The sequence below is a fragment of the Haliotis rubra genome, unplaced genomic scaffold (assembly GCF_003918875.1).
Source record: "Haliotis rubra isolate DU_JTF1 unplaced genomic scaffold, ASM391887v1 Scf97, whole genome shotgun sequence".
Lineage (NCBI taxonomy): Eukaryota > Metazoa > Mollusca > Gastropoda > Lepetellida > Haliotidae > Haliotis > Haliotis rubra.
Window position 1 is genome coordinate 1,445,819 of NW_025767712.1, and position 232,199 is coordinate 1,678,017.

At 39.3% G+C, this 232,199-nt stretch overlaps 4 protein-coding genes and 1 long non-coding RNA gene across 11 annotated transcripts; 4 read left to right on the forward strand and 1 right to left on the reverse strand.

Annotated features, from left to right (window-relative positions):
* Window positions 1-61,894: 61,894 nt before the first annotated feature.
* LOC124265285 lies at window positions 61,895-62,683 on the forward strand. The gene is made up of 2 exons (XM_046700074.1): window positions 61,895-62,251; window positions 62,528-62,683. The coding sequence occupies exons 1-2, from the start codon at window positions 61,895-61,897 to the stop codon at window positions 62,681-62,683; spliced, it is 513 nt and encodes a 170-aa protein (XP_046556030.1).
* Window positions 62,684-63,510: 827 nt separating this feature from the next.
* On the forward strand, window positions 63,511-100,115 carry LOC124265296 (caspase-8-like). 7 transcript variants are annotated; one of them, XM_046700087.1, is made up of 12 exons: window positions 63,511-63,529; window positions 74,476-74,552; window positions 92,465-93,108; window positions 93,526-93,831; window positions 94,220-94,513; window positions 95,789-95,866; window positions 96,239-96,301; window positions 96,814-96,885; window positions 97,078-97,176; window positions 97,640-97,942; window positions 98,968-99,154; window positions 99,865-100,115. In XM_046700087.1, the coding sequence occupies exons 3-12, from the start codon at window positions 92,514-92,516 to the stop codon at window positions 99,995-99,997; spliced, it is 2,130 nt and encodes a 709-aa protein (XP_046556043.1). In that variant the 5' UTR covers window positions 63,511-63,529; window positions 74,476-74,552; window positions 92,465-92,513; the 3' UTR covers window positions 99,998-100,115. The 7 variants fall into 7 exon arrangements, with proteins under 7 accessions (XP_046556043.1, XP_046556042.1, XP_046556045.1 ...); XM_046700086.1 differs by lacking the exon at window positions 63,511-63,529 and having other exon boundaries at window positions 74,476-74,554; window positions 92,467-93,108; XM_046700089.1 differs by lacking the exons at window positions 63,511-63,529; window positions 74,476-74,552 and adding an exon at window positions 78,284-78,384 and having other exon boundaries at window positions 92,467-93,108.
* A 5,607-nt stretch (window positions 100,116-105,722) lies between these two features.
* LOC124265294 (vacuolar protein sorting-associated protein 8 homolog) lies at window positions 105,723-144,471 on the reverse strand. The gene is given in 45 exon segments (XM_046700083.1): window positions 105,723-105,863; window positions 107,915-107,983; window positions 109,907-110,105; window positions 110,725-110,891; window positions 111,553-111,633; window positions 112,561-112,643; window positions 112,796-112,877; window positions 114,058-114,155; window positions 114,477-114,540; window positions 114,847-114,936; window positions 115,495-115,651; window positions 115,812-115,951; window positions 116,354-116,452; window positions 117,030-117,114; window positions 117,533-117,672; window positions 118,817-118,909; window positions 119,253-119,319; window positions 120,072-120,106; window positions 120,885-120,958; window positions 121,349-121,394; window positions 123,511-123,583; window positions 124,370-124,412; window positions 125,084-125,225; window positions 125,435-125,657; window positions 125,990-126,036; window positions 126,389-126,481; window positions 126,830-126,967; window positions 127,951-128,016; window positions 128,018-128,062; window positions 128,444-128,530; window positions 129,003-129,086; window positions 130,119-130,199; window positions 131,217-131,339; window positions 131,848-131,904; window positions 132,180-132,282; window positions 132,762-132,812; window positions 133,167-133,234; window positions 133,624-133,710; window positions 134,293-134,417; window positions 134,536-134,590; window positions 135,185-135,217; window positions 135,402-135,489; window positions 141,572-141,714; window positions 142,019-142,087; window positions 144,391-144,471. Coding segments are annotated over 45 exon segments (4,197 nt in total). The 5' UTR covers window positions 144,457-144,471; the 3' UTR covers window positions 105,723-105,725.
* A 222-nt stretch (window positions 144,472-144,693) lies between these two features.
* On the forward strand, window positions 144,694-192,476 carry LOC124265251 (thioredoxin domain-containing protein 3 homolog). Its single transcript, XM_046700038.1, is given in 28 exon segments — window positions 144,694-144,817; window positions 147,048-147,088; window positions 151,569-151,695; window positions 152,874-152,932; window positions 152,934-152,978; window positions 154,015-154,086; window positions 154,275-154,391; window positions 154,874-154,955; window positions 158,240-158,323; window positions 162,142-162,218; window positions 163,137-163,229; window positions 163,892-164,046; window positions 165,640-165,714; window positions 166,475-166,593; window positions 167,992-168,136; window positions 168,828-168,929; window positions 169,740-169,888; window positions 170,557-170,701; window positions 177,166-177,273; window positions 177,706-177,836; window positions 181,791-181,811; window positions 185,017-185,049; window positions 186,235-186,297; window positions 187,494-187,544; window positions 190,170-190,451; window positions 190,716-191,003; window positions 191,142-191,174; window positions 192,031-192,476. Coding segments are annotated over 26 exon segments (2,646 nt in total). The 5' UTR covers window positions 144,694-144,817; window positions 147,048-147,085; the 3' UTR covers window positions 191,162-191,174; window positions 192,031-192,476.
* Window positions 192,477-221,206: 28,730 nt separating this feature from the next.
* On the forward strand, window positions 221,207-222,953 carry LOC124265254. The gene is made up of 3 exons (XR_006895396.1): window positions 221,207-221,321; window positions 221,460-221,492; window positions 222,512-222,953. It is a non-coding gene; the product is annotated as an uncharacterized LOC124265254 (long non-coding RNA).
* Window positions 222,954-232,199: the final 9,246 nt, after the last annotated feature.

The window sequence follows — 232,199 nt, forward strand, 5'->3', positions numbered from 1 at the left end:
CCCTTTCCTGACAATGTTCACTTCACGAAGTAGGTTGTATGGAAATATTGCCAAGTAAGTGTTGATTTTAATCATAATATAGCCCTGACAAAACATGCGTCAGCTGGTAACAGTATATCTACCAGCGCTTGACAATGACAAAGGAGAGGTCGCTTGTAAGATAGTAATCTAAATATTGTATAAGAAAAGTTGATTTTTAAGTATGGCTTGGTTGATAGTTAAACGCGCCTGCTGAGGAGTGAACTCTCATCTGGTTTTGACAATGGGGTAAGTATTATTCTATTATAGGAAATGTATATAACGCACATATCCACGCAACTAGTACATGCTCAAGGCGCTGTATAGGTGTAGGTTGGTGTACACGTGGTTGCTAATTGACTGGTGCTGCGCTTGAAACGCGATGCTCTAAAAAAAGATGCAGTTCAGCGACATTTCGATTCCTTTTGTAATTTGTGGACCAAATATATAAAGTATCAAGAACTATATACACTGTAATAGTATCAATATGAAGTACCAACAACGCATTGGAAACACACGTTCGATCCATACAATCCGTGCTTTTTAAAGAAATATATGATTTAACAAAATGTGAAATAAATATCCACTTCTATGGTGGCTGATTAGGGCCATCGCTTTCTCGCATACACTTCTGATTTCCCACGTGTGTACGCTGTTCTACTTCTTCAGAATTCGTGTGTACCAATTTGGTGGAGGTTATAAAATAATGCGGTCCATATGCCACGACAACCTTCAACAGCACAGTTCAGGAGAGCCGTCTTCACTATCGTTGCACAGAACAATTAAAGATCTACCAACTACAGTTAAACTGATTAAAATCAGAGTCATCAATTTATATGCATTGTAGGAGTGACGAACAATAGAACCGACTTGCATAATTGTACCTGTCGGCAGAGATGTGGCTGAACTAGCATTGTAGCGCTTTCGGCTCACGTCGTTGCAACGCCATCGGCAGCGATCGCAACGTGAAATTGAATATATCAGACAAGCTAAAGCCTTGTCCTTCCTCCCTTGAGCGCTGGGTGGTTGACAAAGAGGATCATGCTATTCGGTAATGTAATTGCACTTCCTAATGGCACCTATAAAAATCTTTCCGGAAAGGACAATCGAGCCGTTTGAAGATGGATGGCTGTTCAGAGTCCAGTTTTGAATGCAGCACATGTAGGACCCCACAGCAAGTGTACACAGTGATAACCTCAGGCTGGTGATATTTCATTATTTTCAAGGAAATTAACCTTAAGTCGAGGGAGGAGAAGAAATGATTGATTCATAGTCTTTCGTCAAGCGTTTACTGGAGAATACGTGCATGCGAAAATGATTGTATGAGTGGGTTTGTATGTCAGTTTTTCTGATGAGTGTGTTTAGATTGTTGTTGTTCAACACCGCACACAGCAATATTCCAGCTATATGACGCCGGTCTGTAAATAATCGAGTCCGGAACAGACAATCCAGTGATCAACAACATGAGCATCAATCTACGCAATTGGGATACAATGACATGTGTCAACCAAGTCAGTGAGCTTGACCACCCGATCCTGTTAGTAGCCTCTAGCGACAAGCATGGGTTGCTTGGAGAACAATTCTAACCCGGATATGGTTCGATTTTAAGCAGGCAGACATGGCGTGGAAGTCTACGAGGTGATGTTTGAATGTATTTATTGACATAGATGATCGACATTAAGGTGAATATTTGTGTATGTATGCTGGTACCATTACTGCTCAATTCAGACTGTCGTGCATGGGTCTTAAATGATGCGATACGTACAAAAGCGCTGCAGAGCTGCTTCCCTTAGGTGAGACAGAAATGTGTGATGCTGTGTTCGAATTACGGAGTCGACATGATTATGCTTGCTGGAATGTCGGCACCGTGGCCGTTAACGTTGACGCCGTAAAAGTGGTAAACGCGGTGGGCGAGCTGGCTAAGACGCCAGACTAGTGATCCAGCGAGGTTGAGGTGCCGGGATCGAGCCCACCTGTGACCGGGTGTTGTCACAACCCCTAGTGTACAGTACACAACCCTGTGCACTTAAAAGAACCCACGAATCCGTTGGTATATGACCAGATGGTGGCCACATGAATACGTGCAAACACTTAGTTGCGGGTACAGCAACGTGCAGTGAACTTGGACAAAGTACTGTGACTATGTGTCCCAGTCCACCCAGCTGTGAATGGGTACCTCGTTAGGATGAGAAAGCCACAATATCTCGGTGCGCCTAGTGGCTGCAAGAGTTGTATACTCCCCAGGGAGTTGAGATTGATAATACGATGTGCCGTTGAGATTGACATCCAATGATCGAGGGGAAAATACCAGCACCTTGAGCATGCACTAGTTGCCTGGATATGTGCGCTACATAAATATCCTATAATAATAATAATAAACGTCTCAGAATGGCGGTTCAAATCGAAACCACGTACATGTATTTATAAATAGAGCCTCAATTGTTAAGAAGTGAAATCTTACAGGTATCGATCATGCCAATCACCCATAAGTAATGTCTCAATACTCACATTGCACTCTTTACAACTTCTAAACCAGGCAGCATACGGGCCCATTAGGCTGACACACCATGACATAACTAACATAATGTTCAGAGCGTATTAGACCAAGATCTATTACTCACTGGATAGCTCAAATCAAAGAGCGTGTGAGGCTAGACTGCCCGCGATAGTGTATCAGAACGGGAGAATATGGAGTTGGGATATTTGAACTGTGCAGGTAACATTACCTAGATAATATCAAGAAAAGTTATTTACAGGTGTCCATTCGAAGTATTTTTTTGTTGTTATTTAACTCCGCAATATTCCAGCTGTATGGCGGCGGTCGAGTAATCGAACCTGGACCAGACAATCCAGTGGTCAACATCATGAACTTCGATCTACGCAGATGGGATACGATGACGTGTGTCAACCCATTCAGCGAGTTTAAATACCGGAGCCCGTAAGGTGCCTCTTACGACAAGCATGGGTTGCTGAAGACCAATAAATTATTTTAAACTGGATCGAAGAATGTAATGCAAATACAACATATATGCACGCTAGTAAAGGTTGAATCGTTGACACGTTTACATTAACTGGCCGTGATAAGTTTTATCTGTTTGTATTTGTCGCTCCGAGAAACGGTTAAAATAAACAGGAAAACTGAAAAAACACAATACTACCAAAGGAGTGGGCGGCCGCGTTACAGACCGTTAACTTCAGTTGTTTCTAAATGAATTGTTTCTATGTGCTCCATTTGAAATTGATTTCATGCAGTTTTATATAATTTTTGATATTAAACACAAGGGTATTTTATTTAATCCAGTTATACAAGCACCGCACGTGACTATAGGATCATCGCTCTACTGAATGCCGGGCTGAAAATGGATTTCTGTAAATTGCCAAATCCCTGCATCACAGGGGGCGTCTCACTTTGGTAAATTACATTTCCATTATCTTATATTACTGTATAAAACGTTGGCTGTTAACTTTTATGACAGTTTTTCTATTACCCGAAACGTTTAGCGTGGCTGACGAGTTGCCTGTTTGACACCTCAATACAAGGGAGAGAACTCTATGCGTTGGCGTGCATACGTGGTAATCAGTTCTAATGACTGCGACTCGTGTACTTCGTCTTGACAGTCTGATATATTCCGAAGGAGCAGTTCGGTATCTTCATATTCTGTCATGGAGAAATATCCCAGGAATACCACAGAGGGTAGTTGCTGAAAGAAATATAGGCTTCAGACGTTGTACTTAAGTGGGTAATCGTACCGGGCCTTTGGCGAGACGAACCAACGCTATGGCCCCCATCGGACCCCGCCTGTTGTTTAGGATGTAACAAATGTTGTGGTTAAACATTTTTTAGATGGCTGAGAAATCGTTCCTAAACATTGGTGCTATTGTATCGATATTTTGTTGGACAGTATAGTAGTCTTGTGATGAAAGCGTCACCTCGAAGAACCGGATTCGATTACCCACTGTTATAATGAGCGAGACCATTTCTTGGGTGCTACCGGTAGGCAGGACATGCTTACCCTTTACGCGAACACCTGGTGTCATCAGTAATCCATTTATAGAATTGTCGAAGCTATTTTTTTCCTTTACACCAATTGGAATTTGTTTCTGAGGTTACTCAAAACTTAGTATTCTTTTGCACTGACGTTCACCAACCGTGCTATTGCTGGAATATTGCTAAAAGAGGCGTTAATCCATACTCACTCACTCACTCATTCATTTTGTAATGTACGTACACTGATTGCTTCACGACAGAATTGACATAATGTATGTATATATTTCAACAACAAATTCAGTACATATATTCGTAGTTCATACGATCTTGTGAGAACATCGCTAAATTATGACCATTGAATTTGTATTTGATGTCTTAAATAACGTTTAGTTATTGTTTTAGATTTGGAAAACTATGACGTTTAATTCATAATGGTTAATGCATGCAATCTTACCTTCCCAAGCAGGTGCTGATGCAGTTTGTTGTACACACGGTTAGGATGTAAGTCGTGTAATAACCTATCTAACGTACGATCTAACGTTGTTAAAGACAAGGTCTCCTTACACTGTTATTAACAACGTCATTTGGGAACCTAATGATACAGTAAAGGGATGCTTTTAGTGAAAATGAAGCCCGCGTCAGAAGTTATTTACAGATTCCTACCCACTTTACTATCAACCTATCGTGAGATTTCTGATCAAAGTATCGTTTCGATTACATGGCCCTTTGGTCCGAGGCAATCACCATGGTAAAGATTTCATTTCTGGTGTAACTAAATAGGCTGCCGTCTGAAAACCCCGAAACAATATTGTTTGAACTGCACAACCTAGAGAACTGTCAAAATAGAGATTGACGTAATTATTCTAAGCACTGAGAGATTCTGCGAGATCAAAGTCAGACATTTTCATCTTGTATTTGTCATTAGCCTGTCCGTGACAATGTACGTGTAGCACTCGGTACGGTCAGGTTTCCACTTTTGTAAATTATCATGGTGAACTTTTGGAGCACTTCATGACCTCGCTGTATATGTATATAAAACAAACATAACAGATTTATTGACACCAATTTTAAGACTGGTTGTTGTATCACGCTGTAGATGCCTTTCCTAATTTGAGTGAGGGAGGTGCGCACCCCGACTCTGGGTCCGCCTATTATATTGCTGAAATATTGCTACACGCGGCGTAAAACTAAACTCACTCACTCACTCTCTATTGGATACTCTGTATCCTTATGACTTCGTATGTAAATAGTGGTTGGAAATGTCATCACACAAAATATACAAAGAAATAACCAGATATTAATAAATGTCACGTCTTTGAAGCCCAGAAACAGACCACCGAATGTAGGATCACTGTTCAAAGCCTTGGAGGTCAAAGTTTAAGGCTACATGCGCTGTGTAATTACACTTGTATAGCAAAGAGGCAGCGACCAAATATTAGAACACGAACGCGTAATCTCTTCTACACCCAGTGTCAATAATTATCTTGGATATTTGATTACTTCTGTGTAGCAATGTTACATTGAGGATAGAAGAGACGGATTATGTTGCTAAGCTTGGTCATGTTTGTCAAAAACCTAGAGCGATCGATATACGGTGTGACTTTGTAGCCCGAAATCCTTCGAGTCCAGATATAATTTAAGACGATGCACATTTGGTCACATGAAAATCAATATATTTAATATGATATGTTATTGGAAAGTATCACAAACTTCTGGTAACACGACATATTGTAAATGCCCTTGCTGTTTCATATAACATAAAATGATACAAAAATGAAACGGTTAATCAATGTTGATGTATTTCAAATGTGTATCATGGTTTTGTTTGGCACCTTAATTATTCTGCCGTGTTTCGGCATCTGTTTTAAGCTAGGAAGCGTTTGGATGACGCATGTAATTTGTTTTTGTGATGCTGGGTCCAGATTCAGCCAGATCCAAGTCTCCCTAATATAAGTATTGACGACAACGCTAAACTACATCCCTCATCTATCCACTACTGTAACTTATATAGACTATCGCGGTTATGAGAAAGCTATATACGTACGTATATATTGAATTATGAATAAGAGGTTGTCGGTAGCACGTTATGATATACCTCGGAAACATACCGCATTACCGTCTTTGACAGATACAACTGACTTTCTCACTAAGCAGATTACTGGACAGCCTTGACACGAATACGAAGCAACAGAAAGTCATCCTTCCATTCATTACCAGTAAGATCAGATTAGCGCTATCCCACACCATCCCAATGACTGCCGCGTCCTCGGAAGGGTTCAACCTGTTTTAGCCAGTGGTCAACGGTCGATATTTTCTCGCTTCTTCTCGGAGATGATAATTGAGAAAATCAATCGGTCGGTCGGACACTTTACTGCATCGATATTGTAACCCTTCGCTTAGCACATGTATCCTCTTGTCAGTGTGGCGTATCCCTACATCAGTATCTGCCAGATACCGCCATTATTTCAGCAGGCTAAACCAAGACGTCTTAAGTCTTTGGTGATTACTTCTGCTAAGGGAGCGTAGGTCTTGAAGACAGGGTTGTATGTTCTGTGCATTGTCGTTTAGATCAATGGAGATTTTCAGCCTTACTGTTCATGGCTTATAAGCTGTCATTTTCAAGTCTGACTCTATGGAAGGGATTAGATTACATTTGGCAAGTCAAGTACCCCTCAGAAGGGTCATAATGTTCATTGTAAATAATCTGTTGTCAGACATGCTAGACAGTAACCGAAGGGACAATATTCAATGTTACATAAAATAGGTTACGTGGCCTAGCCGCCTGATCTGATATTTTAGTGAAACCCACGAACATGGGTATGGTGCTTGCAAACATTGAAACAAAGTTAAACACACGCCTATCATTATGGCTTTAGCACTGAATGTACTTTTGGTACAGCAATAAATATGCCCCTTAAATTCATATTTTTGACGTCGTCACAGTTATACACAGTTATTACAAAATGAGAATTGCGTGTAGACAATCCTTGGTATTTCAGCTGAAACACTCAATAAATTCAATGTCAGATGGTATGAAACGGATCCATACTCATAGTTTATATAACCTTTTAACCGTGTGTATACGACAGTTGTGTACACAAACCACTAGCAATCCTTACAAGTCATTATATTTTTGTGCTGCTGTAAACGAGTTACATATTTCGTTTTTGTGGCGGTTTACATTTTATAACCACTGCTGAAAAATAAGAGGAAAAATAATGAATGTATAATGTCGTGTCGCGTATTGTGAAATGCGAAATATTTCGTTCTGCATATGAAGTTGTGTTTTTGTACATGCTGACCGGAAGTAATAAAAAGGAGCATGTGGAGAAACCGAAACTGTTATGTGGTTGATAGAAGAAGTTGTAACTGAATTGGCCATACTGCTTAATTACATACGTGCATTTTGTTTGAAGTGAAATTTAACACTTTCGGTATCGCTAAAATGTTACTTTTCTTCTACGTGGGTAGTGTGAAATAACTTTATGAGAAGGTTTCATGTGTGTTTAAATAAAACGGACTAGAAATGTCATACACATAAGCGCTGTCTGTGACATTTGTCTTTTTGAAAATGTTGACATATGATTCGACACAAGTAAATTTAGTTAAACATTATTCTTTAGCTTTATGCCTTGGTGAGATAAAATTACATTTTCCTTTTTAAGATCTCCAGACGTTATATTACTTAAATATGAGTGCGGCATTTTTAAATTAAATTATTTTCAAAATATTGTACCAGCACTGACGATCAGCATATTCTCCAAAAATATATATCTTTATTTTCGCAACAGAGCTAAATCCTATTATATTTTAAAAACAATCATAAAGAAAGTTTTTTTTCTGATTCTGTTTCAAGATGCTGACATATGAACACTTTGCACATCCCTGATGACATTGTGTATCTCATAGATCAATTTGATGCATATTGACCCATTCGCAAACGAATTCCCAACTTCCAGTAATCCCGTGTATTACTCGCTCGTAAAAGTAATTTGATTGGACGGCTATTTATAGCACATTTAAACATTTGGTGCATCAGTGATTAAAATGAGGTCAGATACAATTCCCTAATTTGTCTTTTTCCATAAATTCTCAATTTTGTTCAGGTGAAGAATTGACTAGCCTTTGCATATGTTTATGACTGGTGACACCGATGGGACAGCCAGGGAGGGTCACATGGTATCATCACTATTTGATAGTGATTCCAAAACGCGTGCTCTGTCAAAGAACCTCGTGATGTTGATCATTGGATGATCTCGATTGTTTGCAGACCGTCGTCAAACAGATGTAATATTGCTCTGCGAGGTGTTTAACAAACAAGCAAACTTACAAACAAACACATGCTTATAATATAGTCGGAATCGTACCCGCCTTTAGCAGAGATTTCTTATGAAGTGGTTTTGACAAACCGAGAGTTAGTTCAATCGCTCATACCTCCAAAATCTCAAATGGTATTTGTGGTGTAGGAACAAAAAACTTTTAATCTCTGATTACCACAAAGGTCGTGGTTCTCTTAATGTGCGCACTGGTGCTGCGATGTGGCTTGCCCTTTTCAGAAATGGATGGGATAGTGGATAGGTTTGATCCTCTCAAGGATTAATGAATCCTTTGCTAACCGACGTGATGACCTGCGTGATATAACAGTTGTCTTGGAAAGGTTGCGTAGTGTGTCAGACCAGATGTAAATTTTCTTTGGAATCATTTCAAATAGATCCGTTAAGAATCTCTTTGGAGGCTTATGGTTTAATATTCTTAAATTGAATGTTACAGTTTTGTCTTCATTTGGAAAAGGTATTATGACAAATGTCCCTTTCTACGGGATCAAAAGCCTGAGAAGGCCTTTACGCCAATACGTGCAGCTTTACACATTTGTTGGCTTAAACCAGTCGGATGTGTAAAATATCCGGCAACGCACATAGATCTGTCAGTGGAACAGGATCCTGCAAATGAAGTACATGAAGTAAAAATCATAAATACATTTATCCAGAAACATAAGTTATCAAGCCTCTGTGCCATAAACGAGGGGTGGCTGAAAGTACTGTGGTGGACGCCGTTGATGAAGCTGCGTGTTAATTATTTTCCCCACCACCCCCTCCGGCTGATGTGTCTGGATCCCACTTGTGTAGATGTCGGCGTGGTGGTGTGACACATCATCCACAGCAGAAACGACATCATTTCCTTTCTACACAGTTTCCTCTTTCAGACCCGTGAAGATCCGGGTTAGAATTGATCTTCAGTAACCCATGCTTGTCGTAAGTGGCGACCAACGGGATTGGATGGTCAGGCTCGCTTCCTGGGTTGACATATATCATCTTATCCCAATTGCGTAGAACGATGTTCATGCTGTAAATCCCTGAGTTGTCTGGTCCAGATCCGATTATTTACAGACCGCCGCCATATAGTTGGAATCTTGCTGAGTGCGGCGTACAACTAAACTCACTCACTCTTTCAGTGTTGGGAAGAGGTGAAAATCTAGCAGTGTCAAATCTGCTTGAAAGAGAGGACGTTCAGTGAGTTGCAAGTTGGAGGCAAGGAGGCAAACCTTACGTTTCCATTGCTTTCAATGCTGCCTTATGGTGAAGAACTCAAAACCCACCCGTTGCTGCAAGTAGCTCCCCCCTTCATTTAACATTTCAGGATGCATGGTAATTGGAACACGTCTTTTCTGGGAACTGTCTGAAGACATAGTGCTTGGCTGTGTTGTCCACTTTCTAGAAGACAGTATACCTGGCACGTGGTCAGTCTGAGGCCCGCAGCCTGTTGTCTGATGTGTGTTTGGAGCATGGAGCATATCTTACACATGCCAACCAATAAAAGTTTTCTATACATTACTCATTGTTGGGCTCGTTGTTAGCCACCCTCGACGTTTCACCTTATTTACTTTTATAATATCTCGAGGGTTGATGAAGTTATTCAAGAACTTGTATGTTTATCCTAACTATTTTGACATCTACACGGAAATATCGATCTTTGACCATTCACATCAGTGCCAAAAGGAATTTTGCCTGGACGAAACCGCCACATCCGTTTGAACACTATACCAAATAACAGTATATTATACTGCATGTCACTTTCTGTATTTTTGAGACAGTAAGGGACCTTCGGTCATTCCGATGTGTACGTAGGCAAAGACGCTACCTTCTGTATATAATAACCTGGATACATTGTTATTACAGCATCAGTGCTTGTATTATGTGTACTCCTTTGCCCTAAAGTAAAGAGTTGAATTTGTACCTTCCACCAAGACTTTGACATCGAATTTAATATATGTATGCTTAGTCACACTTATGTCAGTATATTAGAGTGAGTGAGTTTCAATTATATTCTTTCTTTCGCCGTCACTATAAATTAATTTTACTTGTCAAATCATTTGTTATAGTGAGTGAGAGAGAGTTTAGTTCTACGCCGCTTTTAGCAACATCCCAGCAATATCACTGCGGGGGGCACCAGTAATGGGCTTCACACTTTATACCCATGTGGGAAATCAAACCCGGGTCTTCGGCGTAACGAGTCAACGCTTTAACCACAAGGCTATCTCATCTCAGCATATTTGAAAGGACTTACCATACACCAAGAGGGAAGGGTTACAAGAATGATCTTTATCACGGAACCAATACATGCAGAACACCAAATTCACAATTTGTCACCCAGCAGTCTTCAAGGTTTTGACAAATCAGTAACTCTTAGGATTAAGAAAGGATGGTCTTTCGCGGCCCCCTTCTTTCAACTACCGGAAACGGATCTCCCGGTGGTGTCTGTTGTCGGGGTACATGTGCTATTCAGGCCGCTATTAAAGTAGCTTTTACCACGCCGTCTGTAAGTCAAATTGATTCAATATGTCAGGGCAGACTCCATAGAAAATTATGCCAAAGCCTCCTGTTGAAAAGGATTTACACTCCGCGGAATCAAAGTGTGAGTGTACTTCATCACTGAAATGTCAGATGTCCAGCTATTGCTATTTCTCAATTACATGTCAGTATTTAAGTCCTTTCTAAATACACTGGAATACATACAAATTTCCTGTGTCTTCAGCTGTTATAAGAGGTCTGGCACTGACAGCGCTAGCGTTAAGAGCTTCATAGCGCTGGCGACTATCACTAGCTGATATGGCGGGACCTCTATGACTTGCTTACTGACCAGTGTTGCACTCAACCGATGGTAATACAGAACATTTATTCACTGCGAGGGCTCGGTCTGCCATGATACTTTTCATCATCGTTCAAGGAGGTTTGAACAAAGATGTGATTGAAAGCAATTGACGTTCAGCTCACGATAGCACAGGGACAATGCTACCGCTGAAATTGACACTTCTTTTAATCTATGATTACATTTGGTCGTAAACGGGATATGAGAGATGAACATGGCATGCCTACATGAAACTCGCTGGTTTGAGGAAGTGGAATCTGTAATGTTGTTATTCACGAGTTTTGGTCTCATATTTTTCCCATAAGGTTGTTTGGGGTGTTTTCATTTGGAGTCTGTCCTTTGTCCCCAAACGATCATGGTTTTACTAGTATCACCTTCAGAAAAATAACAGTCTATGAAACAGGCGAAGTAATAAATTTTGTAAAAATACGCGCGAGAATGGATCGTACTGGGAACTTTTTTTATCATATCTTTCAGTTGCATTTAGAAGCTGCAGTGAGGACAGAGTTTACGGTTGTTTCACACTACTTAACTTTTTTAATGAACGTTTCGGTACTGGTGGTGTGGCCTTAATGATGTGTGTGACAGGCGCGTATGTTTATACACAAGGCAACCCACTGTTGCAGGAATGAAATGAGCTCCACAGAGGTTAACGGGCTTGGACGACAGTATGCTGTAAACTATGCAAGTGGAGACGTGACACTGCCACTTGACTCATCCTTGACGATCGGGGCGTTGGGGTAAGCCTAGTGGTGTAAGCTAATTCTTTTTGACGTTTTGGTGAATGAGGAAAAATATATTCACCCGAAATTATTCCATTTTATCACCACTTTTTAGGGTCGAAGGAAATCACCATACCAATTTAAATATTTTCCTCTTAAAGACCCTCCCAAGTATGAAAACAAAAATTCATTGGTATTCCCTAAGTTGTTTGAGACTCAGCGGCGGGTTGTTTAGAGGATAAAGTATTCATTCGTCACGCCGAAGACCCGGGTTCGATTCCCCACATGGGTACAATGTGTGAAGCCCATTTCTGGTGTCCCCCGCCCTGATATTGCTGGAATATTGCTAAAAGCGGCGTAAAACTAAATTCACGCAGTCACACTTGATGTTGATGCTTGTGGTCGTAGCGGTCAAGCCGTGTCGTGCCTGATGCCGTGATATAACTAAAAAAGGATATTACTACATAAGTGTCGTTGTAAATATAATGATAACGTATTGCCCGTTTTGAATACGTTAACGATCCATTGCAGTTCCTGTGCACATTCACAGTGCTTTATCAAGCACATGTATATATGAGATAACGATTCTTTGCTGTTTGTGCAATGGCGTATGAATGGCCCGTAGGAATAGCACGGGCGCTAATCAGGTTCTAAATAGATCAGGAATATTTGTAAGGGCAAAAAAACGACTTCAAAGTTAAAATAACGCCATGCAAATTCAATTGCCCAGGATGCCTATGGTGCGACATATGCAATTATGGAAGCAATAATTTGAATCCTGTAAGTGTTTTGGGCAGCAAGAAGATAGAGAGGCACATTAGGTGGGTAAAATAGAGGATGTCTCTGATGAATTTACAGTCCTCTTTGTGGAAAACAATAACGAAAACCTTGTCAGTGTAAATTACGTAAGTGACAATGGTTTCTGTGAAGTGGAACATTTTCATTATCCACAGTCTTTGTGGAATTAACACTAAATGATATTGTCACGTGAGAGTAGCTTGTTTGTATCAAGGGCACTTGGAGTGTTTTGAAGAAAAGGAAAATTAGGGATGAGCTTCACACATTCCTTCCAGGTGAGGTGAGGCGAAATTGGGTTTTACGTCGTGCTTGAGAATATTTCGCTCATATGACGACGTGCATGCGTGTGTATGTGTATATGCGGCTGCTTGTACTAGCCCAGACTTAAGCTGGTTTTATAGTGATAGCCAACTGAGATACCATGCCGCAGTGAAACATGAATACCCCACTCAGACACATTATACTGACTCCGAGCCGACCAGTCCTTGTACCCATTAATGCCGAGCGCCAGGCAGGGACCAACAAGTACCATATTTTAACATCTTTTGGTATGACGCGGTCGGGGATCGAACCCGCGACCTTCCGCACTCCGGGCGGACGCTCTAACCACTACACCACGGAGGCGGTCTACATTCCTTCCATACTAGGAATCGAACCTGGGTGTTGAGGTTGACAAGAAATCACTATGCCGACCACATCCATATATAGCTTGACCAAACTATAATTCCCACGTATACGTTAACCTATTGGGGGTTAGTAAAATATGTAAATGGTGTATTTAAAATATACCCCCAAATGTGAAAGGTTAATCAAGTATGTGTTCAAAAGTTTAAGTCTCAAAGACTCATTGTCAGACGCGATAAACCCGTGAAGGTCGTAAGAGGCGACTAACGGGATCGGGTTGACAGGCTCGCTGGCTTAGTTGACACATGTCATCGGTTCCCAGTTGCGCAGATCGATGCTCATGCTGTTGATCACTGGATTGTCTGGTCCAGACTCGACTATTTACAGACCGCCGCCATATAGCTAGAATACTGCTGAGTGCGGCGTAAAACTCAACTCACTCACTCCTTCAGACGCGATGAAGCGTCAGCAGTTGAACGTGCAGAACCCGATGACCAATGAGGTACATATTCCTGGCCGTCCTTGACCTTGGTATTCATCATTCTACCAACATGTATTTATAAATTGCAAAATATTATCCAACCAAGCGTTTTCCCTACGTGTGGGTTGTTGTTTTGGTTACAATAGTTTATTGTTTAACAGTTTATTCTTTTGGTACGACCAAAGGATTGAAACAAAGGCTTGGTTTGGAGATTCATCAGTATAAAACATCATTATGTTTGGATAAACACCCTACTGAGATCTGTCCAGTTGTGTCTTGACATATGTCATGAGGATTAGAAAGGAGCGTTGTCTCATCTCGCATCAACTCCGCGGCCTTTGAAGTAGAGATCTGAACGAGAGATCGAAAATCTGGACAGGAATACTGATTGGAAAACGGAATGTGAATTGCTAAAAACTTTAGGTGTTAGACTTCGAAAGGTTCAAAAGTGTTGCTTTCCGAAACTTATTGTGAGTAATTGAGATATCCACATAGAAATTATGGACCCAACAGCGTACTTGCATGTTTTTCAAGAATAGGCATTTTATAAACATTGTAACGATAATGGGTTTGTACATCCATAAAGCGTATCCGTGGGCGTCAGCTGTCCACTTCTTACAACTAGCCTGATATAAAGGACCGTTCATAATTTATGGCAAGGGAGGGGGTGATGATGATTTTTATGCAGAAGCATGTACAATGTGAATGACTCCCCACCCCCACCCTAAAGTCTACGTACAAAGTAAGTGAACCCCATCCCTTGCATATCATGTACAGAAACCTCCCCATTCCCATAATTTTTAAGCATAATTTTTATTATTGTTATGTACAAAACTGCTGACCCCCAGTACATGTGCACAAATTGATGAAAACCCACCCACCCACGCACCCACCCTACCTTCTAACCCCAATCCCACCCCCGAACAATAAATTATGAACGGTCCCTAAGGAAGTTTTCTTTACCAATCGGTATAATTCAAGAAAGATTTAACCTTAATAGAGAGAAATTATGAGGGACACAAAATTGATTTTCAGTTTTCGAAATGGTCTGTTACCTGGCGAAATACAGAGGAATAGTGATACATTCACGATTTAAAGTGTACTCCAGATCCTGCCACAAGCAGAACTTGTATAAGGAAAGCTCCACAATTCGTTGAAACGGAGTGACGTCCCCTGGCCGTGCCAGAATCCCATGATCATGAGTTCAAAGTTGAAATACACCAAGCTCACAAATTCACCTAATTTATGTAAAGATTTAAGCCTGCTAACGCCCAGTGCGTATTTATAGGAACCGATGTCTGTCTCCGAAGGATGCCCACGGTTTCACAGACTATAATATCTGTCATTGGATGCGTCTTCGCCAACGAAAAATACACGTGAAATTAACCATGTGCCGTTGATCGAATTACAGATCCTAACAAGCTTCGAGTTATTTACAAACCGAAAAAGTTGAAGTTCGTGTAGTTGGAATAAAAACCGTTTTGAATTCTTATTTCATGTGAATTTGATTGAGACATTACTTTTACCAGGTACTACATTTTTACTTTTCGTCTGCCAAAAAAGGTTCCAGTAAATGATGGCCACACATCCACACTTAAGCTATATCACATTACCAGTCAGCCGCTCAGCTCGGCTACTTCTTATGGTTTAAACCATACACACCACTGCTCGTGTAATTTTGTGTTTAAGCAGATTCTCGAAATAAAACAAACTGCAACTAAAATGTTAACTTTTACAGTATAGCTCTTGGGTGTTTTAGAAACGTTTACGGTGTGTTGAGACGGATCCTATTCTATATGTTGTCTTTTATCCAACGCCAAATACTAACACACATCTTAATCAAGTGGTTTACTGTGACAATACCTGTCATCTCCTTTCACGTTGTTCCAGAAGAACAAGGTAAGCAGAGGAACCAGGCCTTCTCACCACCCTCTTAAGTCACAGTCTCGCGGGGCGCTACTTCCGGTATTAAGCTGGTTCCCGGCTCCCCTTGCGCGCGCCAACTTGCGATATGCGAGACAGGCCCCAGCTTACTTCCGGTGCCAGATTTCCAGTGACAAGCGTATATTCAAGAGCCAGTTCTGGTTCTAAATTGCGCGACCGCAAATATGACTTTACTAGATCAGACCAAATGTACAACTATACTTCTCTGGACACGTTCCTCAATGTTCTGCTAGACTTCCTTATTAAACTCTGTGTAGTTGTTCGTCAATGTCACCATACTATTACCGTTGTTGTTGTTTGAAACAAACAAGGTAATCATGCTACCACTAAAACTACTGCAATGGCATCCTCTACTCTCGCAACAACGAACGACCAACAGTTCCAGATTCAGCTTGGCCCGAAATAACCGCCTATACAAGTGTAATTGGCCAGTAGGAGGCGCGCTCAGCTCTCGCTCGGACGGTAACAGCCAATTAGAGATGTTGTCTGTTCCGGAATATGCCATGGAGGCGAGAAACGTGACCAATTAATGCCAGCGTCTGATGACTGGGATCAACGTTGTATTCCGATGCGTCACATCTACAACATCCGCTCCATAATACTCCTCTACCTAAGTAGATAGTCCGATATTCCGGCCGTCGCTCTTAAAAATCTCAAAGAAGCTTTAGCTATCGCGATTGTCGGAAGGGTACGTGCAAGATTGGATGCTTTTACTAATAGTTATAAAAAGTAATGTCCTTTTTTGTGTGAGGTTTTCGTAAAGTACATGTATAACAAATTCTGGAGTCACGACCACACCAAGCCTCTTCGTGCAAATCATTAGACATCCACCGTATGCTGGTAGAGTAAAACCCTTTCACAAACCACAGTGTACGTGTTGAAACTGAGCAATATTATTAAAAAACGTAGCGTATCTAATACCTTACTAACCCTCTCATAATTGACATGTGGTCAGAGGGACATTAGGCGGCCAGTCGCCGAACAGGAACAGGATTTTATTATCATAAATCATACAAAATGATATAGAGAACACACATTTTCCATACAATACAATGTGCCAAATGGTGGATGCATTATGGCGGGAAGATAACTTGAGCGGGTGGGTGCCCGTTTCAAAGTCTCAGCCAACATATACCATGAACACTACATTGGGCTTGGAATAAGAACATCATGCGAACAGATCAAATGAGTTTGACTGCCCCTAACGTCATAGAGAAGATGGAGGTGTTTTTTACGGAAGTGGTGTTTTCAAATATAGGAACGGTTTAAAAGTGAAATGATATGTAACGGTTACTCCAAGTTTTTATTTGGGTTAAACTATGTATTTTCCACAATTTCTCACCTCGTCAGATTTCAAGTGGAGTTAACAGTTATAATCAGTAAATAGGTGCTCGTTAAGTAGTCTGCTCCAGTCCCCCGTACATAATGGGATTGGACCTCCGTCGAGCCACTGACGCCAGTATGTTATTTGTGTTACCATATAATCGTATTTGACGTGTCTTAGTTATCTTCATTTTCTGGCTTACAAGGACAATTAGGTCATACCGTTCGTCCAAGTATCAAGGTCCATAACACAAAGGAACCCTGGAATTTCGTAAGGGTTGAAGTATTACCCAACTGACATTATGTGTGCTTGGGGAAGTAGGGTGCTTTGCGCACCTTCATATTCTTTTGCTTCTCTCGCTACTTTTCCGTTGTGAACTGAGATCAGCGTTTGCACTCGGGGTACATTGAGCAAAACACATGCAGCAAAAACTACAGAACCTCACAACCTGATGAAACTTACTCGACTCTTACAAACACAGGTTAGCAAGGACCATTACCCAGAATCCCCGTAAATGATTGAGGAAGATTTTCGTGATGATACTCCATGTCTCCATTCGCTGAAACTTTCCCAGCAGGGGTTTGATCAACGATCCCATGTAAGACCTCACTAGCGCCATTACGCTTTGAATGGAAGTCATTTGCTGGAGCGAATAGTGCAATGTTTTGTTAGCTGAGATTCTTCTACGTCAAGTTGCCCTCACTGTCAGCCGAGACTTAGCTACTAAACTCCCTCCCTTGTTGATTACACGTTCTTGCACTGTAGGCCGACATGACCTTGCTGAATATTTCTCATTAGACCTTAAATAATCACTCCTTCCCCACACACTGGTCATACTGGCAATCAAGAGCAGTTACACTGACATTACGGCAGTGTATTCATTTTGCACAAAGGCAAATTGAATCAACTTTATTGAATGAATGTTATAAATTCGATAATTAAGATAGTTCTGCATCCTAACAGCATCACCAGAACCCTCACGAACTGACTGGGATGGTTGACTTAGCAATCATGATATCATTTCCATGTAATCCGCCTTGCAGAACTGCCAAGCACTATACCTTTAGAACTATCAAGGGAATATCAGTTAAAAACACGGTACATTACAGTTTCATATAAATTGAATTTGAACAGAACCAAATGTAATTTGAAATGAGAGAACCTCAAATGAAAGGAAACTGAATTTAAATTTCTGCCAGACAGACATTAATGGAATTCTGTTTCCTTGGTATTACCTTTGATCTAAGCTGCAAGCTAGTTAAACCCGTAGAACTTCCTGGATCAGAAGTTTTAAAAGTTTTAGATTTTAATCATACGGATTCTCTAGGGGTATACTAGCGGTGAATAGGTTTCCTGGGAGCCGTTCAGTGTGATGGTATTCAGAGTGTACTGAAGCATGGTTTATCTATCTGTTGTTACAATGACATATTATCCCTAATGGTCCGATTACCGTCTGTTCATGCTTCTTTGGTAACTGTTTTAAACAAGCTGGAATGGATTTAAATGTATATCTAAGCTCAGGAGAACTGTTATGCACAAAGTGGTAAATCTGTTGATCTGACAAGACCATTATAAATGAAGTGCGGAGACGCTAGCTCGTCGATATCGGGCTTTAGGGACTATTATGTTCCGTTTGTGGGTTGAGATCTAGATTCATCTAGATGGAAGCACCAAAACGTAAAATGTGAGTCAAAGTAAGTTTATTTATTATTTAAATACGAATACTAGCGTCTGGCTAATGTTTAAAGTGACTTATTATTTAGCTAAATACAGGAACTATGAAGGAATGTATATTCTGTTAATAAAGATATCATGCTCTGTATATGAGACGCGAAAGGCCTCAAATGTGGCATATTTGTGATATATTACTTTGTCATTTTGTCACTGTGATGCTGAAAGTTTGTAGCACTGATCTTCGTGCCCAGACGCGCACATGGCTACTCCTGTTTGCAGTAATTTTGCATCACGGCTGGTAATAGCGGTCATATAAACCTTCCGTCATCCACATTCTGTATGTTCAGCTCATCACCAAATTCATGTTCAACATATGTTATGTGTAAATGGGATAAAACTTGTATGAGATCAATGAGCTACGTTTAGATTACATGTCATGAGATATACAAACCTATGACTAAATTAACATTGTACATAACCAGCACATCAAAAGAAATTCTACATTGCTAGATTGTGAATAGCCGTATATACCTTGCCTAAAGGAAACTGAATTAATGTTGAAAACTGTCCCTACATGTTAAGAAAGTACGCATGTTCGTGAATATTTAGTAATGGCATAAGAGGAAAATGCAAACAAAACAACTACAGCTCATGAAAGCCATGTGCCAAGAAATATGCCAAGACTGTCTGCGGTGTGAGAGAGGTCTTGAAATGGCGCTGACGTGGCCTAAACAGGTACTCGTTGCAGGGGCGCTCTGCTGCAGCCGACAGACAATTGCACGACATCTTCAGCGATACCGTTAGGCTCGGCACACAAAGAACAGGCCACGAGGTAGTTGACCTCCGTTACCGCTTCCAGACGATGACGTCATCGCTGTTGACAGGACCTGGGTACCGCATCAGTAGACAGACTGTGTCAAGATGATTACGTACTGCAGTAATTCGGGAATACAAACACTACCTCGAAATGGCCTTGGCTCGTCAACACCTGAGAAATAGATGTGAATGATCTCGGACTATGCAACGTTGAAAGCAATTTGTCAAGGGTACTCCTTAGCGACGAGAGCAGGTTCATTTTTCAAGACAGAGGATGGTGTATCGGCGGCGATCTCTTGGCTTCGTGATGGCATAATATTGTGTCGGGAAGGATCTGTGGTGAAAAGAAAACACGTTTTGTCTTCTTCTGTGGAAATTCCGCAAATCACATTTTCATCCTTTGTGAAAAAAGCAGATGTTCTATTATTGCTTTTTGGTGATTCATCGTAAGTGACTGCGTTTGGTTTCTTGTGATAAAACTGACTGAATTTATTTTGTCAGCAGTCCAAGTTCGTGCATACTTACATTTGATCAGTAGTTTGTTAATAACTGTAGTTATGAAATCTCTGCATCTGGCAACGCTCGAAGCATTATTAAATATGATAGAAAGTAAAAAAAATGTATTGAGATAAGAATCACTGAATTTATTTACGGCAGATGCTAGTGTCACTGTTTCATATTTATTTGTCGAGGATAATAACCACATTGTATATGGTATCTTAAGAGTTCAATTTTCATCTCGAAGCATAATCTTGATGCTAAATGACCACCGACTGGCTGATATCTTAATCAAAGGTCATCTATGGACAAGCGTATCCCTCAGTGGCAGTATGCAGACAGACATTAGTCGTGTGGATGGAAGCACAAGGATCCAGTCAACGTCAGCGTAATTGACCATTGTATTACAACATGATGGATTCCGATGGAACTCGATGTGTTATGTCACGACCAAGCCTCAGTCAGCTGAAGACCAGCACTTTGACAACTGACAATCATGGCAGATCTGTGGCACATGTGTGAACACGTGATTCATTACCACCCCTATTTCTGCTTCCGATGAGTCCTCTACAATTACTGCTGACATTTAGAATTAATTTTTTCAGTTATATTACACGACCATTTCTACTTAGTGAGATGTACATCAGGACGTCCGCTCAGTCTGTTCTGGTTCCTACGGCTATGTTTTTACCTCTTTTATTTTGCATTTTCCTTGCAAGATGGAAGAAACGGAGCCTCGTGGCCTTTAGGTCTTACGCTTGACGAAATGCATTGCAAGCGCCGTGTTAAATTACTTCTGGTATTCCCACAAGCAGGAGTAGATGGGTGTTGATTTACGTATAGAATCTGGCTGATGACTTGACATGCGAAGGATGGCAACCTGACATTTAACTCATCTATCCGCCACTACACGTCGGTTTAAGTAATCTGTAAGGAGGCCAGTACCCAATCGATCGCTGTTACGTGAGAAAGCACGACGAATAGATCACAATGGTCTTCCATCAAAGAATATCACCGAAGCTTTTATCGCTTTAGATATACTTTTATACTTTTCATCGAAACATATAACGTCAGGGCCAAGAAACCTGGAGGAGAGCATGGGGTGAAGCACGAAGACATTTACCGCATTTGGAGACTAGTGAGCACCATTATGATCGTGACCACCAACGAACCATAATAATATCACGAATCACAATAATAAACCATGATTATAGTTTCCAGGACGTAACTCTGGACAGCAAACAGAGGCGCCATCACTACTGAACCAACCATGCGCCAAAATTGAATGACATAAGATGCATAATCACAATCATGTATTTAAGGACAATGCCATCAATCTAATGGATCAACTAGAAAATAGAGTGTCAGGTTTGCCCTGACTAAGTTAATGCCAATGGTAAAGGTCAGAGATTGTCACCACGGACATTTAACGTCCTATCAGAAAAGCGATGTCTTGGTCAGTGACTTGTGGATGTGGGGAGGTTATGATGGTACACGGATTGAAAACAGAATCTAATCTGGTCGTTTACCTTTAACATATCCCGCACTGGGTAGGTCAGTGTCTGTAATGGAGTGCATGCGTGAATGTCAGTGAGTAATTCAAATTTGGCATGGTTGTCAGGACATGGCCAGAACAGTTTCATATAATTTAGCCATGTTTCACAACAAGCACGGAGTCCGAGGCACGAGTGGCCCAGTTGTCTGGGGTGCCACAATTTGCTGTGGCGTGGAAGAAACCTCTGGTCGTGAGGTCGAATCACTGTTCTCCTTGGTTGTTTTCAGGTTTGTCAGCACGGTACCCATGGGATTCACCAAATCAGTGAACGTGAAAGGTCGGACTCATTTCTGGCTGAGATGCCGGGATAATCCAAAAGTCCATACACTGTTCAATTTTGGGTCACTGTTACTTCCGAGATACATGGGTTCAAGTGGTTTCTCCGACTTAAATCCTCTTATGGTTGACATATAGTTTACATATCTCTTGTATTATGGCCTATAGTGGAGTCAGTATTTACTGGCAAAATGCACGTTCAGAATGACTAGTGAATAGGCAACAATACAGTGACGTCATCATAATGCTTTAATTAAAAGTGAAAACAGGCACTCCCTCTACTAATTGGTTCCGATTATGTTATATATCCCATTGTAATATTATGTAGTACAAGTGTAGACCGGATCTTGAACCGTGTGCGAAATACGCATTATGTAGGAAAGCGCACGTTATTTCTACAAATCATCATCATCATCATCATCACCATCATCATGATCATCAGATCTTGACGGGCCCAGCGAGATAACACTTAATAGTACACTGGTATTGACGCATGCGCACAACGTTTGAGCCTAACCGTCGTCTTTATGCCGTTTTATATTTCTATAACCAATTGACCCCATAAGAAATACGAGCTGTTGTATACACCTGAAAATAGTTAACTACCACCACTTCCTTGTGTCCACGTATCCATATCCGGAGTGGTTTTTTTTCAAATACAAATTTCTAAAATCTAAATGTCATATTATTCAAATTTTGAGAAATTTCAAAGATGGCTTTTCTTATATCACATTGGCAAAATTCCATGTTCCTCAAGATGGTCGCCAGTACTGTCAAATGAGGCAAAGGTGAGTAGTCAAATATCTGTCATCAGGTAATCGATATTGGATTGTATTTTCAGTTAATGGGGTATGTAACTTTGTGAACAGAACAGTTTTGTCCAAAATGGCAAAATTCTAAAATATATAGTTTTTACGGAAATATTTAGTAAGCAGTGCTCAACCATTTCCAAGATGTATGTGAAAATTTGATCATTTGATTTCGAGGTGCCAGCTTACTGGTTTCCTTCAGCCAGGTTCGACCTAGTTACATGTCACAGAGGTAACATACATTACTGACTGGTATGAAACAAGTTCCTCACTCACCGTATTGTCCTATTAACGTTGGCAATATCGTGGTATGCCACATTAAACAGTAATAAACATAATGTAAATCTTGTCTAGACTTACTCCGTGAAAACAATGAACGACGACCTCTAATGTCCCCAGAGGCGACTCCTTTTCTGTTTAGAATGCATCAGAGTAAATTTGATTCTACCATCCACCGACTACCATCTTGCTGTCTGGATCGTCCGCATTTAATATGCATAGAAACTGTTACACCCGATTCAGCGGTAGCATGGTTGTATCCATCAGTCTGCAGCATCCTCCTCCACGTACGTCTAGAGCGATTTAGGGCATTGAGATGCTTTAAGTAGAGTTTGAGTCATCCAGTCTTTTAAAAATATTTTGTTGTCTGTTGAGCTTTGATTACATTAACATCAATGAGAGTTTGATTTTACGCCACTTTTAGCAATATTCCAGCAATATTACGGCGGGGGACACCAGAAGTGGGCTTCACACATTGTACCCATGTGGAGAATCGAACCCGGGCCTTCGGCGTGACGAGCGAACGCTTTACCCACTAGGCTACCCCACCGCCCCTCAACATCAATGAACAGAATGGGCGTTTTCGAAATGTCCCAAATGACAACTGCTACTGTATTCTCTGATTATTTCGACATCAAATCAGGAGAAAAAGATTCTGGATTTTCGATGAAGATCTACATTTAGTGCAGAACCAAACGTACGAAGTGAGGTTTCTAAGCATGTTGAATTAGCCCCGTCAAATAACATCATGATTTCGATTTTGTTATAGTGCGCCATTCGCTGAAATTTATCTCATGATGATGATGATACTGATTTGGAGATTTAACGTGCGCTTTCCGACATAATGAACTAACAATTCAAACAAACTACGTACCTATCGCTTATTCAAGCACACCCTTTCTGTTGAATATTATGTTAAAGCTATTCTTTATCGCTCACATCTGAAGTATCCTCAGTAAGTTACGAAGCGGATCATTGCCACTGGAAGTTGAAGTTTGACGTTTTACACCACCTATAACTCCATTAGAAAATCGCACAAATTTTGTAACAGTATCTCCGTCGAGGACGAGGTTCATTTTCTTGTTGAATGTAGTTTTTATGATGAAATCAGATAAGAGCTCTTTAATAAACTAGATATATATGATAGGTCCTTCAATGCCTTATCCTCAGTTGATAAACCTATTTACGTATTATCCAACGAATGTCATATAAAATCCATAGCCGCAACGGTTTTTATCATGTTTTTGTATAAGAATGTACACAAATGAGCCACTTAATATTATCATCTTACCGGGTCGAACTGTATTTTATGTATCTTTTACCTTTTATTATATTTTACAGTATTAATCTTTTAATATATTACTTATATGTACAACATGTCCAATATGCATTTAGTGTATCATAAGTCAATGATGGCCGGATGTAATTTCTTTACATTTTGTTTTATATCTGTTAAAGTATCACCTGTATACTCAACCTATTTTGAATATTTAATATTACTCAACATGTTTCGCAGCTTTGCCTGAGGCAATACTAAGTGTCACTGCTGTGTCAGGGCAAGTCAACTCGATGGCTAAACCTGCCATGCAGCTTGAGTGGTCTGTTCGGGACAGAGTGTTAATCCCTTAATCAAATGGGGCCTTTATCAACATGGTCAATGTGTTAATCTCCTCACTCTTCTTTGTTTACATTAATTCAAGTCACCTGCCAAAATATAGTCATAAGGATAAATAACATGCATTGTTAAAATCGGGACCGACATGTGAAAAGAAAGTAAATGTCTATTCAAGCTTTAACATATATATCAAGCGATAAAAGTACAGTTTGACCAATCAGGTCAAACTCTCTATTCTACCTCATCAACATTTTCGGCATAATTAAAGCAAGGCAGAGCGAATGACTTTGCTTCGGGAAACGCACAAGTTGTTCTACGCCAATTGTATCTGCAAATGTACATTATTCTTATGTCTACTATGAGGTAAGCTATTTATTGTTTTGGCGCCTTTTGTACCATTCTTCACTGACGACAGGTCATACAATGGCTTTTAGCATACTACTTTGTGTTACATGATATTTTATCAAAAATACCCAAAACAATTTGAAGGAAAAATAGGGCAAATGACACCTTTAACACAACATTGAAAACACAGTATCTCCGTTTTTTTAAGAAAAAATTTAACCTCGAACTTCTCTGAATTTTAATTCCTTAGCATTTCTTTGTCGAATCACTTGCTTCAGATGATAATGGTGACTTGCTACCACGAGTAATTTCCACATTTTGCTAGAAATAAGGTATATAAATAACAAGTAATTGGATTTTTAAATGAAATGCACATGCTGTTCTAATCCTACATTTGACACATCCCGTCGATTGTTTCTTATTTTATCAAGTGTGTTGAGAAGATAGCGTGAACACTATTTCATGTGTTGCACGAAATAGATTGGCAATGTAATCTGAGCTTGGCCTGGCGTCTTTCTTGCCGATGTTGCAGGATTGATTCGTTGAAATTCTACAACGCTAGATGGTCATTATTTCCTCAATTGGTTGAATATATATACAGATAGGTTTAAGTTTACATTTGGTACATATGAGAGTTATTTAATAGATTGATTATATATGATGATTATATATACAGAATAGAGTCTGTACACATTTCTGGAAATAGCGTTTCCATTTTCGTATCTACATATCCCAAACTCACGCACACGTATTGCATCATCATCCACATTCCACAAATTAACACAAATATTATCATGAAGCATATCAAGAAGAGAGAGCATCAGGTTGTGTCCCATTCAGTAAAGGGAAACATGTTTGACAACATCATAACTAGTGAGTGGGTTTAGTTTTACGCCGCACTCAGCAATATTCCAGCTATATGGCGGCAGTCTGTAAATAATCGAGTCTGGACCAGACGATCCAGTGATCAAAAGCATGGGCATCGATCTACGCAAATGGGATACGATGACATTTGTCAACTTACGACAAGCATTGGTTACTGAAGTTCAGTACTAGTTCTAGCCCGGATCTTCACGGCTTCAATATCATAAGGAAATATTCCACATGGTCAATCATGAGATTGGATCATATATAAAATAATTCGGTTTATCAAGAACAAGTAGCCACAATGTATTTGCCTTTAGCTGGAGTGTGGGGGAATACCTACTTAAGTTCTCTCTACAACTAAGTTCACGAACGTTTTTCATTAAGATCCAGTTTATGAATCTGTTAACAATAAGTTTTCAAATTGTTCACAAATACAGAGGAAACTATATACGTATCAACATCGATTCAAAGTTCATATTTATGAGCGGGTTTAACATTGATTGGCATTTTATTACCATTTGACATTACCATAAGCTCTTTACTGGGCAAGTCTAAAATGATGTATTCTTTAGCATACAAATTGTGTGTCAACACTGCAGAGTCTAGAAATAGTGTCTATGTCTTGTTTAAAGAATATTGACTACTTCACTTGACTGGGGAATAGAATGGATACAAACCTATGAAGTACTTGCACTGAAAATCGTTTGACTTTATGGCTGTAAACCTGATTCAGTATGTTAAAATCTGAACCCCAGAGAACGATGATGTTGCTGTTATGGAACACCAAAGGTTATCCTACCAAAATTGATGTTAACATAAAGATGCCCCATGTTTGCCGTTACAACAAGAACATGCGAATATTTCCCTATAACAATAAAACTAATTATTATCATTTGTTTGCTCTAGTTTGAATTTCAGTAATTACGGTGGAAGTATTCGATATGGACAAGCTACAATTTAGGGAGAATATAACAAGTTTTGAAGGATCGTGATATTATTCCAGTCACACTTTTAGCTTTGATAGCCCATCACGGAAATTAGATTTCGAATAGACACAACGATCAAATAATCAAATACAAACCTAAACAAAATGTAATTTCCTTCCCAAGGGTTTATATTTTATTTTTTACGAAAATAGTCATGTCAATATGTTTCCAAGTGGGTTGATCAGACAATGTCTTTTTGCAGATTCAAATTAATCTTTGTGTAATGCGAGCGTTAAATTCTTTCAAATTTCAATCTCGCATGGAACCAATTACGCGGCTCTACAGAATCTGATTTTTTCCGATGCAGACTTTGGAATCTGTTTATAAGCTTAAAGATTCATTCTGCGTTACTCAAGCGAAAATATCTCCATCCTACGCGTTCTACTTGAGAACTTCTATGAACATGTTCCTTTAATAAGCGGTGACATTGCCTTGATGTTATATTACAGTGGGCTGGAGAGTGAGTGAGTGAGTTGGGTTTTACGCCGCTTTTAGCAATATTCCAGTAATATCACGGCGGCGGACACCAGAAATGGGCGTCACACATTGTACCCATGTTAGAAATCGAACCCGGGTCTTCGGCGTGACGAGCGAACGCTTTAACCACTAGGCTACCCCACCGCACCAGTGGACTGGGGAAGACTTTAAACACGTTTACAAAGAATCCCTAGTAAAAATAATTAGCATGTTAGCTTATTTAAACAATCTCAACTGCAAATACTATAAACACTTGATATCAGACACATTGAAGATGACCTTTCGTTTTCGTCATGCATTCAACATTGATCCAACCAAATGGTGAGACCATTGAACAGTAACCATATTCCTTCTTAGACACGACATTGTTCATTACTGAAATAACACTCATCTAATTAGTAAACATCGCCCCGAGCCATAATAAAACGCTGTGAAGGATCCACGTTGCGCATGATCGTAATTATGCACCAGATTAGCTGTCATATCGATCGTATAATGTAATACCATGGGTTTAACACTTTCGCGTGGTAATGTGACTCTACGCGTTACATGGGATTTACGTCTTTGCTTGTGGAATCTCAACGTATCGCCTTTACATTACTGGATGAATGGAAGCGAACATTCCAAATGGTGGTCTTAGGTCTAAATTGATTGACCTGTCAAAATGTCTATTGCCCTAATACCGAATGATAGATTTGACGCCAGCGCCGTAACCAAAGAGGCCCCTGTGGTGCCTACCCCATGTACAATGACGACTAATTTGTTCTGCTTAACGAATTGTCTCACAATGCAGCGATTCATCCTTACGTCATGAACCGAGTCTGATTTGAGCACGGAATGCGTTCTCTCGTCACACTGAAGCTCTGGGTTCGATTCCCAACATGGGCACAATGCGTGAACCTGTTTCTGGTGTCCCTAATGCTGGAATATTGCTAAAAGCGTCGTTAAACCCAGCTCACTCCCTTTACCAGTAATCATTGTGGTGTACGTTCAATGTTAAATATTGTGTAGATAGCTAATTTTACCCAAGGCCAAATACGAGCGCCAACCCCCATGACGATGCACCAACGACCGTGGGACCAGTACAACTGTCTCAGACAAAACGTTATTCACTGTATCCTTGAGAGAAATGATATATTGACGAATTGTCGGCGTTGTTGAATACTAATTCAGAAACTTGCGTCTAAGAAGCGGCTGTTTGGCGGATTTATGCGAGACGACTCGTAAATGTGTAAGGTGGCGCTTCCTTAATGGTGCCAAGCCTAGATATCTCCAATAGTGTATTCAACAAGGTGTGCTGATGTAATTATTCAGGGACAGTAATTCTGTAAGGTGGCGCTTTCTTAATGATGTAGAGACGAAATCAAACCCACTGCGAATACAATCGTACGCTGCGAGAATCAGTTCATATTCTTTGCCAACAATCTGATAGCAAAGGGGAATTCTATTTCGTTTTCTACGACAAATTGGGCAGTGATCGATTTGCATTCTCATGTGTCGGAAGTCTGCGGAATATGAAGTCGATATGCATAACTGTTGGCTATTTACAAGAACTTTAGTACAGTAAATAATCGCAATCATACATACAGAACACTGCTGTGAAATACGACAGCCACTTCATGAATAACACATCCGAAAGGTGATTTGAATACAGCCAGAATAATTGTCAAACATTCCTGCGTGTTTAAAGACTTTAACCGCGCCTGTGTTTCGGGCTGGCTCCAAATCAAGAAACTTTATTTCTCCAGAGCTGTCTTGTTTCAAGCAGTGATTTACATATGCACTGAGCATTGGCTCTGTTACGGGGGGAACAATGTCGATTTTATTGTTGTACGTATCAGAAAAATATTTCTTTAACTTGAAACATGTTTCCAGAGTATTTGAATAGTGTTAAATAAAACACAATGACAGAAAAGGGTATGCTTCAACTCATTTAAAACTTCTTAAATATATACCTTAACTCATAGGCCCATATGACATTGATGAGTGAGTGTAGTTTTACGAAGCTTTAAGCAATATTCCAGCAATATTATGACGGGGACACCAGAAATGGGCTTCACACATTGTACCCATGTGGGGAATCGAACCCGGTCTTCGGCGTGACGAGGGAACGCTTTAAACACTAGGCTATCCCACCGATCCCTGAACGTCGTAACCTCTACTTCAGTGTCCTATTTCCTTCCAAAATTTAGAAAGGAAGAAAATGTATTCTTTCCAAACACAATAAACTAGAGCAAAAATGTGTAAGTTAATTTCTGAAGAGAACTTTTGAAGCTTGTATGTGGATAAATATTTAATGCAAGTGTGTGTTGAATATTTCAACATACGTCACATACTGAACAAACATAATAAGTCTCGATTATGCGACGAAACAGAATCCATGGGGGGGGATAGCTAAGAAACTTGTATGAATGGATCGCTGATCTTCAGGGATAACACGAGGTGTTCACGAAATTGATAAGCATGTTCCGACCCAGAGCAAAGATAAACTCAACTACCCCTGATAAAGTTATTGATCTCTTAGTTTGAATGTATTCCTTGTACATTAAAGAAATATCGTTGCAGAAATATCAAATAGGTTTAGTTATTTTGACGATCAGCCCATCCTCCAGGAAGTTGAACGTACTCAACATTATTGCCCATCATGAAGAGAACGATTAACGCGATCTTCGGGTTTAATCAGGTAAACGAGGAGGGTATCAAGGTCAGGTCAAATCTCCCGGTGTCACGCCCAGCCAATGAAATAACGGCCTAAAGTCAATAAATGTCATTCAACTGTCACGTGACTGACAGTAATTGATTAGACAGCGCGACTGATAATTCCGTCCAACCAGAATAGTTCTCACTCAGATAAACCAATCTCGAGTACAGACACGTCCATACGGTTCCCGTACCGACGGGAAGACAGAATCACAACAAGTTAAACATTTAGCTGTTGAGGATTAGATTCCATGCACAGTAAAGCTTACTGCAAGTGTCTTTGAATGAGATACGCGCTTCGTGCACATCGTGTTTTCTTGTTTTGCGAAGGGGTGAGTTAATCTGCAATATTGGTGTGATATGTGCATCCTGTCTTATGAATTTGAATCTATTAACATGTAGTCAGACTTTCTACTCCACATTCGTGTGATACTTTAACTATGGGTTCTGTTCCTTTCGGTAATGTAGCATCTATTATTCTCGACATGAATCTGTCTTCAGTTCAGTTCAGTTTAGGTGGGTTTTATGCTGCATCGGCCACATATTTCAGCCACATAGCGACGAGACCAAGTCGGTATTCATACATATTTTAAGTACAAAGTTGTAATGATGTTCTTTTTTTGAAAACCCATATCTATTCATTACATTATTATTTACAAACGGAATATGTCACAACACCAAATTCAAAAACAGGCAATCCGTCATTCCCATTACATAGTTACAATTTATGGAATCTGTCTCCAGCATTCTCCAACACTCTCGAGGTAATGACATCGTACTGTTGATTCCTGTAGCGTTCAGTCACCCCTCGACCATGTAACATAACGTACATTTCTTAATTTTGACAAATACTAAAATGTACTTTTAATGTTCCAGAATGGATATTGCTTGACCCCAGGCGTGGCAATGACTTGATGACGTCACACAATTCTACCCTACCAATCGAAAGTTCGCCGAAAGTGTCGCTGCTATGGCTGCCGTACGTTTTGATTGCCACTGTGTTTATCGTCTTCCTGGGCATCAACTTTTGGTGTTACCACAAACGGAACCGGGAACGTTACCTGAGGAAGAGGGACGAAAAAAGGGTCAAGGACGGTCTGTACGAAAGGCGACGCATAATTGCTCTGATGAGAGCCCAATTCCAGGTCAAACTCCCATCAGCAAATCAGGACACGTCTCCCAGAAGTCCCGGCGACCTTGGATTAGGGTTGGCGGAAGTTCAGAAAAGGGAGATAACTCTGGATCAGAATGGTTCGCTGCTCCGCCGTAGCCTTCGGGAAAGCGTCGAGGACAGCTTCGACTATGCGGACGATATACATTCCAGTATTAACGATCTAGATGATCCTTTGTATGATCGGTCCAGCCTCAAAAGAATTATGTTTGTGTCAAGTGTGTGTTCAACGGATACGATCGGTGATGGCAATGGTCAAAGTAATCTCGTTTCAAAACGTGGCATAGCCGGTGATAATGGAAGTGTTCACACTGTGTGCAAATAGGTTTCGTAAGCTAGGAGTCTCCAGAATGAATGCTATTCATGGAAGCACATACGACCATGCATGCGTCTAAATTGTCGCGAGCGGACCCTTGTCAAATCGAGTACAATATTAAAAGAACTCTGTTCCATTGGAACCATGATTGACATATAGACCAACGAGTGCTTTTAAAGATACTTGGACACAGTTTAACAAACGCTGAATGAGGTGTGAAGGGTGGAAATTTGGAGTCATCATTGTAAAGTCTCCGTTGTTGTTTGTTTATGTGTAAATGTACACACCGCAAGATACGTTTTGGTATATGCGAACTGCATTAAAGAAGACGCTTGCCACATAGTGCTCAAAATTAATCGAAGTCCCTCATAAGTCACGTTTTTTATATGTTTGTTATATGGTTTTAAAGGCACGTTTCCTATATTGAGACGGAAGTGGATTTACCGGTATATACGTGCAGTGCATTCGGATTATACTCTTAAAAGGTGTGGAATTACAGTCGAATTGGCAGTCAGCCGTAATCTAACTCCATGTGTGTGAAACTTGTCTCTCACCAACACAAACATATTTTGGAAGAAATAAATTCTAAGTTTAACATAAATGCAAAATCGATTTTCTCCTAATATATGTGAATAGTTTTATGCGGAAATAACGTATGTATATTCATAGATACGTACAGAAAGAAATTCAATAAGGACATTCTCGACAAAGGCAAACTGATTCGTAAGAGGATTATGCTGAACTTTATGCTGCGAGCATCGTGGCACAGTTATGAATGAGCACTGAACACAATAATATCGATTCCGTACACATATACCACCACCAGTAGAGCACAACTTCCAACGTTTGGTTTATGAAATATATACATTCATCGGAGGCCATGCGTGATAGGTTTATTGTTTTGTTTGTTTTGTTGACTGAAAGATCTTGGATTTGTTAGACATTTTCATGAGTTACATACTAAATCTTTCTTTAGTAAAACAAACTGTGGATGAATGCTTCTTGTAACGTGTTCAGTAATTGTATTTTTACCAGTTTTGAACATATTGGGTCGCAAACTATATAAATTATACGGACAAGCGATATGATTACAAATTCATATTACAGATACTTTATAGAATCCATTACCTCTATCAGGGACCTACCATTTGTTATTAAAGAGGGGCGATGGTTAGGGAGCTGGAATTTTAAATTATAAACATATCCCAGTAGAAATGCAATTTGCCAAGTTCCAATATTGTTTAATTAGCTTGATTGAACGAAGCCAATCATAGATGACCGTATTATCATTATAAGTGATCATGGAATGATTATTGCTAACTTTTGACAAACTAACTATAAATCGCTTACACAGTATCAGTGTTAAGTGACTGTGTACTGATACAGGAGATAGCGTTACGGCCTACGATACTGGAGTAATTTTGCGTTGTCTCAAAAGGTCATGTGTAATGTGGCCAAGATTCACATGTAAATTGTTGTGGCAGAGTCAATTACGTGCCAGTTTTGTCATTATACCTGTTATGTTGTCACACTGACATGCATGTAGCCGTAATAACAACATATGTTCTTCATCTCCCTGTGAACACAACGTCTTGCAACAAGCCGCTTTTGTGCCGTTGCCCAGTAGAACAAGAATATCGTATTAACAGCCCATCAAATCAGCAGATTTAATCTAAATATAACTTAAGCATCATCAAATTAAGTGTTGTTTAACAACCCAAAGTGTCAATTATAGAAATAAATGCCTGCGTTTTTAGAGTCAGGACTTTCCCCCGAGGCCCCATAATGTTGAATTCACTTCCACTGATTGTTTCCCAAGGGATAAGGAGTACAAATGTAGGGGGTATAAATTAAGACTACTTTGTTGATTTCAAATTCTGAACCATTGCGTTGACATATCTCATGATTTGGTCACTTGCTAGGGAGTGTTTTCCTGTACTTTCGACAGTGTTTTAAGTGAGCTTGTTAGTTTATTTTAAATCATGTGCAGTACATATAGGGGACACCTGTTCAGCTGGTGTCTGTTAGAACGGAACTATATTTACCAGAGAACAAAACAGGTTCCTTCCGGGAAACATATCTGTAATAGTTGCAGATTTCCATACGATGTTATCCATTCGGATCAGTGTCATCTCAAACATAAATGTGAAAATGGGATAAGATACGTTTTCTATTCCAGTACAAGTACATTATCATTCATAAATCGCACCTATATTTACCATTGATTAGAATGGATATTATTTATGAGGAATAGATGTTGCATTTGTTTGAAATCATGCAAACATTGACACATATCATCATAATGTACATATAGGCAATGGGGGACACTAGTGGTTAAGGTCAGGTTCAATACCCCACACTGCTAACATGAGTGAAGCTAATGTGTGTCCACTGATGTGGCACCACACCCGGACTGAGTTATTGAGGCATATTTTTTATTATTCTGAAGGTTAGTAGTGAAATACGTAATTTCCGGAAAACGACATGAACTTAACATAGCATGTCTGTAGCTTGTAGTGAGTGAGTTTAGTTTTACGCCACTTTTAGCAATATTCCAGCAATATCACGGCGGGGAACACCAGAAATGAGCTTCACACATTGTACCCATGTAGGGAATCGTACCCGGGTCTTCAGCGAGACGGGTGAACGCTTTAACCACTAGGCTACCCCACCGCCCTCTTTTGCTTGTAACACATACCAATAGGGCAAGGAACCATGGCAGAATGTTATACTACTTCTTAAACAGGCAAATATAAATGTCATTCGCATGGTTACATATCTTACGATTATGAATGTACAGATAGACAGTGCCAAAATTAGAATAGTCCATGTACGTGTAATGGAGAATTAGTATTATTTTTTTGTATTTTTCCATTGAATATTGTGAAACCTATAAAGATATTATGAAACGTTAACAACGAATGATATATCCAAGTGAACAGTCCCTGATTAAGTGTTAACTGCAAATATAATAAAGGTTTGATTTACTTATATTTGACGTGGAACGTTTTCACTAACTGAATGCATCATCCAGATCCTAAATCACTGATATATACACCCTGTTTATGAATTAGGACCATAGGATCTTTCGGCACTTGTACTGACGTCATATGGAAACACATACAGAAGTTCATCTTCGGTGATCTAGGGTATTATATCTCCATTCTGTTATAATGAAAACCCTGGCCCTATTACTTTGCTACGTTGGCACCAAATGTCTCTTCGCCGGTTTAATCTTGTTGGAGGGCGATGGTTGGATGTCTCAAAATGAAGCTGGTAGTGAATAGTTCCAGGGTATTTGGGCAAGATTGACGGTGTATATGTCATTGTGTTTTATAATAACTAGTCACTAGATCATGTTTCAAAATACTATCCATTCATATTTTTTATGCATGTCATGAAAATAATTTTTGAATGTTTCTCTTAGCCTGGACGGCTGTTTTCGAGGAAAATACATAATTCCCACTGTTATTCCAGCAGTCTGACCGGGTTCTACCGTAATATTCCTACGTTTTTGTCTAAACTCCTCAATCTCTTTTTAATGCCTAGGATCATAGGTAGTTGAGGAGGCTGAGAAGACACGAGTTACCATGATAGATGACAAGTTGAAATTACTACTCTGAAGGAGAAATCCCTGTAGCCATTCTGAAAATAATCTCCCGATGAGAAACATTCTTTTCATGGCCTCACGTGGATCTTGGCACTTGCCCCGACAAATGATTGATATTATAATCATGTCTTCGAACATATATATACACATCGCGACATATTGTCCGATTTTCTGCCTGTCCATCGTATTGCCCAATTTGCTTGTGGCAAAGACTATTGTCAGGTTACATACTATTGTCGAAACAACTAGTGGCGACATGTAACTGTCCTTACGCGTATCCTAACGGTACAATGTGTCATATGCTTGACGAATTCCTGTGTATTTGTGGTGAGAGGTTTGCCTAAGTGTGACGGTGTATGCGTTGGTGACGTTTTCCATGTTTCCGTTGTTGTAAACATTAAATTATGTATAACAGATGACGTACATTTTCGTAAACATGACGCCCAATGTCAAAGACGCATCGTGTACGTCAGTTATTGTTGGATATGACGTAAACTGCATTAATTTATGTTAATGACGTATAGTAACGTGCTCATGATGTCACAGGGCCCCTAAGTAGGTCACGGCACTTCGCGAGACCTTGGTACTCCCGGTGACAAACAACGTAGACTTGGTCCGGTCCAGTAAAGTCATATTTGGCGGTCGCACTTGACACCGTAGATCTGGTACCGGAAGTAAGTTGGGCCCCGTCTCGCACATCGCAAGTTCGCGCGCACAAAGGGAGCCGAGAACCAGCTTAGTACCGGGAGTAGCGCCTCGCGAGACTTACAGGCCCTACTTGCATTGTGTACATGACGTACATATCATGGTAGTGATAACACGCCGTATCGTATGTGTGACGTGCATTACATCATGCATATGAGGTACAGTATGGTGTACATGACGTAATTACAACGTAACGATATCCTACAGTAATGTATGCATGGCGTGTACATGACGTAATTTAATAAAACATCTGATGTACACCTCGTACATCCCTTAACGTGTATTACATTGTATACACGGCGTTTGCTCTGCTTCTAATACTGGTTTACGACGTTAAGAGACGTATTCTTGGAATTACGTCTGACCCAGTCTAGTTGAACACGCAGATTTCAGATCTGTTGATATTTTGAAGATTTTCAAAGCTGATTAAGAAGGCCGGGAAATCATTTCATAGATGAACACATGACTTGTTTCCACATTCTGATGGCATTTCACATGTACTGTTTCAATTTGATGTTCTGTGACATTAGTGCAATGTGCTTTTGTGTCACGTGATATGGAAACTGCCATGTGTTAACTGTAACGTATTATGTGTATCACGTGACATGCTAGTGAATCATGGGAGCTTCCCACGAGCTGGTAACAAAGCTGTCAGCCCTGAATCACTAACGGTTGTAATATCAGGAATCGATAAAATACTATATCTCAGTATATTTTCTATGACTCACTTACATATTAAGAATGTGTACTTAACACATGACGACAATGTCTTGCGGAGTAGAGGTTCCATGCCAAATGTAAGCTCAGCTCCTTAGATTTCCATATTGCTTTTCAGAATACTGTTTAGCATAAGATTTCACATAGCGATAATACTAACCACTTGGATGTTACCTCCCAGAGCAATTTCAGATCTGTTTTACAACATGTGATAAAACTGATAACTCTGAATCATGAACAATGCCCCCACCCGCCATTGTACTTTCTGTGATATGTTGGTCACGTGACCTCCGTGTGCTCTTTGCGGTCAGTATGAACAATACGCAATAAAGTCCAGAACAATATTTGACTCGCTTCTGTTGTTTTTCCTTCAACAAATAATAATGGCCATTTATAGATAAAGCGCCTGTTTCCACACACTTGTGCATGTTCAAAGAGCTGTCGCAGTATTACCCCGGATACCCCAAGCTGCCTTATCAAATGACCTATCCCACCGGGTACCCATTCACTGATGGGTGAACAGAGGCAATTCATGAAGAAACTCACTTGCCTCAGGTGAGATCACATGTGTCACGTGTGCTTCGTTATGGGGCAGGACTGAAGTCCTAGAAACTCTCAGGAGTCAGGCTGCCAAACACGTTCACCCATCCAAGGACTATCCGCGACCAACTTCAACTGATTTGTGACCTGAGCTCTATGCACAGGACCACACACCAATGGAATCAATGAAGAAACACAGCCACTGTAATCCAAGTCACATATTTCAGTTGTATGAGCGTGTGGTTGAACTGATCGGTATATGGCCATGAGTGAATGGTGTGTTACACTCCAGTCAACCACTTTCATCTATATATCTTGGAGTAAGTAAGAACAACCCTTCTATATATTCACAGGCACATTTATGATTTTAATGGGTAGCTTCCATTTGGGTCATTTGGGAATGCAAATGAAAATATTTAAAGGTCACATGCAACCAAAAATCAAACATAATAGAAACACAATTATCACTTATTCATGACATATAATATACATTGCTGATTATGAAAAAACAAATAAACAAAATCATAATATTTCCTACTTGGGTTTACTTCCCTCGAAGCGAAGCAGCCGGGATACCGAACCCAGTCAGAGCGGGTGGGCGTGCACTCAAGTGTAACGGAGACTTTCATTGGCTGGTTAATTTGCTGATACACTCAGGGCTCTTTGTGTGTGTATAGAGATGTTGGTTTTTGTAAATACATTCTCATTTTTGTGTAACATTTTGAAATCAACAGACGCCATAACATGTCATGTGTACAAGTATCACACCTGCCTGTCTGTGTAATTACATAATATGACAGAGACAGAGCCATAAATCAATGCATTTTGTTTATGGTGTATAGCCTGATAGGTGTTAAGTTCAAATGGCATGTGGTCAATGATCGAAGTTGTGTATTGCATATTGTCATTAGCAGACAGGCAGGCAGACACATTTCCACTGCGCATGCGCCATGACCGCAGTGCAGCGCAGCATAGCTGTTGAAACCAATTTTCACCCCAGCTGGGGTCAATTTAGTGAATCGTTTGAACTCCGATTTGCGGGGGGTTCTTCATCGCGTTATTTTTCAACTTCATAAGTTGAATTTGCATTTTTGATCATTTGTTACTGTAAGTCCATACCGAAAGGTATCAGAATCTGCAGAGTTGTGTTTTACGTTGCATGTGACCTTTAAGGACGGGGGCAGCGTACTTTGTCTATTCGAGATCGAGTCACAATTGGCAATCGGGATCTGAACACACTTACTAGGATAATCATTATCACTTATGAAAGTATTAGTCTATGAGAAAATCGGCGCTTAACATGTGTGTACCTAAAGCAGTTAACAAGTGCTGACGATGTTCCGAGATACAAACAGTATGGATATTAAAGTACTGTCGGAAATAGAAAAAACCTGTTTTCAGGCTGTTACTCTGTATCCCTAAAATTTACACATAGCATATGTCGAAATAACCCACTTCGGCCTAACTGGGCGTTCAGTGGGATGCGTAATACGATATCCAGAAAAGCATGTTTACTCGTAAAATCGGGCAAAACAGAAAAAAATACGAATAGCTGCTGAAAACAATAGATCAGACTATAGATGGCAATTAGGTCGCTCAGCCAGGTATGACGACGGACCGTCGACTCACCTGGCATGAAATGCACGTGGTGCCTACAGGCACAAGGGGTCATCTCAAAGATATTTTGTGCTTTTTCATGTGTGTTGACTATGTCTCATCTAGTGATTAACATCTTACGTGTCTTTCTTTCATAAAGTTGATGTTGAGATATGTAAAAGAGTATGATACCCGAAAACCATAGAAACGCATCGTAGTATATAGGTGGCATGACCACCCGAAGATCGACAGGACTGGATATTATTTGTAAATTGTTATGACGTGCCGAGTACACCCCACCCACACACCCCCAGTATAATTGCCCTAAAGGATTATCTTATCTTAGCTGATATCTCTACCCCCCAGCCCGATCCCAGGTTTTGCTTTTGAGACGACCCCTCCTATCTGTTTCTTTTTATAGTGACAGTGAGACTCCATGGTAGCTACATCCTTAATAGTTTCAGCATAAAAGTTATTATTTTTTACGTCAGCTATCGTGTATAATGAATCTACGTCTAATTACAAATTGGGCATTTAAAAAGTGTCCTTTGTCATACAATATTGTCGCCCAATAATTTGCATAAAGCCATGGTTTGTTCCAAATATGTCTTTTTGGACTTAGAAAAAACCCGCATTGCTCATTTCTGCACTAAATTCCCCTCAGTAAAGTCCTTTTCTCCGTTTCCTATCTCTCTACCACTGAAACTGTAGTTAATCCGAACTTAGTTTAACAGATATTTCACACTTTCACATATCAACTACATAAATTGTAGAGATAAATGAGAAAATACCGTTGTTTTCTATTTCCGACAGTTCCCATGCCTGTGCTTGTAGACATCTGCAACTTTGGGTATTTTTCCGTATTAAAACCAGTTGGGCTGGGGCGAAATATATCCGAAATGTTGCGTTGTTTCATTTTATTGCTTTGGGGGATATCCGATTACATTTCATGATACCGTTACAAGTGACAAGTGACAAGTTTATTCTGTGTAGAGGCCTAAAGGCCAAGGGCACAAACATATACAGAATAGTGGCTGTGCATACAAAAGCAGTTTTGGATGCATAATTAAGTAGGTAGGTTTCTCTTAAGGAATATAGCAAGGTTTGAACATGTTTCACATTTTGTGCTGACAAGAAACGCGGCATAAGCTGCTCCCTCAAAATTGTATAACATGGACACACTAATATCAGGTGGAATTCGTCTTCTATAATATTCATGTTACATTAAGAACAAATAAGTTCATTACATTCAGTGTCAATGTCATATCTCAATTTACTCACTTTTAACTTAGACTGGAAACGAAGTGTGCAGTATATACGGAGTAAATCTTTGTGGCTGAACAGTTCTAATACATATTTCTCTGTATCTAACAGAGATTAAAGTTAGAGTAAAATGAGAAATCACTCCGACCTGACAGCAGATCATGCCATTCTTGAAATTGAATGTCTACACATGTTTTGGAAAAGATACTCATAAATATTTTATAATCACCGAAATCCTGTGCAATCCAGACATTTTAAAATCCTGTGCCGTTACGAAACGTCATGGAAACCCGACTAAACAAACTTGACGTTTCATAGACTAGAGTAGCCTCCCTTTGATAAAACACGCATACGGCCGCAGAATAACATCAATGAAAGCTGAAAACTCGTCAGGGCTATCATTCAATGCTGTTACTAATACTGGCGTGTTCCTTGTTTAAAACGTTGGAACAATTACACTGTAATGTTTCACCTAATGGTTTCAAACAGTGAGGTATAGATGAGTATCATGACCACGTTCTACAAAATACTTGTGAAAATACGTTTATCCCGTGCTGGGATTCGAACCACGGACCTTTTGATGCCTTTGTCCATATGACCAAAGAGGTTAAACCCATCAACAAGCTGACAAGGTAAGGATGTCATATATATGGGATGACTCTATGGCCTGTAACAGATACAATTTATATTAGATTATAATAACACAAACGTGCGATAAAGTATCATCTACGTAGATAGAAGTATGCTTTACCTAGATGAAAATATCAAGCAGATGAAACAGACTTGTCAGATATTTTAGTTTTGTTTGTTTATATGGAGATATTTCAGAGTGTGGAAAAATAATATTAATAAAACGACTCGACTAAGAAACACTGCTACGTCTACGTGGCTAAGGGTCGTTCTGTTTTATGGACTATATGCAGTGTGGAATGTGTCGTTACATGTTGTACTGCTGTTAATGAATCGACACCCAAACAAGATCAGAGTTCTGAATTGTCGGGATAGGTTAGAGCGAATCTGGAGGCGTCCAACCGAATGGATGCCAACATCAACGTAAGTCAACGTTGGGTGTGGGTCCGTAATAATATAAGGAGTTTCAGCCGGAACGCCACTGCTTATTATCCATGGTGACGTCACAGGACTGTATTACAAGGTTAACATCCTAGCGCCGTTTCAGCACCACTCAAGATGATAACGCTCGTGCCCTCATAGACGTTACCAGCAGTAAAACATCCCAAGAAAACATTTTTTTCATGAGTCCTGATCGCTATATGGCTGCAATATTGCCGATGCGTTGTAAAAAATTAACTCATTAGGCCATGAGGCCTGACCTTATCCATGCAGCATGTACCGGACATGATCGGGAGACGTTAATGCTGACGTCAAAGGCCACCCGTCAGCCGACCTGGGCTAGGCGCTGCAAGAGGCGTAGACAAGGAATTGTTATTCGGTGATTGATTGGGGCATGACAAGCCTTGTCAACGAATTTTTGACCGATCGTGGGATATGATGCACTATTGATCAGGTCATCTCCAATGTTTATATATTTACTAAACACCTCAGTCGTTTTTCTTGGTTGTTTGCATCCTTGTTCTGGGATAGACTGGTGGTTAAAGCATTCTCTCGTCAAAATTTAGTCCCGGGTTCAATTCCCCATATGGGCACAATGTGTCAAGCCCATTTCTGAAGTCCCCCGTCGTGATATCAGTGTGCGAAATAGTTTCCAAATTTTGCTAGCCAGTTGGGGTAGCTATGCCTGAAAGTTACTAGCCCACAAAATAATTCACTAGTCCGAAATTTAAATGTAGACATTTGTTTCATCATTAAGCTGCTAATACGATGAACATTTTTATAAGGCCATGATCTTGCATGATTTAAAAGTGTGTTATAACCCGGAGAGAGTGATATATTTACAAAATGACTCCATGAACATTCACTAGCCCATGTAGCCAGTCGGGTCAGTGTCTATGGAGATTTACTGGTCCGCCTGGATTTTTACTAGCCACAGGCTAACGGGCCAGTGGCTATTTCGCACACTGCGTGATATTGCTGGCATATTGCTAAAAGCGACATAAAACCATACTCACTCAATCACTAACTGACCAGCATGCTCTACTGACTGTCACGTTACATCTTGTATTTATGTAATCATCTCTTGTTTTCGAATATCGCCTACTTTTTAAAGAGTATATTTGTGTAGCAGTCATAACCGGGTGTTTTGACATTGGAACAGAAGAAGAATGTTTTCAGTAGCATGAACCAACTTTGACAGTTCGAGACAAAAGGGTAAATGTGTACTTATTAGGGGACCCTAACATGTGTTCGACACAACCGGGAATTCGATACATCTAGTTCGGGACATCAGGGTAAAAATAATGATAAATATGAGAAAATTGACCGAGAGATGAGTTCGACACAACCGAGAATTCGTCTCAACCGAGTTCGAGACATTGGGGTTCGACTGTACTATACTTCTGTAGACTATAACACCTATACAGAATCTTGCAAGCACATGTGTCCTTTTCACTGTCTCATTCGTTGTTCTCACTCCGTATTACTCCTGTCTGAGAAATAAATCTTCAATTTGGTCGATTAATCATGCAAGCGTTACCGTGTCTGCGTATCTCCACGCCTTGCATGCCCTGCACATGCAAACTCACAACATACACAGGATAAGGCATATAAACCGCGATCAGTGAGTGAGTTTAGTTTTACGCAGCACTCAGCAATATTCCAGCTATGGCGGCGGTCTGTAAATAATCGAGTCTGGGCCAGACGATCCAGTGATCAACAACGGCGATCGGTACATGTATATTTGCTGTCATATTTGCATTAAGACGCATACTATTGAATGTCTTTATACACATTCAGCCTTGTTAACTAAGTGTATGAGGAATGGATTAGGCATTGTTACTGTAATTATGTTGTATTAATCCCAGACGGTCATCATCGATTATGGATGAGGTCATAACACTCAGATTTGTCATCAATAACGGAAACGAACGAGTGGAGCCGAGACACATCGCCGCGGAGTTCCCCATGTGAAACGGATTCTGTTTTGCCGACCTTGCACAAATAACAGGTGTAATGCAGCCACACACCGTACCGCCTGACACAACTGCCCGTTGCTAATGTAAGTACTGTACGTGGCATATTACGTCTGTGTCTGTATCATCGACATATGTGATATTGGTGACACCAGCAACACTGCTGGTAGACACAGATGTGTTGGAGATGTGCTGGGCGACATTTGTAAACAGTGCTCCACGCATGCTACAATGAGAGAAAGATTGACAAGTCAGGTAGTTTCCTCGTGCTGCATGTACACCTGGCAAACAAGAACATAAAAACTGATACACGTGACACTCGTGCTGAGACCGCGCGAGTATTGCACATTGCCCGGATATTGCATGATTTAGCCATTGCATGCCAAACGTATTATTTTCGTTCTCGTTACTCGATATTATGAATGATGGTAAAATTGATATAATTCAACCGTCCTTTCTTTAATTGTCTTTTTAAAATAGGTTACCGTTTAAGGGCATGAAGAAACAGCGCATGAGCCATAACATTCTAATCGTGACAAACTTGACTTATTATTAATAAGGACAATCGTCTTCTTGCTAATTACGGAAAGAGGCGAGTGGTGACGAAATGGAGCAATAACTCATCAACGCGTAAAGGGAAGTAACCGTGTACCTCTTTGTGAATAACTTCAAGCATAATTCATTTATTGCAAACGTAGGTGCTTTGATTAAAATCATGTGAATTATACTCCCTGAAGACAATCACACTTCACAGAAGGTCTGCCATAAATAACGGAAACAAACGAATAAAGCCGAGACCCGAAGTTCTGGGGATTCCCCAATGTAAAATCCCCATGGCTTGGTTCTGCCAACACACCATATAAGAGGCTACGTGCTGTTAATTTGTAAGTACCGCTTCTTCAGAATACATGAACATGTCTTCTGTTGTAACCTTTGTTCAGAAAGTGAGAGTGGTGTTAACAGACCCTGAAATAATGGCAGGTATGACATGCGACATGCGTAATGTATGCTGATAACACTAGCTCAGTTCTTTCCTCAAACATAAGCCATTATTTCAGTATGTTCACAAATCTACGATACAGGGCCTAGATTTTCGAAGCTCTCTTAGCGCTAAGATAATCGTAAGTTAACGTTAATGTTAATGCATGGCTCTTACGACTATCTTAGCGCTAAGAGAGCTTCGAAAATATAGCTACTGGTCCTTACGATTTGCACTGAGTTAAGCATGTCTGCTGAATGAATTTGAATCTTAAACTCGAACAATTAGTCTTGAACATTGAGTGTAGTTTGTCTAGATCTGTTTGCCCGTTTGGTCAAAAGGTATGACGCTAAAAATGTTTTTAGATATTTCATTCTGTTGGTGCTTTTTAGGTAAAGACATTGTATTTCATTTACTAATTAACATAAGGGAGACGGGGTAATCGCACCGAAGACTTGGGTTTGATTCCCCACATCTATGAATGAAACTCATTTCTGATGTGTCGAGTATTCTGTTCTTTTGTGGTGAAACTATGACAATCGTACATGGATATACCAGTACTGTAACGGAATTTATTGGTAGTTTAGATGTCGGAGTATCAAATATATGTGTATACTTAACTGGCAAGTGATCCAGTCACCCAAGTACTAAAGAGCTGACCATGTGTGAGTGAGCGAGTGAGTCTTTGCTTTTTACTTTGCCATATTTAACACCAGTCGAACAATATCGGGAAAAGTGCTACCAGTAGTCATGGTTTCCTACCTTGTATCAATGGAGGGAGTCGAACTCGGATCACTTCCGACCTTCCTCCTGCTTCAAATCGAGAATGGGAATATATGGCGACCATCAGCAAGTTATGCTGACACTAAGTACCTCCTGTTCTACCTTGTAACCGATGCTGTTGTGGGAAGAAGCACGTTCACTCTGTTATGTGCATCGAATACGACTGTTTCTATTTAAACATGTAAACATGAAAACTGAAAAAAACCCAGCAGAGCTCCAGATAAGATTTAGCTCATGTGGGTACTGTACCCACTGTAGTTTTTTGGAGTGGGTATTATGAATGTTGAGTGGGTATTTCATTTTCCGTTACCCACTGCTTTCAAATATGTGCGTATATGTGCGCATTTCAGTACCTAAGTATATGTCATTGAGTAAGTTTACTAAGCAGGTATGTTCTGCCTTATGTCATACCTAATCAAAACCAACTTAAATATAATGGAAATGATTTCATCAAAAATCACTCATCCTATACTGACAGTACAACACTTGTCCTATACTAACAGTACAACTTGATAGCAATCGATGTCTTTTTTTTTCATTACGCAAGCGATGTTTATAAATATATTCCGTACGCATATATTTAAACTTGTTGCCTATCTAACATTTTAAATGCGTAATTGGTACGCAACAAAAAAAATTCAATGCGTAATTGGAAATTTTCTATGCGTATTTTACCCGGATACGCAGCTTATATGGGCCTCTGAATTAAAACATAATTGCGTGTTGGAATGTAACATTGAAAACGGGAGTAAAATACCATTTCATGAAACAGTGACATGGGTTTTCCCTCGCATAAATCAGATTTAATGGTGTATAGCATCCTGGAGCTTAGTTCGCACACTTTGGGGAGAGCATCAATCTGCATGAATCATAAGCAGGGAGAATGTGAGATCCAAACACGGAATAACCTAATCCTGGGACGGCTATGAAACGTAGCTCAGTCATGCGCTGAGAAACTTCTCGATTGCATCTCTTGTTATCTGTTATGAAGTCTCCATTTGTCACTTTTGTTCTGATTATATAGAGAAAGTATAGACATGTAAACCAGGGTAATAGATAATTAATCATAATAATAGATAGTTTCATATTTCCATAAAGCAAAATGCCCCAGTGTGACCAGAGACCCTATATCTGGCGTGACTGGGTATATTGCATGGCCAGAATTCGAATCAAACATGTCTTGGCAAATGTAGCTATGCCTCATGATGCCAAACTATAGATCTGCTATTCTGCGGGCTGAATCGTTACTACGTAACTTAGATCTTCCATACCACCGCGGTAGAAAGCATCCAAGACAATCACGTTTAACATGATTACATCTAAGCCATAAAAAGCGCAAGAGAATCAACGACTAAAGGGAGGTAACAGTGTACATCTTTGTATCCCAGAGAATCATTTAGAACCCAACATTACATCGAAATGGTAACGCATCAACGACTAAAGGGAGGTAACCGTGTATATCTTTGTATGCCCTTAATACTACATAATACTACAAACAGTCCTTTCAGATTCATATCCTCTGAAGGTGGGGTAGCCTAGTGGTTAAAGAGACTGTCTTCTGCTTTAGATACTGACAATTCAATAATCTAGACTTACAGACATCTTAGAGACCTACATGTATGGTTGTTTAGACATGTTCTAATACTTCATACCTTCTATATTCTTTCGTGAAAAGTAGCCATGCGGAGTGTGAAATTATGATTAAATCGAACACATTAAATCGGTAAACAAACATTTACGGTAAAATCACGACTGTAGAACTATGTTGTACAGCCATGATCCGTGAACACGAAGTGTGAAAGGTCGTACCTCCACGAACTTCTCTTCACTGTAACAAAATAACCGTGAGTTTGTTACGGTATAATGCGACCAATCAATACCCGAGTTTGAGCAAGACGACACACCAATTGCTGACAAGCGTTATGTATATATGCGTGGCATTAATGTGTTCACTAGTGGCATGCATCATTTCATTGGTTACACATCAGGTTACATGAAGTTGATACATGTTTTGTCACCTAGATTGGGGATTAGGTTTACCATGCGAATGAAAGGTTCCATGTGGGAATTTATGTGAACAGGTAAATATCATCGAAGTGTATAAGTATCACTAAAGTTATCTGAAATGAATATTACTGAGGATAAAGTTGTTTTACAAGACCAAATGTGTTGTTTCCAATTTCCGTATAAATAAAATATGTAACACAAACTTAGTCTACACCTGGTGGTCAACTAAAATTACTCCTTTCAAAGCAACACTGACTACCTATGTTTACGTTTCTCGTATTGTGGGGGCGGTGGGGTAGCCTAATTGTTTATAAGTCCGCTCGTACACAGGTTCGATTCCCCACGTGGGTACAATGTGTGAAGCCCATTTCTGGTCTCCCCCCGCCGCGATATTGCTGGAATATTGCTAAAAGCGGTGTAAAGCCATACTCACTCACTCACTCTCTTACTCATTTCCTCTGAGCTTTTTCATCTACAGTGGAACCTCCTGCTTATAGGAACAACTGCATTTTCTCACATTTTGTCTGGATAAATATATTTCCGGATGTCTGAATCTCGTCAGTTTCACCACTTACCCAAGTTCTGAAGAAGCAAAAAATATCCCATCAATTATGATAGTGCATAAGACTATTGAAGTATTGTGCGAAATCAAAATCGTTTATCGTGAACAAACAGCTGAAAATAAAAAACAGAATTGTGCGATTAATTTTCACTAGACACAACAATCTGCCAGTTGAATAGCTTATATTTGGATAGAAGATTGAAAAGAATATGCGTTTTCTTTAACAGATGATGACAGTGTATTCAAACAAAAACTATTAAATGACACATACTTACAACGGGAAATTACATTGGGGGGAATCCCCGCGGGGAATCCCCAGCAACTCTGGCTGTATAGGGCGGACGTCAGGGTTTGTAACTACTAAACTAATACACTAACTACTTAACTCTTAAAGTCATTGGCGGGTGGGTGTGGGGGTGGTGGTGGTTTTCAAGGGTTTCGAAAACACACACACACACCTTGAAAATGACTAAAGACCACGTTGAAGTTAATGTTTTGCGTTGGCGGAGCCAAGGTGGGGTCCAATGTTTAATAGTTTAACTCTACAGCTCGAATGTCTATTTTATTTTCAATTTCATAACATCAAATAGGACATGTCCGCCGCATACATCTGGGCGTTATTCAAATGTTTTTGTCTAAAGAAGTGTGCCGGGTTCAATTACTATTCAATATTGTCGTATAAGGGAATATACATTTCTTATGTGTGAATACAATATACCTTATACGATAAATATATGCCAAAACATACATTGTAGATAGAGAAACCATGTAACATGGCGAGATTATTTGAAGGACTACATACATACATACATTCTGTCGTCATGTACAGGCTTAACAAAATGTACAGGATACAGGATTTATGAACATATCAAGTAAAGTAATAATCAGCGGACCTTCTGTCCACATAAGAAGGTAAACCTTTGGGGAAACCGTCGCTGCTCATCCTGGCCGTTAGATGGTCTATGTGTGTACAGTCATTTGTGTCTACGTGTATGCAGTCACTTTCTGCATGTGACACACTCAACCTGTTTCATTGCACTAGTAGTTTATTAGACTAACGCTTAGTCTCTGAATATATTATAATTTTGATTGTAACAAATAAACCCATGTAAATTGCAAAGGAGACCCAGGGAGACCAGAGATTCAGAACCTGGGGAAATCTAGACTTGCTTCATTTACGGCTTTAACATTGCAGGGAGGACTAGACAGTGGGGAAAATAATATGGTTCAGGGACTGTGAGACAGACTAGTGGTTTATCATAACGCTTCTGGATGACAAGGAATTCCTTGTTAATACTGATTCCACACAAACTGTGTACGCCCTCTGCGTTACCTATGAATACCAGGTGTCAATTGCTTCCTTCTGTCTGTCTGTCATTACTTCTGAAATGCATGATATCATGTTACAGGAAACTATGTTAATAATACAGATAAGATAATCTCTCTGTATTTCCTCAGATTAAATTAATCACTTCAGCGGGTTATCATGAACCATATTTATAAATAAAGCTACGAGCTTAGAGTTAGACTCTTCAAAAATAGAAACGCATAGGAAAAAAATAAAGGAAATGTATTAAACGTATTTAAGTGTATAAGTCGATTAAGCTGGAACAAATGTGTCCACCTGTCGAATGCAATTCGGCGCAAAATGTTCGTGTCGACGTACGTCGATAGACACGTTGTCTCCCATCCCGTCGTTGCAGGAGGAAACGCGATTCATCGCTGAACTAAACGCATCGCCAGTTCCCCAGGTTCCATGCCTATACCCTGTTGTTGTCGGTGGTGTCGTGTCAGGACAGGTGCAACGTTTGGTCGATAAGTTCGAATTCCCTCTTCCCTAGGACGATTTCTGATGGTTTTGTCGGAAATTCTTCGAAGACCAGGCACCTGTCCTGCAGTGTCCGTTGCTGTAGCAAATCGATGACGTAGGTGAAACACACGGATGAATCGGTCCTGAGCGGGAATGGTCACTCTTGACCTTCAGCTTCTGGGATGATTTTTGGTTGAATTGACGCGGGTATGCAACGCTATAGTCGAGATATGATGCTGTGGTGGAGGTTGAAGTGTATTGCAACGGCAGACTTCGACTCCCCAAAGGGTTGTTTGGCTTCTTTTGTCTGTCGACCACTTCGCAAACAATGGATCAGCAGACATAAAGTGGACTTTCATTGGTGTTCGTCCATGGACCTTCGAATACTTAAGGTGAATTATATTTCGTGAAATATGACACTTGAACTGCGATGGCAGTGACAAATTTATAAATCGTTCAATCCCATTATGTTTAATTGAATTTTGCTATTTTTAATCAGTGTATTTTGTAGAAACTTACTTGCATGTAAAACGAGACTGACAGAGCTCCAGATAAAATTTAGCTCATGTGGGTACTGTACCCACTGTATTTCTTTGGAGTGGGTATTTCTTTTTCTGTTACCCACTGCTTTCAAATATGTGCGTATTTCAGTCATTTTACTCACCTAAGTATATGCCACTGAGTAAGTTTACTAAGCAGGTATGTTCTGCCTTATGTCATACCTAATCAAAACCAACTTAAATATAATGGAAATGATTTCATCAAAAAAAACTCATCCTATACTTACAGTACAACACTTGTCCTATACTGACAGTACAACTTGATAGCAATCGATGTCTTTTTCATTACGCAAGCGATTTTTATAAATATATTCCGTACGCATTTGTTTTAAACTCTCTGTGTATCTATCATTTTAAATGCGTAATTGGTACGGAACAATTATTTTTCAATGCGTAATTCTATGCGTATTTTACCCGGATACGCAGCTTATCTGGGCCTCTGCCGGGACGCTTCACTTTAAAAACATTACTGCACTGGAACACTAATATCTTACAGGAAAATCCTAAAGTTGCACATTCGTCTGACCATGAATCGATCGTTTAGATAAGGTAGTATCCTTCATGTCAGCTGTTTAAAACAACAACAACAACAGTCATTCAAAATAGAAGCTAACCCACTAACGACTCTATATGTTGTAGTGTGTAAAACATTATACCACGTGCATGCATTAACGACTCCGTCAATATTTTAACAATAAAAATGTGAAATATTACCTTTAGAAACAAATATATGGAAGTTCGTTATATCCTTGTTTGTTCTGATGCGACTGGTTCAGACTCGCCGCTTATCTGGCGAGATAGTGACTTTGTATACAAGTTTAAGTAGGACAGTTTAATAGGGAAAATATTGGAGTCTCCTCTGAAATGCATGTCCGCGCATGTAGTCCTGTTTTCGAGATTTCAGACTATTTTCGACATCATAAATCCATGCGTGTTGCATGCGTTCCAGCCTTGGCCCACTCTAAAAAACAGTTTACAGAGGTGTCTTCTTATATTTCGGGATCGAACCCGAGTCTCCGACGCTAAGGGCTAAGAATTTAACAACTAGTCTACCTCCGCCTTGTGTTTTCTTATTTCGAAATGCACCTCATGTGACAATAGTAATAATCTCATTCTGTAAATAGTGAACGATGTTAGGTATGAGTGAAGTTGAAAACAGGGTAGTTGTCTGACATAGCTTTTGTGAAATCAGACTATCCAGTTTTGTCTATCACAGTTCAGCTGTAGGCCTACTAGTTTGTAGATTTTCTCACTGACAATTGTAATTGAACGTCACTACTTTAGTTGATCAAAGAACTTGTTATCAGTGACAATTGGTGAATAGTGTTAACTGCATCTATTCGGAAACTTCAGAGTCTTTCCTTGTGTAATACACATTATGTTCTATTTTACATCACGAAAATAAGAAAGGAAAACCAGGACATTTTATGAGTGAGCGTGAGGCCGATCAAAACATACATGGGTGATTCAATAAATTATGGATAAAACTTGGAGTTCTTTGTTGTTTAATCGGTTCATTGTAGGCATATGGATGAGATATCTTCTGGTCTCTGATGATTGAGAGCTTGTGTCGGCGATTTGACAAAGAACTGTGCTGTACTTCAAAGATGCCAATCAAACAGACGACGAAAGCAGCATGTGATCATGTAAATGTTAGGGCTGCGCAATATAACCGGTTTACCGGTTTTTACCGGTTCAGACATGAAAACGATACGTATTGCGATACGCTGATCGAAAACCGGTATTTTGACATGCATTCGGAAAACTTCGTAACACTCGGAAATCTTCGGATATTTCCGTTTTTTTAATTGTTCTTTTTCCCTGTTTCATTAGTGCCAAATGTTACTTACATTTTTATTTTGTCATGATTAAAAGTTTTTATTAAAGGTTAATCAAACATAGTGATTTTTTTGTGTTTTTGCTTTATAATCAAGCATTAATTCGATTATAAATATTTTTTGTTAAAAAAATAATTCTTGCAATATATTGCAATACGTATCGCAATATATGCTTCCGCATCGCAATATATCGCAATATATCGCAATATGAAAATTCTCTGCAATACCCACCCCTAGTAAATGTACATATGTGTGTGTATCATTCGCATGTCGGAGTGCAGTGGAAAGATTATGTCATTCAGTCTCGTGACTAAAACATACCACGATGTAAGCTGTTATACTTACAATTCAGATCCCAAAATTCAGATGTATCGAAAGTGGCAAACAGTGTTTTAAGACATTTGTCATGAGATAAACTTGCCACTGGAACAATATTTACGCATGCGCAGAGACGCGAACAGCGATAAGTACATAGACGTGTGCAAATAGGGGAATCACCTAGTGGGAATCCTCGGTGCATTCCCTACCTAATCAGACACTATGGCGTGAGTATAACACTCTTACTCTTGTACGGCCAGTTACTCGTTTACAGCATTTTTTGATGCATTCGCATTTTACCTACACTCTCAACGAATGATGTGACTGATATTTTCCTCCATGTTTACTGGGTTTGTGTGACACATTACAACAGATGCAGGGGCGATACAGCTTTTTGAGAAGGGGTGGGTGGGGGTGGGGTGTTTGCACACTATTGAGAAAAGAGGGGGGTGCACACTTCATTTCCACCCGAGTTTCAATGGTCATATAACAAACTTTCTGGACAAAAGGGGGGGTGAGCACCCCTGCACCCCCACTCTGGATCCACCTATGAAATGTCTGTTCATAAACAAGTCCTGGAGCAATATTGTCTTCGTCAGTTCAACAGTCAGGGGCGTAGCTACCATTATGATAAAAAAGCCCGGGCTTACACATGCTTGTTGTTAAAAAGGCCGGACAAGCCCTCACTACTATCTAAATATAAAGCTTTGCAAACCTATCGGGCTTACACGAAACAATTGGCTTGCTATGCGCCTGACAGATACACACAATTTGATGTATAAAATATAGCTGTAATCTTTTGGATACTAGAAGTGTATAATATGCGTCACTGTGAGGCCTGGGGTTCCCGGGTGAGCAGGGACGCTCAGTACTCCATGTGTGTCGAAAGAGCAGACAGGAATGGAGATCGGTTGGTCAGGCTTTGGGACCTGAGTCAGTCAATTGCATGGGTTGCTCATACCTTCGGTCTCTGGTTTGCCCAATCTTTACTTGACTACTGCTGTCACGAGGTAGAATATTGCTACAACGTTAAATAGATCTTATGCATCCTCAGTTGCTATGCTAATTTTGATACAAGTTATGTGTATTTATCGTTTTAAAAAGTATAATGTTGTTATTATTCTGCAAATCTTTCTTTGTTTCGTTGTATACACACTTTAGCTTTGCTAAATATTCACATCTTTTTTCTCCCCTCTCTGCTAACTGCCTGTGGTCCCCTTTGTTTGCTGATTCATTCCTTGTATTTAGTTATGCACACATCAACATCACATGCCTCTATAATGAGTAACTAGAGAACGCTCGAGAACGAAACCGTTTGCATCCTAGCTTCGTTGTATGTAATGAACATGGCAGTATTGTCATATCTATTGTCATATGATGTATAGTTACGAGTCATATGTTTAGACTGATTCAGTTTCCCAGTGATGGCAATGATGAGACCAGGGATGTGCATGAAGGGAGAGAGCTTCAGTTTCAACATTAATGTGTGATATCTGATATTTATTGTTTGTACACATGTGTGAAACATGTCCCAGGGTATCGATCGTGTTTGGAATGTGAAAATCTACGCGCATATGTCGTATAGGAAACACTATGTACTGTTCATCTTCAGGTCGGTAAACCTGAAATATATTATTTGCATTATTTTAGTGGGAAAACGTTGGCTCGTCACACCAAAGACCAGGGTTCGGTGTTATTTGTGCCATGTGTGAAATTGTCTGGGTATCCTCGAGGTATAATGTCCTAATTGATAAAGACCCAGTACACTGGCTTGAGATTTATCAATAAAGATTTATGTAACATTCATAATATTCAAAAGAGTGAGTCTTGGGGACTGCAGCCGGCATTGTTACGTCACGTATCATTACCAAGTGAGTTACTCCAGTACCACACTGTACGAGCGGTGAAAGGCAGGAAATATTTCATAGCATGGAAGTGAACGATTTATCACGCGAGAGGTAAGCAGGTTCTATTTTTTTAGGTCGTCAATAGGTTGTCAATACCTATATTTGTATAGGCCACATTGTCCCCAAACTTCATGCTGTAAAATAGAAGACACATGTGCGTAATCCCACCAAATATCTTTCCATTCCGTCATTATACAAGTCCATGAGCCTGCAAAAGAATGTCTAGCTTCGGCTACGTTTCCGTAAAGATGCATAAACATATCAAAGTTTAATGTATCATTGCTGTATAAACGAAAACCAAATACACCAACATTTAGAGTAATTATCGAACTATCTTTGTGCCAAATGTGAATGCTTAGTTTTGTCTCGTTTTCATCCTCGAAAGACCAACACCATCAAACAGTTAGTGAACGATTTAAGAACATCATGGTGAACGATGGTATGTCCAACACTAATTTACAGAGTGAACGCTTTCCGGTGGTTATTCAATAAAGGTTCTAGTGACGAGGTGTGGTGCACTGCCCCAAGTAATGTACTTACAGACAAACCATCTAGAGGCCGTATCTCAGTCATGTAATCAACTTGATAATTCATGTTTTGTATTACATAGTAATTATATTTCTTACGTACGGATTCTCTCCGTCAACTTCTATAACTGAGGAAAAGTGGCAGTGGTTTGTATTCTTAACTATTGTTTCAACATGATCATTATCAGTCGGAAAACATTTGCAGACAGAGATACTAGAAGTGAGTGGCATCATCTTTGGACGGCTCATTAAACGAGACACATCCTCACCCCCCTGCGAGCACGTCTACACCTATTAAAAGCAGTGCCGTGAAAGTGTGGTTTCATTTATCAGTTCATTATCTACACTCTTAAAAAAATGAAATGCATAATTTGTGATTTGGAGAATATTGGACTCACGTAGCAGTAGTAGATACAATAGCGGTACGAGATCAGGTCCAACAAAAGCCTCTGCAAAGCTTTATTTCACAAATAAAGCTTTTGTCAGGCCCTTAGATCTCACCCGCCATTGTCTACTACTTTTGAGCCCCCAGTTAACTTCCCGGCCACGCGTGCCACTATGACGTGTTGACAGGAGGTAACATTGTTTAATTCCTCTCTAACGAAACCTCTCCCTGGCCCATCTCTCAAGTAGTACAAGTTCGGCTCGTCAGCTTTGATGTCCACTTTATCTATGTTGTAAGTTTTGACTGACCATATCGGATCGGTGGCTCGCTTACGACTATCACCCTCGTGTTCCCCCGGCTGATAGAGGTAGGGCCTCACTAGGGCCCTATCTGGTATCTGTTTCTCCTTCCCACGCAATGGTGCAGCCGACTCAGCCACTATTGATTTTAGTTTGATAGCATCGGCTGGTTTCTTGCCAGTGAGCCGAGTGGTTTCATGGTTGATGGCCGACACCACCTGAGGTAACCGCGCTACCCATTCAGTCGATCGTTTCCCAGGGTTGGCCATCTCTCTCGCATACTGATGCCCGAATAAGCGCTCAGCCAAAGTCCTATTGAATCTCTCAACTATGGCTTGGCTGCGATGGGCTCCGGCTGTGCCACGCCAAATCTGTCTAGCAGGTGTGACATGACACCCGTGAACTCCCGCCCGGGGTCAACTTGCAGCTCTGTAGGCCACGTCAGCGGACTGCGTTTGTATATGCGTTCGAATCCACGGGCTACCTGGGCCGAGTCTTTCGCGGTCAAGGGTTTGGCTTCCTTGTAGCGACTGGCCACGTCCACGACGGTTAAGGCATACTTGTACCTCTTGTCGTGGGGTAGGAACAGGAGGTCGGCCTGGTGAACGCTATTGGGTATGTTAATACCGAACTTCCTTCTAGGCACGTAGCGTGGTGCCGGTAAATAGATCTGCCACAGGGCTTGTTTTTCAAGCCACGCTTTGGCCTCGTTTGGGGGTACTCGCGCCATTTTAGCCAGCTTATGTACGGCGCTAGCTCCTTTCCAGTACCCACGCGGGCTGTAGTAAATAGCCTCAAACTTTCTTTGGTTCCGTGACATGGTATCGTATTTATATATACCCCTATGTTCTTGGTTCAATTTTCTCATGCCCTTGAACAGGGCTTCCGTCTGGCGTGTTTGATCCCATCAATAGCTATCAAACGCTTACTGTCCATCGGCGACAGGGACGTCTTGTTTATAGTCGGTCCGTATTTCCTATGCCCATCACTTCTAAGCGTGTTCATTTTATGCCTGAAGGTACGGGTCTTGAACAGGGCTTCCTTGAATCTGGCGTGTTTGATGTGTTGTTTCACCACGTACTTCTTAACACCCTTCGCCTTTCGGATCTCACCATTGTTGGCCTTCAGGATGGAGTACATCTTGGGTCTCAAGCCTATGTACTCGGCTATGCGCGTGCCAGCACACTCGTCCTTCATCTTACCTAGGACCTTTTTATTTACCATTCTGTGTATGGCATGGTCCTTGGGGTAGTCACTGGTGTCGTACAAATCGAGGCGTTTCTTCATATCCTCGTACACGTCCTCGGTTCGAATCTCCATCAGCAGGGAATCCGTGTCAGTGTACAGCACTTCACACCTGTCGCCGTACTGTTTCTTCAGTTCGTTGTAGTAAAAGTCGTACATCAGGTGTTTGGATAAATCGAGGATGCTCATCCCCACGTAAACAGGCCGGTTGAATTTGATGTGGCTTTTCTTCATGTGTAGGGCAACCAGGTCGTTGGTGAATATCTTGCTCCGGTTGAATGCCGGGCTGGCTATCAGCCTCCTGAGCTTGTCCTCTCTCAACCGAAACAAGCTTCACGGTCACGCGTTTGCTCAGGTTCTCCATAGTCTTACCGAACACCGAGTTGTTCATGAGCTTGTAGAGGTTTTTCTCAAAGTCACTGGTGGCCAGCTTTCTCAGGTCCGTGTTCATACTGATATAGGGCTCCATCCAGGGGCTCTGGTCGAACATGAGCACCCTGTGTATTTTGGTCAGCCTCATACCCAACAACAGGTACAGCTGTAGGTTGTGATAGTGAACGATGTACTTGGTCTTATTCATTAAGTTGGGCACGAGTTTTTCAACATCTGCCACCCGCCCACCTAACAAGTTATGTTGGTACTCAGACATCCAGTCTGGGTTAACCCTCATACGTTCGGGGGCCAGGGGGTAGCTGTTGTGTGATGTGTGTAATGCCTTGGGGTATTCCAAGTCCACCTTGAGGATATAGCCTTTGTTTGAATCCGACGCGATGCTCATAACATCGATCTCGTGCGATGCCCATTCGAACCCCCCTGTGGGTAGATACTGGCTCATGGCCCAGCCGTACAGGTTATTGGCGTCGAGGTAGAGAATATGATCGGGTCGTAGCCCTTCACGTATTGATTATTTGCTTTCGCATATCGTTTGGTAGCCATGGAAATCCTACCTCGCAAGCCTTTCTCAATGAATAGGTGCATGTCGTAATCGGTGAGCAATTCCAACTTAACTCCGGTCTTTTTCAGCAATGCATCCCACGACAGACCTGGGCTGGTGTTGTACCATGCGGGGTCGAGTTGATATTGCTTGAAACACGTCCTCCTTAACGTCTCAAACACGTCGGCTAGCAGGAGTACGTCTGTCCTCAAGTACAGGTCGTGGTAGTCACCCAGATTCTTACAGCCCAGTTTATTCCATACGTTAATCGCGTGCAAGTAATCGTCTTGAGTGATTGTGGAGTTGGTCAGGTTGCTGTAAAATCGGTTGATAGGAGGCAGTCGGGTCTCGGCGAACTTGGCCCAGCCATCCATGTACTCGTAGGGGTACATGTCTTTCCTCATCAGCAGGGGTCGAGTCTCAAGCGTCGGTGTATCGATCGGTCATGGGGAAGGTATTGTTGGCCTTGACCAGACTGTCGCGTGACGACTGGAGGAAATGAACCGAGTCAATGAACCTCAGACCATTCAAGCTGAAGGAGATGTATCTCTCTATGTTGTTGTGGATTCACGTCAGGTTGCCGTCGACTTTTGCAATGGCCTGCATGATCAAGTGAGAGTCGTACCCTCTCAAGTTGTGGAAGACCACGGGGATGTTTATTGTCTTGGGGGTGATTCTAAGCTTGAGGTTACACGCGTTGTGAGCGGCGCCTCTATACTTACCGATGACGTGGCAGTGATCTCTCACCGAATCACCGTTCAGTGGTGAGTCACACACATGGCAGTAAGTGCTGCAGGCGTGAGCTAGCCGGTGGGCTTGGGTCATACGCATGGGAACGACTGTATACAGTGCATTCCTGATAGTTTTTTCTTCCTCCTGCAAACACTTTAGAAACTTTTCAGCCACGTCGGGAACCATATACACTACCGGAGCTTTCGTTTCCCCATCACATCGGACGACCACGTATCCAAACCCACAGGCCTCATGCTGCTGTGTTTTTTGTGTGCCTGGGGTACCCCCAACATCAACTGGTTTGACCAAGGCTCCAAAGTCGGCGTAGGAGACATAAGGCACAGACATTTGGTTCTTGTGGTTGTCGAATTTTAGTATATTGTAACCTTCCTTAGGCATGTCGACTGCATATGGCCGTCTGCCCCACACCTTGGCAATCCTCCCGGTGGGATTCTAATAAATCAGCTCGTGTGAAGCCATGTAGGCATCGTATGCAAAAGTGTTTTTTCCCATCGTATTTCGACTGGTCATGCAACAGCCTGCTGAGGTGTTTTATCCACGTGTAGTGATACTTATCACCTCGCTGGATCATGAATATATTGATCATGCGGCGGGGGTTTCCCAACATTGGACTGACCCTGTGCACTATTGTTGTGTTACCTTTGTGTCCTAAGATGTTTATGGCCATATCGTTCTGTTTTTCTATTTTAGTGATCTGAGATATGGGGGTTGGTTCATCTATACCATCCCAGTTGAGCCCATCGTCTTGGGGATAACTAGAAGGCCTGTTCGAATTAGTGTCAGCTGGAAACAAGGCTGACCTGATAGCTAACCTCAGGCAATCGTCTCCTCTATTCTTGACAGTGACCATGGCCTGTTTTGCTTTGTAGTAGGGGGGCAAGTCTATGTACGACCCGCCTCTGAATGGCACGAAGTTAGCTATGTCTAGATAGAAATTATCGATTTTATCCACGACCCACCCGGACCTCATGTGTGTGTAGCGTTCTAGTTATTCTCGTATCTGCTGAAAACTGATATCGATTGACTCGTCTATAGTCTCAGAATGAGTCACGACTTCTTGTTTACCTCGGAAGTAAGGCTGAACGTACCCAATGACCCCAGGGGGGGTTCCCCCCTGCTATTTATCGAGCGACATTTTCACTGTGATTTGAAACTTTATACTTCCCAAATCGTTTAGTTCCTCATTGACTTTATCAGCGATTAGAAGCTTGATATCTGCGATGTCTATGTTCCTATCAACATGCATGCGCCAGCCTCTCAAATAGATACCTACAGCGCGCTCAGTGCGCATGAACTCTAGGTCAATAGCTCTATTCTGCGTTATTGTTCTACAAACTGTGGCTTCCTCATACGGGAATAACCTATTAACCCCAACTGGCGGGCCTCCTGAGTTGTTTTACAGTGTTGGGCTTTGCTACGGGGCCATGTGATAATGTGGCTAACCCGGCTCTCCCCAGGCGGGAATAACCCATCAACCATAGCTCTTTTGCTTGGAGTTTTAGTTGTTTTTTTACCGTGGGAGAGGGTTGTATGTTAAGTAATCTCAACAACGCTGGTTTCCTCATTCGGGAGTAACCAATTACACCTCGCTGCCTGGCAATCTGCTTGAGGTCCCGAGTAGTAGACATTGTGTACACACATAACTAGATCAATCTCTAATTGGGCGCCGGGAAGGTAACTAAAAAAATGTGAACCGTATCGATTATTGGCTCAGTGTCGTATTCCTGTTTTATTATTTCCAGAATGTCGCAGATATATGAATGTAAATCAACTGATTCAGTCAAAATATACTCTCTGAAGACATCCTGATTTACAACAATCATCATTTGACAGTTGATGTGTCCCAATTCTTTGAGTTTGTTAATAATAAGAGGCTTGGCATCAGTAATAGATACATGTTCGATTCGCCAGCTATTCATTATTTTTATACTTGTAAATAATCTCTAATTACACCTCTATCCTGAGGAAGCGCCTACGTTCTTTTCTGTAATCTTTTTTCTTCTCATAGATAAAATGATGTCTCACTACGTTTGCCCCGTGAGTTTTGCACAGGCAGTAGTGACCTTTCACCCCGATACCACACACAGAACACGTGTAGTTCGGGCTTCCCATGTGGAAACAACAGTACCCCTCAGTCCTGCATCTCCTACCGCAGGCCTCGGTCTTCCCCATAAGTATGTACTGACATCGGTACGGGGCAGGTTTCATCTTTGGTATACTTATATGAGTACTTAGTCTAATTGTTTCGCAACCAACGCAGTCGCTGCTAGACCCAGCGCGATAAAGACCAGTTCGCGGTCCTTTTGCCCTGGGGTAGGGGTGTAGTACTGAGCGAGTATGGGCTTAGGAGGGAGTGGTTCTAGCTGTTTACCGGTTAGTAGGTAGTATTCTCTCGCTGCGTCGTCAACATCATGGAATGTTTTAACGGCATGGTTCTCACGCCTGAGTTGTTCGTTTATGTAATCGATCCTCTGTACACGTTTCTTTGCGTACTCAGCTTGCGCTGCTTGTAATCGTTCTACGGCCAGGTTGTGGCGCTTACGCTCCGCGTCCGACCCCCGTAGGTTTGAGAAGAGAAAATTACTCCCGGAAAATGCCAGGGCATTTACTAACGCCCCGCCGACCATCATGGCGATCGTAGCCATCCTATATATAGTTACATTTACTTCAAAATATTATCCGGTAGGATCCCTTGTCTTACTAGGATGTCCTTGGTGGCCACCGCCATACCCAGGTTCATTATGAGCATACCCATATCCTGCAGGTTGAAATCTAGCTTGATAGTTGGTTGTTTAAGCACCATTTTGGTCAACCGAGTGTACCCTACAGCTAGACTGGCGACCACGGTGGCGTGGTATGCATCGTTGACGAACATTTTCCCCTCAGACATTATGTATATGATATAAAAATATATATTTATAACACGCTATGTGGGTTGACCTCTAATTAGGGGGGCTCCTCCCGGGGCTCCCTTGGGGGTTGTTTATTATATAACCATGAGATAGCCACGGCAGCAGTTGCGCCTGCAATCAACATGAGTGGAGCCCGGCTCCACAGTGGAGCGTAGCTACTCTTATGTTGGTTAGACCACCTTTTTTTACCGGCAGCTACTCTCTTAGGGTTCTTCTGCCTGGTGACTGTAGGGTTCACCTCCCTGCGGGTCTCCTCTGAAGGGTTCAACTCCAGTTGGGGTTTCCCCAACGTTGGGGTCTCCTCCTGTGTCATTTCTTGGGCAGCATCCATCTTGTATACTATTATTATTATTTTTCCCCTGCTTAAATTGGCAATGCTTCGCCGTGATAATCGCCGCCATCACCGGGGCTAAAAACATACCATATTTGTGGTACAGCAGGCAGCTGACGGCACTCAAGGCGTGTTGGATAAATGGGTCCTTCTCGAGGTCCTCCCACAGGTAAAGCCGGCGTTCCGGGGGAATGGGGAGGACATACTGATGCCAAACCGGTGTAGATCTGCGTCATTGTTGAGCCTATAGTCTTCATCATCTCGGCCCCGAGCCGGGACTCGTATCTCGGGTACAGCTTATCGACCTAATCGGCTGACAGTTTCTAGATTTTATCAGGGGTATAGTCCCGAAAGTATTGTTTGGCCTTGCCACCGACCGCCAGCGCTACTAGTTTCTCTCGCTTGTCATCATCAGGCCGCTTATCGCCCTCCAACAGTTGTTCGAGTAGTTCATCACACTCCATCTTATAATATACTACAAACAAAAAGTATGGGAACACCCTCAAATTTGATCGCCATGCACAAACCTGACAGCGGTGGCTTCATTAATTCATAAAAGTGAAATGTATCTGTGACATGTGCTTAGTGGACACTTTAAAGACATGTTAAAAGAACTGTTGAAGCAATTGCTTCAATATTCGTGAAGTTTTGATGAAATTAAAAAGTGTCCAAAACAGCAAAAAACAAAGGTGCCAAAACACACCTGCACTGTGTCTGATTCAAACGCCCAAACACAACAACCTAGTGCACGTGAAAGACAGACTTCCCATGCATGTTGTGGCAACTTTTCCTTAAAAGAAGCTGCAGACAGTGTTGAAGCCTCACAATTACCCCAACATGCCTCAGCGTAGACCATTAAACGACAACAACAGAAGCAGGGCCATTGCATGGCTAGAGGATGGTGAATCCTTAAGAAGCGTTGGTCGTCGTCTTCAGGTGTCCCCTTCCGTCATTCATAGGCTGAGGGAACGGTTCCAAACCACTGGCCGAGTACAAGACAGAGCTCGGTCAGGAAGGCCACGAAAAACGACAAGGGCAGACGATCGATATGTTGTACTCCACGCCCTTAGGAACCGCTTCACAACTGCCAGTGCTCTACGGCTGCAGCTCAGACATGCAACAAACACAAACGTCAGCATCTCAACCATCTGGAACCGTCTCAGAGCTGCTAATGTACGGTCACGTCGTCCAGCGGTACGTCCTCATCCCTGCCCACATCATAGAGCTGCAAGACAGGCCTGGGCCAGAGCACATTTGAGATGGAATCAGCAACAGTGATCCGGGGTACTCTTCACTGACGAGTCACGATTCTGTCTTGAGCACAACGATGGAAGGATTAGGGTTTACAGGAGGCGTGGAGAACGTTACCACGATGCTACTGTGAGGGAGAGGAACAGATTTGGTGGTGGCTCTGTGATGGTTTGGGGAGGCTTCAGCTTACATCACCGTACTCCTTTGTACCATGTACAGGGCAGTTTGACTGGATTGAGGTACCGGGATGAGATTCTGCGTCCTCTGGTTCTTCCAGCTTTGAACACCATTGGTGCCGGAGCACAGCTTCAAGATGACAATGCAGACCACATCGAGCTCGAATCATTAGAGACTTCTTGCAACAAAGTAATGTGAATGTGATGCAGTGGCCAGCTTATTCACCGGATCTGGCTCCAATTGAACATCTATGGGACATTCTTGAACGACGTGCTAGAGACAATCATGGAATGGCACCGACTCTTCAGGTTCTTGTACAGTGGCTCCAGATGGAATGGCAGTTGATTCCCCAAGCTACCCTCCGACCCTTGTCAGGTCCACGAGGCGCAGATGTACAGAATGCATCAATCAACGTGGAGGACACACCCACTATTGATACTGTGACTTTCAGTTTTGACCCCTATCCTCTTCCGCTGCTTGTACTGGCATTGCAGTAAATGATATCTGCCCATAAATCCATTACATTTTAAGAACAAATAATGTTTTATGTACCCTTGTAATAAACCGACCCTGCCACTTTAAATTTTTCGTTATACTTTGATATTTGGGTGTTCCCATACTTATTGTCGGTAGTATATATCAAGCGATTTTTAACTCTAATGATATAATAACCGATACAGGCGAAACACAGTGAGATAAAGGTTAAATTACACACGATGAGCACTTCACAAACCATTGCTTAGCTTTGCTTAGCTTTGCTTAGCATTTACTTAGTATTGCTAAGCTAAAACACCCTATAGGCCACGGGTTGGTCGGTCTTGAGCACGAGCTTAGCATGCTTAGTTTCAGCCAGCTGTTTCTTCACACGTTCCCTATCATGTTTGCTCATCACACCGTTTTCCCTCAAACACTCCTATAATCCCTGTCCTTGCAGTGGAACAAGGCCACCCATCGTGTCTGCTCCCTGAGGTCTTTCAACACCGAGTTGAACTTCTGCGGTAGCACCCAGACGCTGTGCTTTGCGTGCCGGACGGAGAAGGCCAGGTACGATAGCATGTCTCTCTTTTTTGTTATCTCACGATTAGCGCTGCAGTCATCCAGTATGAACAGCGTCGACTCCCCTTTAAATTTGTTGTGATATGCCTTCAACCAGTCCTGCAGACGTGTTCCCGGGTCGACTCTGTGTACGTCCGGGTCCATCATAACCCAAGGTCTTTCTGTGTACGTTCTATTCATGTGCAGAGTAGGGCACATGATAACGATATTGTCGAACACATCCCGGTAGTACCCCTCCAACATATCCAGCACGAAAACGGTCTTCCCACAACCAGTCTGCCCGCACACTATGGCGCAGTGCGGGTCGCGGGGCAAATCAATAGATGGCTTGCCGCCGGCAGGCAGTGGCTTGCTGCCATCAGTAGATGGCTTGCACGAATCTCCCATGGTCTATATTAAGTTGCCCGTCCATAATAACGTACAGATATAATTTCAATTTGCCGCCAGGTTGAGCCTTCTTGGTAATCTGGATTGTTATCCCCTCGCTGCCGTTGACGATGCGGCGACCGCTGCCGTGCAATTTATCGTCGTCCGTGGATCGCATGTCCAACCACAACGCGTACTTGGTGGTCAGGTATTCACCGATCTGCACGACGGATAGGTCCAGGTCTTTGATGACGTGTTGGTGCCGGGTCGGTAGTTTCATTATCTCATCCCACTACTGGTGTACCCTCATACCGGCGCTGAACAGCTGGTCGGGAACGCCATCGATGGTCACTTCCACCTTTTCAATCTCAGGGTTGAAAAACTTCTCGCTGTCCCTTCGGAACGGCTCGTAATCCTCCAACGGGACGATCTGGATACCTTTCATCGATCGCGCCGGCATGTTTAGGTTGATATTCCACAGCGTGTCGCTCTTATCCCGCTCGACCGATCTATGCCGCAGGACCCTATCATACAGGATGGCCACCTTCCCCGAGTACTGGGTTCGAACCTGCCTGGCCAGCTCCGGGCTAGTGACCATGTCAGACTCCAGAGAGATGTTGTCTATGGTGTAACTAGCCTCATCACCGTTCGGCGAACGCACGACTTTGCTGTAGTCGTTAAACGTGAGCTCGTATTCAAGCCTATCACCCAGCGCGGCCTGGTAAAATGGCGCGTGTCCCGTGAGCAACTCGAAGTCGAGCGGCACGCAGAACCTGTTCCCGTACGCTTAGGCGATAGCATTTTCACTGTCCGAGATCTTGTCTAGCTGGTCTGCCGTGAACTGTACCCCATGCACAACCGAGTCGATTTGCTGATACCTTGGTACACGCCATTGATGCGTTCTCCCTTAATTTTTTTCAGAGGTCCCCGTAGCAGTGAAAGATGTCACTGTCGTCGATGCTCAGCACCTTGTTACCACTGATCTTGATGGTGGTTTTCTTGATGATGGCTCGACCTACGTTCCGCACTAGCTCGCGTTTGTCGTTGTCGGAGGTCAACGTGAGGTTGAACGCCAGTCGAACCGTGCCTGGCACGATGAGGTCATTCTCACCCAGGTTTAGGAATCTAACCAGCAGCGTTTGGTTCTGGTCTATCTTGCTGGGATTGTTGGTGATGGTCACCACCTGGCGCGGCTCTGACGCCTAGAGGCTCTCTTGATCTTCGGAAAGGATCTAGTTTCCTGCTATACATTGTTATATAGATAAAATATAAAAGTTTAATATAAATAATGGCTGACGAAATCGAAATGGACGATTTTGGCGCTGGTGCGTCCGCTGACACGCCTGAGGTGGATTCCCGGTGATGTCACCTCCCTCATGGGCGACACCATTAGCAACAAACTTTTAAAATCAACCGTCAACGACTACTACAACGCGTTGAAGTCAGATAGAAACTACGTCGATCCGTTGCCAGACTATTCCAAGTTTACCATCGACAAGAAGGGCACGCTGCTATTGAAAGCTCTCCGATCACATGAATAAGAGCACTAGAAAGCCACTCGCTCTGTCTACGCTGGTCACTCGTTATGGGACGCAACTGATCCGTGATGAACTAGGCTTCATAGATTACGGTGGCGCACGGCCTAAGCTTCCCCCGAAGGTCGCCCAAGATCTGCAAGCAGCCAGGCCCGAACTCAGTAATACCAAGGACGTACCCCAACGGGCTAAAGAAACCTCAGACAGCATCCAAAAACTATTGGCCACGTACCATGACAAACCCTTGCCTGGTCTCGAATTTCCCCCTGAGGGAACTGTACGGTCTAGACAAAGCCTTGAAACGTGTATGCGGAGAACTCGTGAACAACATGGGGAAACTGAAACCCATCATCGAAAAACGGTTGCGTGACTTACAAGATGAGAGACGGACTCGGTTGGAATCCGCTTCCTCGAACCGGAACGGCTTCGATCCCAGATCAGCCGCGTAGCGGGAACCATCTATCGAGTCCTAAATGAAGACACCATGCTAGCTGACAGGATCCGAATCCTCTTCCGAGAGAAACGGATTACTATCGCCAGCATTCTGACTGCATTGGGCTTCATCATATTAACCCTGGAGGTGTTATTGACAGGGGTACACCAAGTAGGGGCACACCAACACCACCAAGTGGTGGGGGCGTCAGAGACTGGAGTGTCTGTCAATGTCACGCCACACCCCGTTGTAGCGCACCACACGGCGAAGTTGAGTTGATTCTGCCAGAACTGCATCGGGTTGTTGAACCAAGCGTGGACTGCCTTGACGTTAGTCACTGAAAGCTTATACCGGTCGAACACATCTATAAACTGGGCGCTGAAATACAACCCATCAGCGACCACACTCTTCATGTATGGGAAATCTATGTCCAGTTTAGGGTAAAACACTCCCGGCTTGTACATTTTTTAAAGTATTATATAATGGATATATATACTCTAACATGTACGTAACACTTCCAGGAATAACGAGCAGTGAGGCCATTCAGCAGGTGCACGCGATCCATAACACGTCGGGTCAACTCGAAGTCGCACTCTGCGATATCACCTACCTACCGCGATGGACTAACATCAAAGCCAGCAACAATAAGCTGTTCGTCAGTGGCACCCGTAACCAGATAATCGCCGGCTACTACAGCGTGTGCTCACTTAGCGACGAGGCCTTCAAACCCTTGGGAGCCGAACTCAAGATGAACGACTCAAACGGCACAGTGGTGTTAACCAACAACGGGATAAACCCCTTGAGGCTCGGCCGACCATTGGCGAGGACACTCGGGATACCACCTGATGAGATAAAACCAACAACTACCGGCACAGGCACGAAGTTACCTGACCTAGTACCGTACTGAGAGCTGTGCATTCATCTCGGTCAGGTGAGCACAACGGACAACATTCAAGGTGGGCACCCTTCCACGATACTGAGAGCCATACCGGTGAAAACGGAGAAATACAACGACGGCAGAACCGAGTTGTTTTCAACGCGGCAGTATAAGAGGTTAACTCGGGGCAACATCCTTGAGTTGATAATATCGGTGTTAGATATAAAGCATAATCCTGTGAATACAGGATACCTCAGCATAACGCTGCACATAAAATGACTAGCGCACAAGGCCCCGGAATGAAGTTGAAAAAATGCATCAATGCGGGGATATCCGACACGCGGATTCGACGACCCCGGAGTAGATGGTAAATTGTACGCCTTGCAACTGAAAAACAACATTTACAAACGCGTTGAAGTCCCCATCATTGTCGGTACTAGAAACCTAAGTGATATAGTAGATACCTCAGGTGCAGCCTCCAACACTCGGTACGCCCTAGTCCGCACCAGTGATGATAGATGCATGGTATACCCATCGTTCGGAGGCAAACTGTTAGACTTAGAAGATGTTGAGAGCAACGTGACGGCCATCACCAAAAATAAGCAGTATTCCCTCATCTTAACCGACGATGACAAGTGGGTGTTGTTGCCCGCTAAAGTCGACTGGTTTCTCAATATTAGGCTCCCTGCTCGCGGCTTACGTCCCGGCTCAGAGACGTAGCGTAGTCATCAGCCCAGCCGCCAGTATGGCAGCCCACATGCTATCTAGCAAGCCCGGGATGCAAAACGTGGTATTGCAGTTGGTGTCTGAATTGGAAGGCGTGGTCAACATCCTGGAGACTCTACCAGCGAACTCAACACTGGTCATCAAAGAATACCTAGGGGAACCATCGCCGGATGAAGTCGAAATCGTGAAGGGGATCAAACTCCAGTGGGGGAAACGACACCAGTATCACGTTTGCACTGTTTACGTGCGGGTGGGTGTCGACTCCAACACCAGTCTGCAGGGGGTCACCGTGACCGTGGAAGACACGATATCACTCACCAAGATCTTCCTACCCGACAACATACACTTCATTGCGGTGAAGTGCATCCCTGAGAAATTATCAGAAAAACAATTGGAAACTATCTCGTAATAGTATTATAGCAATGTCCTGACGGCATCGACCCAACGCCACACTTAACGATCTAGGAGACACGGAGGGATTCGATCAGCCTGGTGAGGAAGACACCTTATACATCCTGCACTTGAAAGACAACGTGTATAGGCGGGTGTCATTATCCGATTTTAAAGAGCCTGAATGGTTATACAACTTCACCCTCACCTCACCTTATATCTCCTTGAAACAAAATAATACTATCCCCGAGATTAGGAACAACGGTATCATTCTCGGGTCGTTCATTCCGGATTCTAGTGTACAAGTCATACGAATACCAGGCCACTCGGGCAACATGCTAGCTTCAAACAGTGGGAGGGTAAAGATAGAGCTCAAATTACTCGATTACCAACAGGTTTTTAGAGATGTCCCGAAAAGCTTCACATTCATCATAGACGTCTATCTCGGAGATATACGTTTGACTAGTAATTTTATTCGCCTTATAGATGATATGATGATAGGTACGGAAGACAGGCATAAAAACCAACGTTGACGTATTATTAAGGTATCAGGAAACAGACCTTTAGCAAGCCTTGATGGAGTTCGTGTCCTAAATGGAAGTAGAGCTGAGACCCCGCTTTTTTACACGGAAGAAAATCTAAGTATTATCAGCTTTAAGTTCATTAATCAAAGGTTAAATGAAACCCAATTAAAATATCTATTGTAATATATATTATGAGATGGGTCTGTACCCAGTCGTAGAGGAAGTCGCTAAGACACTGGAAACCGTAGATGGGTTCCGCTTGAGACAGTTGTGTGATGTAAAACACCAACTTGAACAAGAGCGCAACGCGCGGAAAGCACTATGTAAGAAGTACCATAGAGCTTTCAATATCGTGGATGGAACTGATACTGCCCTTATGGCAACCAGCATGGGACTAGGGGCAGTAGGTGTCGGTTTGTTGACAACCATCGTAGCCGCACCCATAGTCCTGGGCATTGAAATAACAGCTGGGGTGTCAGGGTTGGCTGGATTGGTATTTTAGTTTGTATCTCACAAATTGCACCGTAAAGCATTGAAACACGACGAAATTAGAATTCTAGCTGAAGCAAAGCTGAACACGGTAGGTGAGCGTATTTCCACGGCACTCACTGACAGTAAGATCTCGGAGGAGGAATTTCGTTCAATACTCTCTGAACTTGACAAGTACCATAAGATGAAACAAGAAATCAGGTCTGCTATCAGCGAAGACGAGAGAAAAAAGTACATAGAACAGGGGGTACGAAAAGCCCAGCAAAAACCATTGTGAAATAAAGCTTTGCAGAGGCTTTTGTTGGACTTGATCTCGTACCGCTATTGTATCTACTACTCGTAGCTGCGGCAAAAACAATACAAATATAATCTTATTTCTTTCCAAAACGTCATCATTTTGCTTCAGCGCCAAAACGGCAATTTTAACTTTTCCCCTTGGTTTAGAAGTGTTTGAAGAAATAATCGCCTATACGTCACCAAGAAAGCATGCAAAGCAAAATGCACGTGCAAGTAAACGGAAAAGCATGAGGTATCGATCATTATAAAAAGGTAAACGTTGTGTTTAATTTTGTCATTCGTTTATGCCTGGAAAAGAGGAAATCCTCATGCCACGACAGAGTGCTGCTAATCCAAACATCGCCATTATAGGCCGCCTTGAAGCTGGGGAGTCGCGGTCTGCAGTTGCCCAACATTTCAACGTTCATCAGAGCACCATATCTCGCCTTGGGGATCGTTTCCAGCAGACCAATTCCGCGCAGGATTGCCCAAGAAGCGGCCGTCCAAGAGTTACCACCCAAGCCCAGGACCACTACATCCGGGTTGCTCATTTGCGTCATCGTCTTGTCACAGCCGTGGAGACTGCACAACGCATCCATGGTTTGAGAAGAATTTCCGCCCAAGCTGTCAGGAATCGATTGCGTGAAGTGGGAATTCGATCAAGAATGCCAGTTGTCGCCCCTGTTTTTAGTAGGACTGCGTGGTATTAACAGTATATCGCAATACGCCTTTAAAACGATACGTATTGCAATGGTTTTTGTTGTTATCTTGATGGTTTAATTTCAAATTCATGCAGACTTTCATTCACGCTGACGTTTTCCATTGTAATTGATTGACAAAACAGCTTACTTTTACATACAATACATTTTATAAAAAAGAAATTACAATCCTTCAAAATCAAATCGAAATTCGAAATTTCTGTTGTCACAACCATTAAGTTATTTTTATGGCTTTAGCATGTAGAAAATAGGCTCTGCATGTACAATTAATGTCACTTACTGCCAAACACTTTGTCTGCTGGTACATCGCAATACGTATCTGAATACGGGTACCAGAATCACAACATTTTGCAATCCAATTTATTTGCCAATACACAGCCCTAGTTTTGAGATACTTCCATCTGCGCAGTCGCTTGTGGTGTTGTAGAGTCCTGAACTGGAACCTTAGAAACTGGAGTCGAGTCTGGTTCAGTGATGAATCGCGATTTCTTCTTCACCGGCGAGATGGATGAGGGCGTGTTTACCGTCGAAGAAATGAACGTTTTGCCCCTAATTGCATTCGACAGGTCGACAGGTCGACAAGCGAGTTGTACCAGCATGACAGCGCTACTTCACCTACAGTACGCGTTATGGTCCGCTATCTTGCCAATTCTAACGTCAATGTCTTGCCATGGCTTTCCCGATCACCAGATCTAAACCCGATAGAACACCTATGGGATGAACTCGATCGACGTGTACGTCAGTGTCAAAATTCGACTCAGACACTTCCACAACTGGTCATCGCATTGCAGGAAGAGTGGGGAAGAATTCCGCAAGAGTGACTTCGTCGACTTATCCAGTCTGTGCCGGGCAGTAATTGCTGTCAATGGAGGCCAAACAAAGTAATGACTTTGACGCCATCTTGTGGACTCAAGTAAACAGAAACAATAAAGGCTGCTGTTGTTAGCGAACTCTTTGACTATATATAGACGTGTGAATGTTCACCTTTTTTACCATTGAAATTACATGAAATAATTGCTCTTAAACTAGCACGATGAATTCTTCTAAAATGGCTTATGCGTTTCTTTTTTTTGAAGAGTGTATCGTTTCTTTTTTGGGTGGACATAGTGATTCGTCATCCTTTGATACTAAACTGAGTTTTTCAGGTTCCTTAGAGACAACAATTTCTTTATCAGTTTCATTTCACTCATATTTTAAATCTTTTTGTACTTATTTCAGTTTACCTGTATTGTCACCTAAACGTATTTTTATAATAATAATTGTCTTGTCCGTGTGAATGTCATTACAGTGATATATCACCCCACTGAAGTCTTGAAAATGTTCAGAACAGTAGTAGCACTGATATGGTGACATCTCCGTCGTTTAAACAGCACATCTGAAGAATTGAATACTTGATAGTTAGTGGTAATACTGTATAGCAAATTGGATGACGAGTTTAGGTTGACCGTAAATCGTTCACCAACACAAAATGAAATTGTTCATCATGGCAAATTGTCTGGGTTTTTAAATCGTTCACTAATAATTTGATGGTGTCTGTCTTTCGAGCATGAAAACTCGAAAACGGTACAACACTAATCGTTCAAATTTCTCACAAATATAGTTCGACAATTACTCTTAATGTTGGTATCTTTTGTTTTTTCGTATATATACAACAATGATACCTTAAACTTTGATATGTTTATGCATCTTTATGGAAACGTAGCCGAAGCTAGACATTGTTTTGCAGGCTCATGGACTTGTATAATGACGGAATGGAAAGATATTTGGTACGATTACGCACATGTGTCTTCTATTTTACAGCATGAAGTTTGGGGGCAATGTGACCTATACAAATATAGATATTGACAATTTTCCTACACCTAAAACATAAAAAATCGTTCACTTCCATGCTATGAAATATTTCCTGCCGTTCACCGCTCCTACGGTGTGAATATCGTGTCCCTATATCTGTGAGTCTTTATACTACATGCATGTATACATGAACCACATCACGTCACACGTTTCACAGACCACACTATATACAGAGAATCTGAAATGACATATGGGAGTAACTGGTTACAACACATAAATACATAACCTACTTAGGAACTGTTCATAGCGGGTGGTGTGTGTGTGCGTGCGTGCGTGCGATTGATGATGGGGGAGGGGGGTGTCACCCATTTTGTTCTGGGGAGGTAGGGGTATGACACTCTCCACTTAGCCATAAATTATGAAAGACACCTAAGCATGGTAATATATACATTACTATGGACAGAGATATACAGACGTAACGTATCGCTAACGCTTCATCTGATATAGTATGTCACCTGCTTTTCCCTTCTGCCCATGAGCGACATAGGAATCACATTGAACGGCCGTATTCGGTTTTTCCAAAAGAGATAGTATAGTTTTGACCTTTTTTGATGAAGAAGAACCCTTGTATCACAGGCAGGTGATCTTTCTTGTAGTGAAATTAAGTTTTAAGACCCGCTTAAGAATACAAAAATTGTCTCGTTTATTTATGTGGTTTTGACAACCCTTCACACAGACAAGATTTATAGCGTAATTAGTTCGCAAGGGGATGAAAACATTACCAGAAACACATTGCAAGTTATTCCTTAGAAACCCCAATCCAAACTCCAGTTTTTGTGGAAATCATGATAAACTAATTCGGGAGAACCGACGGTCTGTTATAAAGCTGATTATCTCAATACCCAATGAAGTACTTGTCGGGTCAGATAAGGTGTTTTGTTGGGGATGCAACCACACGTTATTGTAGATGTACACCTAACGATAACTACATTCCAACTGTTAGTCCCCGTGTTTTTGTTGGTGTATATGTAACACATCAACGCCAGAGAATAACCAGTCTCGATTATCAGACGAAACCGACTCTATCGGGTGTAGTCCCCCGCCGTGATATTGCTGGAATATTGCTAAAAGCAGCATAAACTCACTCACTCACTCACTCACTATTGGGTGTAAAAGGCTCAACAGCCGTGAAATGATACTAACGGATCATGACACGACGAGGCTTCCCGTGGCTCACTACATGGTGGGTCGGAGTGAAAGTGCGGGCGGCATGATCATTTTGTGGATAAGTTGAAGGTAGGTTTGCCAATTGACTGCTGATGGCATGGTGCAAATCTTTTCAGGAGGTGTTGGTTGGTTGGTGGTTGGTTGTTGTTTAACGCCGCACTAATCAGTATTCCAGCTATATGGCGACGGACTGTAACTAATCGAGTCTGGACCAGACAATCCTGTGATTAACAGCATGAGAATCGATCTACGCAATTGGGACACGATGACATGTGTCAGCCAAGTCAGCGAGCCTGACCACCCGATCCCGTTAGTGGCCTCTCACGACAAGCATGGGTTACTGAATATCAATTCTAATCCTGATCTCATGTGGTGTTGTACAGTAGCGATTACGTGTGTTCGCGCCACATGATCGTAGGATTTTGCAATTTGAAACATCCTTTGCACTACAACATTATGTTAAAAGTCAGTTGCCCATGGCGACCCTTAATGTGCAATATGTGCTTCACATTTCTAGCACTGTTATTACATTTAGGGATTTGGTTAAAAACAACACAATGGTAATGTGTAAAAAGACAAATACCAAAGCTAAAAACTCCTACATTCGATGATTCGAAATACATTATTCATATATATGCCTTATACGTGCAGATGCAGGGACAAACGGTTTGTTGTAAAGCATTTTTACACACAATAAGAGATCACTAATGCGGTCGTCTTAAATGTTGTTGAAATTCCTCCAAAATCTGTATCATTTTCGATTCGTTCAACTTTGAGATATTGTTAACGCCACTTCTTACAACAGAATTTCACTGGATTTCAATCAATGTTGGTAGTCAATATGCGTGCATATAACTCGACCATACACGAGAACGAGGCGTCAGTAGAGAGTTTGAAACTCTGGGATGTTGTTTGTTAATAAGCATGCGTCATGCAATAAGCTGATAGATGGCAACGAAACATGGCATTTATGGGAACTTCAAAGAATACCAAAAGCTTTAAAACGCAGCCAAATCTTGGTACTCAACGTCGGTGGCGTTTACCAAAATAACACCTAAAAAACAATAGGGGCGGTGGAGTAGCCTAGTGTGTAAAGCGTTCGCTTGTCACTCCGAAGGCCCGGGTTCGATTCCCCACATGGGTAAAATGTGTGAAGCCCATTTCTGGTGTCCCCCCGCCGTGATATTGCTGGAATATTGCTAAAAGCGGCGTAAAATCAAACTCACTCGCTCACCTAAAAACAATTATGAACTCATTTTGATTTACCTTGTGATTCTTAATCAGTGTTTAAGGAGTTTGTCAACTACACCATAAACAACAGATTAATATCATAGCGTTAATATTATAACGATCGTAATTGGCTGCTCTTGTTGACATTGTAAGTCGTTTAGGTTCTGTACAGCGTGGTCTTTACACCAAACTTGTAATCATATTATTCCAGTTATTGAGATTTCTAAAATAGAACTCACAAACAAAATATGCGTGAATATTGTAGACGACGTTCTAAACGCAAGGAAGATCACTTTCTTCTAAGACAAGTCGATATTGTCACGTAATCAGGATTGTGGTATTTTGTTTCAGTCAGCAACAGCTAGCGGCAATGTAGCCTGGTATTAACGCTATTGAGAAACTCTGAACAGACACTGGTCACCAAGGTAAGAGCCTTTGTTGAGGAGTTTAGAAAAGATCAAGCCTTTTCTGGCGTTCTTGCTTTGGATGCATTTCGTGATGGTGCATTTGGTAATTCCTCATACATATTTTGATGCAATTTTGAATAATGCTACATTTTAAATATTGAAATATATCCTTGTCATAGGGGTATATATTCTCCTACATTGACATAAGACTTCTATCCCTTTGTATTTGGTATACTCAAATCCAAATGTTCGTGAAGGTGGACGTGGTTGAGTCATACTCATCTATCTCGTGACTCATGACTCGCATGCCGGAAGCTAGGTTCAATCGCGCTTTCAACCTAACATCGATCCTTTCTGTTTTTGTCTTTCCTGACAGCAAACTGTCCATTGGCATTTCACGGTCAATAATCCACCCATTGCCTAATGGGAACTGACGACCATGTGCAATACGTGATGTGTTCTGGTAATGCATGCAGCTGATTGTATTACGATATATGTGCCAGCAACAAGTGAGAGCATTTAAGATATTGTTAAATTTTTGTCCCCCTGCGCGACCCGTATAACCAGTGTAACAAAAATTCACGGAAAGTGACCAGGAAGACAAAATCTGATGTAGGTATACAATATATTATCTTTGAAAGATGGCAAGGAATATTTTTAAAAATCTGGTCATCGTGTATTGTCTGAAAGTCTCTGTCTTGCTACATGTAGAATAGTTATTTTTAGTGAAGTCCACTTTTAAATCAGTACAGAAAACCGGAGTGCACGTACTCCAATTCTGAAATGTATATCCCACTGTGCTTGGCACCTTCGCAGCACGTTAACATGCGACCCATTCCTTTTGAGATATTGTGTGATGCACGTGCTTTACGTGTGCATTCCAGTATGGTAAGGTGTGATTGCCTTTTGGACCAGAATGTTAAAAAATTGTCCTTGAATTCAGAGAATGCATATTCAAACCTCATGTGCATATATTGTGTCGATAACGGTGTTCTTGGGTTGAAAGGTGTTTCATTTCATTATGAGTACTACGACACTTTTAAAGGGTTGCATGGCAGGGTGTGGCAGGGTGTCTGGTCGTCATCGCCATCCTTACCTCTTTGACCAAACATTTGGAGACAGAAGGTGACCTGATGCCTGTGGTAACTGCTCAAACGTATAAAACGAAAAGAACAGTTCAATAACGCGTGTGCAGCAGATGCTGAGAAATGGAGTTACTGCTGGCTCGCCCATTTCTTCGGGTCAGGAAAAAAGACTAAGAAGCCTAGAAGCAGTCATCAAAAGGAATGATGATAGAAAGTAAACGTATCTCATGTATTCACACTCGTTTGTATCAATGTGACAGCTACCGTTTTTCGAGTCTACATGCACCCGTGAAGATCCGGTTTAGGATTGGGCATCAGCCTCACATGCTTTTTTATAAGAGGCGACGAACTAGATCGAGAGTTCAGGCTCGCAATACATGTAATCAAACGAGAATACTGTAAATCTATGCTTGTGTCAGTCACTGGATTGCCTGGTCCGGACTTGATTATTTACAGATCGCCATCATCTCGCTGGAATATTGGAGCGCAGCGTTAAACAACAAAGCCCATGTCGCGTCTTCATAAAATAACCGAACCAAAGACCACCATTGGTGTAGTGGCTTTGTGGCAATGGCCGTATACTATAGCTGTTACAGGTGGCATACGGACTAACATCCATACCAAATATGACATAGGGAACACCTTTTACTTCTTCAGAATCTATGGTCACTGTCAGGTTGTTCGGTAACACATTTCCTTATGTGTTACATTTTATTCAGTTGCTTTTTGTCAAAGCATAGATGTTCTATATCACACGATACCTGGATGTTCATAGATTAGCGTTTTAAAAAACTAATTTATAGGAAACATTTTGGAAGAACGTGGTTAGTGCGCACGCATGTCATGTATGTATGCCTTGTATGAAATGTATCAAAACACTGGAGACGACATCGTGCAGATATGGTTATACCCTAAACAGATTTTAAAGACACCTCGTCGTCGTGGTACATGACACCAGGTGTCAGACTGTCTACTTTTATTAAGTCAATGGCCATTTACAACATCGTAGTGACGCTAGATTGTTCATATATGTTTTAAACAAAGATTAAGTTGGTTTATGAAATTGGCATTTTAGAATCTTTGTATCCCATTATTGTGGCATTAAATTGACGTATTGCCAGGAAGATATAGGCAACACGTATCCATGATATATCGCTAACAATGTATCACTGCAAACTCTTACTTCCATAGGGCGGTGGGGTAGCCTAGTGGTTAAAGCATTGGCTCGTCACGCCGAAGACCCGGGTTCGAATCCCCACATGGGTACAATGTGTGAAGCCCATTTCTGGTGTCCCCCGCCGTGATGTTGCTGGAATATTGCTAAAAGCGGCGTAAAACCAAACTCAGTCGGTCAATCTTACTTCCATAACATGATCTACATAACATAACAAAATAATATAACAGGACCAGTACATCTATACTGAAGTTCATTATGATGAATAATATAGTTTTGTACAAACAAGTGAAGATAAGTGGATGGAAGAAATCGGTGCGCAAATGATCTAACACACACATAATGAATATACATGGCATCATACCAGTCAAGAATAAGCATCAATATCATCGCATTATAAGACACTTATAGTCCTGTTTTGGACCAACTATATGTCTTTCAGTTTTGTTGCCAGTATACTTAACATAACAAAAAAATCACTAACACAAAATCTAATAATTGCAACAAAACCAAATTTTGCACAGTCACATGAAATCGACAGACCAACTGTGATGATTTGTCTCATCATTTTGGACAACCGAATAAAAAAGTTGTTTAACAAACGATCATTATTTTGTTGTCACTTTTCGCTATTTTTAACGTGTGTGTGTGTGTGTCCGTGTCCGTGTGCGTGCGTGCGTGCGTGCGTGCGCGCGCGCGGTAGAACAGCTAGATGTGCGAGTTGCACGTGTGAAATTGATATTTCACTGCACACGCTTGTTGATTACCTGGCTATTTGCAGTTATTTTAGATTTTGTGTTAGTGAGCAATTCATTGGTCTCAAATGTAATCAAACGGACTGTACCACTGAATACAAGATTGAATTCTTGTTATGTTAAGTACACTGGCAACAAAACTGAAAGACATATAGTTGGTCGAAAACAGGACTATAATTATATGTTCCTAATTGTGCAGTAAAATCCCCTGCAACAACTGATACTCTACAACAATCTTAAAAACTACGCTTCCGCCACACTTGGCTACACTGGTCACGTGACGAGCCGAGGCATACGCTAAGGGGCTTTTCGAGGAGTGACCACTCCCCGTTATAGTCTACCTGCTTCAAGTGATAATACTAATAATGGTATATAAAATAAGTTATAATAAAAGCAACAAATCTCACATCCACCCTCACTATTTCATACCACATTCATAAGATTATACATTTACACAATATGTTAAGTCATAATTTAGTTTTAATTAGGCTTAGACTGGTATTTACCTACCGCATACGCCATGTTTAATGTAAATAGCTAATTGATATTTAATGATATAATTTAGATAAATTACACATCCGACCAACTGTACTGATGGTTGGAAAACAATAGATACATAGGCATACGCTAAGGGACTTTTCGAGGAGTGACCACTCCCCGTTATGGTCTCCCTGCTTCAAGTGAGACCCCTGGGGTGAGGTATATAAACAGCTCTGCTGTACTGCGTAATACGGCACTCCCAATTACGCAGTAGGCTACTTAGTGTGCATGGCCATTCCATAATTGTAGGCTGTGGGTCTGGTAATGGATTATGTCATAGGACACTACTTCGGCCGAAGGTAAGTGAAAACATGCGTATGGAACAGAAACCGAACATAATCAGCTTCGTTGATATTAGTTTAATATCTTGGTACCAACAAAACTAAATATATTCATTGTAATTTTCAACAAGAATTTGTCATTATAGGGACAGCGTGTGTGTGTGTGTGTGTGTGAGAGAGAGAGAGAGAGAGAGAGAGAGAGAGAGCGAGAGATTCACACACCAGACAATTCAACTCCTGTGTACATGTCACGGTGATAACAGCACATCGTTTCTCTTGTGCAGTAGTTATCTCCCTTCGACTTATTACATCTCTTGGTGTGACGTCAATGCCGTATATATATTTCAAAACATCGTGTCAGTCTGTTACACGGTACTTACCGTCAACATTTAGATGAAAATTTGAAGGGACCCAATTGTGTGTGTGTTTGGGGTTGTTTTAAGGGTGAGTAAATACAAGCCACAGTCATGTAGAAAGATCAGTATATAAAGAACGCATGTGTGAAAGAAAAGAATAGTAAAACGAATCTGAACATGCTTAAAACTGGGGCTGTGCAATATTACCGATAAACCGGTATATACCGGTACAGTATCTGGCGATACGATTATCGCGATATGGTTCAGATTCTGCAATATATTGGGTCATCCACTGTTAGCTTCCTTTGAATTATCTGCCCATGATTTCCATGTCAAAAACAATGTGCTCTAAAAGTGCCAAATACACTTTTATTTTTGTTGGTTTCATGTATAATTTTACAAGTGGAAGTGTCATTAATTACACGTGGCTCCAAGAGTACCAAATATTCTACCAAATGCTTTACGTTTTGTGATTTTGAATGGTTTCATTTGGAGGAATTAAGTGGCCTCAAATGGGCCATTTTTATATTGGGACTTACAGTAGATTCTCTGGCTCAGAGTGACCATTTCACAACTCACAGTATTTTGTTATTTTCGTTTGTTTCATAATGGTACATATGATATTAATTTAAACTAAAGCATGTTTTTGTTTCATTTTGCAATAGTCCATTTCAACACGTTTATATTGGCGTTATATCTCAATGAATCACTGACATACAGAAACAATAATTACACGCTGCACTGAAGTCATTCTGTTGAAGCAAACAACACTGAAAATCATGTTTATATTGGCGTTTTATCTCAATGAATCACTGACATGCAGAAACAATAATTACACGCTGCATTGAAGTCATTCCGTTGAAGCAAACAACACTGTAAATCATGTTTATATTGGCGTTGTATCTCAATGAATCACTGACAAACAGAAACAATAATTACACGCTGCACTGAAGTCATTCTGTTGAAGCAAACAACACTGAAAATCATGTTTATATTGGCGTTGTATCTCAATGAATCACTGACATACAGAAACAATAATTACACGCTGCACTGAAGTGCATTCTGTTGAAGCAAACAACACTGAAAATCATGTTTATATTGGCGTTATATCTCAATGAATCACTGACATACAGAAACAATAATACACGCTGCACTGAAGTGCATTCTGTTGAAGCAAACAACACTGAAAATCATGTTATACTATTACGTGTATCATTATATTCTCAAACCTTTGTTGTAATGCTTCAATCAACCATTCCACGTTTAGCCTCTGTATCATTGTATTCTCAAACCTTTGTTGTAATGCTTCAATCAAACATTCCACGTTGAGCCTCTATATCATTGTATTCTCAAACCTTTGTTGTAATGCTTCAATCAAACATTCCACGTTGAGCCTCTATATCATTGTATTCTCAAACCTCTGTTGTAATGCTTCAATCAAACATTCCACGTTGAGCCTCTATATCATTGTATTCTCAAAACTTTGTTGTAATGCTTTAATCAAACATCCACGTTGAGCCTCTCTATCATTGTATTCTCAAACCTTTGTTGTAATGTTTCAATCAAACATTCCACGTTGAGCCTCTATATCATTATATTCTCAAACCTTTGTTGTAATGCTTCAATCAAACATTCCACGTTGAGCCTCTAAATCATTATATTCTCAAACCTTTGTTGTAATGCTTCAATCAAACATTCCACGTTGAGCCTCTATATCATTGTATATATCTGTAAACCATTGGCATACAGCCATACACAATGGAGACGGGGAGCCTGAAAGTATGGTGTAACAGCAACTAAATAGATGATGTCGCACACAGAGAGCTATTATGAATTTATGATGTAAGCACTTGTGCAGAAAGCTTATAGTCAATATATCACAATATGTATTGCAATATCTCTTAAATTATTGCAATATATCGCAATATGAAAATCAGAGCAATATCCAGCCCTACTTTAAAACATTGCTACTCTGTTCAAGAAAATTATCTAACTTGAATCAAGTGGGTCGTACGCTTTAGTGAACAAATTATTGCGAATTATTTTTTGCAAGACTTTACGTTCTCTTAATCCCCATCACACATGGATGATATGATGCATCTCGCCTTCAAAACTTATCATTTACGTTACTCTGAAGACATATATCCAGATGTGAAATTTCGATCTTTTCGTCATACTTCGCTTTTTGACTTGTGATTACTTTCTCTGGTAACTTCAGTAGCAAAGGGGCGGTGGGGTAGCCTAGTGGTTAAAGCGTTGGCTCGTCACGCCGAAGACCCGGGTTCGATTCCCCACATGGGCACAATGTGTTAAGCCCATTTCTGGTGTCCCCCGCCGTTATATTGCTGGAATATTGCTAAAAGCGGCGTAAACCTAAACTCAGTCAGTCAGTCAGTAGCAAACAGAAGTCTGTTTCGGAAAGAATACATAATCTAGTAATTTTCTATGTGATTGGTTATTAATTTATTGTGTTCCTTCAAATGCCTAGCTGTGACGAAAGACTAGATAACTGAACTCTAATAATTCCTAAACTCCCAAGCTTCAAACAACAAATAAATCAAATTATGTCTTCAGTTTACTATTCAAAGCAGTATACCTGGTCATGTTTCCAAAGAAACGAAACGTGACGTACGGTCAGAGTCCCTTTCTCCATTCTCTCCTAAACATCGTTTGCGCGATACATAATGACGTATTTTCGTCTTAATCTATTATGAATAAAACCTTTTAATAAACTGACACAAACTTTAAACTTAAAAAATTATATATACAGCTTAATGCTTAATTAATCAGAAAAGTCTCTCTTTCAAAGGAGTTGTTAGGAAACAAGTTTGATCGTGTTTTGGTGGACTTAACTAATATTTACTACCAAGTTAACAAGGCAAATGAGTGAGTGATTGCCAGTGAGTGAGTTTAGTTTTACGCCGCTTTTAGCAATACTCCGGCAATATCAAGGCGGGGGACACCAGAAATGGGCATCGCACATTGAACCCATGTGTGGAATCGAACCCGGTCTTCGGCGTGACGAGTGAAGCACTAGGCTACCCCCACCGCTCCCCAAATGAAAGTGTCAGCATATCCTAAGCAATATTTATAATAGTGTAATAGGTCAATGTGGCCCGTCGTCTATTACTGCTCTGTGGTGCAATATGACATCGTTCTATGTACGTACAACACACGTGGAGTGTCTGAAGGCAAGTGACAATGTTACATTTCTTCAAGTGGTATAACTTTTCAAATTCAGTTGGTTAATTCACAGTACGAGTGAGTATGGTTTTACGCCGCTTTTGGCAATATTCCAGCGACATCACGGCGGGGGACACCAGAAATTGGCTTCACACACTGTACCCATGTGGGGAATCGAACCCGTGTTCGAGCGGACTTATAAACAATTAGGCTACCCCACAGCCCCCACAATACGAAAAACGTAAACATAGGTATAGTCAGTGTTGCTTTGAAAGTAGTAATTTTAGTTGACCACTAGGTGTAGACTACGTTTGTGTTACATATTTTAGTTATACGGAAATTGAAAACAACAAATTTGGTCTGGTAAAACAACTTTATCCTCTGTAATATTCATTTCAGATAACTTTAGTGATACTTATACACTTCGATGATATTTACCTGTTCACATAAATTTCCAAAAGGAACCTTTGATTCGCATGGTAAACCTAATCCCCAATCTAGGTGACAAAACAGATATCAACTTCATGTAACCTGATGTGTAACCAATGAAATGATGCATGCCACTAGTGAACACATTAATGCCACGCATATATACATAACGCGTGTCAGCAATTGGTGTGTCGTCTTGCTCAGGCTCGGGTATTGATTGGTCGCATTATTATACCGTAACAAAATCACGGGTCTTATTTACAGTGAAGAGAAGTTCGTGGAGGTACGACCTTTCACACTTCGTGTTCACGGATCATGGCTGTACAACATAGTTCTACAGTCGTGATTTTACCGTAAATGTTTGTTTACCGATTCAATGTATTCGATTCAATCATAATTTCACACTCCGCATGGCTATTTTTTCACGAAAGAATATAGCAGGTATAGAACTATTAGAACACGTCTAAACAACCATATATGTAGGTCTCTAAGATGTCTTTAAGTCTAGATTATTGAATTGTCAGTATCTAAAGCAGAAGACAGTCTCTGGGCTCCTTGTAATCAAAATGTATCAAGGAAATATATTATTCATTATACGTTTTTCAGTAATATATGTTCATTTCAGAAACTACGTGTAGATGTTACTCAAAAACAACCAAGAACTTGATAACTACATGAAAAGCAATCAAACTACGCTCGTGTTCATTCTTTTATTAGTGCTATAAATGAGAAAAATAATATGGCTTTGCTTTGGATGACCGCGCATAACTAATGGTAAAACTTAAGTACAGGACACAACATATGCATGTCAGTACATACATCCATACATACAATCTTAATATTGTCCAGCCTTAAGATAGGTACAAGGAAAATTTCAGGTGATGAATAATTTTTGTTAACATAAAATTAAATAAACATCAAATTACAGCTGTGTATTGACGTTAATAATCTTTATCTTCTCACCGAAAATGTCTATTGAATATCAACAATTTAGCCAATGTAGTTTATATAACTCCTAATCAATATGGCGTTAAATATGCCGTTGTGGAGAAACGACACAGGCGTTACTATATATCACATTAGGACATACGTACATGCGTATAATGTTTGTAAGTACATGGCAAATTATAAATGAGAGCCTATGTGAATACCCCATAAAAAACAGTACTGGATGTCATTTCCCCGTCAAATACATCCAATAAGAATAACCGACCACAATCCATGCAAGTATTATATCTATCTGTCATCATGAAACATATTGTATACGATATTATGCATGCACGGTTATGATTTCTTTAGAACTGTTTCTCCCTTGTCGACCTTACGAAATAAATTTCATATTTATCTCAATGAACAATGAACGTAAACTTACCTGCGATGAAATGTTTGTCATAAAGACTTGTTCGACAAAATGTGCCATCTGAATACACACCAATTTGTGTGATGAACGAGTGCGGGTATGTCGGTTGGTCGTCTTACTGGAAAAACTGTCTTTGTGGATCGTCCTCTGTTGTGTGAAATTAAGATTATCATCGGCTACATTTTGTCCATTTCCCTTGTAGACCTCATCGGGCATTCCTGCCGCGTCAGACGGGGATTCCCCTAGGTCTATAAACAGACTATGATGAATGTATAAACCGTAGTTTATCCAAGAAAACACCTGTTGGGGTTATAATTCATATGATCAGACATGTTGTACGCAGTTATATTCACTTTCGTTTACGTAACTAGCTAGTTTCAAATCATTGAAAGAAGTTAGCTCAGTTGGAATTCTCTCGCATTTCGATCAAATCAAAATTCCTGTTGCACTGTAAATAGCAAGTTAGCAAGTACATATGTAAGTGTCACCTGTATTTCGGTGTTATATGCGTACCTCTGTTTATTACACTTGAACTGGAACTGAGTATAAAGACCAACGTATGACAAAACTTGTTCCAAGATGGCTTACTTTTGTATTGCAAAGAAAAACGACAATAATGAGTTGGTTAACGGAGAACTCCGCACCTGTTCCGTGAATAATGAAAATGAAAGTAAGATCATACCAGTACTGTCGTTGTGAAGATGTGTAGGTGAGTTAAACAGAACAATGTTTATGCTTTCGGTTACTTTAGACTTATCTCGTCATTTCTCTTTCAGAATTGGTCTTCAGTAACCCATACTTGTCGTACGAGGCCACTATCGGGATTGGGTGGTCAGGCTCCTGACTTGGTTGACACATGTCATCGTATCCCAATTGTGTAGATCGATGCTCATGCTGTTGATCACTGGATTGGCTGGTCCATTAAGTGTGTCTTTTGTTTAACAGTAGTTTATTATATTTAATACGAATGTTATATACCATATCGCAATGGAAATGCCATACACCGTGAGCATTAGTATATTTCAGTTGTTCCCACAATTTTAATCTCCTCTCTTAAGTTTAGAAACGGTAGATGCACTTTGATAGCGAGGATATTACTTCGTATGAAAGTAAGTTTTAACATGTATAAGGAACGGAAAACGAACTGAATCAGATATGAATATAAGTTTATTTTCTTGGTAAAAAAACATATGTATTCGTTGTAATTATGACACATCAGCATGTTATTTTCGATATAAAGGGTAATCCCCTCTAATCAGTGATGTTATAAATCACCATTAATCGCGAATCCATCAATGTTACATGTAGATATACGTAGAGAAACAAATAAAGGAACACAGGAAAATTGAAGTGTTCCTTTATTAATTTCCAGTTTTCATCACCAGCTTTGAATAGGGCTGTGGTGATGAAAACTGGAAAATAATAAAGGAACACTTGAATTTTCCTGTGATCTCTGTTGTGTTTCTCTATTTGTTTCCGGGTTCTCTTCCCACCCCACCCCCACCCCGTATTTTTTCTCCCGGCAAGGAAGTTGATCTCTCTACAATCGTGTTTCCTTCAGGCGTCGGTGAAGAATCAGCGATATGATTTTAGAATCAAATCAGTCAGACTAAGGTGAGGATGTGTTTACACTTTTATCGTCTGCCGGTATCAGTCATTGTAACATAACTATCCATGTGTGAAAATATATAATCAAAGTCATTGGCATGAATCAAGAAACTGAATTTCCAACATGGCCAGCGTAGTCAGATTACAGAATGACGTGTACAACAGATCACGTCGTAACACCCCATAAGGAATTTATATGCTGTTAATGCCAACTCTATCCTGCGATACGATTTACTAATCATATATTATTTTAAATTGATCTTACATGCGGTACAGAAAAGCAATAAGGGCTTAAGTAGTCTGTTTACAATATTCACATGTAATGACATAACATAAATTTCGAGGATCTATCGTGATTTCAGGTTTTTCATACAGTCCTAGTTTTACATGTTACGTACAGGGTTATTCCCCTTGGCAGTTGCTCTCTCTCATACTGACTCGCGTGTGCGTGTCTCGTGGTCGGGTTTTTGTTTTATATCAATAACAATTGCCTGGTTATATTAAATTAATTGGGTACTTCTATCCTCAACCTGACAATTAGTGATCCCATAAGGCACTCCATAACATAAGCGACATCAAGGTTCCGTTCGGTTGGTCAGGAAACTCAATGACATAGCTGTTGTCGAACAGTGTTAAACAGTTGTAGGGAAATTGTACTAAGGGGAATCCCCGTGGTGTTTTCCCCGCCTTGAAATAATGCGCTGATGCTTTACTCCAACGGTAATTACCGCTTTTTCACCTTTTCCGATCACCTCTTTTACACTTAGTTTTGTGTAGTATATGAAGCTAGTTTCACGACCTCATTTTCAAAAACATGGTAACACCCAAGCCTATATAATCGTTATAAATAGTATCACCCTTCGATCTAAATTTTCAGAATTTCCCCAAATCTTGAACTTTTAATCTTATGGAATACTCATTTGGTGTACAGCATTTACACATTATTCCCGTATGACATCACAGTAAATAGTCTGTGAACATCAAAACAGCTGCTGTACAGAAAACCTAAGCACTAGAATCTACTTGTATTACGAGTCTTTACCAGATAAAAGTAACCCGTCTGTGATGTTGACTACAGTATTTCAGATACGATTACCCCTTCAACTTACTTTAAATTACCTCGTTAAACAAGACATACCACATCCGTTATGTACTCATATTGTGTGGAAACAACTTTTGTGGCATTGCATCCCACAAACATGAACTCTAAGACTGATCAACAACTGTTTCAAGCTACTATAATGATACTGAGCAACCATTTTTGTCTGTCGACGTCCAACCTTTCCACGAAGATGGATAGTTATAGATTGCAATTGTAATTTAGATTTTATCAATTTATATGAACAATTGTATTTGATGCAATGTGTACAAGTCCGACAGCAATTCCTTTCACATAAAAGCCTGTGTAAGTGTAATGTACAGTGTACGTGGTGAACTGCTATGGGTGTTGTCAAATTTGTTCCCCGTATACATGACGGATACAGGGACTATAGTGATCGAAATGTCCATCTATTTATACGTCATTTCGTTTCCAAAGTAGAATTTGAAATCATTTAAATATTTCTTAATGAAACCGTCCAAATGGTGTCTTTTTCATCCGCCAGTTTAAAAAACGGTATAATATAGAGATCGGAATGTCCACCCTCCGTCCTGTCAGGTTTCTGTTTCGGAGCAGAACTAAACAATCGCATATTTTCCACACAACTTGCTCAGCCTAGGTATGGTTTTGGAAATTTTGTTGTTATATGTCTATTTTGACAGGCTAAATCCTGAGGTACCGAGCCTTTCTATTTAACTAGTGATATCAACCTGTCCCGTGGTACCTGTATACATACATTATCTCCTGTAAGAGACGTTACTGAAAGGGTGTACACTATACGGAGTACTAGTATTTATATGGAAACTAGATAGATAGATAGATATACGATGATATTTTAAAGGTGACTTTAGATATCAATCACGCCCTTTGTGTATTTGAACTTTAAATCTTGAGTCATAAATCTGTGAACATCCGCTTGTGCTTTGAGTTATCACCGAATACAGTCAGACCTCGTTAATACGAACACTTTGGTTTTTTAAAAAACCCGTTCGGATAGTGAAACGTTCGTACTGCTGAAACCACAGTATATGCACCGAGTTACTTCCCCTTGATATCTTTCCTTACTATCGAGACTCTGAGGTCATAGATGAAGCCTATGTTTATGAAGGAAATTATAAGTTTGTAAAACGTTATTGCTACTACGTCCCATACACCATTTAAAAGATCTAATCCTACTGTTGATAAATATGAAGTTTATTTTTATAATGTTATTCAAAAACTATGGCGATTTTTTTTCCATTTGTGACATGTCATAACATGCCCGTGCCTTTTTCTTTTATATTTTCATTTTTACGTCATCAGAAAATTATTATAAAAAGATTTCTTAAATATCTGTGGCTTTCCGCTCTGTAACATGACATAACAACGGAAAATACCATTGCATTGCCATTGCCTTACAAAGGTAGTACACGTTTTGATAAGAAGTGCAGCCCCTACGCTAGATTAGGAAACAATGTTATAAAGATGCGGCCTGCTTTCTTGTTACATTTACTGCGCCTCAGGAAATACGGAATTTACAAGGGTCTTCAGTCCCGTACACACTATCAAAACTCAGTGTAACTAATATTATACCGAGAAGGTAATATTTACAGAAAAACACATTTACCTGTGAAAATCATTCATGTATGTTTTCAGTATCATGTCAATTAATGTTCATTGTGAGCAATGCCCTTTTTGATAAGTATGTTTCTATGTGGCACTGACTGTGATAAGATTTCAAAAGATAAAAATTGAATAGAGGCATGTAGAGTTGTTATCATTCCGTCACTAATTTAGGATATTAAATGTGTATGTTTTGTGTGTTGCTTTACGCAGCACTCAGCAATATTTCATACATGGCGGTGGTAGTATATTAAGTGAATTACCTCATACACTGTACATTAATAAAAGGTACATTAATGTGAGCGGTCTTTTTTCAACTATGCACCCTAATTTTAAAGAACACGTGTGCGAATATGGACAACCAAAACGACATCCATTCTGGGTGCTAGATGCCGAAATCCAAAATACTATACAGTGAATCTATCACTCTACCACGCCATGAATAAAGTATTGTCGATTAATGGGTTACCTTTTGCTGCTATATTTCTTATTTCCCCTGCATTTTCGGCCGGTGGGGTAGCCTAGTGGTTAAAGCGTTCGCAAGTCACGCAAGTCATGTGTGAAGCCCATTTCTGGCGTCCCCCCGCCGTGAAATTGCTGGAATATTGCAAAAAGCGGTGTAAAACTGAACTCACTCACCCTGCATTTTCATATACTCATGGAAACAAATAAGGGAACACAAGAAAGTACAAGTGTTCCTTTATTCTTTTCCAGGTTTCTTCACAAGGTATGAATTGCACTGTGGGTGAAATTCTGGGAATGAATAAAGGATCCGGAACACTTGTACTTTCATGTGTTTCTTTATTCGTTTCCATGAGTACATGTATACATAACCACCTTTATGTCTGGAGTTCGTTGTCATTTGTAGAAATATTTTCGGTAGTTTTTTTACTGCCGTTTGAATCGCTTATGTTCTAATATCATTCATGTGCACCTCTATGTGCTGCAAGGTTAGCCCCCCTGAATTACGACATAGCTAGGTGGCGTTGTGAAACAGATATAATCCAATCATGAATGCATGACCACGAGTGAACATGTTTTCCACACAACATTTTGTAATGTAATGTATGACAAGCATTTATCAGAGACCATGTGGTCGCGTAATTAAAAAGCAGTTGTTTTTGTCATAGAGGAATTGTTGAATTTCATAAATGCGTATGATTATTTAAGTAGAACATGTTACACTATATAGTAGCTAGACGTCCATCTTATGACCCTTTTGACTAACCGTTTTGATTGACCTGCAGTAACTTCATACTCCTCTCTGTCCACCCAGTAATGTCGTCTGCCCCCCTCCATTTCCCATGCACTGTCACGTGACACTGTCAGTGTAGCGCTGGAGACCCCTGGAACCCCAGGATGGAGAACCCCTCATTCCGATATTGTGACTGACCATAAAACGACCAACGTGGATCTATAAATAGACACGGAATTCCCGTTTACATATGTTGCATAAGAGTCAATATGACTGCGAAAAACTAACGTATAATACTTTGGCAATCCCAAAGTGTGGGCATACAGTCCCATTTAAACACATTACAGGATATGGATAATCGTTGATGGCGTATACTTATGCCTGGGATAATATCCGAACCTTAATCAAGTTCGCTACGCTAGAAATGGCAAGTTGGATGGTATATATTTATTCCCTGAAGAAATTCATTATTGGAGTAAAACCATGGTGTTTAGGATATTTAGACTGGATTGGAACCTGATTACGTGTGTTTACGGTAAGCGGTCTTAAACATTGGTCTCACAGATTATCGATCATTATAGCAGCAGATTTGTACTGGTTATTAAAGGATATTTTATGAATCAAGTTAGGCAGTTAGTTTGAATTCCCAGTTAAGATAGCCTATTTTCTCTCTGTTTTGTCGTTGACATATACATATATTCTGGAATATAACAATGATATCAATGATTTATGATAGCTAATGAACTGTGCTGTACATACCCCTGTCGTGAACTAGTACTGTACAGTACTGCACATGGGATCGCAGTCCCGAGCAGGTGTTATACTATAATTTTAATAAAAAAACATGTCATATTGATTACTCTTGCTAATATTTACCTGTAATTTGCATTGTGTAGAGAAGGTGGTACATATGAATCATGCCTACCTGTATTTACGGTCGATCAACCGAAGCTCAACCATCGATGCAGGGGAGCAATAACGATTCTGATTTGACTGTTGGTTTCACATTAATTTTAGACTCGCTGTGCGCATGCGCAGAGCGTGTAAAAAATATCCACGGGTCAACTTCCGGTTTGGTCGTAAGCTTTACCAATAGTGTAACACTCTAAAGAAAGCAAAAATCAAAACAAATATATGGTTTTATGTCGAATTTAACTAATCTCAGTTCATTTATGAATGGAAGGGACAGGAATTAGTTAAATAAATAGCTTAACGTTTGTTAACAAGCTCTTGTATAAACACATCTCACTACCACCCGTCCACCGTCCTTCCTGCACATCCCCTTCTCACAAGTGAAAAAATACATCTCTGATACAATGCCAATTGCCAATTATTGAAAAGCATAGGCAAATGGATGTATGTACTCAACTATGAACAGTTGTCACGCGTAAATAATATTCATTCAGCATTTATTTAGAGTGTGTTTACAATATCGCTAATGCGACCAAACCGGAAGTTGACCAGTGGATATTTTTACACGCTCTACGCATGCGCACAGCGAGTCGAAAATTAATGTGAAACCAACGACAGCTAGATGACTAAGGTTGTTTGGTGAATATACTGACCATGGAGAATTATTGTATTCAATTCGCACATAAAGACATGTACGTATTATTGTCTTACGTGGAGACTAGACCCATGGTTGTGTTTTATGGATCACCAAATCGCCACATGACATACCAAACAAAATAAAGCTGATGATTAAACCTGATAACTGTATAATGTATTCGGATCCTGACACATATTTTGTTGTTAGTTTCTACAAATTGAAAACTAATGATTTGTGATGAACAGAAATAAAAGATCTGTATACGTAAAAATGGTATACATCGTCAAATATACAATGCTGGGTTGTTTTTAGCACAAAGTTTTCATTTATAATTTTAGTAAGATGTTTTAAGTTGTTCATGCGTTGGAAGAAAACATAGAATGTTTCTATGGCATCCAAAAACCTATATGATGATATTTTGTTTTCAAGTGTTAGTGTACAGGAGAATGCCTATGTGTTCATTGGTTTCATGTGATCACATTGTCACACTCCAATGTGAGAACCTTATTACGTAATTTCCGCTGAAATGGTCATTCTCGACACAGGTACAGGAGATAATACTGACATACATATCTGTTACAATCGTAACATCTATATTTCCTTTCTTAGACTTCCAATTGTCTATTTATTTAGCGTAAACTTATTCTATTGGATGATGGTACAGTGAGAGCTCACAACATTACTAGAACCAATTCACATACAAAGGGGTACATTCGCTAGAAACTTTCTTTCTTTTTAATCATGTTAATCTTGAATATATCACAGAATAGATTCTTTTTTTATTGGTGTGGGCAGATGATCAATTAGAGACTGGTGTGTAGTCCCACAGTGGCTGATAGAGGAGTGAGTGAGTGAGTTTAGTTTTACGCCACACTCAGCAATATTCCAGCTATATGTTGGCGGTCTGTAAATACAGAGTCTGGACCAGACAATCCAGTGATCAACAGCATGCGCATCGATCTGCACAAATGGAAACGGATGACATGTGTCAACCAAGCCAGTGAGCCTGACTACCCGATCCCGTTAGTCGCCTCTTACGACAAGCATGGGTTACTGAAGATTCATTCTAACCCAGACCTTCACAGTTTTTGATAGAGGAAATATGGTTTTAAGTTCACTGTGGTTACCCATGTAAAAGTCTAAATATTGATTGCTGCAATCATCTTTGTGCTGAATTGAGTCCCTTACCCATCCCTGGAGCCCATATTATGGTGCTTGATCTGTCAGCACCTATACCTACCCAGTGATACTCCATGCTCATGATAATTGTAAGTAAGTATAAAAACAATCTCAAGTAAAGAATTGAGCAAGAAAATCAAATGACCCTCATCATGACCCTTTTGTTAAAAGTATTAATTTTAGGGATTCCCCAGATTCAGATACTATATATGCGAGCGAACTGTAAGGACCCCAACCATCCTCTGAAAAGTTGGGGCTGTACACCATGTAATCAATACTGAACAAGGATACACGGAAGAATAGGCTGACCCATATATTGTGTATTAAAAGATAGTGTGAGTGTGACACCCCACCACGTTCCATTTTTCTCCCTTTGACATGTCATGCAGTCCATGACAAGTAGAAGTAAATTTTATACATTTTCCAATCACATTTTATTGCTCCATGATTGTGAAGATTCTGTTCTCCAGGTTGTAGTGTTGTCATATTTATGGCGCAGAATGCAAACATATTTCATTATGCAACTCATTGTTTTGGCAGGAGTGTGAACTGAAGATTACCCAACGTGACTTCATCTGACAAATAAGATGCATGAAGACACAAGTTATGATGGCCAGGAACTTGCATTTGATGCAGAAGATGAAGGTCCAGACTATAGAAGAGTTGGGCTCCACATTGGAGAAGACTTACATGATGATGACTTGGATGCCCTCAAGTTCATCAGTCGAGATTATGTGGCAGGAGGAAAACTAGACCGAATAACCACTGCTACAGAGTTGCTCACACAATGGGAAAAAGTGGGGAAATTTGGAAAAGATAATCCTTGGTATCTTGCAGAATGCTTGTTAAAAATTCAGCGCATTGATCTACTTGAGGAAGAACTTGGATTTGATGAAAGTGTAATTGATAAAAGACTGGAACAAGGTCAGTCTCAAATATCACAATACAGGAACATGTTATTAGAAGTGGCAGAAGATCTTGATTCGGAAGAGCTGCAGAAGATGATGTATTTGATTGGAGACATGAAGAAAAAGGACAAAGGGAAAATTGTTAATCCAATGTCTTTGATAACATATCTGGAGCAAACAAAACAAATAACTCAAGACAATCTTCATAAACTCAAACAACTTTTGGGGACAATTGATCGAAATGATCTCCAAGAGGTTATCAGTAAATTTGAAGGTATGTAAATTATGTTAATCACTAAATGATTGTAGGTTTTCTACATATTGTAGTTTCAATTTTTCTTGTTGGGAAATATTTCTTTGTTTACGATAGAGGCCACAGACCAGCAGAAGTTTTGTGTATGTTCCAACATTTGCCCCAAGTATATACTGGATAAAAATTATTAATTTCAAATATCACAAGTTTCCCTCTTTAGATTATTGTATGTAAGACTCAATGTATTAGTTATTGTAGACTTAAATACTACAATGTAGACTATAGGTAACACATTGAGGTGATAACAGACCTAATGAAAAGGCTTGCACTGAAAGAGTTAACATGTTGAAATTGGATGGCCATTAATATTATCTATTTCCCAGATAGTTCTGAAAGAATAAATCATATCCTGAGGGCCATGTCATGTAAATGTTTCAGGTACAAAAGGTTTGCCTAACTCTGCAGCTAATGTCGAAGAAGGCATGGATACATCAGAACCTTATGTTCCACCACAGCATCTTGCACAGCCATCACAGCTGCCACCAAACACAAAAAACAGCCGCTCCACTGTTGCAGAGAGGCCACCTGCTGTAGTGAATAGGATACCTGCTACAGAAAATGAACAGTTGAGGGGGGTAGGGCACGAAACCCGGGGGGTCACAGTAACACTGCCTGGATCATCAGTGGGAGCTGCAGCAGCAGCAGCAACAGCAAAATATCCTCTTGCAACAAGCACACAACAAGGTACTATTGCTCATGAGTATTGTGTAAATCATTGGATGGAATGATCATTTGATAGCAGATTTAAGATTAACTAACCTAAACAGTTTGAGTTAAAATTATGAACATACATGTATTGAGTTTTGCATCATTGCATGCACATGTTACACTGCCATTCTTCATTACCTTATACCTTATATCATTACCTTATATCTTATTTTGCCAATACCCTACTTGGCTTGCTTTGCACTATATTGCAGACAAGGGTAGCAAGGTGACAGGTAAAGTGTGGTGGTCTGGAGATATTTTGTCTTTGGTTGTGAATGACAAGCAAACCAAGGTGTTACATCTGCTGTGAAGGAAATTGGACTGATTATTGTTTACACAAAATCTACACTTCTTGTAATTTCAGTTTTCTCCCAAGATCAGTTGCAGGACATTGTTCACCAACTAGCCCATGAATTTAAACAAGAGAGCTGGATGGTGTTTGGATATCAGCTAGGTGTGGGTCCTGATATTGTACACCAGCTGTCTCAGGTCTACCCTGACATGACACAGCGCATCCATCACTTGCTAACATTATGGCTACAGAAGTGGCAAGGAGGCTGCGATGCTGCTATGGAGGCCATCATCCAGGCTCTGCATGAAGTACAGATCCACAATCTGGCTGACCAGTTCTCCAGAATATACAGTCCACCAGAAGAGGGTAAGCAAACAAATCTGGCACATAATAAATGGTTTCACAAAGACATTTGATTTGTTCTTAATTTTTTTTTTTTTTTTTTTTCTTAGGTAGTTCTACCATTGTTAAGAAAGTGTTTCTTTCCATCCACGGTTGTTGTCCATACATGTCTTGCTCCACAAATGTACAGCTTCCAATGCAAAACCTGTCCCTCTGTTCTGTCAGCACCAAGTTATATTCATGGGGTGAGTGAGTTTAATTTTACGCGTACTTAGCAATATTCCAGCTATATGACAGCCATCTGTAAATAATCGAGTCTGGCCAGACAATCCAGTGATTGACATCATGAGCATCGATCTTCACAGTTGGGATACAATGATACGTGTCAACCAAGTCAGCGAGCCTGACGACCTGATCCTGTTAGTCGCCTCTTACAACAAGCATGGGTTACTGAAGATCAATTCTAACCCGGATCTTCACACTTATGTCAGTGACCTGCATCGCGTTGGTTTCCCCTCATTAAACTGACACCTCATAACATAAATGGCAGTGTTAAGTTTGTTTTTTTATTACCAAATAATTCTCATGAGAGTGATTGGATTTGGAAAAGGGTTCAAATTTTCTTTTGGAATAGTTCATCTTGATATATGAGACACAGCCTTATTGGTTATTATGTCTGTTGAAATGTTTGTCATCTCATGTGATATGGGTCTGAACTATTGATCGCTGTCAGTGTCATTCATTGATGTACATGCACCCTTGCAGTACACTGACAGGTCAATCAGCAAATGCACCCCTACTGACAGTTGTTTCTCTCCAACTGTTTGTGTGGGTGCTAATTGGGCACAACTGGACTGGGTTAAAGTCCCTTTACTCCAGTTTAGATCCTTGGCCCCATGCTTTTGGGTTTCACCATGTGTTAAATTTAAGTGACCTGCTTCACTTCGGGTTAGAATTGATCTTCAGTAACCCATGCTTGTCGTAAGAGGGTGGTCAGGTTTGCTGACTTGGTTGACACATGTCATTGTATCCCAGTTGTGTAGAATGATGCTCATTCTGTTGATCACTAGATAGTCTGGTCCAGACTCGATTATTTACAAACCCCGCCATATAGCTGAAATGTTGCTTAGTGGTGTAAAACTAAACTAAACTCACTCACTTCTGACTTCAGTCCTTCATTTAGTTTACTTGCTACAGTGTAAGTGCCATACATTTCAAAGCATAAACCCAACCCCCAAACACATAAGCTGAAGTGTTTTGTGTGTGTTGATGACTAAAATGTGCTTGCTTGTACATCAGGATTTCAGGATATCAGCCTGGCATCAAGACCACAGAGAACATCTCTACACAATCATGCCAACATTTCCGTAAATACATGTACGTACAGTATTCACAGTAGAATCTTTAATCGTTTAATTAAGCAGCTAACAGGTGTATTTATTTACAATTTACAAATGGAGCCATTAATAATAAACAACAACATTCTGTTCCTTTTGCGGGATTGTGTTAGTCCACCAAGTGATAGTCATATAATATTAACACTAGTATCTCCTGAAAATGATTCAGAGACAATTTTGGACTATAGGTTCTGCATTAGTTTGTTATGGGTTTTAAAATCCTGTAATTCTTAACAACTAAATATTGCAAATTTATAGTTACCTTGAACAAAAGTTGTTAGACTGTCCAAACAATTGCTATTTAATGTTCAGTTTGTTCTGTAGTGTGTTATTTGGAATGTTGTTGTTTCAGCTGAGGCAAGATACCGAGAACCAGAGCAAGATCCACCCCAACCAGCAGCCCCACCGGCTGTAGGTAGGTGAAACAACTGATATTGTAAATGAGACCCGTAAAACTGTAACATGTTAGGTCCTTTTCCAAAATTATTTTTCTTTAGTAGTCCCCTCAAAACAGTATTCTTTATGTACTTATTTGGCTTAGTTACAGATCTGTACAATAAATTAATCATTTATGCTAAAGCTATTTCAACTGATCTGTTACTGATTTAGGTTGTGTGAGGCAATTGGCGTCTGCTTTCTTGGCTGTAGAATATGTTATCATGAGATGTTGTTGTTTAAATAACAATTGTTTGACTCCTACTTATATTATATTATATCGTGTGGCGGTTGGGTAGCCCAGTGGTTAAAGCTTTGGCTCATGATGCTGATGACCTGGGTTCGATTCCTCACATGTGTACAATATGTGAAGATCATTTCTGGTGTTCTTGCCATGATATTGCTGGAATGTATATAGAAGTGCATAAGACCATACTCACTCACCCCCTATCAAGTCTGCCTGTTATGTTGTGCTCTGCATTTTCTTTCCAGCTAGTTCAAGTCATACACAAGAAGCACCAGATAGAATTATGCCATTCTATAGAATGGACCGCAAACCCAGAGGCAAGTTGTGCTGTTATCTTACTACTAATAAACTTCCAAACGATCTTTTTGTCTGTAAAGAGTTTATAAGTTCTGTTTTTCAACAAACTTATATAGCTGTAGATGTATTAACCAGCTTAACAGTTTGTTTTTAAGGATTTGTACAAACATTATCACATATTCCTAACAATTTGAGTTCTATGGCATTTTCAGGTATATGCATCATCATCAACAATGAGGTTTTCCACAAAGACCCCGAGGACAGAGGAGCGAGAGAAATGCCTAACAGAGAGGGGACACATGTGGATGCAAGTGAGTTTGTCAGAAATAGTTAACCAAGACAGATATGGTTATATTTATACGCTTGTTGTTTTGTGAGTATAAAATACCATTCACTTGATATCAGAATATGCTATGACCTGTATCTGACATTTTAATGTATAATATCAGCAAAATTACACTGTTCACTTCTACGTATTGATCATAAAGATTATGACTGTTTTGTGTGTCTGTCCGGTCTCATGGTCCCCAAGGGCACATATATGGCACTGAGTGGAGGCTTGTCATCATTGCTGACATGACCCGACCTTTCAAATCTGATGTGTGCTTTATTATTTACCCTGCTCTCTTCTGTAAAACAGATTTGTGTATATGATCAGATTTTGCAAAGAAGAAATTTAAATTTTAAAACACATCAAGTAAATGGTGTATAATTTTCATGCTCTGTTGTGCTGAGAATTGCATCAGTCACTAAGAATCCACAAACTGTTTTCAGCAAATCTTCTGAAAACATTCACGGAGCTCTATTTCGATGTCCGCCAATATGACAACATGAAAAGTACAGACATGGTCCGTGTGTTGGTCAATATGGCACTGAATGTTGATCATAAAGAATATGACTGTTTTGCGTGTTGCATCCTGTCTCATGGTGCCCAGGGGCACATATATGGCACTGATGGGAGGCTTGTGAGCATCACAGACATGACCGGGCCTTTCAAATCTGTTGTGTGCCCATCATTAGCTGGAAAACCCAAACTATTCTTTATTCAAGCCTGTCAAGGCAGAGAAAAACAAGAAGGTAGGTGTTTGTCATCATCACTACTTCCCTGGCATGTAAACACTGCATTTCTCCATCACCTGTTAAAATACTGATAAAAGATAGGGGTGACATGTCTACCTTTACCCAGCTAAAGAAATGAAGCCCTGTAAGACTACAGGAAGCAAAATCAAGCCAACTCTGTGCATGAAATTTGTACAAAGCCTACCATTTCTTGACATTATGGTAATCATGTTGAAGTCTACAGAGAACACCTGAAGGCTACTATATTACATCAATGTCTACCAATAAACACTGCAGTTTGTGCCATATAAACTACATGCTCTTTGATCGAGTTCTCACTGGAATCAGGCCTAATTCATGGTTAAGAATAGTGCCCCTATGTATTTTAAAGGTGAAGGATTAACAGTGTATACACACTGGTGAAGAGTTTCCAATCTGTTTTGTATGATGTAACTCGCAGATGTGATGATTTGTCTGTCTGGTATCTCATCAGAACAAGCATTATAAGTGTTCCATAAGCTGAAATACAGTATCCTTGGAGTGTAGACCGCCTCCATGGTGTAGTGGTTAGAGCGTCCGCCCGGAGAGCAGAAGGTTGCGGGTTCGATCCCCGACCGCGTCATACCAAAAGACATTAAAATATGGTACTTGTTGATCCCCATCTGGCGCTCGGCATGAATGGGTACAACAAGGACTGGTTGTCTCAGAGTCAGTATAATGTGTCTGAGTGGGGTATTCATGCTTCACTGCAGCATGGTATCTCAGTGAGCTAGCACTATAAAAGCAGCTTCAGTCTGGGCTGGTACAAGCCTCACATACACACGCATGCACATCATCATATGAGCAAAATATTCTAAAGCACGACATTAAACCCAATTTCACCTCACTTCCCCTTGGAGTGTACTACAATATATTTGATGCTGCTGTTTCTGTAGTTATATGAGCACCATACCTGGTAACACAAAACACATCCTACAGAACTGCCAATGATATGTGAATCAAAGGTCCTATTAAATAATTATGAAATCATGTACAATCCTCAGGTCAAGAGATTCAGAGAGACAGTGCTGAAGTAGAGGAAGATGGGATCCCAAGGGAGGTAATCCCCAATGAAGCCGACTTCCTGATTGGCTACGCTACTGTGCCTGGCTTTGTATCATACAGGAGTCGCAGCCATGGATCCTGGTACATCACCAAACTCGCCGAAATGCTTAACAAGTATGGTACAAAGTGAGTAAAACAATCCCATTTTGATCATGGATAGAGTTGAGTGTTCTCATCATCTGATGACCATGTTATGGGCGGTTGGTAGCCTAGTGGTTAAAGCGTTCACTCGTCCCACTGAAGACCTGGGTTCAGTTCCCAACATTGGTACAATGTGTCAATCCCATTTTTGATGTCCCCAGCCATGATAATTCTTGAATAGTGTAGCGTAAAACCCAACTCACTCACTCAAGGAAAAGGTAGCATCCATCCAAATTCAATATAAGATTCCACATGGTACTTGTTTCCACTGTAAAGATGTTGACGAAGATGAGGCAAACATCATTCTTCACTGTCCTTTATATAATTCTAGCGGATCTGACCTCCTGAATATATGTATGGGTAAATTTCCTTGTTAATATGCCAGATATAGATAAACTGGCCACCATTCTACATGTTGTTGATATTTGTTTTGTTGCAGCCAAAACCTGCCAAGGAATTCTATTGAAGCATCATTAGATGCTATATGTATAAACTCTTTATCCTTTTACTGAATTTTAAACTGTTTTAGAGTCTCCCATAACTCCTTAGAGCAGTGGTGCTGTTTTTATGATTATCTATACCTTTTATGATAAGATGTAAAAGTAGAGAGACTGAAATAAACTTTTGTCTGTCTGTCTGTCTGTCTGTCTTCAAAACTCTTTCAAGATTACTGCACAGGATTACTGTTGTTTCAGATATGATATCCTGAGTGTGTTGTTATTAGTGAACAATGAGGTTGGAAGAGCCAATGCCATGATGGACGGGGGGCGGTACAAGCAGTCACCAGCACCACTCTACACCTTGAGGAAGAAAGTATTGTTCAAATGAACAATTGGTGTGCTGTGGGCAACAAACAGAGATATCTGCACAGTTTTTCAGGCAGACAAGTACCAAATGACGGTATTTGATCCAAGAGTTGGCACCTCTGTCAGAGTGAACATTAAGACTGACCGACTGACTGACTGAGTTTAGTTTTACGCCGCTTTTAGCAATATTCCAGCACTATCACGGTTGGGGGACACCAGAAATGGGCTTAACACATTGTGCCCATGTGTAACAGATTAGATGATCGAACCGGATCCTTGGCGTGGCGAGCTCTCGCTTTAACCACTATGGCTACCCCATTTTATGTTGTATTAAGAGGGTGTAGGACAAGAGTTAATCAATACCAGCTGATACACATGTATATCTTTGCAGGATTCACCATCACATATTACTGGAATATTGCTAAAGGAAGTGAAAAAACAAACTCACTCACTCTCACTCACTCACTCACTCACTCTAATGTGTGATTTCCGTGGGAAGGAGGATCATGATTAATGTGAAACCATTTCTGGTGTCACCCACTGTGACATTTCTGGATTATTGCTAAAGGTGTTCATTCAAACTCACCAATTCATTCATGGTTTTGCCTCAGCAACTTAAGGGATGCACTCGCTAGGGTACAGATACAAAGGTGGCAAGATTAATTCCTCTAAAAAATAATAATGTGACATTTGGATGTTCGATTTCACATAACTCACCACGTTTACTAAAAATGTGTGTTGTGTAGATTGTGACCAAATGAATCTGCATCTTTTGAAAAAATATAAAGGTAATTTTGATGTCAACACAATCCGCTGAAAAGATACCTGTATATGTGTCAACATAATAGGATGGATGTTGTCAGTTTTTGAATGACCTAAAGTTAAAATTGATTATAATGTTCTGAATTTTGTGTTGTAAGGTGTATGTTCATTCACTCACATGACCATCCTCAAAATTAAATTGAAGTCTCAAACTCTTCTAGTGTTTAAGGTGTTGTTAGCTTGTCACACTGAAAAACCAGAATTGATTTCCTAGAAGGTACATTTGTACAATGAATGTAACCAATATTTTGTGTCCCCAGCCCTGATATTGCTAAAGCTGTGTGTTTTGTCACTCTGGTTTAATATGATGGAAGAAAGACCTTGTAAGATATTCAGTTTTTACAAAATCATGAAAGCAATCATACATATATGCCCCAAATATGGGGCAGTGGGGTATCCTAGTGGTTAATGCATTCGCTCATCATGCTGAAGGCTGGGGTTCGATTCCCCACATAGGTACAATGTGTGAAACCCATTTCTGGTGTTCCCTGCCGTGATATTGCTGGAATATTGCTAAAAGCTACAATAAAACCAACTCACACACTATGCCCCACATATGGCCTTTTTGTTGCACAGAGCGCAGGTGCATGAGTATGATCTCCTCAATGTACACTCTAATGAGGTGGTGGTTTGACAACTTCATACTTTAATAATAAAACATTTACATATTGCACATAACAGTATGTATATATATGACCTAGAAAACATGGCACACTGCCTTTACAGAGTGCTGACCTTCATCTACAAACTTGAAAACTCTATTCATTTTTCTCTCACCAGTATACAATATAAGTCAATATAGTTCCAGCGCAGACATTAACAGAAATGTTCAATATTTAGCAATTTTTTTAATTTACATGGAGCAATGAAGATATTGTGCTGACTGGTTGGTTTTTTTTTAATATTATGGTATACTGTAATCGTATATATTTTCATGGGGTGCAATTTTCGCGGAAAGTTCACAAAAGACCTATTAGCGCAGTATTTTTTCCGTGCATTTCAAATGCCTGAGTGTTGGTGTCCATCACAAAGTTTTCACAACCCATAGCCATGCAATGATCAAAGCTGGCCTCCATAATTGAATCGTGTTAACTAAAACAATCAGAGAGATGTGGGATTATACTTGTGTCAACATTGTGATTTGTGACTGATGTAAGTGAGCTTCTTTCATTTTGTGATTACGAGTAATCAGCTATCAATTAACTGACAAACTGATTACAAAAATTTGCTGATTGTGATCGCTATTACTAGTATATGCCTCTGTTCCTTTGTATATTGTTTTGATGTTATCTGAGAGAGAAAAATGCATGTTGTTCCTATTTAAAATGACTTGACCATGAATATTTTGCTTGGTATGATTATTAATGCACAATCATTTTGCGCTAAAAGCGCAAAAATCAATCTCAAGCGAAAATAACTACGATTACAGTATTCCCATTTGATTTGGTTGGTTGGTTAATTTTTTACCCCACACTCAGCAATATTCCAGCTATATGGCAGTGATCTGTAAATAATCGAGTCCAGACCAGGCAGTCCAGTTATCAACAGTATGAGTATCAAGCCACGCAATTGGGATACAATGACATATGTGAACCAGTTCAGCAAACCTGACCACCCGATCCCACTAGCCGCCTCTTAACGACAAGCACGGGTTACAGAAGACCAATTCTAACCTGAATCTTCATGTATTCACATTTGAACCTTAATCTCATTAGCATTATTAGATATTTATCTAATGTAAGGAAGTATCATTGACATGATAAAAAGTCTTTACACTTATTTACTTATGTTTTTACACCCTTTGTTATGCTAGCTCCATAGCAATAGGTGGAGCCAGCTTGAGCTTGAAAGTTTCATTCTGGAATATGCTGGAAGCAGTTCTGTTGTAGCCCTTCCTTCGCCCTGACGGTTCTCCACTTGCAAGCTCTGTAAGGATTGCAAGCTGTAACATATGAAGCGAAAATAATTAACAGATGGTATTCATGAAGTTTTTGAAAGGCATTTAGAAGTTGGACGAACATGAATACATGACACGTTTTATGGATAACTTCTTTTTCATTCTTTATACGACATTTCAGAGCTAACTCTTGCTCCTTCATCAAGAGCAAGAATTAGCCCTGAAACATCATATGAAGAATTAGCTCTGAAACGTTGTGTAAAGAATAAAAAAGAAGTTGATATCCATAAAACATGTCATGTATTCAGATGGTATTTATGTTACTCGGACTTTCATGAACAAGGCCTCTGTTTATCTAATAGAATTGCTTTGTTTGTTTGTTGTTTACACCTCACACAGCAATATTCCAGCTAGATGGCTGCAGTCTGTAAATAACTCAACAATATATAGTTGATGTTGCACTCAGTCAGTTATACTTTATACATTATGTTTACCTGTACATGATTTGCATGTATCACTGCTTGTACAGATATTATGTGGTTTCCCATCTTGAGCTCGTCACAATATGGCTGAAATATTGCCGATGTGACGTTAAATATTAACTCACTCACTCACCCATCTTGAGTTTTGTGTGATGACCCTCCAATTACATCCTAGTGAGTGAGTGAGTTGAGTTTTACGCCGCACTCAGCAATATTCCAGCTATATGGCGGCGGTCTGTAAATAATCGAGTCTGGACCAGACAATCCAGTGATCAACAGCATGAGCATCGTACTGCGCATTTGGGATACAATGACATGTGTCAACATGGGTTGCTGAAGACCTATTCTACCCCAGATCTTCATGGGTCAATTACATCCTAGCCTCATTTGTGATGGAAATTTACGGATTTAATGATGAGACATATAAAATGTGTCTGGAATGTCTACTCATTTAGATGGTTCATATACAAACTAGTAAAAGTATTCTTGTATGTTGTTAGTCTCCTACTCCCTACAGAAATCTCTTACCGAACAATATGTGGAATTACACTCAATGAGTTTTACACATCACATACTTCTTGAATGTGTCAACGCAAATAAACCCGCATGGACATCAGTAATGTCAAAGACTTGTTTGTACCTGAATGGTTTGTGGAAGACTGTTGTATGAAATGAAGGCTACGAGGATCACCATATCAAATGCTGTACCATACCATCTCATTTTGATGGGGAGGAATATCCAAGGTGATACAGACTTTAAATGTTTACATTTTGACGACTTCAATGAGCACAGGTTTAGGGCAAATCTGGCTTTCAAAGATCATCGGTCTCTGGCAACTCTGCACATAGATGTAGCAGCATGTTATACAACTGGTACCAGAATCAGCAGTGAAGATCCCGAGTCTTGCTTTACAATTGGCTGCAAACACCTTTCTAGTTGCACTAATCATCCAAGTTTGAGTACTCACCCTTGATGGAGTCTTCATTGCTCGCCGGACACTTTCAAAGGCTTGAGCATGTTGAGGATCAAGTGCCGACTGAGAAAAACAACATGAAATGCAACATTTCTGGTTTCAAGGCCTGCAATGTGTGTATTGTAATATCTGACAAAAATGAGAAAATGCAAATGAAACAGATGCTTCGACTCGCCATAAACTCTAATTCCTTTAGTTGTCAGTTTCAATTTGACAATAGAACTACAAAACAAAGATCATTTTATCATGGTTTTACCCATCAAATTTCACTAAAACATTTTTTGTGTATGTATGTATGTGCACAGCTTTTAATTTAGATTTAGATTAAAATGGGATTCTATTATTGAGGGAGGTAAAACCCAAGTACAAAATATTGCACTTTTGATTTGCGATTATACGCTTATAATTTTGTTTACTTGTTTTTTCATAATCAGCAATGCATATTATATGTCATGAAGAAGTGATAATTGTGTTTTAATTATGTTTGCTTTTTTGGTTGCATGTGACCTTTAACAATTTTGTAAACTTGTTGGTAAGACATACCAACAGCTCTACAAGTTCTGTAATAACCATTTCTATACTAATGAAAGGTTTATCTCTGTCCTTTTCAAGCAGAAAAAACTTATAAACCTTTGCAACAATCGACTGCAAATCGTTGGCCATAGTGGACGCTGTGATAAAGATGTGCATGCTTGACGGGAAACTTATTTATCAAGACTTAACATTTATATTAATATTTCTTCAATAAAGAAACGAAAATTAAGTAAAGTAACACAAACATTCAACATTTATTTGTTTAGGAAAAAACGTTAATTCGTATTTCTACACCACCTGCATTATAAGCATAAATGTAAAGACTATTAAATGCATGGGAATGTTAAATCGATTGAAATAAAAATTAGGTACACTATTGGCGAGTTGATATATTGACAACATAGTACATTTATCACCTATATAAAGATATTAAGACTAAAAAGCATTTTTCTAGCATTTCCGACAGTACTTTAGTATATGCCTCTATCCCTTTATATATTGTTTTGATGTTGTTATCTGAGAGAATAAACAAATAGCATGTTGTTCCTATTTGAGTATTTGTCATGACTTGACCATGAATATTTCGCTTGGTATGATTATTGACGCACAATCATTTTGCGCTAAAAGCGCGAAAATTAATCCCACGCGAAAATAACTACGATTACAGTATTCCCATTTGATTTGGTTGGTTGGTTAATTTTTAACCCCGCACTCAGCAATATTCCAGCTATATGGCGGTGGTCTGTAAATAATCGAGTCCAGACCAGGCAGTCCAGTTATCAACAGTATGAGCATCAAGCCACGCAATTGGGATACAATGACATATGTCAACCAGTTCAGCAAACCTGACCACCCAATCCTGCTAGCCGCCTCTTACGACAAGCACGGGTTACAGAAGACCAATTCTAACCTGGATCTTCATGTATTCACATTTGAACCTTAATCTCATTAGCATTATTAGATATTTATCTAATGTAAGGAAGTATCATTGACATGATAAAAAGTCTTTACACTTATTTACTTATGTTTTTACACCCTTTGTTATGCTAGCTCCATAGCTATGGGTGGAGCCAGCTTGAGCTTGAAAGTTTCATTCTGGAATATGCTGGAAGCAGTTCTGTTGTAGCCCTTCCTTCGCCCTGACGGTTCTCCACTTGCAAGCTCTGTAAGGATTGCAAGCTGTAACATGTGAAGCGAAAAAAATTAACAGATGGTATTCATGAATATTTTGAAAGGCATTTAGAAGTTGGCGAACATGAATACATGACACGTTTTATGGATATCAACTTCTTTTTTATTCTTTACACGACGTTTCAGAGCTAATTCTTCATATGATGTTTCAGGGCTAATTCTTGCTCCTTCCCCTGATGGTTGTATTCAGATGGTATTTATGTTACTTGGACTTTCATGAACCAAGGCCTCTGTTTATCTAATAGAATTGCTTTGTTTGTTTCTTGTTTACACCTCACACAGCAATATTCCAGCTAGATGGCTGCGGTCTGTAAATAACTCAACACTATATCAGGGGTGGAAATAACCCATTGCCCGACGTTCGAGTCCAGTGTTTTTTTCTGTCCAGTTGACTTTCCAATGTTAATTATGTTCTTTATTTAAAAAAATCAACAAGAAAACGGGGCAAGTGATTTTACATGTGCCACTGTTCCGGAGTACACTAGCAATTTTAAAGTTATTTCACCCCTGTATGTATTTGATGTTGCACTCAATCAGTTATACTTGTTCTGGAGAGAAAGTTAGTTTCTTTGGTTTTTTGTTATCTGATAGCCAAAACCAATCTTTACAAGAACCATGAACGTTGCATCAAAACGCAAACGTAACGCCTCGTGCAGTCACTTTCTGCATGTGCAGGGTCGAGCACATAGCTTTCTGACGGCTAAGTGGATGGTCGACAATTTTGATCAGTGAGACACTGGTTGTTAGATTACACAAATAGTTTGCCATATTCGGGCATAGTATAGATACTAAACAATTTAGAACTATAGTTGTGTATCTTATCAGATAGCTTATTTAGTTCATGTAGTTTAGAAAAAGTATCATATTTAGTTTGGTGGTCGGAGTGGCAAAAGTATCATATTTAGTTTGGTGGTCGGAGTGGCAAGAACGTTGTTTATTTACCATTTAGTTAAGCACGTTTTTTTCACATTTCAAGTTCACAAATTATTTTAGTAATTCCACTGCGTAAACAATACTTTATACATTATGTTTACCTGTACATGATTTGCATGTATCACTGCTTGTACAGATATTATGTGGTTTCCCATCTTGAGCTCGTCACGATATGGCTGAAATATTGCTGATGTGACGTTAAATATTAACTCACTCACTCACCCATCTTGAGTTTTGTGTGATGACCCTCCAATTACATCCTAGTGAGTGAGTGAGTTTAGTTTTAGGCCGCACTCAGCAATATTCCAGCTATATGGCGGCGGTCTGTAAATAATCGAGTCTGGACCAGACAATCCAGTGATCAACAGCATGAGCATCCTACTGTGCATTTGGGATACAATGACGTGTCAACCAAGTCGGTGAGTCGGACCACCCGATCCCGTTAGTCGCCTCTTACGACAAGCATAGTCGCCTTTTGTGGCAAGCGTGGGTTGCTGAAGACCTATTCTACCCCGGATCTTCATGGGTCAATTACATCCTAGCCTCATTTGTGATGGAAATTTACGGGTTTAAATGATGAGACATATAAAATGTGTCTGGAATGTCTAGTCATTTAGATGGTTCATATATAAACTAGTAAAAGTATTCTTGTATGTTGTTAGTCTCCTACTCCCTACAGGAATTACACTCAATGAGTTTTACACATCACATACTTCTTGAATGTGTCAACGCAAATAAACCTGCATGGACATCAGTAATGTCAAAGACTTGTTTGTACCTGAATGGTTTGTGGAAGACTGTTGTATGAAATGAAGGCTACGAGGATCACCACATCAAATGCTGTACCATACCATCTCATTTTGATGGGGAGGAATATCCAAGGTGATACAGACTTTAAATGTTTACATTTTGATGACTTCAATGAGCACAGGTTTAGGGCAAATCTGGCTTTCAAAGATCATCGGTCTCTATCAACTCTGCACATTGATGTAGCAGCATGTTATACAACTGGTACCAGAACCAGCAGTGAAGATCCTGAGTCTTGCTTTACAATTGGCTGCAAACACCTTTCTAGTTGTACTAATCATCCAAGTTTGAGTACTCACCCTTGATGGAGTCTTCATTGCTCGCCGGACACTTTCAAAGGCTTGAGCATGTTGAGGATCAAGTGCCGACTGAGAAAAACAACATGAAATGCAACATTTCTGGTTTCAAGGCCTGCAATGTGTGTATTGTAATATCTGACAAAAATATGAAAAAGCAAATGAAACAGATGCTTCGACTCGCCATAAACTCTAATTCCTTTAGTTGATAATGTTATCATGGTTTTACACATTGTTGACATCAAATTTCACTATCTGTGGCCAACATGTTTGTGGCAAACTCAAATATTTGTATGTATGTATGTGCACAGCTTTTAATTTAGATTAGGTAGCTTAAAGTGGTATTCTATTAAGCAGTAAGGGGTATGACCTTGTTACCATTTATTACTAGGAATAGAATAATTATTGGTGTGGTTGAATATTTGTTATGTTTTATACATGAACATTTTAAGTTTTACACATTAATTCAATAACTCTACACTATTAACTTTACTCTCAGTTTAGCCTCCACTAAATGTCACACTGCATGCTCACAACTCTCTTTGTTCCAGTGCTTCCTGTCAGTTCTATTGTCCCACTGATAGGCCAAGCTGGCCACAGCTTAACCTCAATGTTCAGATTTAAAACTCACTTGCTCTCTTACTTCCGAAGGAAGGACACATTCTGTTCTCAAATATGTATAGAGATAGCATTTCTTATCATACGATGACATGAGGTGGGTTCATATTATGTCAAACCTTGTATATATGGATGGTTTCTAGTTTATTTTAATTAAGAAATACTGTTCATTCTACCCCCATGTATAGTGTAATTAAGTACACTTTTGTCCTGAACTATTATAGTTAAAGTACGAGGATGCTCGTACCCGTTGGAATCTCTACTTTGCAATGACAACTGACATGCTTTGTGACGTCGTTTACCAAGAGTACGTTTGATTATGAGGGGGCAGACTAGAATGGCCTAGTGACATCAATACAGTGTGATGCAAAGCACAAAGTGCTTTATCAGGTGATAAAGTACTGTCGGCGCCTTTGATCTTCTAGCGATGCATCTTAGAATTAAAAATATGTACTGTATAATGTAATTAGAATTTGATTTACTTGAAATATATCATATCTTGTACATATTTGTAGTTGAAGATGAACTCATTAGGATTACATGTACAATTAAAATAGCAAACTCTAACCTATGGACTAAGCAGCTAAACATCATATTATAACTGTATTTATTACATACTAGTACATTTGAATGGATGCCTGAATGTTTGATATAAGTGGTTGATTGACTATGTGTATGAGTATTGTATGTTTTATTGTACAGATTTTTGACTGGTAACAAAGATTTGGGTTTCACATATCTGGTATGTTTACTCCACAGCAGATGCGTAATACATATTCTATAATTGAACTAATAATAATATACCCTAAAAGATAATGATTTTTTTTTTCATTATATAATTGTCTTTTGTATTGCTGTACTTTGAAGTTTACACAGATTCCCAAACGTTGGTTGGTTGAGAGAGCGGTCATGTGATCTAAATATCAAGGTTCATTTCCCTTGAACCCTTCAAATCGTTCATACGTGTGTAAACATCGTTGATACGTGTGTGAACGTTTTCGAGACGATCTGGGTCATGTGAACTTTTGCCGGAACTACTTTCCGGGTTTTCCCCAGGATACTCGCTGTCGGGCTTGACTTTTTTTTCATTATATAATTGTCTTTTGTATTGCTGTACTTTGATAAATAGTTCTGATGTATTTTATAATGTATTTCACAAGATAGTGTTGATTTATGTTCGTTCAGGCTGTCACATTTGAAAATATACGTTAAGCTTTACACCCCACAGCTGTTTGTGTTCATTTCGGATACAACAAACATTATGTTTACATTTTCAACAATCAGTGTGTCACCTGAAAGGATCTTGTATAGTCACAAAGTGAGAAAGTTTGTAGCAAGGAGATACATAGTTCTAATAATCCTTTAACATGTACATACCTCCTTTGACTTGGACTTCTCCTGCTTGTGTAGAGCAGCTTGACTCGGGTTGGAGAGAGATCGGTGGAAGCGAGAGCTGTGTAGTCGACCTGTTCTCTTGGCATTACTGCACAAGTAGCACACCCATGTCTCCTCTCCATCTATCACATGGATAGACCCCAGCACCCTCAGACAAGCAATGTGGTAACTGTGCCCACACCTGCAGTAACATACACATCACAATATAACCTCATGTGTCTTTGGCATGTTATGACCTTACAAAGTGGGTATAAATTGTAAGGTAAATTTGGGATCGTCTTACAACTGGGAAACCAGATTTAAGGCCACAACTGAGTATTTCCGTTTGGTTATACAATGTAACAAGACCACAAATAATTCTTGATTGGTATCCTAGAGCCAAGTGTTATGGTTTATGGATAGTTAAAGTTGGAGGGGAACTGGTATAGCTGCCTTATCATATACAGCAAACTATAGTTATAATGAACTCAAGGCGGGCACCAATTTTAGTTCATCCTGAGTGTTGTTTGTTATTTGCATTTTTACAAAAATATACAGCAAATAACCAGGACAAAATATGCAATTTGTTATAGCCATCAGGTGTTTAAGGTGTGTTCATAATAAACAGATGCTGAGATATGGAATCAAAGACTGACACTGGGCCTGTGTTGGATGGGTTGTGGCATAGGGATGAATATAGTACCTGAAAACTGACACTAGGCCTGTGTCCGAGGAGTTGTGGTATAAGGATAAATGTTGTACCTGAAAACTGACACTGGGCCTGTGTTGGATGGGTTGTGGTATAAGGATAAATGTTGTACCTGAAAACTGACACTGGGTCTGTGTCTGAGGGGTTGACAAAGTTGCGGTTACACAGGTGGCAGCTGTCACCACGTGGAACAAAGCCTCGACTTGCAGCACCGGTCAGACTCCGCAGATGAACATGTAGATCATGATAAAGTAGGTTCTTGCACGCTTTCATCAAGGTCTGCAACAGAGCATCGATTTGTTGCAGAGTGCTTACAAAAAATATACCACCATAAATGCAGTCACATGTCTGGAATATACCATCATAAATGCAGTCACATGTCTGGAATATACCACCATAAATGCAGTCACATGGCTGGAATATACCACCATAACAACAGTCACATGTCTGGAATATACCACCATAACAACAGTCACATGGCTGGAATATACCACAATAAATGCAGCCACATGGCTGGATCACTGCTGAAGCTGTCATATCATGATACAAAATGAGCCAGGTCACATGGGCCAGATCCTTGGATACAGTTCCTACGGTACAGGATATTTATTCCCCTGGAGACTCTTTCCATGTAAAGCTTTTTCTATGGATATTAATTCCAAAGGCAGTTTCTGGAATATTTTCTCGTATGAATATTCTATCTTCCGGAAGCTTTTTGAAGCAAAAGTCAGTCCTAGTTAAATAAATGGAGGAGAGAATGTTATGAGACATTATTCCAAAAATAATATCTTTGGATAAATAATCCACTGCAACTTTTTAGCCAGAATATCACTACCCATGGAAATACTCCTATTACACCAGCATCTCAACAGGGGGCAGTTTTAATATATCCAGTTCCTAAAATAGAAGTACTATAGATCTATGTTGAGCAGCAGCCTACCTGTTCATAGTTGTAGTTCTCCAGCATCCCGATGATGAGCTCCTTCACCTCCCCGAACTTACCAGTGTTGTAGGTTGGGTCCTGGAGGAAAACAAGGAACTGTCACAACACAACTCGGGGATTTCCCATTCATTAGCATTCTGTTAGAAAATTGTACAGCTTTCTGCTTTCATAACCACAGAGATTTAGCAGACTGACAATATTGCATCCAGAGTACATAAAATTAATCCAAAACAATGCATGCTGGGTGCATTCACTGGGGCCCCTACAATCAATTCCATGAAGCCCACGTGGATAAGATCAGTAAATAGCTATCATTTGTTTTGCAGGTATTTTCCTATGGAGAAACATGTTTTTGAATCTACTTGATGAAATATTCACAACTGAGCCTATGTCAGACCTAATGAAAATATTTTCAAACCTTCCTACGACACATATACTAGAAGAAATATATGACAATTCGTAGAAGACATACAGTCAATCTATTCAACTAAAATAGAGCAACAGGGCCCGTAGCTCACCTGAAATACAGAAATGACAACATCTGGATAGGCATTCTGTGAAATTTCTCAGACACCATAGCTGGGATCATTCATTTAATGTTTCAGTCCGTTAGCCCTTGTAGTTTTAGTGGAGATATTGACAATAACAGATGGACAACAGACTACCTCCATAACATAATAAGCCCACAAACAAGGCAAGGTGAGCAAACAAAACCTCTATCCCCTACCTATCTTCCATTCTGTTATAATTTTATCAAAATCTTGTACTATGTTACAATGATTCTGCATGAAGTTCTGACAAACCCTGAAGTATGGAACATCACACCAGAAACCCAGAGTCAACATTGTCTGTAGATAAATAGATCTTAATTCAAACAGATGTATCCAGTAAAAATCATACTCCTTAGATGCAACAGTGCATCACAGTGCTGCGCTGTATTAGGATATGAAGAGACACGGCTCAAGTAGCACCAGAACACACAGAGTTCCGTGCACTGCTACACACCTGCATGATTTTCTTCAGTATGGCTGGTGGGGAGATGTATCCCATCATGCTGTTTAATACATGGTGGGTCATCTGCTTGAAATCTGAAATTTTTAAAATCATTTCTTACTTACATGTGTCCTGAAATGCATTTTCTTTTTCTGACGTATAACAATTGACCAAGTAGTTGACATAATGCTATATATCACCGACGTATAACAATTGACCAAGTAGTTGACATAATGCTATGTATCACCTTCTATGATCTGTTTATTTGCTGTATCTTTCATCCTCTTCTGGGGGGACATGATGTTCTCCAGCAGGGGGAACCACAGAGCCTGCACACAGTAGACAGAAAACAATGTTCACTTCAATATTTTGCAGCATCTCTTTGATAAAAGGTCTCAGTACTACGCTTCACTAACACTTAAATCATTTCTACAATCTGCCAGTATATATGGAAATTTTAAAAGGATGGCGTTAAAATCAAATACTGGCAAAGTACACCATATTTCCTCAAAACACCTTCTCTTATATATCTTTCAGATATTCTCCAACTCCAGCATCTAACTGCAGTAATGAGGAGATTCCTGTGCATAAAACCCCAGAAAGTCCTGCATACAATTGAGACTCCAGGATTTAATTGAACTCATTAAGGAAATGGGGCATATAATATTCTGTACAAAATACACTGACAGCAGAAAATGAATCCACAGGAGGAAGGTTGGAATGTACCTCTAGCTGTGGCTAAGTATGTTTTTGATCAAATGGATACATACAACATTTCACTGATTAGTTCATACCAATAGTAGTGGTGACTGGAAGAACGAACATTAACCGTGACACAAATGCTGCATAATCAGCCATTTCACAGAACCTGAGGGTCGGTGGGGTAGCCTAGTGGATAAGCGCTTGCTCTTCATGCCAAAGACCTTGGTTCAATTCCCCACATGGGTACAATGTGTAAAGCCCATTTCTGGTGTCCCAGTGTTCGCGAATAGTGTCTGACCCTCGTCAACGGTCCGATAGAAGTCTACAACCCACCGGCCCCAGTGTCCGACTGTATATTTCACAATGACTTTGACTGAAGTTGTTATATGTGACATGTGACACTTGTTTGCTGTTTATTTTATCTTAATTTTCTTATGTTTGTTAATATTTTCAATGCCAATTATGAGAAATGTTAAATCTGAAATGTGTGTTTAATTTTATTCCATGGGTCCTGTGAATTTTCAGTGGGTCAGACAGACATCTTAAACTTACAGGACCCAATGTCCTGTTACTTTGAAACACCATTCGTGAACACTGGTGTCCCAAGCCATTTCACAGAACCTGACTACCAGATCAAGTGTAGTGAACACTTACAACAAGCACGAGCAGCTTAATGGGGACTTATTCTATCCTTGAATCCAGCAAATAGTAAAATATTCACTTCTTACAATCCTAACAATCCTATAGATAATGTCTAGGTTCAGTGGTCACAGAAGATAGGATGATGCAATTCATTGAACATTTCACCTCACGTCCAGCTTCATCCATCTTGCCAGAGTTCCGCTGACAGAGCTGAATGATGACCAACAGGATGGCCTCCACCTCTTGGAACAGAACAACTGGATCTGGGAACATAAACAACACTAGTCAGCATCTTCATAGCCTGCTTTAATTCATGGCCACAGATATTGTTGTTTAAGTATACTATGTTGCTTTGTCAACAGGTTCTTGACAACCTGCATACCACCCTGAACGAAACAAACCAGGTCAATTCAGTATTTCGTGCTGTGATCACAAAACATAAACAAATAGTTATTACTACAGAAAACATTTGTTTACAGCCCATGTTTCCTTCAATGAACTATATCATGAATGCCAGTGATACCTAACACAGCCTAACAGTTACTGCTTATACACTGTTATCTGACTCGCACAAGAGAACCTACCTCTCTGAGATTTCTCCCTTGATTCAAGCACCTCCATAAGACATTTTATCTTGCTCTGCATGTTCTGGAATGTTAAAACAAGTTTGTATGGTTTAATTTCCACTCTTAAGTGAAGTTAAATAATATTGGCATGGCAGTTTAACGAGGTAGGAAAGCTTTAAGTACAACTTTGACTTTAAATAATTCTGTAAACAAAATCATAAATAATGCACTAAAATGCATTATCATAAAAATTGTTGCATGTTCATATTACCACCCTTATTAACAATAAATATAACATTAAAACCCCCTTCAGCAGGACCAATAAATGTATCAGAAGTTTGAAATATCATCCTATGATATCCAGAAATCTATCAGAACCGAACCGAACCTCCAAGACGATGCCAAACGCTCCTTGAATGTCTCCTGCCTTCTCCAGAAGGTACGCTGTGGCTTCAGACGCCTTGTGTTTCCTGCATATCTGTAACATGACACTTCAGTCACAACAATATACTGACAGATGAAATGTCCAAAGCACTCCTCTCATTTTAGCACAGACTTACAGTGATTCTATACATTAATGTTTTAAATAGAACAAATAATGATAATTTCACCAGTGAACATAAGATGTTATTGACAAGATATCTCAGTGTTTGGACATCTGTTATGGATTCACTATTATTACTGATGTACTGATGTACATTCAAGACAAAACAGATTCATACATTACATCAGCCTGAATACTTGTAATATCTGATCATGTAATTAGTTTTGGATAATGTGTATACAGCCTTTCCATCTAAACAGGACTTGGGTGGGATGGTATTTGAGTCTTCCAGCTGATAAAAATAGACACTATTACAGCAGCTTAACTATGTAGTCAAAATGTGTTTTTAGTCATTTAGGGTGTACCTCATAATCATACAATTTACAATAAATTACCGTAGGACAGTAAATTTGGTCTGAGAGACATCTGGATCTGGCTAACATCAGATTATCACTGATTCCACTATATTCTTCAGAATATCCCTTTGCCTACCTCAAGTGTCTCTTCAAGTCTATAGCCTTCATTCATCTTGATGAAGCTGCACACATCGTGGGGACGGTGCTCACACATAAGGTTGATATACAGCTCGATGATATTGGGCTCGATGGTGATCTGGCGATCTGTGTGGACAGCACTGCTCTGAGAGTCCCTGTAACCACCAAGCAGCAACATTGAACGTTTTCTTCCTAATTATGTAGTCACATGCATATTCCTATACACACAGTGAGTGTGGGAATATGAATCTGATCAGACCTCTGTAGATTACCATTCTGAATGCCTATTTGTAGGACATGAAGCTGACTGCCTACCTGTAGGATATGACTCCTTGTAGAAACTCAAACAGGACAGTTGGTTTATTCTGCAGTTTCCTGACGACATCGCTGAGGTTATCAGCCAGGCATGTAATAACAGTCTGAGCAGCCTGCTTGCAGTCTATAGACACCAGCTCCTGTTACACAAACAGAAGATTGATCGAGTGGTGACCACAATTATTGTGATAACATGAGAGGCTTCCAATTCATACAGTTTAATTTTCATAGTTCATTTTGACAGGTACATGCTGACCAGGACAATCTGGTGACTCGAATCATGGTGGTAAAACACATGTGCTCAGGGAGCCTTCATTGCATTCGATATTTTACGAGATCAGGGAGTGGCTCATTATTTTAAGTTGTATTATGACAATTATCACTATCACTTTGTCAACATGCAGCCATGTTGTACTGTAATGTCAAGCTGAAGTATACTTTAATCAATCACTTTAAACAATCAATATCACATCGTTCTGACTTCACACAATGTTAACAATAATGTAGTCTAGTCACCAACACCCACCAAGAGCTGTTCCTACCTGTAGATTTTTGAGAGCTTCTGTCCTGACTGAGCCCTTTTCTACAGCAGTGTATCTGTCACTCTGAATGATGCTCTCGATGTAACTGAAGGAATGGTACTGAAGAACAAACATCAGTGCTTGGATACACAGAATAAAGACCCACCATACACAAGTGAGCAGCTTCTATGCTGCTATGCCATACAGTTATTGGATGAGCAATAACAAACCAAGCATTTTGAATGGTAAATGCTGGAACATTCCAAAGACAGGTTACAATGCTACAAACAAGAGGTATGTTCCACCCTTATCACTGAGGATACCAAGAATGGAATTGATACATTGTACAAATACAGGTGAGGTGAAATTGGGTTTTACGTTGTGCTTACAAATATAGGTCTTCAGCAAGACTACTGAACAGTTAACCACTCAATCACCCAAATAACTGCCTGTCACAGATCATTCCCTCATAGGAAAAAACATCTCTCACTGGTCACCCTTGTAAATGATGTCCTCTGTTAAATGGCACATAGTAATCAATAAAATCATAAGATGGGTATATCAACTATCACATAATGTTGACTGGACATATACTATGCATATATACAGGACTCTCCTCAGTATGATCAAACAAATACCAATGGATTGTACTGACCTGCAGTTAACCAAGTCAATGGTATCACTTGGCAGGACTTACCCGTCTGGAGGGATCCCGTAGATAACAGCCAAGGATCTTGTCATATTCACGCCGCTTCTCATATAGGTATTCACTCACACGGTAACTGAAAGATGGCACCAAGAAGTGGCATTGGACTTATCACTGACTATTAAACAGCTGGCTTGAAATCATTCATTGTAAATTTCAGCATCAAAAGTGTTAACTCATTCAAATATAATCTGAATGTGGTTCCTTTTTGGGTGGAATAAGTGAGTTGGGTTCAATGAACACTATTTCAACGATTTCCAAGGTTTACCTTAGTGTTGGATAAGGTTAAAAGTGACTTAGATTGCAGACCTTTTTCCCAATACCGTAAAACTATGGATCTGCCAATGGGATAAACCTTTACCAAGATTTAAAATGGTTACAATGAAATCTAGGAGCATTCCTACAACTTAATTGCACTCACATTGACAGACAAGCCTAATTGTCATGTTTAAAAGAATGGTTGTAGTAAGAATGATCCATAACTATCAACCTACAACTTAGCGTTTTCTGCAAGACGGAGTAGTCTCCCTTCATCAAACTGCTGCAGTCCCCCAGCATGGATCAGTTCCATGAGTGCTTGTTGTCTCTCCTCGTGGCGAGATTCATCCTCAGGATTTGAGAGGAACTCCAACACCTACAACACAGAAACTGATTTCATGAGGCTTTTCTTTCTCCAACACCTACCAGCAAATATAAACAGTTAAGGAATGAGGTTAATTTATATTCTTACATTTCTGATTTCAAATGATCATGTATCATACTTTGGATTCTTGTGGCTACGTCATTCAATCAAGTCTGCTTCAATGCAATCGGTGTACAAGGATTAGAGTACTGACTAGGGGATGCACCGGAAGTGTGAAAGTCAGCTATATTTCAGTGACAAATAGAAGTATCAAAAGCTGATACTGATACAACTAAACAACTAAAGACATATGATAGTTTGGGATATGTGTGACAATTTACACAAATGACGCAGGCTCTGTGGGCATATACCTGCAATACTAAGGTGTTTGTTGGTTTGTTGCTGAGGATAATGTTACCTGTTCAAACAGCACTATGTTGACAGACAGACAGACGATTTATGAGAGACTTACAATAAAAGTACACTAAAAATACAGTAAGAAATGGTAAAATGTATATAGTCGCGGTATGAACAATATGTACATTTAAATAAAGAAGATACGTATATATTTACATATAAAGAATGCTTCTTCATTTTGTTAAAATGTCAAGGCTTCTTGATTTCGTTAAAATGTCATGGCAGGTTTTGGCAGTGTAAAAAGTAAGATGCTGACATGATAAAATACGACTAAACATCTGGTCCGTATTTAAAGTATCTAAATGATGGTGTTCTCATGTCTATACTAGGGTTTGTTGCTGAGGATAACATTACCTGTTCAAACAGCACTCTGTTGACAATGATGGTGTTCTCATGTCTATACTAGGGTTTGTTGCTGAGGGTAACATTACCTGTTCAAACAGCACTCTGTTGACAATGATGGTGTTCTCATGTCTATACTAGGGTTTGTTGCTGAGGATAACATTACCTGTTCAAACAGCACTCTGTTGACAATGATGGTGTTCTCATGTCTATACTAGGGTTTGTTGCTGAGGATAACATTACCTGTTCAAACAGCACTCTGTTGACAATGATGGTGTTCTCATGTCTATACTAGGGTTTGTTGCTGAGGATAACATTACCTGTTCAAACAGCACTCTGTTGACAATGATGGTGTTCTCATGTCTATACTAGGGTTTGTTGCTGAGGATAACATTACCTGTTCAAACAGCACTCTGTTGACAATGATGGTGTTCTCATGTCTAGCCATCTGCCGAGCCAGGAATGTGAAGAGGATTCCAACTTGTGTTGGCTGAAACAAAATATGTCCATTGTCAGATGTGACTTACAAACAATATCACCCATGATTAACTGTCAGCAACCTAAATTAATTCCAAACATATCTTGTTTCATGGAATAGACAACCTTAAAATCCATTTTAAAAAGTAAGTAAAAATGAAATTCTTACTTTATACATATTATTGTTTTAATGTTTGAAATTAGCTTCAAACACATTATGAAACCAAAACAAATACAAAATTGAATAAACCTCCTGCTGATTTATTTTGTAAAACAAGAAACCAGTTGGACACGCCTGATGTTATTGAGCTTCTGCTGGTATTGAGAGAATACATGGAGCTGAGGGTGTGACTCACCGTAAAACCCACACTCTCCACCATGATTTGCAGCAGAATGTCCACGACCCTCTGTCGCTTGGCAATCCTGTCACACATAACACAGACATGTCATCATACATATTATGTGTTAACAGAGCTACAGATAACGTTTTGGGTCACAGAATTATGTACTCGCTTGCGTTCATCTCAGTTGGGTATCCTAATTTTCTGTTGAGTAACCAAATAAATTATACTCACGTCACTCAAACTCAATTGGGTATTTTGCCATTTTCCGTTCATTTTAAAAATGTAATAAAGTTTAGATGATAGTGTTTGTTATTTACATTTGATCTGTGATATGAGAAACGATAAGAAAGACTGCAAGTTGTCAAGTTCATGTCCTGAAATAGAACCTCTCAATATACCTCAGTTATATTATCTATCCACCGGTACGCAAGCTCAGATTTGACATTTTGTGTGTACGCATGTAAGATCACATTTATGGAGTATTTACAAAAATTCAAGCGTACCTGTACACAATAGACTAAATAGGAATTGTGTATTCACATAAATATTTGTGTAATTTACGCAGATACACAGCTTATCTGTACCTCTGTGTTAACATTTTTCCATCCGGAATCTTAATCATGTAACATATGAAAGAAGCACTGAAAATATGCATCTACAATAAATATTTCTAATCACCTGTATATAGCTTGACAACAGGACCTATGTATTTCTTTGTAAATATCCCATATTTGTCTGTCATCTCAACTTCTCCCATCAATATACATCAAATCAGAATGACATTTACAGGCAACATTACCAGTATATCTATTGATGTGCCTGGATACCTACCCTTTCTCGGAATTGAATTCACTTTCCTCGAAAGCCTGAAACCCAAACACATTTATATAAGACAGTATTATTAGTAATTATTGTTATTAGACAAAAGATCCATGCACGTCTAAACAGGAAGACAAAGTCATGGATAAGCATGTCCTTCTCAAATAGGTCACAGAAATCATGGCATATTTCAAATGCCTCAGTACACCAAAACACGTAAATTACAACAAGTACAACTGCCATTATGATTGATGACTAAACCAAATGATTCCCTCTATTTTATCCTCTTGTGATACAATGCAAGGACATGCATTGTAATCATGGTACTCTTAACACACAGCTTTTTATCTACATAAAATATTCCAAATACTTAAAATCATAATTCCACCGGGGCGGTGGGGTAGCCTAGTGGTTAAAGTGTTGGCTCGTCACGCGGAAGACCCGGGTTCGAATCCCCACATGGGTACAATGTGTGAAGCCCATTTCTGGTGTCCCCCGCTGTGATGTTGCTGGAATATTGCTAAAAGCGGCTTAAAAACCAAACTCAGTCAGTCAGTCAGTCATAATTCCACCACTAAACTAAAAATAATCAGACAATTCCTGAACTGAAGTATAATATAGCGCTTGGGTGTTTTCAACAGTTTCAGCATTATAAGCAATGCACTGCCTCATCATGGTACAATGTCTCACAGCAACCTGTTGCAAGTCACCACGCCTTACCACCAGATGCCATCTGATGTGCTTACACATTTTCATGAAAACAATACTTTCAAGTGTCAAACTGCTGGGTGATCAGAAACATGTTAGATATACATGTCCACCTACCAGTGCCAAGACATTGAGGAACTCTCTGGTGTCAAACTGCAGCAGTGAGCGGAGGTTGGGGTAGGCCGGCTCATCTGGAAGAACACAGTAAGTCAGTTCACTGGGGCTCTCAGATATCTTACATTGTTTACATTTCTCACAGATCCATTTTGACAATACTGAAACTCATGCGTACTTCATTACCTCTCGGGTGCTACAGACATTTGTTTTGCTCCTTGAATGAAGTAAAAGAAGATTTCCAACAATGTCAAATTACTGATGGTCAGAAATGTTAGACTGCATTTCGTTGTTGAAGCAGATGTGAAAAATGGAAGACGTATCAAAGTTTCATTTACTGTTCCATCTTATCACTGTAGAAATAGAATTCAACACAACAACTGTTTAAGGTAGTTGTGCACTGCCTACAACAACCTTGGTTAGTGTCTTGCTAATATATACATCCTGTACAACATGGCTGAGCTCACCTTCTGTAGGCTTCGATGTATGCAGACATGTGATTGTCATGAACACCTGGAACAGAAGAACATCTTTAGCATCTCATTCCCAATAACATCATTCTTTCTAAATATGCAACCAGTTACTGTCGATCTTGTTTATGTCAAATGTAAACAGGGTAATATCATTCTCACTTGACCTGATAGATCATAATGCATAGTGCAAACAACCAGACAGTCTGTGTGACAAATGTCAGTCAGTGTTCCCACAGAGCCTTTGTTATTTCCCCACAGAGTGACAATGATGAAGCCATCCATTAGTGATGTGCCAACATGCTTGAGCTGTGGATAGAGTAGGAGATGGAGCTGACCTTTTCATAGTGTCTGAATACTTCTTTGATGGGCATTTTAGAAGTTGAATTGATGAAGAAGGTAATTATATAATCATATTCAGACACTGAAGAATGATGACAATTTTTATGGATAAACAAATTCTTTTATTCTGTGAAATATATATATTCAGACACTGAAGAATGATGACAATTTTTATGGATATACAACTTCAAAATATCCACGCACTTGCTTGACAACGACATTAGAATGTCGAAACGTCGCCATTTTGATGAAAAACATTTTATGATGAAATTGATATTTTATACTTATCCTGACTCATACATTATTGCTTGCTGACGCCATTCTAACAAGTTGTTTACAACCCTGGGAGCTTGCTGACATGTGATATTCAAATCAGGTGTCAGCAAGCAATAACATATGAGCCAGGTTAAGGAAAAGTACAAATAATTCCTTTTCAACTGAAAAGGAGTCCATGTGAGAAGAGAAATTTCCTGAACCTGAAGAAATCTAGACTTGCTTCATTGAGGGTTTAAAGGTCACATGCAGCGTAAAACACAACTTTGCAGATTCTGATACCTTCGGTATGGACGTGCGAAACAAATCATCAAAATGCAATTTCAAGTTATAAAGTTGAAAAATAGCAGCGATAATAGAAAAACCAGCTGGCGATATCGGAGTTCAAGCGATTCACAAATTTTCCCTCGAAAAATTATTCAAAGAGCAATTGGTGTTGAAGCTAAAATTTCATGCTCTTGGAGGTCGAGTCCTACCTTGGTAGTAGTATGACAGTTCTGATCATATCATGGGTTTCAACAGCTGGATGACTCGCTCATAGCATGTGCGCCAGTGAAATGGGGTCCATGCGTGAAGTTGGAATGCTTCTGGCTTTCGTCGCTTGTTTAGTGTGAGGATGTTTTAGTAGATTCCGGCGCAACTTGGAAGGCGGGTTGTCGGATGAATGCTTTCGGTGAAGGCTTTGGTGTAGGCTATTTTTCATAATGTTTTGTTGATATCTCACGAAGCATTGAGCTTTTATATGTTATGACAGTAAATAAACTGTTTATATAATTTCATTTGTCTATTTCACCACCGCGTTCTTCTTTGCGAGTCCCGACTTTCTCAGTTCGATACGCAGAAAAGCAATGTCATTATTTAAGCGTTGACAGAATTTCTAACTGTGATATAGATATGTCGTTGTCACAGACAAAACTCAATGCCTTGTTTTATTGACACCTGTGTGTCTGCCTGCCTGTCTGCTAATGACAATATTCAATACACAACTTCACGATCACTGACCACATGCAAGTTTGAACTTAACACCAATCGGGGCTATACACCATAAAACAAAAGCGCATTGATTTATGGCCCGAGTTCATTATGTAATTACACAGACAGGCAGGTGTGATGCTTGAACACATGACATGTTATGATGTCTGTTGATTACAAAATGTTATACACAAAAATGGCATGTATTTACAAAACCCAACATCTCTATATATACACACACAATGAGCTGTGAGGCGGCATCTGCAAATGAACCAGCCGTTACACTTGAGTGCACACCACCCGCTCTGACTGGGTTCGGTATCGGCTGCTTCGTTTGAGGGAGGTAAACCCAAGTACAAAATATTGCACTTTTCATATTTGCGATTATACGCTTATAATTTTTGTTTATTTGTTTTTTTCATAATCAGCAATGCATATTATATGTCATGAAGAAGTGATAATTGTGTTTTAATTATGTTTGATTTTTTGGTTGCATGTGACCTTTAAGCATTGCAGAAAGGGCTAAGCAGAATGGGAAATAATGCGGTTCAGGGACTGTGAGACTGACTAACCTTTTCCTTGACCTCCTCCACATGCTCTTCTGGAATGTCTCCAAAGGGGTAGGCTCTCCCAGCCAGACAGCAGCTGCAGAACAGGTGACACATACGTTGATCATAAGTGCCGTTACATCAATGACAAAGTTCCAGGCAACCAAGAAGATTTCTTTGAGAGGTACATTGGAAGGGCAAATAATATAATAACATTTTCTTTCTTTTTCATCCTTGAATTTTAGTGTATGAAACATGATTATTATTATTAATACACATTTCCCACTAGCAACCTTTGTGTTTGTAGCTCTGTTTGGTACCCTTCATTTTGAGCATGATTTACATAGCATGAGACTTTTAGTAGAAAACAAATTGAATTACTCTTATGAGAGAGATAAAAGCGATAGAGGTGGTTTACAACACGGGTGAAATGAATTCTGGGTGGTGAAATGTTTCAGGGTGTATGTCAAAACCGAGTGTGACACAGTAAACACAATAGCAATAATAACCAGAATGACATCATCAAAGCTAACCAATGTATCCTTTCTTAGCTGTCATGAACAATACAAATTCTGTATCAATAAACATGATAACATCACAAACAATAATAGTCAGAATTCTACCATCATTTTCAAAAGATATTAGGCAGGAGGCATTATATTTATATTTAAACAGTTTACTTAATGAAATAAAGACAGAAAGGACACAGTGAATCTTCGTATCTCAGAAGGTACTTGGGGCCATACAACAATGTGTTTGAGTTGAAGTGTTTGGTAGTGAGATTCCTGGGGATGAAAGTCTAAAAATAAACTTCTAAAAGCCTAATGTCTGTCATGCTTCTAATAGAGAGGATTGAAGAAGTGTGTTGAACATGTGAACCCACCTGATGTAGACCAGCAGTTTATTCCCAAGTTTAATCTGGCTATCTGTAAAACAAAACAAACATGAAATACTCACACCCCTGCATTATGTCTGTACCTGTACCTACTTTTATGTTACATGGAATAGTGATAGATCTTATCTTTAGAACACAAAGACATTGCCGGAATCCGGTTAAATAAGATATGGTCTTTTCAACCCAAATCTCCCTACTTGTCATCTGTTATGTCTCACAAAGGTCCAATTTTGAGAAAAGAATATTAATGGACATTTGTAATGTGTTGAATCAACCACTGATGTAAGCTACATTTATTATTACCCTAAACAAAAACGATTAGTGTGCACTTCAATCCCATTTTCAGTATGGAAGACAATGGACAATAGATAAGATGAATTCAATCCAAATAGCTCTAACTGCATCCCACAGACTGGATGGAGGGAAGGCCCACCTGCACATCTGTCATGGCAACAAATTAGAGTTCCCATCATGCACTGCTTCTTGCATGTCATCCATTCTAGATATTAATGCAAGGAATTGCATAGGCGGATCCAGGGGGGGTTGCAGGGTGCGCACCCACCCACCCCACTTTGTCCTGAAAGTTGATTAAATGACCGTTGAAACTCTGGTGAAAATGAAGTGTGCACCCTCCCTTTTCTCAATAGTGTGCACCCCCCCCCTTTCTCAAAAAGCTGTATCCGCCCCTGAATTGGTACTGACCTGTGAGCTGTTTGCCGGTTTTCACAGCTGACGTCAGTAACAGCAACAACTCCTCCAGGGGTGTTGTGTAGTCATACATGCCCTTGTTGTACACATAGATGATGGCATCATACAGGCCATGGTCCCAGCACAGGTGAACCACCTGCATACAGACACACAGTTAACGTGGCCATATTAAGTTAGGTTTAACACTACTTGAATTATATCATGGTGTGTCAGCTTACAATTAGAAGACAGGATCAGGTGAGAATGTTCAAAGATGTCTACACTTTGAGTGGTGATAAACTTATCAACTTCATCAGTGCATACTCAGTCTTAATCTATTTTCAACATACACTAACTTGTGCCCACCTGATGAATGTCGAGACTTGTGATGTCCAGATGAACAATACAGGCCTCTACATTATCCAACATCTCCCGAGTTTCATAATGGCCGACAAAATCCTTCATGACCGATGGCGGAATGGATGTGAGCTTATCACCAAGTATATATGGCTCCAGACATTCTAGGAATGTGCCTTGTGCTATCACATCTTCACCAAAACGGTCATAAATACGGCCAAACAAAATATCTCTGAAAGAACACAAGGAACTGTCAAAGCATGATGCAGAGATTTACATTTTTACATTATTTCTGCTTGTTTCAACATCTAACTTGGAAACATATCAGAAAAGCTTCAGTTACCTTGATCTTAGTAAAAGTATTGCAAAAGATCCAAGAATTTACCTCTGAAACATTCTGCACTTTCAGAAGGGGTTGAAGTTTTTATGACCAAAACTATTAGTTCAGCTAATTGTACTCTAAAAGATAATAAGGCTATGTTACTAACACAATTTTACACAAAAGATATACACAGGAGAACTGATTTATTGAAATATCCAGCATGTATTAAGGAATCAACTTACGTTCTCTGGAGATGCAGGGAGTAATCCACACATACTGGAACTATTTCCTAGAGACAACAAGCAGAGTAGTGAGACACTATATAGGGCAGAACAATTTCCGTCAGCAATGTTGAAGCAGTCATATAGCTAAAATTCATGGCCTGACCTGTCAGCTCTATAGATAGTCAACTATAAGTCTTTACAGCTTATAAAAATGCATCTCAAAGAAACAAATTCTATCTGTTTTTAGTATGAAAAACTTCTTTAAAGGTACAAAGTTTCATATATATTTTTTTATTGTACCACGGAATAAAATGCTTTAATGCAAAGAATGTTTCAATGACAATCCTAATGTTTCTAAACCTACATACATTTTCATGAAAGTACCACTCTACAATGATGTAAGTACCAGAGCCCTACCTGGTAATACTCTTCCAGCTCCTCTATCTTGCCCTTCTCAGGGCACAGGCGGGTCATGGACAGATCCACGTAGTTGAACAGCAGGTCCAGCATCTGTGTGAGGATGTAAGCCTTTACATACACTGAGTAATGATGTACTGTAAAAACCCACAGGCCTTCAGTGAAAAAAGACTTTCAGCAACTCCTCTTATCCTTCAAACTACGTCCTGTGGATATCATTTTCCATATATATTTTTTACTTTTAAAATGCCTACCAAATCAGCATGCTTGGCTGTCCATCCTGAATCATGTAATGATCTGGATGAAAAAACAATAAACATATTCCTACTATTTGCAGACCGTTCTCTGCCAAAGTATGGTAGTTCTAAGAGTAATGGCTGTTCAAGCTACTTGAAACTGTAAAACACACATGTTGCACTTCATCTGGCACTATCCACTTACCAGATGGGCTACTAACTCTTTCCTCTGCTTCTGAGATCCAGTCAGTCCAACAACTGCCTTTGCCTTCCCCTCGTAGAAGGACAGAGCCAGTGCCAGAGCCTCCTGGTATTTGTTCTGTTTCACCAGAACCTCAAGCCTCTGTAACATACAGATTCATTAAGAACCACTACTACATGTTTGTTAACCCATCATCAATCTAGAAGTGAATGAAATGTTGTTTTATGCCACTGTCCGCAATTCCTCAGCTACCGGTATATTCCATGGCCTGTATGAATCAGGTCTGGGTTAATGAAACCAGAAGCTTACAGGAAGGGCAATAATGACACATGGGGCATTATGACACAAAATCAGCTATGATGCATATTGCAAACATTCAATCCTCCATTTTTCCTTTGTTAACACAACACTCAGCAATATTCCAAACATATGGCAGCAGTCTGTTAAAGCTTACAAGCTTTACAAACGCAAAACACAACTTTGATACCTTTCGGTATGGACTTACAGTAGCACATTATCACAAATGCAAATTCAAGTTTTAAAGTTGAAAAATAAGGCTATAAAAAAAATCCTGTGAAATTGGAGTTCAAACGATTCACTAAAAAAAAGCATCTGGGGTGAAAAGTGGTTTCAACAGCTGTACTGCGCTGCGCACATTGCGCATGCGCAGTGAATAGGTTCGCGCGGCTTGAGAGCAGGGATGCCTATACACACACACACAAAGAGCCCTGAGCGTATCGGCACATGAACCAGCCAATGAAAGTCTTTGTTACACCTAAGTGCACTCCCACCCGCTCTGACTGGGTTCTGTATCCCAGGTGAGTCGTTTCGAGGGTAGTAAACCCAAGTACAAAATATTATATGTCATGTCATGTATATTATATGTCATGAATGAATGATAATTGTGTTTTAATTATGTTTATTTTGTTGGCAACATCTAAGCTTTAACAACAGAGTCTGGACCAGAAATTCCAGTGATTAAACAGTTTAAGCACCTGATCGTAAAAGTTGTCTCATATGACCAGTACAGGTTAATGGGGACTTATTCCAGCTAAGAATCTATACACATGTAATACAGTATTTTCCTGTTCATGTTCCTTATAAACATAGTTTTTTGTACTTACCTCCTTCCAAGTCCTGAGGGTGAAGACATGCACATTGCGAGTCCCCTGCAGGAAGAGTTGTCCCCCCATGGCTGGTGATTGACTGGTAGCAGGCTTGCTCTCCTGCATAAGCCTGGAACACAGTAGTGTCATCAGGATCACTTCCCTGTAGTACTTATTGGACTAATCAGGGAGACAGACCTCTCATTGTTACTTATAAATATCTATAATATCTTACAAATGTCTAAGATGTAATACAATTCATCTGTGCTCCTGTGAATAGTCTTAAACAAAACTCAAAGTGAAATAACATACCTCAATAATAACTCTCAAAAAGGTTTATTTAATTGGATGAGTTTTCACTAATGTTCTGAATGCACAAACAGAACTAATTACTAATACTATTTTTTATCACAGTAACTTTACTGATGGAACTGAATCATGTTAAATTGCTGGTTATGAAATGGTTGGCAGTCTAGTAAAAAGGGCCTCAATATATTTTAAGTCTCCTTACTAGGGCCAGGCTGACATTCCCTCCTGTGGCCAAAGACTTGAAGTAACTTGTGCCATATACTAGCTGAACCTCAGAAATGTCAATCACCTGCAGCATGAAATACGTATTACTGAGGGTAGAGATCATCATCATCATCATCATCATCATCATCATCATCATCATCATCATCATCACCACCACCTTGGAAATATGTGGACTTTGACCTTGCACAATGAAATTGATGGCAGGTATCTCCTGTAACCATGGCAACAGCATGGTAACAGTAGCAAACATGACCTAATTTGTCTATTAGAAATGTCAGATCACTGAAGACATGATGACCAGTGTCTGAACCAAGAGGTTCCAATGAAAGACTGAAGAATATGAAAGCGATTAATAAATTCTGTTGTCTCTGTGCCTTATCTTCACGATTGTCCTAAAACATAAACCAATATCTATAAATTTCAGAGAACAAAATCATATTATATCACATCTGATAAAAAAAAAAACAGTACCCAGGGGTTCAAGAAAACTAAAACAAATTACAACCCAGCCCACATAAACTAGTACTCTGTCTTACCTCCAGCTCCTCTTCAGATCTCACATCAATGACATGAAGCTTCTCGGACTTGTCCAGAGTAACAATAGTCCGTGGGTTCATCCACTGTTGAGGGGAACATACAACAATGTAATATTGTAGCTTAAGGTGGTAGTTTGTGGTTGAATATTGACATTTGAGATACATATACACAGTATTACACATCATTATTATGTTGAATCTACTCAGGGTGGAATATTTTTTGTTTGATTTACGTCCCTGACATCTATCTTTTCAATAAATCAATCCATAACTTTCAAGAGTGAACAAATTATCATGAAAAGTTCAATCATCAATCAACATGATTTAGATCCACAAAATAAAGTACAGTGGGAATGATAACAGTTTCCACGAAAAATAATTGATAAATCATGATCTTACATATGTGTGTAAAATTGTATTCGATCTTCAACCACAGCAAAGTATAGTTATATCATTTAGACATCTTGATTTGTACATTAGGCCGCAGTCACTCATCAGACATACTGACCTTTATCACCACTTCTTCATGTAAATATTATAACTAATATCCTACGACCCTTGAGGATCTGGGTTATAACTGATCTTCAGAAACCCAGGCTTGTCGTAAGAGGCGACTAACAGGATCGGGTGGTCAGGCACACTGACTTGGTTGACACATGTCATCATATCCCAATTGCATAGATCGATGCTCATGCTGTTGATCACTGGTTTGTCTGATCCAGACTCGATTATTTACAGACCACCACCAAATAGCTGGAACATTGCTGATTGTGGCATAAAACTAAACTCACTTACTGACATATTCTACACCCAGTTGAACCAGGATAATTCACATTGTTTTTATAGCTCTTGAAATGTTGGCAAGTAATTTTTGTCTGGGATGAAACTTATTTTTAAGCCCGCTGACCTTGTTTTGCTACAGAAGTGATGTACACATTCTGTAAGTTTTGTCTATGTAAAACAATGGTTAAAAATATCTCATTTTTCAGAAAATCTATTTATTTTAAAATAAATCTTAACATTTTTCGATAAATAAACTCGAAAAGAAATGTTACTATAAAGCAGCGACAAGGACAAATATGTATGGTTGATGTGTTGAAGCTCAGCATGACTCACTTTGACACTGAGAAGCTGGTATGAGACCTCCATCTTTTGTAGACCTGAACAGCGAATGTCTTGGGGTCCATGACAGATTACCTGAAAAACAGATACATTGCAGAATAGACACATTGAACAGTTTTCCAAAATATAGGAGGGTTCTGGAGTCTTTAAGGTATAAGAGTAATGACTTTAAGACGTACAAGTAAATTTTGAACACAGTGTTTATAGGGAATAACACTTGGTCATTTTTATGAGACAAACAATTCATGGTTAATTAACAGGTGAGGCGAAATGTGGTTAAAAATTGCACTGAAAATTGTTTCATTTTTATAGCCATGAGCATACATGTGTGTGTGGCTGCTTGTACTACTCCAGATGTATGTTGGCATTACAGTGCTAGCCGACTGAGATACCTTGACACATTCTATCATGAATACCCCACTCTGACACATCTTACAATCTCTGAGCCATCAAGTCCCTGTCTTAATCTGTACTTCACTGAGAAAATGTAATCCCAAATATAACATATGCTACATTTGACCACTTTCTAAATGGCATTGTGTATTCATAGCTTTTACACTTTTCAGAGGGTACACAAAAGTGGGACTACGTTGTCCGCTTCAATTTTGTGGGTTACACTTTTCAGAGGGGTACACAAAGTCCATGGTCTAGACTACCAGTTGTGTAAAGTGTTCCTCTATCTGATTCATGGTTTTAGGTTTGAAACAATACATGCTGAGACAGTTCATGTGTGGAAGTAAGCAAAGGGAGACATATACATATTCTCCTCCGTAATTTCTGTGAAAATTGACTTGTAACTTTAACAAAGACATGGCTCGGAGGGGAGGTGGAAGGGATGAAAATCTAATAATTCATAATGTCATTATGTCATTGATTCATCAAAATAATTTGCAAAAACAGTAGAACTTACATCTTACTTCATGTTTGAAATAAGTAATCATGAAAACATGTTTACTTGTAAACAAATCTATTATAACACAAGTGTCAATGGGAACAAAAGAAACTATTTGCAACATGAACCTTGACATTGTTTTCACTTTTAAGCTAAATTGAAAGAACATCCATGTAGAAAGAGATGATGTAAAGAATTACCTGATAGAAGTAGATTGTCTGGTCACGAGCAAACACTAGCACTGGGTCAATGACCCGGTCTCGCTCTGATACCTGGATGATCACAAACTGCCACGCCAACAGTGGTAGTGTACTTGGGTCGCCCTTTAAAAACATGACAGTCAATACTGATTGAAACTAAACCGACAACAAGACAAAGTCATCTGTATTCCTCATCCATTGTCAGATCTTTGTTGGACAGGGGAGATAATCTAGAATGAGAGCTGCTTACCAGGACAACTAAAGCTACAAACTTTCACAGATCAAGTTTCAACTAAAGCTGTTCAAAGGGAGATAACTTAAAAGTATTTTGTCATAGCACATCTGCCATGGATCATGTTCGGAATAAATATGCAATCACAAATATATTTAGCATAATCTAGGTAAGTAGTCCAAAGTGATGCAAGTCTTAAGATGCTAACCAGTTTGGTGAAAACCTATCAAAACTGGTTGGGTTCTAATACATTAAGAAACATCAGAGCTATCACAGATTTCAGACAAGACTTAAATAACATGCCCATCCTGCCCACTAAGTGAAATGAAGATGGAATTTTCTGACAAATCTATATCTGAACATTGATACTGAAAGCATGCACAGAAATAATTCACTTACCTTTAAAGGATGAGTAAACATAACTTTAAGTGTAGGCCGTAACGTCACCAGTAAAACCTAGAACAAAATACAATATACCAAGTCTCATATTGGGTAATCTTCAAAAACAATTTTTTTTAAAATGATACACATGCCATCATCTGAGTATTTACAATGTCTGTATGACACAACCTGCCTCATTATAGTGAGAGTAAACAATGCTGTCCGATAACCTATGGCTCCTGAAACAATATAATCAATAAACAATAAGATGCTAACACATGGTATGAATGTCTCTTCACTATGCATAACCCCTATGTTTATCTAAGACAACAACTGTTAACCTGACTCACCTTTGAGAGAGATGCCATTGCCAACACCATGACATCCTGCATTGGATGGTCTTTGATGGTTAGGTTCATGTGGAGGGGTTCAATCACGCACACCTCACCACGGCTAAACAGTGGAATACAAGCAAGTCAGTGCATCATTATTAACTTTCAGCTATACTTCCAATGTTTGATACTTGATCATTGTCAGTATCACACTTCCAGTATTGTAGTGCTAAAACCTTATGCTGGTCTATAACATTATGTATGTCCCATTATGTCCTTCTAGCATTGCAGCACTATATCCTATGTCTCTAATGTTCTGTCCTTCCAGTATAATTGTAGCACTATATCCTTATGCTTGTCTCTAATGTTCTGTCCTTCCAGTATGGAAGCACTATATCCTTATGCTAGTCTATAATGTTCTGCCCTTCCAGTATATTTGTAGCACTATATCCTTATGCTAGTCTATAATGTCATTCCCCTCCAGTATATTTGTAGTACTATATCCTAATGCTCTACCAGATAACTGTCCATCTACATAGTCTAGAGTTGCAATAAAATATCACAGGAGTAAAAAGGATTGTGATGATTTAATAAACCTACCTTCCAGAAAACAGGCACTGGGACTCACAAGTTCTCACTCCAATCAAGCGTCTGAGAAGATAACAACATATCAAAGTTACAAAAACCCAATTCGTACAATCGTTCATGTGTTTTTTATACCTACCGTTATAAGGCTGATCCTTATGTCACTAATGCCTTGATGCCAACATAAAACTTAATAAGTCATAAGGATGTATCAATATGGTAGGTGTCAACAATTTAGATATTACACAACAATGATATATCATGGATTATATACATACATGCACTCCTAAGCAAAATGAAACACCCTCCTCACATATGTTATCATGTATCCATCTAAAACGTATTTCCCAAGAGCATCATGTTAAGAAAGTGACTCCAGCTCAAATATTTTATTGTATCCAAGTACACAAGTATACATACTTAAACTCCAGCTCAAACACAGAGCCTCCACTGTCACTACATACTGCCAATACAAAGCTGTCTGTGAACTGAAATACGAACAATAAGATAACATAAATACCTCTCAATTATCACCAGAATCTGGTACTTTTCACCTTTCGATGCATATCGAAAGTAGCAAAGTTATTGCCGACTGAACAGGATCAACAAACATAGTTTTGATTTTACTGTGAAATGTTGTGAGCAGTACATTGATTACAAGTAGTCGTAGGTTATCAAGTACACATTTTGATGCAATCAGTTCACGTGACCTCTACCAATTAACAGGTATTACAACATACTGATAGTAACTCATTTTTACATCCTACCCATGAAATATTCTACAGGAAGTTATGAAATTAGCACCAAGGGTTTATAAGCATTCCTTATCAAGGACTCATTTTTGTTTTAACTGTAGGTGGGCTAAAATGTTGTGTACCTCTACGTGAAGTACAGCTGTGCCTTGTGGATGAGCGTCCGTGATCGTTCGCAGCAGTTTGCCAGTTGTCAGGTCCCACATGGTAATCTGTGCAAGATAAAGTATCGTCATATTGTGTGTGGGAGGGGGAGCAGTGTTCTTTAAATCTATCGAAAATCAATTCTGCAAAACATGAACTCATCAATCCAAATTTCAAACTCAGTACATATTCCTTACACGTAAGACTCATTCACAATTTTATAACACCTTTATTTAATAACCTTGAAAATTTAAATCAAAGCTCAGCATGTATGTCAATCAAAACGAATGGTAGGTCATGTTTTAATACCAACAGATGGTACTGAGTAAAGGTCATCAGTTCACATGCAGTATTATTTACAATCACGAATAATTGTTTATTATATATTCATTATATATATATATTCTACAATTCACTCGAAATGTCCAAGGAAGAGAAGCTTCTATCAATTCTTCTAAAACATTTCAGACCTGACATGTGCATATATATATTTCTGATGATGATTACACCAACAAACGTTTGACCACAATAAGAGTTAACATACAAAAAAACAACTGTTTTCATGTCTAAATAGTATCCATTCTATCTCCGCAAATGGCATAAGCATCCTCTTCCCACTTTAGGCCTGGGTTAATTAACAAGCTCCATACCTGTCCCTTTGCAAAGCCAGACAGCAGTCTTGTACAGTCCTTGTTGAAACTGAGGGAAGACACAGCACCATACTGAGCCCCTACAGCTGTGCTCCCTAAGCACCACTTGAGGACCTGTTTGGGATCTGAAGAAGCCACACATCCATTCCATTAACATATCTTCACATGCATCTGAAGAGTGGCACTAGTTGCCTTAAAAACACACATGTCACTATACATTTTCTTGCAATCCTTTTAACTTACCAAACACCAGGACTAGACCATGGGATGTGCCAATAGCAATCAGAGCAGAGACAGTCTGAAAGACAACAGAAACAAATACAAATATACATGAAACATGTCTTATAACATGAAAATAATAACTGACACGCAACTTTTGTACAGTGTGTTGTATTAATTACTTGGTTTATGAATCCCTGGAACCAAAAAATGAAAAAAATAATTTTTTCTTGACCAGCCTCTTAATATAAGCATAGTGAGTGAGTGAGTATGGTTTTACGCCGCTTTTAGCAATATCCCAGCAATATCAAGGCGGTGGACACCAGAAATGGGCTTCACACATTGTACCCATGTGGGGAATCGAACCCGGGTCTTCGGCGTGACGAGCGAACGCTTTAACCACTGAGCTACCCCACCGCCCCAATATAAGCATAGAAGGGAAACAGGGCCTTTTTAACCCCATGTCTCGTAAAACACAAGGTTAGTCTTCAATTCGGCATCTTAGATGTGTGATAAGGTTTTCTCTAGCTCCTTTGTGTAGTGTATTGGGTACAGTTTATCTCTTCACTATTTTAATGCCAAAGCAGTAAGATGTGTGCATTTTTCAAAACTTGAAACAAGAACATTATGATGCAGTGACAGAGGGTATTGCCAGCCATATGTGTACACTTACTATAGCTGTTGGCATCCCTGCATCAACACGATCCTGGAAGGAGAACATTGAAGCCTCAACAAAGTGTGCAATATTAAGAACATTTCATACAACAATGTTTTACATGTGAATGATATTAATTAAAGGATATTTCAATCATGGAATATGTAAAGTTGCAGAATCATAACAACGTTGAATAACTGATGTCACAGTGTTAGAAATCCAAGTTATAACTTACTGCAGCAGACAGGATTTGTGCCGATATGTTCTTCAGCTTGCTCGGCTTGAGTACAGAGCCGTGAATTGGCTTGGAGGTCTTTTTACCTCTGCAAATATTTATGCAAACATCATTAGCATGATTATTGACTCACTGATACATTTCACATGTTTAAGTGGAGTTTAGAATGGTCATATCAATGAAGACAAGACAGATTTCCACTTCTGTTTTAAAGGCTTGTATTATTTTGTACTTGGCACTGAAAGAATAACAAAACATGATGCAATCCATTAGCTAATTCTTCTTGAGGAACACTTCCATAATACATGTTAATACAACCAGTTTTACATATCAAAATCTGAAATGTATTGTCTACATCTTCATGAAATGTGTTAAATGCATTAAATAGAAGGCATTTCATTGCATAGGAATGGCTTTTATAACATTTTGAAAATTTTAACAATAAATTGTATATTAATAATACTTATCCTATTTCACATCTTGTACTCTCTCTCTTATGATCAACAGTTGAGTGGAAACGAACTGTAAACAAACTTTTTGGCCTCTCTTGAAACCTTCACCCGAACACACCCTTACTGCTTCCATTCCTGGACAGCCTCTGCTCTGAAAGGTCATGTGACTACTTTGTGTAGTCATTCTCATCTTGGAGCAATAATCGTAATCTAGGCAGTGGGATTGGTTGAGTGGGAATCCATAGTATGAGACAAAATTTTAATTTTTTAAACTTATCCTATCTCACGTCTGGCATTTATCCCGAGGTTGGACAGTGGGCCACAGATTACACTGTGTCTACAAGTGGATGACAACCATGGTGATGTGATGATGATGCACAAGGAGGCCTATTATGAGTACAATCTCCTGATTGACTACATAACTCCTAAAATTGTGATGGGTTACTTCTTCCATAACCCCGTGGTTTACCCCAAGGGAGTGGGAGTGGGCGCTCCCAAATAAATGTGGTTTTCCACGTACATTTGTCATAGACAAATGTGGAGCTAATCAGATTTCCCCACCTCGCCCCATTTTCCAGAAAGCCCCAGTAAATAAAGTATTGCAACTCTAATCTGGCCAGCCCCTGCTTCAAACCATCCTCAGAGTCACAGATAAAGATGAAAGGGAAAATGGCTTGGTTAGCTTAACTGTGTAACGCTCAGTTCCGGACAACATAGAATAACCTTAGCTCCTTTGCTTAAGCTTAACCAAGGATAATAATAATAAATAATAATGTGTCAATTTATATAGCACCAAACTCCACACTAGGTATGCTCATAGCGCTAACAATCAAGGCACAGCACATTATTACCCCGGATAACCCAAGCTGCCTGTTAGGCGCTAGAAGGTTATAGTCATATGACTTTTTCCACCGGGTACCCATTTTCCTGCTGGGTGAACAGAGACTATTTTGAACAAACTCACTTGCTTAAGGTGAGACCACATGTATGGAACGCTGCTTAACTTCACTGATTTGTGACCTGAGCTGGGAGCACAGGACCACGCGCCACCATGCCAAAACTCTCCAGCGCTCTGATTGGACTGAGTGCAAGATCATCAGCGTTGTCAGGCCCGAGGATGGTGGACAACGGCAGAAGATGTGTACAGCAACTTGGAGTGGAACTCATCAAAATCCACTGGAATACGGTATTCATACTCCACTGATGTCCTTGAGGTCAGTGAGTATGCGTGTCCATCACCTCAGCATTGTAGTACAAGACTGGCCTATATGATGAAGTCGATCAACGGCGACTGTGCTGCAATGCTCTGGCATGAAGTCAAGTGAGGTCGATCTATGCCCAAAGGAAGTAGAATGAAGATGAATAATGGAGTTCCATACATTTTGATTCCCTTTATACAAAGTAACATCGATTCCGCAGATGGAGGATGTCACTATCTGCATTGTCGGGTCGAGGACAGTTGCTGCACCAGTACCAGGGGACCAAACTAATGGAGTCTTTCTATGTCAGTCACTGAGAGGTCGGGCAGGTAGCGTGAGGTAAAGACCGTCTCTCTCCAAAAGCATCCCTCCATAATAGATGTCAGTGAACAGTGCTGTGAAAAGCCATTGATGCTAAGGCCTGAGTCTCATGAGGGTTCGACACAGCTGGAGGGGAAAGACCGGCAAAGGTGTAGGCTTGCAGGATGATGGATCTCATCCAGAAGATTAACATAGTACGGGAGACATCCGCTGAAGAAGCTGTTGAGAGCGGGATAAACAGGCACTTATGCAACCTGCAACGGTCTTGTGAAGCAGCGATGTCAATCGCCAGCGCTCCTGATTGGACTGAGCGCAAGATCATCAGCGTTGTCAGGCCCGAGGATGGTGGACAACGGCAGAAGAGTGTAAAGTCTATCTGGCTGCCCTGGCAGTTGATTTTGCACTATGAAGCCACATTGGAGACACAGAAAAACTCTGCTTTTTCTCGCAAAACATACTTGACTAACAGCCAGAATGTGGAGTTCTGACATACATGCAGCAGTAGCTAGTGCTACCAGGAAAAGGTCTTAAAGGTGATGCGCTCGAAGTTCTTCTCTTTAAGAGGTTTGTAATCATCTGAGACAAGATGTCTAAGGATGAGGGAGAGGTCCCAGGCCCGGAAGTCGGCACTTCTTCGACTGGTCAGATAACTTGTATGAGCACAGTAGGGACTAACGATCAGGCTCAGTAGAATTTCGTGGATCCCTGCAGATTGATGTAGAAGGCCACTGTCAAGTTGTCCGTGTGTATCATCAGGACCTGATCTCTCAACTGCGCTGCCCAATGTTGCACTGCTTCTATTACCGCTTTCAGTTCTAGTGGAGAGTTTAAAGCGTCTGGTATGCACGACTGGATGCTCTGCCATCGGTCGTCTGGAACCAGGATGCGATTCTCTGTAGTCAGGAACCTGATGCACTGGAACGGTAGATCTTGGGATGTCTCCAACTCTGACTTCTGAAGATTCACTAGCTAGCCCAAATGTGTCAGCAAAATGATCGTAACTTATAACTGTTGTCTGAGTTGATCTGCTTCTTGATGCGCCTGGATGCCGTCGTCTAGGTAGAAAGCATTGTGTTGACCCCTCTGATGTAGATATGCGACAATCGGCTTGGTTACTTGTGTTAATAACCATGGGGCGTCGAAATTCCAAAGGGCAGGACCTTCCACTGGTAGTGGAACAGGAATCGCAGGTACTTCCGGGATTCTGGATGCATTGGGATGTGTAGGTAGGCATCTTGCAGATCTATGCTGGCCATGAAGTCGTTGGGTCAGATGAGATGTCTCAGCTGCGGCAGATGTAACATCTTCTTCTGGTCTCAATAGGTATTCTCTGTTGAAGTGTTTCATATTTTAAAGGAGGCGAAACTTCTCTGTGGAGTTCTTTTTGGGCACCAGGAAAATTGGAGAGTAGTACCCGCGCGTAAGTCTGCGTTGATCGACGATCTCAACAGCCTCCTTTGTCAGCAACAAGCTGGCTTCAGTCAGCTTGGCCCACTGCAACTCTGGATACCGGAGGATCAAAGGGTTGATGGTCAGCGTCGGCTTCGACTGCAGCTGGATACTGTAGCCCTCTCGTAGCACCTCTACGACATAGTCGTCTTGTAGTACTCTCCAATTTTCCCAGTAGTGACCCAGAGGTCCACCCACAGTTGACAGTTGTACAGGAATGGCTGGAGGTGGAAGGGAACAGTCGTTCTGAACCTGCACATCAATGAAGGGACATCCGATTTCCACCGGAGGAGCGTCCACGACTAGAGTAACTTCTGTTGTTGCTGGAGTGATGAAAAGTCCCTGAATTGTTGCCCCGGGCTGCGGGAAACTTCTTCTCCTTAGACCCCTGTATGCTGGAGAAGCGGGACCGGAGCTGACTAAGCTGAGATAACTGTCGAAAAATGTTGGACAGACTTGATCAACATCAAGTCCTTGGTGTCTTGTGTCGTTTTGCCGGCTTCAAATAAGGTAGGTGCTGCCCAGGGCTTCCTCAGTAGAGGATTGGTATAGACGTCCGGCCATGTACAGGAACTCAGCAACCCGTGGCGTCGTAGAAGAATGATACCCGCCGACGTACACGCCAAGTGGTCGGAGATAAACTCTTGGTCTTTGTGCTGGGTGACAAGCGTAGACAAGATCATCCGCTCTTCCTCCATCTTAGGGTTCTTGAAGGCGCACAGAAGAACCTTGTTGATGGCTCTGGACCTCACTAGCCCAAGAACGCCCTCCAGTGGTCGTATCTAACTGCGCCAACTTCTTATCTTCCACCCTGTTACTGCAAGACTTCGAGTCGGACACCAGGTAGAAGTCCTCATCTTCTTCAGGCGCCTTGTTTAAGTGGTCCATGTTGTGATGCCGGAACCATCTTGTGCTGAACGGTAGAGGATGCTGCCCCTGTGTCTTCGATGCCTTGCCAAACGCTGCCTTCAGGTTGTCTGCTACCTGAGCGATAGGCATCATTGGCGGGATGGTGATCGAGTCGAAGTCATCTTCTCGCATACAGTAGGTCTCAGCTGGATTGGAGTTCCTATCGGGAGACCGTCAGCCATCCAAGACAACACCTCAGCATCAGTGAAGATGTAGGCGTTGTTCTCAATAGTTAGACCAGGCTGCATGTTGTCAAGGCATCTTGTTCGAGGCTTATATCAATGATTGTATACGAGCTCAAAGAGATTGACACATCCTCCTAGAGTAGATTCTCAACATCAAGAAGTCAGAGATGATTCCAACTTCCCATGCACCAAATATCATGGAGGTCAACCCTATAATGTACAGGAAGCTGTCTGGACATACACCGGTAGTTCTTTGGAATTCGGTAGACAACCATGCTGGCTACTATACAGTTTCACTGTATTATCACATAGAAAAAATGTGTGTGTGTGAAGAGACTGAGTGATGTTTTCGTGAGGTGGGTTATAGCCAAGGGCCATAAAAATGACAAACGGGGGGACCCTCCATTAGTAGTGGTTTGTCGTAATCATCAAGGATGGCTGAACTGAGAGTGAAGAATTCACCGATGTCGATAGGATCGCCGAACATCTGGAGATGTCCGGAGAGATTGCCGATTCATGAGAGATCATCGCAATACGAGGGTTCGCTGAAGTAGACGAGATTGGCAAACGCCTGGAGATGTCCGGAGGGATTGCTGAATCATGAAAGGTTGACGCAGTACGAAGGACCATCACTCACAATGAGATGCAGTAGCCGAGTCTAAAATGTTCATCGAATATGGGTCTGGAATCTGGGCAAGGGTGCAGCCAAAGTCCAAACCGTAAGAACCAAAGTTGGCTGGTTCATGTTCATCAAGTAGATGGGATCGAAAGTCTGGTCCTATCCAAAAGGATCGCTGAATCTAGCTGGGTAAACAAATCACGAGGGTTCGACAAGTGGTGGGTTTGGTTGTGTGGTGTTTGGTGAACAACTGGAGGCATCCACAGGATGAAATACTAGTCGTCTAACTTCGTGCATAGGCTGCACCTGATCTTCCTCTTCTATTCTTCAAACGCATAAAAAGACCAATGCCGTCGATACGTGTAAGTTCAAGATGTAGAAGGTTGTCTTGCAGTCCAAATTTTCTTTTCCGTCACGTTGAATCTTCTTTCCCCTTAAAGGTTATTTAAGTCAGTTTATTTGCCACAGTTTACAGCATGTCAGCACCCTAGTGCGACAAGAAAGAGAATGATTACACAAAGGGGTCACATGACCTATAAGAGCACAGGCTGCATGCTTCTCAGAGGCTACCAGACTGTCCAGGAACTGGAGCAGTAGGGGTGTGCTCAGGCAAGGGGTTCAAGGGAGGCCAAAAACTTTGTTTACAGTTCGTTTCCACTCAACTGTCGATCGTAAGAGAGAGAGTACAAGACGTCAGAAGTTAACAAATTTAATTTTTAGAAAATGCACTCAAGTCTTTATATATGCGTTTACTTCTAACACCGGAAAAACACGAAAAGATCTGGGTTAGAATTGATCTTAGGTAACCCATGCTTGTCTCAACAGGCGACTAACGGGATCGGGTGGTCAAGCTTGCTGACTTGGTTGACATATGTCAAAATATCCCAATTGTGTAGATCAATGCGCATGCTGTTGATCACTTGATTGTCTGGTCCAGACTCAATTATTTACAGACTGCCGCTTTATAGCTGGAATACTGCAGAGTGTGGCATTAAACAACAAATCATACAACTAATACTGAAACACAACAGCTCACCTGTCTCGGCGCTGACGAGGTCGGTCATTGAGATAACTATCTTGTGAACTGATAGAGGAAGTTTCCCCTGAATCAGCCTTAAATAGCTGGACAGCACTGGGAGGGATCTCTTCTTCATCCAAGACGGAGGATGAGTCATCTGGCTGTGATGGACATTATAAGACTTTTAACAGTATTCCATGAAAACAATATTACAAACGTACCTTAAGCAAAGTTTTGTAATTTTCCTTTCTGATCTATTTAAAAAAATATTTAAATGCTATTGATACTGATGATAGCATGTGGTGATACTTTATGTATGGCAGGTAACAATTTTGACATAAAAACTAGCTAAAAACTAGCTGCTAAATGTTCCTTTTGCACTTGAAATTAGTCCTCACAGTTAATAGTGAACAAATGTTCATAACACATATTAAATATAGCTGGATGCACAAAAAGTGACCAAACCTCATTAAGAATGCTTTCCAATGTTGGTGTGCTTTCTACAGCTGGGAGATCCAATTCAGCATCATCCAGCTATAAAAAAATATGAAAGATACAACTAATACAATTGACAACAATTTGGTTCAACGTATTGTTACTTCATAATCAAAATCAGAATTAGCATGATGTGTAGAGGAGAGTGACTGAAGTAGGTCAAAGTTGTAACAAGTGAAAACCATGTGTGCTTCAACCAAAGGTAGTATTTACCTGAGCCAAAATGTTTCTCACTGTATGTTACATGTTTCACAATGGGTTCATAAATGCATTCATTCAATTCATTTATTTGAATCACAAATGGAGGCTCCCTCCTCCACAATATGTAAAATTATTTGTGTACAGCAATTAATTCAATAATCCGGTAAGCATCACATTCAGGCATAATATACCGAAATAAAAGTTTATTTTCAAGTGATATATAGTTGATGTATACTGGGACTCTCTATTATCATGGGCTCTCTATTATCGCGGCACATGAAAACATTGGAGAAGCAGAAACACCATGCCCCGCATTGGCTGTTTACATATACAAATTACATAAAAACAAATTCATCGCTTTTGAAAAAGTCATTTATTTCATTGGAATACCATGACTAATCATAGAAATATCAAAGTATTCATCTTCAAAGTAACTTCTGGAACATTTTGAAACTAGTATCACCCCTACCACCATTGCATCTTGCACGAATCAAAAGTAACTCTGTCAAGTGTAATCCTGCGATAACTATGAGGTCATTTGAATATTTTCCGTCCTAAAATTATAACAGGAAGTGACGTATTGTGCAACTTCACAATGCAGATGGCAGCAAATTGTATGGCATGTTTTAAGGCGGCAAAAATTATTTTGTTATGTTTTTGTTACCTTGTATCCAACTGAATAAGTTTCAGATGCTTTGGTTAAAAACATGATGATATACTAATCTTAACAAAATTCCAAAATAATTTTTAATATTAAAAACTATTTAGATTTGTTAATTGTTCTAAGTAATCATTTGACAGCTTGTACCAGGTGCTGAAGTAAGAAAATAGCAATACCGCAATAATTGAGAGTTGCTTCAATTTCTGGGTCAAATGAGGCAATTAGGATTGCAGCGATAGTATTTAACAAGTTGTGATTGTGTGCCACATTATTTGCCACAGATATGAAGATTAAACATCAGTCAACTGAAAATATATATACAGAACTGTAACCTAAATTCGTGGATAACCTTGAATTGTGGATCGCGGAAAAAATGATGCTAGCTCGTAAATTAAGTCTCAACTGACGTCACGAAGGGGTACTTTTGATGTACATACAATGCCACGCCTCGCTGACAAAAAAGTTCCGAATCTCTGCATTACATGCAAGTACACTAAATATAATTGTCCAGCATTGAGATAAATAGCCCCAGATCACTAATAACACCATTACCAAATTTTATTTTTACAAAATGTAAAGTAAAAAAGATACCGTTAGCTCCAACATTCTCACTTCTAGTTGTCTGCTTTCCTTGGTGTCAATGCTTACTGCAGTTGGATGTCGTACATAGTGGTTTAAAGTAACCGACTACGTAATCCGGAAAACAAGGTGACGTCACATTTTGTGGGCACACAAATGAGTGATGATTGCAAATAAAAACCGTAAACAAACTTTTCATTCACGAAAGAAATATTAGGCATTTTCAATTTGCTGAATCAATTAATAAAATAATCAGTACGTATACAAAATGAAATCATGCATGTAAAATATGAATTTCGCCGCACTTCCCTTATATCCACGAATCAAGGTTACGCGAGTGTATATAATGCCAAATGTCAGTAGAAGTTCATAATCCCGATAGCGACAACATTAACTACTGTGATAATCAATAATAGAGGGTCCAATGATAGTGCAAAATATGCAGCTAATATGGAACACATGGGATGCTGGGTTACATGTTATGCATACATGCATAATGCATGGATGTATAATGTGTGAAAGAAAGAATCATGGTTTTAGCATTATATTTTTAAAATATTTCAAAGTACTCAGCAGGAACATAACGCATCTATATTAACATTGCTGTGATTTGATTGGTCTGCATTTCACACATCCAAATACCCACATTTTTCTCTTGATTACCAATTTTGCTGATGATGGAAACACTTGTAACAGAAACCAAACAGCATTCATACATGAGTCTTTTATCAATCAGTCCAAGAATGATATGACATGAATACAAAAACCTGCCCCTCCCCTCTTCGAGTGCAGCGCGCACCTGTCAGGGATAGGAGTTTGCTATTTGCCATAGACATACTCAACCCTGCACTCTGACAACACCTATAGGGGTTGTGATATGTAAGCAATGCTTCATACTCACTTCGTCAATGTCAAAGTTGATAAGATTTGAGCTGGCATCAGTCGCGGATCTAGCATCGTCTGCCATTTTTTAACATTTTCTTGTTCACTTCCTGTTTAACTGAGTTATGTCCCATGTATCAACAGTTGCAAAAATATGAAATACGCATTTATATTTATATCATAAGCAGAATTGATTTTTAAAATATTTCCTATTTATGTTTTACAAAGTATCTACTTTTTTGGCAGAAATTATATCAACTGATAGTTTTAAAGCCATGAAATAATTTAAATCATTGCATATACCTTTTCCGTAAACGACGAAACTGCAATTTGAATTCCGGAAGTTGTCGTTACTCGGCAAACGACGCTTGTAAACATAGTTTCAAGAAAGACGACTGGTGAAGTTTCAGATCTTCATCTTCACGCAATAATATCTCTACATCTAGGTATGCGTGCTTTAAATTATTCATTATTCTGACATATGCTTGGATCCATTTAATGTGTCAAACTTTTCATTTACACAGATCGTTGCATTTGGTGTTTCGTTATTGCAGATTTTAGGTGTTACAGAGATCTCTGCTTCATCAAATTAGAAAAAGCAATCACTTTTTAAAGTTAAACATTGCTTACCGACTGAAAGCATATTTACTTGAAATTCACAATGAAATAGCATATTATGTATTATGCAAGACATTGTAAATGTTCTTTGCATTCCTGTGACATTACATGATTTTATTGACATGACAAGTGATCACGATTGGTGACTGTACTGATAAAAATTAGTGTATTGTTGAGATATTACCGAAATTCTGCAGATGGGTTTATCAAACTGGCATTAACAATTCATGAATATTTAGTCACCTTTACTTATCCAAACTGATGCAAAGCTTTATATAAAAATTGTGTGTTTGAAAATAATGTTTAAAAATCTCATAACTAGTAGGTCTTAATATAGTTAGATGACATATAAATTCCTAAGATAGAATCTTTTCATCAATATAACTACTGTATTTACCATGTTAAGTGCCATGCTCTTATAAGGGCCCCCCACCCCAACAAATTTATAGATCAGTCTGTAAGTAATCTTATAAGCATCCCCGTATAATACCTTAAAAGAACAGAAGTGAACTTTACAAAAGACAGTCCTTTAGTCCGGTCCCAGATACTCAGATTCCCGCACCATCTGAATGGACTCAAGATGTAACCAATCTTGTTTACTATATTAACGCATCAATTGTTGATTCATTAATCCGATGCTTCAGTCTCTGACTCCTCACATCAATTATCGGTAACGGATTAGTTAATTGTACTTGTTTTTGCTTCATCAGTGACAGGTCAAATTGTTCCATGCATAAAACTATCCAGCAATGCGCCAAAAAGCTGTCGCATAACCTTAGTTATGATTAAAAATATTTTGCATTTATTGAGCACAACCTCTATGAGTCAAGTGAATGGGAAGTAACACTACTGCAGTGTGGTGTGCTGATATGTTTCAGCAAACCGAACGTTTCACTATCCGAACATTTTATATGAAAAGCGTCACTGTTCGGATTAACGTGGCCTGACTGTATAAATTATATGGAAAAAAGGATTCCAGACTAACAAGGGGCTTATTACGTCTTTCTTGTAACATTGTTTCCTCAACTGCAAAAAGAGCTACAGTTTTGCCCAGACTTGTTTCCAGCTAAGAGCTTGCAAAATGGTATCCATGGATTATTGTACTTAGTTTGGATTAGTGCATAGACCACCCAGCCTAATCACTGTACACACAAATTACAAGCCAGTTGTAACCCAGTGTTTGAACAGGAAACATTTGCAGCTACAAATCACATCTTGTTCCTTTATCAACTCTGTTGCTGAATATCAGAGTTTGTCTGAAACTTTTGTTTGAAATCATTTAAATTTGAGGTAAGTGGGTATTCAATGTTCTGTGATATATTTTCATGTTTCGTTTCATTTGTTTTCCTGGAATAGTATCAATGGAGTATGAAATCCATAGTTGAAAGGCAAAAATGCTGTTGAACATGTTAAGATTCTTATACCCTTCACAAAAATAATGTATATACCTCTTGAAAACAATGACATTTTCAAGCCAGATCCATTGGCTCCATGCAGAGAATAAAGTCTCTATCATTGTTATTTATAGTTGTTTCAAGTTATCAGTTAATCAACTTCATTATTTTCCAGTGTTATAATTCATAAAACACATCATCATTATCTGGTAGAACTATCTTCCACAATTGCAGATTTTGTTCACAGAATAGGATTTCATTGTTGACTTCATTTTATAAACATTTAGACCAATTGCTTAAAGAAAAATGTGTGCATGGTAAACATGCATTTTTCCTCCATGTGAATGAGGCACATCACAAATACATGGATCAATGCATTGTTTTCTGTAACACACAAGATTTTGGGTTGTTCCTGAACATCAGAATTGTAGCAAATATATATTAAAAGTGTCTTGATAGTAAAATGATTCTACTGCAAAAATTATAAAGAGTTACTGTTTCATTTGCCTTCTGACTTTCAATATCATATGCTTGTAACTTTCCATATTCAATGCACATCTCTATTACCATGTTTCATGTCAACTTATAAATGTTGCATAGAAATTGAATACTGGTAATATCCATCTTTGTGCATTAATACCATCCTTTCCCTTATGCTCTTTAGACATCCTTGTTGACGTAGATCCTACCTGAGCTTCAACCATGGTAAATCTTTGGCTGTTCATTTCACCATTTCTTGTTTGCATGGTTGCTATTGACAGTTGTTTTCAGATAAGATGGAATTGTGATGAGATCTGGATTTGATCACACTATCATCAAAAATATTCAGTTTGATATAAAAATTTCTTTTTCAACACGTTTGATTGAAGTGATTGCAATTTCTTAGAATGTTTTTTTATTTTTTCCCCTTTGATGCATGCTATGATGTATTTTATGTTATATGTTTCCTAAAAAGATGTTTTGCTTTAGTACAAACATCATAAATACACTTTCAATACTGTTTGCTCATTGAAGTTTCAACATTCATAGCATCAGTTGGTTACATTATTTCTAAGATCACTGTTCCGTCAGTGGTGAAGGAATTCAGCATTTTAGATGTGTTTAGTTTGACAAAATACTCTTTATAATTGAAAATAATACACCAAGGTAGCAAAGGGTACAAAGGCATAACATATTTGGAATGGGATTTAGTTTTGCTTCCCTAATTTAACATGACATTAAGGAACCATTCAAAACTATATTGGACCACTTATATCTGTCTAAGATGTTTGCTAACTGTTGGAATATAATAAGCTTGTAACATGCACATATCTGAACAAATATAGGAATTCATGGTACCTGGCACTAATTCTCCTTTGGTCAATAAAATGTAACAACTGATCCTCAAGGTTTTGCTTTTGGGTGGGTGGATAGTGAAGTAGTGTTCCCACATAGTACATTTAGGGTAATGCCATAAAGTAGCGATGAAGAACTCAACTCAATCACTGAGTATCATTCTTGAGACCATCTTTTTTAAGGATTGCTGTCATTGTGATCGTGTACCACCTGCCAGGTACTATCTCACATGTTAAAAGGTCAGGTAGCCAAATCCTCTCCCCAAAACTAACAGAGACAGTATCTTAAACACATTTTTACACTTTTATTACATGCTGCCTGTACTACGTCATAAATAGAAATTGTCATAAAAGTAAAGAAGCCAAATCTCCCAAAGCAAACATCAGAAACCCAAGGAGATCCTTCAGGTTTTAACAGAAGTGTGAAAAAACATTTGATAGTTTAACAAACAATATTTTTAGTTCAGCATCATTTTATTCTTAATCCATGTTGTGTGCTAATTGTTGCATTTCATGTGAATTAGATGTGCGTTCATGTTGTGAACAGTAATTGCAATCTCCTTTCTTTTGCACATTATTATGATTATGCACAAACGATTTATGAATGGTCACAAAAACCAACAAATGACCTTTTTGTATTGAACATTTATGTATGTTCTGTGATTGCTGATAGAAGCTGGAGCAATTTTCTAAAGCATTCAATGTACAACAATAAGGAACTGTTCATAATTTATGGCTAGAGTGGATGATGATGTTAATACATTTCATTTTTTTTTTATTTTCATTTTTATATTTGGGTGTGTGACTCGTGTGTTGTTTCACCTCTTTTGTTCTGGACAGGTAGGGGGGTCATCAATTTTGTGTATGTGGGGGGGTCAGTGATTTTTCACATGACAAGCAGGGGTAGGGGTGGGGAGCATTGTTCACTTAGTTTGTACATAAATTTTAGAGGGGGGTCATTCACATTATACATGGTTCTCCATAGGAATCATCCCCCCCATCCCAACCGTATAGTATTTATGAACGGTCCTTAAATTGATGACAGTACTCAGGTCAGTCCTGCATGACAATTGAAGCATGACAGAGATCTTAACAAGTCAGTTAGTTGAGGGTTACCCGGTACTTGTTTGATTGAGTGGCATTCTAGAAAATGGGAAGTGCAATATAGGCAAACTTTATAGATATCAACTCCTTTATTTTGTGAGTGCGACGTTGTCAGGCAGAAACGGTACAAGAATCTGTATCGAAATGTCACACTGACAGATTAAAGAAGTTGTTATCCATAAAGTTTGTCTATATGGTTGAGGGTTGTCAAATATTTGATGATGGATAAAAGACTGAATTCCTTGGGATGTGACCTGTTAACCCTCCATACACCACATTTAAGGAATTGTGATTATTTTTCTGACATCAAATATTTGAATTGCTTTCTTTCTCAACTTCTACATAAACTTTGTGAGGCATATCAATCAATACACCTAATGAATGAACTCAGCTGTTGGTGTACTGTAAGGAATGTATTGGGTATTATACATCAGTGACAATCACCCAGTTCAAGTACAAGAAAATCTGAGTTAGTTTAAATCTCTCTTCGAGGACGATTATTTTGTCTCTTGCCATTAGGAATTAGAAGACAACAATTACACACATATATTTCATGTTAGAAGTGTAAGAAAATGTATTATATGACAATGGCGTCCATGGCAAGAAACCTTGATGGGGTATGTAAAGTTACACCAATACCTTTCAAGGTGTATTAGTCAAAATGCATTATGTTTTCTTGTGGAAACTTTGAACTGGTTTAGCTGGAGTCTATATACAGCACTGTTCATGTATTGGCATATACACAGAGGACTTAAGCATGGATAAAACCAATTTATTCCCCACACTTAGTGAGTGTACAGTCCTACATTTTGAAGTTACTCGTAATGTGATTTATAAGTTTCTCATTCCAGAATTATCCCTTGGAATCACTTTCAGAAAAAATTAATGTTAATATATACATGATATTATCAATTAAACATTTTAGACAAAATGATACTTGATCCAATCTTCAGAATGATATCAGACATTGCAGACTCTCTAATGGCATCTACAATGCTGTCTGCATTACATAAACAGTATCATTGAGTGTTTTATACATGCTTCATGATGATGTTTCTTTCTTGCTTATTTGAACCGTAAGTATGATACTGCATTGTATATTTAACATGATTATTCCATTTCACAGAATATAAAGATTGTCATATATCTTAATCCTATTGTGACCTGTAGAAGAAAACTATGCTCTCTCATTTACATCAGTGGCTTTTTGTAGACACAAATGTACCCTAGCTGCCCAAGATCATATGGTTTTCTCTGAACAACAAGTCTGTTTTAATAATGGATGAAACCATTTTCTGTTTGGCTGTCACACATCGTTAAATCCAGTAGCAACTGTGTTGTGACCACTACCATGGTACTGGATTAACTTAAATCCACTACCATGGTATACATGAGGGTACCTCCTGAAGATTTGTAGTTACAAAAAGGGGGAACATTTGTGTATACAGAAAGGCATCTGGAGTATACAGTATTCCTGTGTACAGGAAGGTTTCAGTTTGACTGTCACACATTGTTAAATCCAGGAGCAACTGTGTTGTGACTCTGGGTTAACTTAAATCCACTACCATGGTATACAGGAGGGTACCTCCTGAAGATTTGTAGTTACAGAAAGGGGGAACATTTGTGTATACAGACAGGCATCTGGAGTATACAGTATTCCTGTGTACAGGAAGGTACGTAGAGTCTGTGTATACATAAAGTACCTTAGTAAGGGAACCTTTGTATATACAGAAAGGTACCATTTGTTATCAGTGCAGTTCCTGTCCTGGCATTATGACCCCCATTAGAGGCCAGTATTTTGTTGAACCAATGTTTCCTTGAGTACATGACATTTGACCTTTATCCTAGCCTGTCTTGGGACCATACAGACCTCGTTACCGTCGCAACAAGGTATCCCTGCACAGGTCACAAATACATGCCTAGAGATGCTACAAAACCTGCATCTTGCACAGACTGCACTAGGCATGACTATATAGGATTTAGAATTTGTATGTCTGAGATTGACTGGATTCCAGAAACAAGGCTAGAACCAGCCTGCCTTTCTTACATGACTTAGCACGAAGGCAGCTTTTGATACTTTCACGATCATAGTTGGATCTAGACTGAGATGGTAATTGACTTAAGTCTTAGTAAGTCAAGCATGAGAAAATATTCATTAGCATGATGCATAGCATGGATAGTGTTACTCAGTGCTTATAAAGAAGATATACTTAAAAACCATATTAGTCACAAGTCATCAAGCATGAACTTGATAAATGATATAGATGTAACATAGGTTACAAGGCTTGTTTGTTTGAATGATACCGCAGATTTAGAAATGTCCTGAAGAGAAGCATGCTTCATATTTCCCTATTGTAAACAACAAATATTCAATCCAAAGTTCTAATGGAGTAGAATGTTGCTATATGTCCTAATGTCTTACTGTGATTTCAGCTTGATTTATTAGTCTCATGTAAAGTCAGAAAAAATTGACAATAAGAGAATCCTTGAATTTGATAAATAAGCATGATCAGATAACAAAAATGTTTCAAGGCACCAGCACCGAAAATTCATTACTATTTGTGGGGTAAGTAATACATGCTTTTCATAATTGTAACAATGATATGAAACTGTAGGATCCCTCTTCAATTATTATCTATCTGAACAAATAACTTTTGCAGTAGTCTTGACAAGACAGATGGTTTCAGTGTTTGATAGGGGTGTCAGGCCATGTCAGTGGCTTACAGTGTTGAGATGTTCTTCTTCAGGGTGCAGAGGAAGATAAGAAGAAGAAGGCAGCCAAGATGGCAAGACGGAAGCAGGAAGTACAGCTCCAGCAGGAGATTGAGACAGCAGAAGAGTGGGAGGAGATGATTGCCAAAGAGGGACTGTGGGGTAAGACATAGCACAAGGGTCACACATTGAAAAAGAGCTGCCATAAATACACTATGAGATGAATACAATATGTTTTATGAATATATAGTAATGAATATGCATATATATTCATGAATGCTTTATGTTTGATATCAAGAAATTGATAATTGGTATAATTGCTTCGGCTGAAACATTTAAATGATATTTTCTGTAAAGCAAAGGTAGCAATTCATTGCAGACAATGTTGCTTATAGCTTGATGATGAGGGCTGTAATGATTCATCGAACTATCAATGGATTGCAATTGTTGAGTCTCCGATAGCAATTAATTGATGGTTAAAAACGAAAAGCTATCGATGCATTAATAATATGTGTGACTATCAATAGTTTAGTAATTGACTTCCATTGATAAATGCGCAGCGAAAAATACAGGAAGTACCAGATTCGTTCACTTTGATTAAGAGATATCCGCCCCTGTTACCTCTTACGCAAACTTGATCTGGGTTTCTAGTTTCTTGTCAGTTATTAAAAGAGACTGAAACTACTTCAGCTTGTTTTTATTTCATATAAACTATACATTCATTTGGGAAATGACTTCAAATGAGACAATTCAAGGAGAAAAAAACTATTGCAATAGTATTGCAATAGTTGGTTGCAATAGACTATCGCTATGGCAATAGTATGTTGCAATAGACTTATAATCGCTATTACAATAGCTGTTTCCCCCTCAATAGTCACCCATATTGATGACAGTGCTGGGGCTTTAGCTAAATAACACTAACTACTGTGTTAGATAAACAACAAACTAGTTCCATTAGTACAACGCTTTCTTAAATATATTTGTAATTATTAGATTCCAGTGACCACGATTTATGAATTGTATTAATCTTGGAATACAGTTCGGATCACTGAATATGTGAGTGAATCGTGACAGGACTAATAAGAACTTAAGCACTCTCCATCATGTGTCTGTCATTGAACCAATGATGGCAGAGTTCTTGAATTCTTTTGCCTTTTTTCATACACCCTCACAGGTCATGCACAGAATTTTCAGGTTTCAGTTATCCCATTTAAAAAACAGTTTTGACCAATCAGAGAGCACCATACACAATTTTGTACAATAGCCAAGTGTATGCTGAGGCTGGGTCTCAGTGATTATATTGCATCAGGCATCTATTGGAGCTGTTGTTTATGTTTCAGTGGTGGATGTGTACCAAGAATGGTGCGGCCCATGTGCAGCTATGGTTGCAAATTTTCGCCCGGTTGAAGAATGAGTTGGGAGATGACCTGCTCCACTTTGCTGCAGTATGTATACATATGCTGTAACATAAGCATTTATTACCCACGTGGTCAACGTATGCGTAGTTGCATACTGATCTCGTACGTCACACGAGTGTCGTATCGCGTTGACCTGTGTCGTAACGACTTGACCTGAGATTCTAATGATTTGATTGGATAACCGATGACCTCTCAATTAGGTCACATTCTGACGTAACTATTTTTTCATTCATAACAAACACGCGAATTCATTCATTCTACAACTTAAATGCATTGTGGGAATGTAAACATTGCGAACGTTGCCGTGTCGCTGTTTAATTGTGAGTCAAAATGAGACATTATATCCGTCGAAAAACATAAGCGCAATGTTTCCACCAGTGATGTTAGCCTAATGAAGTAACTGCAAACCAAGAAACGCTGTGCTACGGAGTAGTTTACTGTAGGAGGCTGTACGAGGCGATGACAACTGACATGCATCGTGACGTCAGTTACCAAGGCAGTGACGTCATTACAGTGTGACGTCATGCAAATATTGTACTACAGTACAAAACTCTTCCGCAACCTCTTTATGAAACCGGTTTCGGTTTGAAACCAAAATATGAACAAAAATACGCTATTTTGTCAATTTAATGCATGTAAAACGTGGGTAATAAATAAAATACCACACTCGGTCTCATTACATATGAATAATATGAAACTCGTGACCTTCCTATGTTATCTGACCACGCTTTCGCTCGGTCACATACCATAGGAAGGCCACTCATTTCGTATAATTTGTATGTAATGAGACCTCGTGTAGTATTCTCTATATATTAGACTGTTAAAGCAATTATGATAGTGCATGAATGGGGATGATCCTTACTGAGCAGACAATAAAAAGATAATCTCAGTGTTGTAGTATTTTAGGTGTCATTTTTAGCAGATTCAACATTTCTTTTAATAAAAATATGACCAAACCGGAAGCATGCCAGTGGATAGTTTTCACACGCTCCGTGCATGCACACAGCGAGTTGAAAAGTAATGTGGCATTGGGGATTAATTATGTAACACTGACTTGTTCCAGGCCAAGGCAGATACAGTGGATTCTCTGGAGAAGTACAGGGGAAGGTGTGAACCATGCTTCCTTTTCTTTGCTGTAAGTATGGAGAAAATTGCTTTTGTAGACAATTTTGTTTCCTATTACCATAAGGTAGTCATAAGGTTGTGTGAATATGTCAAGAGATGAATTATTGTCTGTAAAATCATTTTCCTCAGCCTTTCTTGATCCATGACCTTCAGATATTGTGTTCAAATATCTGTAATTGACTGATGTTACATTCACAGGGTGGAGTTCTGGTTGCGTTTGTCCATGGCGCCAACTCTCCAGTTATTCTCAGGACAATCATGGAACAGTTGAAAGCAGAGCACAAGGTGATAGATGGCAATGGGGAAAGGAAGGAGGTAGGTCGACAAAATGAAAAGGGATACATTATCTGTATACTGATGATGATCCAAATAATTATTGTTAGCTTCTTTGATTGGTATTTAAGGCTCAATGAGCAGATTTCTTGCCTTTATGTATTGTTGTTTTATTGTTGATTGGAAACAAATGCTAGTTTTGAAACCAAATGGATGATATTTTTCTTTGTATACCTGGATGAACTTAGATACAGCAATGACAGGTTGAAACATACGAAGAATATGCTCAGGGTCTACTGAAATGAACAAATACGTGAACCCAATAACAGGGACTGATTTTATGCTGATAGCAGTATTTTATTGAATTTGAATGATGAACTAAAACGTTTATCCAACTATATTTCTACACGACATGCTACTGGCTCCCTTATGTTCAAGAATACTATACATTAGTTTGAAAGAATATAAATGAGACTGAAAATATTGAAGCACCATCCTTTATGCAAGTATATATTTGTTTGAAGGTGAAGGACCCTCTCATCTCAAATCTGGAGGAGAGAGAGAAGGCTCAGTATGATGAGGAGGAGAATGAGAAGGAGGAAGAAGGTATGTCACACATACACACACATATTACAGCAATACAAAAAGGACCCAGCTTCCCCCTTACACAACAGATCTCCCCTCCTCAGCAGTAGTATGTATCATGACTGTGAAAATATAACTTTTTGCATATTATTTTATTGTCAAAAAGATACTGATTCTTATTCTTAATCATAACCACAATATATTCATTTCCAATGTGCAGTAAGGACTTAATCACACAAAAATCCCACTTAAGTCCCTGGTAACTGTTGTTGGTAGTGTGAAGTGACTGCCATGTAGTGCACCCAGGTTGACTGTGTCCTTGACTGTGTTGACATCCATCTACAATGTTTGTCTACAGTGTCACCTTGTTAACTCAGATGAAGAAAACTAAATTTGGCCTCAGCTGAATCCTTGTCGCCATTATGGTCTAACCACTCCACTTCTCTCCCACGGAGTATTTTGAGAATTTTGATTTAACAAGATTTCACTCTGTCTTAATAATTTGTGTATGTATCTTCATGTGACATTTAGAAACTGAAGTATCAATGAAAGACGCAGAAGACTTATTGACTTTAACTCCTTCATCTTTTAATGCAATATCTGCAGTGTTTTGGTACACTGTTGCCAGGCCAGTTGTTGATGAGTTGATAAAGAAGGCACTAGCATCAATACCAAAAGGTGGCATTAAAAGAATAACGAAGTTGAACTCCATAAGCCATCATGGTCTTCAGCGCATCTGATTATGTGTCCTTTTAACTTGCAGAATTTGTTTCCATTGAAATGTATAACACATTTCTTTCCTGCAAGACTGATCTTGACTTTCAACTCAGGCAATGTCCGATATAACAAAATCTGAATGGAGAAATGTGAGTTTCTCAGTAGGATGTGACAGTGTTTTGTCATAGCAGAGAACACCAAATCTGCACCTTGACTTAAATGAGATTTAATCAAGTTCGTCTCAATAAAAAGGTTTTTTACTTATTTATTACTTGGATTACTATACAAATGTGTCGAGTAAACAAAGTGAAGTAAATTTGTAAAGAAGTGGAAAAATATACACTCTGCATTTGTTTTATCTTTTGAAAACTGTATAAAGAATGCATATCGGACATTGACTGTATTTCAGTGACACATCTATCAGTTCCAGAGTACAGTGTTTCAATACAAGTACTAAACATTTTTCATTCTCTTTGACTAAGCTGTCCTATATTTATAACAGTTGCTATGCTTGGAAGAAAATCTGCAGCAGAATTAGGTACTTTGTGTGATGCATTCCATGTGATAATTTGAGTGACTGCATGATGTTTCCACTAATACCAGTTAATATAACATGTTACAATGTGCTCACAAGGACACACAGTTTTTTACTCCAGGCCGACAGAGTTGATATGAAATCCAGATTGTTAATGTTATACACTTTCATCTTACTTGGTCCGGTCTCACATGGATGTCTGCTGGTTTATGGAGTATCTTACTTTTTCTAAACTGATATCAAACAATTTAAAGTTATTTATTCTAACTATCCAGAAGTAAAAAAGGTGCTTTCTGTGCATATTATTTGAAAAGACACACTCATTAACTACACACACCAAATTCACACTTTACTACAGATGGAAATAATTGACTGTATTAACAGTTTTACATACATGTGCATAATTAACACTATTAAATTTTATATATGACTGAACAATAAATGCTCATCTGTAGGAATGATGAAAAACATCATAATGTCTATATTTTAGTGTGCTAAGCATCTGGATCAAAACATGGTGTAATGACATATTTGAATCATTTTCTAACTTGCAAAAGCATTCACTGATGACATTAAGTAATGAGCCTAGAACGTAGTGACATTGTTATAGGGAAGAATATTGGGTTGCTGCAAACCACATGTTATATCTAATCGCCAGCACACAAAGTCAGCTGACTTATCCAGTGGTGGCTGAATAGATTAGACAGCTGACTTTGTGTGCTGGCCATTTGGTGCCTGACTGAGGCTGAAGGGGTCGTTGTCGGCACTGGTACTACAGATACGTACCCTAGGTACGTTTCTGTATACAGAAATGTACCCTAAACAAAGTCAAAATACAGAAACGTACCCGGTACCCTAAAAGGCGGATGAGTCCATATTCCACAATCCAAATCCGAAACATATGTAGTTGTTCCCGTTCAACTGATTTCGGGTGGTATTGTGCATCGCGAAATATCTGTTACTGTGTATTCTCATTACTTATACAACGCAATCAAATGTATCTAATACAACAGTTTGACGGTTCCGATCAATAAAACGACACAGTGTGGAATGGAATCGTCCTAGGGTACGTTTCTGTATTCTGATTATGGCCAGGGTACGTTTCTGTATACAGAAACTTACCTGGGGTACACATCTGTAGTACCGGTGCCGGCAACGACCCCTTCAGTCTGACTGAGAGTGTGGGTTCGAATTCAGAATGGGACTCAACCCAACAAAAGTACTAGAATCTGTACTTTATCGAGAAAATGTAATCCCAAATATAACATGTGTTAAACTCTTACTGTAGTGCACCAGAATTGCATTAACAACATATTCTAAATAAATCTTTCATGACATTTACAGCCTTATATATCAAACAAAGAGGGAATTAATTCCCATTTTCACTAGACTGTGCACTACTTAAAAGTGAATTTACATTTGACCACTTTCTAAATGGCATTGTGTATTCATACAGTAAAAGTTGTACAGTGTACGCGCGGTGTCTTCCCATTCTGCCTTCACGTTAGAACAATATGATACGATCCTGTGATCAGGAAGTAAGGTTAATGTGCTGACCAATTCTACCTTTACTAAAATGAGCTTGATCAAAAGTCAATTGTTGGCATTACCGACAAAAATGACAAGAAATAGTGTTTCTAGGTATAAGGTGTCTTTATTCTTTCTGAATGCATTTCATTCATTGGAATTGACAAAATGTCAATGGAATATAATTCTTCAACTGATGAAGGGTATTCGTCCTGGGCCCAATGCCGAACTTTGTCCAGGTTCCTACGGGAAAGCCTGCCTCATAGTCATAGTCAGGGGGCGTGGTTGTGTTTTGTTGTATTGTAGAAGTAATTAAGAATCCAGTTGTGGAACAGTGGCCCTTACATGCAGAATGCACACACTTCCAACTAGAAGATAAATGGTAAATGAGTTGTTCCATTATTTTATAGGTAAAATACACATAGGTAACCATACACACAAGATACCAGCAGACATCTTTATTGTAATGACAGCTATGTTTTAGTTAGTACAATTGCCATGGCTCATATACATGTATTGCTTCCAGAAGATGACGATAATGTCTTAGACTATCGAGGAGAGCGTTGTAACTATGGCGACACATTGACAATGAGCAGCCAGCTGGAGGAAGGTTGTCTATGTCTATAGATATAGTCACACCTGCAAATATTATTTATTTTAGCTGCATGCTTTTCATTTACAAGATGTCAACATTATGCCCTGAAATGTCGTTTTTGTTTACCTATGGAAGATGTAGAGTAGATAGTATTTATGTAATCCTGCATCCAACAACATAAATTCAAAATAATCAAGTTTTTAAACACAAAATAGTCATTCTAAGCTATTGTATTCTAAGAATTGTGTGCCAAATGGTCAAACTGAAGAATAGGGCATCTTATATCAAAATACTATTGCAAGATTCTTCAAGCATATCAGGATGTTCTCATCCACTACTTCAACTATTCCTAAATTTATATTTTTAAACACTGTAGAACCTAATATATTTTTTTGTTAAAGTCAGTTTAAAGATATTCCCATGAACTGCAACTACCTAGCAACACTTATGCTGAGAGAATAATATCTGATGTGTATATAGAACAATGATGTAAATTACTCAGTTTGCTTGCCACACTAGTTTGGTACTCTGTACAAGACAGACTATGAGATTTTATGAGGCATAATGTTGAAGACATGCTTTTATGATATCTTACACACAACTGCTAAATATGCATTTTTAAGAATACTGTCTTTTATTGCACCAGTTCTAATTTTTATCCTTCTTGCTTTGGGCCAATACAAACACCTTGGCTGGGGATCTTCTCACTTAGCTAGATTACCAGATATTTTCACTTCTAGTTAGATGACCATGTACAACATATTAGAGGCATATGGAAACATGCAGATTTTGACTACTCTAGTTAGTTCATACTGGAAATGCCAAGTTTTACAAAGAACATTTGTTCTTTCTCTCTTTACTTTTAGATTTAGTAAATGGTGAAAATATGTCATTAAAAAGCACAGAAGCTAATAGAAAATAATTTATCTTGACAGTCTGGCGCTTGGTTCTCATCTACTTCTAGATTAGTAGTTCAATGCTTTTGAAACTGAGACAGTTTTGTAATTGTCACCAGTTGATGCAACACCATTTCAGGGCAAAATAACCACAGTTTATCATTTCATTAAAAGAAGTCAATACTGTGGTTGCTGACTGTGAGCAGGTATATTTTTTCAAAGCTGCTACAACTAGATTAGTCTATGTGTAGTTCCAGTTGCTAAATCCTATGGATAGAAATATATTTTCTTTTTTAATTTTGTTTTCTTTTTCTACAAAGTAATTGTACAGGCTATAATGCATCATTACGGTACAACATAAGTGCATCATTCTGGTACAACATAATTGTATTATAATGGTACAACTTAACTAATATAATGCATCAACCTTGTACAACAGAATTGTATTATCCTGGTGCAACTTTAATAATGGATCATCCTTGTACAACATAAATGTTCCATCCTCACGCAACATAATAATGCATCATCCTGGTACAACATAAATGTACCATCCTCACATAACATAATAATGCATCATCCTGGTATAACATAAAATGTACCATCCTCACATAACATAATAATGCATCATCCTGGTACAACATAAATGTACCATCCTCACATAACATAATAATGCATCATCCTGGTACAACATAAATGTACCATCCTCACATAACATAATAATGCATCATCCTGGTACAACATAAATGTACCATCCTCACATAACATAATAATGCATCATCCTGGTACAACATAAATGTACCATCCTCACATAACATAATAATGCATCATCCTGGTACAACATAAATGTACCATCCTCACATAACATAATAATGCATCATCCTGGTACAACATAAATGTACCATCCTCACATAACATAATAATGCATCATCCTGGTACAACATAAATGTACCATCCTCACATAACATAATAATGCATCATCCTGGTACAACATAAATGTACCATCCTCACATAACATAATAATAATGCATCATCCTGGTACAACATAAATATATTATCCTGGTGCAACTTAACTGATGCATCATCCTGGTGTATTTTCATGGTACATGTAATGATGATATGATCACAGTATAACCTTAGTGCCTTGCCTTTCACATGTCTGAAGCATCCTTCTTGAACATCATCATCTTTGTACATCTTAATTTATGTACGTCTTTGTGCATCTTTATAACAACTTAGTACATATTGATCCATAAATATATCTTCCTAAGATCCGATCTTTGATCAGTTTGCTGTCTTCACATTAATCCTTTTCAAAGCAGCACTGTTGCTCTACCTTTCCTCCAGTTCTCCATTGCACACACTGACAACTGACCACACACTTAGTGGTCAAGGATCATCACTATTGCATGAACAACTGTCATTTGTAGGACAAACAATCTGCTGGTTTAAATTACCTTGGTGTTAAACCAAAGTCATTTTCTTATGACTTTTAGGTTGGGTGGTATATAGTTTTACCAAGGAATTGTGTCCATCTGTCTGAAGACATGTATGTTCCACCAACACCCTCAAAATTGTTGGTTGGATTGATCATATTTTAATTTTGTTTAAAATTACAGCTATTTGAAAATCTGAACTTAGAAAATTTGTTCATCAAATAAAGTATTGGTAAAAATATTTTCAAATTTGGAAAACGGCTTCTTTCTCTCAAGAAATAGTGAAGTGCAAAGTTTTGTTCTGATTTTCAAATTTAAATAAACCCAAGGGAATTGTTCAACCAATAACTTGAATACGTTTGAATGGATTACCCACCATATCCATAGTAGTGCAAAGTTATATTTTGTTATATTTAATTAAACGAGAATTGTCACAAATTTCATCTCATGTTCTCAGGAAAAAGATCCACATCAAATTTGTTCAACCAATAACTTTGCAATCATTTAATGGATTGTCTTTAAATTTGGGTAATGACATCTTTATATATGAGAAAGATGCAGTGCAAAGATACAGATCTTGTATTGTTGTTCAGGCTGAAGTTGGGAGTTACGGTCAGGAGTATTAGTGTGCCTTGCTCACACGTTTTTTTTTTTCTAGCTATTTTTATATAAAACGAAAGTGAAAGGTTCGTACTGCACTACCAACATTTGTGAAACTACAAGCAATGTACATTTTAGGGGTGTTCTTGAGAGTGAATTTTTAGGATATCATGAAGAAAGACAATCAGACCAGTGGAAACAGAAGTTTGTAGTTGTCTTATTGTATCACTTATCACCATATTTCCAAATTCTATCTTCTAACAGGTCTACTCAAAATAAGCAAAATCAAAATGAGTTATATGTACAGTAAGAGGATGTTGGGAATATTTGATCCTCGGAGCCAGCAGTGCATGTTTCTGCCGGTGCACGTATCTGCATGAAGATTATTTCCTTGATGTTGAATGTTTCATTTTCACAACCCTGTTTAAAATATCCTGCATGTATTTGTGTTTTGTGATAACAACTGACTGATGTGTTACATTGAGTTGAATGAATGTTTTGTAACCCAGATAAAAAATGGTTATTCCATGATGGAATGCAGTATTTATGAAATGTCAGTACAACTGCAAGTGTTTGCCTAATTATTCCAGATTACCCATTTGTTAATGTCATTAAACATATAAATTACGATTTTAACACAGCCTTGCATTTGTATTGGATTGTATATTCATCTCCTGAAAAACATATATTTTGTGAGGTTTGTACATATTTTCAGTAGATAGATCCAAATGCAAATATGTTTACATCTGAGAAAATTTTGTTGGAAAGTAATGGGTTTTCTTCTGTCCCAGTGTGGTTTTGAATGGTGATTCTTTCATAGAAGTTAACTGCTGCTTAACCATGTGTAGAGTCATGTGCCATTGGTGTGCAATATGGTGGATTGATTGTTTCTTGTTTGTTACAGAAAAGAAAGGTTTCACTGTGGCCATTATCAAACCTGATGTTGTTCGTGATGGGAAGGTGGAGGAGATCTTACAGCAGGTAGTAAATATCTAATCCTAAGATCCATCCCCAGTAATACAGACTATTCTAAAAGGATAAATACCCTGGGCCCATTCACCACCATTGTCTGGATGGTCTCTTTCTAATGACTTTGAATTAGGCAACAAATCAATATGCTTCTTTATAACATGAGTTTGACAAGCCAAAAAGATCATATTTATGATGGAAGAGAATTTTTCCTAAGCATTAAGATGGGGAAGAGAAATCCTTGTGCTAAAAATACTCTAATCATTTTCTTAGACAGCACTCAACAAGCATTACAAGGTATTGATATCAGCGCTTGTGTCAGCCATGAAACCAACACTGTGATTTGAATTGATAGTAATATTTTATATGTTGTGACAAGCTTGACAATTAAGCCATTTCGGTGAATTGGCCCAAGGAAGGAATCTTTATATATTGGAGGTCTAACATACTATACAAAACGTTTTCTCCTTTGGAAACCACTAGTCTCCTGGTGATTTTTCTTGATATTCCAAATTTTGGTCAGCAATTTTGTACATAGAATTATTAAAAGGTAATGCTTAAAAATTATGGGAGAGGGGCATTGATATTGTACATGACATGCAGGTGCTGTCACTTACATTATGCATAAATTTCAGAGAGGGGGGGGTCCATTCACATTGTACATGCTTCTCCATAAAATTCATCATCACCCCACCCCCTACCCCCAGTCATAAATTATAAAAGGTCCCTTACCACACGAGAAAGTGTTAAAAGTTCATAACATAACTTTGACATTATTTTCTGACAAACCATTCTGCTTTCATAATTATCAATTCTTGAAATTATGAGAGATAGAATATTCTTTCAAGAATTTGAAAACACAGAAGATGTTCACTGCTCCTGGAGACATTTGAAATTGTTTAATGGATGAATTTGTTTTACAACATGTAGATGGAGGAAGCTGGTATTGAGATATTGGAAAAGCAAGAGCGACAGCTGACTGAAGAGGAAGCCAGAACGTTCTACGACCACCTTAAAGATGAGGTATATACATTTAATGCTTATCTAAGACCACAATAACCTGTGAGATTTTCGTCAATCAGTAAGTCATTGCGTGTTTATCTTATAACATGTTAACATTCACTACACAAGACATCTGTGTACGTTAACTGTTGACAGATGTAATTCACATGAAGCAGAAATGATAGTAGGACTATATATGGTCTAGTTCATCAAGTAAGAGGCTTGGCAGTAAGACTAAGAGACTGGCACCAGTATGGAAGTTTTGAAAAAAACATACACTGGTTGAAATATTCATAAAAGTGACAGAAATTACTGTAACATAGATTTGTTTTCTATTTGTAATATCATAATATATACTACTGACCAAACATATTTAAAAGGATTTAGTTTTGTGAATTTTTATGACTGAATATTGTGGTTTTAAGTATTTGAAGTATGTCTGACAGCTTGGATTAAACAGTTTTTTATAACAGTCTTGAGGGGTGGCGAGATAGTCTAACTGTTCAAGCACCCACATGTCATGCTGGACACCCGGGTTCAATACTCCACATGCCGTGATATTGCTGGAATATTGCTAAAAGCATCGTAAAACCACACTCACTCAATCTAATAATTAACATGTCTTTCCAATCTCTTGTGAATGAAATAAATCAAGGATTTTCATACATTTTTATCCATTCCAGGAATATTTTAATGACTTGGTCGAATTCATGAGCAGTGGTCCCAGTTGTGTTCTTGTACTCACCAAGGGACAAAAGGGAGACACTGTTATAAAAGAATGGAGGGATTTGATTGGTCCAACTAATGTTGAGGAGGCCAAGGATAAGGCTCCAGAGAGGTAAGGATGAGTTGAATAGGGCTATGGCAGGAGGGAGAGTGTGTGAGGGTGGGCTATACAGAGGACAAAGTAATGTAATAGCCATTAAAGTGTCTTGTGGAAGTCACGATAACACAGGCTAGGGTGTGAGAACTGTTTATTTGCTGGTGACAAACTGACACCCTGTAACAAGGAATGAGATAATAAGAATACAGTTCATCTCACAATCTAACATATAAAAGCAACAATTCTACATAATCATAAGTGATACAGACATCACCACTTTATATAAGCTTGACATATTGAGGTCGTTGAAGTTACACATGCAATACGGATATGGCATGACATGCATGATGTTATATTCAATTAATTATACTATACAAATATATATAAACATATGTACCCTGTTATTCCCACGGGGGTGTTGTTGTCCGTATTCAAGATAATCTTGTATGAACCTGTTCATGATATAAAACATACCATGAGTACTAATCTATTTACACATCTAAATATTTCATCTAAACTATTATCAGTTCAGTAATAAACAATACAAATTACTGCCAGATAACCAAAACCACACATACAATCAGATATGGTATTTCTTATATACATACACACACACACAAAGTATATGTGACATGTTTAAACATAACATTAATCTGATATAGATATATTTACATGAAGTGATTTTATACATTACAATGGCATAAAAAGAACATGATAGTAACTAACCCTTTTAATTTCTGGTCCTGTGTCTCTCCAAGTGTCCAAGTGCAAGTTGTAAGTGCCAGTGACAAGAATGCATATGTGGAAAACAAAGGGTTTGAAAGTGGGACACCTAATTCAAAATTAGCCAATCATTAAAATACCTGGGCTTATACTTTGATTGCTAGCTGATCTACCCGAAACTGAAGTGGACTTACCCAATGAAATTACTTAACAAGAGAAATGAGCTTTAATGATACTAGTTTACTTGCAACTGCTTAAATATCTTATGCAGCCTGAAATAAGAGATTTGATTATTCATAAATCAGTGAAGATGGCTGGTTCATATATCTGAAATTAATACAATAAATAGTTATTAATCACTGTATTGCCTGAAATATCCAAATTACATTATTTTAAACATGTTAAAGTAAAACAGCTAAATGATAAAACATAATCACTATGTACAGACTTAAACTCTACCACAGTAATCTTCAAGGAAATGAAGGGAAAGTTGCAGAGAGGAATCAAGGTTTGGGGATTTTTCATGAGAGAGCGATCAATAGTGTTTCATTAACAGGAACAAAAATAATCTAGGAAAAAATGATTTGGGACGGAATATGAGGAAAGGGCTACTTGGATAGACTGGGATGATATTTGAGTTGATTTCAGATGTGAAGAAATTGGAGGCACAGATGTACTGAGGTATTGGTAGGCTACAATGTGCTATATAGGCTATGATATTTTTCAACTTTAGTAAAAAATGATCTGAGAAAACACACTTTTATGCAAATAAGCATGCTTTAGAATGGAATTGAACAGATTTTGACCTCAGATAAGTTAGTAAAATACAGCATCTTGATAAGAAAATAGGAATCTACTTACACATGTAAACACATTTTGTTTCAGTTTACGAGCAAAGTATGGATCTGAAAAGTGCATGAATGCCCTTCATGGGAGCGACTCCCCAGAATGTGCAGCCAGGTATGTCAGCGACAACTGTCACCCATTTGTGTCAAAGTGAATGTTCTTTTGCAGCACAGTCACCAATATTACAGCAATGTCATGGTAAATCAGAGACATGGTTGATATCACAACAATTATTCATGTGACTGGAGCAAAATGGTTCACATTTAGCCAGGTCACCACTGTACACCAAGCTATATGACCAAATATATGCAATTTTTCATGTTTTTGAATTATGTAATGTTCCTTGTAGATATTTTTTTCTCTGGTGGAGAAACAAAAAAGATTGGCTTATTGGCTTGTATGACAAATCAAAAATGCAGTTTTTTTTAAATTTGTTGAAAATACAATAGAAGAATATATGCTGATGGAACTGCATCCGTAGATCTGACTAACTGAATTCACAATTGAATGTTTAGACTAAGGAGTTGAATGATAGCATAAAATAACTTACCAATATTTGCACATGTTCATTCATGCTTTATCAGTTGGAGCAATATTATACTTAATGTGCTGTATTTTTTAGAACCATACAACTTGATACAATCCATTGTTCATGATACCAAAATTTAATAATATTATCTGAACAATATGATTACTTTAATGAGATTTCTTGCAGGGATGTAATTGCGTACTTTTTTCTCCTGAAAATGACAATGTCTAATAACACACTAAAAACTTGTGAAAAAGTGTGATCACAGGCTTATGGCCTTACACCATTCATCCTTTCTTGTATGGTGTTGGCTGTTCTATAAATCTCTGTCATACTTTATACAGGGGAGATGGCCTTTTTCTTCCCTGACATGGCGACACCAACCATCCCTGCACCAGGCTCCCAGCCACAGCTGCAGCGAACAATGGCCCTCATCAGACCAGATGCCTTCGGCAAAAACAAAGGTAATGTTATCTTAAATTCTAAAACAAAACGCATATACTATAGCTGGAACTTCTTTTATTATATGACAGGAGGACCCTGTCAGCAAAGGAAGAACAATTAATTGTGCAGGGTTGTCTCCCCTTGTCACGCCATAGTTTTCAATCCTGAATTTGCCAGATTTGGATTCTTAGTGTGTCAGTGTGATACCTGTCTCAAGGAGTGAGCGAGTGAGTTTTACGACATGCTCAGCAATATTCCAGCTATATGGTAGCGGTCTGTAAATAATCAAGTCTGGACCTGACAATCCAGTGATCAACAGCATGAGCATCGAGCTAAGCAAATGGGATACGATGACATGTCCACCAAGTCAGCGAGCCTGACCACCTGATCCTGTTACTCACCTCTTTGACAAGTGTGGGTTACTGAAGATCAATTCTAACCTGGATCTTCACAATTTCACCAAGATTTTAAATGTCAAGAACCAACACTACTTTAGCTTTTCTCTGATATTAAGTTGAAACACTGTGATATGACTGAAGTGAGTGAGTTTAGTTTTACGCCACACTCAGCAATATTCCAGCTGTATGGTGGCGGTCTGTAAATAATCAAATCTGGACCAGACAATCCAGTGATCAACAGCATGAATATGAACTGGGATATGATGACATTTTAACCCAGTCAGCAAGCTTGACCACCCAATCCCGGTAGTTGCCTCTTACGACGAGCATGGGTAACTGGAGATAATTCTAACCCAGATCTTCACGTGTTATGACTGATGTACTCTGTGTAGAGGTAAAAGCCAAATCACTCACTTTCTATCATACAAAACTTGTTTCCCCATGTGATCGCTTGTGTAAGAGGACTGCCTCCAAGCTCAAGGTGTAGTGGTTTGAGTGTCCGCCTGGAGAGGGAAGATCATGGGTTCGATCCCCAGCCGCGTCATACCCAAATATGTTAAAATAGTGTACTTGTTGGTCCCTGTCTGGCACTTGGCATTAATGGGTACGACAAGGACTGGTGGTCTCGGAGTCAGTATAATGTGTCTTAGTGGAGTATCCATGCTCAACTGTGGCATGGTATCTCAGTAAACTAGCACTATAAAACAAGCTTAAGTCTGGGCTAGTACAAGCAGCCATACATACACATGAATGCACATCGTCATATGAGCAAAATATTCTTCAGTTTGATGTTAAACCCCATTTCACCTCACCTCGCTTGTGTAAGATTAAGTATTCTTATCATAATTGTGTCCAATGATATAATAATAGTTTGATGTATTAAGGTGGACAAAAGGAAACTTCATTTGAATATTTGAAGTATTTTTAAGACTATGATATGAAATGAAATTATGAAAATAATTTAGATTTCAGTTTCATGTTATTTGATATCAAATAAATGAACATACATGTTAATTACAGATGAAATCATGGAGAAGATCAAGGAAGCTGGATTTAAAGTTGCTCTGCAAAAAGAGATGACATTAACTGAAGACCAAGCAAAGGAGTTCTATAAGGAACACACTGATAAGCCCTACTTTGATGAATTGATAGCAAGAATGACAAGGTGAATAGGGAATATTTTGATATGAAACTTTGTAGATACTTTGGTGGGAAATTGGGTGACCCATACGTGTCATATTACAAATAATGGAAATCAAATGTTTTACTTCACTATCATACCTCTCTACATTACATGTGATTTCAACTCCACTGAATGCTGCAGAACACAAATTTACCCTTCATAGTATGCCTATATCTGGGGCTCTCAGAAACAATAGAATCTATAAAATATTCACAACAACATTTGTTTTCATTCAGAATTCTTCAGCTGTATTCATTTGCAAGACAAGATTTGACATTTTCTGAATGCTTTACTCATTTGTACTGAGAATTTAGAAGCCTAGTGACCGACTGACTGATGAGAAAGTCTACCTGACCTCTTGTGGAGATGTCCTTAGATCTTAAGTAGAGAAGTATTGCTTGTAGTAAAACGTTGGATTTGAATGTGGTTGTCAACAAAATAATAACAGATAATAGATAATACAATCTATTTTGTTCTGGGCGGTCTTTTATCCCCTGGTTTGAAAATTCTTGATCCTATGTTGCAAGAAAACAGTTCTATATGATTATATTTGTATCATTGACACTGGTAGATGCTGACATACCAGAGACCATATAATAGATTATTATTATATGGTCTCCGGACATACTGACCATGTGATAGTGTTGTGATGTGTGTTTGTGGTCTGTCACAGTGGTCCACTGATGGCTCTTGGTCTAGCCAGGGAAGATGCTGTGTCCGAGTGGAGGAAAGTTCTTGGCCCAACAACAAATGCCAAAGAGGAGGCACCAGACAGGTAACATCTTCACTTGCTGTAAACTTTCATCATTGTTTAGTAAAAATAATCGTGGACATATGCAGTATTCATGTATTTCTTAATGAGACTGAATAACTGGATGCAACCTTCCAACCCTTTAATAAAATTTGGATGTTTGTCATTAATTCAGATATTAAAGTAAGAACTGTACTACTCACACTTTGATAAGGATCACAAAAATTCACAACTTTACTTTAATGTAGATTTATAATATCAAATTATATCCATTTAAAACTGGATATATCATAATATGGTAACCCCTCTTTAGGCAGACACTTTATTCTAACCTTATTCATTTGATACATGAGTAACCATAAAAATGGTTTTCATGACACCAATCAACCATTTGGCAAATCATGGAATGAGCTATTGACAAATAAAACAACACCTGTCAATAGCAAGTATGGGATCCACAAGATGCAGTGACATACTGAAACCTAGGAACCATGCTTACAATAAGCTTAGATATTTAAACCAAATTTGACCCCACATCATAGTTTTCTGTTGAATCCATGATTTGATTCTTAGCAAAGTGTGAATAGTATAAAAAGGAATAGAAACATAAAGAAATAAGTATTCATTTGCAGTGAATATTTTGGGAGATCCTTGGGCTTTGAATCATGTTTAATCAGGTTTAATCAGGCAATGAGATTGCCGCACACTCCAATTAATTTTGGTTAAGATTAAACAACAACATATAACTGGTCCAGAGGGTGAGTTCGTTACATATGCATGAAGCACCTTTCATCCTTCCTCTTCTATACTGGCAACACCCTTTTATATCCACAGTTTACGTGCCCAGTTTTCTATAGATGAGTCCTCCATCAACCAACTGCATGGATCAGACTCCATAGAAACAGCTGAAAAAGAAATCCAGCACTTCTTCCCAATGGAACAAACAGTAGCTGCCATCAAACCTGATGCTTTTTCAACTAAAGGTCGGTGTCACTATTGAAACCCTAATCACTATATCTGTCAATAAATAACCATTAAACCCAGCCATGTAAAGTCTGTCCATAAGCGAGGCTGCTTTTGAAAACTGTTTTCAAATGACAAATTAAAAGAATGAAAAGTGAAAGTATGTTATCTCTGACAAAACTGACAAATTCCACATGATTGTTTTGTGTGCCTACTGTAACACGTTAAATGACATTTTAACCCTCACAATAGATTGTGCATACAGACAGTGATATTTGACTATTTTCTTTATGTAGAGTGGAATATTTTATAAGAAAATAGGCATACTATTTTACTGTTTATATACCGGTAACAAACCTGTGAAGATCTGGATTAGAATTGGCCTTCCACTACCCATGCTTGTTGTAAGAGGTGACTGGCGGGATCAGGTGGTCAGGCTCGCTGATGTGCTTAACACATGTCATCATATCCCAATTGCGTAGATTGATGCTCATGCTGTTGATCACTTGGTTGCCTGGTCCAGACACAATTAATTATTGACCGCTGCCTCAAACTGAATATTGCTGAGAGTGGCAATAAACAACAAACAAACCAACAATACTTGTAAGACTTCATGTTCCTGTGATAACAGCTGTGCCATTGTTGATTTGAATATAACATTAATTGCGATGCTGATAATGCATTTCAGATGAGATCATTGCTAAGATCCATGAAGCAGGCTTCAGGATAGCAGCAAGAAAGGAAACTACCATAACAAAAGAAATTGCAGAGGAATTCTATGGAGAACACAAAGGCAAAGAGTATTTCGATGACCTTGTTGGTCATATGACAAGGTGAGTAAATGAAGTGTTATCAAGAGTCTGTATATGTATTAATTTCCTGACCTTTTTGTACAAATTGTTGTAAATATCACATTCAAAAGAACATATAAACTCTGTCAAAAAAGAAACGCAACCCCTGTCCTCAGATATGAAAAATTCGTTTGAATGAAGTTATTGCTTCCAAACTAAATTTTATTCGAATGTATTGAAATTATACGCGTAATTAATGAAGATTACCATCCAAACAACTGCATTTGTACGCATAAGTGTATTTTATTGCTTATTCCGTCACAACGCATGAAATAACCCTCATGGTGACTTCGCACAAAAAAACCACATGCAAATCATGAAAATGGCAGTTAATGTAGGGGTGTATAAAAGCCCATGTGCTTTCGTATTATATTCATTCATTTGTCGCCGGCTGTGTTAAAAATGCCACGATTGAGTGCTGCCGACCCGAAATATCGCCATTGGTCGTGTTCAAGCCGGAGAAAGTTTTGGAACTGTTGCACGGCACCTAAATGTTCACAAAACAACGATATCCCGACTTTGGAGCCGCTACAACAACTTCAATTTGACCAACGATCGCCCGAGAAGTGGAAGGCCAAGAATCACGACCCCTTCAAGATCGGTACATCCGGGTCCATCACCTCGCGTAATCGGCATGCCCTACCAACCGTGACTGCCACACAAATACCAGGTTTGAGGAGAGTGTCAGCTCAAACGATTAGGAACCGTCCTGAAAGAAGCGGGTTTACGTGCCTGTAGACCAGTTGTTGGACCTGTACTACGCCCTACATCGACGCCCGGCGACTCAGGTGGTGCAACAACGTAAGGATACGGACTTTACAAAGCTGGAGGCGCATCTGGTTTTCTGATGAATCCCGTTTTCTTTTGCAACGTCACGACCGAAGACAGCGTCTGTATAGGAGACGTCATAAACGTTTTGCGCCCATCTGCGTCCGACAGGTGGACAGATTTAGCGAAGAAAGCGTCATGGTTTGGGGAACCATCTCATACAACCAGAAATCAGACTTGGTGATCGTTCCAGGGAACCTGACAGCCCAACGTTACACCAACCACGCGTGTTAAAGCTTCACCTTCTCGATTATTGACCAACAGACACAGATTTTTCAACGGGACAACACCCGCCTCATACTGCACGTGCAACAATGAACTTTCTGCAGAATTCCAACGTCAATGTCTTGCCATGGCCCTCTAAATCACCAGACCTCAACCCTATTGAACACCTGTGGGATACTCTGGATCGACGCGTATCGTCAACGTCAGCCGCCGCCACAGACGCTGCAACAGCTCGCCGTTGCACTGCAGGAGGAGGGAGCCATTCCCCAGGAAAGAATCCGGCGTCTTATCCGTTCTTGTCCAAGGAGATGCCGTGCAGTGATTGCAGCTCGTGGTGCTCATACGAGATACTGAGAAAGACGCCCCCCTGGTGACAAACTGGTGTCTGTGAGATGACTTTTGAAATAACAATTTTAAACATGCCCATCTGGGTTATTATTCTGCCAAATTTCAGACTTCTGTCTTAAATAATAAAAATGCTGTGTCGTCCTAAAACTTCAGATCAAAATCTCTAAAATACAGGGGTTGCGTTTCTTTTTTGACAGAGTTTATATATATATATTACCTGACTATTGGCATAGAACGTGCATTACCTGACTATAACTTGACTATTGGCATAGAACATGCATTACCTGACTATTGGCAAAAAACTTGTATTACCTGACTATTGGCATAAAACTTGTATTACCTGACTATTGGCATAGAACATGTATTACCTGACTGTTGGCATAGAACATGTATTACCTGACTGTTGGCATAAAACTTGTATTACCTGACTATTGGCATAGAACATGTATTACCTGACTATTGGCATAGAACATGTATTACCTGACTATTGGCATAGATTATGTATTACCTGACTGTTGGCATAGAACATGTATTACCTGACTATTGACATAGAACATGTATAACCTGACTATTGGCATAGACCACTATTGGCATAGAACATGTATGTATTACCTGACTATTGGCATAGAACATGTATTACCTGACTATTGGCATAAATCATGTATTACCTGACTGTTGGCATAAAACTTGTATTACCTGACTGTTGACATAAAACTTGTATTACCTGACTATTGGCATAGAACATGTATGACCTGACTATTGGCATAAAACATGTATTACCTGACTGTTGGCATAAAACTTGTATTTCCTGACTATTGGCATAGAACATGTATTACCTGACTGTTGGCATAAAACATGTATTACCTGACTGTTGGCATAAAACCTGTATTACCTGACTGTTGGCATAAAACTTGTATTACCTGACTGTTGACATAGACCATGTATTACCTGACTGTTGGCATAAAACTTGTATTACCTGACTATTGGCATAGAACATGTATAACCTGTATTTACCTGACTATTGGCATAAAACTTGTATTACCTGACTATTGGCATAGAACATGTATTACCTGACTGTTGGCATTGTACCTGACTGTTGGCATAGAACATGTATTACCTGACTGTATTAAACCTGCATTACCTGACTATTGGCATAAAACTTGTATTACCTGACTATTGGCATAGAACATGTATTACCTGACTGTTGGCATAAAACTTGTATTACCTGACTGTTGGCATAGACCATGTATTACCTGACTGTTGGCATAAAACCTGCATGGGCATAAAACTTGTATTACCTGACTCCTGACTATTGGCATAGAACATGTATTACCTGACTGTTGGCATAGAACATGTATTACCTGACTGTTGGCATAGAACATGTATTACCTGACTGTTGGCATAAAACCTGCATTACCTGACTATTGGCATAAAACTTGTATTACCTGACTATTGGCATAGAACATGTATAAAACTGTATACCTGACTGTTGGCATAGAACATGTATTACCTGACTGTTGGCATAAAACCTGTATTACCTGACCTGTTGGCATAGAACATGTATTACCTGACTGTTGGCATAGAACATGTATTACCTGACTGTTGGCATAAAACTATGTATTACCTGACTATTGGCATAAAACATGTATTACCTGACTATTGGCATAGAACATGTATTACCTGACTATTGACTATTGGCATAGAACATATGTATGACCTGTATTGGCCTGACTATTGACATAGAACATGTATAACCTGACTATTGACATAGACGATGTATTACCTGACTGTTGGCATAAAACTTGTATTACCTGACTATTGGCATAGAACATGTATTACCTGACTATTGGCATAGAACATGTATTACCTGACTATTGGCATAGAACATGTATTACCTGACTGTTGGCATAAATCATGTATTACCTGACTGTTGGCATAAAACCTGCATTACCTGACTATTGGCATAAAACTTGTATTACCTGACTGTTGGCATAAAACCTGCATTACCTGACTATTGGCATAAAACTTGTATTACCTGACTATTGGCATAGAACATGTATTACCTGACTGTTGGCATAAAACTTGTATTACCTGACTGTTGGCATAGACCATGTATTACCTGACTGTTGGCATAAAACTTGTATTACCTGACTGTTGGCATAGAACATGTATTACCTGACTGTTGGCATAGACCATGTATTACCTGACTGTTGGCATAAAACCTGCATTACCTGACTATTGGCATAAAACTTGTATTACCTGACTATTGGCATAGAACATGTATTACCTGACTATTGGCATAAAACATGTATTACCTGACTATTGGCAATTACTGACATCATGCTGCTGAATATTAAAAACAATACAGACTGCTATTATGTAGAGTTTGCAATGAATTGACAATCAGAACTATGGGGGGATGTTTTGTCTTGTACCATTCATTTGCCTTGGACATATATGAAATAAAAAATGGCATACCATTTGAGGTTTTATGGAATTAGAGACTAAAGTTATGTATATATTTGGATATTAACATAATCTCCTCTTTTCAATCTAAAAGGGGCATTGAATAATGAGAACAAATGCTTCATTCAAATTTCTGAAAATACGTTAAAGGTCACATGCAACCAAAAAATCAAACATAATTACAACACAATTATCACTTATTCATGACATATAATATACATTTCTGGTTGTGAAAAAACATATAAACAAAATTATAAGCGTACAATCGCAAATCAAAAGTGCAATATTGTGTACTTGGGTATACTTCCCAAGAAACGAAGCAGCCAGGATACCGAACCCAGTCAGAGCGGGTGGGTGTGCACTCAAGTGTAACGGCTGGTTCATTTGCAGATGCCCTCACGGCTCATTGTGTGTGTATATAAAGAGATGTTGGGTTTTGTAAATACATGCTCATTTTTTGTGTATAACATTTTGCAATCAACAGACATCATAACATGTCATGTGTTCAAGTATCACACCTGCCTGTCTGTGTAATTACATAATGTGACAGAGACCGAACTCGGGCCATAAATCAATGCGTTTTGTTTATGGTGTATAGCCTGATTGGTGTTAAGTTCAAATTGCATGTGGTCAGTGATCGCAGTTGTGTATTGAATATTGTCATAAGCAGACAGGCAGGCAGCCACACAGGTGTCAATAAAACAAGACATTGAGTTTTGTCTGTGACAACGACATATCTATATCACAGTTAGAAATTCTGTCAACGCTAAATAATGACATTGCTTGTAAGTATCGAACTGAGAAAGTGACTCGGTAAGAAGAACGTGTGGTGAAATAGACAAATGAAATTATATAAACAGTTTATTTACTGTCATAACAAATAAAAAGCTTGCGCCTGTGAGATATCAACAAAACATTAGGAAAATAGCCTTCACCGAGTATTCACCGGACAGCCCGCTTCCAAGCATTCTCTTCTCACAGAGGTTACTTGTCATATCTTCCTACGAACCTCTGTTCTAATACGGCCATATTTCCCGGTTTTCGTAAAATCCCCTAGCGGCAAAAGATCGCAACACGAATTATCTCCCTTCTTTCTATCCAATCAGAACACGTGTTACATCGACTTAGATTCAACTTGACCAACACAAGCAAATGTGAGGCCACAAATATCCCCCATCTGCCGGGGACTTGTGTTGATGTTACACACAAGACGTTTAATGGCTAGCTTGTCCGTTGTCAACGAGGGCGATGGAGACGCCACTGATCCGCCATAACATGACTGAGTTCTGTCTAGAAGAAACGTTTACGCATCGTGCAGGGGAAGAGGTTTAGTTTTCTTGAAGTATACGGATATTACCGAGGCCTTGCAAATGATCACTTTTGAAACAACGTCGCTTATTGCACAACTAAATCTGATTGCCTCCAATCACGAGTCTTGAACGCTCACACCATGAAAGGGCCGTATTAGAACAGAGGTTACGTAGGAAGATATGACAGGAGTAACCTCTGTGGGAAGAGAATGGCTTCCAAGTTGCGCGAACCTATTTCACTGCGCACGTGCTATGAGTGCAGCCCAGCTGTTGAAACCAGTTTTCCCCTGAAAAGTCGGGGGAAAATTAGTGAATCGTTTGAACTCCGATTTCGGACGTTTTTTTTCATCGCGTTATTTTTCAACTTTATAAGTTGAATTTGCATTTTTGATGATTTGTTTTGGTAACTCCATACCGAAAGGTATCAGAATCTGCAAAGTTGTGTTTTACGTTGCATGTGACCTTTAATATCTACTAGCCTTGATTTGTGGAGAGAGTTACAATACAATACCACACCTAACAAGGACTTCCTATGATACAAACCTTGGTGTAGTTTTTGATGTGTTAAGGGGCATTTGAGTCAAAATAGACTACCTTGGTGTTTTGTTGGTCCAGGTCAGATCTTGTGGGCTGTGATTTGATTTCCCAGATTTTCCTGACTGCCTCCATGGTGTAGTGGTTAGAGCCGGCGCGGAGAGCGGAAGGTTGCAGGTTCGATCCCCAGCCGCATCATACCAAAAGACCTTAAAATATGATACTTGTTGGTCCCTGCCTGGCGCTCAGCATTAATGGGTACAACAAGGACTGGTCGGCTAGGAGTCAGTTTATGTGTCTGAGTGGGGTTTTCATGCTTAACTGCTGCATAGCACTATAAAACCTGAGCTTCAGTTTGGGCTGGTACACGCAGCCACACATACCCCGGTACACACGCATGCACGTTGTCATATGAGTGAAATATTCTTAAGTATGACGTTCAACCCCATTTCACCTCACCTCACCAGATTTTCCCTGATCAACCACCATGTCTGTGCTGTTTTACCATCAGCGACTTGCATCACATTGGGTTTTCCCTTACAATGTATTGATATGCTGTACTGGATACTGAATTAGATATTGATACTGTGATCTGATCAAAATGTGCTTGTTCAGCTCACTGTGGTAATTAAGTACCATCAGTGCAATGGCCAGTGATTTGAACTAAGAATTATTTTTGTATTGGTTTAGTTATGTCTGTTGTAACTTGTGTTGTACATGTACTTTTCATTGTAGTGGTCCCACTATGTTCATGGTGCTATCAAGGGAAGATGCTGTGTCAGGGTGGAGAGAAGTCATCGGCCCAACAAATCCAGAACAGGCTCAAACAGAAGCACCAGAATCGTGAGTACACCATCATGTTCTCTTGAGGGTATCATTACCAGCATCAGTGAAATGCCTGTTCATCTTCATGTAAAGCATTTGAATTAAGCTATAAGTTAACTGTTACATTTTCATCAGTTATGTATGCAAGGTAGTTTCTGTTTTTTTATCTTTTAGGCATATTTTTAAATTGATAATGTCATGATGTGAACAGAAGAGAAAATGAAAGATTTGCAGTTTTTCTTCTCTGTCTTTAGCCTAGCATTTGTCACAGATTGACCAACAATGGTAGATTTTGCAATACAATATATATATAATTTTTGCATATACAGAAGATTATGCTTGTGTTGTGTGAACAAACATGTATGTTTCATGTAATGTATCCATACTTTAAAAAACTTGCAAAAGCCTGTGATAAAAAGATATTACAATGTACAATTTAATTCTGCACAGGTTACGAGCAATATATGGGAAGGATATCCTCCTTAATGCTCTCCATGGAAGTTCTGATGTCAACCACGCCAAAAGTACCATAGAGCAAGTGTTCGGGCATTTGGAGTTCAAACCTGATGGTAATTTGGAAGGTAGTAGTTCCAGATTGGAGTATTGACATGCTGCAGTTCACTCTTGTGATAGCTCAAGTCTAACTTCTAGCTGTCTATCCTGGCTATGTTGTAACCATCCTACTTGTTTCCTGCATGGCCAGGACTAGTTACACAAAGCAATTTTAACTCTAATATCTATGACTATATTAAGACAAGTAGGTGGTTACAAGAATTGATCGCTTTGTATAAGTGGCCTTCGAATAATCCCAGATAGCAATGATATGTTGGCCCATAGTTGGCCCATAATCACCGGTTTGGTTGGCCCATGGTTGTCAAACTGATGATGGGCCCACTTGGATATGCTCATCGGCTCCACAGTGGCCCATCATGTTGGCTCATTGTTGGGCCAACGAATGAAAATTCACACAAAACCATGGCCCATAGTTGGCCCAACGTAGTGATTTTGTTGGCCTTATGTTGGCACCACCGTGTTACAACATTAGGCTCTTTCTTGACCTTCGTACTAAACCATGGCCCATACTTGGCCCAACAATGTGATTTAGTTGGCCTTATGTTGGCACAACTGTATTTCAACATTTAGCTCTTTCCTGACCTCTGCAATCAGAAACATATATAAACAACACAAGAAGTTAATCAAGTGAACTATTTAATTCTTTTTTTCATTGTTATTTGAACATTATTGTATTTCTTGAAAATATTCTTGTCTTAGGTCTTTTGGCTGTCGCCGCTGACAGGTTTTTCGAACTGCTCCTGAAAAAAACAACCCAAACATTTCATGAAACTGTCAGATATCATAATTTTAGACGAGAACTATCGTAAAAGGACATAGTATTTGACCTTATGTTTTATTTGAAACATACAACTTAATGATTGAAAACTTCTAGTTTATTGCACAGAGTGACGTTCGGATGTAGATTCTTACACTGTTATCAAGCTAAAACCAAATGATGAGAAGTATATATATATGCGTAGTATGTTTTGACAATCAGCAGATTGATATTAACAACAACATGTAATTGAATAACAACTGGTACATTATTGGGAGAGGCCAGATGGGGACTAAGAACACCAAATGGAATGGGCATGAAGCCAATAAACAAGGGGGGATCCAGTTGTAACAACAAGCTGATTGGGTGCTTTGATAGAGTCTATAGTTTGATTAGTTCTTCATTGGTCTGTCGTTTTCATGTGACTGCAAAATTTGGTTTTGTTGCAATTATTCGATTTTGTGTTAGTGAGTAATTCATTGGTTTCAAATGAAATCAAACAGACTATGAGTTGGTGGGTTACTGGTTGAGGCTCCTGAAGACATGTTGTAGGTGGTTCTGCTCATGTTCTAGGTCATGGCTGCTGGAGGAATGTTCTTAGCGTGCTTGGTCAGGGTTGAGATGACGCCAAACTTAGTTTTAGGGGGCTGGTTTGACAAATTCGAAAACTTATTCACCAAGAATCAGGACTTCGGAAAAAGAAAACTTTTGGAAGCCATCAAAATCAGCCGCCACAAACCTTTGATCAATAGAGACCAAGCATACTACACACCACTGACTGACTGACTGAGTTTGGCTTTACGCGCTTTTAGCAATATTCCAGCAACATCACGGCAGGGGACGCCAGAAATGGGCTCACACATTGTACCCATGTGGTGATTCGAACCCGGGTCTCCGGCGTGACGAGCCAACGCTTTAACCACTGGGCTACCCCACCACCCCACTACATACCATTGGTTAATGAAGAACTTATCAAACTATAGACTCGATCAAATCACCCTATCAGGTTGTTACAACCTAACACCCCACCCTCCCCTCCTTCCTTGTTAATTGGTTTCATCACTAGATCCATTTGTTGTTCTTAGTCCCCAACTGGCCGCTCCCAATTATGTTTATTTGACAAAACATACTATGTACATGTATATATACTTTTCATCATTTGGTTGTAGTCACTTTTAGCTTGATAACAGTGTAAGAATCTACATCGAAACGTCGCTCTATACAATAAAGAAGAAGTTGTCATCCATAGAGTTGTATGTTTCATTTTTGACTCACCAACTTCTAGACTACCCATCAAACAATGTGTTATTTGGATATGACGTGTAACTACTATAACTGTGACACATATATCTGATATGATGATGTCTAGCAATTATTGGTTGTAAACATGAATAATAGAGAGAGTTGTATATGGAAATAGGAGTGTAACTGACAAACACATAATGTTAATAAAGTAAACACAATAAATTTAAATAATTTAAAATGAAATGAGATTATCAAAGTGGTTAAAGCAGGCTACCTAAAGAAAAGAGTCAATTAAATCTTTTATCTACTCAATCAATTACCTTTCAATACGGTATGTGTCAGTTTCTTTAGCCTAAATGATGATTTAAATTAATTATTTCACAATATATTCGCAATTCAGTATCACAGAAATAACAATGCATATTTACCAGTTGAAGGCCTCCAGAAATGTAGTGTCGTCTGCTCTTTGAATATCAGGTAAAGCTATCAATGATGACAAGTTTGGTATTCAATTTGGAGAAAACAACGCTGTAAAATTCACTGCATCATAGTTGAAAGACAGGGAAATGGATTCTTTCTTTTTGTCTGTGTAATTATTTCAACTTTCATCAAAATCTTAATAAGAAAACATGGCTAAAAATGGCCGTGTGCTCACTCTATTATTCACAATGTTGGGCCAACGGTGGCCCAACTTTGTGAAATAGATGTAAGATCAGGGAAAATAGGCAGAGTTTTTCAAATGTTGGCCCACTGTTGGACCAACGTGTCAAAAGCCACCGTTACTTTTAAGTCATTAAGATAACGTTGGGCCAATGTTGTCAAACTGTTGGCCAACCAACCAACAATATACCAACATTGGCCCAACACACCTTTGCTATCTGGGAATGGTGTTCAAAGAAAATATGATTTAACAGGCTTGCTTTTACTGATTCTAAATAATATCTTTTTGAAATTACTCATCGCTTTCATTAACAGTATGGTACTTGTGATGTAATTTATTGTTCATACCACAAAGAGTTTATGGAGCTAAAACTATTACAACTAATATTTAGTAGGCCCAGTGAGTTCTGAATAGCTGTAGATATCTACAGAAAGAATAAAATTGTTAAATTGTGTTACAAGACTAGAGTCGAAAGATTGACAACCACCATCTAACAAACCATATGACTTTATGGAGGACAACTTTGTGTTTATTGCACAGAGCAAAGGTATCCATAAAGTTGTATGGTTCATTATTACATACCCAGCAACTTCCAGGATTCTAGTCATGCAACCATTATCTAGAAACTGTTCCACAAAGCAACCTAAATAGCGCTATGATTATCTCCCATTCTTTATAAGCTAATTATAGTCATGGCACTAAGTTCGCTTTGTGGAACACTGACCTGAAAAGATTAGTCTATACATCTATCCCCTCATGAGTTCCTTTTCCTTCCGGGCGGTGGGGTAGCCTAGTGGTTAAAGTGTTGGCTCGTCACGCCGAAGACCCGGGTTCGAATCCCCACATGGGTACAATGTGTGAAGCCCATTTCTGGTGTCCCCCGCCGTGATGTTGCTGGAATATTGCTAAAAGCGGCATAAAACCAAACTCAGTCCGTCCTTTTCCTTCCATGCAGCAACATTGTGGAATGAACTGCCTGCACTTTCAAAGGGACTTTAAAGACCTACCCGTTTAACAAATGTTACAACAAAGCCTTATCTTACCCCTAATTACAAACTTTGTAAATACCAGTGAACTTTTGTTCATGCTATGAGCATTCACTAGTGAATGGAGCTTAGCACATTATAAATGCACTTATTATTATTAGTATTTTCTTTCTTTGAAATTTTGTATTTGATGATTAAGACCTTCCTTTTTCTTCATTTTGCTCACATGAAGTCAGTATTGTGACAATGGTGTCTATAACACCAGTAGTTTTACAACTACTAATCATATCTGTCTTGTCTACTACTCTTTCAGATGAAGACTCACAAACATTACGTAAGTCTGTGGTCTTGTAGTTTAATTATGTCCCTCCTTTTCTTGAAAACCCAGTACCACAAGGCAGCTGTTTTGCTTTCACCAATGCACATATCTTTATTATGTAAAGTTCTTTAAAGTATGTATCAATCCTCAAGGATCAGGTATTTTTGAAAGTTGTGAATGTTGTAGCTGAAATGAAAGAATAGGGAAATTTCACTAATATTGGCCTTAAAGTGGAAAAGAAACTGGGGTTGTCACAGTTATCTGATGCAGCAGTGATTCCAATCTTTCTCCTGACAAATACATAAAACATTCTATCCATGTATCGATTTTCAAAACGTAGTAATTGCTATGATTTGCATTAATCAGCCCAGACAAATATTAAGTTCAATGTTAAATTAATGCCTGCCATAAACAAAATGCTAATTTGACTGCACTTTGGACCAGTTTATTGACCTGCCATGATGAAATCCTGAACATATGGAACATTTTACACAAAGATAAGACATGAGGAAGCATACTGTGACAACTCTAAAGCATACCATGGTAATGATTATAATAGGGGCATACTCCAAGGCTGTGATGTTGATACCTCAGTGAACCAGCTAAACTGCCTTCTCTGCACCCTTTGAAGTATACTATCAAGCTGTCTATTAGGATCTAGTATTGAGCTTACTAGTATTTATTTACTCTATCATCTCATTTTGCCAAGTACCCATTTACCAAACTTCAGTTGAAGATGCTATGATTAAGTCATTAATATTTTCCTCCATATTTTGCATGGATTATGTCAAATGTTGTGTTTTCCCTTTATTTATGATACTGTGTTATAATATATAACCAAAAGCATGTGTAGACACAGGGAGAGTATGAATGCATGTTGTTTCATGTCATAGTCAACAATATAAAATTGTGAAATATAAAACTGGTACATGTATTGTGACATACAATCAAAACAATCCTCTGCAACCATTTTATTGTGCATGTCAGTTTGTGTGCTTGTTTGTTTGATTTGACGAAAGTAACCATACCATGCTTACTACACATTGGAAGACAAACATTTGCCTGCTCTCTTGACACACTTCTGTTATTAAGTACACCATACATATTACTATCTCCTTGGTGTTTGAGAATGAAGTAATCTTTCTGTTAGTTGTTGCTAAACATCCTTCTTCTACTGATAATTAAAATAAACCATAGGATTTCAGGTTAGAATAGGCATTCTGTATCCTATGCTGGTGATGAGAGGTGACCATGTGGTCAGGCTAAGCGACTTGTTTGATTGTGGGTCATTGTGTGTCATAACATGGAGTTTGTTGTTTAACTCCACATTCAGCAATATTCGGCAGTCCGTAAATCATCAAATCTGGACCAGACAATCCAGTGACTGACATCAGATTTTGGATCAGTGATACATTTTACTACCATGATTTATCAAACATTCATTCACACAATGTGTACACGATTCTCCCAATAGTCATTTCTGGAAGTGTATTCCACTCCTCGTGCATCGCGGTGCTAACTTCAACCAATGTGATCAGTGGCCTATGACACTGACACACACATCACCCAATAGTGTCCAAGACTTGTTCCATGAGGGAAAGGTCTGGTCTCATTGCTGGACACAGAGTTCTAAGGATGCTAGTGCATGTGTGTTGTGCTGAAAGACCAAATGTCATCTGACATGCTTTGCAAATGAGACAAAAAAGGGTGTCAGTTGTGTTGGCCCCTACTGCCCACTGACCTTTTCTTGCACAATGTGCAGTGTGGTGTAGTTGCCATAGCAGTGCTGTTCCGCACCTTAAACAATCCACCACCAAATCTGTCGTGAAGCCTCAAGTTGTCATTGACTTGATGGTCATTTTCAACAGACATGACCACTCATATTCCAGAAATCCAAAGTGAATCATGATTCATTTGAAAACATGACATGTCCCCAGTGATTGTTATCAGTTTTGACATCATGTACACCATTAATGTCTTAACAATATGTCGATTTGTTAACAGCACAACACACAGCCATTGAGCATGGAGATGAACAACATTTCAATTTCTATTTCTTAGCATCTCATCTCTAACACATACTCCAATAGCCTGAAGAAAGTTCACAGCATTTGATTCACTATTTGGGCTCGATTTCATAGAGCCTGGTTTCGGATCAATCAGTCCTGTACTCTTGTTGTTGACGTAGGAAAGCCTAAACAAGGTTGATCATCAATAGTTGGGGTTTGAGGGTACCTGTTCCATAGTTTGCAACTCTGACTTCCAGTTTCCAGCATGCCAAAGGCATACAGAGATTCTGCATGATTTAGATGCCACACTGCATGGTCATAAACACGATATTTATTAATGAAATCAACTAAATGACAACTGTATGTTAAGCAGAATCAGTAAGGTTGACGGGAGTAATGGTCCACAGAGACTAATATCCTTGAATGTGTCAAAATCAGGAATGACACCCTACACATGTGTGTAGCACATGATAACTATTGGATGTGTTTTTCTGTCAAGTTTTACAGACATAAATGTTCCTGCATGTAAATTATTTTTGTTCTGCTTCCTTTAATATGTCATGATTCACTCCTTTTTGTAAGCCCATTTTTGATGAAAATATAGAGGGCTGGCACCATTCTATTATATTTTCCTCTTGGTACCATATGGTACACTTGTCCAGCTTTGTAGACTGCTGCACAACCTGCTCATGTCAAGCTCCAGTCTGGAGAATATTGTTGTCTCCTTCATGTATATTGCATCTGCACTTGAATAAACATGACAAACATGTACTGAATGTACATGTATATTGCATGTTCATTGCTTGTTCATATAATGTTCATAATAACAGATATCAATCTGTCAATTAACTCTATTTCTCTAGAGTAATGTTAAAATTTATCTTCCTTTATAACGATACTCTCAAGCATCATATCACACACAATGTCCACCTCATCTTGTAGATATTGTAGTTGTAGCACTGTTTTAAGCCATCGAATCTGATGCAATGTTAGCTTCAACTTCATTTTACAACTGATGAATTTTCTAATCTTTTCTTGTACAGTAGATGTATATTACCTCAGTCATACATGAGTTAATTTGCTAACATGGAAAGGTTGAAGTTTTGTTTACTTGACTCAAGCTACAATTATTGCCAGGGTAAAACACTGCACTGTTTACAGAGATTTGTCTAATTAACTGATGATTAAGTATCAATTAATTGATATTGCAGAGAGTGAACCCACAAAAGACCAAGATGAGCCTGGTAAGTGCTTTGTAAACCGAAAAAGCCTTAACCATTTCTTTTCAGAGAACAGTTTAGTGCCTCACACAAAAACAGAAAAAGATCTTGGAATGTTTTTGCATGATTCTACAAACACATTACCCATTCTATCAACCACAGTATGTTTTGTTGTTTTTCTTTAACCTCTCCAGTAAATTATATATTGCCAGATGGGATTGGATATTCAGTGGGAACTCAGATGCCCTAAAATATTCAATCCAGCTTGTGTATGTGTGATGCTTTGGTGATTTATGTACCCTTATTAATGTAATAACATTTGACATTTATGTTTATGTGGCTCTTTTAAGTACATGTATGTTTATGTGGCTCTTTTAAGTACATGTTTTCAGTACATGTACATGTTCTAATTATTCTACAGACGTGGTGACTAATATATAATCTTTTCCTATAGATGATAACTCCATTCTTTGATTTCATTACTGATTCTTTTACTACTACCAAGTATATCACCACTTTTTTCATGTCTGTGCTGTAACAAGTATAAACAGACATGTTGTTAATCCAGAAAATCAACATTTCAACTGCTGTAACTGTATAAATCTCTAAAGGTTTAAAGTAGTTCTAACACAAAGTAAAAAATGACTTCCTGGAACATGTCACTAACATTAACATGAAAAATACATTTACGGTATTTGCACAAAATTGTCAACCTCAGACAAAATATTGATAGATAGTTTCACTACCAAAACATTAATAAGATTGCCCTATGAATGCAAAACTCATGTGTTTCCGCAAACACTATGTAGACTTAAACAGCACTTCAGAGGTTTGGTGCTTTGCAAAAAATCTCAGTTCATAAATTTTGGATCTGAGGGCATGAACAGGTCTGACAATATAGTTTTAAAGTTTAAAGTTTTAGAGTTCTTTATTGCTCAAATCCTTAAATAACAGCTCTATTTGTCTTCTTTGAAGATGAATAACATCACAAGTATAGGGAGTACAAGGAGACAAAAGAGAATTTCAACACACTTCCTCAACACAGTTTCCATTTGATTTATGTTGATTAATACTTTTTGGGGAAGTCCTCTTTTAACATTACAACATGTCACAAAAATGTTTTGGGGAAACATTTCAAATAATTATTAGTCCAATATCAAACTTTGAACTGCTCTCTCGACTACTGACATGTCCATGTTTCCCTGTCAGCTGTGGAAGAGACACAAGCTGAGGCCAATGATGTTGCTCCTGAGTTCCGACAAGAGGGAACAGGTTAGAGAGTATAACCCGCACTACTGACCCTTGTAAACCCCATACATAACCCTGCTTGTGCCCATAGTGCTACTGTAACTAGACACCTACCACTGCCACATTCACATTATCATGACCCTTTATACTCTCTGTCTCCTTAAAATCAGATGTCTTATGAATATGCATGAAGATCTGGAGACACCTTCATAGGAGGTCATGCTAGGTGGACCCTAAGCAAACTTTGACCGTCCAGTGTTCATGAAAGATTTGTGGCTTCTAGAGCCAATCAGGTGTCAGCTTTCTGCAATGATTCAACTTCATTTCTTTCCCACTTTAGTTACATATATCCCTTTTCCTTTTTCACCTAAATATATCCAGCAGCATGCATATCCCATAAAATGTTCGCCATATTGGACAACTTTGCATTTCTAATATATATATGCTTTAATGTCTCATTTGCATAACTGCTTATATGTGTCATGATTGAGCATGCCACTAGTATTATACGTCCCTCCTGCTACAAGAAGTGCTTTACATATTATATACAGACCTGAGTGATACTTAAAGTTTACTTAAAACCTTAGTTAACTGTACATAGCATCAATACTACTGACCTTGTAGACATTCCTGAAGGAAATGTTCCCTAGTACCCACTAAAATCTTTAACTCTGCTTCAATTCCTTTCTGCTTGAAGATCTGTATGAATAGTACTCTGGATGTTTGTGTCATCGTATACAAACACCAGGGAGGACTGCTCATGCTGTCAATCATTGGTTTGCCTGGTCCAGTTACAATGGGTTTATAGATAGAATATTGCTGATAGACCCAATCCCAACCATACTGAAACACCTGCTTAAGTGGGATTTGGTGTAGAAAAATGGCCTGTTTAGACCTCCCTGCATCCTTGCTTGCATGTTTTTCCTCACCAAGTTTGAACCTAAACCTCCACATGCCCAGCTTTTTAACAATTAACTTTAATCTGATTCAGAACACTTTAATGTCACTGTGTAATGTCATTCTGGCATGTTTTCACTTCAATAATTGTTCTCATTGTTTGTTTGTCCTTTGTAACCACATTGTCAAGAAATGAGAAGTTGGCCTTGACCTGAGCAAGTCAAACTGGCAGAAATAAACTAATGTTTTTGTAAATGATGAAATGGTAAATATAGTAATATAGCTGACTGGAGCAGAATGTAGTTTTAATGGCTGTTTTACAGAGGAAGAGTCTGGAGAGACTAAACAAGAGACTAGCGAAGACAACGCAGAAGGTATAAAAAGAATCTTGTCCATTGAGAGCATAGGTTGAACATATATATATCTTAGAGTAAACCTTCATATCACAGAGACCAAGGTGGGACAATGCAGCTTTTAGTGTCATCCTAAACACACATTATATTGACAGTAGCAGATGACCTCACCTGGGTGAACGCTACCAAATCAGCTGTAGTTCATTTCCCAATGAAGCATGTCACATCATTTGAGAGGTACCGAACTACATTTGATGAATCCCAAATTTCTAAAACTAATTTCCCATTGAGACCTATAAGATAGATTATGTGGACATTTGTATATGAAGGATCATCAAAATGATCTATAATCCTTCAATAAGATCAGTTTCTGTATAATCTCAAAGTGTCCAAGTCTATCTAATCATTACGGAATCTCAGCTAGTAGTCCAACCTCCTCAGTTTTCATTTTTGTCTGGAAATAGCCAAGACCAATTTGCACAAGGTTCATTTCGACTATAAATCCATTAATATGAAACTAAAACAAAGCAAATTACATTCATGACCAAAAATCAGTCAATGCAAAGTTACTTATTATAAGTGCAGGAAATGGTGATGTCCCTTCATAAAATGGCGTTCTTGTAGTGAGTGATTTCCCTGTATTTATCATAACAGAATTGAAATATAGTATATCATCCTGGAGTATTGGTAATAATAGATCTTAGAATTCCCATTAATAAGTCAGTTGCCTTTTGATATTTGTCGGTTTACTACTTCGGGAGATGTGTTGGGGAAACTAAAACTTGACCCTTTAAATATTTTTAGAGAAAAAAAGATGGCTTGGTACACTGGAGGGGAAATAAGTTAAAATTCTCTATTATTCAGGAATGTTTAAAAATGTATATACCCCCGGTACTTTCTTTATGTCAACATCATGAATTCTACATTTGGGATGCATATTTTTGTAATTTATGTGTGACTTTCAGGCTCTTACGTAATTAATGTAAAATATTCCTGATGTTTATGGTCAGCAGATCTGCAAACCAAATTATCAATAGTAAATGCCCTCCCTGTTTCTTTCACCTTGTGGTACTGTCAAAAGCTCAAAAGTGGCTCAAAAGCGGACCGATGAATTGCAATCTAACTCAAAAACTAATAAACATAACATACTCAATGAAATGCTGATCATAATCAAAACATCATACCCACTCTGTGAGGTTTTTGCAGAATTTTTGTCCTAAAAATAATAAAGTTGTTTAACAAACTATCATTAAAATATTGACACAGTTCGCTGTTTGTTATGAGGGAGGAGCACAGAGAAAGGGACAGCCAGGTGTTCGAGAAGCACGTTCACAGACAAAGTTATTTATTCATTAACCTGTGCTGTGCCGTCTCCATCCGTTCTCGAACACCTGGCTGTCCCTTTCTCTGCGCTCCTCCCTCGTAACAAATTGTGAACTGTGTCAATAGTTTAATGATAGATTGTTAAACAACTTTTTAATTTTTAGGACAAAAATTCTGCAAAAACCTCACAGAGTGGGTATGATGTTTTGATTATGATCAGTGTTTTATTGAGTATTTTATGTTTATTAGTTTTCGAGTTAGATTGCAATTCATCGGTCCGCTTTTGAGCCAAACGGACTATAGAAACTAACTGTTTGAAGGATAACAGGTGTTTGTCTTTGTAACATGTTCTTCCAACTCTCAAGTTTTGCACAGAATAGATGCCTCTGTATCCATCTATGTCATAAGAGCCAACTGCGAAGTGTTGGGTGTCTGTACAGTGTCAGATCTTGGTGTACCTCACCACCATGGATTGTTGAATATGCTACTTGTCTGGTTAACACTTAGTTAGAAGTGTTTATAGTTCATTCTAAGATAACTGGAATAGTGATGATTAACGATGATTCAGCAATACAACATTCACTAACATTGTTGCACAGTTTACTCACAGCACTGGTGTATTTCTATGTTGATGATGCCTGTTCCCCTTTCCTAATATGGGGGCGGTGGGGTAGCCTAGTGGTTAAAGCATTGGCTCGTCACGCCGAAAACACGGGTTCGATTCCCCACATGGGCTCAATGTGTGAAGCCCATTTCTGGTGTCCCCCGCTGTGATATTGCTGGAATATTGCTAAAAGTGGCATAAAATTAAACTCAGTCAGTCTCCTAATATGGGGAAGATGTTTGATGTGAAATTGTGTTGTTTATGTTTCCATGTCAGTCACTTGTAATATCTGTGTACATGTGCTAAAGTTGAAGCAGTTAAGATTGATGTTTGGACATCAGGTACTGTGTATACTGGGCAAGAATTCTTCTCAAAAACTAAGCTTTTCTAAGATTATGTTGAAGGACGTTACATTTTAATCAATTGTGAATTGGCACACAGGCTAAGCCAATGTACATTTGTACAAAATTCCATAAATATGTTTTAATCTTGCATGTCATACTTGCATGAAAATCTGTATTATTCCAGAGTTATTCCAGTCGAAAATATACTTGAAGCATGCTTCCATTTCACTGTCTATAACCTGATGCCTATTATAAGTACCTGATGATACTGCATGTACTTCTTCCTCAACTTTGTTCATGGTACACATGTTCACATTATTCACTTATGTATTTGTTTTTCACACACTGCACTTTTGTTTCCTCACCTGACACTAGGTGGCACTGCACAAGGGGAGGATGGGGTCAAGAAGGAGGAGGAGGATGAACCTCCCAAGCCTGAAGGGGAGGAGGCTGCAAAGCCTGAGGGGGAGGAGGCTGCCAAGCCTGAGGGGGAGGAGGCTGCCAAACCTGAGGGGGAGGAGGCTCAGGCTCAGTCAGAACAGACCGAGAGTGAGCAGCCCAAAGATGAGGGAGAGGCTCAGGCTAAGGGGGAGAGTGGGGAGGAGGCTCAGGCAAATCAGGAAACAACTGAATCTCAGTCCAAAACAGATCAAGAAGGTTGGTTCAGAGAGCTGGGAGATGTTTCTCACCATATGGCATTCTGGAAGATGATTTACACGCCTCAGAAAAAACAACACAGTAGACAAAAGTAGAGAATAACCTAGCTACCGGTAATTGAAATTCAGACAGAATTACAGATTGTCTGTCCCGAGGAAATTTATGTTCTGTAGCACTTCCATATAAGAACTTGGTCCTTGCATACAGACTAGATATGGATTGGGGTAGCTTTGTGTAAAATATAAACATATTTATGTGTTACAGGTGTCACAGAGCAGAAGTCTGAAGAACGTCCTGCCTCAGAAGCCAAGGAAGAGGACAAAACTGATGACAGCAAAGGAGAAGATGCTAAAGAAGGGGATGTCAAAGATGGAGAAAACAAAGCAGAGGACAAGGCAGAGGAAGAGCAGAAGGGAGAAGATGCTTCAAAGGCTGCAGAGGAGTCAGAGAAGAAGGAGGAAGAGGCTAAACAGGAGGAAGATACAAAGGAGGAAGATGCAAAGAAAGATGATGAAACCAAAACTGAGCAGAAGGAAGAGACTAAATCTGAAGGTAAATGAAGTTCACACTGATCTAGATGTTATTTATGTATGTAAATGTTTTTAGTACATTGTACTTTGTTGTTACTCATTTATCATGCTATTGGTGTTAGCCACTGATCTGATGATTTCTTTATCTTCACATGTGCAGAGCAACAAGCATCCACCTAGGCAAACCTGCGAGGTAACTACAAAATTTATTTACTTTTGAACTGCTTGTGTATGTGAATCATATGTCTGTGTGATTATTAGGACTGCAAATTCAAGGATCAAGGATTCATCATCTTGCAAACTATGTCAAGATTTGCCTTCCATAAACCTGCTTGAGAACATCAAGCAAAATCAGTCAGGATTCTGAAGTAGAATATAACATTAAACATTCTCTCCTTCGGTCTTCCCAAGGTTTGCCAGGGTCCAGTTATCTCCTATCCTTGCCTGTGGCAAGCAGATATAGCATAGGACCCCTGTTTATTTATGGTCAGTCAGTCGCCTGGTGTGTCAATTGATAGTCTTTTTTTACCGTTGTACTGTAAAAAATATTTGTATTTGGAGGGCCAGTTCTTTTCATCACGAGAAGGCTCTACTTGTCAATAGATTCATAGATTTCCTTTGATCAATGTAATGTGCATACGTAGATTCTGGTTTCATGAGATTTGTCCATATTATCCTTTGGCAATGAGGGCTCTCTTTAAGATTTGAGTTCTGTAAACAGTGAATGAACAGTATTCATAGTGTTGATTCTGTATGGAGGGTAGAACATGTCCTGAGCACCACTTTGTTAGTTGCGAAACCTGTGGGATTCATGGTTGGACTACCTAGCATCCCATGCTGGTTGTTGGTTGATTGCATCCCCACATACCCTACTGGACCATTGATTGCCCATTGTATAAATCACTTGACTGACTCAGTTATTTACAGACCTCATCTTACTGATGGAATATTGCTGAGTGTGGTTTTAAATAGAAAGCACAGGTCTCTGACAGTATTCATGTGTATCCTAGTATCTGTCATTTCACATGATTTGGTAATTTCTGTTTCAGATTCAAGATTTGGTCATCAACAGTCACACAAGAATTTATCCACATCATTTTTCATGCAAAGAAGTCCATTGGAAGAAGCACAACAAAACTAAAACAGCAGAACGTTTACTTGTTTACTGCTGTGTGTAAAAATGTGTATAGTTTGCAACTGTATTTTCACTCACAGTCAACTCATTCCTAAGACTTAAATATCTATGAAAGTTGTGATATTTAAGTCAATGTTCTGCCATAAAACTGCAGTGGTATTAATTATTTATGAACTTTGAAATCTGGCCATGTGCTGATGAATCCTGTTTACTCTGTTAATGACTAGGCCAGAAAAGTGTTTATTTACCCATGTATCCTAACATATGTTTGTGATATCTGTGATGTTTACAATAATTGTTATACTTTCTATTTATTTAAAATATGGAAAAATGTTTTAATAAATATGACTTTGTCACTAAGCTTTTTCCTGTTTTTGGAGAAATTCAAACTCATTCAAAGGACTGTATCAAGTTGGGATTTTTAAAATCAATATTCTTTATTACTGAGTCCCTGTTACAGGAACTGACCAGGCACCCAGGGTAGTGCCTTGCCAGATAAACAGACAATACATGTACCTATGAAATCATACTTTAGAAGACAAAAGTAAAAAGACACAGGCAGAGACTAGGATATTTATTCACAGACACATTCATTCAGTTTCTGTACTGAGCCATATGGATTATATAAAGTGATTGGACCATTTCGCACACAGTTTACAGTCTGCCTGTGGAGACAGTTGGTGGTCTCTAGCTGGAGCATTCTTTAATGTCCAGTGTAGTATCTCTCTTCTATTATGATACATTCCCAAGAACAATTTGCAGCAATAATGTCTTGATGTGACTGGTTCTTGGTTTAGCTCAAACACAAGAGAAATCCTGTGTACAGTTGGTAATAACTGAGAGATGAAAATGGTTAAGTAACATCAACATGAACGTAAGAAAGGTGTCTAGGGTATTTGTCATATAAGAATAGATATAAACTGAATATTATGTGATAGTGTAACAACTGGATTAACTGGCGTAATTCAATATGGATTTGTTGACACTCTATTTCCGATGACTGATCCCGTCGAAAAGACAAGTGAAGGTTTATCTTTCGGCATATCTACGGAACACACCATTTTGACATTTTGATTTTAAGGGTCAAGTTCGAACCTCGCCTTATCTATGAAAGCAGCTTATCTACAGTAATATGCGGTATATCTAAAGCAGTTAGGATATCAATTAGGAAGTAACAGTACTTTGATCAAAACTGTGCACACATCACTTTATGAAATGAATGTTGAATTTGCTTTTTTTAAATCAACACAATTATATTTTTACTGCTGTAGTTCTTCCAGGAGTTGTGCATAGGATATACCAAAATGCATGCAAATTCAGGGATGATGTCTGATTTTCTCATTGATTACATAACTGATATACTAACCCGAGGAAGAATTAAAAGAAACCAATGTAACCACCTCACAGTTTCATATTTAGATCGGTGGACAAATTATTGAAAGCGACAAAAAAATATTGAGAGATTACTTCAGGTTTCCAATTGCCAGCTTTCCTTCTATATGGAGCAATATTCCAGCAGTTCCAGCCTTTCATGTCTAGATTACACATCTCTGTTTACATTGGCATGTGGAGGACATTTCCAGATTTGATTAATCAATTACCAAAGTGAAATCTGACGCAGTTCCTATTTTGACGGGGTTATGGAGGTTATTATTTTGGGTATTTATATATTTTGTTTTTTGTTGTGAATTGACTTGCTTTTTTGCATGTGTAAATTCTGGGAGGTGCTACCGATGAACCAAGACATGCTCACCTTTTTGCGAACACATGGTATGATCACAGCTTGATAAAGATTCATACACAGATGATGTTTAGTCATATGGACTCCTTTTCTCATGAAAGATTATTACGTTTTATTGAGATTTTTTCATCGCTTATGTTTTCAGTGCAATGAAAGTAAAAGTATAATTACAAACTTATGCATTACAAATAAAATAATTTTCTATCTCAACCTTTAAGATTTCAGTAAGATAACAAATTCACAAAGTTATCTTAAAAAATGGCTGCTTGGTGGCAAAGACCTAATATTATCCCAAATGGATGTTTTACAACATCAAATGTCAACTTTCCCGGAACAGATTCAGAAAGTGTGGTATGATCTTAATTGCAGCCGTTAATGTATGAAGAGTGGAGATGTCGCCATTTTGAATTTTCTCTCGTTCCTGCTCCCGAATCATCTGTGCTACTAATGCTTTTGAGTATATCAGCCGTTCCTTTTTCACCCTGTCTTCAGCTTTCTCTCTCTCTGCTATAATTTTCTTGATGTTCTCCTCATCACGGGCCAATTCGATATGCATCCTCATTCGTTCTGCCCCCTTAGCATTTTGAATTTGCTGTTTTGTTTCTTCTGTTTTAACCAATATTTTCGCCTCCTTCTCCAACATATCAGTCAAAGTATTCTCTGTAGCTGCGTCAGTTTGGTGGCTTTTCTGTCTGATTGCCTCCCTTTCTTTCTTCATAGCCTCTACATCTTGGGGCGCTGCCTTCTGAAGATTCTGCAAGAATTCTTTTTCCCTTTTCATCTTTTCTTCCACATCCTCTTTTAGCTGTTCTTGTACTACATCCTCATATATGTTCTCATATTCTTCCCTCCATCTCCTATTGATTGTTTCCTTCATCAGTCCCTCTCCCTGCTGATACATTGTGGAAGAGAAAGGGGTTTTGTTTGTGGCCATCATCTTATCAATGCGAGAAAAAAGAGCCTTGACATCCCTTTCTTTCTCCTCATGTTTTCCTCTGTTGTTGAAGGTGAGATAATGGCCGCCTGTGCTTTCGATTAACTGCTTGAGGCACTCAGGGGTTTTCGAAAGGTAACTCAGGTTCAGTTTTCGGGGCAATCTGATCCCTACATGTGAAGACAACAATCATGTGCCTTGTCATGCCCTTCCCAAACATGCCTTCTATTTCTTTGAAAACTTTCTCTTCCTCGTCGGTGAATCTCTGCGTAAAGGATGTGACCAACAGGAAGGCATGCGGGCCAGGTGAGGACATTCCAATGCTTTTCTTGATCTCAGTCTCCACCACATCTTTCTTCATATTCGTGTCAAGCAGACCTGGCGTGTCTACTATCTGAACCATACGGCCAAAGCGTTCAGCGCATGCATACTCGCACGTCTTTGTGACAGATGCAAGCGATGTGTTGGAAGTAAAAAATCCTTATCTATTATCGTATTTGCTGTAGCGCTCTTTCCACCGCCAGTTTTACCAATCAACACCAACCTGAGATCCTCCTTTGTATCTGGAAATACACATAACATCTATGTTATTTCATATATATTTTTAATTCGGAGGGATAAAATACATGTCTGGGACAAAGCTCGTTCTAGGAAACTCACAGTATAAACCGCTCTTCCTGTCTTGATATGCTTTATAATCGGTTTTCTTAAATTCCAATCATATGGAATTTGGAAAAGCAAGTAAATGATATCGGTGTGTGTGTGTGTGTCTGCATCAGGGACTCGGGCTTAGGGACTGGGTGTATGATGATTTTTTGGGGCAGCATGCATAATGTGAATGACCCTTTCCCCTTAAATATATGTACAAAGTGTATAGGATGTCGTTTACAAAAATCAATGAACCCCCTACAACTTCATGTGTACAAATGTGATGACACACACACACACACCCACACCCTTCCCCAGGTCTCTTATATCTCTAAAATTGCACCCGGTGGCGTATAGACACGGCCATTGTAGCATTGTGATAAGCAACAAAAACAATCTGTATCACACTTACATAATCAGATTCAGGTGAAATATATTAACCGACTGAATACACCTAAACAGCCCGCATCATATAGGAGCAAAGGAGGTAAACACGGGTCTCGTGGGCCAATACAGGATTTCATTCCACAAAAACACGGAGTTTTACACCATTTAAAATTGTTTTGTCATATTCTTTTAGACAATAAGATTGAACTTATCGAAGTAATGAAACAAAGTAACACAAAATCCCAGCCATGAACTTCCATTAAACCTCCCCTGTACATTTCACATACAACTGTGAAGATCCGAGTTAGAACTGATCTTCAGCAACCCATGCCTGTCACAAGAGGCGACAAACGGGATCGGGTGGTCAGTCTCGCTGCCTTGCTTGATGCATGTCATCGTATCCCAGTTGTGCAGACCAATGCTCATGATGTCAATCGGGCGGCGGGGTAGCCTAGTGGTAAAGCGTTCGCTCGTCACGCCAAAAACCCGGGTTCGATTCCCCACGTGGGTACAATGTGTTAAGCCCATTCCCCGCCGCGATATTGCTGGAATATTGCTGAAAGTGGCGTAAAACCAAATTCACTCACTCATTCCCTCGTGATGTCAATCACTGGATTGTCTGGTCTAGGCTCGATTATTTTCAAAGTTCAAGTTCAAGTTCAGTTTATTCTCAGATAACCACGTTTGGTGGTACAAGGGAAAATCAAACATAATCCATTTAAATACATATAAATAAACATGACAAAATGACAGGTAGAACAGTTTAAAATGAAACATAATAATGCCATAAATTAAGATCTGTTAAGTGATTTGTTGTCTATAGAAAGAGCTGTTTGAGGTTTCACCATTTTTGACAAAGAGTTTATCTAATACTAGCAGATATTTGGATAGATTTCTTATTTCTTTTGAATTTCTACTATTAAATATTTTCTTCAATGTTGATAAATTGGGGAAGTACATATGTCTAGTTGGTAAATATTTCAATCTAATATCTGTAAGGGCTTCACATTTAAATAAGTAATGAAATTCGTCGCCTATTGCTGGTGACTTGCAAAGTTTACATGTTCTGTTTTTTCTAGCGATACCATGCCAACGACCAGTTTCTACCGGGAGATTGTGATTACAGGTTCTGTATTTCAAAATAGGATAGTAAATATAAGCTGGGAAGAGAAGATAGTTTTCAAATATGGGAGTATCTTTAATATGTTTATAGTAAATCCCTTAGAGCTATTTTCAATATCAGCTTTCCAACTTTGTTGGAACTGGTCTTTTTAATACAGTCTCCACTTGTGAAACTAGCCATTGGCATGGTACGCTTACAGGGTTATAGAACACAAAAGATAAGCCACATTTATCTAATAAAGATTTAACATGATGCATCCAGGGATCAAAATCATTCTCAAAGATACTTTGTGCATATGCATAATTGTTGATCAGTTTTGATAATTTCTGCTGCATTCCAGGATTATTAAGTTTATGCCAGTAACAAATAATACGTTTAGCTGCAGTGATATATAAAGGAAGACTGACATCGTATGCCTGGGAGATTGCTGAGTACAGCCTTAAACGAGCAAAAACATTGCTGGTACTGGTAAGGAATTAACGGATTTGGACTGATTGAGATGTGTTTGTTTAATGAGGAAGACACTCTACCCTGTACACCTCATATACGGCTTGAAAATGATATCGAAAATACCAACCCTTTGTAGCAAAGCCTCGTGGAACTGGGCCCACAAAAGGCTTCAACTCCGCCTTCTTGCATTTCAAACAATCGACAATATTCGGATCTATTGGCGAATTGCACTTCTGGCATGATGGTGGAGCTGAAAGATAATAACTAGCTATTTATGTTTTCATTATCATCGGAAAAAACAATGGGATATACGGACGTTTACAAATTTATCAATACCAGCGTTGATTTATAATCCATTTTATCGTTGATACACACTGCCTTTCAGAAGGTGAGGTGAGGTGAAATTGGGATTTACGTCGTGCTTGAGAATATTTCGCTCATATGACGACGTGCATGCGTGTGTATGTGTATGTGTATGTGCGGCTGCTTGTACTAGCCCAGACTGAAGCTGGTTTTATAGTGCTAGCCCACTGAGATATCATGCCGCAGTGAAGCATGAATACCCCCTCAGACACTTTATACTGACTCCGAGCCGACCAGTCCTTGTTGTACCCATTAATGCTGAGCGCCAGACAGGGACCAACAAGTACCATATTTTAACGTCTTTTGGTATGACACGGTCGGGGATCGAACCCGCGACCTTCCGCTCTCCGGGCGGACGCTCTAACCCCTACACCACGGAGGCGGTCGCCTTTCAGAAAGTGGTCAAATGCAACGAATGTTATATTTTGGATAACACTTTTGAAGTAGAGTAAAGTAAAATACAAATTCTAGTACTTTTATTCAGTTAATTCCCATCCGAGATTCGAACCCGCACTCTTAATGTGAAGCACTTAATCCTCAGCAGGCAAGGTCAGAGATCTAACCTACATAGCCAGGATAGCTTTCACACAAGTGATAGTTTAAATCACAAGGTATATTTGTTATCGTAATGCAATCAATTGACATCAAGGTATATTTTGCCACTGACGGGGTCACATAAACCTATATACCCTTTAGGTAGTGCTTAGAGCCCGTCACTGACAACTTCCACAGATCATGTACTTTGTGTACCCTCTTGATACCTATAAATTGGCACATTTGAGCACGTTCTGAAAATGCATCGTGTATCCACAGCGTTCGTGCCAATTAACACGCATGAAAGATGTACACAAAGTACGTGATCTGGATGGAGTGTGTGAGTTTAATTTTACGCCGCTTTTAGCAATATTCCAGCAATATCACGGAGGGGGACACCAGAAATGGGGATCTGGATGGAACTCCACAGTGCAAGAATGCCTACTTTACTGGGTGTTGTTCCAAGTGTAAAATTGTTTTAAAAAGATCATGTTTACTTTAGCTGTAATTATTATGCAAATAGTATAAAGTAAAAATGACTTCAGAATGCGACCAAAGCACCATTTAAATTTCCTTAGCTCAGTATTTATTTCACACTATTGACCATACGAGATTTTGAGTTCAGTTCATGAAATCCGATTACGATGTTCTACAAAAGCTATGTTCACCGAGACATTACAGTTGTTCTCCTACTGTAGTGTAAAAGAATATGACTTAAACCTTCGTTACTTGTGGTAGGTGTTGATTCCCATGTAGAGACTAAAAGCTTAAACAGGAATCAATGGTAAAAGAACTGTGTGAAACCAGCACACAAGAAAACAATGTGAGGTTATTATTGTATTCTAATCTGTTTGATTGGCATTTTAGAAGCTGATGAATGATAAGAAAACTATAATACTTTATGGATAACAACTTCTTAATAATTATGCGACGTTTCGGCGTCTACAAGATAAACTGTGACTGTGGTGAGGCCTATGTAGGTAAAACCTCCCGCCCCATAAACCTCAATCAAACAACACCTAGCATCAACCAAAAGATTAAACCGAAAATCAGCCATCTCAGAAGACACATTATCAAAATCCTCCAGGACTTCACCAAAAGAAAACTGGCAGAAGCAGTTCAAATCCGCCAACACAAGCCCTCAATCAACAGAGACCAAGGATACCTCATTCCATCTGCCTACAATGAACTGATAAAAACTACAGAACAGAGCACTCCAGCCATCATTGCTACTGCATTTTTACCTATTCCATTGTTGCTGTTGTTAATCCCATTGATGCATTCCTTCATGTTGTCTTACTTAATCCCTGTCAAATGTATATAAGTCGGATGTGTCCCGTATTACTATACTCTTGCTTGACAACGGTATAAGAAGCTATACCTGAACGTCGCATCATAATAAAATAAGGAAGTTGTTATCCTTAAAGTATTTACTTTTCTTATAATTGTATTCAAAAAGTAACTACGCTTACGGTTGAAATGAACACAAATCACTATGGAAATCCAAAATACATTGGCAGCAGAAAGTCAAAGGCAACGCGTTGCATTATATTGTTCTCCCAACTTCCTGTCGAAAATGTTTTGATTTTGGCACATGAAACTCATTTGCAGGTAATTTGGGTGTGGACAAAACATCAAACAGAACTTTGTCCCATCACTTTTGGCCCAATTTGTTTCATGATGCGGCTGAATTTTGCAAAACCTGCCATGTAAGCCAGGTGGTTACAAACCAAATCAAGAAATACCATCCTCACCATTGAATCGTTTTCAAGCTTTTTCTCAGCAGGGCCATCGTTGATTGCTTACTATCATTTGTGTTTTGACGAGGTTTCAATTGTAATATTGAATCCATTACGGGATATTACAGCTTAGGTCACCAAAGCTTTGGTGAAGTTCGTCCCTCTATTTGGTTTGCCAAGGCTATACCAACAGTTCATGGCTCCAATTTCATGTCAGGTGTATTCCGGTCTATGCATCAGTTGGGCATTACTCAGGTTAAGTCCATTGCATATCATCTTGAAACACAGGAGGATCTGGAAATATTTCCTCAGTTACGCAATTCTTAAATTTTAGCTAACTTGAATGGTAAGCTAGGTCATTTATCAGAGTTCGTTCACTTGTTTATACCTGGCTCTACAGATATATAGTGTCATGATGTCGATGAAGACGCTGCGCCTGGGAAACAACTACCGAATGAATCCAGTCAAGCTTGAAGCCTTGACGGAGGAAAGTCAATACATGCTGGACACTGACATTCAACTTAGTCAAAGTGACTGGAATTCACCTTGTATTCCAAAACCTGGTCGGAGTTATAGATACTGTACCGACATGCAATATGAGAAAGATGCTTCTAAAAACTCTTACTCAGTACCAAGATTCGATGACTGTATTGACAGAATCGCTCAAACCAAGTTGGTCAGCAAGTTTGCCTTAACGAATGTGTATTGGCAGATTCTAGTGATGGATCGTGCCAAGCGGGTTTCGTGATTCCAGATGGGCTGTATTAATACACTTTTTGGGCTCACTCATTCAATGGAATGGGAGCACCACCTGAAGAGGATTGTGCATTCTTCTTCTACTTCTTCAAATACAATTGCCATGTCAAAGGCCAAGGTCAGGAACAGCTGATTCAAGCGAAGGGGTAATCAATTTTCGAAATTGTCTGTTCCCTAAAGCGAACAGGAACTTATGAAAATTTCTTGACAATTCTGGTTACTACCAGACACATGTCACAATTTCTCACATTAATTTGCTGGTCTACTTGAGATGTCATGCGAGATGAGACGCAAGGGAAAACTACCCTCATATACCTTAGAAAAAGAATCCAGAAAATTCTCGAAATCCCAGGGCGAGACCATAGGGTGGCATTACTCTGTAGTACCTTCCAGAACTGTCAAAATATAGAACCCCACTGCCCTCACTGAATATCACATGTACAGTGTATTACACGTGGAACATTGCTACACAATAAATATCACTGTCACATGAAACCTATCTACAGTGGAATCTGTCATATCGATTGGAGTCCCTGCACAATCAGTGATAACGCTATCGTAGTGTCCCGAGTCTGTTTTTGCTAACATGCCACAGGAGCACTGCTGTTCTAGGCCAGACAATAAAGACTAACAGTTTCATGTAATGTATGTGTGTGGCGGGGCTACCATAGGGCGGTACGTCTGTACCTTTTTCGCGAACACCAGGTGTCCTAACTAATTTTGCATGATCTATTCATATAGTTTTCTTCTCTAGTTTGCCCTTTGGGACCGTTCATGATTTATGGCCTGGGGTGTTGGGTATGTGCGTGTGTGTGATGATGATTTTAAAGGAGGGTTACCAATTTGGTTCTGGGAGGTAGGGGAGCAATCAAGATTGTACCATAAAGGAGAGGGATTATCCACATCGTACATGCTTCCCCATAAAAATCATCATCATCATCAACCCACCGCACCCCAACCCCCCATCCATAAATTATGAACGTCTCTATAGTATCTGCAATGTCAGAATAACCTCGACTGGTTATTCACTGGTTTCTGCGTTATAATCAAAGGTAACAACATCCTGATTATTTTATACTGGTATGTCGACTATTTTCTTTCACTCGGGGGAGTTTAACCCTTAGATACCTTACTATGCTGAAATATCGTCATATAACCATCAAATAACCATATGTAAAGGGGTACATGGACTTTTATAAATAACGATCTTGACGGGAGAATAAGCCAAACTGGACAAAAGTTAAGTCAACAAACTGTATATTATTTGTTTGTAAACTCATAATAACAATTACCTGAATCACACAAATATAATGTCTCAGTTTCGACCTCGACATAATTCAGTGTGTAATTCATGCAACCATTAATGAACGACTGATTTGGCCTTTGGCCCATATTCACAACATGCTTGTTAGTTTACAGTATCGATTAGCTTACCGATGATCAATATTTGTTGAAGTTAAAATAAGTTCATCATTCACATCATCTAATCGTCAGTCACATGTTGTAAATAACGGAGCTCATTGGTTACAGGTTCAGAGCTAAATTACATTGAAAACAGCATGAGGCATATGAGATAGTTCACTTGTAGTTGACCTTCATTATCGATCAGATTGTCTTCACATGATGGTGGCATTTTCTTTTATGTAAATGCACGTGATGTGAGAAGTGGAATTTGATTGGTCAGTAGGATGGACAATGTAAGGAACATAACACGTAATAGCCACTTCTGGCAGTAGGGACCAGCTAAGAAAATCAAGCCTAGTTCGGCAAGGTTGGAAAGGGGCGATATGAGCTGCTTAACGCCCTACCCAAATACAATATTATGGAATCCTAGAAGGCACATTGTCGAGTAGTCGCCCTCACAAAAACAAGCAAAAAGTGGCCAAATTTACCAAAGCGCGACAATGCGACAACACCACGTTTTGGCCATTTGTCGCATTGTCCCTTTGTCGCATTGTCGCGCTTTAATCAATATTTTATTATTCACCCAAAGAGCGACAATGTGACAGAGTGACAATGTCCCTTCTAGGATTCCATACAATATGGATACCGCTACTTTCATTCAACGTTACTTACCTAGAACAGGATTTTGAGGCCTATTATCCACTATCCTTGCCGTTCCACAGCTTGCACAAACTGCGTCATTTCTATCATTATTATGGAAGCACTTTCTGCAGACCCACACTGGAATATATGGACATTGTATAATTGCCATATTAAATCATCATAAGTACAAATCAGGGAGGTCTGAAATGACCGTTCAAAACATATATAGATCTAGATCGATGTATATTATATAGACTTTTGAATTTTTAATGTTAATTATGATTATAAATTAGAATATTGATTTTATGATTATAGGTTGAGGTTTTGAGGTATGATGTTAAACCATCTACAAGAACATAATGAAAATATAACGTGCTGCAATGAAATTACGATAGTGTATGATGGAAAATTAACTTAGAATCTTGAAAGTTCAATATACTACATTTCGAATATTCATTTAAAGCAGTGTGTACTTGCTAACGGTTTATATGACATGTTCCCGTTACGTGCAAGTATATTAGCCCGGTGTCCTCCCAAAACGCCTATACATGCCTAAACAGGTTTTGCCGAACGCTTTTGTTCTTGATAAAATGATCACTGATGCGCGATAATCCCTTAAACAATTCAAGAGACAACTCCCAGCACTGCGAGACGATCATCCATGGCACGATACAGCTTCTTTCTGGGGCGTCTGGAACCGCCATTCTGCAGCTGAGAAATTGTGATTTTCACTCTGGAGTTCTTTTTTAGAAGGTCCACAAACTTGAACAAGCTAGGCAACCTGTCTTACAACATTTTCAATGAACTCGCTCCCTTTTTGTGTTCTTAATCCTTAACTTGTGACCTAGTTAGATTAAGTGTCTACTTCCCCGTGAATTGACTGACTGACTGACAGAGTTTGGTTTTACGCCGCTTTTAGCAATATTCCAGCAACATCACGGCGGGGGACACCAGAAATGGGCTTCACTCATTGTACCCATGTGGGGATTCGAACCCGGGTCTTCGGCGTGACGAACCAACGCTTTAACCACTAGGCTCCCCCACCGCCGCTACCCTTGAATTGGGAAGGAACTGATTGTTAACTTGTGCGTTTGCCATTTTGCAATGAGGAAAGTATGTCTACATTCTTTATATATCGATACAGTGATAGAAATAATCATTTGAATAAGTTTCACTCAATTTAGCTAATATAATTCGAGTTCACTCAATCGAGTACACTAATTACCGAGTTCGAACTCAGTCTGCCAAACTACTCACTGAAACACACTATAGCCGGCAAACGAGCGGCCGTTACTCTTAATCCGTGATCATCACTGTGTCCTCCCATAGGACCGGCGTCTGCAGTGGGAAGGGGGGAGGCTGGTGGGACTGGACTGCCTCGTAGGACCGGCGTCTGTAGGGGGAAGGTGGAAGGCTGGTGGGACTGGACTGCCTCATAGGCCTAAATAGGCCGGACTCATTGTGCCACATTGTATTAAACAATTTTTCTTCTTTCTTTCTTTCTTTCCTAATTTCTCCCCACAAGGTGCTAAAGCACAGTTAGGTGATGTGGGTATGTCATGCTTGGATGATTATGTGGGTATTAATCGGTTTAAGAAATTAGACGATCTGGGTGTACTCCATCATCACATCAGCTGTCCGGCAAAGCGAGGTATATAACCGCCTAAACACCCTCACCTTATAACAACAAAGTTCACAATTGAATGCACACCCAATCCCTTGCCTGTTTCCTTTTTCATTTTAATGGAATAACCCCAAGAATATTTATAGCCGGATGTTGGGGAAAACAGGTCTTTGGTGTGCGAAATGGGATCATGATAAGGATCCCGGCACGACAATGCAGAGCAAATTGAGTCGTCTTTAACGTGCTGTCCTTTGAGTTCCAACTGCAGACGATACATATTGATGAGAAAATATAAAAGTAAATCGTTGAGGCTTACTTTTGTTCCAATGAAATCCAGCTGAATATATCTGGTAATGACACTCTTCTGAAACATACATGAAAAGCTGTATGCCTAACATACATACATTCAAATGTCTAAAACAATGTCCTCTTCCTGGTCTGTATTGTGGGTGGTTATTCCAACATTAATTCGATTTTATCACGTCGTGCTGTAAAGAGTGCCATGGTATTTTACACGTTTACAAATTTGATGAATCCCACGAGCACGGGAATGGTGCTGGGACATTAAGAAAATATTCAAGACGAATTATAATTAAATTTTTCGATAACTGGTTGATGGTACATATCACTGCAAAGCGAACATCGCCACGTCGAGGGACTACTTTTCATAGATAGATACAAAGTTCAGCAAATTTTCATACCCTTGTAAAATTTGTTAAATAGACACAAACGCTGTTCATTTATATAATAAGCAAAAAGCAGCTATGTGAAATTTTACCTATAAGTGGCTGATTTGTCTATGGCGTGGCTTGCGACCTGATCCGTTAGGTTCGTGCAAATGCAGACAACGCAGCTCTGTTATCGCAAATATATATAGAGCAGTGTTATGGACATATTCGCGAATTGGCAGTCTCGACAAACTGTAAGGGTGGTGGGGATATCCGAGTGGTTAAAGCGTTCGCTCGTCACGTCGAAGACCCGGGTTCGATTCCCCACATGGGTACAATGTGTGAAGCCTATTTCTGGTGTCCGCCGCCGTGATAGACAGACAGACAGACAGATATAGTTTATTAAAGTGTCACGTGAACGATTACATGAAATAAAATACACAATAGACCCGGTAGAATATCGTTCACCCAGCCAATAAGGCTTATGAGACACAATACACCATTTAAAAACTATGTACATTTCGTAAGGTATGTTTAAGTAGTTTAAATGGATAATAATTTTTACAGGAATAGGAGTCGTCTAAACATGTTATTCACAGTGGTTGAAAAAATTAGAGGGTCTGACGACATTAAAATACTTAATAAATGCACATTGTTATCATAATTAAAATCTGCATTTATAAAATGATATCTAAGATCCAGGCAAAAATAACAATTCAAAAGAAAATGTATCTCGTCTTCCACACAATTACAGAACGGACAAATTCTCTCACACAGAGGGGTGGGGGGTTTGCTGTAACGACCTGTTTCTATACGTAATTATAGATTACCGCAGCGTAGTTTAGTCAGGTTACTTCTCTTAGCTCTGTTGATGATTTGTAGGTATAGCTGAGGATGTCGATCTTTCTTGAATAATCTGTACGTTCGAAGCTTATTTCCATTTAATTTGTTCTTGTCGTTCCACTTTTCTGTGAACCACATTTCCTCACTAGTTTCATTAAAATACTTATCATTGTAAAATAGTCATCTTCACAGAGTCGACAGATCTTAAAATGGAGTCCAACTTTTTCCCCCAGATGCTGTGCTGTGTAAGCAAAGAATCCTCTTTTGTTTATAGACTAGTGGAAAAGTATATTTGGTAATCTGTTGGTAATATTGCTTGAATATTTCTAAAAGCGGCGTAAAACCATACATTGTGGGGAATCGAACCCGGGTCTTCAGCGTGACGAGCGAACGTTTTAACCACAAGGCTACCCCCACCTCCTCAAACAGTGAGAAGAAGTAATTACCTCACGGTATTCCATAGATAAATCCTGACGTCACACTAGGGCACCCGGGGGGTAACTGTAGATAATGTTCAAATCAGAATTAGCAATGTGTTCAAGGGGTACTAGGATTTATTCAGTTCAGTGTGAGACGCTAATACACAAATCATGAATCATACTAAAATAGTATGACAGATCAATGTGAGACGCTCACTCACAAATCATGAGTCAAAATTAGCCCTATGATTAACTGCCTTCGTAGTTTTAAATATAGACTATCACGCAAAACTCTCGAAACAATGTATAAATCCTTTATCTTACCTCTGTTTGACTATTGCTGTCATCTCTGGGACAATTGTGCAAAGGAACAGTCCTTGTCACTAGAAAACCTTCACTTAGATGCCTTACGCACAATATGCGGTGCAGTTAGAGGTACAAGCCATGCGAAACTGTATCATGAGACAAACATGACTTCCTTATTGAAATGGAGAGAAACTTTTAAATTAACATTATTTTACAAAATGGTAAACCATATGGTTCCTGACTATCTTTGTGATCTTGCTCCAGGGAATGTTTCTGATAACTGTAACTACAATCTTAGGAAGAATGAAAATTATCAGACTATAAGATGCAAATCTGCTAATTACGCCAAATCGTTTTTGCCCGATACAATTAAACTGTGGAATGACCTAAGGTTCCGTTAAGTCCAAATGGTGCCGTTTTCGCCAGGTGCCGTTTTGCTGTGGTTCCGTTTTAGCCTGATCCCCCTACAAATGCTACAAACGCTTCCTCTGTTGGACAGTTTAAGAATTCAATCACACCACAAGTTAATACCAACACAATGTTCGATCTAAATTTTGGTAGTCGATTTTGTCAAATAATACATTCCGCCTTAGATTGGGATGCAGTGACTTAAACAGTGATAAGTATAATCGTTTCATTTCTGATAACGCTTCTTGTTCCTGCTCACAAGATTATGAGGATGTATTCCACTATTTTTTCATGTGTCCTAAATATAATACCACTCGATACGAATCGTATTTCTATGTGAAAGGGTTCTCCCTGCGGGATGTGCTAAATGGCAATAACTCAGTATCTCATCAGACGAATATGGATATTCTACGGTCAGTCCATCAATTCATTATTACATCAAAACGTTTTGATTCATAAAGTTTTGTAGCTTCTCTTATATTTTTTATTTGTATCAACTGGCCACGAAACTGAACCAAGATAAATTGTTGATATCCATGATTGTTATTATTCAGAGATAACTTGTTATAACCACTATAAATATGTATTATGCACAAATGTGAACCTTCACATGTATTATGGAGCGGCATTAATATAAGCCATTTAGGCTTGTTTGCCAATCCTTTTCTTTCTTCTTGAATAGAATAAAATATGTTTAAACCAAATCATGAGTCATTCTAACATAATATACAAAGTGTGAGACAAACGCTCCAGACAGATGAATGTGAGACGCTCACTCACAAATCATGAGTCATTCTAACATAATATTATATAAAGTGTGAGACGAACGCTCTAGACAGATCTGGAAAATGACGATGAGAAGGGATGGCCTAAAAGTCGGGCCAAGAAAAGTCGGGCCGGGTAATACTAAAAATGGATTGCAGAATATTAAAACGAAACCTGCACATTTGGGTCGATATACACTTCCTGCCTTCACAAATGCATAGTTTGATTGAAAATGTATAGTTAATGGTGAAAAAAACCCACACAACAACAATGACTACATACCGAGATTCCCGTAGAAAAGACACCGTCTTGTTGTTATGTGTTTTCCTTGATATGTCTATGGGGGAAGGTTGCTTACTTCTCTTAGCGTGTGACATCCGGGGGTCCTGGGCAGGAAGTGACAGTGTTTTGACTGCTTTTCTTTCCTTAATTAAGATATTGTGGTTCCCTAATTAACCTTTATTGTTTCGGGCTGAATCAGCAGGGGATGTTTTATGTTAAAGAGACGTGGATATCACCGAGTGTCAATGGGCAAATATGACATGATTACGTATATTAAAAGAAATATTTGAAATCACAAAATTTTGTAATATGTTATAAAGGATCAAACAAGGTATGCATTCACAAACACAAACATTCTTATGTGTTTTCATTGTAAACAATACCAGCCCAAATCAGATAGCCCGCGCGTATGCATATGCTTAAATTTACGAATACACAAGAAACACAAAATGGTATTATATCTACCTAAATACCACTTCATAAAATAAAGTAAAAGTGAAGCACTTTCCTCTCTCCAATCCAAACGATTTAGGAAGTCCGCGGAAAACAAAATCCGCATTAGAAATTGTTTAGTCTCTGTTCAGCCCGGCTTGGCCCGTGCTGTCAAAAACAACTTAAACCTCACACATGTATCTTAAAATGTGTTTAAATCCATAGATTAATATTATATCCACCTACATATCACTTCACAGAGTCTCAAAGCGTAGTATTTGAAGCAAACACCTTGCTCAAAGTGAAGCCCTATTTTCTATACATTCTCAACAAAGACACAGTATCACAAGCTTTCGGTCCGGCTTGGCCCGGGCTCTCAAAGATTGGTATTATATCTACCTAAATATCACTTTGTAATGTTATCAAATGCAACATGTAAAGATAACTGGTTCCTTAAAGTTAGCCCTTTTCTCTCTCCATTCTCAACATAGCCTCAATCAAAAGTGTTTTGTCTCTGTTCACCCCGACTTGGCCCGTGCTGTCAAAAACACCTTAAACCTCACACATGTATCTTGAAATGTGTTTAAATCCATAGATTAGTGTTATATCTATCTACATATCACTTCACAGAGTCTCAAAGCGTAGTATTTGAAGCAAACACCTTGCTCAAAGTGAAGCCCTATTTTCTATACATTCTCAACAAAGACACAGTATCACAAGCTTTCGGTCCGGCTTGGCCCGGGCTCTCAACCGCACCTTATACCTCACAGATGTATCTTGAAATGTGTTTAAATCAATAGATTGGTATTATATCTACCTAAATATCACTTTGTAATGTTATCAAATGCAACATGTAAAGATAACTGGTTCCTTAAAGTTAGCCCTTTTCTCTCTCCATTCTCAACATAGCCTCAATCAAAAGTGTTTAGTCTCTGTTCATCCCGACTTGGCCCGTGCTGTCAAAAGAATCTTAAACCTCACACATGTATCCTGATTTCTGTCTATATCTCTAGAATAGAGTTATATCTACCTAAGTACGTCTTTATAGAGTCTCAAAGCGTAGTATTTGAAGCAAACACCTTGCTCAAAGTGAAGCTATCTTTTCTACATATTCTCAACAAACAGTATCACAAGCTTTCGGTACGCCTTGCCCCGGGCTCTCAAAAACAACTTAAACCACATGCATGTATTCTGATTTGTGTTTAAATCCATAGATTAGTATTATATCTACCTAAATATCAATGTGTGATGTTACAAAATGCCACATGTAAAGATAACTGCTCCGTTAAAGTGAAGCCCTTTTCTCTCTCCATTCACAATATAGTCTCAATCAAAAGTGTTTAGTCTCTGTTCAGCCCGGCTTGGCCCGTGCTGTCAAAAACACCTTAAACCTCACACATGTATCTTGAAATGTGTTTAAATCCATAGATTAGTGTTATTTCTACCTAAATATCACTTCACAGAGTCTCAAAGCGTAGTATTTGAAGCAAACACCTTGCTCAAAGTGAAGCCCTATTTTCTATACATTCTCAACAAAGACACAGTATCGATAGATCGTCCAAACAGGTAAACATTGAGCTTCATCCAACGATAACAAGAGTCTCTTTGTACTGACTTGATTTGTATGCATACCATGAATTTGCTGGCTTAATGTACCGTCTCATTAAAGTGGTGTGCGTGCACATACGAAGACTCATTTGTTTTGCATCTCTAACGAGGGGAAATCGTGGTTATAAATGGATGCTGCTTAGCATAGCATAGCGTAGTATAATATACACGCATAATATATTGTATACAGTGGGGTCATCCTCATTAAGATGCTAGACGGTACTGTTCGAGAGGTCGCCAACAGTGGTCACCTCGATGAAGTGTGCGAGTCTACTAAACTTAGGATAGTGATTAGTCTGAGTCAAGACAAATGAACACCATTACTAACATGAGATAAACTGATTGGGAAACCCATAATGCACTTGCATGATCTCATCAACTGTCGATAGTGATTACGACTCTATACTTCATATATGTCAACATATGTTTATTTACAGAAACATTGTGCTTTTTGTAGAACTTCACATGTGATTTAAACGAGCAATATGATCTTCGAGAAACATGGTGATGCTCGTCATGATTTAGATATGTAACAATTTGCGGACGTGAATTTCTCAACGTCTCACTTCGTGCCCACAGTAAGTGACACTCACCGTTAGACGCTGGCGGCAAATGTGCTGTGAATGTTGTGTAGCACGTGAGTGTGTGGTATGCACGAGCAGCTTGTCCGTGGTCCTCATGCTACGTAATGGGTCTGTTTATTACAGAAAACACGAACTTGATCCACTGATAACAAGAGTCCCTTTGTATTAACTTGACTTGTATGCATACCATGAGTCTGTTTGCTTAATTTCCCATCTCCTTAAAATCGTGTGCGTGCACATACGAAGACTCATTTACTTGCATCTCTAACGAGGGGAAATCGTGGTTATGAATGGATGTTTCTTAGCATAGCATAGCGTAGTATAATATACATGCATAATAAATTGTATACGATCTGTGCAGCATAGCATATAAGTATTGTACGTGTGTAGTATGTGGTACATGTGTGATGTGTTTGTAACACAGCACATAAGCATTATGTGGTAGCACAGATTCACTGTAATGTGTGGTTCATGTGCAGCATACTTTCTTGTAATGTGTTTAGTATGTGTGCAGCATACTTTCTTGTAATGTGTTTAGTATGTGTGTTGCATACATTCTTGTAATGTGCATACTATATGTAGCATACATTCTTGTAATGTGTGGAGCATGTGTGTAGCATGCATTCTTGGTATATATGTGGCATACATTCTGGTAATGTGTGTAGCATACACTATTGTAATGTGTGTAGTATGTGCGTAGCATACATTCTGGTAATAGGTGTAGTATGTGTGTAGCATACATTCGTGTAATGTGTGTAGCATACATTCTTGTAATAGGTGTAGTATGTATGCAGCATACACTCTTGTAATGTGTGTAGTATGTGTGTAGCATACATTCTTGTAATAGGTGTAGTATGTGTGTAGCATACATTCTTGTAATGTGTGTAGTATGTGTGTAGCATACATTCTTGTAATAGGTGTAGTATGTGTGTAGCATACATTCTTGTAATGTGTGTAGCATACATTCTTGTAATAGGTGTAGTATGTATGCAGCATACACTCTTCTAATGTGTTTAGTATGTGTGTTGCATACATTCTTGTAATGTGCATACTATATGTAGCATACATTCTTGTAATGTGTGGAGCATGTGTGTAGCATGCATTCTTGGTATATATGTGGCATACATTCTGGTAATGTGTGTAGTATACACTATTGTAATGTGTGTAGTATGTGCGTAGCATACATTCTGGTAATAGGTGTAGTATGTGTGTAGCATACATTCTTGTAATGTGTGTAGCATACATTCTTGTAATGTGTGTAGTATGTGTGTAGCACACATTCTTGTTATGTGTGTAGTATGTGTGTAGCATACATTCTTGTAATAGGTGTAGTATGTGTGTAGCATACGTTCTTGTAATAGGTGTAGTATGTGTGTAGCATACATTCTTGTAATGTGTGTAGTATGTGTGTAGCATACATTCTTGTAATGTGTGTAGTATGTGTGTAGCATACATTCTTGTAATGTGTGTAGTATGTGTGTAGCATACATTCTTGTAATAGGCGTAGTATGTGTGCAGCATACATTCTTGTAATGTGTGTAGTATGTGTGTAGCATACATTCTTGTAATAGGTGTAGCATGTGTGTAGCATACATTCTTGTAATGTGTGTAGTATGTGTGTAGCATACATTCTTGTAATGTGTGTAGTATGTGTGTAGCATACATTCTTGTAATGTGTGTAGTATGTGTGTAGCATACATTTTGTAATGTGTGTAGTATGTGTGTAGCATACATTCTTGTAATGTGTGTAGCATGTGTGTAGCATACATTCTGGTAATAGGTGTAGTATGTGTGTAGCATACATTCTTGTAATGTGCAGTATGTGTGTAGCATACATTCTTGTAATGTGTGTAGTATGTGTGTAGCATACATTCTTGTAATGTGTGTATATGTGTAGCATACATTCTTGTAATGTGTGTAGTATGTGTGTAGCATACATTCTTGTAATGTGTGTAGTATGTGTGTAGCATACATTCTTGTAATGTGTGTAGTATATGTGTAGCATACATTCTTGTAATGTGTGTAGTATGTGTGTAGCATACATTCTGGTAATAGGTGTAGCATGTGTGTAGCATACATTCTTGTAATAGGTGTAGCATGTGTGTAGCATACATTCTTGTAATAGGTGTAGTATGTATGCAGCATACACTCTTGTAATGTGTGTAGTATGTGTGTAGCATACGTCCTTGTAATGTGTGCAGTATGTTTGTAGCATACATGTTTAGTGGTAGTCCTCTTTTCCGGAGCAGAACTCTAAAACCGTTCATTATTTCTTCACCAGACTTGGCACATAGATAGATCTGGTGGTGTACTGGTGCCTTTTGGTAGTTTTTGAATTCTGAATAACATATTTTTGGCGTTTCCATGGCAACAAGCTTGACTTAGACTGAAATTGGTGGTAGTCCTCTTTTCCGGAGCAAAACTCTAAAACCGTTAAAGGTCACATGCAACGTAAAACACAACTTTGCAGATTCTGATACCTTTCGGTATGGACTTCCGAAATAAATCGTCAAAAATGTAAATTCAACTTATAAAGTTGAAAAATAACGCGATGAAAAAAAACGCGCGAAATCGGAGTTCAAACGTTTCACTAATTTTCCCCAGACTTTTCTGGGGAAAACGGGTTTCAACAGCTGGGCTGCGCTCATAGCACGTGCGCAAGTAAATAGGTTCGCGCAGCTTGGAAGCGGGTTGTCGGGTGAATACTCGGTGAAGGCTTTGGTGTGAGCTATTTTTCTAATGTTTTGTTGATATCTCACAGGCGCGAGCTTTTTATATGTTATGACAGTAAATTAACTGTTTATATAATTTCATTTGTCTATTTCACCACACGTTCTTCTTACCGAGACACTTTCTCAGTTCGATACTTAAAAGCAATATCATTATTTAGCGTTGACAGAATTTCTAACTGTGATATGTCGCTGTCACAGACAAAACTCAATGTCTTGTTTTATTGACACCTGTGTGTCTGCCTGCCTGTCTGCTAATGACAATATTCAATACACAGCTGCTATCACTGACCACATGCAATTTGAACTTAACACCAATCAGGCTATACACCATAAACAAAATGCATTGATTTATGGCCCGAGTTCGGTCTCTGTCACATTATGTAATTACACAGACAGGCAGGTGTGATACTTGAACACATGACATGTTACGATGTCTGTTGATTGCAAAATGTTACACACAAAAAATGAGCATGTATTTACAAAACCCAACATCTCTATATATATACACACAATTAGCCGTGAAGGTGTCTGCAAATGAACCAGCCGTTACACTTGAGTGCACACCACCCGCTCTGACTGGGTTCGGTATCCCGGCTGCTTCGTTTCTTGGGAAGTAAACCGAAGTACACAATTTTGCACTTTTGATTTGCGATTGTACGCTTATAATTTTGTTTATATATTTTTTCGTAACCAGCAATGTATATTATATGTCATGAATAAGTGATAATTGTGTTTTAATTATGTTTGATTTTTTGGTTGCATGTTACCTTTTTAATTATTTCTTCACCAAACTTGGCACATAGATTGGTCTGGCGGTGTACCGGTGCCTTTGGTAGTTTTGGATTTCTGAATAATATATTTAGGCATTTCCATGACAACAAGCTTGACTACAACAGAAATTAGTGGTAGTGCTCTTTTCCGGAGCAAAACCGTAAAACCGTTCAATGTTTCTTCACCAAACTTGGCACATGCATATATCTGGTTGTGTACTGGTGCCTTTTGGTAGTTTTGGAATTCTGCATAAAATATGTTGGCTTTTCCATGGCAACAAGTTTCACTTTGATTGGAATTGGTGATAGTGCTATTTTCTGGAGCAGAACTTTAAAGACCTTTCAATACTCTCTTTCCACTTTTCTATATACACACCTAAATATTTGACCTAATTATAACTCGTAGACATAATCATGAAGAGCATTTTGCCATTGCGGGGGATATTGATGACTTTGTCTTCTTGTTTCAATTTCCGTATGGGTTGTAGATTTCACTCCACCACGGGTTTAGTTGTTGCCAGACAGAATGCCACTCCCGTCTCAAATCTTTGGGAGTCTGTCATATGCTTATATGTACCCCAAGGGGGACTTCTTCTGAAAAAGAATTATACAAACCTGTAGAGGTTATGAATTCTTTGAAGAAAGTTCTCCTTGGGGTAAGGCCACCCGCCTCCCCTCATTCTGTCTGACACGTTCAGCATGAAAAGTGAGGTACGAGGTAGACGGCGAGAGTTACCTGCTCTTGCCTGTAGGGGGTCCGGTGGGGCCTTGTAGGGGTGGTTTCACAAGTCAAAAACGAGTTTTTTGTTTTGTAAATATTTTATTAAAAAATATAGTTACAACTGTCATAGGATTTAAAATGGACATTTAAATACTTATATGTACCCCAAGGAGGACTTTCTTCAAAGAATTCATAACCTCTACAGGTTTGTATAAATTTGTTAACAGCACAACACACAGCAATTGAGCATGGAGATGAACAACATACATACTATTTTTTAGCATCTCATCCCTAACACATACTCCAGTAGCCTGAAGAAAGTTCACAGCATTTGATTCACTGTTTGGGCTCGATTTCATAGAGCCTGGTTTCGGATCAATCAGTCCTGTACTCTTGTTGTTGACGTAGGGCAGCCTAAACAAGGTTGATCATCAGTCGTTGGGGTTTGAGGGTACCTGTTCCATAGTTTGCAACTCTGACTTCCAGTTTCCAGCATGCCAAAGGCATAAGCAGAAGTAAGGTTGACGGGAGTAATTGTCCACAGAGACTAATATCCTTAATGTGTCAAAATCAGGAATGACACCCTACACATACATGTGTAGCACATGATAACTATCGGATGTGTTTTCTGTCAAGTTTTACAGACATAAATGTTCCTGCATGTAAATTATTTTTGTTCTGCTTCCTTTAATATGTCATGATTCATTCCTTTTTTGTAAGCCCATTTTTGATGAAAATATAGAGGGCTGGCCCCATTCTATTATATTTTCCTCTTGGTACGATATGGTACACTTGTCCAGCTTTGTAGACTGCTGCACAACCTGCTCATGTCAAGCTCCAGTCTGGAGAATACTGTTGTCTCCTTCATCTATATTGCATCTGCACTTGAATAAACATGACAAACATGTACTGAATGTACATGTATATTGCATGTTCATTGCTTGTTCATATAATGTTCATAATAACAGATATCAATCTGTCAATTAACTCTATTTCTCTAGAGTAATGTTAAAATTTATCTTCCTTTATAACAATACTCTCAAGCATCATATCACACACAATGTCCACCTCATCTTGTAGATATTGTAGTTGTAGCACTGTTTTAAGCCATCTAATCTGATGCAATGTTAGCTTCAACTTCATTTTACAACTGATGAATTTTCTCATCTTTTCTTGTACAGTAGATGTATATTACCTCAGTCATACATGAGTTAATTTGCTAACATGGAAAGGTTAAAGTTTTGTTTACTTGACTCAAGCTACGATTATTGCCAGGGTAAAACACTGCACTGTTTACAGAGATTTGTCTAATTAACTGATGATTAAGTATCACTTAATTGATATTGCAGAGAGTGAACCCACAAAAGACCAAGATGAGCCTGGTAAGTGATTTGTAAACCGAAAAAGCCTTAACCATTTCTTTTCAGAGAACAGTTTAGTGCCTCACACAAAAACAGAAAAAGATCTTGGAATGTTTTTGCATGATTCTACAAACACATTACCCATTCTATCAACCACAGTATGTTTTGTTGTTTTTCTTTAACCTCTCCAGTAAATTATATATTGCCAGATGGGATTGGATATTCAGTGGGAACTCAGATGCCCTTAAATATTCAATCCAGCTTGTGTATGTGTGATGCTTTGGTGATTTATGTACCCTTATTAAAGTAATAACATTTGACATGTATGTATATGTGGCTCTTTTAAGTACATGTTCAGTTCTAATTATTCTACAGACGTGGCGACTGATATATAATCTTTTCCTATAGATGATAACTCTATTCTTTGATTTCATTACTGATTCTTTTACTACTACCAAGTATATCACCACTTTTCCTCATGTCTGTGCTGTAACAAGTATAAACAGACATGTTGTTAATCCAGAAAATCAACATTTCAACTGCTGTAACTGTATAAATCTCTAAAGGTTTACAGTAGTTCTAACACAAAGTAAAAAATGACTTCCTGGAAGATGTCACTAACATTAACATGAAAAATACATTTACGGTATTTGCACAATTTTGTCAACCTCAGACAAAATATTGATAGATAGTTTCACTACCAAAACATTGATAAGATTGTCCTATGAATGCAAAACTCAGGCGTCTCCACAAACTCTATGTAGACTTAAAGATCACTTCAGCGGTTTGCTGCTTTGCAAAAAATCTCAGTTCATAAATTTTGGATCTGAGGGCATGAACAGGTCTGACAATATAGTTTTAAAGTTTAAAGTTTTAGAGTTCTTTATTGCTCAAATCCTTGAATAACAGCTCTATTTGTCTTCTTTGAAGATGAATAACATCACAAGTATAGGGAGTACAAGGAGACGAAAGAGAATTTCAACACACTTCCTCAACACAGTTTCCATTTGATTTATGTTGATTACTACTTTTTGGGGAAGTCCTCTTTTAACATTACAACATGTCACAAAAATGTTTTGGGGAAACATTTCAAATAATTATTAGTCCAATATCAAACTTTGAACTGCTCTCTCGACTACTGACATGTCCATGTTTCCCTGTCAGCTGTGGAAGAGACACAAGTTGAGGCCAATGATGTTGCTCCTGAGTTCCGACAAGAGGGAACAGGTTAGAGAGTATAACCCTGCACTACTGACCCTTGTAAACCCCATACATAACCCTGCTTGTGCCCATAGTGCTACTGTAACTAGACACCTACCACTGCCACATTCACATTATCATGACCCTTTATACTCTCTGTCTCATTAAAATCAGATGTCTTACGAATATGCATGAAGATCTGAAGACACCTTGTAGGAGGTCATGCTAGAAGGATCTTAAACGAACTTTGATCGTCGAGTGTTCATGAAGGATGGGTAGCTTCTTGAGCTAATCAGGTGTCAGCTTTCTATCTCAGTAAAATCATATGTCTTATGAATATGCATGAAGATCTGAAGACACCTTCATAGGAGGTCATGCTAGGTGGCCCTTAAGCAAACTTTGACCGTCCAGTGTTCATGAAAGATTTGTGGCTTCTAGAGCCAATCAGGTGTCAGCTTTCTGCAATGATTCAACTTCATTTCTTTCCCACTTTAGTTACATATATCCCTTTTCCTTTTTCACCTAAATATATCCAGCATCATGCATATCCCACAAAATGTTCGCCATATTGGACAACTTTGCATTTCTAATATATATATGCTTTAATGTCTCATTTGCATAACTGCTTATATGCCCCATAATTGAGCATTCCACTAGTATTATACGTCCCTCCTGCTACAAGAAGTGCTTTACATATTATATACAGACCTGAGTGATACTTAAAGTTTACTTAAAACCTTAGTTAACTTTACATAGCATTAATACTACTGACTTTGTAGACATTCCTGAAGGAAATGTTCCCTAGTACCCACTAAAATCTTTAACTCTGCTTCAATTCCTGTCTGCTTGAAAATATCGGGATGAATAGTACTCTGGATGTTTGTGTCATCGTATACAAACACCAGGGAGGACTGCTCATGCTGTCAATCATTGGTTTGCCTGGTCCAGTTACAATGGGTTTATAGATAGAATATTGCTGATAGACCCAATCCCAACCATACTGAAACACCTGCTTAAGTGGGATTTGGTGTAGAAAAATGGCCTGTTTAGACCTCCCTGCATCCTTGCTTGCATGTTTTTCCTCACCAAGTTTGAACCTTAACCTCCACATGCCCAGCTTTTTAACAATTAACTTTAATCTGATTCAGAACACTTTAATGCCACTGTGTAATGTCATTCTGGCATGTTTTCACTTCAATAATTGTTCTCATTGTTTGTTTGTCCTTTGTAACCACATTGTCAAGAAATGAGAAGTTGGCCTTGACCTGAGCAAGTCAAACTGGCAGAAATAAACTAATGTTTTTTGTAATGATGAAATGGTAAATATAGTAATATAGCTGACTGGAGCAGAATGTAGTTTTAATGGCTGTTTTACAGAGGAAGAGTCTGGAGAGACTAAACAAGAGACTAGCGAAGACAACGCAGAAGGTATAAAAAGAATCTTGTTCATTGAGAGCATAGGTTGAACATATATATATCTTAGAGTAAACCTTCATATCATAGAGACCAAGGTGGGACAATGCAGCTTTTAGTGTCGTCCTAAACACACATTGTATTGACAGTAGCAGATGACCTCACCTGGGTGAACGCTACCAAATCAGCTGTAGTTCATTTCCCAATGAAGCATGTCACATCATTTGAGGGGTACCGAACTACATTTGATGAATCCCAAATTTCTAAAACTAATTTTCCATTGAGACCTATAAGATAGATTATGTGGACATTTGTATATGAAGGATCATCAAAATGATCTATAATCCTTCAATAAGATCAGTTTCTGTATAATCTCAAAGTGTCCAAGTCTATCTAATCATTACGGAATCTCAGCTAGTAGTCCACCCTCCTCAGTTTTCATTTTTGTCTGGAAATAGCCAAGACCAATTTGCACAAGGTTCATTTCGACTATAAATCCATTAATATGAAACTAAAACAAAGCAAATTACATTCATGACCAAAAATCAGTCAATGCAAAGTTACTTATTATAAGTGCAGGAGATGGTGATGTCCCTTCATAAAATGGCGTTCTTGTAGTGAGTGAGTTCCCTGTATTTAACATAACAGAATTGAAATATAGTATATCATCCAGGAGTATTGGTAATGATAGATCTTAGAATTCCCATTAATAAGTCAGTTGCCTTTTGATATTTGTCGGTTTACTACTTCGGGAGATGTGTTGGGGAAACTAAAACTTGACCCTTTAAATATTTTTAGAGAAAAAAAGATGGCTTGGTACACTGGACGGGAAATAAGTTAAAATTCTCTATTCTTCAGGAATGTTTAAAAATGTATATACCCCGGTACTCTCTTTATGTCAACATCATGAATTCTACATTTGGGATGCATATTTTTGTAATTTATGTGGGACTTTCAGGCTCTTACGTAATAAATGTAAAATATTCCTGATGTTTATGGTCAGCAGATCTGCAAACCAAATTATCAATAGTAAATGCCCTCCCTGTTTCTTTCACCTTGTGGTACTGTCAAAAGCTCAAAAGTGGCTCAAAAGCGGACCGATGAATTGCAATCTAACTCAAAAACTAATAAACATAACATACTCAATGAAATGCTGATCATAATCAAAACATCATACCCACTCTGTGAGGTTTTTGCAGAATTTTTGTCCTAAAAATAAAAAAGTTGTTTAACAAACTATCATTAAAATATTGACACAGTTCACTGTTTGTTACGAGGGAGGAGCGCAGAGAAGCACGTTCACAGACAAAGTTATTTATTCATTAACCTGTGCTGTGCCGTCTCCATCCGTTCTCGAACACCTGGCTGTCCCTTTCTCTGCGCTCCTCCCTCGTAACAAATTGTGAACTGTGTCAATAGTTTAATGATAGATTGTTAAACAACTTTTTTATTTTTAGGACAAAAATTCTGCAAAAACCTCACAGAGTGGGTATGATGTTTTGATTATGATCAGTGTTTTATTGAGTATTTTATGATTATTAGTTTTCGAGTTAGATTGCAATTCATCGGTCCGCTTTTGAGCCAAACGGACTATAGAAACTAACTGTTTGAAGGATAACAGGTGTTTGTCTTTGTAACATGTTCTTCCAACTCTCAAGCTTTGCACAGAATAGATGCCTCTGTATCCATCTATGTCATAAGAGCCAACTGCGAAGTGTTGGGTGTCTGTACAGTGTCAGATCTTGGTGTACCTCACCACCATGGATTGTTGAATATGCTACTTGTCTGGTTAACACTTAGTTAGAAGTGTTTATAGTTCATTCTAAGATAACTGGAATAGTGATGATTAACGATGATTCAGCAATACAACATTCACTTACATTGTTGCACAGTTTACTCACAACACTGGTGTATTTCTATGTTGATGATGCCAGTCCACCTCTCCTAATATGGGGGCGGTGGGGTAGCCTAGTGGTTAAAGCGTTGGCTCGTCACGCCGAAAACACGGGTTCGATTCCCCACATGGGCTCAATGTGTGAAGCCCATTTCTGGTGTCCCCCGCCGTGATATTGCTGGAATATTGCTAAAAGTGGCGTAAAATTAAACTCAGTCAGTCTCCTAATATGGGGAAGATGTTTGATGTGAAATTGTGTTGTTTATGTTTCCATGTCAGTCACTTGTAATATCTGTGTACATGTGCTAAAGTTGAAGCAGTTGAGATTGATGTTTGGACATCAGGTCAGAGAAGAAGGAGGAAGAGGCTAAACAGGAGGAAGATACAAAGGAGGAAGATGCAAAGAAAGATGATGAAACCAAAACTGAGCAGAAGGAAGAGACTAAACCTGAAGGTAAATGAAGTTCACACTGATCTAGATGTTATTTATGTATGTAAATGTTTTTAGTACATTGTACTTTGTTGTTACTCATTTATCATGCTATTGGTGTCAGCCACTGATCTGATGATTTCTTTATCTTCACATGTGCAGAGCAACAAGCATCCACATAGGCAAACCTGCGAGGTAACTACAAATTTTATTTACTTTTGAACTGCTTGTGTATCTGAATCATATGTCTGTGTGATTATTAGGACTGCAAATTCAAGGATCAAGGATTCATCATCTTGCAAACTATGCGAAGATTTGCCTTCCATAAACCTGCTTGAGAACATCAAGCAAAATCAGTCAGGATTCTGAAGTAGAATATAACATTAAACATTCACTCCTTCAGTCTTCCCAAGGTTTGCCAAGGTCCAGTTATCTCCTATCCTTGCCTGTGGCAGGCAGATATATCATAGGACCTCCTGTTTATTTAGAGTCAGTCGCCTGGTGTGTCAATTGGTAGTCTTTATCGTTATACTGTAAAAAATATTTGTATTTGGAGGGCCAGTTCTTTTCATCACGAGAAGGCTCTACTTGTCAATAGATTCATAGATTTCCTTTGATCAACGTAGATTCTGGTTTCATGAGATTTATCCATATTATCCTTTGGCTGTGAGGGCTCTCTTTAAGATTTGAGTTCTGCAAACAGTGAATGAACAGTATTCATAGTGTTGATTCTGTATGGAGGGTAGAACACGTCCTGAGCACCACTTTGTTAGTTGCGAAACCTGTGGGATTCAAGGTTGGACTACCTAGCATCCCATGCTGGTTGTTAGTTGATTGCATCCCCACATACCCTAGTGGACCATTGATTGCCCATTGTATAAATCACTTGACTGACTCAGTTATTTACAGACCTCATCTTACTGATGGAATATTGCTGATTGTGGTTTTAAATAGACTGACTGACTGACTGAGTTTGGTGTTACGCCGCTTTTAGCAATATTCCAGCAACATCACGGCGGGGGACACCAGAAATGGGCTTCACACATTGTACCCATGTGGGGATTCGAACCCGGGTCTTCGGCGTGACGAACCAACGCTTTAACCACTAGGCTACCCCACCGCCCCGGTTTTAAATAGAAAGCACAGGTCTCTGACAGTATTCATGTGTATCCTAGTATCTGTCATTTCACATGATTTGGTTATTTCTGTTTCAGATTCAAGATTTGGTCATCAACAGTCACACAAGAATTTATCCACATCATTTTTCATGCAAAGAAGTCCATTGGAAGAAGCACAACAAAACTAAAACAGCAGAACGTTTACTTGTTTACTGCTGTGTGTAAAAATGTGTATAGTTTGCAACTGTATTTTCACTCACAGTCAACTCATTCCTAAGACTTAAATATCTATGAAAGTTGTGATATTTAAGTCAATGTTCTGCCATAAAACTGCAGTGGTATTAATTATTTATGAACTTTGAAATCTGGCCATGTGCTGATGAATCCTGTTTACTCTGTTAATGACTAGGCCAGAAAAGTGTTTATTTACCCATGTATCCTAACATATGTTTGTGATATCTGTGATGTTTACAATAATTGTTATACTTTCTATTTATTTAAAATATGGAAAAATGTTTTAATAAATATGACCTTGTCACTAAGCTTATTTTTCCTTATCCTGACTCATGCTACTTGCTTGTCTTCTTCTTCTTGCGAACACAGTGGAACACTTGTATCTCCCAATTGAAGTTCCCTTCAATGTAAAATCACTAATTAGTACTCACCACGAGTTATCTGTCCCCTCGTAAGCGCGGGAACGAGGGCGCCACCTCCTGCCATGTGCCTCACTCTCTCCTTCTTCGCCCAGTGAGCAGGACGTGAGAGCGCCTGTGTCTCCCTACACACTATATCCTTTATTATCCCCCGCAACGCGTTTTGCGGGGGGTATTAAAATGGACTCCGTCCGTCCGTCTGTCCATCCGTCCGTGCACTTTTGTCTTTTCCGGAACAGAACTCTAAAACCGTTCACTATTTCTTCACCAAACTTGGCACATAGATAGATCTGGTGGTGTACTGGTGCCTTTTGGTATTTTTGGAATTCTAAATAAAATATTTTTGGCGTTTCCATGGCAACAAGTTTGACTTAGACTGAAATTGGTGGTTGTGCTTTTTTTCCAGAGCAGAACTCTTAAACCGTTCACTATTTCTTCACGAAACTTAGCACATAGATTGGTCTGGTGGTGTACTCGTGCCTTTTGGTAGTTTTGGAATTCTGAATAAGATATTGTTGGCGTTTCCATGGCAACAAGTTTGACTTAGACTGAAATTGGTGGTAGTGCTCTTTTCCGGAGCAGAACTCAAAAACTGTTCAATGTTTCTTCACCAAACTTGGGACATACATATATCTGGTGGTGTACTGGTGCCTTTTGGTAGTTTGGGAATTCTGAATAAAATATTTTGGCGTTTCCATGGCAACAAGTTTGACTTAGCTTGAAATTGTGGTTGTGCTTTTTTCCGGAGCTGAACTCTAAAACTGTTCACTATTTCTTCACCATTCACCAAACTTGGCACATAGATAGATCTGGTGGTGTACTGGTGCCTTTTGGTAGTTTTGGAATTCTGAATAAAATATGTTTGGCGTTTCCATGGCAACAAGTTTGACTTAGACTGAAAATGGTGGTTGTGCTCCTTTTTGGAGCAGAACTTTAAAAACCTTTCAATACTCTCCTTCCACTTTTCTATATACACACCTAAATATTACACATAATCATAACTCGTAGACATAATCATGAAGAGTATTTTGCCATTGCGGGGGATATTGATGACTTTGTCTTCTTGTTTATATTTAGTTGTTTACCTCTATAATCTTCTATAGAGGTGTAACTAGTATCCTTATACAACATGCATTGATATTATTCGTGTTTCTGCTGCTTTAATCACGGTCCGCCGTGTTTGCTGAGTAGATTGCGTTAATGAAAATCTGCACTGTTTGTAAATTACGTTTCTCTGCTGCCGATCCGCATTTAATATGCCCTAGTTGTACTACGCCATGCTCTACTGTTTCACGTTGCAATTTGTGTATTAAATTGTCTAATTCTGCCTTTGATAAATATTTATATTGCGTCTTGAGACGTGCAGCAGATAGATCTCGGAAACAGTCTTCAGTCATGGCTGATAGATCAGAGTCAGATGTACCCTGTCAACACGACCCTCTACCGTCTGGTGTTCCGCTTGAGTTACCTTCGGGGGAGAAGCGTGGGACACAGTCCGCTATATCCAAGAAGCGACCTGCATCCCAGGACATCCCGTCGTCCTAGTCTAAGACCAGGAGAGCTTCCACGTCGTCACAACGTACGCTCCGCACCCCCAGGGCTACAGCTTCGTCGAAAGTGAAACCTACGAAGACTCCAAAAAATATTTTCATCTGACATTCTTCCTGTCAGAATTGTGTTTATATGATGACGATATACCGATTATCATTCCAGATGTAGCATAAGAAGCGACAAGTATCGGCTACCGTCACTTCAGCGCAGATCAACACGCAGCCAGAGATGCCTACGCTGACGGCAGAGATTCTACCTGAGGGTCCCGTCGCTACCATAGAGAGGGCAGCGTCAACATCAGCGCAGACCGTCCCAGAAGACCTGGTCAACCGATTATGATGCTGATGGAAGACCGATATGGTTTACAGAGGCCTCAAGAGCCGCGGGCCCCAGAGCCCAACCCATTTAAACTCATGTAGGGCCCCAGAGCCCGCTATGACTTCGCGTAGGGCCCCAGAGCCCACAAACGCGCCTCCACGAAGGGCAACCCAGCCCGTATCGAAGCCTTCGCGAATGACGTCCCAGGCCGCCTCCACGAAGGACCCAGATCCTCACCATTCGTGAAAGGCTTCATGGAGGAGGAGTGCTTCACCGAGCTCAGACCCTGATGAACACAGAGGTCGTTCGCGAAGCAAGCTCCTATCTAATGATTCGGACTCTGACTCGATACCTTCATGAAGGCCTTCACGAAGGTTAAGTGGCTCCAAGTCATCTTCACCCAGAAGATCTATAAGGGATTCATCGAGAGCTTCACGAAGCCACCAGCGTTCGCAGAGGAAGTCTCCACCAAGGTCTCCCTATACTAGCCACTCGTCAGTCCGTTCACCACAATCTTCTTGACGATCCTCATATAGATCTAGGACTCCACCTCACTCTATTATCTGTGATCCTACGTCAGAAGAGGAAGAAGGTATCGTATTCTCGGATGCAGAAATTAGATACTGGATGGTGAATGGTTTGGAACTTTCTTCCCCGTCTAAGAACGAGAACTCAGCCCATACTTATTTGATGAAGGAAGATGATGCTGACACTATCTCCTTACCTCCTATTGACCCGATAGCAGCGGTTCCAGCTAATCTGGATGCAGCTTTTACCAAATCTACGAAGTTTCAGACAGCACATTTCCCGGTTTTCAACGCCAAGAAGTTTGCAGGCCACAATATGGACTCCTTTTTCAAGGCTCAAGATATTGATGACAACTTTAAGTTAATCAGCGATGCCAAGTCCAGGAATTACAGAATAGACGATCGCAAGCTAGCCCAGTTGGATACCATTTCTAGGAGAATGTTTTTTGGATTGAATAGATCTAGAACTGTCAATGAAACTCTCATCACTAAGTTCAAAGATTCTACAGATGAAGAAGATAGGATGATCTACTCGGCTCTACTCATGCAGAAAAGAGACCAACAGTTCCTAACAGATCACTTGTCAGCTCTTTCTGCAGCTACTACTATGGCTCGTCGTCAGAGTCTCCTAACCTCCTGTACTTGGGGTAATCAATTTACTGAATCCCTCTACGCTGCCCCGTGGTCATCTCCATATCTCTTTGGTGGTAACATAGACAAGGTCTCCAAAGAGGTGTCTAAGGACTCTAGAGAAGTGCTTATGATTAAGTCCATGGATACGTTAGCTAATGTCATTAAACAAACATCCTTGAGATACTCTGGCAAGTCGAAATTCTCTGGACTACAGAAAGCACGGGACAAGAAATAGGCTACAGCAAAAGGTCCTAAGGAGTCTTTTCGTCGCCCATACAGCAATTTCAGAGGAGGATCAGCAAGAGGCAGGTCATCCAGAGGTTCCCGCTCTTTTAAACGATGAAATACAGGTTCGGAACGACTGGAGTCTTCCACCCCCAGCCATTCCAGTACAACCTTCTCAAGTGGGTGGACGCCTTCAGCTGCACTGGGAAAACTGGGGATTCCTACAAGATCCTTATGTATCCAACATCCTACAGCACGGATATCAAATACAACTCAAGGCCAAACCTCCGTTGACAGTCATCCCTCCAAGGTTCGACTTCCATCCGTTACAACTACCAATGTTAAGAGAAACAGTAGCTACTCTTTTAAACAAACAGGCCTTAGAAGTTCTGGATCAACGAAACATCGTACCAGGTTTCTACTCCCCAGTTTTCCTAGTGCCCAAGAAAAATTCCAAGGAAAACTTTCGTCTCATATACAACATGAGCCTCTTCAACAGAGACTATCTAAGCAAACCGCCAGCGTTTCGCATGATACACCTACCGCAACTACGGCACTTAATTCGTCCCAGAGATTACATGGCCAGCATAGAACTGCAAGACGCATATCTACACATTCTGATTCATCCAGATTCAAGGAAATATCTAAGATTTATCCAAGATGGAATACATAACCAATGGAAAGTACTTCCCTTTGGAATCTCATCGGCCCCTTGGTTATTCACAAGAGTGACGAAACCTATCGTCTCATACCTACATCGTCTTCGCAGCGCGTTTTACATAGATGACGGGATACAAGTGGATCCAGATCCACAGCGTCTCAGACTACAGCTGAACTTTATAATCAAGTTACTAACTCAACGAGGATTGTTAGTAAATCTACTCAAGTCAGACCTAGAGCCAACGCAAGATCTGCAATTTCTAGGTATACGATTTCTAACAGCCCAGAATCGTATAGTAGTACCGGAGGACAGATGGATCAAGATCCAACAGTCAATCCCACAAGCCTTACTCTCTCCGCTACCACTACGACAGTGGCAGAGCCTATTGGGATTACTCACATCAGCTCAAGACTTGACAGTCAGAGGCAAACTACGCCCGTTGCAAGTCCTCATCAATTCGCATCTCGAAGACTCTCTACCGTTCAGTCTACCAGATCACGTCAAACCTCACCTACTATGGTGGACCAAGAAATTGAATGTTTGCGTAGGCGTCTCCTTAATAGAGCCGGAATCGGAAACACATCTCTATGTAGACGCGTCACTACAAGGTTGGGGAGCCCATCTCGCCAACAGGACAGCGTCAGGCCTATGGAGCAATCAAGAGAGCAAGTTACACATAAATCTGCTAGAGATGCAAGCAGTCATAAACGCCATAAGTCACTGGAGCAACTTACTACAGAACGCTCAGTTGATGATTCACAGAGACAATTCGACAGTGGCGTTTTATGTGAACAAACAAGGCTCAACCGAACCTATTGTCTCTATGTTTCCGATTGTTCGATTTAATCGACAATCTAAACATACATGTCAGAGCATGTCACATTCGAGGAGCAAAGAATGTATTTGCAGACGCTCCCTCTCGGCCACACCTACCATCACCGACAGAATGGATGCTCCACACAGAGATATTCACTCAAATAATCAAGGAAATAGGAACTCCACTAATAGACCTATTTGCCACTCGATTCAACAAACAACTGACAACATTCGTATCGCCAGTTCCAGACCCACTTGCATGGGGAACGGACGCACTAAGCATATCGTGGGAAGGACTCAACGCGTACGCTTTCCCACCACCAGCGTTAATCCCACAAGTCTTACTCAAAATCAGTCAAACGCAGAACCTCCATCTGATTTTGGTCGCGCCCTACTGGCCAGCGAGAACGTGGTTTCCAACTCTTATTCAAGAAATCGGACAACCAATACTACAACTTCCAGAGTGCTCGAATCTGTTAATACATCCGCACACCAAACAAGAGCACGGAAAGCCAGAAATATTCCAAATTCACGTATGGATTGTATCAAGGCGTGTCTGAATAAGAGAGGTTATTCAGCCAGAGCGGCAAAAGCAGTCACGCTTGCCCTGCGTAACTCAACTCGCAACTTATACGATGACAAATGGCACAGTTTTGTCAATTATGCTGCAAAGAAAGGATTTACAGCTAGATATGCTAACTCAGATATCCCACTTTCATCCAGTGTAAAAAACCTAGGTGTTCATCTTGATCCTTGTCTCACCATGGAGCAACATGTGAACCATCTCTGTAGAGTAGGCTACTTCCATCTCCACTCTATTGGTAACATCCGCCATCTTGTAACCACAGATGCTGCTAAAGTTCTCACTCAGTCACTTGTTCTCTCCAGGATTGACTATTGCAATAGCCTACTGTTTGGAATCTCCAATGATCTTCTCTTCAGACTTCAAAAAACTTCAGAATGCTGCCGCCAGAGTTGTCACTAAAACATCCAAATGGACTCACATAACCCCAATCCTCCAGAGTCTGCATTGGCTGCCGGTTGAAGCAAGAATTCATTTCAAGATCTGCACTCTTGTTTTCCGCTGCAAACACGGCCTAGCTCCTCCATACCTCTCTGAGATGTTGTCAACATATATGCCTGCCCGTTCTCTCCGCTCTCAGAATCAACATCTTCTCTCAGTTCCCCAAGTTCGTCTCAAACACTTTGGCCATAGGTCATTCAAATTTGCAGCACCAACCCTATGGAACAGTCTTCCTACTCCCATAAAAAATGCTTCATCCCTAGAAGCATTCAAATCGGGACTCAAAACCTTCCTCTTCAAAAAAGTCTACAACCTATAACTGTAAAATACTCTCACGGTTATTTTTGGCTAATTGTCATATCTTCTTCTTGAACTCTAGTCACTCTTTTTATATGTAGCTCTTTGAGCATGCTCTGGATGGACTATGGCGCATAAGAAATATCCATTTATTATTATTATTATTATTATGCTACTCATCCTCAAGTGGCTGACTACTTATGTTATCTACGTCAGACTAAGAATCTAAAAGGCTCAACTTTGTCCACTTATCTTGCAGCAATAAGCTCCGTCATAACTATGAGAACGGGCATCAAGTTAACCAAGACCCCAGAGTTACTCGCCTTGCTACCAGCATTCCGATTGGAGGATCAAAAACGGAAGTTTCACGCTCCAGCTTGGGATCTGAATAAAGTGCTCCAACACCTCACAAGTGAGGCTTATGAACCGTTAGAATCTACATCGTTTGAATCTCTGACTCAGAAAACCTTGTTCCTGTTATCTGTAACTACGGCTGCCAGGATGTCAGAGATTCACGCTTTGGATTACGAGAGAACACGCTTTGATGATATTCATAACATCGTGCATCTGGGACTACGCTGGGATTTTATCGCCAAGAACCAATTGCCAGGTCAACCAGACAGATTATTCCACGTCCCAGCTCTCTCATCTATACTTGGACCTCATGATACAATGGATCTATCACTATGCCCAGTAAGAGCACTGAAAATATATCTCCACCGTTCCAAACAGAAAAGGGCAAAATTCAAGAGATTATTTATTCCTCTATCAACAGCTACGCAGACTGAAGTCCCACGTACTACTATCTCCATTTGGATCAGAACTGTCATACTACGTGCCTACAAGGCTGCAGGACTCGACCCTCCAAGAGCATCTAATCCTCATGAAATTAGAGCGCTAGCATCTACACTTGCTCTACACGGCAACTGCTCTTTGAATACCATAATGGAGGGTTGTTTCTGGAGATCCGATATGGTGTTTGCCAACCACTATCTGAGAGATATCACCACCGAGGACGTCTCAGGTATCCACCATTTCGGTCCCATGGTCCTCGCACAACAGTTGACAGTTCCTCGGAGAAGATAAGTCAATCTTACAGATTTCTACTTATCTTATAACAGTACTAAATAGCTACATGCTATATATATTTTGCTTAAATTCTTTTATTATCCTAAGCTCAGTACTATGCGTTGTTATATCATACAATATATTAGCTAACAACTCTACGGAGTTTGCTATTATATATTTAGCTTAGGTTTAATCATATCTTAAGCTCAGTATTATGGTTACATTATAAAATGTATTAGCTAACAAACTCTACGGAGTTTTTGCTATTGTATATGTAGCTTAAGTTAATTATATCTTAAGCACAGTACTATACTCATATCATAAAAAATACATTAGCTAACAAACTCTACGGAGTTTTGCTTTTATATACAGTCAAATCCCGATGAGTTGAATCGCTGGGGACCAAGTAATAAATTCGACTTATAGATGTATTCGAGACATAGGTATGTCTACGAGGGTAGAAGAAAGATTATCCAGTCCTAATTCCTCCACCTAAGCATTTGTTTATCTAATGATTTCCATATCACTAATAGGGACACCTTATCAGTTCCAGTCTGATTAGCACAGACAGTGATTTCCGTAAAATCACTAATCTGACTTTTGAACTCACCTGTCAATGGAGGAAAGGTGTGAGCCGCGCTGGTTTGTTAATTGCATCAGTTTGCTACACCAATCAACTTCTTATTGACTGACTTCGGCTTATGTATACAAGATTGCTGTTGTTTGAATCTCATGGGACCAAATTTCCTTCTCGAGTAATCGTGTGTATTTATGAGACGAATTCGTGTAACCGGTATTCAAATGATGACAACTATAACAGGAATGGTCGGGACCGACAGGTACTTCGAGTTATGCATAATATTCGAGACATCGGCATTCGACTCATCGGGATTGGACTGTATATAGCTTAAGTTCATTCATATCTTAAGCTTAGTACTATGTTTACTTCATAAAAGTATATTAGCTAATAAACTCTAAGGAGTTTATGCTATCATATTAACAAACTTAAGTCTATTAGTCTTAAGCATTGTATTCATGTTGTATATACTTTTATCATAATAATTATATTGTAATAACCCATATATGGCAGCTGATAAGTTAGCAGCATGAATTCATCAATTCAGTGCCTTTATGAAGTTCCCACAAGGGTTATTACAGTCATTACAGTACAAAATCACTAATTATCTAAATCTAAAGTATTCTGTATTCCCACCTCCGTATCCGTCGGATTCTACAAGCAAGTAGCATGAGTCAGGATAAGGAAAAATATGTAATTTTCTGAATAAAATTGATATTTTATACTTATCCTGACTCATGAGGTAAGCCCTCCCGTCCTCCCCACATAACACTTTGGATTTCCCTGAAAATTCAAGTGTTGGGCTCGCTTTAAAAGGAGAGAGTGAGGCACATGGCAGGAGGTGGCGCCCTCGTTCCCGCGCTTACGAGGGGACAGATAACTCGTGGTGAGTACTAATTAGTGATTTTACATTGAAGGGAACTTCAATTGGGAGATACAAGTGTTCCACTGTGTTCGCAAGAAGAAGAAGACAAGCAAGTAGCATGAGTCAGGATAAGTATAAAATATCAATTTTATTCTGAAAATTACATTTTCCTGTTTTTGGAGAAATTCAAACTTATTCAAAGGACTGTATCAAGTTGGGATTTTTAAAATCAATATTCTTTGTTACTGAGTCCCTGTTACAGGAACTGACCAGGGTAGTGCCTTGCCAGATAAACAGAGAATACATGTACCTATGAAATCATACTTTAGAAGACAAAAGTAAAAAGACACAGGCAGAGACTAGGATATTTATTCACAGACACATTCATTCAGTTTCTGTACTGAGCCATAAGGATTGTATAAAGTGATTGGACCATTTCGCACACAGTTTACAGACTGCCTGTGGAGACAGTTGGTGGTCTCTAGCCGGAGCATTCTTTAATGTCCAGTGTAGTATCTCTCTTCTATTATGATACATTCCCAAGAACAAATCGCAGCAATAATGTCTTG

Bases quoted from the DNA above. Each gene is read 5' to 3' on its own strand.
- LOC124265285 (XM_046700074.1), top strand. From the start codon at position 61,895: ATGCCTCAGCGTAGACCATTAAACGACAACAACAGAAGCAGGGCCATT. The intron at 62,252-62,527 runs GTACGTCCTCAT...TACCATGTACAG, and splicing joins TACGGTCACGTCGTCCAGCG to GGCAGTTTGACTGGATTGAG.
- LOC124265296 (XM_046700087.1), top strand. From the start codon at position 92,514: ATGCATGAAGACACAAGTTATGATGGCCAGGAACTTGCATTTGATGCA. The intron at 94,514-95,788 runs GTAAGCAAACAA...CTTGTACATCAG, and splicing joins ATACAGTCCACCAGAAGAGG to GATTTCAGGATATCAGCCTG. The intron at 95,867-96,238 runs GTACGTACAGTA...TTGTTGTTTCAG, and splicing joins CAACATTTCCGTAAATACAT to CTGAGGCAAGATACCGAGAA.